General features: G+C 37.3%; 2 protein-coding genes and 1 long non-coding RNA gene across 4 annotated transcripts; all 3 read left to right on the top strand.

The window, feature by feature from the left end:
• The first annotated feature begins 25,821 nt into the window (after window positions 1-25,821).
• LOC120780949 (E3 ubiquitin-protein transferase MAEA) lies at window positions 25,822-212,121 on the top strand. Of its 2 annotated transcripts, XM_040113179.1 has the most exons (7): window positions 25,824-26,254; window positions 77,979-78,084; window positions 127,916-128,191; window positions 171,259-171,383; window positions 171,446-171,588; window positions 211,796-211,868; window positions 211,930-212,121. In XM_040113179.1, exons 1-7 carry the CDS (start codon window positions 25,886-25,888, stop codon window positions 212,026-212,028), a joined length of 1,191 nt encoding a protein of 396 aa, XP_039969113.1. In that variant the 5' UTR covers window positions 25,824-25,885; the 3' UTR covers window positions 212,029-212,121. The 2 variants fall into 2 exon arrangements, with proteins under 2 accessions (XP_039969114.1, XP_039969113.1); XM_040113180.1 differs by lacking the exons at window positions 211,796-211,868; window positions 211,930-212,121 and adding an exon at window positions 171,754-171,946 and having other exon boundaries at window positions 25,822-26,254.
• On the top strand, window positions 67,513-68,270 carry LOC120780951. Its single transcript, XR_005705980.1, has 3 exons — window positions 67,513-67,708; window positions 67,766-67,948; window positions 68,018-68,270. It is a non-coding gene; the product is annotated as an uncharacterized LOC120780951 (long non-coding RNA).
• On the top strand, window positions 187,108-187,747 carry LOC120780950 (inactive protein tyrosine kinase pTKL-like). The gene is made up of 3 exons (XM_040113181.1): window positions 187,108-187,133; window positions 187,195-187,325; window positions 187,399-187,747. Exons 1-3 carry the CDS (start codon window positions 187,108-187,110, stop codon window positions 187,731-187,733), a joined length of 492 nt encoding a protein of 163 aa, XP_039969115.1. The 3' UTR covers window positions 187,734-187,747.
• Window positions 212,122-288,358: the final 76,237 nt, after the last annotated feature.

A 288,358-nucleotide genomic window follows, 5' to 3' on the forward strand; every position in this document is an offset into this window, starting at 1 on the left:
GATTGGACCTTATCAGTGTGGCTTTAGACCTGGCAAATCAACAACCGACCAGATATTCATCATGCGCCAAATCTTGGAAAAGACCCGTGAAAGGAGAATCGACACACACCACCTCTTCGTCGATTTCAAAGCTGCTTTCGACAGCACGAAAAGGAGCTGCCTCTATGCCCCGATGTCTGAATTTGGTATCCCCGCAAAACTAATACGGCTGTGTAAACTGACGTTGAGTAACACCAAAAGCTCCGTCAGGATCGGGAAGGACCTCTCCGAGCCGTTCGATACCAAACGAGGTTTCAGACAAGGCGATTCCCTATCGTGCGACTTTTTCAACCTGCATTTGGAGAAAATAGTTCGAGCCGCAGAACTAAATAGAGAAGGTACCATCTTCTATAAGAGTGTACAGCTGTTGGCGTATGCCGATGATATTGATATCATCGGCCTCAACACCCGCGCCGTTAGTTCTGCTTTCTCCAGGTTGGACAAGGAAGCACAGAAAATGGGTCTGGCAGTGAACGAGGGCAAGACGAAATATCTCCTGTCATCAAACAAACAGTCGTCGCATTCGCGACTTGGCTCTCACGTCACTGTTGACAGTCATAACTTTGAAGTCGTAGATAATTTCGTCTATCTTGGAACCAGCGTAAACACCACCAACAATGTCAGCCTTGAAATCCAACGCAGGATTGCTCTTGCCAACAGGTGCTACTTCGGACTGAGTAGGCAATTGAGAAGCAAAGTCCTCTCTCGACAAACAAAAACCAAACTCTATAAGTCACTCATAATTCCCGTCCTGCTGTATGGTGCAGAGTCTTGAGTCGACGCTGCGAGTTTTCGAGAGAAAAGTTCTGCGAAAGATTTATGGTCCTTTGCGTGTTAGCCACGGCGAATACCGCATTCGATGGAACGATGAGCTGTACGAGATATACGACGACATCGACATAGTTCAGCGAATTAAAAGACAGCGGCTACGCTGGCTAGGTCATGTTGTCCGGATGGACGAAAACACTCCAGCTCTGAAAATATTCGACGCAGTACCCGCCGGGGGAAGCAGAGGAAGAGGAAGACCTCCACTCCGTTGGAAGGACCAAGTGGAGAAGGACCTGGCTTCGCTTGGAATATCCAATTGGCGCCACGTATCGAAAAGAAGAAACGACTGGCGCGCTGTTGTTAACTCGGCTACAATCGCTTAAGCGGTTTCTACGCCAATTAAGAAGAAGAAGAAGACTCACCTGGATATTTCTCCTTCCGATAGGAAGGGATAAAGCGGCAACCCCAAACTGCAACCAGCAACACATTTGCGAAATGGTATCCTGTTATATGATAAAACAATTACTAACACATTTTATACAAATCTCAACTTTGAAACTTTTTTCTACTTAAAAATATGTCCGTTTATATCACACAGTTGCACGAAACACATTGTTTTTTTAAGTAGTTACAAAAATATTCTTTAAATATTTTTAATAAAATAGGAAAGATTTACCAATATTTCGATACAATAAATAAAATTTTAATCAAAACTATGTACTATACTTTAGTCTTTATGAATTTTTATAATCGAAATATATTTGAAAATTTAAGAAAAACGTACTTAAAGCTGCATATCATAACACGGCAACACACTTTAGCGTTTTTAAGGCTTTTGGTCATTTTAGTAGTAGAATATTTAGGAGAACCTATAGTCTAAGAGCCCGTCACATCCAGATCTTCGTCATTTTATAAAAGCTGAAAGTTTGTTGAAGTATGCTTTGAACATAGGCAAGAACGAAGGCAAAATGTGAAATTCGAGTCATCGTGGCTTTGGGAGGTAGCGGGTGGGGCAGGTGCATAAAATAACAGCCAACTTTCGTTATTTTATAAAGCGTAATTTTTTAATATGCTATCCGGAATAACATTACAAACCAGACCAGACAGTTTCGACAGTTCGACGCTTTTAAAATATAAAGTTTTATTAAAGCATAATAATCATGTAAAGTGCATAAAATTTTTTTGTGTGTAAAAAAGTGATGGAAAAACAACATTTTTTTGGAAGAGACTTTAAAAAAGTTACATAATTTAAAATATAAGGACATTATTTTGCCTAGTGAATCTACGGATGGCTTTTATCACAGGGGTGCTACAAAACATTTACAGAATTAATGAAAAAATATTTTATCTCTGAATCGAACCGTTTAAAAAAATCCGTTGAAGCAGTGACACCACATCAAACAGAGACAGCATACCAAACAGAAAATGAAGTAAGTATATATCATACTCTCACCTATCGTTTTTACCTGAGTTAACCGTACAACCATTTTATTTACAGCCTTCACTAAGGGACATAGAATCTACAGGAGCATCAGTAGCTATAGAACCTCAACCTTCAACCTCGCAGGAAAATGTGACCGTGACCGAAGTAGAAGAAGCGGGTGTCAATATTTATAGCGATGGAAATGCTTGTTTTTTTGCAATAGAAAAAAGAAATTGCGATCAAAAATGTTGCTGACAAAATAATTTTAAATCACAAATAATATCGAAGGTTCGAGTTGAAGAAGAGTACAACGAACTGTTGAATCGTCTGGAAAATTTTTTAAGCCAAAAAGTATATTATCACACTGATTGCCGGATTAATTTTAATAATAAATTAAATAAAAAAAATCTGTGAAAAGTGATTGGCATCATCATCTGGAATTCCACCAGAAGGCTTTTACAGAAATTAGTAACATCATTGAAGAAGACGTCATCAAGCGAGGACTTTGCTATTTACTGATAAACCTGCACGAAATATATATTGATTATCTGGAAAAAGAATTAGCGGAAAATTCAATAGAAATGAATGTCACTTTTACAGCACACCATCTAGAAGAGAAATTAATGAAAATGTTCAGCAAGGACATTAAATTTTTTATGGTCCGGAACAAAAAAGTATTAGCACATAATTATCTCCAAGAAATAGATGAGAAAATTTTTGAAAATTTAGAAACAGATAATTTCTTACAAAAAGCAGCATTAATATTACGCAAGACAATATTAAAAATGAATAAGAAAAAATTGCCATCAAAAAAATATTTCAGCACACCATTTAAAGGCAGGTGAAGTTGAGATACCACAACAATTATTATACTTTTATACTATACTTTTTGATGGAACAAATCAACGACGGAAAAATAATAGAAAATATGTTCGCCACGTTCGCTCATACTCGTATTGTCAAGACGTTATTTACGGAGTGCATAATGGTCGAGTAAAGATGTCCAAACATATTATGCTGGGTATGACATTGAAGAGTTTAACTAGTAGTAGAAAGATTGTTGACATTGTTAATAGATATGGTCACTGCATTAGTTACAATGGTGTGAAAGAGCTGAAAAAATAAAAAAGCACAAAGACTTTTTTCTGGAGTGGCTTTTGACAATTTCGACCGTTTTGTTGAAACTACATGTGGTAAAGATGACTACAAATTGAAAATGAGAATCTGAAGGAACTGTTGAATAAAAACTTGATTTACAAACAGCAAAGTTTTAATGGCGAGTTTGGAAAAACTCAACAATTTTATTTGATTTATATAAATCTTATTCACCACTACTTACATTTATCACGAAGTATTCGAACAGGAGATTTCGAGCTTTTCAAGACAATACTGCCAAAAATTACAAACTTATTCTTCATTTGTAACCAGCAAAATTGTGGCCGATGGACTGTAAAATATGTTGACAATTTAATAAAAGTATCAGAAACCCATCCAGAATTATACGAAGGTTTTAAACAAGGCTTCTTCGGTATCAAAAGATCTCATCTGGTAAAGCAGCAACAGAACTTGTGGAAATATATCTTCTTAATATTGCAAAGAATGGGGATTATCTGAGGAAAACATTTATTTCTGAATGTGTCGTAGATATTAATCAATTTGAAAAATCTATTAAAAGACTACCTATGAATAATTTTTCAAAAGATTATGAGAAAAAAAGAAAATTCGTGTTGATGGTACAATACCAGAAGTTAAAATTCAGAGAGATCTGCTTGGACGTATGCTGGGAATATCCATGGATCATAATATAGATATTTTGAAAATAGGTTTTTGTCATTTTTTGTGTGTCGTTTTCTAGTGTGGGTCAATAGCAGGTCCCATTATCTCTTTTACGTTCTAGCGTTTCTGTTTTTTTTTTTTTTGCAATATCTTTTTATTTATTGAATCTGCTTTTTTTTTTAAAGCCTAAGAATCTATATATATATAAAAATCAATGCCACTTTCTTTGTAATTTCATCACTCATAAACGGCTGAACCGATTTTGCTGATTTATTTTTTTTGTTGTATTTGTTATTATTAGGAGAAGGTTCTTATGTCAGAAAAAATTACGAAAGTTGCCGGAAAATACCAAAAAACAGCCCTTTTCTTTTTCCCATACAAACGTTTTATTTTGTACATACATATGTATGTATGTAAGTAAAAATTATTGTTTGTTTGTTAGATTAGAACGGCAGGAACCAGTCCTCATGAAATCAGAAGTTGTTCGCTGTGGATCTGGAAAGGGTTAGATATAAAAAAAACCATATACTTTTCTTAAGGAAAAGTCGAAAAATTGGATATTTCCAAAAAATGACTTTTCATACAATTATTTTTTGTTTTGTTTTTCAATATTTTGATTTGTAAATTATTTGAATCGTTCAATTTCGGTCGCTTGCTTTTTTATTCCGGCTATTTAAAAGAATAATTATTGAAAATTGTTCAGTGAAAACTTTATGTGTGTTTCAAACGAAGTGATGATATAAGAAATTATTTTAAAAAAAATGCCGCCACGTCCAAAATCAAACATAGGTCGATGTACTCGAAATGCTCGGGGCGTGTTGTCACAAAGAGTATCACAAAGTGCAGTGCGACGTCCACGAAATAGATTTTCAGAAGCTCATCATGCAAGAAATCCAGCAAGACCTACGCGAATACGACGTCGTGTTTTGGAAGATATGTTCCGTGCTGCATTTGATTACGACCCTTCAATCGACTATAATGTACATGGATATATTGGAATGATGGATGTTATATGCCCACATTGTGAAGCGGCTAAATTCTCGGGTGAAACGGCTGGAATGTGTTGCGCTAACGGGAAAGTAAAATTGCTGGAATTTAAACCGCCTCCTGAACCATTACAATCATTAATTTTTGAGACATCACCAGAATCGAAACATTTTTTAAATCATATACAAAAATACAATTCGTCTTTTCAAATGACTTCTTTCGACGCTACAAAAATTATAAGAGATCAATTTATGCCAACATTTAAGGTGATTGCATGGAATATTTGATGGTTTTTTCAATGAACAGGGAAAAATTTATTTCTATAACATTGTATACATATTACAGATCCAAGGTAAAATTTATCACCTAGCGGGTTCATTGTTACCGCTCCCCGACGCTAACCATCAATTTTTACAAATATACATATTTCATCTTATATATAAAAATGAATCGCAAAATGTGTTGGTAAGCGCATAACTCAAAAACGCCTGGACCAATTTTGCCAATTCTTTTTTTAAAATGTTCGTTGAGGCTCAAGGATGGTTTTTACGGAAATTTCGAATAATTGGCGGGAAATTCCTAAAAAGAACCCTTTTATTTTTCCCATACAAGAATGCTGTTAGTAACGCCAATGCTCGAGAAGGGCTGAACCAATCTTGATGAAATTTTCAGAGGTTGTTCGCTGTGGATTGAGGAAAGTTTAGAAATAAAAAACCGTATGCCTTTCGTGAGGAAAAATCGGAAAATTGGACAATTCAAAAAAAAAGAACTTTTTTTCTAACAATTTTTTTTTTCAACTTTTTTCCTTTTGTTTTTCTATTATTTTAATTGTTCAAATTTGTCATTTGCTTTCTTTATTTCGGCTATTCAAAAAAAAATTTTGGAAATTATTCAGTGAAAGCATTATGTGTGTTTCACACAAAGTGACCAATTACAGATTGAACTTTGTTACGATGCCACGAAGAAGTCGCGCTAATAGTGGTCGGCGTTCTTTTTGGCATCAACATCCATTGGCAGCCAAAGGCACATTACCGAGTACTCCCATGATGCGATGACATACGTGCGGTCACTCAGCAAGCAATCGTCACGATCGTCTTGCTGTGACGACTTTTCAAACAACAGCTGTGATGTCTGATGGACTTTATCTTAAAGCAACGTATGGTATAAATGATGTACTTTGTGGAGGTGCAAAAAAAAAGGTTTGTCGCACGCACATATTCTGTTTTGGATGGTGGATTGGTGGCGGTGGTTACACCAGATAAAATTGATGAAATCATTTCTGCGGAAATTCCTGATCCAGAGGAAGACACAGACCTTGCGGACACTAGAATCCTTTTTCGGTTTGTATGTCAGCATTCAATTTAGAAGAGTGAATATCGAAGTTGACGACACATGGATCTTACTATATTCCCCACTATTTTTTAATTCACATTCAAAACTCATATCAATGTTGAGTATTGTAGTTTGGTGAAGCAACATGGCGGTTATTGGTCTTGAACGATACGGTCGATACGTGAACTGCACTAAAGCGCTTTGTAGGATATTTACTACTGAAATTAATGAACGTTTTCAACCCAGAGAATACGGTACAGCCAGGGGAAACACCGCCAGCAACAAAATTAACATTGACGAGTTTTTTTTCAACTTGCGTCAGTGATCCATTTGCGAGAACATTGCTCTATTCGGAAATATCTTGATATTTTACATGGAATGCATCGTCGAGGAAATAGCAGAAAGCAAGCCTAACCAGTAGTTGGAAATCCAGGTGTTTTCTCAACTAATGCATTAGGACGAATTTACACAATCCACCTGAAAAACGACGATTGCTTCTTTCTTCGGTTGATATTGATTACTGTACGCTGTTCAACTTCATTTGAGTCATTACGTAGTGTGAATGGTACGGTGTGTGCAACTTTTTGAGAATGTTTGCAATTACAATTGCTTGAACGTATTAATCACTGGAATCAAACGATGGACGATGCGATAGCTACTTCGAATACAAATGAAGATCGCACACTTTTCGCGATAATCATTTCGACATATCAGCCTTCACAGCCGCGTCAATTATGGGATACGTGCAATAATGATATAGCCGAAGACATTTTATAGTATATCGCTTTCGCTAAGAATTGGAAATGGGTCAATTCCGGTTAATACTTCCGATGGTTTGATATAAATTCCATCTGCCGTTTATCAGTTCACGAAAGATGAACTCAGCGCGAATGTTCGGACATTGGACAAATTATCGTAACTATGATTCCTTAAGTGCACGCACAATGTTAACTGACAAAAATACTGTTGTTGTTGACTTAAACTAAAAGATTCAAAGTCAAATTCTGAGAGACTTCCGCTCATACAAATCGATCGATCGTCTTGACAATGAAGAATTATCCAGTGGAGTTTCTAAATTCTCACTTCAAATTCGTCTCAAAGTAGGATCTGTCGTTATTATATTTCGCAAATTCGTGGCGAAAATGTGTAATAGAACCCGACTGATTGTGGTGCAGCTATCGAATACAAGGAGGAAGAATGTTTGATTCTGTTTCCAGTGAAAATTGAATTTAAGATGACAATCAACAGGACACAAGGATAGTCGCATAGTGTGTGGCATAAATTTGCAAACGCTATGTTTTACACACGGCCAGGTATACGAGGCGCGCTCACGAGTTGGAAAACCATCTTTCATACACAGGAACCGAAACCAAAAAATGTTTTATCAAGCTGCGTTACAATGAAAAAAAAAATAAAATTAAATGATAAATTCAAAATATATAATTTCACGCAGAACAACGGCTGCGGGGCCAGCTAGTAAGTTATAAAATCTGAAATATATTTAAAAACTAAACAAGCTCAAGCAAGTGTTTGAGCTGTTTTGGTGATACGTTGCTCCTTAGAACGCAGGCATATCTCTTCTTTTAAGGCGTGTTTGATTGCAGCAATGTACCAAAGCATTAGCCAAAGGGTTTGGGTGATCTCGGAGCTTAGATATATATTTAATTCCAATGTCTTCTACTTCTTTCTTTACCATAGAAATACCAAGGTCTTTATGGATATTTTCATTACGCATGTACCATGGTGAAGACGTGATTGTTCTAAGCATTTTTGATTGGAACCTTTGTATTATATCAATATTAGTTGCACAGGTCGTACCCCACAGTTGAATGCCATACATCCAAATCGGCTTTATGACCGCATTATATAAAAGCAGTTTGTTGTCTAGGCTAAATTTGGAGTTCTTATTTAAAAGCCAATTTAAATTTGCAGCTCTAATCTTTATACATGTTATTTTACTAGAGATGTGTTTTCTCCACGTGAGCCTTCTATCTAGGTGAATATGTAACTATAGCTATGTTGTCCGCAAAAGTTGAAGTTAATACATTATTAGCTGTTGGAAGATCTGCTGTATATATGATGTATAAAACACTGCCCTGGGATACACCAGCCCTTATCTGTCGTTCATCAGATATGAAATCCCCCTCTTTTACCATAAATTTTCTATTTTTTAAGTAAGACTCCAATGTTTTATACTATTCTAAAGGTATAATTTTTTTAATACAACTTATACAAAAGGCCTTCATGCCACACCTTATCAAACGCCTGAGCCACGTCTAGAAATAAAGCTTAACAGTACTCTCTGTGCTCAAATGCTTTTTTTATTTCGTTAGTAATTCTATTTATTTGCTCTATCGTGCTATGTTTTTCACGAAACCCGAATTGGTGCGTTGGTATTATATTATTTTCGTGGAGGAAAGGAGACATCTTTGATAGTAACACTTTTTCAAATATTTTAGAAATACAGGGTAGAAGACTGATTGGTCTGTATGAAGACGGCTGTATTAAGTCTTTCTCAGGCTTAAATATCAAGATAATCTGCGACTTTTTCTATGGAATTGGATAGTATCCGAGACTCAGCATAGCATTGAAGAGCAAAGAGAGCACCTCTGCAGTAATATTTGGTAACTCAATTAGCATTTTTGGGGTAATATTATCATATCCTGGTGACTTTTTTGGATTAAGTTCTTTTATGACTCTACTAATTTCAGAAGGTGAAGTGTTAAAAGACTCGAGTGACTCGTTAGCTGTGTTGGGTAAGCTGGACAGCTTAAAGTTGTTCTTTAGCAATTAGGTTGAAATACCTTTTCTAGGTGATTTGCATAACAATTAGCCTTTTCCTCATCGCTTCGAGCCCAATTTCCACACATGCCTAGTAAAGGCATGTTGGAGTCAGTTGGTGGCTTCATGGACTTTACGGCTTTCCAAAGAGAATTTTGCTTACTTGAATTTGGACACAGGTTCTTTATATACTTTTCAGTGGTGAATTCTTCCTCACGTTAAGTATTTTTTTTAATTTACGTACAGCTGATTTTAATTGAAGCTGAGTGGAAGGGGAGCGCTTTATCTGTCATTCTCGTCTTGCACGCCTTTTCTCATTTACAAGTTTTTCTATTTCTCTATTAGAGATTTTCCTGAAACGAAGCGGCTTAGAGCTTTCGCTTGCAGTTGCTAAGACAGCTGCGTTAGTTATTGTATCATTGAGTTCTCTTATGCTTTCGTCAATATCTTGTCCTGTATTTATTTTGTGCTCAATATTAATGCGTCTACTCACGTATTTTTTATATTTTAGCCGATTCGTTTTATAAGAAGTTAGAGACACTTTTGGATCAACGAATATAGGTTGTTCAGATATATTTATTAATACAGCAAAATCAATTAAATATGGTATTTTGTTACGATCACTAGGCAAATATGTCGGCTTACCAGGAGATATTATGTCAAGGTTATTGTGCCTATTTATAATAGTGTGATACAGCTGTCGTCCTTTCGGATTAATTAGTCGAGAGCCCCAGTACGTGTGCTTTGCATTGTAATCTCCACCTTCTAGAAATTTATGACCTAGTGTTCCAAAAAAGTCTTTGAATTGGATGTCTGTAACTTTAAGCCGAGGTGGGGAGTATATGGTCGTCAGATTTAAGTCCCCGCAGCGATTTTTTATAGTTATTGTTGTAGCTTGTAATTGCGCTTTGGCATAATATTCTAATGCGTGGTGATTTAACCGTTTTCTAACCAACACTACTGTTCCTCCATGTGTCTTTCCATCTGGGTGGTAGTGATGGGCGATGTTGTGACTTTTAAACAACACTGCTACATGTGACTGTGGCTTTGTAGTAGCTGTGATTTTAAACTGTGACTGTGACTGTAATAAAAGTTGTAACAGACAAAGGCCAATAAAGTTGAACAAAATTGTTTCCTTTTTTCATTTACGTACAATGTACATATTTATTAGAATGAACAGATATTAAAATAGTAAATTCATTTTTAGAAAATGAGCTAATATAAAATATGTATATACATAAGAGATAAAATTGAATATTGTTAAAAACAATTACATTAAATGGAAAAGAAGGCCAAAATATTATTTTTATAAATATTTTCCATTTGTATTCAAAACAACAATATTTCAGTATTCTTTTCGCTTAATCTTGACCGACGATCACTTACAATTTGCCCCGCTTTAGAAAAAATTCTTTCGCAAAGAACGGAGGAGGCTAAAACACAAATGCTTTTTTGCTAATTCTGCCATTTTGGGGTATCTGTATTTATTTTCAAGCCACCAATAAAATGGGTCGCAACTAGGGGAACCAGCCCATCATCCAAATAGCGCTGAATTTCCATAATGGCTTTGCTACTACGCTACTATGTGGTTTATGTTCATTAGCGTATTTTTCGAAAGACTCCATATTGAAACTGATTTTTCTACATTTTCTTCTGTTCATTCAGTCTGAAATGCATTTCTATTAGATAACGTTTCATAATTTTTTTTTTGTGTTATGTGCTGACGATTCATCAGTCAACGCCACTAATTTGAATCTGGGGTCGAGAAAAGTAGCTACCGTAAGTGTATCTAATAGACATCTAATAGACCATTTGCGATTGGTATTACCAGCGAACCTGTGCAATATATTTCACCACTAATGCTTACTGGAGCATCTCTATATGGTTTGCAAATTTTGCACAAGGCAGCAACAGTCGCTCACTCGTCGCTGGTTAAAATAGGTAAGTTTTTGTTTATAATTACCAAAGTACATTTCACCGCTTCCTCCAACTCCGAAATACGCTCCAACATTGCCAGTGTGGAGTTCCACCTCGCATCAACTTGTTGAATTAATTTTAGAGGTTCTTTACCGCTGTTGCGCTGGTAATTTTCAAACGCTTCATTCGCTAAAGTACTTTTCTTGAAGTGAGCAACTATTATTTTAACTTTATCAGTTATTTGTTCTAAAGTATGTGCACGAAAAAAACTGGTCACATAGAAACCCGCACAGCTTAGAAATTTCTAACGGTAAAATCAAAATTGAAATTTACACGCAAAGCTTACTATATTATCTTCATAATTGCATTATATTTTTTTTACAAAATATGGTTAGTGTAAAATTTGTCAGCAATGAATATACACGTTCGCGAATCGGTTTTGCGCTAAAAGCTGGAAAATCTAGGCATGTCTCACAGCGACATCGCTTAAGGGTTGTTCTTAAGGGGTACAGTGACTCCTTATCATTGAATAGAAAAGCCGGTATTGGTAGAAAACAAGGATTTGAATCTCCACTTATAGCAAAAAATGTGTTGACTTATTTGAAACGAAATCCTGGACTTTCAGTACGGGATGTCGCCAAAAAAGTGTAAATGTCCCCTTCATATGTTTAGAAAGTACGCAAACGAAATGGATTAGGTTGTTTCAAAGTGAATGCAGCACCAAACCGCAATGATAACCAACATGTTTTGGCAAAACGACGTGTTCGACAATTATATGAAAAGTTCATGCCTAATTTTAACCGCGTTGTAATGGACGATGGATCCTATGTAAACGCGGACTTTAAACAAATTCGAGGCCGACGATTTTACACAGCAAACAAAAGGGGAAATGTTTCTGATAAATTTAAAAATAAAATGCTTGACAAATTCCCAAAAAAATTTCTAGTATGGCAGCAGGTTTGCCAGTGTGGCTTTAAACGTGAACCTTTTATAGGCTATGGAACAATAAATCAAGAAATTTATGTTAATGAGTGCTTACAGAAACGCCTTTTGCCTTTAATTAAGCTTCATAAGGATCCTGTACTCTTTTGGTTTGATCTTGCGATATGTCATTACGGAAAAACGGCTTTAAAGTGGTACTAAGACAATAGAGTGGTCGTTGTTCCTAAAGAGGTGAACCCTCCGAATTGCCCAGAGCTCAGGCCGATTGAGACTTATTGGGCCATTATTAAAGCGAAACTGTTAAAGACGCAACATACGGTTAAAAATGAGAGGCAATTTAGAAATAAGTGGCGAAACGTCACTAAAGACTTCAATAAGAATTCTGTGCAAGCGCTTATGAAGGACATTAAGTCTAAATTACGATTATTCGCTTATAAAAAATATCCTGAATATTATATCTTGAATTCGTATAAATCTACATATAAACTATAACTTGTATAAATATTTTTGAAATTAAATAATAAACATAAGTTTTATAACGTTATACGTTCGACCAATTTTTTTCGTGCACATACTTTACTTAAAGAATGCGCAATCCTTCTTCTGCAATTAAATTGATTATGTTAGCCATACATCCAACCTAACTTATTAATTATGGCACTTTTTATGTTACTAGCATTATCCGAAACAGCTAGCAAGATTTTGTCGTTAATTTTCCAATCACTTACGATTTGTTGTATCGCCTCACCTAAGTTTTCAGCTGTATGATTCTGCTTTAGTTGGGATGACGATAAAAGTACTGATGTTAGTTCAAAATTTTCGGAGACATAATGTGTCGTTACAGCAAAGAAACTAAACGTGTTGTGGATGTCCAACAATCAGTGGTGACGCAAAACTTTTCCCCGGTCCTAATCATTTCTCGCACCTTATGTTTACATACCTCATACAATGATTTTGATTTAGGGCTGTTACAAATTTCCGAAAACCTTTGTCCTCAACTATGGAGAAAGGTTGCAAATCCACCGTAAAGAGCTGCAATAATTTGCTTGTAATTTCACTTTTTGATTTTAGCCGCGCGACATTTAAAAGCTTAGTTAGTGTTAAAGGCTTTGGAATTGCAGTCGAAGTTGATAGAATATCCTCTTTAAAAGTAACAGGCGCATTTTGCGGCGCTGGCGTAATTTCCGACTGCAAAAACATTTCCACAATACCAATTTGATATAACTTCAAAATTATGTTACCATTTCGAATTGAACAGCAGGATTCCTCTGTTCCATATGTTTTTTTTAAATTTGATGTTGACGTTTTATATGATATTTTGGATTTACATTTTTATTAATATATATTTATATATTATTATATTTTGGAACACATTTTGCGAAAACAGCATCCACCTCTTTAAAAAATTGCCACACATAACTCGTTTTGGTTCTTTTTGATACAGACATCTTTAAATTTTATTAAGTATTAGCAAAATCATTTGTAACCGTTTCGTACAAAAATTATTGTAAATAATCCGTTATTATTTAAGAAGCACATTTTTTAAGTCACAATAAATGTAATCTCTGAAGGTTTTTTTCAATATAAGGATACTCAATATAAACTATTTAAAGTAAACGAAAACATAAATCTAAAAATATTTCGTAACTTATATTTACAGTACTAATATATGTATATGTATATAGAATTGATGCAATTTTAAGATTAGAAATTTTATAATTGGCTTTACTACCGCATTGAGGTTTCTGTAATCAATTTAGTTTGTACATAAGTATTGCGCGTTTAAAGCTAAATTAAGTTATTTTTTATGTCTACCAATTTTTACTTATCTAAAATTGAAGAGAATTCATAGCTTTAATGAATATGAATTCATCACAGCCGCAATTTTTTATGTTACACTGTGAATGCTGTTTTGTCACAGTCGCAATTTCTCATGTTTCACTGTGAATGCTATTTTGTCACAGTCGCAATTTTTTATGTTTCACTGTGACTGCTACTTTGTTACAGTCGCAATTTTTCATGTGATACTGTGACTGTTACTTTGTTGAAGTTTCCCATGTGTTCGTTAATTCCAGTCACTGTTACTTTAGAAAACTTGTCACAGCTGTGACCAGTGATTTTTAAGTAGTAGTGACAAAATCACAGCTACTGAAATATTTTCCATCTCTACTGGGTGGTTTGTAACATAAAGTCTAAATCCCGGTATAAAGAAATTGTTTTTGTTCGTAAGATAAGTTTCTGACAATAGCATTACATCAATAGTAGTTTCATCCAGAAATCTAATAAGTTCCAATTTATGCTGGTTAACATCGTTAGCATTCCATAAACAATACACTCATTTTTTGCTTAAAAAAGCTTGCAACATTTGGTTTTCTGATTTAATTATCTCTTGAATCATATTTTGCATTGAAGCCATAAATTTTGTCAGACATTGGGTAAGGTTGAAAATCATAGTTTCAACGCTTACATTCGGTTGGTTTTGGGGCAATTGCATCTGTGCAGTATTGCCTTTCACCACGTTTGCATAACTCCCTTGTGTAGCATTGTCTTTAAGATTTACTGGTTTTGAAACATGGACGGGGATTTCAATATTTTCATTAGAAGGAATATTCAACATTTGGTTACGTCGTACTTGGATGCCCTGACCCAACTTCAATTTCAAATTTTTATATACGGGGCAACCCTTGTAGTTAGGAGTGTTCTTTATATACTTTTCAGTGTACATTTTGTAGTAGGATGTAAATCTTCACACACCACACAGACACTGTGTACCAGAGATAAAGAGATCCCCAACTCTCCTGTCACTGGAAATGTGAGAACCGCTCACCTACCGAACTTTGACAGTTGACTGGATTGGGTAGGTTTTGACGTTTTGTAATTGGAATGACTGGAACGGCCAGATTGAAGTTATACCAAAAATATATATATAGTTTCGTCATATATTAAAAGTCCAATATATAATAATTTGCAATCGTAATAAATGTTGGTTGTTTTAATTTAAAATGCCCAAAAACTCTTATTTTGTTCGATCTGGCCATAATGGAAAATGCTATAAAAAACGCTTATTTAGAGGCGCTCTCACACTGGAATAAGTTGGGCATTCCATTATCCCTGCTGTGTACAGTGCAATATGCTTTCGTGTGTCCATACTCTTGGCAGTTTGTACATTGTACTGGACTATTTCCTCAACGGTGATTCTGCGATGGAGATGATGCTTTAAATTGTAAATCGGGTGTATTTCATTTTTCTTTAGTTGGTTAGAATTTGGCATCAATTCTATTTTGAACATTGGTTGTGGGACTTTGTTCCTGTTAAAAATATTTACTACTGATTTAATGTTAAAGCCACCTTCTTCTAGTGCTTCTTTAACGTCGTTAGAGTCTACCGAAGACTCTATACCTTTTATGACAACAAAAAGGCCTTTTGAGCTCTGCAGTTGGTATGAGTAGTAATTATTGTTATTATTTGACAAGTATTTTACAACATCCATGAAACTTTATTCAGTGTATGTTTGAATTTTTGTTTCATCTACGTTACCTTTTTTAAAGGGTACTATGTGAAAATTCTTTGTGCCTGTTATTGCTTAGTTTTCGATTAGCTATCACAATTTAATAAAATTAACTTATAACTATAAATGGCACTGATCGGTATAAGTGTCTTTATAGCAATAAAACAACGTTTTCGGAGCATTTCACTTACTCCCTACAATAGTAAGAAAAGTACCTTAAAAAAAATTGTTTTTTTAGAATTTTTATAATTACCATAGAGATTTCAAATAACATCATTGATATTGTCTTTATAGCAATGAAATAAATGCTACATATTACTCATGGGATGTACCTCAAATGAAATTGCTAAAGTATGTTTTATTTCTCTAATTGTAAACTGATGCATAGAGAGAAATGGATTCATTGTTCGATGTCCTAAATCTATAACAGGTGGATTATATTCTTGAATAATGTTACAATGGTCTATTTGGTTCTGGAGGATAGATATTGGAAAATTATCCTTTAGGTTTTCTTCACATATGCATTTGCTTAGATTATTTTTACAATTTTTTATGTTAACATATATTTCTTGACATTTACTAATCATGGAGTTTGGCTAAATGAGTTAAGCTTCCCGCCTTCACGCGCCACTACACCACACAACACACCACTCACAAGCAACACTGGCACATACACCACACCTGAAGACAGCAGTTTCCCCACACACCACACATCCATTGGAAGCAGCAGAAAACACAACACACACACCAACTCACGCAGCTGCTAAACCACCACCGCCCAACGAGCAAAAAGCTTCGTCCTGGAAGTGAACACCCACTCCGATCAGGGAGTACATCCAGTTCATTTTTTTTTTACAAACATACATACACTGCCAAGCCTCCACTGGTATCCGACCAGGGAAAGTTTTATTATAACCTCTATCAGCCACCAATAAAATTGTAATCTCCTTTTAAGTGAAACATTGTGTTCTGAAACCTTCTTTCCGGAGTAAGGGAAAAAGTAAGTAAGTAAGTGGTAAATTATATAGAGTTCAATTCCAAACGTCCAGGTTTGTATGATAGTGCTATCTTACACGCTTTACATTGTTTATTGACTATTGTATATTTGTATACTAGTACAAATGTATCCTGTATTTTTAGGATGTGAGTTGTTGAGTGTTTTAACATATTAATCACTTTAACAGTAGCGTTTCAATAGAAGTGAGCATTGAATAAAAATTATGCTCAGAAAAAGAGTGGGATCCATTTCAAGGTCCCCTAATTTTGTAAAGCAAAAAATTCAACGGGAAGTATTTTATATCATTTCAAAGCACAGTATTTGGCATTTATTTTTTGAAGATTATCTCTTTCAACTGTTGGCCGCGGCTACATCTCAGATGGTTCATTCTTTGAGCCCAATTTTCGATGAGTCGTTCGAGCTTTTCGACTGGTAACTGGTAAATGACACGGGAAATATTTTTCTCCAAGGCCTTCATCAAAGTGGGATTAGCTCCATAGACTTTAGGCTCAATATATCCCCCCAGGAAAAAGTCGGACGGTGTTATATTACATGATCTTTATGGTCAATCGGCCGTCCCAAAACGTAAAATTATGTGTTCTTCGCAGTGTTCTCCCAAAAAATCCATTGATTGATGCGATGTGTAGAAAGTGGCGCCGTTATGTTGAAACCAAATGTTGCCGAGATCACGAGCTTTAATTTCAGGCATGAAATAGTCAGTTATCATGACACGATAACGGTCGCCATTGGCGTTTACGGTCTCACGGTCATCGTCTTTGAATCGATGATTCCACCGGCTAACAAACCGTACCAAACCGTTGTTTTTTCTAGATAAAATGCTAGCTCTTTCATCTCTACAAGTTACTCTTTGTCCAGAACGTACATACCCATTGAGCCAGAAATGGGCCTCATCGCTGAACAAAATTTGGCTCGAAAACGCCAGATCTTCTTAGAACTTATCAAGAGCCCATAAAGCGGAGCGATGTCAAAAAAGAGCCATTGAAAAAGTACCCCAACTTGGATCACCCGTTAATAGAAGGAGCATTTAAAGCAGTCAACTTAATTTCAGGCATAAAATAGTCGGTTATCATTGCATGATAACGGTAGCCATTGACGGTTACGTTGCTTACCGTTATAATTTTTGAAGAAATATGGACCGATGATTCCAACGGTCTACAAACAACACCAAACCATTGTTTTTTCTAGATCAAATGGCAGTGGGAGAGTGGGAAGTTCGAGCAGCTTCAGTTTCTGCACAAGCTTCATTTTGTGCGCATTAAATTTAAGAAATAGACGCGCCAAGTCGTTCCATACGTCAATCCGAGTTGTTGCGAACGGGGCCGAATCGACTTTCCACGGGCTTCGTGCACACTCTCAGCTACGACTGGTTTATTTTTTTCACTGCGTGGTCTATTTGGTCGAATATTTTCCAATAATGAATGCTAGGCCTCAAGAAGGGTGATGGGGTTGCAAATGGTTCGCTCAGTAGGCCGATTATGTTGATCATAAGTTTAGCGACAGTTTGGTTTACAGAGCGAAAATTTTGTAAAAAAAAGTTGAACAATTTGAAAACGTTATTCAATTTTACACGATGAAAAATCAAGAAATACTGAACTAGAACAGTATGACAGTTTCACCCATGATCTGTCAAAAAAAGGCTATTGAAAAAAGTATATCTACTTTGATCATTCATTAGAAACCTCACAAACCATACCATACCAGTCAAAATCACCATATTTATATTTAAAAAAAAAAGGCAGAAATAGCAGCAGGTGTGTAGAATTAGAGATAAAAAAGACTCCTTACTTACACAGAGTAGAATATTTGAGTAGAGTGCCTATTTGATATAAAAAATAAATTAACATTTTTTCACATCAAAATTATTGTATCAAATAATTTGAAAATGTATTGCGATGTCGGTTCACTGACGCAACAATTCGTCCAATGCTTATGTGGGCGTCGTGCATTCCAATTATCGTACCCCGCTCTTCATCCAATAATTCTGTGCCACGTGGCATTTTGACTAAATAACTATTCCAAAATGATAAATTATGTATCTACGCACTAGATTTAATACGTATAGCTTACATATTTTCCATTTTTTCCCCTTTAGTTAAAACACGAATTTATTATGCTGGCTGTTCAGCTGCCAGAGCACAAATAGATGAATTTGCACTTGTAATTATTTTCTATAGACAATACAAATCGCAATGCCATTTTCAATTAACGGTAATACAAATTAGTGCATACTGAAAAAAAATTCATCGTTATTAATTCACGAGATACACTAAAAAAATATTTGCACATATATGTAGGATTGATTCACAAATTGCCGTTTCTTTAGTTATGGTAATGTTTATTTAAAACATAAATTGCGAGTTTTATTATTTTATGTAACCTTATATGCACACATGCATGTGGAGTGGTCCGTGGTCGCCGGTGGTCTTGCGTGGTCTGTCCAATTGTCTGTCTTTAATTCGTCTTCGTACCTACTGTTTTGTTGTCATTCCGGTCCGTTCGCTGCTGTCACATCTGTTCTCTACACAGTGTTGCATTTCTGTTTCAGTCTTTCTGTTCGTTTACACAATCCTACATTCGGCTATCCTGACTGTTCATTCGGCCCCGAATGATGGGTTCCACTTCTCCATAAATTCAGCAATTGTCATCGTGCGTTTCGGTCCTTCATGATCACCGATCTTCTCGACTTCATGTCTTCCGTGTGCCATCTTCTTAACAATTCTATATGGCCCGATGAATTTTGCTTTAAGTCTCAATCCTGCTCCATACTGCGTTCGCTTGATGGCTACTAGCTCGTTTTTATTATAGTCGACCTCTGCTCTTCGCCTTTCGTTGAATGTTCTCCTACTTTCTTGCTGAATCCTAGCAATATTGTGTCGTGTCTCTTGACGAATTACCTCGCGTTCTCCATCAAGCTCTTCGATGGCTGATTCCTCCAGCAGTTCGAGTAAATGTGGTATTCCTTTCAATCGCATCTCAAGTCCAGTCATAATTCTAAAAGGTGATTGCCTGGTGCTTCTTGGCGGCGTTCTGTTGATTATTTGCTGCACACGATCCACGTGCTTGTACCAGTATCCCGAACTCTCGTTTCCCAACTTAGCTATCATCCGGATAATAATCTGATGCACGCGCTCTACTTGACCGTTTGCTCGTGGTACTACCGTAGCTATTAATAAATGCTGGATTTCCTCATCCTCGCAGTACTGTTTAAACAAATTCGACGTAAAGGCCGCGCCTCTGTCTGTTTCGACCCGCCTTGCATTTCTGAAAACGGCTGCTCTTTTCTTTAAGCATTCGACGACTGTATCAGCTCCTGTGTTTTTAGCTGGATATAGATAAACGAACTTTGAGAATGCGTCCACCATCACAAGGATGTAGTTATATGCCTTCCTTGTCGACTCCAGCGGCGCAACGTGATCGAGATGTAGTGTTCCCAAAGGCTTGTCCTCTTTACTAATGGGATTTAGGAAACCTTCTTTCTTTCCTAACTTCGTATCGTTGACGATACACTCTACGCAACTTCTTACAACCTTTGTCGCCTTCCTATTTAAATTTGGTACATAAAATGTTTTCTCTACTGCTTCTTCCGTTTTCTTGATGGAAAAGTGTCCTTGCCTATGTGCCATGTTGATGATTTCGTTTTCCATAACTGAGGGAACTACCAGGAGTTCTCTTGTTGAATCCTTATACAGTACTCCATGTCTGATATAAACGCCTTCGTAGTCGCTCTTTTCCAGAACCTTTAACACAGCTCGTACTTGCTTCAGCCGGTGGATTAGGGAATCTTCTATAATGAGACAAGAAACCCTACTCAACGCATCTACATGTCGCATTTTTGAACCGTTTCTAAGTTCTATCTCGTAGCAAAAGTCTTGTAGAAACATTGCCCAACGAGATACTCTTAATGGCACATCTCGTTTCCGCATCGTCATCGCGAATGCATTACAATCTGTTACTATCTTAAAACTTATCCCCAACAAATATACTCTCCACTTCTTAGTACTTCTATAATCGCTAGTACCTCGAGTCCGTACGAATGGTACTTTTCCTCTGCTGGTTTTGTCTTCCGACTCATGTATTGAACTGGATGGAACGCTTGATCGTCGAAATCCTTCTGAAGTAGCACTGCTCCGTACCCGGACATACAAGCGTCTGTATGTACCTCAGTCACTGCTTTCGGATTGTATAACATTACAATGCTGACTTCAACTTCTCTAATGCCTCCAACTGCTTGTCGCGCAACTCGAACTTGGCCTCTTTCCTGAGAAGATCCGACAGCGGTTTGGCTATTACAGCATATCCATCGACAAATCTTCTAAAGTATGATGTCAATCCCAGAAATCTCTGCAAAGCCTTCTGGTCATGTGACAATGGGAAATTCCTAATCGCTTTCGTTTTTACATCGGATGGTTTAATCGAACCGTCTTCTATAACATAGCCTAGAAAGTCTATTTTACTTATAAGGAACTGACATTTGTCCCATTTCATCCGCAAACCATATTCTTCAGCTCTTCATAGAACTCGTTCTAAACTGTGTACACCTTCAGTGTAATCCTTGGAGGGAATAACTAAATCGTGCATGTAAGCCACCACAGTATCGTTTTGTATAAGATCTCTAAATACTGCTGAAATAAATCTTGAAAAAACTGCCGGCGAATTCGATATACCAAAAGGCACGTATTGGAATTCGTATTGCCAGTTGTATGTAACGAATGCGGTGTACTTCCTTGAGGAAGGCTCCACTGGGACATGGAAAAATCCATTCCTAAGATCCAGTGTTGTAAAAACATTAGCACCCTGTAACTTTCCATAAAATCGTCGATATTTGGCATGGGGAAGTTATCGCGAACTATTTTTGTGTTTAATCGCCGATAATCGCAACACAAACGTTTCTTTCAATCTTTCTTCGAAACTAACACCACTGGTGACGCATAATTTGAATTACTGGGTTTAATGATCCCATCCTTCAACCACTTCTTAACTTATTCATCCATTTCTTGTCTGTCGGTGTATGACATCCATCTGGGATTTTCATATACTGGGGTATCATCTGAAAGTAAGATCTTTATTTCCACTGGGGAATTCGAATTGCTTGTAAGCTTATAATTCGCTACCATTCTTCTTACTATAGTTGCTTGCTCTTTGTTGAGGTGTGAACGATCGACTTCGTCCACAGGTACCTTCTCCATTCCAACGACCGTACACAGGGTTCCAAAGTCTTCGCACAGTTCAGCAATCCTGTTATCACCTTCATCAATTGGGTTGTTCCTAGCATCGGTGCCCATCTCCGCAGTCTCATGAACCAACTTCGAACTCGCTTCTGAAATCCTCTCTATCGGCTCCTTAGCCACAACAGCGCCCTCGCTCTCATTGTTTGCTACCTCCAAAGCCCTTCTATCACGGATTTTCTTACGACACTTCCTAACGGCTTCCATATACTGCTCCTCATCTTCATGCACAATTGTGCCCATGTTTACTTTCACATCAAACTTCTTAGGCTTTGCTGACCCAACACTGCGATCTTTCCTTACTGCTCCAGTATTCAATTCCTCCTTGCTCTGTGGCTTTTCCTCCACCTTCTTATGCCTGAACTCGGCGCCATCTTCAGTAACGAATAAATCGACTTGCCTCAGAACGTCGTTACCAATCACGAGCGCATATTTGATGTCTCGCTCTCTCACTACGTGAAATTTTACTTCCAACTTTGTGTTGTCTACCTCGATGGATGTGGTAAAGCTACCTATTGTTGTAAGTTTGCTGGTACCGATACTCATCAACTGTCGCTGTTCACTACTTAAGTCAACATCCAGACTTAGTATGTTTAACGTATTGTAACGTATAATACATAAGTCGCTACCTGTGTCGATTAATGCCGACGCAGATTTTCCGTTGAAACCTACGTCCTTAAAAATCAATCCACTCCGCTTCTCCGATTTTACGATTTCTCCTTCATCCGTCATATTATTGACGCTGCTTTGTTCCGGTTTAGGAGTTTTCCTTCCTGCCTTACAGTTAGCTGCACGATGACCCTCTTTACCGCAATTGTAACACGATGTCTTATTGCGTGGACAATTTCTCGCGAGATGTGATGAATCCCCGCAGACAAAACATTTCCTGCTAAATGGAACTGCTTTCTTGAAATCCTTGTTTGACGACGATGCTCTCTCCTGGTTCCCATTCACGGGTTGTGACTGACTGTAACGAATCTTCTCGTATACCTTGATCTGCTCCTTCAAATCCTGTATAGTTTTCGCCTGGTATAGGTTACTTTTGTTCGACCTTGAGTCCGGTATGCCTTCGATGAAATAATCTATTAGGCTTGAGTCATCTAGCTCTATTGGTTTCCCCAACTCCATTAAAACGTGTAAATATTCTCGAAGATCTTCCCCATGTCGCTTCCGACGACTACGTAAAGTACGGTGTACTTCAATCGATGATAATGCTACACCCAATTCCTGCCGCAGCGCTAGTTTTAGTGAACTCCAACTGCTTATTCCTTTCTGGCTTCTTATAAAAATCTTTGTCGCACCCTTCAACAGTTGTTTTGCGTAGATGAGTTTCTGCAGCTCGTTCCAATGCACTGCTGATACGTTTGCCTCAAAATCCTCAAGCCATTGTTCGAAACTTGGACGACCAGTTCCTTTAAACGAAGTCATTGAGTCCTCAACATATCGGGGAGTAAAGTTGTGGTATTCGACTCTAACCTCACGCACACTTCGTTGGCTTGCTACCTCTTCCACATCAGTTTCGGAACCGTCACTCACAGTCAGGCCGAAATGCTCCACCAGTCTGTCTTGTAGTGTCGCTTTCCGTCCAATAGTCGATAGCCCTAAATCGCCTAACCTTTCCTTCAGACCGTCAACAGTCAGCTCAAAAATTTCGTTGCGGTTCATAATTTACACTGTTGTACAAAAAATCTATAGCATTCTAAAAATCTTATTTTCAATAATAATATTTCCTTTTAGCTTGCGTTACAATATTCGCTTTTTCCGCATACAATTCTGATAACTTTTATGTTATTCAATTCGATCGCAACATCCGCGTTTACAATTTCCGTGTACAATTTTAATAACTTGTTTGTTAAACGAATTTTATTACAATATTTGTTTTAATCCTTCGCATACAGTTTTGAAATAAAATATTTTCTATAACTCGGATTTTATTACAATATCCGCATATCCGCATTTAACTTTCTTATATTCTTATATATCTCACGTAAGATTTTTTTTTTTTTTAATCGTATTTTAATTAATAAAAGTTTGTTGCGATATTCGCCATAAAGTTTCAGAAAATTTATACAAAAATATTCAATAACTTATTTTACGTTATTCAAAAACTGTACAATTATATATCAAAAGACTTAGCTGTTTCTCCATTGAAATGTAACGCCACCTCCAACGATGAACTGTACTTTACCGTACGCACTGTATATACCCACCGTTACTGCTGCTGTTACTGACGCTGATGCTGCTGCTACTGCTGGTGCTACTGCTCCTACTGCTGGTGCTGTTACTGCTACTGCTACTGCTGCTACAATTACGACTGCTGGTGCTGTTACTGCTACTGCTAAGGCTGCGTCTTCGCCGACGCTGCGCCTTGTTGCTAGCGCTCCTTTCGCCAGCTAGGCTTTGCCACTCGTCCGTTATGCGGTTTGGATACCGCAATTTTCGCGCACCACGGACCACTTGTATGAACGCGTTTAGAATATTACAAATTTTCACTTTAAATCGCACTTAAATCCCTTTTCTGACACCACTTGTAGGATTGATTCACAAATTGCCGTTTCTTTAGTTATTGTAATATTTATTTAAAATATAAATTGCGAGTTTTATTATTTTATGTAACCTTATATGCACACATGCATTTGGAGTGGTCTGTGGTCCTTAATTCGTCTTCGTACCTACTGTTTCGTTGTAATTCCGGTCCGTTCGCTGCTGTCACATCTGTTCTCTACACAGTGTTGCATTTCTGTTTCAGTCTTATTGTCCGTTTACGCAGCCTTCATATATGTAATTCTTTTACGAAGGTACGGTGCTTTATGCAAGAACTCTTGGAAAGAAGTCTTATTATTCCATAACGTTATAATCTTATGAGTAAAAGTATCAAACGACTATCAATAAAATCAGACAAATTAAAACCAGGTGATCCGACTCGGGTCTAACATTTAAAATGTCATTCAGAGAGTCTGAAATTAATGCGCTAATCAGGTTTGTAGTTAACACTGCCCTTACAAATCAAGCTCAAAATTTTGAACAAGAGTTAAAAGATGTAGAAAACGAATTTGCTAAAGCATTACTGACTGCACGCGAAGTAGAGGTATTTAAAGATGCTGAAATAATACCAGGCATACATTGCGATGAATCCCGTACACACGGTGTCACTAACAAGCAAAAACGAAGAGCTTAAAACGAGCACTTACGATGAGACAAACCGTCAGTGAAAATCAAGTGCTGAATACATAGAGGGCGACACGATATGACTGCACAACAGTGGACTGTAAAATTGCGTCGTGCTGCTACACGAACATTTGTAAGAACAACATTTTGTATGTACACAATTTCGTTGTTGCCATACTAATACCTTTCACTTCAATGAAATTTTAATATTTTGTTCAAAATGAAATTTTTTATGCAAAAAATAAGTAAATAGGTAAATTTATTTCTTTTAATTTATCAATTGTTATTACCAATGATATAGAAGAGCTATTTTATGCTTCTTTTTGTAAAATAACGTCACGTTTGTTAGAGCTTTGACTAATTTTATATTTAACATATTAGTGGCATCACTCCTCTCTACTGTCAACTCTATTGTCGTCTCTACTGTCGTTGGCAAATATAAAAATATTTTCACGTTAGCGAGATCGACAACTGACGGAATGCAGGCGTGTAGGTGTGCAGCTATCTAAATAATTGTGTCTTGAAGAACGTGTGTATTTAAATATTTGACAGATGTTGCTTGCAGTCTGTCGCGCTCATGTGTTCAGCACTTTAAAAATGAAATATTTCAAACACCAGAAGTCATAGGCCACAATATAAATTTTTATGTACCTCTCAAAGGAAAATCTCTTCTATCCGTATCGCACAAATATTTTAGATTCTATCTGGGAAACACTATAAATAAACACAGTTGTTTAAGACTAGTATTCATAACGCTGTTAGTTATGTTCTGGTTAAAAGAAAGTTCTTTACCATAAAGTTTTTTTATATTAACCTAAATTGCATTAAAAAATTAAATGGTAGTAGATACGCTTCTGTTTCGCAATATTTATTGCATGTAGAATTACAAAGCCAAGTTACTGTCGATATATCTAGTAGTAATAATTATTGTCAGCAGAGACAGGACGTTATTAGTTAAGAAGAAATGAAAAAATTTGGTGTTTATAGATTGTACGAACATAATGGCTGAGATTAAATCTATGGAGCATTCAACGCTCAAAGTTCCTTATGAAGTTTTAAACAAAAAATTTCGAGTCGCGCAGAAAAATCTTGATCGTGAATTGGACCAAATACAGCATTCTTCGAGGGATGTTGAAAACCTTATAACAAGAACTAAAATCTTACCAACAGTGGATGAAGTCGGTGCATTGGTAGGAAATGTGGTCGAGCGCATGCAGATATTAAAAAGGAAAGCCGGGGAAAGTTTACTGGACGAATTAAATGCGGGATTAGTATGCAAACGTAAAATACAACATTTGAGGGTGCTAGTTCCGCCCGATTCTAATGTGTGTTACGACGCTTGGCAAGCCTCAATAGACCAGTGGAAAAGGGTATGTTCTTTAATAGTAAGTTTTGAGGCTGGTATTTAGAATAGCATCCCCTATTTCGGGGTTCAAATGAGTATGTACGAATAGAGGATGTGCTCCAGATTAGGAATATATAGTATATATATACATATCTCGTTGCCGCTGTCTTAAATTAAAAAAAAATTCAACTATTTAAAATGCGTGTTTCTACGGTTTATAATGAATTTTAATTTTTATGTCGGCACAATTCCGATTTCTTTGGCGCCGCGAGTTGAAAGTACCATTGTAAAGAGGAAGTCCTCCTGATTAAAAAATATATGGGGTTATGGGTAACGCAAACGCTTAGTTTACGAGATATTCGACCTTTAAAAATTCCCAAAATTCGAACATTTCAACAAGCTATTTTACCACATTAAACACACTTTACTCACATTTTTCATTTCAAATTAATTAAATTAAACTATAAACTTTTAAGTAAATCCACATTTTACACTTTTAACAGTCTTTTTACCGAAGAAATCTTTATTTTAAAAATTATATTTTACACTCGTTATGAACATCATGTGTGTGCTAAAAATTACGACGAAATGGACCGCTGCCATGTGATAATAAGTAAATTCGCTGAAATGCCTTTTTTCCCAAAAATTCCTCTATCCATTCATGTGGGTATGTTCTTTATTTAATTTAATAAACAAATAAGTAATATTATATAGTAATATTATATAATAATAGGGTAAAATTTAGAATAGCATCCCAGGATTTCGGGAATAAAATGGGTATCAGTGGAAAGGTGACGCTCTCCAGATCACGAAAATATATATATATAGTTGCCGCTGACTTATAGTTTTAAAGATATTTGCATTTAAAGTTGAAAAATTGATAACTTTTACATTGGTAATTTGTATATTGTAGTTACTTTTCACTTATATTAATTAATTAAAATAAAGCTTTATTTACAACAAATATTAAAAAAAATTATTAATATTCAGAAACGTTATAGTGAAGTGTTAGTAAGTGAAAAGTGCATAATATAAGTGAAAAAGTAACTCACAATATACATACAAATTACCAATGTAAAAGTTATCTATTTTTCAACTTTAAATGCAAATATCTTTAAAACTATAAGTCAGCGACAACTATATATATATATATTTTCGTGATCTGGAGAACGTCACCTTTCCAGTGATACCCACTTTATTCCCGAAATCCGGGGATGCTATTCTAGATAGATAGATAGATAAATATTATGAGGTAATGCACCGCGACCTAGGGTCTATTGTGCCCTTTACGATATCACATGTCTTCCCAGAGTCCCAGCAGCCTGAATAGCTCTAGGAGTTTGCCGGGCGCTACTGAGGTGATGTGATCCCTGCTGATATAGATGGAATCCAGGGCCTTAAGCCTTTTTCCACAGATTGCTGTGCAATCCAGGATTAGGTGTGCTGGTGTTTCCTGTTCCAGGTCGCAGAACCGGCAATTAGCACAGGAGACTATGCCCATGTTGGACAAGTGCTTCCTGAGCCTGCAGTGCCCTGTGTAAATTGCGACGAAGAGACGGAATTTGTCACGGGGGAGGTGAATGAGTTCCTTGAACCTGGAGAGACTGTAACCCCCTAGTAGCAGTTTGGCGTGGCGCATGCCTGATGACTGTTGCCAATGCCACTCTCTCTCCGTTCTTTCCTCCGTGCGGAGCAGCTCCTTAAAAGTGTGGGATCCTACCGCTATGTATGGTTCTGGTCCCATCACCTTGGACGCTGCCGCAGCGTGGGCCAGTTCGTCGGCCTTCTCGTTTCCTTCTATTCCTTTGTGCCCTGGCACCCAAATTAGGTGCACCCGGTTGCACAAGGACAGGCGGTTTAGCCTTTCTATGCATTCCTCAACTAAAAGCGATTTGATCTCATACGATGAAATCGCTTTTAATGCCGCCTGGCTATCACTGAGAATAGCTATACGCTGGTTGCGATAGTTGCGGCTGAGGTTGACTTCAGCGCACTGACCTATGGCAAAAACTTCAGCCTGGAAGATACTTGGGAAGCAGCCCATTGGTATGGACAGCTTCGTACGCGGTCCCGCAATGCCTGCCCCAATACCCTCCGGTGTTTTTGAGCCATCAGTGTACCACTGAATGGTACTGTCTTCCAGCAGTCTTTCCAGTGTGGAATCGCTCCACTCCGTTTTGCTGCCGAGAGTAACTTTGAAATTTCTTTTGAAGTTTATTTTCTTCGTTGTGCCGTCCTTTGGGAGGAGGACTAGCGGTGTGCTTTCCGCCAGTGGGTCCATCTGTCTGGAGGACATTAACTTTCCTCTACCGCAGCCTCCTGCTGACATTAGCAGCATGGTGTGGTTTGCTGCTTGTTTTATCACCTGATGCAGCGGTGTGAAGCACAGACACAGGCGAGTCTTTGTAGCTTTGATAGTCTCCGGATCACCGAAGGCTGAGCTGCTTTGGTGGCCCAAGCCACCGCCCCATAGGTGACAATAGGTCTTACTATCATGGTATACAGCCATCTAATGATTCCTGGCTTACAGCCCCATGATCTGCCGGCCAGGCGTCTGCATACCATAAGTGCTCTGGTTGCTTTGGACAGCGTTAAGTCCAAATGCCTACTCCACCGTAGTGATGAGTCTAAAGTGAGGCCAAGGAATTTGACCTCTTTTGACATTTCCACCTCTGTGCCTCCTAATGTTAGGGACCTCAGGCCCGGAAGAGATCTCCGCCTAGTGAATGGGACTACGGTAGTTTTTGCTGGGTTGATGTTTAGCCCTACCGTGTTACACCATCCTTTCGCCAGGTTTAAGCCCCTTTGGACAATGTCACAGAGAGTGTTTTCAAATCTGCCTCTCGCCATTATGACGATTTCATCCGCGTACCCTTGACAGCGGATTCCATTGCTGGCGAGCAACTCGAGGAGTTCGTCTACTACCAAGCTCCATAGCAGAGGGATTAGTACTCCCCCCTGTGGGCAGCCCCTTGTGGTGCCAAGACGAATCTTGCTTTCCCCCACCGTTGTTTCCGCTACCCTAGTACGCAGAAGGGCTTCTATCCATCTGCATATTGGAGTGGTAACGTTCCTTCTCTCAAGTGCCTTGATCACGCTAGCGTGAGACGCATTGTCAAAGGCACCCTCAATGTCTAGGAAGGCGCAGATCGCAACCTCGCTGTTATCCAGCGAGTCCTGCAGCTCAGACATGAGTTGGTACAGAGCAGTGTTTGTGGATCTGCCCGCTCTGTACGCATGTTGCCCGGCATGTAGGGGTGCGTTCTTTAGCGCTTCCGCTCGAATGGGGTTATCTATTACTTTCTCCATCCCCTTTAGCAAGAAGGATGTGAGACTTATAGGCCGGAATGATTTGGCTTGCGAATAGTCTCTCCTCCCTACTTTGGGGATGAAGATTACTTTTGCAATTCTCCATGGTTCAGGGATATAAGACATAGCCAGGCTGTCTCTCATCAGCCCCAGCAGGTGCGGCAGGAGAGTATCCATACCTTGCTGCAGGAGGGCCGAGAAGACGCCGTCCACTCCCGGTGACTTATAGATTGAGAAGGAGGCCAGTGCCCATCTGACTGAGTCCGCAGTGAACAAATTCTTTGCAGTCAGCCAGTCTGAGCGGTTCGGCCTGCGTATGTCCGATGCTGGAGTTAGGTCGGCTTGAACCGTCTCCGGGAAGTGCGCCTGTAAGAGTGTTTCTGCCCTCTGCTCCGCGCTAGTCGTATAGGTCCCGTCCTGTCTCTTTAGGGATAATACTGTGTCCGTCTTACCTCTCGACAACGCCTTATGCAGTCGAGCTGCCTCCGGGGTCGAGGAGACGCTGTCACAGAATTTCCTGAAACTGTTTGTCTTGGCAAGCCTGATCTCCTTATTGTAAATTGTTAGGTGCCGTTTGTATTCTTCCCAGCTGCCTGTGCGCTTGGCTTTATTAAACAGCCTTCGCACCTTTTGTCTGAGAGCTGAGAGTTTACTAGACCACCAGGGGCACGTTTGTTTACTGGTGGTCGCTTTCAGTGGACAAGCATAATGATAGGCGTCCATAATGGACTTGTTTATTGCACTTAGTCTGCTCTCCAGTCCAATTGCGGAGGATCTACCATCTGCCTGCCTCACTCTGCTTATGCTTGAATATAGGGTTTCTTTGTAGACCCCCCAATTCGTGTTTCTAGGGTTTCGTGTCAAAAGTTTGTCTTCGACTTCTACCCTCAGAGCAAACCGAATGATCCTGTGATCTGACAATGAGGGCTCTTTTGACACCCGCCACTGTGAGATCAAGCCGTTCATGCCATCGTTGCTCAGGGTAATGTCCAGTACCTCCTTGCGAACCCTAGTTACAAAAGTGGGCTCGCAGCCTACATTCTCTATGTTTATATTATGACTAATTATAAATTCTAGAAGTGACTCACCCCTCACGTTGCAGTCCGTACTACCCCATTCCGTGTGATGCGCATTGGCATCGCAACCCAGGGTCAGGGGAAGTTTGTTGATCCTGCAGTACTCCACGAGATTAAGTATCGATGGGGACGAAGTCCAAGCCTTCCTTGTCCTTCACCTGTACCGCCACCAGATCTTGCGTTAGAAATTCTGAAATACAGAAAAAGTCTATATCGGCTCTAACGACTACACAAGAGCGGTGTCTCTCGCTAGAGAGATCCCAGATTACCTTGCTTCCTTTCGTGTTGAGGCCTCTTACCTCTCCTTTGACCACCCAAGGCTCTTGAATCAAGAGGATGCCCAGGTTATCCGAAATGAACCTATTCAAGATGACAGCCGAGGCTGCCGATGCGTGATGTAGGTTCACCTGAGCAACTTCTATGCCGTCGCTGGGGCTTATAATATGGGTTCGATGAGAGACAGGTCCTCGTCCCCGATCTCCTCATCAACCTGCATATCCAGCCCCTCCAGGAGCTCTTGGGTGGACGGCAGCTTGCCTTCTTGCTCCTTAGGGAGCTCATTGGTCATGTTTATATCCACGGCGGTGGTCACATCCATCTCGGCCGGGATGAGGTCGTTGGGGGACTCGTGCCGCTCCCCCGCAACCACCGCGGCAGTCGCCTCCTGCCCTGCTGAGCTGGCTGCGGATGAAGTCGGAGCTTTGGTCATCCCCGTCGCTGGTTCTTTCTCCGTCGTCGGCGTTGCTTTGGGCCTCCATGGCCTCATTATCACCCTGCCGAAGCGGAAGTTTAGCTTGAATCCCTTCTGCCTAATATATTTATAGGATTCGTCATCTACCGTTATGTTGAGGTTCCACCCTGAACCCACAACACTGCTTGATACGACCTTCCACGCCGTGGTTCTCAAGCCCACGTTTTGGTTTTTGACTAAACCAAGCGCGAAGTCGTAATTTTCGTCCGCACTTCTAGGGAAGAATACCGCCATACTGTGCAGTTGTGGTATATCCTCGCCTCTCTTAACACACAGGGCCGGGCCGTTCCAACCCACTAGCCTTGGCGTGGTCTCCGTGAGCCAGGTGGCAGACTTCTCATCCTGGCAGTCTACCAGCAGCATACCGCTCTTGAAAAAGATGCCATTAAAGGCGCCGGTGTACTCGTCACCCACGGACAATGCTTTCACCAAGCAGTTCTGGAGGGACGTCTGTTGTTCCGATCCTAGGGCCTCCGCCGGGTAGTTACGGGGCAACACTGCCATCCGGATGCTCTTCACGGCTTCTGAATACTTCCGGCTTACTACTCTCGTCGGCTGCTGGTTGGGGTTGGAGCCTTTTGCCCTGGCCTCCTGCGGTTTGTCCTCTCTAATTTTCTTGGACCTAGGTGGCTCCTGAGGAGTTATTTGGCCGCTTTTTCTTTTCTCCGTACGGTTAGGTGCCTCTTGGGGTGCCGGCCTAATTTCGCTTCGTCCCTCTGACAAAGCTGCTTTGGCTCGGCGCCGCCTTTGATTCCTACGTCTTGTTGCAGACGAACCGCTGCATTTTTAGGAGAGGGGTTGCTCCCCCTGCTCCTACTCAGAGCCCGCTTTTCAGCTGACTCCGGTGTCATGCCGTCCTGAAGGAATCTGAGGTACCACTTGAGAGTGGCCCCACTCATTCCCGCTTTTCGTGGGTCATCGTGACCTCCTGTGCGTCCTGGCTCCGGGGTACATGGGATGTTCCCTCGTTGCCGTCTTCTTTTGCGCTCGCTCCTTGATTCCACTTTCGTGAAACCACCCTCCTCTCCGCAGTCGATCCTGCTCGAGGGGGTTGTGGGGGCAGCGTTCGCGCGGTTCGCAGTGGTCACGATGGACGCACTACGTTGGGTGCCGCTGCAAGAGGGCATGTCGTCGTCGTCACGCGCGTGCTCCTCGAAGAGTGCTCGCTCTTCCGGCGACAGAGCATCCAGGAAGCTAAACTTCCGTTTAGCCCCCGGGCCACTCTTGCTTGCAGCGCTTGAGCAGCCGTGCGTTGTTGTTGTTGATGCTGCTGTTTCAGTTGTTGTCTTTGTTGCTGTTGTTAAGTTCTGTTTGTTTTTGTTGTTGTTTTCCATCTTTTTCGTACGACCGTTTGGCCCGTGGTGTGGGCCTCCCGGTCTATTCCTTTTGAAGGGGAAACTGAAAGGTCCGCCGCGCCAGAGCCCCTTGACGCGGTAAGGTCACCGTTACTTCCCAAGGCGGCCCGGTGTTGGGAAGGCTCCGTTAGAATACAGCCGAATTTACCTCCTGGCTGTAAATCATCCAATGGGCACGGGAGTCGCATAACACCCTGGATTAGGAGGTGGTAGCTCTTGGTCGCTGCACACATGCAGCCTCTGCCAGCCGCCAGGAGAGATGCTGTGTAGCATCGCCCCTGATGGCTGGGAGAAGCCGTACTGTGTTGCAGTTTAAGCCCCTGCACCGCGACAAGGTGCCTACCATTCGCAGAGGCAAAAAATAATATTATATCGGGTGATTTTTTAAGAGCTTGATAACTTTTTTTTTTAAAAAAAACGCATAAAATTTGCAAAATCTCATCGGTTCTTTATTTGAAACGTTAGATTGGTTCATGACATTTACTTTTTGAAGATAATTTAATTTAAATGTTGACCGCGGCTGCGTCTTAGGTGGTCCATTCGGAAAGTCAATTTTGGGCAACTTTTTCGAGCATTTCGGCCGGAATAGGCGAATTTCTTCGGAAATGTTGTCTTCCAAAGCTGGAATAGTTGCTGGCTTATTTCTGTAGACTTTAGACTTGACGTAGCCCCACAAAAAAATAGTCTAAAGGCGTTAAATCGCATGATCTTGGTGGCCAACTTACGGGTCCATTTCTTGAGATGAATTGTTCTCCGAAGTTTTCCCTCAAAATGGCCATAGAATCGCGAGCTGTGTGGCATGTAGCGCCATCTTGTTGAAACCACATGTCAACCAAGTTCAGTTCTTCCATTTTTGTCAACAAAAAGTTTGTTAGCATCGAACGATAGCGATCGCCATTCACCGTAACGTTGCGTCCAACAGCATCTTTGAAAAAATACGGTCCAATGATTCCACCAGCGTACAAACCACACCAAACAGTGCATTTTTCGGGATGCATGGGCAGTTGGCCACCAAGATCATGCGATTTAACGCCTTTAGACTATTTTTTGTTGGGCTACGTCAAGTCTAAAGTCTACAGAAATAAGCCAAGAACTATTCCAGCTTTGGAAGACAACATTTCCGAAGAAATTCGGGCTATTCCGGCCGAAATGCTCGAAAAAGTTGCCCAAAATTGGACTTTCCGAATGGACCACCTAAGACGCAGCCGCGGGCAACATTTAAATGAAATTATCTTCAAAAAGTAAATGTCATGAACCAATCTAACGTTTCAAATAAAGAACCGATGAGATTTTGCAAATTTTATGCGTTTTTTTTTTAAAAAAAGTTATCAAGCTCTTAAAAAATCACCCGATATAATAGTATTATATATATTGTCACCTAATATACAAATTAACGCAAAAATAAATTGAAAGCGCTGACAGATATAATAACCAAAATTTAACCATTTTATAACGAAAACTCAAATTTTGTTTCAATATCAGTGCAAGATAAAATTAAAAAAATATAACCACTTTATAACGAAACTCAATATATTTTTTTTATTTTAACGGGGAAAGGAGTACTATGCGAAAGTACTTCAGTCACCCCGGGTATTCGCTCGACCAGGGTTATTTTTTTAAAGCGCGGCCGAAGGCCGCCAACGCAGAAAGGAGTACTACGCGAAAGTACTTAAGTGACATAAATCACATATTACACATATACATACATACATATGTAGACAGAATTTATTTTTAGTTAATATAGAAAAAAGAATCACGCGAAAAAGCAAACAAAGAAAAATTGTTAAAAATCCTACATATTTGCTGTTTAAGATGTGACAAGGCTTGTTTTCCTCATAATTGTAAACTAACCTTTTCAACGATGAGTGTGCTAAGTGATCTTTAAATTAATAAATTTAGGTAAAATATAGCAAAATAAAAGAGAAATGTGAACTTATTTTAATGTTTAGAGTCTATATTTAAATATACGGAGTGAAAAACGTGAAAAAATTTAGTGAAACATATAGAAATACCATGTGTTATTAGTGCAAATTTTTGAACTTTTAATAGTGAATATTTTAAAAAATAAAAGTTATTTTTATATTATTTTTGGATATATCTTCCCTGGAGAAGCTCCCCTATCCGCACATATCTCATTTATACGGAAATTCGATTTTTTTACTCCTCCGCCAAAGTAATTGGAATCGTGCCCGATCATGAATTAAGTGTGTGAAGTTGTGAAATATTTGTTTTGTAAAATTGGTAGAGACATGAAAGAAAAATGTGCACCAATTCTTTAAATTTAATTTGGAGGAGAGCAAGTAAATTTGTAATGTTTGCGGTATTAAATTGTCCGGCAATCATTCAACTAAAGACGGCATTAAACAACGAAACATATCGACATTTTCAATGAGTGGAACAATTCTGGATATTCAAAATTGACTCAATGTGAAGAAAACCGAAGAATATCGTATCAAACGAGCGGAAAAGCAATTGTTTCTTCTTTGATTAAAATGGTAACCACGGACGGAAAACCATTTATATTTATAGACAGTGAAGGGTTAAAAGAAATAATGGATCCAATATATAATGCACTTGGAATGAACCCTGTATCGTCTCGAAATATTATTAATTCTGTGTCAGTCGAAGAGCAGTTTGTCAAAGAAAACATAAGGACACTTGCGAAGGGAAAGCTGGTGTCGCTGAAAATCGATGTTGCCACCAGAATGGATAAAGCCATTCTAGGAATAAATTTGCAAATGATCCACGCAAGCCTGGCCAAAACCGAAATTATTGTAAAGACTTTGGGAATGATTGAGCTCGGGGAATCTCACACTGGAATATATATGAAGAAAAAAAGGGTCGGCTTTAGTATACCATCCCACGATTTCAGGGTTAAAAGTGGTATGGTTGGATAGTGCTGATGCTCCAGATTAAGAATATATATAATTATTGCCGCCGCAAACTTATAGTTTTCGAGATATTTGCATTTAAAGTTGAAAATTTTGCAAATTTAATTTTGCAATTTCTCGACTTTTGGCAATACTTATTATTTGACAACACGGAACACTTATTGTTATTGTGCGTGTAGTAATATTTATGTAAAATATAAAATGCTTATTTTAAGCAAATATCTAAAATATTAATAAAAAATAAATATGTAGAAATATTGTAGTGAATTGTAAGTGTATAAAAAGTACATAATACGGAAGAAAAACTAACCATAAGTCGAGAAATTGCAAAATTAAATTTGCAAAATTTTCAACTTTAAATGCAAATATCTCGAAAACTATAAGTTTGCGGCGGCAATAATTATATATATTCTTAATCTGGAGCATCAGCACTATCCAACCATACCACTTTTAACACTGAAATCGTGGGATGGTATTCTAAAGTTTCCCCCGAAAAAAATTCTAGAAATCTGAGATGATTATGGAATATCACTATGTAAATCAAATCTAAAGGTAAAAATTGAACTGCATACAATTTTTAAAATATGTGTTTTTTCATATTCATGCACACAGCGTTACGTCTGATAATGGGCGAAACATGATAAAAGCCGTCCAAGTGTTAAATGATGCGGCAGAGGAATTCCTTTTTGAAGAAGACATAGAAAGTGAGAATCTGAATGAATTTGATTCTATTGAACTTGCTAATACGAGTATACACCTTGTGAGATGTGCAGCACACACTCTGCAACTGTGCGTATTCGATGTGAACAAAACAAAGGAGATCGCCGATAAAATATGTGCCTGTCGCATATTATGCAAATCGCTGCGCACAGAAACATATAGGTAAGTAATGATAAGTTATATACATATATATGTATATATTATATACATATATATATATACATAAATATATATTTATATTTATATATATATTATATACATATATATATACATAAATATATATTTATATATATATACAGTCTTCCACAAAACTGAAGGTACAGTGAATTTGGATTTGCGAATTGTATTGCTTTGCAGGTGTTTTTCATTCAAACGCCAAATAACGAAAATGTTATTATGACTAGTAGTAGTACTTTTTAATTTTTATGAAATTAACCATTTCGGCAACCTTGATCAGCGGGGAGATTACGTTTTTGTTGGCAACTCTTTACTGACGTTCCACAAAAGTCTTGGTACACCTGATGCAAACGCGCTTTTATTAGTAAAAAGGGGAATCCCACAATTCAATATTATTGCTGTGAATTAAAAGCTGCAGTCTGGTACTTTTAATATTGTATTCGTGTTCTTTGAGTGTTATTTGTTATAAAAATCAAATAAAAATAAAAGAAGTTATGGGCCGAAAAGAATTAACAATTAGAGAACGGGAAATCATAATTGATCTACATGTTAGGCAAGGTAAATCTTATTCACAAATATCTGAGCTTGTATCGCGTAGTCGGTCATCAGCCCAAAAAGTGGTTAACCGATATAATAAGGAAAAAAGAGTTGAAAATGCACCCAGGACTGGCCGCCCGCCCAAACTGAATGATACTGACAAGAGGAAAATTTTGCGTATAGTAAAAGAAAACCCATTTGTAAGCTGCAGAAAAATTAGTGATGACCTTGCTGTTTACGACAACAAACAGGTTAGTGCAGAAACTGTGCGAAGAGCTGTCGTAGAGAATGGATTTTCATCTAGAACGCCCAGGAAGAAGCCGCTTGTGAGTGCCACAAACAAAGAAAAGCGTATAACATTCGCAAAGACATATTGTGACAAGCCTGTGGAGTTTTGGGACAAAATTTTATTCTCAGATGAGTCTAGGTTTTGCATATGTGACGTAAATGGGCATAAAAGGGTCTGGCGCAGAGTAGGAGAAGCGCTCAATCCAAAGAATACGGTTAAAACCATTAAACATGGAGGCGGTGGCGTTATGGTGTGGGAGTGCATGGCAGCTGCGAGGGTAGGAAACCTGGTTTTTGTCGAAAATAATATGGACCAGAATACATATTTGGATATTCTACGAAATAATATGAAGCAGAGTGCTCTTACCCCGCGTTCTTACCCCACCTCAAAGCCCTGATTTAAACCCCATTGAGCATCTTTGGTATGAACTTGAGACTAGAATTAGAAAAAGAAATATTTCAAGCAAGGCGCAGCTTAAGGAGGTTATGTTAGAGGAGTAGAACAACATTAGCAGCGAGCTCACCAAAAAATTGGTGCATTCAATGCCTAAAAGGTTGAAATCAGAAATAAAAACTAAAGGATATCCTACAAAATACTGAAATAGGTGAGGTTTGAATAGAAAGCAATGCCATAACTACAATTTATATATATTTTCTTTAGGTGTACCTTGACTTTTGTGGACTCAATATAATGGCTTATCACCATATTGGCAACATTTTCTTTTCTTATATACTGAATTTTGGTTTTGTTTTTACATGGATTCAAAGTTTATTTGTTATTGTAGAAAATACGTTAAGAAAATTTTTCTTTTATTTGATTAATAAAAGCAGATCACACTGTTTTCAAAAATTTACTTGCTGTACCTTCACTTTTGTGGAAGACTGTATATATACATACTATTTCTAAAATCTATGCAGACATGTCTTAATTGAGAATGAAAAAAACATACCATCGCTCGACGTTGCTACAAGGTGGAATTCAACATATTTAATGCTAAAAAAAATTATTTGACTTAAAGGATATCCTAGCAACGCAGTCTTATATTTGTGTAGATGCCGATTGGGATTAGGTCGAGATGTACATTGACGCTTTCAGTGATACATACTAGGCAACCTTAAAGCTACAAGACAAAGATTTAGTTTATAGTGAATTCTTCGTGGTGTTGGTTTTTCATTGGGGTGAGCTTTTTACGTGGCGGGTCCCAAACCCAGCGCACAACCCTATGCAGGGGTGTTTCGCCTTCTCACTTTAGCTCACCTTTGAACGGATGTTCTTAGGCTACCCAGAGGATACTTGGTCAAAAACCGGAAGTCGTGAGCTGCTTGAGTCATATGTAAAAGAATCGTTTCTGGCCACTCCCAAGTGAATGGCGATCAGAGAACTTTCCTCACTTGCGTGAACTTCTACACATGACCCCATCCTCTGGCTCGACGAACAAAAGCCAAACTCTATAAGTCGCTCATAATTCCCGTCCTGCTATATGGTGCAGAGGCTTGGACGTTGTCAACAACTGATGAGTCGATGTTGCGAGTTTTCGAGAGAAAAGTTCTGCGAAAGATTTATGGTACTTTGCGCGTTGGCCACGGCGAATATCGCATTCGATGGAACGATGAGCTGTACGAGATATACGACGACATTGACATAGTTCAGCGAATTAAAAGACAGCGGCTACGCTGGCTAGGTCATGTTGTCCGAATGGACGAAAACACTCCAGCTCTGAAAGTATTCGACGCTGTAACCGCCGGGGGAAGCAGAGGAAGAGGAAGACCTCCACTCCGTTGGAAGGACCAAGTGGAGAAGGACCTGGCTACCCTTGGAATATCCAATTGGCGCCACGTAGCGAAAAGGAGAAACGACTGGCGCGCTGTTGTTAACTCGGCTATAATCGCGTAAGCGGTGTCTACGCCAATTAAGAAGAAGAAGAAGAATTCTTCGTGGAACTAAAATTGAAATGCGAGAATAACCACAATTTATTAAAAAAAAAAAACTATCGGCACAGATAAAAATAAGAGAAAAAAATTGTTAGAAAATGATGCATTGTTGGCAGCGATTTACATGAATCCTCGGGTAAATTGTATGTTGTCGAACTATCAGAAATCGTTAGCAAAGGCTAATTTAAAAAAAAATAGCTTTTCGTTTATTTGAGTTGAAAGAAGTAAGCTGTATGTCGGAGAATGTTTGAAATTTGGGTCCTGTTTTGTTTATGTTTTAGTTTTGAAAAACTATGATAATAATTAAAATTGTCTTCGTCAAAAACTAATACTTGTACTAAACTAAAATCCAAGAAACATTTCATACTTATTATCGCTTTATTATTTAAGGCACAAACACGAAATGTTTCAGCGCTCGAAACTCCTGTGCGTGAAGAGATGTTTGCTTCCCCTGTCTCGTCAATTCTTTCAACCCCATCCTCATCTGAAGAGAAGTCGCTGTTCTCGGCATTTTTGGACGATTTGCAGACAGTGTTAGAAAGCAAAAAAGGATCTGTTTCTGCAAAACTTGTCAAAATTTATGCTGACATCGAAAACTTCGACGTAACATTTGGTCGCTTGCCATTAAATTCAAATATATTGGAATTTTTTAATGATTTGCAGCTTAAGATTCCGCATATACATAAGTGCACTAGCGCAGGTTGTGCTGGCTACACCTGCAACGCAAGTGTATTTTATAATAAGTGAACGAAGAAGTTCGATTAGTGCAGAAAATCTAAACGCCTTACTAGTTATAAAGCTTAACACATAATATCTAAAAAATATTACAAAAAAAATATATATAATATATACATATAAAAATGCAAAAAAAATTTAAAAACATCATTGTCTGAAACTTTTTTTTTCTGTTTGATAGCATTTTATTATATGGAATATGGAATCTAAATGAAACTTGTTAACAAAAATATTTGACATTAAAATTAAATTGTTCTATTAAACAAATTATATTATTTCTTTTTTACAACAACAAAAGTAAATGTGACGACCGTTTGCGTTGAGTTTTTCGGTCAATCGGGCTTTTTTGCTGATTCTCTTTGTGCGAGCGTTTCTCGTTTCACTCTTTACGCACTGCTCATTGAAAGAGCGAAATACAAGAGCTCAACGAAAAGCGCTCAACAGAAAATATAAATGAAGACAGGAAGAGTCTCATGCTCAGAGCAAGAGAGTATGAACTTTTTCGGTTGTGCTCGCAACGAGAGCACAAGGAGAAAAACGGTCGACAGTTATTTCCCAGCTATGTTAAAATTAATTATAAATCGGAGAAACACACGTTTTAAATAGTTGAATTTTTGAACTTTAAATGCAAATATTTCAGAAACCATAAGTCAGCGGCAACTATATAGTATATATATTTATTATTATTATTATTATTATTTATCCTCTATCCGTACATACCCATTTTAACCCCGAAATAGAGCATGCTATTCTAAATCCCAGCCAATTTAACAACTAAGTAATATTAAACAATATTATTACGTAATAAAATACTTAGATTTCGACCAGGGCGGCTGAAGGCGGAAGTTATTCAATCACTCTGGGATTGTTTTGCCCAGGATTGAATAAAATTAGTTTTGCCCAATTTAATACCAAACAAATGTGTTGAACCGAATTGGTGAAGTGTCGCGAATTTTTAGAACTTTAAATGCAAATATCTCAAGAACTATAAGTCAGTGGAAACTATATACATATGTAGATATGTATGTATGTATATATGCATATATATTTTCTTGATCTGGAGGACTTCCTCTATTGTACATACCCAGTTTACCAAAAAAAATTTATTTACAGCTAATCTCGCAAAAAAATCACAACCTTAAACGCAAACGCTTTACTCAATACTTTTCTGATGTCAGGGTGTGCTATATAGAATGCCAGCTGTAATTAAAAACTTTTATGAACAAGTAAGGAAGGGCTAAGTTCGGGTGTCACCGAACATTTTATATTCTCGCATGATAAAGAGATAATCGAGATTTCATTATACGTAATTTACATATTTTTCAAATACCGTATTTTTGTAAAGTTTTATTCTGCTATCATCATTGGTTCCTAATGTATATACTTGTACTATACAGATAAGGCATCAGATGGAATTCAAAATAGCGTTATATTGGAAGAAGACGTGGTTGTGAACCGATTTCACCCATATTTCGTACATGTCATCAGGGTGTTAAGAAAATATTATATACCGAATTTCATTGAAATCGGTCTAGTAGTTCCTGAGATATGGTTTTTGGTCCATAAGTGGGCGACGCCACCCCCATTTTCAATTTTAAAAAAAAGCCTGGGTGCAGCTTCTTTATGCAATTTCTTCCGTAAAATTTAGTGTTTCTGACGTTTTTTGTTAGTCGGTTAACGCACTTTTAGTGATTTTCAACATAACCTTTGTATGGGAGGTGGGCGTGGTTATTATCCGATTTCTTCCATTTTTGAACTGTATATAGAAATGCCTGAAGGAAACGACTCTATAGAATTTGGTTAACATAGCTATAGTAGTGTCCGAGATACATGTACAAAAAACTTAGTAGGGGGCGGGGCCACGCCCACTTTTCCAAAAAAATTACTTCCAACTATGCCCCTCCCTAATGCGATCCTTTGTGCCAAATTTCACTTTAATATCTTTATTTATGGCTTAGTTATGACGCTTTATAGGTTTTCGGTTTCCGCCATTTTGTGGGCGTGGCAGTGTGCCGATTTTGCCCATCTTCGAACTTAACCTTCTTATGGAGCCAAGGAAGGCGTGTACCAAGTTTCATCATGATATCTCAATTTTTACTCAAGTTACAGCTTGCACGGACGGACGGACGGACAGACAGACATCCGGATTTCGACTCTACTCGTCACCCTGATCACTTTGGTATATAACCCTATATCTGACTCTTTTAGTTTTAGGACTTACAAACAACCGTTATGTGAACAAAACTATAATACTCTCCTTAGCAACATTGTTGCGAGAGTATAAAAAGGGCATAGTTCTTTGAAACCCACCAGTGCCACCAGTGTATATGGTATGACACAAAGTGATTGGTAGCACTGAGTAGAGTTTATTAGAGTTTAAAACTCTGGAAATTTATTCCAATCTTGGAAATATTTATGATTCAGTTCCATGCAGCAATTGAAACTCAAATGGTTCGATTGCACACAAATGATTGCATTGCTACGGGAATCGTGGCAGAGATAAAGAGATGTCCAACTCCTCTCTCACTGGAAGTGAGATAGTAATTGCTAAACGTCGAAACCTACTGAACTTTGACAGCTAATCGAGTTCAGTAGGTTTTGACGTTTAGCAATTGAAAACGAGCGATGGCCAGATTGAAATCTTAGCAAAAAAAATGTAAACGGAGGGATTTGTTGCTGCCGGTCAAGATCGCTAATAAAAAATGTAAAACAATGAAAATCAAAGAAACTGCGAAATTTAAATATATTTCATGAAACGTTTGCAAATTTGATGCATAGTATAATAAAATTTCAATTACAAATGATTAAAAACATTTATTTATTGAGAACTAAGAGGCTCACTTTATTAAGTATTGAAAGATAAAAAGTCAGTTGTTTTAATATACCATAAAATCATATAAAAGAATTTAAGTCGTTTCGTCATGTATTAAAAGTCCAATATATAATAATTTGTAATCGTAATAAATGTTGGGTATTTTAATTTAAATACCCAAAAGCTCTTATTTTGTTCGATCTGGCCATAATGGAAAATGTTATAAAAACGCTAATTTTGAAGCGCTCTCACACTGGAATAAGTTGGACATCCCTTTATTCCTGATATCGGTTTTTTTCGTCAACAAATAGAGAGCCGAAGATATTTCATTGCATCCTCGCTTACTGAGAGTAAAAACGTTCATATTTTTCCCGAAAGGAGGATTTTTCATAAAAAAAAATCAAACGGACCTACATATGTTAAAAATCTCAACAGAGAAATTTTAATATGTTTATTCTTTTTCATATTATACAATAAATATTTGGTTTTGTTAATAATATTTGATCACAGTAAGTGTAACAATTTTTCGAAATAGAGTACACCATACAATTCACTACAAAGACTTTACATACAAAATACAAAAAAAGAGTGGTGTATTGGTGGTCAAGTTGAACGTTCACAAGTACTATGCTATCGAAATTTCGACTAGCTTAGCAAGTGAAAACAAAACCGCTTCTGGCGAAGAATTATTTAATGCGGTACGACAGTATAATAAAGTATACGTTCAACTACAGATTACAAACCAGAAAACACATTCTTCAATTGAGAAAAGTATCCGGAAAAAGAAGATATTTTACTAACAAATCAAGAAAAAGTATTGCATTACCACAATAATGATAGAAATAAGAAATATAAGTTTGGTAATATAATTTATTCCTGAACAGAAAGACGGAACCCCAGACTGACCTGTGTAGTGTATTTATCGGAAGACATACACTTTTTGTACCATGTAGCCAATTTAACGACTACACTTACACCGTTCGAAAATATTATAAGGAATTACTATAATGCAAATCCGAATGAAGAAGAAGCTATTTTTGTCAGTAAAACAGATTAAAATCATTAAATCCTACAAACTACAGGGCACGACCTTCACTAAACTTTTTAGGCTCTATTATAAAATTCGTCACAAGGGTATCAAACAATGACGATTTAATAGAAATAAAAACAGACTTAAATTATTTAATACAAAACAATAACAAAAACAAAAATATTAATTCTTCGTTTGATAAACTATCCGGAATAAGATCAGGAACCGCTCAGAGTCGTGCCCAAAAATGGTAAAGGTTTTTAATTTTGATTTCTAGTTCCCATTCAGAATAGTCTTGAATCGGTGAAAATGAAAATCGAGAGCAGTATCATATCACTGTCACTCTCCAAAATATACTTGGTATATAAAATATCCCAGCGGGATATGGTAGACATTGGTAAGCGAGCAGGTAAACGATGCAGCATGATTGTATCGCTTACTCCGACCGATGAAAATTAACACGGCGATGTCCTACGAAAAGTAACCGATCACCTATTTCGCTTACCGTAGGGACGAAGAATTCTTCGATGCCAAAGTAAACGAAGAATTCTTTGATGCCGAAGTAAACGAAGAATTCTTCGATGCCACAGTTAACGATGAATTCTTCAATGCCAAAGTTAACAAATAATTCTTCTTTGCCAAGGTCAATAGTAGAATAGAAAAATTTGCTTTATTTGTGAAAGTGCATGTATATATTTCGTTATGAAAATAAGTATTTATGTATAAAAAGGAATGGGTGTCTTTTAAGCTACGATATTCAGAGAAACGGCCTTTGGCGAGTCTGAAGCTTTTTTGAATTTTGTGATCATACGGTGAAACCTTCTACTTTTCCACATTTTACAAAAAAATTTTAAACTGTATGTAATTATAAATTTTCATCAATGGTAAAAACACGAAAAACTCATCAAATAGTATTGATTGATTCAATACGAGGAATGCACTGCGACCTTTGGTCTATTGTGCCCTCTCCTAACTTACATAGACTCACCTAGCCCCAGCGCATTGATGAAGTTCAATAGACTTCCGGGCGCTAGTGAGGCTATGCGATCCCTATCTGCAAACATTGATCCAAGGGCCTTAGTCCTGCGTCTACAGACTGCTGTGTAGTCAATCAGCAGCTGCTCCGGGGTTTCAGGCTCCAAGTCTCAGAACCGGCAGTTAACGCAAGACGATAGGCCCATGTTGTACAGGTGCCTATTCAATTTGCAGTGACCGGTATTCCACGCGACCAGTAGCCTGAGTTTGTTCCTGGGGAGGTTTATTATAACCTTGAACCTCCTCAAATTGTATCCTCCCATTAGCAGCTTGGCATGTCTCATACCGCGCGTTTGCCGCCAATGCTCCTTCCTGCCCACTCCTTCTTCCTTGCGAAGTAGCTCCTTTATGGTGTGTGGACCTACCCCAATAAAGGGTTCTGGTCCCACCATCTTGGTGGAGGCTGCGGAGCGGGCTAGCTCATCCGCCAGTTCAATACCGGCTATACCTCTGTGACCAGGCACCCAGATTAGGTGTACCTGGTTACGTTCTGCAAGGCTGTTTAGCCTTTCCCTGCACTCCTGCACTAATAGCGATTTGATTTCGTAGGAAGAGATCGCTTTTAGCGCCGCTTGACTATCGCTGAGAATGGCTATTCTCTCATTGCGATAGTTGCGATGGAGGTTCATTTCTATACACCGACTTATGGCAAAAACTTCTGCCTGGAAAATGCTTGGGAACTCTCCCATGGGTATGGAGAGCTTAGTGCGTGGGCCCGCGATCTCTGCACCGATTCCCTCCGACATTTTCGAGCCATCGGTTGTAACGAAGCTTTTTCTGCCCCTGCTTCTTACAAGTATAAATTGCTGAGGAATCGCCGTGTCCAGGGTTCGTTACAATAAATTTGTAAATATTGGGGCTCTTCTGCGAATCGTACTTTATTTCATTCAACTTATATTAATTGTCTCCTGCGTTGTACTGTCGTCGCCCGAGGACGACGCTGTCAGGGCAACGGTTCTGTGTGGCCCGTTAGGGCAATACCGTTTCCCGCTCTGTTGCGCTCCTGGGTGCTAGACGACTTGCTGCTCTGTACCACGACGATCACACTCGGCTACTTCTGCCGGCGCTCGCGTTGGCTTCGCTGTCACTATTCTTTGGCGTACGTTCACGCTCCCGTTCTACGACGACTACGCTCGACTATTTCTGCCGGCGCTCGTGTAGCCTTCAATAAGGGTGTCCAGGCGTACACGTTGACACTCCTCTGTTATGACGACAGCGCCCGGCTATTTCTGCCAGCGCTCTTGTAAACTTCGATGACGATGTCCGGGCATATACGTTGACGCTCGCGTGCTACGACGACTACGCTCGGCTACTTCTGCCGGCGCTTGTGTATGCTTCAATGACGCTGTCCTGATGTACACGTTGACACTCGCGTGCTACGACGACTACGTTCGGCTACTTCTGCCGACGCTCGTGTAGGCTTCAATAACGGTGTACTGGTATACACGTTTAGGCTCCTCTGCTACGCTGGAGAGGTCCTTTTAACCACTTTTGCCGCGTAGAGATTCCGGATCACGGAAGACTGCGTTAGCGACCGCGATGTTAAAGGTTGAGTTGGTCAGAGGATAAACTCACTACCAAGCTCACCCTTAACAGACGGCGTTCACAAGTCAAGGTACTAAGACTAACCAGAGGATAAACTCACTGCGTAGTCTGATGCAAACGTGCGTACGCTGTCACAGTCCCCTGCTGACTCTCTGATCATCGGTCACCTAACTCCCCAGCAAGCCTGTGCTGCGTGCTAAAACATTCGCAACATGTTGCGTTGGGATGACTTGTGTTGCTGGGACGGCGTATGTTGCTGGCAGTGGCGTGGTTTTACCGCTGCGTATGCATGCTTGTTGTTGTTTTATCTGCTTGTCTGATTTCTCCGTCTTCGTGGTATCCCGCTGTATTGCTTGCGTGGCGTGGTTTTACAGCTGCGTATGCATTGTTGTTGTCATTGTCTACTTCGGAGAGTTTAGCATTCTGTACAAAATTCAATTCATTCCATTGTTAATTTACAATGGTTATTTAAATTAGAAAAAAAAATTGTTAACTTACAATGGTTATTTGATATAGAAAAAAAAATTCTAAGACTTACGCCTATAAGTATATATACATTTGTATTTACAATGGTCATTTGGCTTAAAAAAGAAAAATTCTAAGACTTAAGTATATGTATACTTTGTATCTTTTTTTTTTTGCTGGTTTCAAGTTTTTTTTCCCAATAAATTTCACTTCAATTTTTTTTTAACTAACTGCAGTTGAAATTTTTTTTCTCTCTGTTTTTTCATATAAATTCAGTTTTTTTTTGTTTTTTTTTTTTACGCTGCTACGGAAGTGTTGTACAACTTCAATTCGCTGATGTTCACTGTTTTCTCCTTGTCGCTGTCGATCTTTCGAACATGTACGATAACTGGTGAAATGTATCTAATGATTTTATAAGGACCGTCGTACTTCGGGGCTAACTTTGCGGCGAAACCGTCCGCGGCTTTAGAAAGGTGATGTTCCTTCGCGAGAACTAGCTCTCCGATCGCGGGGGTCCATTTTCTACGCCTCAGATTATAATGGCGGGCTTGGTCCGTAGACGCTCTCTCCATGTTTTGTCGAACGATTCTGAAGTCTTCCTGCATCCTGTTGTATTTTTCTTCAGCGGTCGTGGGCATCATACCTGTGCCGATATTAACTGCGTCGAAGAGGGCCTTTGGCAGTCGCGGTTCTCGTCCTTGTACGAGAAGGCCGAGATGCTGGAATTTACTGCAAGCTCGATCTCTGGGAGAAAATCGTCCCATTGCTGGTGTCGAGTTTTGCTGAGTTGTGCGATAATGCGTTTGATCGTACGGTTTACCCTTTCCGTGGGATTCTCTTGAGGGGTATAAGGTGCGGTGAATTGCTGGCGCACCCCTAATTCCTTTAGATAACGTTGCCATAGTGTACTAGTATATTGAACTCCATTGTCCGAAATAAGGATCTTCGGAACACCAAATCTTGCGAGGATTCTTTCTCTAAATGCGCGACGAAGTCCTTCAGTTGTAGCGCGCCTCATGGGGACAACCCACTTGCTGAAGCGGTCGAAAAACACCAGTAGCATTGTTTTGCCATGGGTTGATCGCGGTAAGGGTCCGATAAAGTCGGTGCAAACTGTGGCAAACGGTTCTTGTGCCACCTGTGAAAGCATCTTCCCTGCTGGTCTCTGCTGTCCTTCGTTGTATTTCTGGCAGGACTCACACTGGCGTACGTACTGGCTAATGTCGCGGTACATTCCTGGCTAGTAATATCGATTGGCGACACGGGCTACTGTCCGACGTATGCCCATTAGGCATATAACTTTTTACAATTTTTGCAAATATGAAAAACGGCATACCATAGTCGAATAGAGAATAAAAAAGTATGAACTCCATTATTTTTTTTTTTTTGCGAAATTGCAAAAAAGTTTCCGCGCAAAACGAAATTACTTCTTTATCAGAACTGCTGAAAAAAAAAAAGTTTTGTACACTGTGCACGTTTTTCTTCATAATAATAGATATTTATTTAACTTATAATCTTCCTATTATTCCAAACGCCTTTTAATGGACCTAAGGGAAGTGTCACACCCACCCCAAACTAATTTTTCTTCAGAAAATTCTGATTCAATATAATAATAACACAGCTGTGCGTGTGTGTGTGTGGTGTTGTCACTCGCCTACAAAATTTTTTCAAATCCTTTTCATTGCCCGCTCCACAGTATATTGGTTGTCAACATCATGTGCTAGATTTGTTGTTAAAACGTCATGGATGAGCTTTTAGAGGGAAAAACATCAGCGCCCAATATTTCATACAATTTTATTCCAAATTTATTAGAAAATTACGATGATCTAAAAAAAGAGTATGAACAAAATAAAGAGTGTATTAAGGTTAAAAGCATTAAATGGCAAAATGACATGCAATACTTATATGAATTGGTCGAATCTTTTAAATACTTCGAGAAAAATGAACGTTTTCCCTACATACAATTTAAAGCAATACCAGCACTCAGTAATGCTCGTTGGAATTCTAAAGCTATTTTGGCACTTTAGCCTTTATACTTATTCCTGAATATCGTTTGCAATTATATCCTATTTGTATGTTTGTGTGCGGTGCTTGTAGCGAAATCTGGTTTTCCGATCATACTTTCAACAAAAATAATTTCGCCACACTACAGAAATCATTGGCCGGCTTCACAAAAGCAAATGAATGTTTTCTCAGACATTGGGTAAATAAACCATCAGCTATTAAGGAAGTTCAGCGAAGTAACATCTGCGCAGAGCGTGCAATTAAAATTGTGCAAGACATTTTACCATTCTGTAAATCATCACATACTTTAAACTTAAAACTTATTTCATGTAACAATTGACCAATATGTAAAAATAAAGATATTAAAATAAGTTTTTAAAAAATTTGGATTTTTTTTAGAAATCCATTTTTGCGCGGAACGTTTTTGAACCGAAATCACCTAAAAAAGTGATATTCATTACTTGTACAATATTTGCCACCACGTGGTGGTATGCCAAATTTTTCGTCAAAATTTGTTATATGCCTAATGCCCATGTGTCCGGCACTAGGTATATCGTGGTTCTCTTGTAACACCCTTACGCGGAGGAGTTTAGGCACACATAACTTCCAGGCTACCGCCTCCTTTCCATGTAATCCGCGTACTTCTCTGGATTTGCGCGAACTTCCTCTACTCGCTTTCGCCACCATTTACATTGTGGAGCCATCGTCGTCGCTTGCCTTATGGTCTCTAGCGGCTGTCGGGACAGTGCGTCTGCTACTTGGTTGAGTTTCCCTTTACGATACTCGATGTCGAAGGTATGCTGCTGTAATTCTAAAGCCCATCGTGCTATACGACCGGAAGGGCAAAGCGGCGATACCAGGAGGCTATCCCAAGATATTGACGAACTTCCTTCACGTTAGTTTGGGGGGCTTCAGTTCCTGGATTGCTGCAACTTTCTCGGGATCGGTGTGGATGCCTTTGTCACTGATCACATGACCTAAATATCGGAGTTCCTTCTTGAAAATTTCGCACTTTTCAGGGTTAATTCGAAGGTTGTTCTGCTGTAGTCTCTGCAGTACCTTTCGTAAATTTTTTATGTGTTCCTCGAATGTAGAGCCTATGACGATTATATCGTCAAGGTAGGCGAAGGCGTGTGGTTCCATCTCAGGGCCTATGACCTGGTCGAGTACTCTCTGGAACGTCGCTGGTGCCGAATGTAAGCCGAATGGCATGACGCGCCATTTAAATAGGCCACGCCCAGGTATGGTAAAGGCCGTATATGGGCGGCTGCCTTGCTCCAAAGGTATCTGCCAGTAGCCGTTCTTGAGGTCCAGACTACTAATGTACCTTGCTCTTCGTAACTTGTTAAGTATATGTTGTATCCTAGGTAAGGGGTATGCGTCGGGTACAGATCGTGCGTTGAGTTGCCGATAATCCAGGCATAACCGCCACTTACCGTTCTTCTTCCTGGCCAATACAATCGGCGCGCTGTGTGGGCTGTGAGACGGCTCGATACATCCCTTCGACAACAGCTTGTCGATCTCGGCGTTTATAATGGCCTGCATCGCTGGGTTCCTTGGAAAATATCGTTGCTTGATAGTGATCTTATGCTCCGCCACGGTCGTTACTCCACTTATGCTTTCGAATTTTCGAAGTTCCTCGTCTAGGAAGTCACGAATGCGGGCCGCTTCGTTTCTTTGGTTGGCGGTCGACGAAGTCTCGAGTCGATTCACCTTCCTGCACTTAAGCTTGCGTCTTCTTTTTCTCTTCATCCTGCGCTTTAGCAGGCGTGTGTCTGGCGTATTCAGGGTCACGTTGCTTACGGCTTCTGATGACATGGTGCGGGAGGCCGTTGATTGCTGACCATCTGACGCTTTTAGCACTACCTGATGACCTCCGCAGGATACTATAGCTCTCATGTCCCCAGTGTATCCAATCCGAGTAGGACGTCATCAATCGCTCCGGGCATCACGTGTAACACTGCCTTTAGCGATGTCTGCCCGAGTTGAATATTGAACTCCACGGCGTCGAAAATCTTGCTGGTGGTGCCATCGGCCATTTGTATTTCGATAGCCACGGTCACCTTCTTACCATTCCCGGTTGCATCCACATGTTCCGCAACTCGTGGTGATACGAAACTTTTCGAAGCGCCAGTGTCAATGACGGCTTCTGCCGGTTCTCCGCCAAGCGTGATTAAGGCGTATAATCGCCCTCGTTCCTGATGCATAATTACTGGTGGTTCGGCGCTGAGTTCCGTGGGTCCGCCGGGCCTTGTCTTTGGCGAAACCCTTGGTCGTTTCCCTGTTGATGACAACATTCTTTGGTTAGCACATCTGCTCGGCCACACTCCCTGCAAAATAACTTCTTGGGATTACGGCATCTGCTAGCATAGTGCCCTTCCTGGCCACATCTCAAGCATATATTTCCCGGCCTAAAGGCTCTGCTCGTAGATGGTTGCTGGCGATGCGCATCTACCGTAGTGTTATGTTGTGGAGGACGTGATAACGGCCTACTTGCATTCCTTACCTCGTGGTCACCTATGATGTGTCTCGTCATCTCGCGTCGTGGTGGTTCCATTCCTCGTCGTTGCCCTTCGTACTCTTCTGCCAGTGTGATGAGTTCGGCTAGCGTCTCGAAATCTCGCCGCCGAATGTAAAGCAGATAATCGGTGTGACTATTCCGAAAAATCCTTTCCAGTCGCTCCTCCGGATTATACCCAGCGTGTCGCATTAAGTTCTGCATAGCCAGAAGGTAGTCTTTATATTTTTCTCGCACGTGTTGTCTTCGTTGCCGTATGTTATCTTCGAGGCGTTCGAAGTAACGTGCTGGTAAGAAGAAGCGCAGAAAGTCCTTTTTGAAGGTTGTCCAACTCTCCCAATGTTCGTTATTGTTGCGATACCATTGGAGAGCGGACCGCACAGTAATTCGGGCATGGTTCTCGGAAGGATGTCCAAATTTATCATGTACACTTCGGAGAGCTCTTCTAATCTCTCAACGAACGCTAGTGGATCTCGCCCACCGTCATATTTCACGGACCACTTCCTCACCTGGTCGATTATGGGTGCGAATGTGACAATATGGTTCTGTTGAAGTAACCTGTTTATTGGTGGTGGTTGCAACCGTGATGATTATGCGAAAGTGCTCCCGGTCCCTCTGTCTCGATCGGGTGGTAATGTTGTCTTCTGATCGCCTTCGTCTCGTGAAGCGATCTCAATTGTTTTGTATGCAGCTTCCATCTTTAAAAATTTTTCCTCTATTTCGGGGTCTTCGTGCGCCTTGGCTGCCAGTATAGTTATGCGCTTACGAATCTCCCGCGTGGTGCCTATGTGGTTAACTCCCAGACTCTGCGCGAAGGAGATTAGTTGCTCCTTGGACACGTTGTCTAACCACATAAGATCTGCCATTTCCGTGTTAAATATCTTCCTGATATTATAGCTGGGGGGCTCCTACGGCGTGATTTGGCCGCTCTTACGCTTTGCCGCTTGAGCGTACGTGTCCGAGGGAGCTGCCCTACCACCGCCACGCTTTGCTGACAATGTAGCACTGAGCGGGCCACGGTTGCTGGCTCTACCATCTTGCGCACGAGCTGTCGCGGTCTTGCCACGCACCTTATCTGGGGGTGCGTTGCTCCCTTTGCTCCTGCGTTTTGCCATAGCCTCCGCTGCCTCAGGGGTCTTTCCTTCTCGGAGGTAGCGCAGGTACCATTTCCATACTGGCACCACTCATACCTTTCCTGTGCGGGTCGTCACATCCGCCGGGTTTGCCAGCTTTTGGGAGAGGGCGTTGCTCACCTCTTCTGCGCCTCCTCCTCCGTCCACTAAGAGCGCCGTCGGGCTCTGCCCGATGTGACTCAGCCGAGTCCGACCCGCTACGTCTACTGGCGGTGGTCTTGGCGGCGCTCGTTGCTGCTTCCGCGGAGCCAGATCCTTTCACCAGGCGAGCACCGCTGCATTAGGGCATGTCGTCGTCATCCTCCCTGGCATGCTCCTCAAACAGCGCCCGCTCCTCTGGCGAGAGAGCGTCAAGGAAGCTAAACTTCCGCCTAGACCCTTGACCTTTGCTCGCTGCTGCACCGGTTTCCTTATCGTTGTCCGAGTCCGTTTTCCGTGTTTGTTGCCTTGTTTCCGGGTTAGTATTTTTTGGATTGTTTGTATTCATCATTTCCTTACGACCCTTGGCTCAACAGGGTGAGCTGTCGGGTCTATTCTTTTAATGGGGAACTAGGAGGTCCGCCACGCCAGAGCCCCTTGACGCAGTAAGGTCACAGTTACTCCCCAATTCGGCCCGGTGTTGGGGAGGCTCCGTCATACTACAGCCGAAATAACCTCCTGGCTGCAAATCATCCAATTGGCACGGGAGTCGCATAACACCCTGAATTATGAGGTGGTAGCTCTTGGTTGGCGCACGCATGCGGCACCCGACATCCTGCCTGGGCAGTGCCTGACGGCACCACCCACACCGGTTGGGGGATGCCGAGTATGCCTTGCGCCTAAGCCCCTGCACCGCGGCAAGGTGCCTACCATTCGCAGAGGTAACGTAACGCATTAAAGTACTTCACTTTCTTCATTTTTAATTAGTCTTCTCATATGCCTTTTCGAGTACATACTTTTATTTCTTTATTCAAAGTTTAAACACAAAATTAAACAAAATTTTTAATTAATATAGCAGCTCACTTAAACACAACCAACTTTCTGCAAATTTTCTTCAAATGCTTGACGATTTGACGAAATAATGGAAGTATTTACTTATAAATTTTATTTCATCAACTTGTATTTGTTGTTTACATATTGTATTGTAACGTTTTTCATGTACTTACTTGATTGTAAATATGAACACTGTCGAATTTAACTACATAGCTTACTTTTATGCATTACCAAGTATCGAAGATTCTATATAGAATTTTCTTCGAAGCGGTAAAAATGTAAGCGGTGAACCATTATCCCGCTGGGATATTTCTCCCTATTTTTGTACTACACCTTGTAGCTTCTGCAGGTGTACATGGACTCTTATACAGAAATAATTTTTTGTACTTTTAGATACTGTGTTGACTTATATAGAATCTGCGTTCACTAAGATACTATGAAAATAGTGAAAATAATTTTTTTCGTACTGTACACCAGAGAACTGCAAGGAGTATGATTAAATCAGAACAAACACTCGTGCCAAAAACGCAATCAATTCGAGTACCCGGTATCGCTGGCTTCGGTTCAAATCGTATCATGTCAGTTCATAGCGTTGCGACGATTGTTTGAATCGATGTGAAACTGCGGGTAAATCTACGAGTACAGCTAATTGTCTGCTGGATTGATTTGAATTATGTATAGAAAGAAATGTATCAGGCTTGAACATATGCGCATGTTACAAATTTTCAATGCGTAAATAATGGAATTTCCATTATGTACATATATACATACATAGAACAGAAGTGCACGAGTAAATCATTGCTTAGGGGATTATATACAAACCGAACGCTGTTGATCATTTCAATCATTGAAAAAAGAGAATGCATCATATCAGGGTATTTTCTGCTAATGATAACGCTCATAAGCAAATCATGTATAAGCTGATAGCTACTGATTCAAAGTTGTTCTCTATCGCTGATTTGAAGACAAACGGTTCGATTCGTGTACATAAATCGAGTGATTGAAGAGTGGATATATACAGTAATTTTTGAGTTTTCTAATGTGAAGTAAATAATTAAATTTTGCGTTGCAAATGCAGGCTGAACCCTAGGAAATTTATGTACATATATAATGTACTAAGTATTGTACACATTGAAAAGGTCCACAGAAAACTTCCCGATGGTATATGTCTATCTTTTATGGATATCCCACAATAACATTTTTTTTTCATTTACTTTTTACGATAAATAATGACTCAGCGTCTTTAAGCAATACAATATGAATATTTTCGAAGATATTACAGATTTATAAATAGCACGCTGTTGTTGTTGTTTTAACGGAAATTCAATCCCCGTTGGTAAATGTCATTTGTGTTGTCGTCGATGTCATCTAACGGTAGGCCCAGGAAACGTGTTGTTTCGACTGGGTTGGACCAAAGGGAGGAGGGTGTTAGATGAGTAGGGTTCGTAGGGCATGCAAAGAAGTGGTAAGTGTCATGCGGAGACTCGTTGCATGCAAGACATACATTCGGTATGTCAGGGTCTATTCTGGATAAGTAGGAGTTTAACTTGCTACAGTATCCAGAACGAAGTTGCGCAAGGGTCACTCGCGTTTCTCGCGGCAGCTGGAGCTCTTCGTCCGCTATGGGTATTGGTTTGACTCCAAGAACGCCATTCACGGGAAGGGAGTCGGTGAAGGTGTTGATGGCTCCGCTGTGAATGGTGGTCAGTACCTGTTGAAAGTTAGTTGCGTCCGAAGTCCGGTCGGCGTACTGTACGACGTCGTCGACGTAGTCCAGGAATGACCTTTTGATGCTCCTCGGAGGCGGTTTCGCTCCAAGCAGATGGCTGCAGGGATGATTTCTGCGAAGCATCCCAGCAGGAACTGCCTGGAGAGAAGTTCATTATGTTCCTTAACTGGGAGTGTCTCACTGTGTAGGTGCTCAATGGGAGACATCAAAAGACATCCCGTATTGGTCCGAAGTGCAGTGTTTTGACAGGTCTGAAGTTTCCTCATCTGCGTGTCACTGCATCCAGGCGACCATATGGGTGCTGCGTAATTGAGGACCGGCCAGCCGATTACCTTGTATGTTGCCAACAACGTTTCTTTGTCTTTTCCCCATGTGCTGCCGGCTAGCGACTTGAGGATTTTGTTGTGGCTCTATACCTTGGCGATAATCGCGGTCGTATGAGGAGAGAAGGAGCATAGACTGTCGAATGTTACACCTAAAATCTTAGGATTTTGACGCCGTCGACTGCAATATTAAGCTCAAGTCTACACTCCTTCGTCCAATTTGTGAATATGGTCGCTGTGGATTTGGTGGGGGAAAATGTGAGATTTCGTGCAGTGAGGAAACGAGAAAGGTCGGAGAGGTAGCTATTTACCTTCGAACACATGCAATCGATTCCATTGCCCGACGCCAATATCGTGCAGTCATCAGCGTACGAGGTTATGGAAAGTCCCTCTGGTGGTTGTGGGAGTTTCGAGATGTAGAAATTAAACAGTAGCGGGGAGAGGACACCACCCTGCGGAACCCCCTGTTTAATTCTTCTCAGTTTAGATGTTTCACCTCGAAATAGGACGGATGACTGGCGACCGCTCAGATAGTTCATGGTTCACCTCTTTAACCCTGGAGGGAGCATAGTTGTTTCAATGTCCTGCAGTAGCGTTGTGTGATTGACCGTGTCAAAAGCTTTTGACAGGTCCAACGCTACGAGGATCGTTCTTTCGCAGGGCGGTTTCTGGTTGAGGCCACGAACTATCTGAGCGTTTATGACGCTGTGGTGGTGCTGTGCACTTTTCGGAATTCGTGCTGGTGGCTGGCTAGGCTCAGGTGGTGAGTGAAGGTCGGGAGTAGCAAGGCCTCAAGTGTCTTCACTACTGGGGAGAGGAGAGTTATCGGACGATAAGATTCCCCTTTGTTGGCGGGTTTCCCAGGTTTCAGTAGTGGGACAAGTCAGAGTGGGAACTATGTTGCCTGTTTGAGCTCCTTGGGACCGTGGAGGTCCTCTGTTGGCCACTCGGGGTGAGTGGTGGCGCAGCGCGCGAACTATGTGCAGATTGCACAGCCGTGGAGGCTTGTGTCGCAGTATTGCGCAGGCAACATGGGGCCACGTAACGCGTGGTCCACACTCTATGAGTCTTAAGGCCTGAGGAGGTCTTAAGATGGCTCCATCCATTGCATGTATTACACCTGACCGAGGTGGAGTTTGGATGGAGCCGTTTGCGCATACGCAGCAGAAAAATTCCTCCGAGCCCGGGTTGGACTCAATACCAGCACGAGTCAGGAGGATAAGGAGCAACCCTACTGCAAGGCATTGCTCCAGTGACGACAAACACTAATTAACACTCACCGATCCAAAAGGGGTTAGATCGCTGAAAAAACAGCCCTTGGTCGGATGAAATCCGAGACAATTCCGGTGCGTAGAACCGGCTGTCGTGGAAATAGCACGTCAGAGGCCGCGGTTCTCCCTATAGCACTTTGCATTTAGCAGCGAACGGACGCGTTTAATATCGCTGCATTTTAGAGAGGAATATTTAAACGGAAACGATGAAGTATATGCGCACTATTTCAAACTAACCCTTCGTCAAAAATAATACAATTGCTAAATATTTGGAATAGTAGATAGTAATAGAACTGCAACCAAATGCACAGTGCAACCTTATAACCATAACCTACCCTTAGCCAACTTTTCGTCTTTCCACGGTTCATCATGTGCAGTCCACTAAATGTCAGTCGATTGGACTCCAGTATGAAATGATGGAGCCGTATATCTATTGTCACACATCGACGCAAAAATTTGGTTTTATTAGGATTAAAGAGCACACAAACGTTCCTCAGAATGACTAATTCTTTGTTTTTTGTTAGAATATGAACTTGCGAGACACAGAGCTTTCGTCTCTTTAGGGCGTCAACTGCCTTCATTATCATCGGTGGTCATTTCGCCTCTTTCCAATTTAATAAATCTGTTTTTAACGGTTGATTTCCCTGGTGCAGAGCCCAAATTCAACAGTGTTTTCCCCAAAAAACAATGCTTTATTAGCATACGAAATGCTTGTATGATCCATTTTTTTTGTAGACTGACGTAAGTTGCTTCACAAAAATGCTATATCTCATTTACTAATAGTTATTATCTAACTAATAAAAATCATATAGATGGTAGAAGTAGTATTACCTATGGGTCACCCACAGTAAAGCGTTGACGGGTCGTCTAGTAATTGATAAGTTTAAAATCCTTTAAGGGGATGCATGGGTTTCATTGAGTAAAAATATATATATTTTTTTTCAAATAAAAAATATCTTATTCAAACTTTCTATTATTCTAAAGACTCATATTTTAGGAAGCTTTTGTAAAATTTTTAAAGACAAATATTCAAAAAAAACAGAACAAAAAGAAAAGTGAAAATTGTATTTTTGACAGACGTTTTTAGAAAAAAATGCGAAGACTTGTGTAAAATTTTATTAAGAACGGTTGAATAGTTTGCGAAAAATCTTTTAAAACACAGGTTCCAGAAAATCCTTTTAAAGATTTAAGTGAAAGATTGTAATTGTGATTGAAGCGTTCTTTTTTTTTGCAGATGAGGTCGGTTTTCAAAACACGCCATTTTTGACACCCGACACGGTTAATGGCTAAAATGTGATTTTTGGTCAAATAATCGTCCTTCGAATGTTGGATTCTGAGCAATTTTTAGCCGTCAGTCAATTTCGTAAGCCCAAATGTTCGGTCAAAATGCGATAAATCGATGTTTTGAAGATGTTCAATTCCACTTCCATGAATTTCAATGATGATTTCAGCTGATTTTTGATGAATTCACGCACAGTTTCGATGGAACTTTCGGTGATCATGAACACTTTAAAAACGTTAAAACCACTCGTGCAATCTGCTAAGGGATAGGCAATCATCGCCATAAACTTTTTTCATGAATTGAAATGTTTCGGTAAAAGTTCTACCAATTTTAAAACAAAATTTAATGTTGGCTCTCTGTTCGAAGCCCGATGGCACAACCAGAGGGCACTAGATTCAAGAAGTCCTGTTTACTTTGGAACCCACCTTGTACTGAGCTTGGGTTTCCGTTTATAACAACGGTTATGAATTTTAATCGGATAGGCTGTTTTTCAAATGAAAGAAATATTTATTTAAATTATAAAAAAAATATAAACTTATAAGCATGTTCTCTCTGTAGGAATTCTTAAATTTCTATTTTTTCAAATCCTTTAGCAAGTATGGCATCTTTAATTATTTACCATTCCTGTTATCAATTGTTATGTAAGTTACCGTTTATATTTCGAGATTTAAGAACAAAAACAAATTTAATACTCGAAAATCGCTTTATTGTTTTTCAAAATATTCTCCACTAGCTGACCCCGCAGGCGTTGTCCTGCGTGAAATTTTGTGTTTTGAAATGAAAAGAAAGTTAAATTTATCATTTAATTTTTGTTTGTTTTTTTTTTTCATTGTAACGCAGCTTGATAAACAACATTTTTTGGTTTCTGTTCCGGTGTACAGAAAAGATGGTTTTCCAACTGCTGAGCACGCCACGGCCGTGTGAAAAACATAACATTTCCAAATTTATGCCTCACACTATGCGGCTATCTTTAGATGATTGTCATCTCACATGCAATTTTCACTGGAAACGAAATACGTTTGAACTGAAATGGGAAATCGTTAGAACTCAAAGGAATTCGTAGAATCAAGCATTTTGCCCCTTGTATTCGATAGGTGCGTCACAATCAGTCGAGTTCCATTACACAGTTTCGTGGCATGATGATTGCGAAACATAATAACGACCGATCCAACTTTGAGACGCAAATGATGCGGTGGCATACCAAGCCTGTTCAAAGAATTTAGAAATACCACTGGATAATTCACGGCGCCGTCTTCATTGTCAAGACGATCGATCGATTTGTATGAGCGCAAGTCTCCCGGAATTTGACTTTGAATCTTCCAGTTTAAGTCAACAACGTCGGTATTTTTGGCAGCTAACATTGCGCGTACGATAATTTGGCCAATGTCCGAACATTTGTGATGAGTTCATCTTTCGTGAATTGATAGAGGGAAGATGGAATTGATATCGAACCACCGGAAGTATCAACCGAAGTTCTACCATTTCCAATTTTTAGCGAAGGCCATGTAAAATGTCTTCGGCAATGCCTTTTTTGTTTGTATCCCATAATTGACGCGGATTTGAAGGCTGATATGTCGAAATGATTATCGCAAAAAGTGTGCGAACTTCATTTTCATTCCAGTGATTAACGTGTTCCAGCAATTGTAATTGCTGGCTTACTTCTCCAAAACTTGCACACACCGTACCATTCACAGTAAGCAATGACTCAAATAAAGTTGAACCGCGTACATTAATCAATAGCAACCAAAGGTAGAAGCAGTCGTCGTTTTTCAGGTGGATTATGTAAATTCGTCCTAATGCATTAGTTGAGAACACATCTGGATTTCAATCTACTGGTTGGTCTTGCTTTCTGCGCAACTATTTCTTCGACGATGCATTCCATGTATAATATCAGGGTATTTCCGAATAGAACAACATTCTCGTAAACGGATCACTGACGAAAGTTGAGAAAAAACTCGTCAATGTTAATTTTGTTGCTGGCTGGAAACACCGCCACTGGCTGTACTGTATTCTTTGAGTTGAAATACACATTAATATAAACACATAAATAGCATGGTTTGAATTTGGTTAGCATTTTCATTAATGTTTAAAATGAAAAAAGTTGTGGTAGTGACATAACAACAATAGTTGGACATATGCTACCGCGGAGTTTTTTTGTAGACATTATGATGTTCTTCAATATTGTTGTACATTATTTTGTTCTATCGCTAATAGTTTCGGCAGCGCATTCGACGAAAGACATTTTAAGACTCATTTTTCTACACCTTCGGTTACATTGTGGATGTTTTAATAATTCGACAGGTGTGATGCCTATACTGCGACAACCAGCTGAGTTTTGAGAAAAACGAATGTGATGCCATCGTGTTTTAGTGTTGCTGGATCTTTCCTCAGACAACACAATACTATTGCTGAGTCCGACAATAGTCCGGGCCCGGAGGAATTTTTCTGCTGCGTTTGCGCAAAAAGGTTCCATCCAAACTCCACTTCGGTCAGGTCTAATACATGCAATGGATGGAGCCATCTTAAGACCTGCTCAGGCCTTAAGACGCACAGGGAGTAGACCACGAGTTACGTGGCCCCATGTTGCCTACGCAATACTGCGACACAAGCCTCCACGGCTGTGCAATCTGCACATAGTTCGCGCGCTGCGCCACCACTCACCCCGAGTGGCCAACAGAGGACCTCCACGGTCCCAAGGAGCTCAAACAGGCAACATAGTTCCCACTCTGACTTGTCCCACTACTGAAACCTGGGAAACCCGCCAACAAAAGGGAATCTTATCGTCCGATAACTCTCCTCTCCCCAGTAGTGAAGACATTTGAGACCTTGCTACTCCCGACCTTCACTCACCACCAGAGCATAGCCAGCCACCAGCATGGGTTCCGAAAAGTTCACAGCATCACCACAGCAATTAGCGTCATAAACGCTCAGATAGTTCGTGGCCTCAACCAGAAACTACCCTGTGAGAGAACGATTCTCGTAGCATTGGACTTGTCAAAAGCTTTTAACACAGTCTTTAGGTGTAACCTTTGATAGTCTATGCTCCTTCACTCCCCATACGACCGCGATTATCGCCAAGGTACAGAGCCGCAACAAAATCCTCAAGTCACTAGCCGGCAGCACATGAGGAAAAGACAAAGAAACGTTGTTGGCCACATACGAGGCAATCGGCCGGCCGCTCCTTACCTACGCATCACCAATATGGTCGCCTGTATGCCGTGGTACGCAGATGATGACACTCCAGACCTGCCAAAATACTGCACTCCAGTCCACGACAGGATCCTAGGAGCATCCAGAGGTCTTTCCTTGACGTCGTACAGTACGCCGACCGGACTTCGGACGCAACTGACTTTCGACAGGCCCTGAGCGCCATTCACAGTGGAGCCATCAACACCTTCAGCGACTCTCTTTCCGTGAATGGCGTTCTTGGAGTCAAACACCACCCATCGCAGACAAAGAGCTCGAGTTTCCGCGAGAAACGCGAGTGACCCTAGCGCAACTTCCTTATGGATATTTTAGCAGGTTAAACTACTACTTATCCAGAATAGACCCTGACATACCCAATGTATGTCCTGCATGCAACGAGTCTCCGCATGTATTTGCATGCCCTACCAATCCCACCCATCTAGCACCCTTTTTCCATTGGTCCGACCCCGTCGAAACACCACGTTTCCTGGGCCTCCCGTTAGATGACGTCGACGACAATACAGATAACCCTTACCATCCTAATGGGGATTGAAAACCGTTATAACAACAACAACAACAGTTCTGCACATTCTGAAATATCTCGTCAAGAAGTAGCGCTATCGCAGGTTCCAGACGTGGTATGGTAGTAGCCTGTGTGGTGCCACCGTGGTACGTGCATTCAGAAAATTTAAACACATAGAACCATTTGTGTTCGGCTTCTTCGTGTAAGTAACTGCTACATACGCATTTGAGCCAGCGCCATAAAGCCCGTGATACGATGTTTCAACGCGTGGAATCATTCCCATCCACGTTCAATACAAATTAGATTAAGCTCTGGGAGCTGTGATCGATAGTTCAGCCATTCGCGGCAAACCTTATCAGTTAATGGTGAGTCCCAAGATAGACCGGCAGACAAAAGTCCGATAAACGCATCATCACCTGACTATAGTTCGAGTTACAATTTCTTAGGATCATTTTTCCTGTCTACAATATGGCGACCACGTTTTTAGCCAGCTTCACTGCATCGACAACGCCTTCACAACTTGGTAAGGAAACGTCAACATAAAACGAAATTAATATCGCAGTTCGAGCGCGAGTCGATTGGTGTATGTCAGAAACCATAGCGGAATTGTCATAAGCATATTGGCGGCAAATTTATGCCTCTCAAATATGGCCTGTAATCCGGGATCACAGAGAACTCGTGCCACTCGCTCTTCTCCAAAGGCGTAGTTTGGATTGGTATCGAGTGGCCTAGTAACCGCACCAGTTATGCTATTGTGGTTGTCGACACCTCCGAAGGTACCTCACTGGATGCGGCGTAGTTGCAGAAGCAAACGTTGATGTGTATTGTACAATTACTATTCAAACATTGTCGAAAAGAATGACTCGTAAAAAACAGTAGTAAGAAAAAATTTCAATCCCTTAAGGAGATTAAATCGTTGCTCAATACTAAGAGCCAATATTGTTAGACACCTGGCAAATCGATGCGTTAACCCGCAAAAAGAGTACAGAGCTGCATCCATAGTAGCCACATGGGCCCCCGGTGGTCTTTGAGGCAGGCAACCCATTAATAATACCGATGGTTCAGAAGGCAGGCTATGAGCACATCTTCCCAGAAATTTCAATAGGTCTTCTAACTATGGCAGTGGAACACATCGTGCAACAGTCGCGCTAAGTCGCACCCCACTGATTTATGCAATGCAACTCATGAACCATGTGCACAATAGTCAATACCGACTGCGATGACTCATGGGTAGCTCTTTAAGATTAAGAAAACGGGATACGTGTATTTCCGCTAGCCACTTAAATATATTCCACCAATTAAACGAACAGTATCCTGCCGAAGTTTTTCCAACTTAAACGTTTCTGGGTGTACCGAATTATGTACCAATGTTTCAAAGACATCTTTGAATGCTTAGCATTTGCGCATATTTCCATCAAATAACGGGATAGCGAACGGGTCTAATTGGAGATCAACCAAATGGTCAATACCGCACGCTCCTCTACTGATTCTAAAAGTGCATCATGTGGCCCCATCTCGGTGGACGTCGCTCCTTCAACCAGCGATTATGGTTCTTCATGAAGCGTTTAAAATGCGACTTAAGTTCTTGTTAGAGGTGAAAAACAACGACTTTCAGATACGTCCGAGATACGTCCATGTCTGCACTTTGTTGCTTTCACGGCCGATGATCGCCAATTAAGTTCCACCATCACACAACCACAATTACAAAAAAAAATTTAAAAATATTTGTCCTCACAAAGGTACCAAAATTAATTTATCAGAGGGTAGAGTTTTCAATATTTTACTGCGTCTGTACGGTTGTGAACGGTTTGCTTGATATCAAATTAGAGATAAGTACATAAAATCAGCACAGAGTTATAATCAGAGAAGAGGCTCGTACACACATGTCCTCCAATATTTATAGGAGTACAACGGAATTTAAAAACCCGTAACTTTAAAATATAAATAAACACATGTAATTACAAACAGAAAAGAATGATACAGTACAGATAACGGATGGAAAGCTTAAATAAAACAGTATTGCCAGATCCGACTTAACATTATTAAAAACTAAATTTAAAACTAACATAAATAATTGTAAAGAATTTTTGCTTCTGTTGTGTTTTCCTTATCGGTATCTACCGCTCCTGCGATTTCTAGAATTGTTGAGTGCTCTTGTTTTATTTGCGCGTTGGGCGATAAATGGTTGTTTGTTCGTGTATGCTTTATTTGGAGCTTGTTCAGTACAGTAGTCGTGCCACTACCGACGAATACACTTCCGTTATCTGTCATTAATTCGTTGCAGAAAAGAAATATTTAAGCCATGACTTCATCAAGTATTTCCGGTCAAAGACCATCAACTCAAATAGTACTCCTAGTTGACGATTTTTCTGATCCGAAGGAATTTGCAGAACATCATACCTCGATAAGTGTCGTCATAACCTTGATTTTTGACCTGCTTTGAAGTGACGATTGATCGTCTGTTTCCGGGTCGTAAGCAAAGATCTAAGACTCATCGCCAGTAATAATACGTTTCATAAATCAATTAATATAACGGGATAAAAACTGTTCAAACCCCTGGGTACCGAATATGTGGACCACAGATAATAATATGTATGTGCGCTATAAATGGGTTGAATCGGGTTAATGCTTTCCTTAACCCACATATATCAGCCAATAACTCACATCTTAATAAAATTGAGAGAGCGTGTTTTACTAATAGCGGTGCATTTTTGTGCAAGAGCAACTGGGAGTGTACCACATCTCGATAATAGAAGAGATTTTTCAACATAATTTTGATTTTGACCTGCTTTCACGTGGTTTTTCGGCTTTGATATTGATAACTTACATGCGGTACGTAGCTTAGTTATCGAGTCTATAAGACAGCTGTTCTTGAGGTCGGCTAAGATGCCGAAACTGCCAAAAAGTCTGCGCCAATAATAGGTTTTATGTTTTAAGCGCTCGTAAGCGTTTCCAGCCACGTACACGGTTCTGCATAAAAACCACTAGCCAAAATTTTTTTCCCAAAGTATTTGCGAAAAATTAAAGTTGTATTAATAAAACGCAAAAAAAATATTAGATCACGTCGGGGTCACAAGTTGTGGTGGTTATTGTGCGATAATGAAATATTATTTTATAACGATGCGCAAGTTAAAAAAACTTGTTTGTCGCGAGTAAAAGAAATTATATTTATTTGGGCAGTACACTTATTTTCGTGTTGCCCTTTTTATTCATAATTTCTTACTGACTACATTTTATAATCTTAGTGCTATTTATACTTATGGAATGGGTCTGTTGTTATCTACTTGCAACTTCTTTGTTGTAATTCGATATCTGTTATCTTGCTAGTTCTATCGGTTTACATAGTTCGTCTTTGTTTAGGATGTATATTAACAGATAAGATGTATGTGAGTGTGTGTGTGTGACCCGGAGCGAGGCTATGTCGTTAACTCCCCTCCTTCTTAAAAACGAAGCGTCCTCGCTATGCTGCTACAAATTGTCGTTGTTGATGATTGTAATATGTCATATTATCGATGTTCGTGGATTCATTAAAGTGTATCAATTTAGGGCCTGATATATGCATGTTGTTCCAAGAATGCTGGTAATCTGTCAAAATGTATCCATTCTCTAGGATTTGGAGTGGAGCGTTATTTTCGTGAATTGTTTCACATTGTGCTGAATTATCATTAAGTATTTTGATAGTGCAATTATCAGAGGATTCAGATTTACAAATAAAATTGCTGAACAAATTCTTGCATTTTGAAACTCTTTGATAATTATTACATTTTGCTATCTTAGATCTAGAATAATTTTACCATGCTTATGAGCTAAAGGCTATACATTAAATAATCTACATTTAGTTTCGAGGATTGGGTATTTGTAAATTGTAATTATAGCCTGTTCTAAATAACAAATACGGGTATCAGAATATTCCAATATATTGATTAGTGGAAGATCCAACTCCTCATGGTTTATTAATTCATTCATATAATTCAAATTAAGTGTGCCAGAGTAATTTTTTTTATTTTTCGCGAAATTAATAGTATTAGTTATTGTTTGTAATTCGTTATAAATTTCTCCTATTATTACATAAATTCTCATTTATTGCTTTCTTTCAAACTGTGAATAAATGCTCTTTTGTTTGTTATTATTTTTTATTAGCATATTAATTGAAGTTTTTATTTCGATAAGGTCGTCATGATCTGGTGTACCAGTTATAAATTAAAGTACAGAACCAAGAAAGTTAAGAGATCTTTTGGGCCTATAGATATTTGGCATAAGTTGATTTTTTAATGTTTCCATTTTATTAATTAATATTTTTGTTTCGGGCTGTTTTTCTAAATTATAAGAAGATCTCATTATGTCTTCATAGGGCGCAAGTATTTTTGATAAATTTTAAATCTGATATAGAAAGGAACTATTTTTATATATGTATACGGGGTCAGTTTCTACGAGAATATATTTTTTGTTACTTAAATCTATTATATTGTCGCATGATGCGATAGGGAAAAGTAAAAAGAAAATTATTCCGTACAGGCCTTTACTCTTATGTTATCCTTATGGATAATCCGTCCTTTATTAGTCGTTGCAGTCTTTCCGTTATCATTTTTTACAAAGTGCTTCGCGTATTTTCTTACGTTCTTATTACGCCTGTGCGTCTTGGAAAATATTACGTCACCTGGATTATAGTTCAGCTGCTTTCGATTGCGATTATGATGACGCAAGACTCTTTCCAGGTTTTGTTGTATTCGTTCTTGGATGTCGGGATACCCCCTTTGATTATAAAACACGTCCTCGGGTTTCTCGTTAGTAACGGGATGTATGGTTTTGTTGTACTGCCGAACAGCTTCAAAAATTTGGTCTTCCGGTGCTGAATTATTCTGCTCTGCTAAAACTTTCGCGATTTCAATAATTGTACTGTGCGTACGCTCAACTTGTCCGTTTGTAGTAGAATGGAACGCTGGCGTTTTTGTGTGCGTTATTTGTAATTGTATTTTTTTGTGCACATACATATGCTTGTAAATCATAGATCGTTATCAGTCATTAAAAATTTTGCGTTTGGGTAAATTTGTGAAAGAATCTCGTCGACGTATTTGTATGTATCTTTCCTTGAAGATATTTGTCTAAAATAGCAAAATTTTGAGTATCTGTCCGTTGAGCTAATGTATATGTTATCGCTCATGTAGAATAAGTCTAATGCCGGTATTCTGCTTGTCACGATTGTCTCATGTCTCTAATTGAGACAATCGTAATTTAGTGACTCTGTTGGTCCGGATGTCTCATTTTGGTATTCTGGCAGATACAGTCTCAAAAATATTCACCAAATAGTATGGTGAAAAGAAGGGCAGCAATCAGCTGTTTAGTTTAGCTGACTAGAGATGAGTGCAAGTGCACAATCGTAATGTATGAAACGATTGCATGCAATTAGTTTTTTTCATAAAATTTCAGCAGTAAAACTTCTTCTTAATAATTGCACAGTACAATTATTGCAAACTAATACTAAAATAGTTTATAATAAATGCTTAACATATGCATTTTATCTGTATCAATTGTTAAGTAAATATGAAAAAATTTAACAACACAGTTATCGATTAACACATGTGTTCATCCTTATATTTGATAATAATGGAAAAGGAAGGTAAGTAATTGTAAACAATAAAAATTTCATTATTTTAAGATTGTTATAGTATATGTATAATTTATCTTTTTTAGAGATCATAATAAAGTGCACCTCGAAGGAGCAAATAGAGTGCTATCTCAACTTTGTGCGGGTTCACCCGGATAAAGTTGCATAAAAACGACCCATCGCGGTCGAAAAGAATGGAGGAGCTTTGGGCTGAACTCTCCGTGCAATTAAATGCCCTAAAAGGGCCCACCCGGAACCCCATACAATGGAGAGAGGTAATATTTAACCATAGATATTGGCATATGTATGTATTTATGTCCTTTGTTTTACAGAATCTGAGCCACTGGAAAAACCAAATAAGGTCACGTGCAAGGAAAGTCAAGGCGCACAAGCTGGTGACGGGTGGCGGACCCAGCTAAACAAGTGAGCTCTCTGAAACGGAGCAGAGAGCGTTAGAAACGTTAGGGTCAATTGCGGTTAATGGGTTGACTGATGTACCAGCCATTGGCACAGAGGTAAGGATAGCAAGAAAGACCAATACGAGTGTGCAGAATTTATAATTGTTTTTTCTTTTTCTAATTTAGGAAGAAGTAGTTTTCACAGCTGCACCATCACCCCTAAATACGACTTCGTATGCGTCCAATGATTGCACTCCGTCATCGTCCCGTAGTAAAAAAATTACGACGGACGAAATGTTCCGAAATTATATGGATTTAATGAAAGGAAAAGCCGAGGAGGAGAGAGCTTTCCGGATTCAAACTTTAGATTCCATTAATAAACATACGGAATCCATTAATAACTTAGCGGCAGCGATGGTATCGCTTGCTCAGACCATCGTAAAAAATACAGAAGATTGTACAAAAAAGTAAAAAATGTGCTTTTTTATGTACATATGAATTATTTTATTGTGATGTTTTTTGTACAAAAAAGTGAAAGTGAAAAATTTTCCTTTTTATGTATATCAATTATTTATTGTTGTTTATTTATTTTATAAATGAAATAAATGAAGTTTGAATTGAATTATATATTGGTAGAATTTTAATTATCTAATGTATTAATGCACCTTTGACGTGCTGCTCTGCCTCGAGTGTAATACTCCCCCGAATGGATTTCAGAGATTGCTCCCACATTTTCAGGAGGTGATCGATCTGGCAATATTTCGGTTTCATTTAAAAAAATACCATGTTTTTGTAAAATATTGTGAAATATTGTTCAAGTATAAACAAATAATTCAGCTTTGGAATGCTTATACCGCAATGTACGTTCTCTTGAAATGCAACGAAAGCGTTATTTTAAAACTCCACATGCTCTTTCAATCGTGTTTCTTGCTCTTATGTACCTAGTCTTGAAATTTTGTTCATTTGGTGTTTCAGGGTTTGCCACCGGTGTAAGAAGCCATGGCTCCAATGGATATCCCGAATCACCCAAAAGCCATTTAAAAGCTCCATCAGAGTGTTCTCTTATTAGCTTTATCCTTGCTGGCGAAGTAGTCCATATACCGGAGTCATGACATGAGCCGGGAAATTTTGCATTCACGTGCCGGAAAATTAGTTCATCGTCACAAACCTATAGGGAAAATTAGTTAATAATTAGTTATTGAATATAATACTTACCGCTTCAACATTAATGCTATAATAACCTTTTCTGTTCATATAATCATGCGGTACAAGGCAGGTGCAATTATGCCAACATGAGTGCATTCAATTGCTCCAATTACACCCTTTATTCCAAATTTTGAATAAAATCTGGAATATAATTGTTGTATAGCGATTTATTTTCTTTTAAATTGGAATACAACTTACCCAGTCTTAATTCTATTGTATTCTTCAACAGAATTAGGAAAACGCACTTCGCCGTGTTTACGCTCCACCACCAATTTACAAATATATTCATCACCGCGAAATATGCATTTCCCACGCAACACTAATATGAGCCATTGCATAAAAAATATAAAACTGAAATAAACTAGAGAAATTTGATTGCATGAAAACATACTTGTTTCTTTAAAGTTAAAATGTAACTCACCCGAAGTTCAAATGGAATCGATGTTTGTTGTTGGTCATACGGCTTGAGTTGATTAATGAGATCCCAGAACAAAGATTTGGGAAATCGGAAGAACATTCAGGAAGTTCTCTTCGTATAAAAACGGATCTTTTTTGTTTCGCAAAACAGTCAGATTGCACCTGCGAATGTAGCTAGAAGATATGCACCTTATTATCCATTATTTCAAAATTATAAATATTAATGCATTACCTCTCTTCCTTCTCTCGTTTTTTCATCATGAGGTAAAATAGTCCAACTTCATCAGCCATTGTTTTGCTCTTGTTTTTCTATGACTTGGTGCAAAGCATATAACAAGTTAGAGACTGATATTGCACAATTAGAGATGAGACAAACTCGCCAGAATACCAAACAGTCACTAAATAGATTTCACCACAGATTCGTCTCTATTAGAGACTTGAGATTGCTCGCAGAATACCGACATAAGTGTATGTATTCGCCTACTTTGTTTGGCGTTGGTGCGGAACCAATTGGTTGTTTGTTTGGTCGACGTTTGTATTTGTTTGTGAGACAGATTTCACAGTCTTGTACTTCTTTTTTACAAGCGTTACATATGTTTGGCCAGTAATATTTTAAGAAAATTTCTTGTGCATCATTTTTGTAGTTTCTGTGTGCACGTCTATGTGTGTCATTTATGATTTGTTTTTGTTGTTCGATGTCGGTTATGTCGTCAACCATGTTATGAGTTAGAACGAGAGCGGCATTGAGAAATGTATTGATAATGTCATTTTCGACCTAAAATACATTAATAATTGTTCGTCTATTTTTATAGCGTTTACTACTTTTGGTTTCATTACATTTTTTAATATCGCTCATTTACTTCAACAGTGTCATAACTCAAAAAACTCATTTTTGAGTTAAATACAAAAAAATGTGCTCAATATCATGGTTAATATTGTATAAACAATTCTCTGTGATTAGTAGAAAATTAAGCGCGTGAGATGAAAAAGTGCCGTTTTTCCACTTGTTGTGACGCGTCAAATTTTTGCTACAGCATCGACACATTTCAGTTGAACATGAGTCGTCGTCGTGTAAAGATTATTAGTTTTTACGAAATACGATATATTTTGTGTTACAGCGATTTATGTGAAAAGGTAGTTATATTTTTCATGTTGCTAATTTTCATGTAAATAGTATTATTTTGCGTTGTGACTATACTGTTGAAAAATTTTAGTTCCTCATAATTTGCGCAACACAATATGTGACGTTGTTGCTGAAAATAAATTAATTGCGTAACTAGGTATTTTGTTTTGTGACGTTTTTTTCGTGAAAAAATGGGCTGTGTAGAAATGGCGATTTTGTGTTAATATAAAATATGTCATTATTTACGAAAATAGTATCGGCTATAACATGAAACACGTTCTCATAACGTAAAATGATACGCTATTGCTGATAATAAAATTACGAATTTCGACTTTTTCTAGCTTACTTGGAAATGTCGTTATCCAAAAATAATTGCGGATCTTCTTCATCATTGTTCTCAGAAGATAGTGACAATTCCATAGTTGATGTGACATACTTCCCAGTTTCTGCTAATGATTCCAGTGATAGTGTCTACGGCAATGATGAAGATAACCCACCACATCCGACCGCGGTAAACAGCCTAATTTATGATAATTGCTTCGAGGAAGATTCTCCAGATCTAGAATTATGTACGCCAGTACATGAACAAAACTCCTTTGATCTACAACCAAGCACATCAACTTCAAACATAAACAATTCTTCCACCATTCTGGTTAGTCCGGCGATGAAAGGAAAAAAAAGAGGAAGCAACCAGAAAATTGGAAGAAAAATATTGTAAAAAAAAGAGAAATAGTGGTGAACACTATGAAAGCTTAAAAAAAATTATTCGAAACAAAAGAGAAATTAAACCTCCGTGCGGTGAAAACTGTCGGTATAAATGTTCAAATATATTTAGCGAAGAGCAGAGAAAAGAGATATTTTCCTCATATTGGGCTCTTGGCGACATTGAGAAGCAGAGGCAATTTATTTCCAATTGTATGAAACTCGTTGAGCCCAAATACCGCTATGTGCGCTTGGGTGGAAAGAGAGCTCCTTGACAATACAATAATGACTTTTTTTAAAGAAATTTGATAATTCTTTTCGCGTCTGCAAATTATTTTTTAAAAACACTCTTGATATCAACGATCGACCAATACGAACGATCGACTCGCGAACGAAGTATTGGAGCCGGATCAAAGAGGCAAACACGGAAAGCACAAAAAACTTGACAAGAATGTGGCAGATGGAATAAGGGCGTTTATTGAAACAATACCGAAAATCGAAAGCCATTATACGAGAGCAAGTACATCTAAAACGTTTACTGAAGGAAGCAAAACAATATCAAGCCTTTATCGCGACTATGTACATAGATATATGCAAAGAAAAAAAACAGCCATTTTGCACATATATTTCGTTTTATAGATCATTTACGGAAAACTTTAATTTTCCTTTTTTTCCCCCAAAAAAGACCTATGTGAGCAATGCGAAGCCTATACTAATATGACGGTCGAAGAAAAATCTAACAACAAAGCCGTATATGAAAATCACTTGCGTGAAAAAAGTTTGTCGCGACAAGAGAAAAGTAAGGATAAGAAAAGTCAAAAATGCAGTTGAGGCAGTGTATGATTTGCAAGCAGTCATGCAATTACCAAAGGGCGAAGTGTCTGCCTTCTATTATAAATCTAAAGTAAATGTGTTCAATTTCACCATATTTGATATAAAACAAACAAATGTCAATGTTTTGTTTGGGACGAAGCCAATGCAAAGCGTGGGGTTAATGAATTAGGAACATGCGTTTTTGAGTATATTAAAAGTTTGGTAAAGACTAATGAAGATGAAATAATATTTTATTCTGATAATTGTGCTGGACAACAGAAAAACAAGTTCATGGTTGCCTTGTATCTATACGCCGTTCGCTACTTGGATATAAAGTCTATCACCCACAAGTACCTCTTCAAAGGCCATACCCAAAATGAAGGTGACTCAGCACATTTCCTTATTGAGAGAGCAACTAAACGAATGCTTAAAAGTGGGCCAGTATACACCACTGACTCATTCATTACTACAATTCGATCAGCAAAGAAAACAGGCCAGCCATTCTTAGTGCAAGAAATGTCTTATGGAGATTTCTTTGACCTCAAATTACTCTCTAATGACATGGGTCTATTGAATATGGGAGAAATTAAACTCTCTCAAGTGAAAATCCAGAAGCTTCAACGAGAGTCACCCAACTTTGTGCTTTTCAAAACATCATACGCTGAGGACAAGTTCAGGGAAGACCCTTTAATCAAATCCAAGAAGAAACATAGCACACCGATTGATTTACAAAGTCCTACCACTCCAAAATCGGAATTCCTAATAATAAAAGTCAAGATATCAACGAATTAATTAAAAAGAACTTGATTCCACGCTTTTATCAAGAATTTTATAACAATTTGTGATTCAATCATCTATGTATTTCCACTATTTACTAATTATTTCTACTATTTTTAAAAACTGAAAATGAACTTCATAAAAAAATATGTTTTGATGCTATGAATTTTTGTATTTTATTTTTTTTTACGTTAAAAACCCCCGAAAATAAAATGTTTAAATGTATAAATTTCCCCCATTATTCATCAAAAATAAATATAAAGCTCTTATAAATGGAAATTCGGCTGGAAATGTCATTTTAAAAAACTTTATAAACCATTTTTATTTATTATGAATATGGGGGTTTGTATTTTATTTCTCAACAATAATGACACATTTAGTTTATAACCGAGAAATTTCTATGTTTTTTCAGAAACAATGACATAATTCAAAGCAGAAAAGTTTTTGTTCAAGAAAAAATTGGGAAATCATTAATATCGGTCGAATTTCTTCTATATTGTATACTACACATGACATATCACTAGTTTGCATAGAAAATCTGCGATCTTAGCTTTTATTTAACCCACAAAAGAAAGCTGAAAACTTAAAATTGCTCTCCTGAAAAAATGCGTTTTTTGAGTTATTTGAGTTATTGGACATATCGCTATTGAAGTAAATGAGCGATATGTCCAATAGCTCAGTCTGAGTGTTAAAGAAAAGTGTATGTCTACTGTATGTCAATTGCGAGAACTCTTTCTCTTTTGTAGAGTAATTCTGTTCGGTTTGACTAAGTGTTCGTGAAATAACACGTGTCTGCTCTGAGAAACGTGGTAAGTGGTTTAACAATGGCTGCAAAATGTTTTATGAATTTTCGATAATAGTTTGCGAGACCTAGAAAAGATCTAAGCTTCTTGAGTGAAGTAGGAGTGGGAAAATCTTTTATAGCTTGTATTTTTACGGGATCGACGGTGATTTTATTGTATTTAATTATGTGCCCCAAATATTCTACTGAGTCTTTAAAGAAGTGTGACTTTTCATTGGAAATCTTCATGTTAGCTTGGTGAAGTGCATTTATAATAATGCGTAAGTGCTCGACATGCTCTTCTGGAGAAGAAGAGTAAATGAGAACATCGTGTATATAAACATACGCAAATTTGCCAATATATGGTCTCAGGATATCATCGATACACCTTTGAAAAATTGACGGAGCATTTTTCAGTCCAAAAGGCATGCGAAAAAATTCATATGTGGCTCTATTTACACTAAAAGCTGTTTTCTCTCTGTCAGATTCTTTAATAAGAATCTGTTGAAATCCAGATTCCAAATCTAAAGTTGTAAATATTTTTGCATTACCAAGATTTTGTATTGTCATAGCTACATCAGGTATGGGGTATCTATCTGTATTAGTTTGAGCGTTTAGCTTTTGAAAGTCTACAACCATTCTGCGTTTCGGTTTCCCTTGTTCGTCGGTACCTTTTTTATCAACTGTCCAAATGGGTGAATTGTACGGACTTTTACTAGGTTGGATTATTTCACTTTCTAAAAGTTTAATTATTTCTTTGTTAATAAAATCATCAGATATAGGGTACGGATATTGTTTTGTCCAGATAGGATCTTCGGATCTCGTCCTAATTGTGGCTTGTACAGTGGTAGTAAGTGGTAATATTGAGTTAGTACCTTCATTTTGTTGCATTATTTTTTCAATTTCAGATCTATTTTTTTCATTGCTTACTTTATAATTAATTTTTTGCAAAATTTCTCTTTCTTTCTTGGCCCTACATTTATACCTGAGCTTATACTCGAAAAGGTTAATCTCTGCTTTAACTGTATACGCATACGTGTAGTCGAGGCGATTTATGATTGAGTAGAAGTTGAACTTCGTGTTGTGGTTGATTAAAATATCGGCTGCTTCTCCTTAAATTTTCGAATGCAATATCGAAAGTGCGGTATAATATGTCGGGGTTGTGGCATATTCTTTTATGTTTTCCATGTGCGTCCACGCACGTTTTCTCCAGGATCTGTATTGATTTATATTGCCCGTGAAGTCAGGCAATGCTTTAAAAATATCCAGGTTAATCTGCATTTCGTTGATTATATTTGGTTTGCAGTCCTCGTGATCCGTAATTGTCACATTTGATGGCAGACTGTTCTCCAGGGTAGCCACTCTTTGTTGGTTCTCAGTTAGAGATGTAGTTAAAGCAGCAATTTGAGCCCTGAGATTTGCAATCTTCTGTGCAGACATATCGAAGTTGGTGTTCAATAACGGACGACGCAAATTGAACAGTTTTTGTCTCTTTTTATGAGATTCCAGCGTGATTCCGATGTTTATTGCTGCTGCTTCCAAGTTTTCAGGAACTTATTTTTTCCTTCTTCAGGAACGTGGATTTTAGTTTTATCCCTTTATGTCAGGATATGGCAGGTTCAGTTCAAACGGAAAGAACGGTTGAGCCCACAGTTAACAAACTGTTGTTTGTCGCGAGTAAAATAAATTATGTTTATTTGGGCAGTACACTTATTTTCGTGTTGCCTTTTTTATTCATAATTTCTTACTGACTACATTTTCTAATCTTAGTGCTATTTATGTATACTTATGGAATGCGGCTGCTGTTATCTGCTTCCAATTTCTTTGTTGTAATTCGATATTTGTTATCTTGCTATCACTTGTTTGTTATTGCTGAGATGCGGAGGTGGTTATCGCAGTATATTATTCTCTTGCCAGATGTTTGTTTTTTATATGTCGAGAATGCATTTCTATTGTTCGGCTGATAGTGCATGTCAAAACAAGTTCTATCAGTTTACATAGTTCGTCTTTGTTTAGGATGTATATTAACAGATAAGATGTATGTGAGTGTGTGTGTGTGACCCGGAGCGAGGCTATGTCGTTAACTCGCACACGGTGGCTGCCAACAGGAGAAGAGTTGAATATATGATGTCCTATATAGCAGCAGCATTCATCCTCGAGCTTTATTTTTGACTATGTATTCACTGTATGTAGTAGTGTACCGAACTACTTTCTGTCGGTTTCCCGGAAATTAACCAAAAGTTAAAAAAGTTTGGCAGGAACCGTTTCATTAAAATATGCAAATAAATACAAGTTATGAAATAATATGTAGAATCGATACAACTAACTTTAAAAACTTTGTCTGCATACATATTTAAGTGGGAGGTACTTTAATATGTGTAATTCCTTTCCTCCAGGTGTAGGTTGCTTACTCTTGTTGTATTTGTTCCATACTCATGTGATTTCCCCAATTTGTCATTTTTATATTTTCTATTTAGTAGCGTCAGTTTGTTTTTGTTTAAGGTGTTTAGTATATACATTTGTTTCGCGCACGGTTTTCACAATGTTCTGTAATTTTGTTACTTTTTTTTTAAATATTTTTTTTGTATTACATATAATTTGATGTAGGTCTTTTCAACGTTTGCATTAGCTTCGTCTGTGTGTATGTATGTATGTATGTATATAACCTTTTCCAGTTCGTCGGTAATTTCAGTAAAAAATTTAGATATCTTGATGAAACTCACCACATATTTCTTAGCACCTAATGGAGGTCGGTGTTGCAGTTGTGCGTAATCGGTGCATTTAAGATGCCGAACTGTAATTTCATACAGGGGATTGCGGTAATAAAGGACATCCGATGTCTGATTTTTTCCGCGTAGTTCCGCTATCAAAATGGTTTAATGTACATATCTTCCCCATAGGTAATGCTGACTCAACCCAACCTGCTCGGAAGAAGTATCTTTAGCATCTCTACAAACTCTAAGAAAATGGGTGGAATCAGATAATAATCACTCCCACTCCCCATATAACGTTACATTGAAAACTACTGAGAGGACAATACATGCCGCAAGCAATGAACTTTTCAAAAAAGATGGTTGGGAAGAGCTTTACAAGAGAACAATGGACGTGGCCTTTAGCTGAAATCCTATATCAGGAACTACCCGACTAATTTTGGTATGTGAGGTTACCCAGCCAGCCGCTGCAAGAATGGTGAAATCGGACAACAACAAAATTTGTGTATGTTTGTAACTTTTTTCAGTGGTACTGAAACTGTTTGAGAGGCATTGCTAAAAATAAAGATTATAAAAAAATGTCCCTAAAACTATGTAGCTGAAAGCATCAACTTTCCATGCTATAATTTTGATAACAAATTTAGTCATACACATCCTTAAAGAAAGTGAAAACACCACGTGTGGTCAAATAATAAAAATGGTTAAAAAAGCTAAAAACATGGTTTTACGAAGCACTCTTTTTTTCACTGTATATTTTTTTTCATTTCAGTTGTACACATGTATGTGTATATACATACATATGCTTCGAGAATATAGGTTTTATCTTCATTTAATTATTTATTTTTAATTCTTTTTTTCAATGTGATCATCGCACTGTTACTTTTTGTAGTTTACCTATGTTTGTTTTTACCTTTTATCGACAGTGCCTTTCTTTAGAGCTCGAAGGACCAATGATTACTTCTTTACCCATTTTGCTCCTTTGTCGCTCACCACTTAAATAATTCCGACTAGACCTTTGGGTTTCTAAGTAAAAAACCAAGTTTTCGATTGTATTTATATTTTCTTTCAATTCATTAAAATGTTAGTTAATCACAATCACACAATAATGTTTTGGTTCCGAATCCAGACGAAAAAAAGAGCTGGTTAGACATGACGATCCTTTTTTGCTCATGTTACTGTTAGGTGGTGTCCATGGCGTCATCGAGTGTGGTGTTTTTTTTGCAGATATGAATGTGTTGTGCTCTCGTGTGGGTTCCTTTGTGTGGTGTGTGCTTGCATGTATTGATGTGTGGTGTTCTCTTATAAGTTCTATTGGTGTGGTGTTTTGGAGTGTGACTGTGTTATGCATTAAGTCAAAAGGTGCATTGATGTGGTGGTTTTAGGGAAGACTAATCTCATTTAGCCACCGTTATTCTGGCAATGATACATCGCAATACCAAAACTGAATAATATAGAGTATTATACCTAATATGAAGATGTCAGCCATTCTTGCTTATTACTTATTTACTTATTAATAATGTTCATTTTTTCCGTAGTTTCAAGAACAGGAAATTTACATTAGTTAATAATTAATTATACCATTGTTCTAAATAATTTCATTTTGACATTTTATTTAAGATTCGAATGGACCGCATTGTAATCGAATATCTACTCAGAAGAGGATATTATGAAACGGCGGAGTGCCTTGCAAGGAAGTCTGATATTCGAAGTTTAACTAATCTTGGTGAGTAAACAACGTCCGATCGTCATTTAATCGTTTATTTAATAATTTATTAATCTATAATCTATACCATCTGACCTAATTTGACTTGGGCTGGTGCATTTGAACTGCGCCAGAGTTAATTTTTACTTATGTAAAAATGAGCAAAATAATGTTTTTTGCACTGTATCAAAATGGCGCTCTTAAGAATATTACTTAAGATTCATAAACGGCGTATATAAATAATCTTAAGGTTGTTACAAATAGAACAGAGTAGCTTTGTTCACGAATAAGTCTATTCATTATGAAATGACAAAACAGAATTAGTAAGAATGAAATAACAGCTGTCAAATAGACAAACTCCAAGAACCACTATTGTACAAACACGGTGTTCAGGAATTTTCCAAAAGAACTATATCGTCTGCGTAGGCAACCACTCGGTAGCCTCGTTCCTCAAGTTCTTTCTAAAGGTCGTTCACCAAAAGGCTCGAGAGCAAAAGGCTAAAAGACGTCACCTTACGGGGTTCACATTTTCACTTACCGATGTGCCCGTAAATTTTCCCATTCCGCAGAACCGTTTTGTTGCAAAGGAAACCATAGATGATAAGCTTGAGATCCAACAATCCCTTCCTTATGTTGTTGAAAGTCCCTTTGATATCGAAAACGGTACAATAGTGTCGGCTAACCTGCCAATAGGTATCCCGTTCCTCCGAAATGGAACAAACGAAACGAATAGAGACTAACCCTATAGGCCTTAGCAGTAACATGAGAGCTTCGCATAGATGAGGACCACCCATTTTTTCACGTTGTGCAGGTATAATGCTATCGGGTCCCGGAGATTTAAAAGAGTTAATAATACATGTAAGACGACGCTTATCCTAACGGTTAAAAACAAAGGCTATATAGCCTTGAAACTCTCTAAGGGTTACCTCTTCCGTAGATGCGTTTAAAGGAAAGTGAGCGTCCTGGTGTAGTCGTAGCGACTTCTCACATCAGCCTAGTTTCCAGGTCCATGTCTCAGATACCCCAATGGGTTATGTTTCTTTACGAGAATACGGCAAATAGGATTAGCTCATGACAACCCTCTGTAGTTTCGCAGAAGACCTTTTGGCCTTCCTAATACCGGTCTTATATTAGGTTGTCAAATATCTCCTTTCCGTCTGTTTGCTCTTTAAATTGATCATTAATTGAACGCAATATCCAAACTAATTATGCATAGCGTCGTTTTGTAGGTTATGTCAAGACCTTTCAAAGATGTATAGTATTGCCAGATACGAGCTCTGTAGACTTTATACATAGCCGCAAAATTCTGAAGACAAAAAGTCGGAAGGGAGATATTTGCAACCTAATATATGGCATGACCTGCTTTACAAAATGCCCAATCTGCACTAAGTCCGCTTTTATGAGCCTTATTAAACAGTCTCCTTGGTGTGCCAAAAGACAGGAGCTTTTAAGGACACACCTATATACAGAACTGGAGACCTCAACACACTCATCGTTCCTGCTGGCAGATAGGCTTGAGCTTCGACCTGGCGCAACAATTTCTAAGTTTCTATATGTTTCTCTGGCCTGACCTGATCTGTCCAGGTTAAAACTAGTATATATATGATCAGAGAAGGAATGGTTCTTATGAACCCTCCATTCGGAGATTAAGGGAGCTATTTCTCCTTGATGTCAAAGTGAGGTCAATGACTTCTTCCCTGCCTGCAGGTACGAAAGTGGGACAGTTTCTTTTGTTCTTTATGCAGAGATCTTTACTACAAATTGAACCAAAAAGTGACTCATCTCTAGCGTTTACTCCCGAGATTCCCCAGACCGTGAGCTTTTAGTTCGCGCCCGAACCAATAATAACGCTAGATTTTTTTCGTCGGGCCCCTCATCCCGTCTTCCTCAGCATCTCTGGAGGTGGCTTCACCCCCGCCATCGTACGGCATATGGACCGAAGCGATCCAGAGTTCTCCGGCTTAGTCACAACGTCCTATTTGCTGAATCTATATAAGAGAAAAGCATTTAGTTCATTTCGGAAAAGCAAACAACCTCAGAGTCTACCAGTACTATTGTCAATAGTTTATGACTCCCTGCTCCTCCTAATGCTAAGCCACGGCTCTTGAAGGTTTTCTCCATCCTACAGTCTTTTCCAGAAGTGCGGGTTCCGAACATGCAAGACTCTCGACTCGGAACTCCTCGAACGAATAACCACTCAAGATTAAAGGCAGCATCGGCGATCAAAGATATGCCCCCAACGCTTTCTGTGTCCAAAAGGGACGAGGCCACATCCACGCCTGTCTGCGCATGTGTTTCCTTTTCTATATCGCTCCTGAAGGCTGTGAGACAACCGCCTTGTCTGTTGACACCCTTTGCGTTGGTAAAAGGACCGATGGACACCTTGTTCCGGAGAATCAGCATAGTGGAAGATGGCTCCATATATCCAACTACGATCGCACACCCCCAGTTTGTTTTAACGACCTCTGCCGCCTAAGAGTAAGCTGAAACTTACTCGAGCTCAGGTTCCTGAGCAATCTTCCTGCCACCGTAGAGAGCTATTATATTTTCTGCCACGCGGCGGACCGTCTTCAGCATACTAGCTGATTTCACCAGCTTATTGACGGGGATTTTAGCATTGCCTGCGATCTCTCAGCCCACCATGAACCTAGCAGAGGTTCCTATGCCTGTGCTGGCGGTTTCACCTGACTGACTTTCTGCGCTATTAAAAGGGCGGTTTTCCCGCTACCTTTTGTGGACGACGATTCCGTCACTCCGGCCAGTGACCCACCCGGGACTGGCTTTTAATGGTTCCAAAGTTAGCTCTATTAAGGAGCCAAAAGGAGAGTTGACGCACGCCCTTATGGGGCAAAGCATTCAGAGCCAGCAAGGAGTTTTCTTAACCTACCACATCAACTTAATGATAACGGGAGAGGAGGCCTGACAGGGTTTTAACGGTACAGAGGCAGTCCCGGTATTAACTCGCTAGCCACTTCGGCAAGATATCACTTACACTTATCCAGGTGAGAGAATACTTTCATCATTTCAGTGAAATCATAGCTCAAGTTGATCCAAGCACAAGTTTGTTATGAGTTTTCACAGGCCGCAAGTCATTTAGCGTTCCTAGGATGCACCGCATAGAAGAGATCTACGTTACATCCCAATATTGCTTCTACCTCTCTTTAAAGGTAACTTTTCAAGGACATATTTTCAAAACTATAATTCCGAGCAGCTTGAGAATTTAGGACAATATTCTAGAAATTTCATAGAATTAAATAAGACAATGAAAAACAGATTATTTAAAGCAGTAAAACCCATCTATCCCTTTAGTGCCAGTGAATGCCATCGATTTCGATATACATAGGTCCAGTCTGCTCGTTCGCACAGTTGGTGAATATTGTCACCCTGGATTTAGTGGGGGAGAGTGTCAGGCTCCTTGCAGAGTATATGGATTTCGACGATTTCAACTCACTGATGATACCCTCAACCTCTGCATCGGTGGAAATAATTGACATTCAGACTTTTTACATATTGCGCAGCATTTTTAAAAATTTTGAGAACAACCGGTATTCGTATAGATATATTTGTGCTATGATTTTTGTACTCATGCAACTTGCTCCTAGAGAGTATAATAGTTTTGTTCACCTAACGGTTATACGTATCACCTAAAACTGAGCGAGATAGATACAAGGACATATACTATATATATATATATATATATATATATATATAAATGACAAGGATGACGAGCAATGTGAAATTCGGGTGACTGTCTATCTGTTCGTCCGTCCGTGCAAGCTGTAACTTGAGTAAAAATTTAGATATATTGATGAATTACGAGTTCGTAGATGGGCGTAATCGGACCACTGCCACACATACAAATCGCCATTAACCGAAGTGGATCGCAGTAGCAAAGGGCACCTGTGGGCAAAAATTAAAAAAAAAAAATGTAAATATCTCCTAAACTACTAAATCTACTATAACCAAATTTGGCCGGCACAAAAATGATAAGAACTTCTGCCGACAGTGTGAAAATAGTTGAAATCGGAAGATAACCCCGCTCTTTTCACGTATGACGGTACTGTTCAAAACTACTAAAAGCGCATTAATTCAATAACTAAATACGGCATATTAAGTTATCCAAATCCAAACTAAACTGTTCAAGCCCACAGATATTGAATATGTGGACCCTAGTACCCTTAGTTGACTTTGTACCGAAAATATCGGTCAATGTGTGAGATATACAGTTGAAATTCAATTATAATCCTTCCCTAATAACAGTATTTCTGTCTAATATGGGTTGATTTCGGGTCAATACTTCCATGAGCTCCCATATACCTAATACAAATATTTTCGAACTTCAAGGTGACTTTATGCTGGATATATCGGCCAATATTTGTGTTATCTCAAAGTAAATTACAGAATGTGTTTTTCTCGTAACGGTGTATCTTTGTGCCTAAAATAAATACATTTGGGCGAAAACTTGACTTACTCCCCGTATAACGAATATAACGATTTTTGAACATTCGCCTTACTTTACTCAATGTGATTGGTGATTGTATGTGAGGTACTTTAATGGCACAATTTTTCAATATGTGGCATGATAATAAATAATCGAGTCGATACTACCTACCCCAACTCCTATATATTACATAAAATGATTTTCGTTTTTCTGACAAACCTTATGTATCTGTCAGTTATATATAGTATATGTATATATAAAATTGATGGGATTACGATCCTCTGGTTGACGTTTGTCTGGCTTTGATTCTTGCAAGTTACAAAAGTATAAAATGTTAGGTTGCACCCCTTTTTCTTATCAGTGGTTAAGGGTTTAACCCTCAACGGGTCTGGCCAGGCATATTTTGTTTTTAAATGTTATTTAAATATATTTAGAGTGTAGCAAACGACTTGCGCTTCATGGTAGCTTCCTAAAATTTTATTGTCTATAGAATAAAAACAAAAAATTTCAAGGATATCGTATCGAAAAGGACGAAAAAATGATATTATAATATTACACCTTAGTGCACCAATGGTGCTTGGCTAGACTGGATTTTGTATGAAATTATATGAACTTTGGTATGTTTCTATCACTTCGCACGGTTGATTTATCTGTTTTCCTGTTCGTTACATGTCCAAATTGGTTTGTATGTTTATCTAGGTCAAATACTTTAGCCGCTAGAGCGTTTTAAAGGTTAAGAAAAATGTAATTTTTCTCAAAATGTTACATTTTTTTTTGAACGCTATTGCCACGCCCCTGGTAGGGATAGAGGGGAGGTTGAGGGCTTTCCTGAAAGCCCCAGGGGTGAACTAACTCACAAAATGGTTTTGATCCCCCGGCCCCATACTCCCCAACTGTAGTGACACAAATGGTGAAAACCCATTTTCGCCTATTGCCACGCCCCCGGTGGGGCCTTGGGGCGAATTATACATTTCCTGAAAGCTCTTTAAATTACCTAACGAGGGCAATTTATTTGACCCACCTAGGCCAAATACTTTAGCCGCTACAGCTAGAGGTTAAGAAAAAATGTAATTTTTCTCAAAATGTTACATTTTTTGTGAACGCTATTGCCAAGCCAAGCGTGAACAAGGCAGTCAATTTCATTTCAACCAAATCGAGAGGTAAGAAATTTCAAAAATGTATCTATATTGTACATATATGAGCGTAAATACAACACGTATTTCCATACAAATGTATGTAAACACCACTTGGTCTAGCCAAGCACCATTGGTCTCGACTTAGTGTATCAGACCGTTGGTCTCGACCAGGGATAAATATGTTTATTCGGATCTATAGGGATCTCTTTGCGCTCGACTTGTCAAACAGTCAAAAGAAGAGTGTGTTTACAAACAAAACCAGGATTGTGTGTGTTTATTTTTGCTACGGTATTCTTTTGTATTATGCAAGTCAGTTGATGACAGATAGTTGAACGCACAACATGTTACTGTGAAAATACGCATATTTCACGCCAGTTCTCATCTTGTTTTTTTTTTATTTATTTATTATTCTGTTCGCTTTGGTTATAATAATGAGTGATGAAGTGGAATATGTGTATAATACACGATTACGTTCTAGAAATATCAGTGCAGATTTTTATGATCACTTAACATCAGCATTGGTAAGTCACATTCAAAATGAAAATAATGATGTTGTGCGTGAAGAAGTGGATCCATTCGAAAGCGATGCCGATGATAGAGATGTCGATTATGTGCCGTTTGAAGATGCGTCGGATATTGAAAATGAAATCGAAATCGAGCCGAATGAAATATTAGATAGCGACGAAGAGGAAGTAATCCATGGTGTAGAAGAAGAAGAGCGTGAAACTCCAGCTACTATTGAAACTTCTTACTACGGTTAAGATGGGACAGAATGGAAAAAAGAGCCTAATGAAGCAATTCGTACTCGTGCACACAATATTGTGCGCTTTAGGCCTGGACCGGAGCAACAAAACTCTGTTCCCATTGAGGTATTCAAACAGTTTTTTACTACCAATATTTCATTCATTATCATCAGTCAAACAAATCGTTATGGAAGAGACCAATTTGCAAAATGGAATGCAGAAAATCTAACCTCAAAACCTAAAGTTTGGGTGGATTTCACTAGCACCGAACTTGATGCATTTATTGGTATTCTTATTGCTTCTGGCGTAACGCACAATAATATGCAGTTTACACCACTTTTGTGGCAAACAGATGCTCTTCCCATCTTTCCAGCGGCGATGCCACTCAAACGATTCCGACTACAATCTGATAAGGCTGCCGCAATTCGCGATATATGGAATTTTTTAAATGAAAACCTCGCCAGAAACTATGAGCCGCATGAAAATGTAACGATTGATGAGCAATTGTTTCCGTATCGTGGCAAGACAAAGTTTACGCAATTCATACCATCAAAACCAGCCAAATACGGTGTGAAAATCTGGTGGGCATGTGACTCACAAACAAAATTCCCAATGCAAGGTATATTGTACACGGGAAAAAAGGATGGCGAAGAACGTGAAGTGAACCAAGGAGAAAATGTATTGCTCGAACTTGTGAAACGGTACGAACGCACCGGCAGAACAATAGTAGCTGACAACTTTTTCACAACACTGACAGGAGCCAAACGATTGGCTACCATTGGACTTGTTTTCGTCGGTACTATTCGCGCCAATAAGAAGTGTTTACCCGAAGAATTGAAAAAAAATCCGTCTGGTCCGTTGCTTTCTACTCTTTTCGGGTTTCACGATAATCTCGTTTCGATTTGTAGCTATGTTCCGAAAAAGAACAAGGCAGTCAATTTGATTTCAATCCTACACTACACAAAGGATTGCGAAGGTGAAGCCAAAAAACCGGAAGCAATTTTATTTTATAATTCAACAAAGGCCGGCGTTGACTGCATGGATCAGATGGTTACCCATTACACTACAAAACGGCCGACGAAACGATGGACATTTGCCTTTTTTTGCAACTTGTGGGATGTGATGGAATTGGCTGCTTTCGTAGTTTGCAAAGAAATCGACCATCTACATAAAAAGGATGCACGACGCACTTTTCTTTACAATTTATCGAGAACATTGGCAACGCCCAATATCGAAAATCGTATGAACAATCCCAATGTCATTAAACATCTATCTTGTCGTTTGGCTTTTGAATCCTTTTTCGGTCGTTTACTCAACATTCCATCACGATTAGTAGCTTCAACATCAAAAGGTGCTGACACACTCAAAGGAAGTAGAGATTGCAGACTTCGTTTGCAAGAAAGCGATAAATTGCGTCTTAAAACTCAATTTTTCTGTTCTAAATGTTCAAATCCAGTTTGTCAACAGCATTCGAAAATTGATTACATATGTTTATTTTGTATTCCTCAGGACCCATCATCATAAAATCAATTGAAAAATCGCTCAAAAATGATTCATATGCTCCTAAATAAATCAAAAAATTAACGAAAAGGAATGTATGTAAACACATAAGGACCTAGCCAAGCCATTGGTCTCGACTAAGTGTATCAGACCGTTGGTCTCGACCAGGGTTAAGGAGATTTGTTTTAGTGTTTCAATATTTTTTGAATCCATTGTAATTCTGAACTCTTGCAAACATGCTGCTACAGCGTATAATAGTTTTGTTCATATAACGGTAATGAGACGAGTTTAAATTCGAGTGACTGTCTGTCTGTCCATTCGTATGTATAAATGATAACTTGAGTCAAAATTAAAATATCTTGACGAAACTTGATACAGGTCTTTCTTGGTAAAACATGGAGGAAAAACAAAAACCGATAAAGTGTCATAACTTAACACTAAATCAAGATGTAGAACTAACTGTTTGGCACAGGGCATGAGGCTCTTCTGAGCTAAAATTGTTGAGAAAGTGTTCGTGACCCAGCCCTTTAATAAGTTTAATGTACATATCTCCTAAACCACTAAATCTATAACAACCAAATTTTCCCACTCCCCATATAACGGAACTGTTAAAAACTACTAAAAGCGCGATAAATCAATAACACTGGTCAACAAATTTGAACATTTTTTTTGTCACATGAAAATTGAATATACTAGGGCCACCAAATAATAACATATCAATGAAAAAAAATTTACACATCGTGTTTTCTTGCGACATCAAAACATATATTTTCGTAAAAAGTACAAAATTCATCCACACTTACAGAATTATTTCCTAATATCTAATAGATACTTATGATTTTCTTGAATATTTGGCCGGACCGGTAGGTCCCTTTTAAGTCTCCAACAATAGTCTGCTAGCATTCCTGGACTTCATTTCCCTTGGTCTCGCTTCCCTTTTCAACTCTCGGTATCTATCCCATCCCGCACGAGTTGTGGTCGATCGTAACGTTGCGAGGTAGGCAGCCTGTTTTCTCTCCGCTGCGTCACGGCACTCCTCGTCGTACCAGCTGTTCTTTTGCACTTTCCGAAAACCAATGGTTTCGGTTGCAGCTGTACGTAGGGAGTTTGAAATGCCGTCCCACAGTTCCCTTATACCGAGTTGTTGACGAGTGCTCTCAGAGAGCAGGAGTGTAAGCCGAGTAGAAAATCGTTCGGCTGTCCGTTGTGATTGCAGCTTCTTGACGTCGAACCTTCCTTGTGTTTGTTGGCGTGCGTTTTTTGCTGCACAGAGGCGGGTGCGAATCTTAGCTGCAACAATATAGTGGTCCGAGTCGATGTTAGGTCCTCGGAGCGCACGCACATCTAAAACACTGGAGACGTGTCTTCCGTCTATCACAACATGATCGCTCTGGTTGGTGGTTTTTCGATCCGGAGACAGCCAGGTGGCTTGATGAATCTTTTTATGCTGGAATCTAGTACTGCAGATAACCATATTTCGGGCCCCGGCGAAGTCAATCAGCCTCAACGCATTTGGGAATGTTTCGTCGTGGAGGCTGAATTTACCGACCGTAGTGCCAAAGATACCTTCTTTGCCCACCCTGGCGTTAAAGTCGCCAAGCACGATTTTGACATCGTGGCGGGGGCAGCTCTCGTAAGTGCGCTCCAAGCGCTCATAGAAGGCATCTTTGGTCACATCGTCCTTCTCTTCCGTCGGGGCGTGGGCGCAAATCAGCGATATGTTGAAGAACCTGGCTTTGATGCGGATTGTGGCTAGACGCTCATTCACCGGAGTGAATGATAGTACTCGGCGACGGAGTCTCTCTTCCACCACGAATCCAACACCAAACTTGCGCTCCTTTATATGGCCACTGTAGTAAATGTCACAAGAACCTACTCGTGTCTCTCCTTGTCCCGTCCATCGCATTTCTTGGACGGCGGTGATGTCAGCCTTTATTTTTGCGAGGACATCAACCAGCTGGGCAGAGGCACCTTCCCAATTAAGGGTCCGGACATTCCTGGTGCATGCCCTCAAATCGTAGTCCTTATTTCGTTTGCCATGGTCGTCATCAAAAGAGGGGTCTCTCATCCGAGGCTGATTGTTGATTTTCATTAGTAAGATTGTTTACGTGGCGGGTCCCAAACCCAGCGCACAACCCTGCGGAGGGGATGTTTCGCCTTCGAACGGATGTTCTTAAGCTACCCAGAGGATACTTGGTCAAAGACCGGAAGTAGTGAGCTGCTTGAGCCATATGTAAAAGAATCGTTTCTGGCCACTCCTAAGTGAATGGCGATCAGAGAACTTTCCTCACTTGCGTGAATTTCTACACATGACTCCATCCTCCCCCACAAACCACCAATGAAATTTGTAAAGTTTACGGAAATGATGCTGCTGATGTTCGTATAGCGCAACAATAGTTCGCTCGTTTCCATTCTGGAAATTTCGAAATTTCGGGTTACATTGATGAAATAATATGTCTAGCGAAAAAATGGCAAAAAGTGGTCGACCAAAATGGTACATATTTGTTTATTTATTTATTATTATAAATATAAAAAAATAAGTTGAAGTTTGATTAGAAATTCGAAAGGACTTTTTCGACTACTCAATATAATAAGAGATAATTAAGAGAGTATCCTTTCCTGATAGTGGTATGTTGTCTGTGTGTTACAACTGGTTGGGATCGGGGTAATACTTTCTTAGCCCTTAAATACTTAATATAAAGTTAATATAAAAATTTTCGAACGTCCAAGTCACTTTATATAAAATTGAGAGTGTGTTTCTATAATAACGGTGAATTTTTGTGCTTAGAGTGAAGAAAATCGCTCCACCCATAAACTAACAAACCATATGTACCTGGAGGTATAACCCCTTCATTAATCCTAGTGAGTTAAAGGCTCTTCGTTACTTGTTGTGTTTAATTTTGTGCCAAAGATATTTGACTGAGTCTTGGAACGAATTACACTTTTCGATGAAATTTTCGAATTGACTCTAATGCATTTATTATAGTTGAAACTTTACAATATTTTCCTTGGGTGAAAAAAATGTTAGTACAAGTACATCGTCTATATACACATAATATCCTTTAGAAGTCATCTGCGCATCGTTGAAATATTGAGGATGTGTTTTTCAATCTAAAAGGCATCTTTACAAGCTCTTACTGTCCGTGATCGCCTGAGCAGTAATTTTTAAAATTCAACCATCAGTCTTCATCTGCGCTTTTTTGGAACAGTCCATGTAGTTGAATTATATGGGCGTTTACTTGGCTTGATAACACTGGTAGACACATAATTTGCGACATGAAAATTCTTAGGTGTTTCTAATGCAGTTTGATACCCTGATCTACCTGCGCTTTTTTTTGAAACAGTCCATGTAGATGAATTATATGGGCATTTACTTGATTTGATAACACTGGTAGACACATAATTTGTGACATAAAAATTCGTAGGTGTTTCTAATGCAGTTTGATACTCTGAAGTCAAATCTGAAAACAGAATTTTTCTATCACCCACAGATATTCTGTAACCTGCGGCTTTAGATTTTAGAATACTACTGTGATCAAATTGAAAAGTGAATTAATTTCAGTTAACTTATACTTCCCGTGTTTTTCGAATCGGTAAATTTTTTTTCTGTAATTTTTCTGAATTTCACGTCAAAATATTCATTAATATTTGAGATACGCGTCGTTTTGTGAGGCTCTAAAAGTGAATTCTTCGATGTTTACCATGTCTGAACTTGTTGAACAAAGAAGTTGGTTATTCGTGATCATTTACGTTACCTTCGTGTAACTTTTGGCTATTCAGCAAATTCACATGACCACTCCGAGCAGTGGCCAGTGCGTCAGTCACACACCAAGGCAACTGGAGGGCCAGTTTTCTTGTCGATTACTGCTGGACATAGTTAAGGGATACTCCAAAAATAAAATATCGCCGAAAAACATCGACAGTAACATTTTGAAGCACATACTCTTTGGTTAATATAATAATATTACAATAATATATATAAATTTGTTTTTTTTTTAACAAAAATGGTTATTGTGCGGAGGTTATTATATGTGCACGCGATGGCTGCCAGTAGGGATGGTAAACTCGATTCCGATTCTACTCGAAAATCGAGTTTTCTCGTTTATTTTTAATCGATTTTTCGGAATCGATCTTCAGTAGTCGAAGTCGATTAAGAATCGATTCTTGTTACCCCCGATGGTAACAAATTTTAATTAATAATAAATTAAAAAAGTTGATAAACGAAAAAGGAACTTTTTGAATATTATTCAAATAAATCAAAAACTGATTTTAATAAAATTGATTTATTTTTGCATTATAGTTTCTTTGACTGGTGATGAAAGGATCTAATCTCAAAAGCATTCGGTTTAGCAAGTCGTGATTTGTAACGATCCGTTAGTTCTTTCGTATATGATGAAGTCGATACATCTTAACGTCCTTATTGCTTGACTCAGCTCTCAGCTCTTATGAGAGCTCTTCAATTGAAACTGGTGCATATTGAATAACATCGGGAGCGTGAATTAAAATTTTACGGAACAACGAGGGAAGATAATGCCAGGAATATTTTGAAGTTAATTCTTTGCAGGATCTAGCGCAAATCTAGTGCTTTTAGGGTTTAATAAACTGATTCCTTCTGAAATTGAATTCGAACAGGACGGCAATAGCGGGTGGACGTGACGGCAATAGCGGGGGTATGTCGTGACAAATAAATTATTGTCTTATAAATTATTATTTTGAAATTTCTGCTTATATTCGCTCTGAGAATTGCCAACAAAGCTACACATTCCTATTGATAATAGGTAATTAGAGGACTCATTTCGTTCATTAATTACATTTGTGACGCAATGTGGTCCAATAATTTTTTTATCTCAACTTCAACATCAGATTCTGAGGCCTTTATTTGCTCATTTTCCATTAAAATGTCATCACAGCAGGGTAAAAAGTTAGTATCAAGTTTTTTGTTAACGAAGCTTTTAATAAGTAGATACTGAAGCTTTATTAAATTTGCTTCGGTGATAAGTGATATTACTTCACAAATTTTCTAAACACCAAAATTCAAAAATAAAAAATTATATATAGGCGTGAAAGTTATGATGTGCCTAAATAAAAGTACGTATGTATAAAACAAACATTTGATAAAAGAGAGAAAATAATAAAATGAAAACCAAAGCTCAAATATGTAGTTATATGTATGATGAAAAAAAACATAAAGAACAATAAAACATCTACGCAAATACATGCAAATAAATACAAAAAATTATATTGCATGCCTGGTAGAAAAACATGAATAACAAGGAAAGTTGCAAAAAGTTGCAGCTGAAATCAAAAGCATAGACTTAGAAAACATTAACTGATATAAACAAACTTGATTCATTTGAGGGCGAGACAGGGATCACAACTTTTTGTATACCTTAAATCGATGTTTAAAGAAAAACATACCACTCAAAAGGGCACTTTTTTATTTAACATATACCTTTGTTATCAATACTCATTTCGATTTATGGGGATTACGGACGATTTTATATTGCAATTTAATTTATTATAAGAGATAATTTTTAAGCTATTTTCACTGCACATTCCGCGTGTTTCTATTGTCTCACTTCTCTCGCTTTTCGTAGCCCCTACGAATGGTATAGAGCAAAAATGTGTTTACCGTTAGTTTTATTGGTGTTTTAAGAAATAGCTTTGATACAAACAGTGGTAAATTTCATACTTTTATTTTTTTATTTTTGGCCTATGAAATCGACCAGTATGCACTGGTGGGGGGAAATGAAAGGTCTTATATCGAGGGAGAATATACTCATTGTAATTTTATTTTGATATTTTCATTGATACTGCTGACTTGTAGCTTGAGTAGCTCTTAGTGCCTTTATCTGTATCGTATAGTAGTCGCCTGTTTGTAAAATAACTCATGACAACTTCCATAATATATTGAGAGGCACGTATTTCATATAGAGCTTTGATTATGTTTGCCCACTTTGCTGAGTTAAAGGCATTCTTGACATCCAGGGTGACCAGCGCACAATATTTTTTTGTTCCGCCTTTCCATCGCTTGCCACTTACTGCGCATTTCGCGGTGTCAACGACATCGTATAGTGCGTCAATGGTGGACCTCTTTTTCATAAAGCCGTATTGTCTTTCTGATAATCCGCCGGCTTTCTGGATTGCTATCTCCAAGCGGTTTCTAACTATGCTTTCGTATACTTTGCCAATAGTGTCAAGCATACATCGAGGTCGATATGAAGATAGTTCCTCCGGAGGCTTTTTTGGTTTAGGAAGTAGAACCAATCGCTGGACTTTCCATGGGTCGGGAAATATTCCTTCTTTTAAGCATGCATTGTACATTTTTACGAATAATTTTGGTTTCAGTATCATGGCTTCCTTTAGGGCTCTGTTTGGAATGCCATCTAATCCAGGCGCTTTGCTGCTTTTAATTTTTCCGGCTATGGCCAATATTTCTTCTTCACTAACTAGCAGTGGTGGCTCTATGACTTCGGATCGAGGCTTAGCATAAGAAATACTGTCGTGTTTTGGAAACAAAGTTTCGACGACATTTCTCATGAATAATGCACTTTTGGGTTGTTGTGCCTTGTTTTTGAATTTTGACATACATATTTTATTGCTGTTCCCCATGGGTTTTCGTTTGCTTCCTCACAGAGTTTTTCAAAACACTTTTTTTACTGCGACCAATGGCTGACTTCAGAAGCTTCTTTTGACTTTTAAATATATTCCTAAGACTGCTTTCATTTCCTTCACTCTGATTACGTTGTAGGCGGCGTCTAGCTGAGTTGCGAAGTTTTCTGAGCCCAGCTATTTCTTCATTCCACCAATACACTGGCCTTCGGTGGTTGTGGTTTGCTGTCCTACGCATGGTTGCGTCGCAAGCTGTGGACAATTTTTTTCGCACTGTGGATACCAAGTGCATGGCGTCTTCGCCTTGTATATTTTCTGAACTCCAGACCATCTCAAAAAGTTCGGCATCAAAGTCTTTTTGTTTCCAAGTTCGTTTTTGGCATGTGTTCCTGCTGCGGCGTTCCTCCGGCATATGAGACTTCGGCAATAATAGCCATGTGGTCACTATTTGTAAATATGTCCGACACCGCCCACTTAATGTGCCTACTAAGGTCGTCGTTGGCGAACATGAGGTCGATTATGGAGCCTTTGTTTCCTTTTTGAAATGTATTTCTCGTTCCGCTATTCAGGATCGTAAGATTCGTTTGGCCGAGTAATTCAAATAGTAGACGCCCACGGTGGTCGCCCAGGCATTGAAGTCGCCTGCGATTATAATTGGTGCTTTGCCTCTGGTTTCTAGAGCAAGTTCCAGGAGGAATTCTTCAAAATCTTTAATAGAGGCGCTGGGAAGAGCATAGCAGCTAACGAAGTATATGCCACGTATATTTGCCCATGTGAAAAAGTTGTGATATCTGGAGCGAGATATAAATGGTTGCCCTTTACATGACCATATTGCAGCTTTTCCTGATTTGTCTGTGGTCAAAGTGCTTTCCGAACGCTGTGCGTATTGTTCGCTTAATAAAGCGACATCAATATTTTCTTCAAATGCTGTCTGTTCAAGCAGGTCTTGTGCTGCAGCATAGTGATTTAGATTTAATTGCAAAATCCTCATTTCCCTAAAGATTTCGCCATCTCCAAGTACTTGGGGCAAGTAGTACTCAAGGCTGAGTGTGCTCCTTTACAAAGCATGCAGCTAGGATCGTTAGTGCATGACTTCGCTACATGTCCACCGGCTCCACAACGTGTACACAGGGACGACCTGTCCACAGGGTTGCAGCATTTGTGCGCCATGTGCCCCAGATGGAAACACCTGAAGCAACGGGGAATAGGGGAGTATTCCCGGAGGCGACAGATGGACCACCCGATCTTTATCTTGCCTACCTTAAGCGCAGTCTTGGAATCCTGGGCGCGCAGGCATATAATAGCTATTTGGGTACCGCTTCGGGTTTTCGCATGCTCTTAATATTAATTTTCCCTAGGTTTTCTATACCGCACTCTTTTTTCAATGCCTCGCAAATCTCTTCCGAAGTAGTTATTTCATCTAAATCCTTACATATGATCGTGACATTGTGGGTTTTGGGTTGTATCACAGCCATTTCACCGACCACTTCCTCTAAGGCACTTTGGAACGCTTCGGCTCTCTTATCCGCTTGGTTTTCAGCTCTAATAGCAGGTCTCCTTTCAACGTTTTCCTTATATACGTGACACCAATTCTTCTAAACCGGTATCACCTTTTATTTTCCGGAGAATATCCGCGTATGATGCACCATCCTTTTTCGTGAGTATGATGGCGTCTGGCCTCGCTCTAATTTTCTTTTCGACTGGTTTTCGCTTCTTGACAACGTCTACCCATGTTTCGGATGTAGTGGGTATAACCGTTGCATTGGTCTGGATCAACTTCAATGTCTCGCTGTAGGTGGGCTGCTCTGTTTTATTTACATTTTTCGGCTTTTTAGTGGGAGGTAAAAAGCCTGTTGTCTCCCGTAGCCTCTTCGGGGTAATTACATCCTTACCCTTTGGGGAAACCTGAGACGCTTTCCCTACCATAATCCTTTTGGGTAGGTTTCCGTCTTTATCTGCCTTGGCATGTAGCGCTACTATGCTGCTAACTACGTCGCACATTGCCTGGTTTATATGCCTTTGGCCAGCCATCATATTCTCCAGTTCTTTTATTTTACTACCCAACTGGTTAAAATTTTGGGTAGTTTTGTTAGTCGGCGTTTCCTCGGAGAGTTTGCCACCTCTAATTATATTGTTGGCATCTTCGCATTTTTTGGTTGATCCAGCAGCAGTGGATAACTCACTTTTTCCATTAGGAGGAGTTCTCATGATTTTAGAGTTTCTTCTAAATGGATTCTCTGGAGTGCCTCCACTACTGTTCTCAGAGGCCATACCTCAATGAGAAAATAGTTGGGAGCTCCTAACGAAAGGTGTGTTCAGTCACTGTGTGTGTGTGTGTGTGTGTGTTTTTTTTTTTTTTTTTTTGTTTTCGGAGGGGGAATCTTCGAAAGAAACTGCCAGGGTGAGACTGGTAGCATGCACGATTCATATTGTTCGCTAGAGTACACCTCTTTCGGGACCACGCCCAGACGGTGTTAAATCACTATGTTGGACTTGCGAAACAGTATGCCTACGTACTAAACCCTTAACTCCGACTGCTGTAGCTTGTATTCGGACCTGCGGGACCGCCGTTAAGCACTACTTCGCAGGACCAAGCTGGGCGATAACTGCCTCTTCACTACCTACCTCCAGGGTTATTCATGTGATCTTATGCTTCTGCGCTGCCTTTCTTTTATTCTAAGTTCTTGGAGCGCTATTGCAGTCCACTCTTTCATTTTAACCCACACCAGTTGTGATCGCAGCATGTGACTAACTATGTTGTCGGGCGTCATCCTTTCATTTGTTAAGTTTTCTATGGTCTCTCTCCCCACTGCATACCTCGTGCAGAAGAAAAAGATGTGCTCTGCGTTTTCTGCGGCATTTCCACAGAACGAACCGTGTGTTTCGTCATCATGGCCAAATTTGTGCAGGTATTCCCTGAAGCAGCCATGGCCCGATAAGAACTGCGTTAAGTAGAAATCTGTCTCCCCGTGTTGTCTGCCAATCCAGGCCAGCACATTCTTAATAAGCCTGTATGTCCATCTTCCTTTGTCTGCCGCGTCCCATTGCTTTTGCCACTCCTCGAGACTTGTCTTTCTCTCCTTTTTGTGCTCGTCAGCCGTTAGGCACCTATTCATGGCTTTTGTTTTACAGTAGACTCTACTTAACTCAGAGGCCATTATATCCGGTGGCATAAGACCAGATATGATAGCGCTCGCCTCGTGCGACACCGTTCTAAACGCACAGGCAACTCTAAGGGCGCATAGCCTGGACACAGATTTGGCCATATTGACACAGGTTTTTCGACGAAGGGCTGTCCCCCATATCGGAGCTGCGTACATAAGCATTGATTGGCTAACTTTAGCCAGCAAAGCTCTCCTCCTTTGACTTGGGCCACCAATGTTTGCCATGATTCTCCAAAGGACCGCAGTCACTTTAGCCGCCTTTCCACAGGCCTTTTCAATGTGCGTCTTGAAATTGAGCCTCGTATCGTTCATAACGCCAAGGTACCTCAGTGAATTTTGCGTTACAACGTTAAATTCATCAATGTTCAGAGTGACTGTTTCTAGCCTTTTTCTGCTCGTGATGAGCACTGCCTCTGTTTTTTCTCCTGCCAGCTGAAGCTTAGTACTCGTAAGCCAGTCTTTAATTTTCGACACGGTCTCATTGCAAATGTTTTGTTCTGGAAGAGCTCCTTAGCAACGAAATGTTACGGCAATGTCGTCCGCATAGCCAATTATCTGTGCTTTTTTTGGCAGCGGTAATCGTATCACCCCGTCTTACAGCACATTCCATAATAGTGGGCCTAGTACGGAGCCTTGTGGTACTCCACCTGTCACCATGTAGGTTTTTGGACATGTATCGGTATCATACAGCAGTAGTCTGCCAGACAAATAGCTGCTAATTGTCCTCAGAAGATACCCCGGGGTGTTTCTTGCCTCTAATGCCCTCAGTATATGTGGCCAGGATGCAGAGTTAAAAGCGTTCTTCACGTCAAGCGTGGCCACAGCGCAGTATGTTTTATCTCCATGCATCCATCTGGTGCCCTCGATGGCCTTGGCAGCAATGCCCGTCACTTTTCCAACTGCGTCGAGAGTGGACCGATGTCTTCTGAATCCAAATTGGTTTTCAGATAAACCTGGAGACTCTTCTTCTAGGTGACGTTCTAGACGTGTGCAAATCAGTCTTTCCAGTATTTTGGCCATCGTGTCGATCATGCAGAGTGGGCGATACGCACTTGGCTCTCCCGCTGGTTTGTTTGGCTTCTGAAGAAGAACCAGCCTCTGTTTTTTCCAAATTTTTGGGAAAACTCCTTCTTTTAGGCATCGTGAATAGAGTTCGGCGAAGGCCCTCCTGCCTGGTTGATTGCAATTTTCAGTACCTTGTTCGGGATGCCATCAAGTCCTGGTGCCTTTGAGTTGCCAAATCTCTCCACCACATCCATTACCTCCTTCTCGTCGACAATTGGAGATTCCATCACGGTTGGTATTGCTCTACTAGATTGGGGTTCTTGCGTTGGGAAAAGCGTTTTCACCACCTTTTCTAGGAGGGTCGGACATGTTGGTGCTTGACTTTTACCCCCCTCTGATTTTCTCCATCACTATTTTATACGCGTCACCCCACGGATTCTGGTCCACCTTTTCACATAGTTCTTTAAAACTTGAGGACTTACTTCTTTTGATAGCTTTCTTGAGTTCCTTGCGTTTTTTTTTTGAAAGTTTCTCGCAGTCTTGCATGGTGTGGCGTACTTTGGCTTCTTTGGCATAGGCGTCTCGCTTTATGGCATTCGCTTCTTAGTGTGCTGATTTCCTCGTTCCACCAGTATGCGGGCCTTCGCGTTATGTTGTGCTTTTTTCTACCCATAGCAGCATCATAGGCTTTACTTATGTGTTTCACTAGTTTTTCAGCTTGTCGGTCTATACTGATCGCATCATCTAAGCTCCCATCCAACATTAGTTTGAAAATTTCTTCATCTAGCGTTCAACCTTCCATCCTTTTTTCTGCAATTTTTTAACGCTGGATCGGGTTTGTGATTGCTTGGGGATTTCCAGCATGATGGCCAGGTGGTCGCTATGTGTGTAAAAGTCGCACACTTTCCAATTTGCTGATCGAACTAGCGTGCTGCTGGCGAAAGTAATATCTATTACCGATCCGCGTCCATTCTTTTCAAAAGTATTTCTACCGCCGGTATTGAGTAGCACTGCGTCTAACATAGAAAACGCTTTGAGTAGAGCATTACCCCGCCTGTTTGTGTAGCTACTACCCCATTCAATTGCCCATGCGTTAAAATCGCCTGCTATCACGTTTGGCGTTGTAGTGAGGGCGTCTCGGAAAAGTTCATTTAGAATTCTTTCGTAATCTCCCAGCAGCACACTCGGAGGGATATAGCAGCTGTAAAAATAAATGCCACCTATTTTCGCTCGCGTATAGTAAGATCTGCCCAAGAGCGGCTTATCTTGGAAGGCGTTGCCCCCACATGCCCATATGGCAGCTTTGTTTTCCATGTCGGAGATCCATGTGGCAGCGTTTATGATTTTGTACTGCTCACACACTATCGCCACCTCTACCTTTTCCTCGAAGATTGTTTGCTTCAGTAGATCTTGAGCAGCTTCAAAATGATTTAGATTAATTTGGACATCTTTCATTTTATCTTTTTGCACGCCGCTTGATATAGAGGACACTTCCAACTTCCTATCCGGTGACCTGTCTCCTTTTTCCCACTGCTTTTGCATGCTGCACACGACGGGCTTTTATCACATTCCTTTGCGAAATGCCCCTTTTCACCACACTTAGCACAACATTTGCTTCGATCATCCTCGCTCGTGCATGCCCTCGCCAGATGGCCATATTCCAGACACCTAAAACACTTTATGAGATTCGGCCTTTCCCTTATTCTGCATACCGTCCATCCAATCTTGATCTTATGGGCGTCGAGCAGCCGTTTTTAGTCCGCTGCGGAAAGGCTGATGACTGCCGTTTGCATGCCGGCGTACGCCTGTCTCATGGTTTTGATCGCTTTTTCGTCAAAGGAGTTTAGCTCTTTGATTTGTGATCGTATTGCCACTGCTATGTCTTCTTTAGTGGTTATTTCGTCCAGGTCTCGGATCTCCACTGATACTTCGAGGGTTAGAGTTCTTATTTGCGCCTGGTCGCCCAGAACCTTGCATATCTCCTTTTCATATGCCCCTGTGTTCATCTGGGCCTTCTTCACTTCTAGAAGTATTTCGCCTTTTCCCGTCTTCTGGATCCTCGAGACGTTTTCTCCAAGCTCTTTCAGAGCATCTTCTTTTTTCACGGCTCTAAGCATATCGCTGTACGACATGTTACCAGTGCGCGCAATGACAATTGCATCGGGCCTCGGACGTGGAGCAGAAACCGTCTTCTTATTCTTGTTTTGTGTTTTTTTGGTTTCACCTGTGTCCATTCATTTCCCTGTTCCTCTGCATTCCGTTCTTTTGTAGGAATCTTTCCTTCGTTCCTCTTCCACGCAGTGGTCCTCTTTTGGACTTCCTCTTGACTGGCTTTCTTTTTTGGCAGGGTCTTTCGCGTCTGCTGCTCGTCCTCACGGGGCCTTTTTGGAGTTGAATCCACTCCTGTGTGCCTCAAAGGAACATTTCGCCTGGTTGCTTTAATTTTGTTATACTCGCTTTGGGCGCGTTCATGGAGCTTTGTGTCAGAAGTTAGCAGATCCCGGATCTGATTGTTGATCGATCGCTGAGGCAGTTTCATTGCTTCCGTTAGCCTCTTGATCGTATCTCCCAATTCAGCCATAATGTCCCCTTATGGTTGCGTTAGTTCCGCTCGAAGCGTGCTGTCTTGCAGCGCTGGTGGCGACGATCTCGCTCTTTCAGGCCTTTCGACGGTGAGCCCCTGTTTCGGTGATCGCATCAATCTTGGTGCGCGTCTAAAGGGATCAGCTCCGACGCAAAAACTACTCGGCGATCTCCTGGATTGTTCCGCTTCTGGTGTGTTACTGACAGGGCTTTGAGTGCCGCAGCTCATCAAGTAGTCTTGTACACTGCTGCTTTTGTTTTTGTTTTCTTTATTTAAAAAATTCTCCATTCGTTTGTTTTTTTTGTTACAGCGCATCGTGTGTAGGGGGGCGGGCCGAAATAGACAGGAACGGGTGTACCCTCGAAAAACCATGCTCCTACCCCAGTTCCCTGAGGCCTGTCCTTCGCTTTACCAGTCCCGGAAAACACGGACGGACCGGCGCTCGCCCGGGGCAACACAGGCTACTACCCCTGCGCCCAATGCACACTCCCTGACCAGGGACCGAAGTGGCTGTTTACTGATACACCACGCAGCTGACACCTCAGCAGAGCAGGCTCACATCACCTTTTTCATCCTACCAGCGGAAGACATCGCTGTCAGGATAACCAAGGACTCCCAGTGCGCCGCGCTGTGTACCGGTCAAGTTGTAATATCAGCCGCACCTAACATGGTGAACAGACGCTGACCAGGAAGCCGCCCATTATGGGTCCGTCGATTTGATTTCTGTCATCATGTCCAAACATGATGAGGGGACACATATTTTTGTGTCCTGCGAGAGAGCTGCGAGAGGCCGTGAGTTGGGAACGGCTTCGATTCTAGTTAACAAGGCCGTGAATTCTTCATAATTGAATTTATAGTTGCCAGCTAGCTTCTTGAAATGAGTTTTGAAGCTTTTTACAGCTGATTCCCATAAACCGCCCATATTATGGGCGCTTGGGGGATGAACTGCCAATTGATACCTTGCAGAGCGTATTTTTGGACAATGTCAGGTGAGACTTGTTTCATGAAATCTACAAACTGTTTTTCTGTAGCTCGTTGTGCTCCCATAAATGTTTTGCCGTTATCGCTCATTATTTTTGATGGAAAGCCACGTCGTCCGACGATGCGAGCAAATGTCGCGAGAAAAGCCTCCGTCGTCAAATTAGTACACAGCTCAGGGTGTACTGCTTTTTTCGTGAAACAGACAAAGACAGCCACGTAGCCCTTCATTAGGGTGGGAGATCTTATCATGGGCGCCTTTATTAATACTACGAGTGAGCTCTTTTTATCAATCGGCTTCAGTTCTCTTAATAATGATATGTCGCGGCTGAAGTATCGCGTTTGGGTTGATGCGATAAGAGCGATTTTTGCCTTTTGCAAGTCTTGGTGCGTCAAAGAATCGCTTTGGGGATAGGTTGCCCCTTTAACTTTATGCTTGAGTCGCTCTATGAATCTGAGCATATACTAGGCGACTACTCTGAGCGCTCGTGTATGATAAGTGTCGATTTTTCGACTTTCTGGGGCAAGTATGTTGCGCATGGGGTGGCGAGATGCAGAGGTTTGCATCCTCTTGTACCTAGATCAGCAGGATTGTCAGCACTGGCTACGTGTCGCCAAGTGGCTGATCCTACTAGGTCAAGTATTTGAGATGTTCTGTTGGAAATATATGTTTTCCACGCATGTAGTGGTTTTTCCAACCAGGCTAGAACTATTTCGGGATCGGACCATAGATATAACTTATATTTTGCCATGTTCCAGGGGGTCTGCACCATGGAGACAAGCTTGGCTAATAGCAGAGCGCCACAGAGTTCAAGTCGTGGTAGACTTATCGTTTTTAGAGATGCGACTTTTGCTTTTGCCGCCAGTAGGTGGCTTGTGGTTGCAATATCGCTTTGTGTGCGCACAATATGCCTATTCAAAGGCGCCGCAGAAACCGTGTAGTTCCACTTTGTATTCGGGGGAATAGTTAACCCACCGTGGAATTTGTATCTGCGTTATGTCGTTCAAATTATTAGCGAACTGGGACCATTTTTCTAAGCGAAGAGGTTTCACTTGTTCGTCCCAGTCGGTTCCGTCTAGCCATAATTCTTGGATCAGGATTTTCGCTTGTATCATAATTGGCGAAAGCCATCCTGCGGGGTCGAAAAGTTTCGCCACAGAGGATATAATCTGTCTTTTTGTTATGGCGGATATGGACTCTGTCGTGTACGAGAACTGGTCCGATATAGCATTCCATTGGATGCCTAGTGTTTTTGTTGTACTTTCTTTTTCAAATATAAGGAAATTAGTATCCAACAAATGGTTTTCAGGAATATTTTTTAAAATATTTGGGTGATTGGCTGTAAACTTTTTTAAAGGAAACCCTGCGGCATTGAGGGCATTTATTACCTGTGATAAGGTGTCATATGCTAGTGGAAGACTGTGGCTTCCAGACAGGATATCGTCTACATACGTGTGTGTTTTCAACACTTGTGTTGACAGAGAAAATTCTGACTTTGTGTCTTCTGCCAGTTCGTGGCGTGTACGAAATGCTAAGTACGGAGCACAGTTTACGCCAAAAGTTACTGTTTTTAATTTAAAGTCGCGTAATGGACTATTGGCAGATTTTCGGAAAGTAATTCGGTGAAAATCTTGATCGTCCTTATGTAAGACTATTTTTCGATACATTCTTTCGACATCCCCATTGAATACGTATTTGTATATACGCCAATTTAATATGACGAGCATTAAATCTGGTTGGAGTGTGGGTCTCGTAAATAGAATATCATTTAGGGAATTCCCTAAGCTAGTGGTTTTTGAGGCATTGAAGACAACTCTGACCTTTGTTATTTTTTGTCAGGCTGTACTACTGCATGATGTGGCAAGTAGAATGAGTAATATTTGCCTTTTATGATTTTTTCACATGGGCTTACTTCCTCCATGTGCTCTAAATGAAGGTATTCTTCTAAGACACCATCATAATCTTGTTTCAGCCCTTCACCTTTTCTAAGTACGTTTTTTTCCATACTTAGAAACTGCTGTGTGAGTTGTCTGGAAATTGTTGTTTCAGTGGTAGTCGTACGACATACCGACCATTAGCTGATCTAGTAGTTGTGGCTTTATAAAATTCTTCACAATACTGATCTTCTGGTGTTGCGATCGAAATGGCGGAGAGCTCTTCTAACTCCCAAAATTTCCTTAATTGTGAATTGAGGTATTCGTTGGATATTTCTTCAACTTCAGTTGTCATGGTAGAAACTGTTTCAATAACTAGTCCACTTAGTATCCAACCGAAGATAGTGTTTTGAGCTTGAAGCGTGTTTGAGATTTTTTCAACACCTTCTAGTATAATTTGCGGTATAATGTCGCTGCCTATTAGGATGTCTGTTTGAGCTGGCTTGTTGCAGTTGGGATCTGCTAGAGTCAGGTGTGAAATCTTATCTCAATGCTTGCTATTTATTTGATAGCTTGGAAGCATGTTTGTTAGTTGCGGTAAGACTATAGCTTCTGCTCGTATTCTTATATCCGCTTGGGGGGAAAAATAGGGTAATGGGGCAAATTTTATTAGAGTTTTGTACTACTCTTCCGCCCATTCCCGTAATGTCAAATTTTGCTTGCCTTGTTGGCAATTTTAATTTATTTTGTGCCTTAGACGCTATAAAGGATCGTTGTGATCCTTGGTCTATTAAAGCTTTAAGTTTAAACATTTCTCCTCTGTGTTCGATGGAGACAACTGCTGTTGGTAGTAATACCTTACTTTGAATCTCGCTGTGTAGCGTTTGAATTTTTAATGCCTTTGAGCAGTACGGTGTCTCTTGGCAAATTTTGAGATTTTGTGTGTCGGGAGTTGCTGTTGCAACTAAACCCGTAGCTTTTCTTGAGAATGCGTTACTTTGAGGTGCATTGGGTGACATGTTGTAATGTAACATGGAATGATGTCTTTTCTGACAATATACGCAGTTGAATTTGCTTTCGCAATTAGTAAGATTGTGCGCGTGGGGCAAGCAGTTTGTACAGAGTCTTTTTGACCTGACAAAGTTGTTCCTTTCGTTTATATTTAATTTTTTAAACTTCTCGCAAGTTTTGAGTTTATGCCCTTCTGTACATAGTTCGCATGACGTATATTTGTTCTGTTCAGATGTGAACGATTGGGCTTTGATTTAATTTAAATTGTTGTTGTTATTGACTTGGGGTCTATTGAAGCTTCTGTTTAGGTCGTGTTGAACGTTTTTAGTTCTGACTGTCTTTTTATCTACCCTTTCCGCAATTTCATATTGGGTAGTTAAGAAATCTTTCATTTGCTGCCACGTTGGGCAGTCTCTTCTTAATGAGAGCGATTGCTCCCATAAAAGTAATGATTTTTCTGGTAATGCTGCGGTGCATATGTTTCCCAGAATAGGGTCCCCGTTGTCTGTGGGAACATTTGGAGTCGATAGAACCGACAAACAATTTGAAACAGTGGATTCTAATTTTATGAAGTCTTCACTTGTTTCTTTTTGAATTTTAGGCAAGTTCATGAGTATCGTTACTTGCTTGTCGACCGATATTCTTTTGTTTTTATATCTTGCTTTCAGAGTTTCCCAGGCCAAATTGAAATTGTCATCACTTAATGCGAACTGTTTTACTATTACGCTTGCTTGACCTTTTCTTTTGTATCGGAGATGATAAAATTGTAAATGTGCGCTTGCGATAATTTTGGATGGTTTATGTACACGGCAGTAAACATGTCCCGGAAGGACGGCCATTCTTCATAACCTCCATGAAATATTTCTGTATCGCATGCTGGCACTTTGAGGTGAATGCCAGAACTTGCTTTTTGGGCTTGTATTTGTGGCAGCTCTACTCTCGAATGGGGGGTAGGTGCGATTGATTTAACACTTTCGCGGACACACGAAATTTAGTAAATGTTATCAGAATGACACATGCATTTATTTGGCTTATAAAGCCGATAATTGAATTCCGATTTCAGTTTTGGGTTTGTGGTTTATTGAATATTTAATTTTTACTCAAAACAAAAAAATTATAGTATGCCGACATACACCGACGTGTCCTAGTTAGGGACTTTGATTTGTTATAGGGACACGTCGGATATGCTCGACGTCGGACAGAGCCGAAATGTCCTATTTCATGCAATATGATGTTACTGTGGGACACGTCGTCATTATCTGACAATAAAAGTGTATTTTTCTTTTTGTGTAATTAGGCTAAAATACAACAAATAATATGAAAGAATATTCAATTTCATGGAATAAATGTTCATTTATTTAAAAAAAATAAAAATTTTCGATTCACTGTCCATTCATTTGGTTTTTGTGTACATGACTAAAATTAATGTTTTTAAAAAAAGAAAAAAATATAAATTAAAAAAAAAATCGATTTCACAGTCAATTCATTTGGTTCTTGTGTACTTATATAAAATTTATGTTTATAAAATAAGCAGGTTATATATCTCCAAATACTTTTAAACTAAAAACTAATATATAAGAATAAAAAAAAGGAACCTAAAAAAATTATTCTAGATTTGACAATTGTTGTTGGTGCCAATCAGTAAAACACTTGCCAATACATAGTCCAGGGTTAACTTCACAGCCAGCACATCGAACAATGGTTTCCTAACGAACGCCATTCTTAGAACATTGACGACATCGAATATATTGTTTTTTTGTACCTTTGCGGGGTATGTTTTCCAAAAATTCAATTTGAATTGGAACTGTCAATCTACGTTTGCGACTAGGTTTTTCTGGATGAAATTTTGATTTCGGCAAATCTATCATAGCATATATCAATTCTTCTCTAAAAGTTAAAAATTCCATTTTTGATTTTGCCGGAAATCTTTTTTTGTACAACAAAAATGAATTGTGTACTGCCAAATCTAGCATTCGGAATATAACCATTTTATACCACCGAATCGTCTTACCAGGACTTGAATGATAAGAATTAATTTGATCAGTGCGATCAACGCCACCCATAAATTCATTATATCTTACAATTTCAAGTGGTTTTGACTTTTCTACCCCAAATCGGTTCTTTGTTATAACCATCTGTGGACTGTAGCCGGTGGTGATACATAGGACATCTCTTTTGTCGTACCATTTTGATACATATACCTTTCCTTGTCTTTTCCAAATATACTGACCTGTTTTTAATTTCTTTTTTGTCACTTCAATTGGATTACCTTTTCGATTACTTCTTAACGTTCCAGTAGTGTGAGTTTTGAGCAGCAATAAATCATGAGATAAATTTATATTGTTGCAATAGTTGTCCAAAAATAGGTGATGACCCTTCCCAAAGTATGGAGTAACAAGTCGATTAACAATTGCGTCGATTTTTGAACTTACGTTGGATCTGGTTGTTTACCTTTATAAGTTTCAATATTTAAAACATAGCTGGATGAGTCGCATAGTTGAAAGAATTTTATTCCAAATCGTGCTCTTTTCGATTTAATGTATTGACAAAAACGAGTCTACCTTTATGGAGTAACAACGATTCATCTAGCACAATTTGCTCAAACGGCCAGAAAGCAGCTTGAAAACTCTGATATATCAATTTTACGAAATTAAATATTTTGCCATATGTGACTCGCCTGGCAGATGATTAGCAGTAAGACATCTCAAGATTTGTTCGAACCTTCTGCCGGACATTGACGCAGAGAATGCCGGGTGATAGTATAGTGCAGATTTCGAAAATAACTGACGAATCTTTGGTACTTTAATTTGCTCTTGAAGTAGACACAAACCTAAAAATTTTAACATTTCAGGACGATCAACGGGTGAAAATTTCATCATCCTTTTCAATCTGTTACCTCTCTGCTGGTTACTTAATTTAAGTCCGTATTCATTTGTACAGCTAATAAGTAGCTCCATGGTGTTGTTATTAAATACTTTATTGAAGACATCAATTGGAGACGATGTGTCACTTATTTCGATTTTTATACCAGACGAAGTAGAATCGAATCTAAAATTTGGTATATCGCTAACCGTGTCATGCCAATCCTTGTCATTTTCATCCTCTTCTACATCGTCCGTTTCGGAATCAATATTTTCATCTGCTTCTACAACGTCCGTTTCGGAATCAATATTTTCATCTGCTTCTACATCGTCCGTTTCGGAATCAATATTTTCATCCGCTTCTACATCGTCCGATCCGGAGTCATTGGCTTCACCATCGCTGCCAATGCATGCACTTTCCTCATCACTATCAACGTCGTCGTCACTTGATGATGAATTGTCCATGACGCAGTCCGAATCGCCATCGCCGTCAGTTTGATACGGGTCCTCTTCTGACGAATCGTCGGTACAGCACTCATCAAACATTTTTTGTAAATGTTTTTGTTGTTTTTCGTGATCCATTTCTATAAGTTAATTTTTTCAGCGTCAAAGCAAAAATAACACAGGGAAAAAGAAAGTAAAAAAATAAAACTTGCCAAAAATATTACGTCCTCACGCAATGACACTTTTTTTGCAACTGTGCAAAAATACAAATAAGTACGTCGGCTATAACCGACGTGATGTTTTTGTCCACTCACGAAAATTTCCGTTATAGTTAACAAAAAAAAAAAAAAAAAAAAAAAAACAATCGAATTGGGACACTAACTTAAATCTGATTGCTTCTGCAGTGGCACACATTAAGCTACTACATATAAAACCAATGCAGTAGACGTCCCCTATGTCCGACGTGTTTATATACGATTTTTTTTTTCTATGTCGGCATATACCGACGTGTCCAATTTAAGCCATTCGTTATGTCTGATTATGCCGACGTGTCCGCGAAAGGGTTAATAAGTTTTAGCTGATCTGCGATCATAATTTTTGTATCTTCATACTGGTCTAAGCAGTTTTCAAATTTGACGTAAGCAGAAGATTTAAAGTTTTCTGGTAGATCTGAATCGTCAGTATCTACAATTGCGTCATATGCAGCTTGGAGACGTGTCCAAAAATTTTCAATCGTTTGGCTTTTTATTTCTAGCGCCGATTCAGAGCTGTCTTGAATCTGCGAAGAAGCAAATCGAGTGCAGTATTTTATTAGATAGTCACTCTCAGAAATGAATTTAGAGTATGATATGTCTTTCCCCCTCTTTTGTTTTGTAGCATCTTGCTTAGAGCGTGTAGCTTCTGCAAGTGTACATGGACTCTTATCGTCAGAAATCATTTTTAAGAATTGAGATGTTTTAGATTCTTTTGAATCTATATTCATTTAGAAAATGTAAATTTTTAAAATATTTGCATATTTTCTTTCAGTGTATACTGAGGACTTTATCAACCGAAAACTCTTTTAGGTAAATAAGAGTTTTTTTATTTCCGATAAAATTAATAAAATCCGCGTTTATAGCTTTTATTACTCGCCGTTGTATTTACTTGCGTTTATGTTTATTTTATTATAAATTATATAATATAATTTATTACAATACTATATAATAATAATACCTATTATAATAATACATAGTTTTTTCTTTTAATATATTGCGTTTTTTTTTTTGGGATTTACTGGTATGCCCTCGTACGTATGAGACGGGATGGGTCAATACCTTTTGTATACATATATGTATGTATGTATGTATGTGCTTGTACTTATGTTTCCGTGTTATTTGCACTTCTCTTGTTCTTTTTCACCAAGAGAGAGGTATTTTATTAAATTTGTTTGCCTATTAGGACTGTGAATATGTGTTGTATGTTTCATATACTTGTAATATACATAATAGGTTGTCAAAAAAGTAATTTTGCGCTAACACGTGTTTGATTGATTGTCGTTTCTTTTAAGTCGTTCGTGAGTTATAGCGTCGCAAACATGGAGCAAAATAAAGAGAAAATACGGCATATTTTACAGTACTACTACGATAAAGGCAAAAATGCATCTCAAGCCGCCAATAAAATTTGTGCAGTTTATGGAGCAGTTTCCATTTCCACCGCACAACGATGGTTTCAACGTTTTCGTTCTGGTGTAGAGGTGGTCGAAGATGCGCCGCGCTCCGGAAGGCCTGTCGTCGAAAATTGCGATAAAATCGCTGAATTGGTCGAAAAAGACCGGCATAGTAGCAGCCGTAGCATCGGTCAAGAGCTGGGCATGAGTCATCAAAAATTCATTTCAATTTCAATAAAAAAAAATTAGAAGAAAAATTGTTATAATGAAATTTGTTTTAAATTGCCGCACAGTTTATTTTGGTGAAATTAATAAAAAAATAATAATTTAAATTTAAAGTTTTTATTATAACTTTTTAATGTACTAATTATATCCTATGTGTGGGATGTATGTATGTTTGTATAACTATGACCGCATGTATGCCATATGTATGTACAAGTATGTCTAGAAATTTAATTTTGGCGGTACGAATAAACCGAAGAAATAGAAATTGTAATATGCAGGTATTTAACCTCTGTATTCAAATGTAAGTATATACTTGTATGTATGTATATAAATAATTTATCGTATGTGTGTTAATGTATATTAACAGTGATATTTATATAAATGTATGTATGTATATACAGTCACTCACAGCTTATTTGATGCAGATAGAACTTTTTTGTAAAATGTTTTATATTTCTTAAAATTTTGCTAAGATGAAAAAACTGAGTATGCAGACATCTAATTTATTTTATTTCATTTAATTTTTCAACAAACCATTCCACAAAAATTTCCATTTATTTAGTTTTAATTCAAAAAATAAAAATAGTATTTGAAAATTCACGTCACAGCTTAAATAATGCAACTCAAAAAAGAACAAGTATTTATTCGTAATTTAAAAAAGTTTTTAGTATTTAGTACTTAGTAGGGTATCCTTTATTATCAATTACAACTTGAAGTCTATTTGCCATGGAGTCTACCAATTTTTTGGTGTATTCCGGTCTAATTTGGTTCCACTCCTCCATTATAGCTTTTTTAAGATCGGATTTGTTCTGGATAACATGTTTTTTAATATTTGTCTTCAAAAATAGAACCAAAAATAGACCACAAATTTTCGATGACGTTCAAGTCCGGTGATTGTGCAAGAGTTTCAACAATGTGTGGACAATTATATATTAACCATGTTTGCACTATTTGTGACTTGTGCTTAGGGTCGTTATCTTGGTAAAAGCAAAAGTCATCTTCAATTCCCAATTTTCTAGCGCTTTGAAGCAAATTTTCTTGCAGAAATTTTAAATACACATTTTTGTTCATAGTTTCTTCAATAAAAGTTAAATTTCCGACCCCATTGGATGACATACATACCCACACCATAACGTTGCCGCCACCGTGTTTTATATCGGGTGATTTTTTAAGAGCTTGATAACTTTTTTTTAAAAAAAAACGCATAAAATTTGCAAAATCTCATCGGTTCTTTATTTGAAACGTTAGATTGGTTCATGACATTTACTTTTGAAGATAATTTCATTTAAATGTTGACCGTGGCGGCTGCGTCTTAGGTGGTCCATTCGGAAAGTCCAATTTTGGGCAACTTTTTTCGAGCATTTCGGCCGGAATAGCCCGAATTTCTTCGGAAATGTTGTCTTCCAAAGCTGGAATAGTTGCTGGCTTATTTCTGTAGACTTTAGACTTGACGTAGCCCCACAAAAAAATAGTCTAAAGGCGTTAAATCGCATGATCTTGGTGGCCAACTTACGGGTCCATTTCTTGAGATGAATTGTTCTCCGAAGTTTTCCCTCAAAATGGCCATAGAATCGCGAGCTGTGTGGCATGTAGCGCCATCTTGTTGAAACCACATGTCAACCAAGTTCAGTTCTTCCATTTTTGGCAACAAAAGTTTGTTAGCATCGAACGATAGCGATCGCCATTCACCGTAACGTTGCGTCCAACAGCATCTTTGAAAAATACGGTCCAATGATTCCACCAGCGTACAAACCACACCAAACAGTGCATTTTTCGGGATGCATGGGCAGTTCTTGAACGGCTTCTGGTTGCTCTTCACCCCAAATGCGGCAATTTTGCTTATTTACGTAGCCATTCAACCAGAAATGAGCCTCATCGCTGAACAAAATTTGTCGATAAAAAAGCGGATTTTCTGCCAACTTTTCTAGGGCCCATTCACTGAAAATTCGACGTTGTGGCAGATCGTTCGGCTTCAGTTCTTGCACGAGCTGTATTTTATACGGTTTTACACCAAGATCTTTGCGTAAAATCTTCCATGTGGTCGAACAACACAAACCCAATTGCTGCGAACGGCGACGAATCGACATTTCACGGTCTTCAGCCACACTCTCAGAAACAGACGCAATATTCTCTTCTGTACGCACTGTACGCATTCGTGTGGTTGGTTTAATGTCCAATAAAGTAAACTGAGTGCGAAACTTGGTCACAATCGCATTAATTGTTTGCTCGCTTGGTCGATTATGTAGACCATAAATCGGACGTAAAGCGCGAAACACATTTCGAACCGAACACTGATTTTGGTAATAAAAATTCAATGATTTGCAAGCGTTGCTCGTTAGTAAGTCTATTCATGATGAAATGTCAAAGCATACTGAGCATCTTTCTCTTTGACACCATGTCTGAAATCCCACGTGATCTGTCAAATACTAATGCATGAAAATCCTAACCTCAAAAAAATCACCCGATAGTAGCTCGCAAATGTTGAGGTCTAAGCTCCGTATTAGGTTCGCGCCATATAAAAGGTCTGCCATCTGGTCCAAATAAGTTAATCTTAACCTCATCTGCAAAAAGTACAGTCCTCGAAAATGCTGGTGTCTTATTTATATGGTCACACGCAAACTGCAATCTCTTCGTTATTTTTTTTGCACTTACAAACGGCTTATTACGGGCTATTCTGCCATTTAAATTTGCTTCCCTTAGTACTCTTCGGACTGTTTCGGGATGGCAATTCTTGCCTAAATCGTTTTTGGCCATTTCTGTCAACTTTGGAGCACTTGTTGTTGGATTTGTCTTCACTTGACGCACTAACCACTTACCATCTTTCTCCGTGAAAATTTTATTTGGAGCCTGTCGTCCTTTATTTACCACACGAATTTCATGTACAAAGCGTTCAATAATGTGTTGAACTGTGGACGAACTCAAATTTACTAGTTCAGCTATTTTACGTTGCGACATTCCCTTTTTAAACTGATCCAACACCAACTCCCGTTTTTCTAGTGATGTGCGCGGTCCCATGGTTAACAATTCAAGTTTACGTTAATTTAAATATCACTTTACATCCAATTCTTTCTACAATTATCTGTAAACTAATAAAAAAAATTCCACTTGTTGCAAATCACGACGAAAAATAGCGGTACTTTTAACTGCATAATTTAAACTGTGGCGTCCTATTGTCCGTATCTTATTGTTTTTTTGTATTACAATGAAACGACTGGACAGTTCTTGTATTTTTTTTTTTTGAAGAACTAAATAGAACAAAACAAATAAGATGTATGCATATTCAGTTTTTTCGTTTTTGCAAAATTTGAAGAAATATAGAACTTCTTCTTCTTCTTAATTGGCGTAGACACCGCTTACGCGATTATAGCCGAGTTAACAACAGCGCGCCAGTCGTTTCTACTTTTCGCTACGTGGCGCCAATTGGATATTCCAAGCGTAGCCAGGTCCTTCTCCACTTGGTCCTTCCAACGGAGTGGAGGTCTTCCTCTTCCTCTGCTTCCCCGGCGGGTATTGCGTCGAATACTTTCAGAGCTGGAGTGTTTTCGTCCATTCGGACAACATGACCTAGCCAGCGTAGCCGCTGTCTTTTAATTCGCTGAACTATGTCAATGTCGTCGTATATCTCGTACAGCTCATCGTTCCATCGAATGCGATATTCGCCGTGGCCAACGCGCAAAGGACCATAAATCTTTCGCAGAACTTTTCTCTCGCAACGTCGACTCATCAGTTGTTGACATCGTCCAAGCCTCTGCACCATATAGCAGGACGGGAATTATGAGCGACTTATAGAGTTTGGCTTTTGTTCGTCGAGAGAGGACTTTACTTTTCAATTGCCTACTCAGTCCGAAGTAGCACCTGTTGGCAAGAGCAATCCTGCGTTGGATTTCCAGGCTGACATTGTTGGTGGTGTTATTACTGGTTCCTAAATAGACGAAATTATCTACAACTTCAAAGGTATGACTGTCAACAGTGACGTGAGTGCCAAGTCGCGAGTGCGACGACTGTTTGTTTGATGACAGGAGATATTTCGTCTTGCCCTCGTTCACTGCCAGACCCATTTGTTTTGCTTCCTTGTCTAGTCTGGAGAAAGCAGAACTAACGGCGCGGGTGTTAAGGCCGATGATATCAATATCATCAGCATACGCCAGCAGCTGTACACTCTTATAAAAGATGGTACCTTTTCTACTAAGTTCTGCAGCTCGAACTATTTTCTCCAGAAGCAGGTTGAATAAGTCACACGATAGGGAATCGCCTTGTCTGAAACCTCGAACGGCTCGGAGAGGTCCTTCCCGATTCTGACGGAGCTCTTCGTGTTGCTCAACGTCAGTTTACACAGCCGTATTAGTTTTGCGGGGATACCAAATTCAGACTTCGCGGCATAGAGGCAGTTCCTTTTCGTGCTGTCGAAAGCAGCTTTGAAATCGACGAAGAGGTGGTGTGTGTCGATTCTCCTTTCACGGGTCTTTTCCAAGATTTGGCGCATGGTGAATATCTGGTCGGTTGTTGATTTTCCAGGTCTAAAGCCACAATTGATAAAGGTCCAATCAGTTTGTTGACGGTGGGCTTTAATCTTTCACACAATACGCTCGATAGAACCTTATATGCGATGTTGAGGAGGCTAATCCCACGGTAGTTGGCGCAGATTGTGGGTCTCCTTTTTTATGGATTGGGCATAGCACACTTAAATTCCAATCGTTGGGCATGCTTTCGTCCGACCATATTTTACAAAGAAGCTGATGCATGCTCCTTATCAGTTCTTCGCCGCCGTGTTTGAATAGCTCGGCCGGCAATCCATCGGCCCCCGCCGCTTTGTTGTTCTTCAGGCGGGTAATTGCTATTCGAACTTCTTCATGGTCGGGAAATGAAACGTCTGCTCCATCGTCATCGATTGGGGAATCGGGTTCTCCTTCTCCTGGCGTTGTGCATTCTCTGCCATTCAGCAGGCTGGAGAAGTGTTCCCTCCATAATTTAAGTATGCTCTGGGCATCGGTCACTAGATCACCTTTGGGCGTTCTACAAGAGTATGCTCCGGTCTTGAAACCTTCTGTAAGCCGCCGCATTTTTTCGTAGAATTTTCGAGCATTACCCCTGTCGGCCAGCTTATCAAGCTCTTCATACTCACGCATTTCGGCCTCTTCGTTTTTCTGTCTGCAGATGCGTCTCGCTTCCCTTTTCAATTCTCGGTATCTATCCCATCCCGCAAGTGTTGTGGTCGATCGTAACGTTGCGAGGTAGGCAGCCTCTTTTCTCTCTGCTGCGGCGCGGCACTCCTCGTCGTACCAGTTGTTCTTTTGCACTTTCCGAAAACCAAGGGTTTCGGTTGCAGCTGTACGTAGGGAGTTTGAAATGCCGTCCCACAGTTCCCTTATACCGAGTTGTTGATGAGTGCTCTCAGAGAGCAGGAGTGCAAGCCGAGTAGAAAATCGTTCGGCAGTCTGTTGTGATTGCAGCTTCTCGACGTCGAACCTTCCTTGTGTTTGTTGGCGTGCGTTTTTTGCTGCACAGAGGCGGGTGCGAATCTTAGCTGCAACAAGATAGTGGTCCGAGTCGATATTACGACCTCGGAGTGCACGCACATCTAAAACACTGGAGGCGTGTCTTCCGTCTATCACAACATGATCGATCTGGTTGGTGGTTTTTCGATCCGGAGACAGCCAGGTAGCTTGATGAATTTTTTTGTGCTGGAATCTAGTACTACAGATAACCATATTTCGGGCCCCGGCGAAGTCGATCAGCCTCAACCCATTTGGGGATGTTTCCTCGTGGAGGCTGAATTTACCGACCGTAGTGCCAAAGATACCTTCTTTGCCCACCCTGGCGTTAAAGTCGCCAAGCACGATTTTGACATCGTGGCGCGGGCATCTCTCATAAGTGCGTTCCAAACACTCATAAAAGGCATCTTTGGTCACATCGTCCTTCTCATCCGTCGGAACGTGGGCGCAGATCAGCGATCAGAACACTTTACAAAAAAATACGATCTGCATCAAATAAGCTGTGAGTGACTGTATGTATGTTTATACTCTCTCTCTTTGATGTTTGCTTTATAATTTTTATTGCGCCTATTACATCCTTTGAGCACTCCAGCTTACTGACTTAAGAAGCAGAAGAAGTATTGCCGGAAAATTTACAAATAAATACTTGAATACTGCGATAATATTATCTTTTCAGTGAGTGGTTGCATAAACGAAGGTAAGTATACTACCAAATTTTGCTCACTTTGAAATCCGTTTAAATAAAATGTTGCTTAAACGGTTTTGTATGCAACCGTAGTTACTAGCAAACATACATAAAAAATAAAACCAAAAAATGGAAACGATACAACTCACTTTGATTTCCCTTAGGGGTTTTTGGGTTGTACAAACAGAAGTGAGTGTGAGTGTGAGTGTTGTCCAGTTCCCCCTCTTGGTTGGATGCCAGCTGTTTATCCCGCCTTTCTCTTATCTGCTTTTTTCTCCTTTTTTTAATTCTTGTTAGAACTCGCGCCCGTATAAATTATTGTAAATGTGTTTGTTTTTTAGTTAGTTTTAGTTATTTCAATTTAGTTCGCGCCCGTTTGTTTTTTTTTTTGGTTATTTTTGTTTTCCTTTTATGATGTGAGATATTTTCTCTGTTTTGTTCTTTTATGTACTAAGCACTTTATATTGCTGTCCCTGACACTTTCTTTGTTTTTGTATTATGTATACGTATGCATATTAATTTTCTTTCACTTGCTTTTATGTTCTCAGATTACTTTTTTTTGTTTAAGTTTTCGATCACTTTATATTTCCACCACTGTTTGAATTATAAAATCAAACTGTTTGATTTGTAAGATCAAACTTTTGAACTCAAAAAAGATTATTTATTCCTTACCTCTGGTGGGGGGAAATAAAATGACCTTCATTGAGTGAGAAATCTTTCATTCTGATTTTATTTAGAATTTTCACTTATTTATATACAATTTTAAGAACTATCTTAACTATCTTAATATATGTGTATGTGTGTATGTTCATATGTACTATATGTAGCATATTGTTTATGCTACATGGTATGGTATTGTTTTTAAGTGCACGTGTTGTGTGACCTTGGATTTGTTTTAATGTGAGTACATTTACATACAGTTGCTACAATGTATTCTAAGAACCCATGGGTTATCATATGTAAACATCTTATCCTTTGTAATGTTTGTGTTATTGTCTGTTGAATGCTATTGTTTTGCATGACAATGCATTTTTAGTATGTGTTTATCTTTATGTGCATGTATGTTCAATATATTTGAACATAGATATCTAATAATAGTGGACTGTATCAATAGTAAGATTTAATAATATATAAACGTTTTTAAATATAATGTTGTTGTCCGTCCTTTGGCAGCAACGAACATGTTCAATTTTGAACAACCACACTTTATTTTAAGTTTTGAGATTTAATTATTATTATTTTATTTAAGTTTTCGGTCACTTTCCCATATATATAATATATATATTTTTATTCACTTAGTTTCCGTAGTGCCTTTCTTTTAGGCTCGAAGGACCATGTATTGCTGTATGTATCACCTTTTCCACACTCACCGTATGTTATCTTTTTTCCAAAATTGCGATTAAAAAATTCGTTTGCACTTCACTTCAAGTTGTTATCAACTTTTGAATTTATTTTCTTATAAAAGTATAAAACACGAGTGTATTTGAAATTAAACCAAGAGGTTCGCAAACTTGTAATGTAACTGTACTTTCGGACAACTTATGTAGGTATACAGTGTATAAACGGCTTCAATTTTTAAACGAGATGCTCGCAATAAAAAATTTAAAAATAAAATTAAAATTTTCGCTTCAAAAAGGTTACAAAATATTTCAAATTAAAAAATGATGTTCGCAGAAAAAATGGTAGACGTTCGCCAAAAAAGAATCGTGTCGATTGGGTCGATGTCGTAGCGCCAGAGAGGTTTTTTTTTTCAAGTTGTCTGTCCTTTTGTACTTTGGTTCGGCGAAAGTAGATGATGGTGTGTGGTGTCATTGTGTGTGTGAGAGCGTGGTGTGTAATGCGAGGAAAATGATGATGAGTGTGGGGAATGTGGCGTACCAATGTTGCATATATAGATGTGGTGACGGGCAGAAGGGGGAAGGCTGATACCCATTTAGCCAGTCGACAATTAAGTGACGTTCACGATGACTCTGCGCCTTCATGTGTTGTATCAGTGATAGTTTGCACGTAACTATTTGTTGATATTCGAGTCCTGTCGACTTTTCCTCTTTGACGTCCGACGACGGTGTACTTTTGATTTTACGTTTCTTTTTTTGTATCTTTGTATACTCTTCTGCACTGATTCCGTCCTTCGGTGTTTGTTGAACTTGTATTGTCGACGGACATCCCAAACTTTTCCTTATTTTGGCTTTTGGGTTCAGTTATGCACCTTCTGCTGTCATGCCTACATCGTCAGCGGCTTTGATTTTCATGTCTTCATTTGGCTCTTCGTCAGGTAGATTAGAGTCCAATGTTGAATTAGCAATCGATATAAAATCCTTTCGAATATATTTTACCAATTTGTGTATTGATAACTTTGGAAGAGTGAATTACATCTTCCTTGCTTGTATAGACGCGATATAGTTTTTCCTTAATTTGGTCCTGCATTTTATAAGCTTCGCGAGCTATACTTTTGGACTGTTTTTCATAGTTTGCAAACTTCTTTCGATTTTCTTTCTTCTTTTCCTATGTCTAATGTTTGAAGTAACTCAATTGGTTTTTTTAAATTTGCATAAGATAGAGGGAGTAATCGAACCGTCATTAGTTTTTCTTCAGTTTTTGAAGGTGGTTCTTCTTCAACTTCATTTTTCTTTCTATCTTCCTCTATTACTTTTGTTGTTTTTTCCTCAACAGAAGATAGAGAGAGTAATCGAACCGTTATAAGTGTTTCTTCCTTTATTTTTTGGACCACATTAGTTAGTTTTGGTTTGTATGTGTGGTTTGGCGTTGTGAATAGAATCCGCTGATTGTCATACTTTTGCTTAAGGTGTCAGTAGGGTAATCTGGGCTGTTTTTTTTGACATTTTTTTTTCCATAGAAATTTTTATTCTACAATAGAACTTTTTTCACATATCATAAGGTATATCATGGAGTGTATAACCAATTTTTTTCGGAATATTTTGATGACATCTGTCGGAGAAATGGCTGGGGGAATGAGATACGTTTTTTCACTGGCGGACACGATTTCTCATGTTTGGATCTCTGAATCACAAAATCCCAATTTATTCTTAAAATATACGTGAATGGTTATCGTCCCTACTAGAATCATGAAAAATTGTTGATAAATAAATATTAATTCACGTTTTTTTTTTTTAATTTTTGTCCATGTTTTTTTTTACATAAATTTTGTCATAAAATTGTCAATAAATTATAAAAAATTATGAATCTAGTAGGGACGATAGCTAGGCGTTTTGTGAACATTAAAAAAAAAAAGTTGAGTAGTTCGACCGGAATCATGTCCGCCAGTTTAAAAAAGTGTGTTTTGATAAAAACGCGTTTAAAGTTGGGGTGTGCACTCCGAGCGCTCCGAACGTCGTGAGGTATAATTCTTTTTGGGCCTTTTTCGAAACCTTCCAATGGTAAAGTGAGTTTCTACATTAATTCTAAGGATATAAGGGAGCAGAAAATGCAAAAACAAAAAAAAGTTTTAAAAGATTACCCTACTAATCCCTTAAGTAGACTCCAGCTTCATAATTTTTTGTTGAAATTTGTGGATGCTGCATTACTCGTGCAGCTTCACATTTTAAGCATTGACGAAGCGCAGCATTTTTTCTGTGTTTGGCATCTGCTCGTTGTCATGTACCATAACTTTTTAACAAACTTATAATGAGAGCTACGTAAGAGTGGGTGTCAAGTTGAGACAATGAACGTGACAGCGCCCACCTCTAAAGGACATCTTAAATTGTGACAGAAAAGTACCCGAAAATTGTAAACAAATTATATTATACATCAATATCTATTTTGCCGCCTTCAAAGAAGTCCTCACCAACTTTTCATAAGCACTTATTTAAATTCAATGAATTTTGTTTTATCTCTTCGATCGATTGAAAACAGCTTCCACGGAGCCAAATCTGGTGAATAAGTTGGTTGATGGATGGTGCGTTTGGCTTTAAATTCAGTCACAATCATATTATTTAAAAAAAATCAGTCTTATCGGGACGAGTCGAGCAAGAATGAAGACTCGCGTGAGATGCCACCATATCCTTAATTTTTTTAATATTTTCATCAGTTGAAGAGGTTCAGAACGAGGCATATCTTCAACGATCTCTCGACCGTCCTTGAAGTTTTGTACCACTCGTAGGCTTGTGTTTTTGATAAAACTGAATCACCGTATGCCTTTTCCAACAATTTGCCAACTTGGTTATAAATACAAATTTTGAGAAAAGTTTTTTGTTCGATATTTCGAAAATTTTAACGCAGTACTGTGATGTTAACAACAGCGCCCCAGTCGTCTCTTCTATTCGACAGGTGGCTCCAATTGGAGCTCCTCCTCCTCTCCACCTAGTCTTTCACAGATCGTGCTCATATTTGGCATAGTAAGTAAGGACAGTTGTACCAACTTAGCAAAATATATTTTTTTGAAATATCATTTACCTGGAGAATTTGATTACAATTTCTGCGGGCTTATTTGTCTCAATGTAAACCCTAGGAACTAGACGAGCAATTTCACCAAAATTTGTTCCATAACATTATTCTGACCTTTTTATATTACACAATAAAAATTCACGAATCTCGACCACATCCACAGCTTGTTCTTCTTTACTGACGTAGACAAAAGCGCGCCAGTCGTTTCTTCTTTTCGCAACGTGGCGCCAATTGGAAATGCCAAGCGAAGCCAGGTCCTTCTCCACATGGCCTTTCCAACGAAATGAAAGTCATCGTCTTCCTCTGCAACCCTCGGCGAGTATTGCGTCGAATACTTTCAGAGTTGGAGTGTTTTCGTCCATACGTACAACATGACCTAGCCGACGCAGCCGCTGTCTCCCGACTCGCTGAATGTCAATGTCGTCTTATATCTCAGCGTTTAATCGAATGCGACATTCGCCGTGGCCAACGCGACCATAAATCTTTCGCAGAAACTTTCTATCGAAAACTCCTAAGGCCGACTCATAATATGTTGTCTTCGTTCATGCCTCTACACCATATAGCAGGACGGGAATAAATAGTGACTTATAGAGTTTGGTTTTTGTTTGTCGAGAGAGGACTTTAATTCTCAATTGCCTACTCAGTCAGAAGTAGCAACTGTTGGCACGAGTTATTCTGCGTTGGATTTCGAGGCAGAGATTGTTGGTGGTTTTGATACTGGTTCCAAAATAGACGAAATTATCCACAACTTCAAAGTTATAACTGTCAACCGGAGACTTAATTTTGGTACCACGGGGAGCAGGAGCCCTTGGAGGTAACTCCAACCTGATCATGCGGACTGGCCCCTCGGGAGTATCGTGGTGGTTGTGGTTTGTACCCAAATGCGGGTAGAATTGACTTTTTGCCGGTGCCGTAGTACGGCAGAGGTTTTAGATGGGCCTCGAACCCTACCAAGGTGGTTAGTGTGTCCATTCCAAACTGCCAAATGGTACTGGCATTTTCAGGGCGCTAATCAACGCATTGATTTGATCCGTTGTACTTTTGAGTACCGTGGAGTAAGGCTGACGTCAGCAGGTACCTACGTTAAACATTCCGGTTGTTGTCAACAGTGACGTCGGTGTCTAGTCGTGAGTGCGACGACTGTTTGTTTGATGACAGGAGATATTTCGTCTTGCCCTTGTTCACCACCATTTGCTTCGCTGCCTTAGCCATTCTGGAGAAGGCAGTGGTGAGTGTCGATTGTCTTTTCCAAGACTTGGCGCATGGTGAACATCTAGTCAGTTATTGATTTGCCAGGTCCAAAGCCACACTGATAAAGTTCAATCAGTGTGTTGACGGTGGACTTTAAGTTTTTACACCATACGCTCGATAGAACCTTATGTGCGATGTTGAGAAGGCTTATCCCATAGTAACACGGTCCACGGACCATATTTTACAAAGAACCTGATGCATGCTCACTATCAGTTCTTCGCCGCCGTGTTTGCGTAGCTCGGCCGGCAATCCATTGGCCCCCACCGCTTTGTTGTTTGACCACAGCTACTTTCCATGTTTCATTGCAGGTGATCCTCTTTTTACGCGGGTTGTCTGAACCAAATATTATATACCGTGTAAGAAAAACCCAATTTCCTTCTGAACAAAAGCGGACAAAAGAAAATATCCTGCAAAACAGAGACAGTTTTGTATGTAAATGCTCTGACACTTTCTACAAAATATTTTTTAATATTTTTGTATGTATATATGTATTCATTCAATTGAAGTAAAAAATAACGACTAAACAAAAAAATAGCGAGATCAATTCACAAAAAATCGTATTATTATGGCATATTTTCTTTAGCTTCCTTAAATTGCCATAGCATTCAATTGCTTCATAATATTTCGCTGAAACTTTGGTGAGTGTTCTTCATTTGGATCATGAATTATAGATAATTATTTTCTAAATCAGTTCTTTCAACCTTAATCAATTAGACTCGCGGTAAGAGAACCAGTTCCGCTGCATGCAACCACTACGGCTTCGTCATCACCTAAAACGGAATCTTTAAAGAATTCGTTGACATTTTGAGTGGTGAAATCTTCAAAATTTTTTCCAATGGAGTTTACCCACCGAAAAATGTCCGCGCATGTAGACAAGTTATCTTAACTTGAATTCTTGATTTCTTATTTTTTCATAGAACGCTTTGTGAAACTAGTATCTACCGGTATGTCAGTCCCCCAAGGACCAATGGCTTATTAATAATTTTACTACTATGAAAGAATGTAAAGTAACGTTATAAAATCCAGAAATTTTCCATTTTCTTACAAAAACTAGTAACTGGAAAAATAAGGAAACAACGGAAAAAGCAAAGATGCCCATCGCAGCCGTGTACAAATTTCAATTTATAATTAAGGTTTTTTCCCATGTTCCTATGTTATGTATTCTATCTATAACTCATTCACTCAGCGTGATTCCTCAGAAACAATCGATCGATCTGCAAAGGCATCAAATATGATAGAGCAGCGTGTTTTCCAAAATTGAAGACAAAAAGCTGAGGAACATTATCGATCCATTTATTCAAACACAAAAAAAAAATGGCGGAACTGAAAGTTGACGAAGAAAAATTTTTTGAAGAATACTACAGGGTCTCAGTGTGCATTCCCCTGTTAGATACAATCGGCGATGGCGAAGTATTGGATGGATTTCAACTGAGTTTGTTGCTTCCAGAAAAAGTATGTGCTTTAAAAATCAAAGAAATGGAAAATCTTATTGACTGCTTAATAGATAGATTGAACTTGATCATTGGGAGTGCCATTGGGGACAGAAGCAAAAGTCAAAACCTAACAAGTTAGCATCTACTACATTAGAAACGTTGAAGAACTGCGACGTAAACCATACCCCACAATTCATAGTCATAGTTCATAGTTGCAGTCTCTCAAAATTTAGCCCACATCATTTTGTTCTGTGAAATTTTTCTATTCAATAAACGAACTGACTACAGTATTAAACATTGCAATAAAGTCAGTCACCCGCAGGATTTTTTTTGCTACGATTTACATATAATGTGTTTTTTTTCAATTTAGTAGGATTTTATATTAGAAGGTATAAATACTACTATATTTAATTCACCAAAAACGCAACGCATTCACCCAACCATTTCTCCGACAGTTGTCATCAAAAAATTCCGAAAAAATTTGTTTATACACTCCACGAAATACCTCATGATATGTGAAAAAAATCTATTGTAGAATAAAAATTTCTATGAAAAAAATGTCAAAAAACGCGCCAGATTACCTTCTTCTTTTTATTTACTGGCGTAGACACCGCTTACGCGATTATAGCCGAGTTAACAACAGCGCTCCTGTCGTTTCTTCTTTTCGCAAGGTGGCGCCAATTGGATATTTCAAGCGAAGCAATGCCCTTCTCCACTTGGTCCTTCCAACGGAGTGGAGGTCTTCCTCTGTTTCCGTCGGCGGGTATTACGTCGAATACTTTCAGAGCTGGAACGTCGACACATCAGTTGTTGTCGTCGTCCAAGCCTCTGCACCATATAGCAGGACGGGAATAATGAGTGACGTATAGAGTTTGGTTTTTGTTCGTCGAAAGAGGACTTTTCTTCTTAATTGCCTATTTAGTCCGAAGTAGCACCTGTTGGCAAGAGATATCTTGCGTTGGATTTCGAGGCTGACGTTGTTGTTGGTGTTTATGCTGGTTCCAAGATAGACAAAATTATCTACAACTTCGAAGTGACGTGAGTGCCTAGTCGCGAGTGTGACGGCTGTTTGTTTGAAGACAGGAGATATTTCGTCTTGCCCTCGTTCACTGCCAGACTCATTTGCTTTGCTTCCTTGTTCAGTCTGGAGAAAGCAGAACTAATGGCGCGGGTGTTGAGGACCAGGCTGCTGTACACTCTTATAAAAGATTGCACCTGCTCGATGAAGTTCTCCATCTCGAATTATTTTCTTCAGAAGTAGGTTGAAGAAGTCGCACGTCTCTATCGTCGCATTGTTAGAAACTTCTTTTGGTATCGACCGGCTCGGAAAGGTCCTTCCCTATCCTGACGGAGCTTTTGATGTTGCTCAACGAAATCGACGAAGAGGTGATGCGTGTGGATTCTCTTTTACCGGTCTTTCGCCAGGCCTAAAGCCACACTGATAAGGTCCAATCAGTTTGTTGACGGTGGAATTTAATCATTCACACAATACGCTCGATAGAACCTTATAAGCGATGTTGAGAAGGCGTATTCTACGGTAGTTGGCGTAGATTGTGGGGTCTCGCTTTTTGTGGATTGGGCAGAGCACACTTAAATTCCAATCGTTTGGGCATGCTTTCGTCCGATCATATTTTACAAAGAAGCTAATGCATTCTCCTTATCAGTTCTTCGCCGCCGTGTTTAGCTCGGTGGACAATCCATCGGCCCCTGCCCTTTTCTTGTTTTTCTGACGGGTAATTGCTATTCGAACTTCTTCATGGTCGGACAATGGAACGTCTGCTCCATTGTCATCGATTGGGGAATCGGAATCGCTTTCTCCTCATGTTTTCTTTCTCCGCAATTTAGCAGGGTGGAGAAGTGTTTCCTCCATAATTTTAGTATGCCCTGGGCATCAGTCATTAGATCACCTATAGGGGTTCTACAAGAGTATGCTACGGTCTTATTCGCCGCTTGTCTTGCTTTCTCCGCTGCGCTCCTTCAACTCTCGGTATCTATTACATTCAGCACGTGATGTGGTCGATTGTAACGTTGCAAAGTAGGCAGTCTGCTTTCTCTCCGTTTCGATACGGCACTCCTCATCGTGTCAGCTATTCTTTTGCATTTTCCGAAAACCAATTGTTTCGGTTACAGCTGTACGTAAGGAGTTTGAAATGCTGTTCTACAGTTCGCTTATACCGAGTTGTTGACGAGTGTTCACACAGAGCAGGAGTGCAAGTCGAATAGAAAATTCGTTGGGTTGTTTGTTATGATTGCAGCTTTTCGACTTCCAATCTTCTTTGTGTGACGTGCGTTTCTTGCACAGAGGCGGGTGCATATCTTTGCTCTAAAAAAATAGTGATCCGAGTCAATGTGAGGACCTCTGAGCGTACGCACTTCTAAAACATTGGATACGTATTTTTTATTTATGACAACATGCTAACCAGTTAGCAATGATGCTGGAATTTAGTACTACCGATAGCCCTGGCGAAGTAGATCAGCCGTAACCCATTTACGTTTCATCATGGAAACTGAATTTACCGACAGTTGTGTCAAAGATACCTTATTTGCCTACCATGGCACGCCCAGCACGATTTCGATGTTGAAGAACTTTGATGCGGATTGTAGCTAGATGTTCATCCACCGGGGTGAAAAAAAAAAAAAATTAAACGTAAATGGGTTACGGCTGGCAGGACCCGGCGACAGAGTGTCTCTCCTACCAGTAATCCCACACCCAATTTTCACTCCTTTAAATGACAACTGTAGTAAATGCTACAAAGATCTTCTCGCCTCAGTCCTTGTCGGGTCCATCACATTTCTTGGCCGGCGGTGATGTTAGCCTTTACTCTAACGAGGACATCAAACATATGGGCAGCGGCATTTCCCAATTAAGGAACCGGTCATTCGAGATACATGCCCTTAAATTATAGGTCTTATTACGGTTGCTGTGGTTATCATCAAAAAGGGGGTTTCTCTTCCGAGGCTGCTGTGTATTTTTGAATGGGCGCATAACACTAAGGAGGGAAGGTTCGCCTTCTCTATTTAGCTCGCCTTCAAGCGTTCTTTGGCTACCCAGCGGATACTTGATCTAAGACCGGAAGTCGTGAGCTGCTTGAGCCATATGTAAAACAATCGTTTCTGGACACCCCCGAGTGAATGGCTCACTTGTGCCAACGTCATTCATGCATGACGGTGGCGGAACCTGATTGCTTAGTAACACACCCAGTTCCACATTTGTCAGTACAGCTTGCACCCACTTCTATTGGGTTCATAGAGTTTTTCATTCGGGATCTCCCTTACACAGAACGGCTATGATAATGCTGGGCCACATCAGCAAATTATTTGCGGGTGTCATACCCTGCTCTTCGATCTTTTGTGTGGCGACTTAGCCTCTTAAGCTGGCTTTTTTTCTTGCCACTGCTGGCTGTTCAAGCCTAAAGTTTGGTAGAATTTTCGCGCAATAAATTCGACACGTGTAAACGCGTTACGAACGTTGCTCTCGTCTAGGAACAACTAGTTCCCTATGTTTTTTTTTCAGGAGATTCGAACCCTGTTTTTATTACACTGGTTCACGTTTTGGTGAACCCACGAGTGTTGTCACCTCGATCTAGACTTTTTTTGTAGGCCTTATTATTTGAATGCTGTGCTATTGAGGAGCAACGAACAACTCAGACCTTAGCTGGATATCTTTCAATTCCAACAGTGGCGATCGGTCCACAGTTCGTACCCGCTATCGTCGTAATACTGCGGAATCTATTACCAGTCGGCCTCCGGGATGGTTCAGCGAAGATTATTGCCAAGCAAGAAGCTGGGATAGTAAGTTAAACAGTTTTGACTCAAATTGTCATCCTTCATCAAATATAATTGATTTTGGTACTCCATTCCGAATATTTCTTCGTTCTTTGACTTCAGCCTTTATTTCTTGCAGTAACAGTAATGTTGGCGGATTGCTGAGCGAAGGCTGGAATTTTGTGTAGTTTTGCCGTGCAAGTTTTGTATGGTGACTAATTTAATCTTCTGATGATGTAATGACATTACGTCCAAAAATACGTTACGTGTCGAAAATACTTTAGTTTCTCAATATTGCATGTAGCTCACAATTTTTCTGTAAAATTTTATTGTTCCAAAATAATTACAAAATTTGATGACTACCAGCACGGGAAAATTTATTATACTTATGTAGTTGTCCTGATTCGCGAAGCGTTACTATTCAGTGATTCGAGCAAACTAAGTACATATGTATGTATATCAGACGTTCAAACAAACGGACAGCACTTGTGGTACTGTGCGCTAACATGTCTTCTTATGCATGTATTTTGATTCTTTCTTAATGGATAATTTTTTTTTTCAACCTAAAAACGTTCCTGTAATATATCCTAATGCTTTCTATATTCTTTTTAAGTCTTTACTTTTAAAAACACCGGAGAAAAAAAGAAGTTTTTATTTTCATACGTCACTTAGCAGAGTTGAAGATAGCGTCTATACTATTTTAATGAGATCGTACGAATTCAACTAAATAACTTTATTGTTGCTTTTACATGTAATTTTTTTTAGGTCAAGCAACACGTCTGAGGAGTGTCCTAAGGGATCACTCACACCGGTTGAGAGAGGCGGAATTACGTTGAGACCTAACTCATCTTGCGGAAAGCAAGCCTTTCTAGTTTTTCCATATACACTGTGAAAATGGGCGAAATCAGATGATTACGCCCACGTTCCATATATCAGTTTTGTTGAAACTACTCATAACGCGTCAATTAATTAAATAAATATGTCAAAACCACATAATTTCAAAGCTAAGATGGTGCTTAAAGACATAATATGAATCAATGTAAAAATTAGACAATCCGAGTGGAACCGATAATTTTTAAATATTAAGGGATATTGGTCAATGTATGAGTTACCATTTATTGCATGGAGCTATGCTCTCGAATACACTAGAGTGATCAAAAGTAAAGGCAATCAGTCTCGATTTTCTCTAGTCCCAGTATACTCGACTATTTCCTTCATACTAGCTGCATTTAGAACCTTAATGTTGATTAATATTTGCATGAGCACCATTTTAATAAAAATATAGTGAACATGATTTCATGCTATAATGTGATTTTGTGCTGAAATTTGTCTGGCCTTAAGAGGTCATCTTAGGGTAATCTTTTTTTTTTTGCATTTCTGTTCCTGTATACCCTTAGAATTAATGTAGAAACCTACCTTACCATTGGAAGGTTTCGAAAAAGGCCCAAAAATAATAAACGACGTTCGGAGCGCTCGGAGTGCACACCTCAAACTTTAAACGCGTTTTTCTCAAACACACACTTTTTTAAACTGGCGGACATGATTCCGGTCGAACTACTCAACCGATTTGCTTAATTTTTTTTTAATGGTTACAAAACGACTGGCCTATAATTTTTTTTAAGACAATGTTATGACAAAATTTATGTAAAAAAACATAGGGAAAAAATTAAAAAAAAAAAGTTAATTACTTTTTTATTTATCAACATTTTTTCATGATTCTAGTAGAGACGATAACCATTCACATACTTTTTAAGAATAAATTAAGTTTTTGTGTGAAATCTTGTCTGCCAGTGAAAAAACGTATCTCATTCACCCAGCCAGTTCTCCGACAGATATCATCAAAAATTTCCGAAAATTTGATGATTGAATTGATTTTTTCCTTATACGCAATATATTAAATTAACCTTTGGCTAAGTTTATGTCATTTATATCTCATTTGAGTTAGTTATACCGATTTTAATATAAAAATCTATGACCTATAATACAATGTAATAAGATCTCAAATACGAGTATGATTGTAATTCAATCTCGTTTTCGTCAAATAGTGTAAATGGGGATACAATTTATTGTAGAGCACACACCACTAGAGTTCCACGATTTGTACGGCATCGCGCGAGTTTTTAAAATAAAATTGCTCGAGTTCTTAAGGAGTACAATAATTTAATTTAACTTTTAATATCCATTTCAGATAGTATAGTTTCGAATAGTCAACTTAAATACATTTTCCGAGGCCGTTGCAGGGGTCGCTCAGGATCGTTGAGCAACCGAATAAGTAAGTAGTGTTCCCAGGTGTGATGGTAGGACGGCTTTGCTCATTTAACTAATGACTGTTGAGTTCTTACGCAACATTCATAAAGTTCTTTCAACCGGTGAAAGTATTTCCCCGTCTTTGAGGTTACATGTTGCCAGATTAAAAAATCTTAGCCCTTCCATACTAGATTTTAATACTAAGTGTCTTTAATGTGTTTTGTGTTATTAAATATACAAACAATAACTTTTTAATAAGGAATTAACTTTATTAAAACAATTAAATAATTATTATTCATTGAAATTTTCTAAATTTATATTTAAATTAATAAATAATTTTTTACTTTCTAGAAATTTTCCACACATCCAGAGAAGTAGAGGAGGATCTCTTTAAACATAAAACTTTAAAATGTGTTTTGTGGTGCAATGACAATAAATCTAAACTTCGGAAAATAAATTCTAATATGGAGTTCAGTTTACGCGTTCAAGAATTTATTGAACTTGTTCGGAGTGATAACCGAGTTGAAGCAGTTAAATATGCAAGGAAATATTTTCAAAGTTTTGAAAAAACACAACTAAGGGAAATATGCAAGTGCATGGCTTTATTGGCGTATCAACCAAATACAGGTATGGTATTGAATTCCTAAATGTCTAGTCACAGATAGGAAACTTCAATATGAAATCGGTCCTAGATGCTAATGATCTCAAATAATTTTCATTATTCGAGAGCTTTAAATGGACAGTCATTCGCAATTCAGAATTTTTAAAAGAAAGTAGAAATGACAGAATTTGATCTAGTTTGCCCGCCAACCCATTAGAAACATGGTAAATAAATATAAAAATTTACGAATAACGTACTGGGAAAGCTGCTAGGCGAATAATTTGAATTTTTTCCACTGCCTAAGTATTAAGTAGGCTGTGCACTACATATTACTCGGTGTCAAATATAAAATAAATATACCGTTACAATTAGCGGAAATTAAATACGAAATCATATTGAAATGTTTACTTCACTTGGAATTAGTATTTGTGATTTCTGGCTCATCAGAGGAAAATTTTATGGCGTAATGGAAGAAATCGAATTTTTCATAAGTGTTTATCTATTATTTCATAGATTCCACAGTTTTATTTGTTAGGTTAGTATTTTATGAAGTTTTCTGAAGCTTTATAATACAAAGAATGAAAAATATACTTTTTGTCCGTGAGAAAATATCGCAAAGAACAGTTGAATGCATATTTTCAGAAAAAAACCGCCGTACAGCAAGAAAATCAAAATTGACCAAGGGAATGAAAAATCAACGAGTAGTAAGGGTCAAACTCCATCAGAACTATACAAAGATGGATTGAAACAAGTTAAACATAAAAAGTTATGAATGTTCCCCGAAAGTCGCCCATTCAAAGTTATTCTGCTATCTTACATGATTTTCTCCGTAACAAAGATAAACTTTAGCGACGGATGCCGGCTAGAAGCGATGACAGAAACCATTCAATTTGTGCGACGTAGACCGTGTGAATGTCATATGGAGAACTGCATTCAAAAAACGGTAAAATATCCCCCCAATGTAATGATTTAGAGCTGCATATCGGGGGAAAGTCCTGGACCAATATATTTTGTTGAGGGAACGATGAATAGTGAGCAGTGCACCAATGTACCTCAAGATGGTTTTGTACCATATTTGGCAACACTGAACTCTCCAGCAGCCCAATTCACTTATACGCACGCTGAGGTGCCTTGCCACACCACCCGACGAACGACTGATGTCCTTCACAACTTGGATATCAATATATTACCTTAGGCGGGCAATTCACCCTGCCTAAACCCCACCGAAAACTGTTGGACGTTCCTTAAATCGAAGATACATTCCCGAAGAAATCCTACAAGAGCCCCACCCAAAGATAAAGGATGTGTGCCTAAATGATCCAGATTTAAAAATAATGATAATTTGTTTGAACAGTATGCCTCAAAGAGTTAAGGCTGTTAATGAAAATAAAGGTTTGTCAACCAAATACCAAAAAAAATTTAAGTTTTTCTCAATTTTATGAAAAGATGATATTTCAAATAAATATTATACAAAAAATTGCATTCACATATCGTAATAATTTTTGGTTTATTTGACTTTGAACCCAAAGCTATATGAATAATTGTTGGCGGAGTACTGTACAAGTACTATTAACATATCACATACTGAAAAAATGTTCCCTGGGCTTGATTAAGGCACTTCACATATGTACAATCACCAATCATATATAATAAAGTCAGCCAGGTGTTCAAAAATTCTCATGTTAGTTATATAGGGGCCAGTTTCCACACAATTTTATCTATTTTAGGCACAAAGATACACTGTTGTGATACACAAACTTTGACAGTTGTCTGGATCGAGTAGGTTTTGACGTTCCGCAATTGAAATGACTGGAACGGCCAGATTGAAATTATACCAAAAATATATGCGAAGAAAAGGATTTGTACCGTTCAAGATCGGTAATAAAAATTTAAAAACAATGAAAATTAAAGAAAATGTGAAATTTAAATGAATTTAATAAATCGGTTTTTAAGGTGATGCATAGTATTATTAATGTTAAATATACATATCTTGAAATGAATAGAAAAAAACCACAAATTTTATTCATTTTAAAACAAATAAACGTGTCGTAATTTAATAGAACTAGGTGTATGTAAACTTTATTGGTCCACTGTATAACTTACACATTAACTGATCTGTTCGGCTTTTGGTTTGTTAGAATAACGAAAATCATTGAATGTATCATTTGGGATACGATATAATTGGTAGATAAATTTCACTTTCATTTTCGTCATTGGACAATACCATGTCCAATATGATACGATCAGTTTATTAAACTACGAAATCTCAGATGTTTACTGACACATACTTTGAAAAGGCTATGAAAAATTTGAAAATTTTTTTGTAGATATAAGGGATATAAGGGTAGTATTGACCTGATTTTATATAATTTTAGCAAAATAGTATAATATTTACATAAGAAAATGCTTTCGACGTTTCATTAACGTGTCTCACATAATATCACATATACATGGAGTAGTCAGCCGGTCATTTTTACCGTGAAAACCCATACAACCTCTTAAATAATAATTTGATTTCCAAAGTTTTGTAAAGATTGACTGGCCCTGGATTCCGAGGTATAAACCTTACGGCGCTCCACTAATATGCGTTTAAAAAATACCGTAAAACAGACCCAGAGAGAAAAAAATTCATCCAGTCACAATACAAGTAGATACAGCAATGGAGCAGAAAGTGAATGGCGATCAGAGAACTTTCCTCACTTGCGTGAACTTCTACACATGACCTCATCCTCCAAATTTTAAAAGTTCATACTGCCCCAAACCTATATAGTACTACTCGTAATGATATTTTCTAACCAGCTTTATGCCGAATATGTCGGTCTATGAGTATAACATGAAATTTAAATTGATAAATATAAATTAAATATAAATTGAATTTAAGTTGATACAGTTTTATTCTAATATTCTTTATAATCACTATAAACTCAAAAGAAAATCATTGTTTAAAATAAATCATAAAAAGGTATGGACGAAAAATTCAAATTTCGCGTTGGCAAAAGACTACAAGGTGAGTTCCAAAGTAAATAGGACTTAAAAAAAAACACAGAACAAATGGTTTTTCGGTAAAATCAATTTATTTTATCAAAATGGTCTCCTTCCGCTGCAGTACAGCTTTTTGCACGGTCCAAAAGCATGCCGAACGAGTGTTATAGCTCGTTGGTCGGTATGGCCGCCAGCCTTTTGAGCGGCCTCTACGTCTACATAACGCTTTCCTTTCATGGGCAAATGCATTTTTCCCAAAAGGAAGAAGTCGCACGGTACCATATCAGATGAATACGGTGGGTGGTAAATGGTTAAAATGTGATTTTTGGTCAAATAATCGGTCACAAGCGTCGATCGATGAGAGTAATTTTTGGTCGTCAGTCAATTTGTGCGGAACAAACCGTGCACACACCTTTCGTAAGCCCAAATGTTCGGTCAAAATGCGATAAATCGATTTTTGGAGATGTTCAATTTCAATGATGATTTCGGCTGATTTTTGATGAATTCACGCACAGTTTCGATGGACTTTCCGGTGAACACGGATTTTGATTGGCCCACATGTTGATCGTTATTTATGTCCTTACGACCACTTTGAAAACGTTGAAACCCCTCGGGCACTCTGCTACGGGACAGGCAATCATTGCCATAAACATGTTTCATCGATTGAAACGTTTCGATATAAGTTTTACCAATTTTAAAACAAAATTTAATGTTGGCTCTTTGTTCGAAGCTCATTTTCGCACCGATAACACAAACATACTGACACTTAAAACAATAACTTCACTTCCAATCCATGAAATGTCATGAAATTCTTACTGGACAATCGATAAAGATAGCAGATTCTAACACACCAGTCGACATATAGATGGCGCCACCAGGGGACCTGTTTCCTTTGGAACGCTTCTTGTATATAACATATTTCAGTACAAACACTTCACTCCATTCCAGGTATTAATGCATTTTAAGATTTAGTTAGGCCTCCGTTTACAGCTACTATAACTGTTTGAAGTCGCTTTGGCATCGATTCTACTAAATTTGGTAACTCAGCAGATGTTCTCCACATAAAAAAGAAAGTCTTTGTTAATATAAAGGAAATATAGAAAAATTAAATTAGTGTCGACATTACTTACTTTCAATCAATTATTTACAATACAACTGACAAAGCACTAAGCATAAAACAGCTGATTACTGTTTTTACCAAGTAACGAGCAATTTGTCAGGATCCTGGCACGGTAAAGTGTTATTCTTTATGCTGGCGTTTTGTTAAATTTACAAAATACATGTAAAAGTTTATCGAATAACAGATAACAACGCTGTGTGAAAATCCCTAATGTTTGAGTTTTTCGTCCATAACTTTGTTGTTTTATGTAATTTTTTTTAGTTTAATACGATTAGAATGTATAATATAATAATACTGTATGAACACATTTTTTTTTTTTTTAAGTTTTAATACTTTCAGAACCACGAAAATAGGGGTTGTATGTACATATGTAGATTTTTATACGCCACTGTGCATACCATGCATATATTTATATCCGTTTTTAATTAAAACAATAACAAAACACACCTCAAAAACGTTGATTAATGGAAGACGGTCAAAACGTTAATAATATCAATTGTTAATTCTATCTCCGTTCAGAACTTTGATTGAATATTCTATCCCAGTTATTACGGTATATAACGCGTGCATATTTGTGCAGTGCTGCAAAACTGTCAAAATGACTTGTAATTAGAATTTGTCATATATTTTCATCCAGAAATAAAATGAAGCTATTCGGTTTTATATCTTAAAAAAATAGAAGTGTTATTTTTATTTTGATGACAAAATGTTTTTCGATAATGGCAACTGTAAACTTGTTGACAGTTTTGTTCCCCACTGTACATTACAAAATTGTCTAGATCCAGGGACTCATATAAGTTTTTATAGTAATCAAGATGTTGAATTAAAAAAAATCCATAAATATCGACAATTTAGTATACTGCTGCGATATTGAAGAACTAATAAATGAATATGACATATGAAGCTAATTATTATTTATTGATTATTCAACACGACGTTTAAAAGCCTTGCTACACAATGGCAATCAATATGCTTCGTTATAAGGTGTATCCATAGTAGCGGAATAAGACGTCAATAAAGAGAGTCTATTACGAGAAAGTAAAGTAATTCTTTCAACACTACTTGTACAACTTGGTATCGTAAATCAATTGATTATAGTAATGAGTAAAACAGAAAGCAAAACTTTTAAGTACGTCTTCCAAAAATATCCCAAATTGTCAAAAGCGAAAATAAAAGAAAGCGTTTTTAATGCGCCGCAGATAAGAGAACTTTTGAAAGGCACAGAATTTAAAGAAATAGTGTCTATGGTGAAAAAAAACTGCCGGCAAAGTTTTAGAGATGTTACAACAGAATTTCTAGGATATGCTAGTTACGCAAGTAGTGTTGATAAAATGGTATATAGTTTTCAAAAAGTTCGACGCTTTATGATTTTAAAATTACACTTTCTTCATTGAATATTGATTGAAGAGATTGAAAAGAGGTATCAGGGTATGTGTAAGCAAGCACCCCAAAGGTAACTGAAGCCTGTTTTGTCCTGTATGGCTGAATGTAGGTACTTGCAAAATAAAGGACCGAATATAGGGTTGTATATATATATAATATATATCTTATTTGCGTAGAGAAGCGACTTTACATAACCATAAAAAAACTAGTTCTGGGTTTTAAATCGCACTATCTTGTAGGCCACATCACAGAACCACGACGCGAGATAATGCGCTCACCAAATATAGGTTGTCAAAAAAGCCTTGCGGTATTTTCGCTACTTGGCGCTGAAAGCGCGTAGTTCTAGTTTTATTCGTCGCATCGGGTCATGCTATACCTTTTTGGAAAGCTCATTTCACGCGCTAACACGTGTGTGATTGATTGTCGGTTCTTTTGAGTCGTTTGTGAGTTATAGCGTCGCAAACAGGGAGCAAAATAAAGAGAAAGTACGGCATATTTTACAGTACTATTACGATAAAGGCAAAAATGCATCTCAAGCCGACAATAAAATTTGTGCAGTTTATGGACCCGATACAGTTTCCATTTCCAGCGCACAACGATGGTTTCAACGTTTTCGTTCTGGTGTAGAGGTGGTCGAAGATGCGCCACGCTCCGGAAGGCCTGTCGTCGAAAATTGCGATAAAATCGCTGAATATGTCGAAAAAGACCGGCATAGTAGCAGCCGTAGCATCGGTCAAGAGCTGGGCATGAGTCATCAAAAATTCATTTCAATTTCAATAAAAAAAAATTCAATAAAAATACCGCAAGACTGTGTTGACAACCCATTATTATTTCCCTCAATTAATCTTTAATCATGACTGTATAGCATTCCTCATTCACTATAACATTATGGCCGGTTTGATTTTTCAAAAAATATGTATCTGTGATTGATGAAAAAGTTTTCCATGCAAGAACTTGATTCCGATTAATCAGTTTATATAGCAAATATATGCTGTAGTGATTCTAGCTAATAATATCATGATCAATTGCGCCCGCGCCAAATTTCGTGTAGATATCTGGTCAAATGAAAAGTACTTGATTTTGATTTTAATGTTTGTATGACAACTATATCCTATAGTGGAATCGGATCGATATCGGGAGTTACAACAAATGAGCAAAGGACGTGTGCAAAACTTTAGGTCGATATCTCAAAAACTGAGGCATTAGCTCTCGTGTATGCAGACAGTGGACGTAGCTTAATCGACTCAGGTAGTCATGTTGATCATTACCACATATAGTACATATGTATATGGTTTATAGGACGTTTCTTTATGGGTGTTATAAACTTGTTTATTCTGGCTACACAGTATGCTCGAAGTCGATTATTTGAAAAATTTGCATTGAAGGTGTACGGATATTGTCTTTTTAGTTATTCACAGTAATATTTTGAAGCTTTCAAAGTTTTCAGCATTAGAATGTTGCAAAATGAGGCAAAAAACTCTTGAAGAACGTGAATTTGTAATAAACCATCATAAAATAAGAAAAAGTTATGCAGAAATCGTAAAAAAAATGAATAGACCTTGGCACCATTCATCATGTCATACAAAGGTATAATGAAAATAATAGAATATTTACTAAAAGCAAAACCCGATCAAAAAAGAAGCTGACCCTTAATGACGAGAAATGGATAAAACGTAAAGTGAAGGAAATCCCTAGAAAGTCAACTCCAAAAATTAACAACGAGCTTAAAATGTATTTGAAAAAAAGACGTCAGTGATTCAACAGTAAGGAGAGTGCTTCGTAAAATGATTTTCATGGAAAAACTGCTCGCAACGAGCCATTTATCAGTAAACGCAAACGATTACAATTTACCCTTGAGTACCAATCGAAGCAGATGGAGTTCTGGAATGTTATTATTTTTACAGAAGAATCACATAGCTAATTTGCTTGCTCGTGTGGGGTTGTATGTGAGGATGTTTTTATCGACAATATTATGAACCAATATGGCTAAATAGATGCTATCAAAAGAAATTTAATACCAAGTGCTTAAAAAAAGTGAATCCGACACACTTTTAAGCTACATATACGCAACTCATTTAATGCATGGTTGCACTCTATAACTATAAAAAGTTAGTCAACTCGATGTCAAAAAAGATTAATACTTACATTACAATAATACATTGAAAATTTTTTCTTCAAAAGTTGTACAATAATATGTCATTAAATTTAATAAAATTATATTACTCATGTCGCCGCAAAAAAAAAACACAAATATATAATTTTTTTGCCTTTAAAACTTCACCAACCAATGAAATTACAGTGGATCAATAAAGTTTACATACACCTATGTAGTTCTATTAAATTACGGCACGTTTATTTGTTATAAAATGAATAAATTTTGAGGTTTTTTTTCTATCCAATTCAAAAGATGTATGTATATTTAACATTAAATTTACCATATCAAAATATTTTTTTACACAAATTAAAAAAAACTAATGCTAAAGTTGAAAATGGGCATAATTTATATCAAAAAAGTTTACGTACACTAATGATTATTTATATAAATCAAAAGTAATTACAATAGTTTTAGCGGTTTTTGGCCTACATTTTGTTGCTATTATTGTCCATAGACATCGATGTATGCTCCCCACTCAATTTCTAGTATTATTTCCGGATATTTTGAACCACTAAGTCCATGATCCAGCTTTTTGGTCTTATTTTGATGAAATTCGATGTTTTCTTTTCGCCAATCACGATCAAGTAAACGGTATGGCTGACTTCGGTTCAAATCGTAACATGTCAGTTCATAGCGTTGCGACGATTGTTTGAATCGATGTGAAACTGCGGGTAAATCTACGAGTACAGAAAATTTTCTGCTGGATTGATTGGAATCATGTATGGAAAAAAATATATCACCTTTGAAAATGTGCGCATGTTACAAATTTTCAATGCGTAAAGAATGGAAATTCCATCGAGTACATTTGTTGTATGTATGTACTCGATGTAATTTCCATTATGTATATAAATAGAACAGAAGTGCACAAGCAAATCAGTGTTTAGGGAATGATATAGAAACGTTGCAAACGCTGGCTGAACCCTACGAGATTTATCAAATTAATGTACTAAGTACTGTACACATTGAAAAGGTCCACAGAAAACTTCCCGATGGTATATGTCTATCTCTTATGGATAAGAGAAATTCCACAGTAGCTGCACTCAAAGAACCAAATACTAAAAAAATTGAAGTTTTTCTAAATATTATGAAAAAATTATATTTCAAATAAATATTATAGAAAAAGTTGCATTCACATATCGGAATATTTTTATACCCTGAACAGGGTATATTAAGTTTGTCACGAAGTTTGTAACACCCAGAAGGAATCGTCGGAGACCCAATAAAGTATATATATAAATGATCAGTATGTCGAGCTGTGTCGATTTAGCCATGTCCGTCTGTCCGTCTGTCTGTATATATACGAACTAGTCTCTCAGTTTTTAAGATATCTTTTTGAAATTTTGCAAACGTCATTTTCTCTTCAAGAAGCTGCTCATTTGTCGGAACGGCCGATATCGGGCCACTATAACATATAGCTGCCATACAAACTGAATGATCGGAATCAAATGCTTGTATGGAAAACTTTCACATTTGACAAGATGTATTCACGAAATTTGGTGTATGTTATTTTCTAAGGCAACAATATAATCTCCGAAGAAATTTTCAGATCGGTTAACTATAGCATATAGCTGCCATACAAACTGAACGATCGGAAACAAGTTCTTGTATGTAAAACTTTCACATTTGACAAGATATATTCACGAAATTTGGTATATGTTATTTTCTAAGACAAAAATGTAATCTCCGAAGAAATTGTTCAGATCGGTTGACTATAGCGTATAGCTGCCATACAAACTGAACGATCGGAATCAAGTTCTTGTATGGACAACTTTCACATTTGACAAGATATATTCACGAAACTTTATATATATTATTTTCTAAGGCAACAATGTAATCTCCGAAGAAATTGTTCAGATCGGTTAACTATAGCATATAGCTGCCATACAAACTGAACGATCGAAATCAAGTTCTTGTATGGACAACTTTCACATTTGACAAGATATATTCACGAAAGTTGGTATATGTTATTTTCTAAGGCAACAATGTAATCTCCTAAGAAATTGTTCAGATCGGTTGACTATAGCATATAGCTGCCATACAAACTGAACGATCGGAATCAAGTTCTTGTATAAACATCTGTCACATTTTACAAGATATATTCACGAAATTTGGTATATGTTATTTTATAAGGCAACAATGTAATCTCCGAAGAAATTGTTCAGATCCGTTAACTATAGCATATAGCTGCCATACAAACTGAACGATCGGAATCAAGTTCTTGTATGGACAATTTTCACATTTGACAAGATATATTCACGAAATTTGGTATATGTTATTTTCTAAGGCAACAATGTAATCTCCGAAGAAATTGTTCAGATCGGTTAACTATAGCATATAGCTGCCATACAAACTGAACGATCGGAATCAAGTTCTTGTATGGACAACTTTCACATTTGACAAGATATATTCACGAAACTTGATATATGTTATTTTCTAAGGCAGCAATGTAATCTCCGAAGAAATTGTTCAGATCGGTTAACTATAGCATATAGCTGCCATACAAACAGAACGATCGGAATCAAGTTCTTGTATGGACAACTTTCACATTTGACAAGATATATTCACGAGATTTGGTATATGTTATTTTTTAAGGCAACAATGTAATCTCTAAAAAACTTGTTTAGAACGGATTACTATAGCATATAGCTTCCATACAAACTGAACACATAGTTACTAACAGAAATGCACCTGTGAAGGGTATTTAGCTTCGTTGCAACCGAAGTTAACGTTTTTTCTTGTTTTTTGTTTTATTTGACTCTGAACGCGAAACTATATGAATAATTTCCTTTTTTTCTAATGAGTTGGCTGGGTACTTAGGAGCAAATGCAGAAACAATGAATGCCTTAAGAGGGCCAACATGAACAGCAATCAAATGTAAAGTGGTAAATTTGAAAGTCTTTATGTGTGTTACTATTAATTATGTATCTATATATGTAAATAAAAATGAATCGTCAAAATGTATGTATGCTCGTAACTCAATAACGCCTGTACCAATTTGGCCAATTCTTTTTCTTAAATGTTCGTTGAAGTTCAAAGATGGGTTTCACGGCGAGAAAAATTCGAATAATTTCCGGAAAACCCCTAAAAACAGCCCTTTTCTTTTCCCCATACAAACGTTACAATAAAAATGAATGTTTGTTTGTTAGTAACACTAAGAGAACGGTTGAACCAATCTTGAAATTGAAAGGTTGTTTGTTGTGGATCGGGAAAGGTTTAGAAACAGAATACCTTATACTGTTAATGAGGAGAAGTCGGATAATTGGACAATTCCAAAAAGTAACATTTTCCATACACATTTTCTTCAATTTTTGTTTGCTTTGTTTTTCAATATTTTTATTGGTAAATTATTTGAATTGTTCAATTTTGATCGCTTGCTTTTTTATTCCGGCTATCCAAAGGAAAAATTATTTAAAATTATTCAGTGAAAACTTTATGAGTGTTTCACACAATGTGATCAATTGCATATTGAAATTTGTTACGAAGCCACGAAGAGCTCGCCGTAATATCGGTCGGCGTTCTTTTTGCCATCAACGTATGGCAGCCCAAGAAAAGGCAAGAAGTACTCCCAAAATGCAATGACATACGTGCGGAATTATGGATCGAGGTCAACCAACTAGCGATCGTAACGATACCAGTGAAAACTTTATGAGTGTTTCACACAATGTGATCAATTGCATATTGAAATTTGTTACGAAGCCACGAAGAGCTCGCCGTAATATCGGTCGGCGTTCTTTTTGCCATCAACGTATGGCAGCCCAAGAAAAGGCAAGAAGTACTCCCAAAATGCAATGACATACGTGCGGAATTATGGATCGAGGTCAACCAGCTAGCGATCGTAACGATATCACAGCACGACTTATTAAACAATAGCTGCGATGTTTGATCTTATCTTTATCTTGAAGCAACCTATGGTATATATGGTGCTGTTAGATGCTGAATGTATTCTGTTGAGTAGCAAAAAAGATGTTTGCCGCACGCACACATTCTTCTTCGAATGCGGATGGTGATTACACCAGATCAAATTGATGAAATCATTTCAATTTCATTTCCTGATTCAGAGATAGATCCAGAATTATACGAAGTGGGGAAAACCAATATGGTTCATGGACATTGCGAACCTTACAATCCCACTTTGGTTTGTATGTTTGACAATAAATGCACGAAACACTACTCATGTGCTTTTCTTTCGGAAAAGAAAATGTGAAATGATGGATATTCACTGTATCGGCGTCGCTCACCAGACGACAATGGCAGAAAATTTAGCATTTAGAGGCGTGAATATCGACGTTAACAACACATCGAAGTTGACAACACATGGATCGTACCATATTCGCCACTTTTGTCTAATTCACATTCAAAACTCATGTCAATGTTGAATATTGCAGATTGGTCAAATCGATGAAATACGTTTACAAGTACGTCACCAAAGAAAGCAACATAGCGGTTATTGGCCTTGAACGATATGAGATCAGCAATATCGAATGGGTGTGATCTGCAATAAAGCGCTTTGTAGGATATTTACTTTTGCAATTCATGAAAGTTTTCCGACTGTTGTGCGTCTCGCGGTTCAACTTCATTTAAGTCATTGCGTATTGTGAATGGTACAGTGTGTGCAACTTTTTGAGAAGCATGTCAGCCGTTGCATTTGCTGGAATATGATAATCACTGGAAACAGACGAAGGACAATGCGATAGTTACTTCGCATGCCACTGAAGTTCGCATACTTTTCGCGAAGATCATTTCGACATATCAGCCTTCAAATTCGCGTTAATTATGGGATACAAAAAAATGACATTGCCGACGACATTTTACATTGTATTCGCTTAGAATTGGAAATGGGCAAATTTCGGTTGATACTTCCAGTGGTTTGATATCAATTTCACCTCCCTTTTGTCAATTCACTTCAACGGAAGATGAATTCATCACGAATGTTTATCCGAACATTGGTCAAATTATCGTAACTGCAATTGCTTGAGTGCACGCGCAATTTTAGCTGCCAAACGCGGGTCAAATTTCTTTACAAAAATCGGCTGAAATGTGTGAGAAAATAAAAAATGGACAACTAAGGCAAACAATTTTTAAAAAATTTATTGACAATTAAATATAAATGAAAATACAAGTAAATCTACTTAAATTTATTTAAATTTTGAAATTTCGTTTCGCATTTTTCGGCACTTTCAAATTAATTAATACATATAAGTAAAATTCACAACTTAACCCGCACACGTCTTATTCGCGCAAAATTTCCAACTTTATGAAAATTGGCGCAATTATTGACACTACAATTTTATGTAAAGTTTAAAACATGTTTACATATGAATATATAATATATTTGATTTTGGCGCAATTATTGACACTTGAATGAAATACATAATTACTTTTGCATGTCAATATGGAAATGCCGACGGCAAAACGCAAAGGCATATATTGGACATATGTACATACATACATACAAGCGATTTCTTGGTTGAAAGCAAAAATTGAAGCACGAGAAATTGTAATGCCGGCGGCAAAACGAAATTGCTTACATTCGTACATTGCGTATGAATCACGAAAATATCAACATAATGTTTAGGTAAATCTTTTATATATTTAAAATGAGTTATTATAAAATAAGATCACATATTCAATTAAAAATAAATTCTGTTGGGATTCGAACCTACGTACCTCCTACGTGCTCGTCGTAACTTTTGAAGCGCTTACCTCCTAGACTACCATTGACACTTGTATTGCGTTGTCCTAATTATGGTTTGGTTATGCACGAAAGAAATATACAATGGATCGCCGATTGTCACCCCTTGCCGCTGTAGCAGCTTCGCCTACAAACATGTGTAAATATGTATGTATGTATACGTATGATCGTGAATACATATCGACGCAGATTTTTACGAGAAGCACCAGAAAGTTGTGCAATTTATGATTTTTAGCTTTTGCCATCGTCGCGAAAAGACGACTTGTTGGCAAAGGCATGCTCGGGGAGATAATAAATTATAATAAATTTATAAAATGTGAATTTAAGTTTTCTAGTTTTCTTTCATACAAAATGATATGCATTTCTTGGAATATCACTAAGAAGTATAACTTCATCCGCGCGTAGGGACTCCACGCACCTTTTTTTTTTTAACGTCGCGAAAAATTAAACAATCTACTTTGGATGAGCGCAATTTTGTCATACATATATCACAATTTACAAGGAAAAAAGGAGTGTGAAATAGTAAATTTTGTGAAGAAAAGCAAATCCACAGGATATTATTACCTAAGAAACTATCAAACAGAGATGACCACTTTATTTTAAGAGAAATAAAGCAAAGGCCATTTACTTTGCACCCAAACTAGTGGCAAAGGTCGAAGAATCTTCTGGTACTGAGGTAAAGTAAAAAAGCCCATAATTAGCAAAAAAAAAACAACATGATCGACTTGAATTCGGACGGTTAATATTGACAATGAGAACGTTTCTATGATTCTAAGGTCCATTTTTTAGGCATTATTTATAGATGGTAGAGGTAAAGGGTGGCGTAAGCCAAATCAAGAACTTGACGCCAAAAATTTAAGGAAAACAGTGAACCATAGTGGTGATGTTGTAATGGTCTGAGGGTGTATGGCAACTTCAGGAGTTGGAAATTTGCATTTTATAGATGACATAATGAACAAATATGTATATTTGGGGATTTTGAAAAACAAGTGGAAAGTCTGCAAAAACTTGGTATTGAAAACAACTTTCAGTTTTATCAGGACAACGACCCAAAACATTCGGCGCTTGATGTAAGAAATTAGTTGTTGATTAACTGCCCAAAAGTAATCAAACCTCCTGTATAAAGCCCGGACCTTAATTTAATTGAGCATTTGTGGGACGAATTAGGACGCAGAATGCAGAACGGGATGTGCAGATGGAAGGACCAGTAGAAAAATGCTTTACAAGAGGAGTGGAACAATATTAGTCTGAATGTGTGCAAACGAATGAATGTTGAATCAATGCCATTGCAAGCAGTAGAAAATCAAAAGGGTGGTGCAACAAAATATTAAAAATAGTCTTTTTATAAGTAAACTTTTACATATTCATATCTTTTACGTCTTGCCCGACTTTCAATGCGAGTCGAAAATGTGACCTTTGCACAGTTTTTGTTACATGCGTTATGTTTTATGTTACCTTGAACATATATTATTGTTGTTTTTTAACAGTAAGACTTATTGTAATAAAATAAAAAAGATCAAGTTGAATATCTGTTTTCATTACAATTTTATTATAGGTAGAAATTTTGCGTTTTGCGTTTGCCCGACTTTCAATGTGAGTGACTCTACATACAGTGGCTCATTTACATTATTTCATGCATATGAATATACAAAATGAAATGTTATATCCTGGCAACAAAAACATATATCGAAATTATTCAAGTTCCTAGTTGTTAATATGAATGTGTAGTTTATAACAGATACTCCATTTATTATTTTTATTTATTATTTAATAACTTATAAGCAAAAAACTAGAAACGTAAATAAATGTCATATCAAAGGCTTATTTCATGCAGTGTACTTTTAATTAAAAACAAGATAAATGTTTTGTTTAAAACTTGTTTAATACTTATTATGATATTCGTTAGCTTTTAATACAGCTTTTAGACTAGCTGGCATGGACTCAACTAGTTTTTTTGTACTTTCTGTTCCACTCTTCCAAAATAGCACTTTTTAGCTGTTCCTGATTACTGATGCGTTGTTTACGAATGATATTTTCTAACAAAGACCATAAATTCGATCGGGTTCATGACAGGCGACTGGGCCGGTGGATTCAGTAGATGTGGACAATTCCATATTAGCCTGTATCTGTACTATTGACGCTTTGTGTTTAGGATTGTTATCCTGATAATACCGGATCCCAAGTTTCTCGAGACTTTGGATTAAATTTTGTTTCAATATATTAAGGTAAAATGTTTTGTCCATAATACTCCCAACAAATACCAAATTTCCAACGTCGGCTGCATACATACATGCCCACACCCCCTGCCCCCACCATGTTTAACAGTTGTCCTAGCAGCAAGGAAAGAGGTAACAATCGGCGATCCATTGTATATTTCTTTCATGCATAACCAAACCATAATTAGGACAACGCAATACACGTGTCAATGGTGTTCTTGGTGGTAAGCGCTTGAAAAGTTACGACGAGCACGAAGGTACGTAGGTTCGAATCCCAACAGAATTGATTTTTTAATTGAATATGTCACCAACCAAAAATTTAAACATTGTTCTACAAAAACAACAACAGCATAAGCATGGCAACATTGTGTTGTTGGTAGAAAAGCCGAGCTGTGCCGAAAGAAACGAACAAACGATCGCCGATTGTCGTCACCGCTTCGCTTGCTGCTCGAACATCTTCGCAGACAAGGTTGCGTAGATTCATATTGAGCTGCGCAACCTGAATCTATCGCAACCTTTTCCGAACTCGTATAAGAAGTATAACTTCAAAAAAGCTGTTCTTTGTGAGAAAGTGCTATTTTGGGGTGTATTGGGTCAAATAATCAAAGTTCAACATTGAATGATGCCTCTTGTGGCAATAGACGCAATTGAATTTAATTTTGCAATCACTCCAATTATTGGCATGGGACAAACAGTTTGTGCAGAGTCTTTCGATTCCTTTCGTTAATATGTAATTATTTAAACTTCTCGCAAGTTTTAAGTTATTGACCTCCTGTACAAAGTTCGTATGTAACGTATGTTTGTTTTGTGCAGATGTGAACGATTGAGTTTTGACAAAGCTATTTAAATTGTTGTTAAACTTGGGTTCTAATGAAACTTCGCTTTAGGTCATGTTGAATGTATTTAGTTCTGACCATTTTTTTAAACTACTCTTTCCGCAATTTCATATTGGGTAGTTAGGCATTATCTTCGTGATGAAAGCTTTTGCTCCCATAAAAGCAACGATTTTACTGGTAATGCCGCGGAGCATATGTTAAGGAGTATAAGAATTAAAACATTATTTAAAATATTTCTCTCAAGAACATGTAGTTCTTGCTTTATTGAATCAAAGAATATGACTAACTTAGTTTACAAAAATTCTTAATCTTAAATACGAAATCACTAGTAAAGACAGAAAGCAAAATACGATTAAAATTCTAAAGAATTCTTATCAGCAAAATCAATAAGTGCAACGCCTCTTAAGAATGTCGATCGTAAAAACATACTTGCAGCAAAGCGGAAATGCACTTAAAATTCTTTAGAATTTGGTTACAAATAGTGCCAATGCAATTTCGACTATTTTATAAACAAATGATAAAATTAAAGAGTTTGATGCCTCTTATGAAAAATACGTTACCCACAATTAAGTGGAAAACAACAAAAGAACTTAGTTTATTTTAACGACGTAAGTATGTTTAAGTGTACATGTATGTATGTATGTAAATATATATATGTGTGTTTATATTAATATTTTATGTGATGGTGAAGTGGATATCATAACTCCCCCACCGTTAGCCTGAGGCTCCGACGAAGAGATTACATAAGTTCTGTTATTGTTTTTTATACAGATTATAATAATAGTACAGATAAAGATCATTAGAATTCCTATATTACTCCCAGTGTTTATTATAGCATTTCTAGAAAGGTTATGTTTTACAGCCTTTATTGTTTCATTAAAATGTATTTCGTTAAGATTTAAATTCGGGAGTGATATATTATTTTCTTTAACTCTTAATGCTAGTTTGTTTAGGATAAACATTTCTTTTACATTTATTTTATAATTTTCATAGATTTTTAAATTAGTTTTTACAAAGCAATTTTCATATTTTATCAAAAATGTTTTTAAATTTTCAAATATTCGTGGTTTTTCACAATTGGTAATAATTTTATCATGGTAATTCTTAAATATAAGTAAGCCTGGATAAATTTCTTTTTCTTCTTGGTTTTTCATTGTAGTCATATTACAATTAGGTTCTAAATTTTTTACAATGTTTGTTAAGCAGTTATTATTTATTTTTGTTAATTTCTTATATTCTAAAGTGTTTGGTTCATATATTTCATTTTAACATATTAAGACAGTATTTTCGTTTAAAACTACAGTTTTATTTTGGGTGTTTGGTAGTGGTTCAAATAGAACTTCAGCAAATGTTTCATTTAAAAATTTTGGGATGCTCAATGTCAAAATTACTAACTTTTCTTTATATGTAACGGATACCTTTGTGTGTAGGTAAGATTCTGTTTGGTTAATAAAATTGAATTCTTCAGTTGTCAATATGTCTGATGGAATTATTCCTAGTTTTGAATTAAAAATGACATGTCCCATTTCATTTACGTGGTCTATTAACAAGTTGATGTCGTTATTAATCTGAAAAATATTTTCGAGGAAATTTGTTTCGTCTTCTAAATTGAGAATTTTGTTTTGGATTTCGGTTTTAAACTTATTTATATATTTTTGAATAGTTTTCTGTTGTTTGTTAATATGGTTTGTGATATTCAATATTTTGTTTTCTATGGAACTCCCTAGATAATTCATTTCGTTTAGGGCGGTCATTGTTTCAGTCTTACTTTTTTCTAGAGTTTGAATTTTGTCCATAATTTCTTTTTCGTCATCACTATCCATTGTCCCTACTACAAATTTAAGTCCTTTCCCTATTGCGTTTATTAGTCCTCGTTTCTGTCTAAAAATAGGAATTAAGTTTTTAATTTTTGTCCTACATATGTCCATGCTTTTGTTAACGCTTCCTAATAGAGGAGTAACATTTGTATATGTGTCCGAAAGTTTATGTATATTGTCTTGTAAAATATTTACTGTTTCAAAGTATTGAGTAGTGTTAATAATATGTATTACTCTTAAGTAGTTTTCGATAATTTCCGTGTCTTTCAGTTTAATTGGTATATAACCGTGGTTGTCTGTCAAGTCTTCAACTTCTAGGTATTGTGCTCCTGTGTCGAGTAGCACTGATGCGTAAAGTAATATAAGAAAAATCATCTGAAAAGGTGGTATGTTAGGAGTTTTGAGGTATTACGTTATTTAAATTTTGAAATTTTTTATTTCTTTTAATGTGTGATTTGTAATATTTATGTCCTCGGTCTGTTATAATGTGTTCATTATCTAATCCGGTGACGGTTATTTTTCGAAATTTAGAGTGGTTTTTACCTCCTCCTTCATTCTTTAAATAAACAGGGCCTGTCTGAATTTCTACATTTTCGCGTGTTTTGTTGAGGTTGATTAATAGCTTTTTCTTTATTCTTTATTATTAATTCTCTAATTATTTGATATTCGCTTGGGTCTATATTTCCATTTCTAAAACTAATTGGTTTCTTTCCTGCACTTGAATGGATTGTATTGTTGTAAAACATAATTATTTTATATATTTTTTCTTCTGTCAGTTCTCGCAGTTATTTATATAATGGGTTATTCGTATTCTTAGTTGGGGGTGATAGATAATTGTTTTCAATTCCGCAAAGTTTTCGTTTATTCCTCTGTGATTATTTTGTTTGTGTTCTTTTTCAATTTTTTCTGTTAACTGATTTTCATCTGTAATATCTTCTAATAACTTTTTACATCTAATGATTTTGAATTGCTTATTTTCGTTAAAATATTTCTTGACTGTTTCATTGAAACTATTAAATAAAGATTCTTCTGTAATTAATATGGCATTGGTCTTATTAGGATTAAAATGGTTTTTTATTATGGTGATAAGTGTTTGTTCGTCGAATATTTTTGCAGTTATTGTTTTTCTTTTATTTTTAAAAATATTTTCGTTTTTTATTTTTAGTGATCCCGATACAGTTTTATTAAAAATTATTTGCCGTCGATAGAAATTTATTGGGAAATTAGTTTCTAAAATGATATTTTCATTCTGAGTCATCTCGGCAGTTTCATCCATTTCAATATTTTGGGTTTCTTCATTAATATTTATTTCAACTCTTGATAAGGCATCTGCATTACCATTTAAAACTCCTTTTTTATATTTTATTTCATAATCATATTCTTGTAAACGAAGTCTCCATCGGACCAATTTAGAATTCGGCTCTTTAATAGAAAATAGCCACGTTAAGGGTCTATGATCCGTTTCTATCAGAAACCGTCTGCCGAACAAATATGGTCTCAATTGTTGAGTAGCCCATACGATTGCTAATAATTCTTTTTCTATAGTACTATAGTTTTGCTCATGATCATTAAGTGTTCTACTAACAAAACAAATAGGGTGTCCATCTTGGGACAGCACTGCTCCTACTGCAAAGTTGCTTGCATCCGTTTGCAAAACAAACTTTTTATTGAAGTCTGGATATGCCAAGACAAGGGAATTCGTTAATAATTTTTTTAGAGTATCAAAACTTTCTTTATAATCAGGATCCTTAACGTCGATTTTAGCGTCTTTCTTTAAATATTTTGGGATTGGTCGTGCAATTTTAGAGTAGTCTTTAATAAATTTGCGGTAATATCCTGCGAGACCTAAGAATTGCTTAATTTGTTTTTGGGTTGTTGGTAATGGAAATTTTTGTACGCATAAAATTTTATCTGGATTTGGTTTTATTCCTGATTCAGTTACTATATGCCCTAAAAAACTAGTTTCTCTTTTCAAAAATTCGCTTTTATCTAACTGGATCTTTAAATTTACTTCTTTCAAACGATTATGTTCCTGAAGTGAGGTTGAATATTATTATGTCATCGAGGTATACGAGACAAATTTAGCAAGATCAAGGGTCGTAAAATATTGACACCTTCCCAATTTCTCCAAAATTTCATCGATGTTAGGAATATGATACTTATCATCAATGGTGACTTCGTTTAGCTTACGATAGTCAACCACCAATCTCCATTTTTTCTTTTTGCTTGCATCCAGTTTTTTCGGTACAATCCATACTGGAGCTGAATATGGTGAATGGCTGGGTCTAATTATCCCGGCATTCAACATTTCTTTAATTTGTCTACCCACTTCTTCCTTATGAATGTATGAGTATCGATAAGTTTTTGTATTAATTGGAATGTTATTCACAGTCCTTATTTCATGCTTTATTGCATTGGTGAAAGTTAAATCGCTATTTTCTGAATAAAATATATTTTTAAATTTGTTTATTAATTGTAATATTTTTTTCTTTTTCTTCGTTATTGAGGTGTTCAACTCTTATTTGTTCCGAAATTGGAAGTTTTTGGGTTTTCTCTCCTATATTATATATGCAAAAATTTTTTGTATTAGCGTTTTCAATTTTAAAAGGTGAAAATTTTATTATTTTTGGGGTGTCTCCACTAAAATTTATTGTAGCGTTAATTTTAAAGTTATCTGCTTCATATATGCCTTCTAATATTTCTAGACTTTTATCGTTTGAAAATTCTTGATTTTTGTACACTAATCCTTCTTTGCACTCTACTGGTAATTCAACTTGATATATTCCTGGTTTTTCAAAATGATGTTCCACTTGTTGATTTCCATATATTAAAGGTATTTTATTTTCACCTATAATGATTACGTCGTCATTTAAATTTATTATTGCTCCTAATGGTTTTAAAATATTATTTCCTATCAATCCATCGTAAAAATCATGGAAGTTACAAATCAAAAATTCAGTTGATACTTCCTTACTACCTAGTTCTTCAAAAAGAGGAATACGAACCATTTTATTTATTTTTATTATATGTTGTAGAGTTTTAATAGTTATTTCATTCGTTGGTATATTCCATTTCGGGTGGCATATGCCTGGGTTAATAATTGAATGTGAAGCTCCTGTATCAATTAAAAATTTTAAGTAGCCTAATTTAGATTTTATTGTTATATGTGGTAATTTTCCCGTGAGGCTGGTTGTTTTTTGACGTTTTGGAACATATTTACGTCCATAGGTTCTGGTTGATTATTTTGCTGGTGACTTACTATATTGGGTGTATTATAAGAACTATAAGGATTTCTTTGTTGGTTTGAGTTATTGTTAGGCCTATATTGAAAATTTTGTCTAGGATAATTTTCTTGCGAATTATAATTAGGTTTATATTGGATATTTTGTCTATTATGATTATTAGAATTAAAATTATGTCTGTATTGAAAATTTGAATTTGGTCTTTGTGAATAAGAATTATTTCTGTTATCATTTTTGTAGTTTTGTTTATTAAAATTTTTATTTCGTGGCTCATCTTCAATTTGTTTGGTCTTGTTGCCATTATATGCGTAGCCTGCTTGGAAAAGAATTTCCATTGCTTCCTCCAGCGTGTTTGGATTTCTACAAGTCAATATAGTCTTCATTGGCTCGGGAATTTTTCCTTTAAAAATGTTAAGCGCTGATTTCATGTTATTTCTGGCTATTTCGGATGTGCCAGTATCTTCTCCCATTATTAAATTGGTTTTATTATTTAATCTCCGTAGCTTATCTTTTATTTCATTGTAGAATTCTGTCGTGTTTGTTCTGAATACTACTGCTCTCATATTATCATAAAGTTCTTCTACGCTCAATTTTTCTCCAAAATTATTTATAAGGACATTCTTAATGTCCGCCCACGACTGTACATGAAAATTTATTTCTATTATTTCCCTAGCTCTACCTTGTAACCTACTTTTTATTATTTCAGAGAAGAGAAGTTGGGACATTTGGTCATATTGCGTTAGTAAGGGGTGTATTCTATCTATAAGAGTAGTAAAGTTGTAAAGGTCATGTCGTTGTCCATTAAATTCAGGTAATGTTTCGAGGTATTTGATAGGGTCAAGGGTAACAGAAGGTACTTGAGTCATGATTAAAAATAAAATGAATATATATATGTAACACTTGCAATTTCACTTAATAATCTTAATATATATATATATATATATATATATATATATATATATATATATATTTTATTTTTAAATATTACTTTGTAAATATATAATACATATATGCAAATAACTCACTTTATGCCGGATTTTTGTAAATGTTGTTGTCTTCTCCTTGTAGGAATTTCGTCCAAATAACTCACTTTATGCCGGATTTTTCGTAAATGTTGTCTTCTTGTAGGAATTTCTTCCAAATAACTCACTTTATGCCGGATTTTTTCGTAAATGTTGTCTTCTTGTAGGAATTTCGTCCAAATAACTCACTTTATGCAGGATTTTTTTTTGTAAATGTTGTCTTCTTGTAGGAGTTTCGTCCAAATAACTCACTTTATGCCGGATTTTTTCGTAAATGTTGTCTTCTTGTAGGAATTTCGTCCAAATAACTCACTTTATACAGGATTTTTTTTTTTTTTTTTTAATGTTGGTTTGTAAGATTTTTGTTTTTCACTACCTTAATTCTTTAAGGATAGTATGCTTCACTGCCTTAATTCTTTAAGGAGTTTTAAATTTTATTTGGTACGCGTTAATTTATTGAAATAAAAAAAAGTCCTTGATTCTTCAAAGATACTTTTCCGCGTATCCCATCCTCGTCGCCAATTAAAACATTATTTAAAATATTTCTCTCAAGAACATGTAGTTCTTGCTTTATTGAATCAAAGAATATGACTAACTTAGTTTACAAAAATTCTTAATCTTAAATACGAAATCACTAGTAAAGACAGAAAGCAAAATACGATTAAAATTCTAAAGAATTCTTATCAGCAAAATCAATAAGTGCAACGCCTCTTAAGAATGTCGATCGTAAAAACATACTTGCAGCAAAGCTGAAATGCACTTAAAATTCTTTAGAATTTGGTTACAAATAGTGTCAATGCAATTTCGACTATTTTATAAACAAATGATAAAATTAAAGAGTTCGATGCCTCTTATGAAAAATACGTTACCCACAATTAAGTGGAAAACAACAAAAGAACTTAGTTTATTTTAACGACGTAAGTATGTTTAAGTGTACATGTATGTATGTATGTAAATATATATATGTGTGTTTATATTAATATTTTATGTGATGGTGAAGTGGATATCATAACTTATAAGGTCCCTATTGTGTGTGGGAATATTTTGTTTCGATGACCGTCAAACAATTTGAAACAGTGGATTGAAGTTTCGTAAATTCCTCATTTGTTTCTTTCTGAATTTTTGGCAAGTTAAGTTATATCGTCACTTGTTTATCGACCAATATTCTTTCGTGCTTTTAGAGCTTCCCAAGCAAATTTGAAATTTTCAATTTTTGTGCTTGTGATAATTTAGGATGGTTTATGTACACGACAGGAAACATTCTACTCTCGGTCGTGGAATAGGTGCAATTGATTTTATTAGTTTTAATTGATCAGAGACCATGGCTTTTGTTCATACTAGTCTAAGGTATTGCAAATCAGCACTTTAAATAGAGGTGTATATCTTTGAAAAAGTATTTATATGTGATGTTCACGTATATTTGTTATTAATGTTTCTTTTGTGAAATCGCAAGGTTTGTTTTTTATTAATATATTGTACATATTACTTTTGATATGTTTTATATAACACTGAGTAATTTCAGTGTACCGTATTAATTCTTGAAGTAATATAAATTATTCAATAAATATGTTTAATATTAATAAGTATCCAACCACTATATATATACCAAACTATTTATAAATCGGTTTAACAGATTAATCAAGGTCAACAGTTTTATAAATTTTTGCAGTGTTAGAGTGTGCCTGTTATACAATATACGCGTGTTCCACTTGCAGATTTGATTTCTTGCTATTATTGTAATAATTTTTTTATGTATTTATATATGTATATAAATGTATATGTATATGTATATGTATATATATATGTATATGTATATGTACGTCCACGGCACTGAACTTGCGTGTATATATTTTTCTCGTTACTTCACTTTATTTCAGCGTTGTCCACGGCCTATGCGCACAATAGCGAACGGACAGTTGTACAGCAAGCCAGACACCTCACACCAACATGTCGCGACAAGTGTCTATGAAAACACGATTGTGCTACTGTATTCAACTTCGTAGGCAAGCAAAGCAGAATTTTGCGATCAGTTGACGCTAGAATTTCAAGCAAGCAACACTATTCACGTTTTACGCTTTAAAAACAGAAGGCACTAAAAATGTTCCAACAAATTTGGGAAATATGTTATTTCTTTATTGAGAACAATGAAAAGCATGGCGAATGGTTAATTTGTTATAAAAAAATAAAGCGTTGTAGCAAACATGATATAAAAAGACATTATGAACGTTGTCAAAAAAATCTTGTAAATATCGAGGGAGACGCCCGAAAAAGTCTTCTTGATAATTACAAAAGAAAATTTTATTTACAATTAAATTCTCAGCTTATGGCAAACAAAAAAGTGTGCCCACGTGAAAAGGAATCTTTTGTAGTTGCACTTGCATTAGCAAAGCAAGGCAGCCTTTCACCGATGGCGAGTTTTTCAGAAACTTATGCGACAATGTTTTGCAATGCTTTGATGAAGCTAAAGAAATGCAGGAAATTTTAAAAACCATTCCATTATCCCACCAAACTATAGCACGTAGAACTGAGGTTCTCAGTGCATATATACAGTCCTGTACCAAACAAAGATTGCTAAACTGTAGATATTATTCAATATGCTTAGATGAAAGCACAGATAGTAACAACATATGCCAATTAGTTATTTGTGCAAAAACTGTCAATGATAGATTTGAGACTTTTGAAGAAATTGTTACTACTGTTGCTTTCTTTGGTAACGTCACCGGGAAAACTCTATTTGATACTTTACAAGAGCATGTTTTCTCTATAGCGAACACCAATAAATTGAGCGCAATATGTACAGATGGTGCGAAGGTCATGGTGGGCAAAAAAATTGGTTTGGTTGGGCAGTTATCTATGTATGTATGAATAACATTAAGGTTCCCACATTTCATTGTTGCATTCACCAACAAGTGCTTTTTTCAAAAGAACTGGGTTGTGTACAAGCAATGGAAACAGCAATTAAAATCATAAATAAAATCAAGGGGGGTCATAATGCGCTTAGCCATCGAAAATTTAAAACTTTCTTAGAAGAAATCGACGCTGAACATAACGATTTACTTTTACACACCGAAGTTCGTTGGCTAAGCAGAGGCAAATGTTTGCAAAGGCTTTTCGAACTATGAACAGAGGTGAAAATATTTCTAGAAGATGATAATTCAGAGTTAGGAAAATCGTTGGTTTCATCATTGAATAATGAAGAATTTATAACGGATCTAGGTTTTCTGCGCGACATCACAAAAATACTTAATCAATTAAATCTGACATTGCAGGGCAACAATAAACTAATTTTCAATTTACATAAAACAATAACAACATTTCAAGAAATATTAAAGAATTTAACCCATCAAATCAACAGTAACAATTTAATAAGTATGCCAAACCTATCATCACTTGCAGAGTATAGTAATCACAAATAAATTAGAATACTATAGCCAAATTATATCCCGCATTGATAATCCATTGACATGTGATGTTGCTACCTTTGATCCGTTACTTCAAAAAGAAATCGGAGAAATGCGATTAGATTTTTCGTTACTTATTGACTCCGGTATTGATTTATGGAAAATGATTGATGAAAAAAAGTATCCACTAGCGAAAGATGAAATTTTAAAAATATTTTCAATGTTCGGATCAACATATATGTACTTAGTTGCGAAGTGGCATTTTTTTTTAAAGCATATTCAAAGCAAATATAGAAATCTACTATCAAACAATCACATTTCTGATCTCATTAGAATTAAGCAATATAATAAAGAAATACATAAATATAGATAATTTAGTCGACCGTAATTTTTAAAAAGTACGTTTACTTATTTGTACGCACTGTTCCGTATTCGTGTTGTCTGCTTGTAGCTTTCCGAACGTACGCTAATAACCAACACAAGCATAATGTGCACACAGTCACGTTGGACAACACTGCTTTATTTGTATACATATGTATGTATTTTCTTTTCCTTTAAAACTTATTTCGTCACAAAATATACAGTTACGGACAATAAAATAGAAACAAAGGTGTTGCTTTGAAACAATGGCCTGATTTTTTTGAGATTTTTCATTTATGTAGTAACTTTTTTGCATAATAACAAAGACAATAATATGTACTTTTAAAAAAGAGGAAAAGATAGCATTGTCGAGTTTTACAGTTAACTGTAATTTAAAAAGGGTAAGTAGCGTGCCCCGCGCTTGGTGACAAAATAATAGAATCAAAAACGAAATGGTTTCATAAATGAAAAATATAGCATTTAAAAAGCGTAACAAGTAGTTCTTCTTATTCCTCTTAATTGGCGTAGACACCGCTTACGCGATTATAGCCGAGTTAACAACCGCGCGCCAGTCGTTTCTTCTTTTCGCTACGTGGCGCCAATTGGATATTCCAAGCGAAGCCAGGTCCTTCTCCACTTGGTCCTTCCAACGGAGTGGAGGTCTTCCCCTTCCTCTGCTTCCCCCGGCGGGTATTGCGTCGAATACTTTCAGAGCTGGAGTGTTTTCGTCCATCCGGACAACATGAACTAGGCAGCGTAGCCGCTGTCTTTTAATTCGCTGAACTATGTCAATGTCGTCATATATCTCATACAGCTCATCGTTCCATCGAATGCGATATTCGCCATGGCCAATGCGCAAAGGACCATAAAATCTTTCGCAGAACCTTTCTCTCGAAAACTCGCAACGTCGACTCATCGCTTGCTGTCATCGTCCAAGCCTCGGCTCCATGTAACAGGACGGGAATTATGAGCGACTTGAGAGTTTGGCCTGTTGGCAAGAGCAATCCTGCGTTAGATTTCCATGCTGACATTGTTGGTGGTGGTAATACTGGTTCCTAAATAGACCAAATTATCTACAACTTCAAAGTTATGACTGTCAACAGTGACGTGAGAGCCAAGTTGCGAGTGCGACGACTGTTTGTTTGATACAGGAGATATTTCGTCTTGCCCTCATTCACTGCCGGACCCATTTTCTGTGTCCAGCCTGGAGAAAGCAGAACTTCTCCATGGTCGGGCAATGGAACGTCTGTGCGTTCACTGCCATTCAGCAGGCTGGAGAAGTGTTCCCTCCATAATTTAAGTATGCTCTGGGTATCGGTGACTAGATCACCTTTAGGGGTTCTACAAGAGTATGCTCCGGTCTTGAAACCTTATGTAAGCCGCCGCATTTTTTCGACAATTACCCCTGTCGGCCAGCTTATCAAGCTCTTCATACTTTTGCATTTCGGCCTCTCTCTTTTTCTGTCTGCAAATGCGTCTCGTTTCCCTCTTCAACACACTCTCGGTATCTATCCCATTCCGCACGGGTTGTGGTCGATCGTAATGCTGCGAGGTAGGCAGTGTGTTTTCTTCCCGCTTTGACAAGTTACTCCTCGTCATACTAGCTGTTCTTTTGCATTTTCCGAAAACCAATGGGTTCGGTAGCAGCTGTACGTAAGGAGCTTGAAATGACGTCCCACAGTTCCCTTATACCGAGTTGTTGACGAGTGCTCTCAGAGAGCAGGAGTGCAAGCCAAGTAGAAAATCGTTCGGCTGTCTGTTGTGATTGCAGCTTCTCGACGTCGAACCTTCCTTGTGTTTGTTGGCGTGCGTTTTTTGCTACACAGAGGCGGGTGCGAATCTTGGCTGCAAAAGATAGTGGTTCGAGTCGATGTTAGGACCTCGGAGCGCACGCACATCTAAAACACTGGAGACGTGTCTTCCGTCTATCACAACATGGTCGATCTGGTTGGTAGTTTTTCGATCCGGAGACATTCAGGTAGCTTGCTGAATCTTCTTATGCTGGAATCTAGTACTACATATAACCATATTTCGGGCCCCGCCGAAGTCGATCAGCCTGAACCCATTTGGGGATGTTTCCTCGTGGAGGCTGAATTTACCGACCGTAGTGCCAAAGGTACCTTCTTTGCCCACCCTGGCGTTAAAGTCGCCAAACGCGGTTTTTGACGTCGTGGTGGGGGCAGCTCTCATAAGTGCGCTCCAAGCACTCATAAAAGGCATCTTTGGCCACATCGTCCTTCTCTTCCGTCGGGGCGTGGGCGCAAATCAGCGATATGTTGTAGAACCTCGCCTTGATGCGGATTGGGGCTAGACGTTCATTCACCGGAGTGAATGATAGTGCTCGGCGACGGAGTCTCTCTCCCACCACGAATGCCACACCAAACTTGCGCTCCTTTATATGGCCGCTGTAGTAAATGCCACAAGGACCTACTGGTCTCTGTCCTTGTCCCGTCCATCGCATTTCTTGGACGGCGGTGATGTCAGCCTTTATTTTCACGAGGACATCAATCAGCTGGGCAGCGGCACCTTCCCAATTAATCCCAACAGAATTTATTTTAAATTGAATATGTCACCAACCAAAAATATAAACATTGTTCTACAAAAACAACAACAGCATAAGCATGGCAACATTGTGTCGTTGGTAGAAAAGCCGAGCTGTGCCGAAAGAAACGAACAAGCGATCGCCGATTGTCGTCGCTTCGCTTGCTGCTCGAACATCTTCGCAGACAAGGTTGCGTAGATTCATATTGAGCAAGGTTGCGCAACCTGAATCTATCGCAACCTTTTCCGAACTCGTATAAGAAGTATAACTTCAAAAAATAGACAATTGAAGCATGTTCGCGAATAACGTTGTAAGCGACAGATTTAGAAATGTTCAGGAAATGAAATAAACGTTTAAAGCTTAAAGTTTTATCTATTTTGAATTTTTTTTTTATTTTTTCAATAGTAATCTGTCTATTTAGAATGAAGAAATTGAAATAAAAAATTAATAAAATAGTTAAACTAATAAAAAAAACGAAATTAAACTCTTTAAATGGAAAAACGTTTTATATCCAAAATCAAATGGATGTTAACACGTTATTCCACTATGCATAACATATAGTAGGATGGCGTTTGAAACGTTTTTCCGTCAACGTATTTGGAAAGTAAAGGTTTCAAAACCAAAAAAATTGTATTTCAGTAATACAAACAGACAAAGAAGGTTATAAACAAAACGAAAAATCTTTTATTTCAAATAAATTTAAACGATATTTCCGCAAAATGTAATTCACAACGGATATGTAGTAAATAGTATAGAGTATCAATATATGTATTGGTTTATCTTTCATGGCAACTGTTTATAAAACTGTGCATAGTTTTCTGGTAAATACGACGCCATTGCCAGAAGGTCCTTCTTCTTTTCATCACTTACTTTTATTGGATCATTCCTGAGCATTGGCAAAGTATAATTCGCATAATTTCTGGTTTTTTTGAGCGCAAATTATAAGAAGTCCATGTTTCTGCTATATTATGCTGCTTACGTATTCTAAGTGTGTTTGGATCGTCTCTAGAAATTTGTATCCACTTTGCAGTAGTTACTTTGCACAAAGGATTTCTATATAAATTTTTGACTAGCATCTTGAAGTTTTTAAATTCATATAGAGCCATGGATTCGAAGGCCTTGCAAAATGAATCATATGACACACATCTGGTGTATAAAGTTGAGCTGTTTTTTTTCTTTTTTTCGATAAGTGCAAAATCCCGGTCGCATGGCAGAAAGCTGTGCCCTGAAGTAAGAAATTTTTGATTCACTACAGAAAAGTATTTGGTCAGAAGGCTGTGGCACAAAGCAATCATAGTCCAGTTGTTATTTTGTCCCACGCATCTATCGGACCATATAATCAATTTTCTAATTTGATCAGTTTCCAGAATACTGAATTTTGATGTAATGTGTTTCCAAATACATGAAGCTATTTCAGCAGCTCCTCTTTTAGCAATCGTTTCGTGCCATGTGTACATATCGACCGTATTTTCTGACATATTATGGACAGCAAAATTATAATTGGAATACTGTCGCTGATAAAATACATCAGAATGTGTGAGATTCGGTGTGAAAATCACTTGCTGCATATCGACACATATGACTACGGTATTTTGTGAATTTTTGCCAGCGTTGGAATTATCTCGAAGTTGAGCATATGCTTTATCTGCTTGCTCGTGATGAGCTGTCGCCAATTTTTGAATATTTTCAAATCGTTCCGTATTTTCAGCGGCAATCATATCAATAAAATACTTGTCACAAACCTTGCAAGTATCACTTCTTGGGAAACCAAATCGTAGTTTGTGTTCTGTATGAAAAATGTGCTTATATGTGTTGTACGAAATTTGGGTATCCGGATATTTAACTTTGTATAACTCGTACATTGTTTTAATATTTAAATTGGGGTTAAGACAATTTTTTCGAGATGTTGAACGACCATAGTGACTTTCTTGGCTGGGAAAGCTTACTATGTGTTCACCAACGCTCAGTTTTTCCTGTTCTATGATTTTGTGGGGACGATTTTCATGTTTTCCTCGCTGATCATCAATGTTTTTCCCATAGTTTACTTTTTCAACCAAAATTTGAAGTCTGCGCTGCGTTATCTTCATATTTTAAAATAAAAAGTAAAGTAAAAATCAACGAAAAACAACAACAAGAAAATATTTACCTGAAATGTGTGACAAAACACTTTTTTGCACACTCTCTCTCTTTTTCCGTTTAAAAGCACCAAAAAATAAAATACAGTTGTATTTCGTATAGAACTCCCCTATTCAACTCTTCTTCTTTTAGGCTCGCTCTCTTCATTCTTCATTTGTTCATTATCAAGTTTTGCACAATGGAAATTACAATGGCAATCAAAAACCTATTACAAAATAGTTCAAAATGTATATGAAATAAAAATTATGTACTTAAAACGTTTTTCCACTATACCTGCTTTGGGACATTTTTTGCTGGTATAACTTGTTTTTTTCTATTAATATAAGATTGTCCACTATTTCTTATCTTTTTATTATTGAAATCTTTCCAATTTTCTAAATTTATTTTCCTTTTTGAGCCTCTAACACACTTATCAAGCACACGAGAACACTCATTTTTTGCCATTGTACACACAATAAATAAGTCACTTGAAACGTTATTCCACTGCGTGTTTGTATTAAAATGCAATTTGAATACGAAGAAGTGCAATAATATGCCTAATTTTGATTTGGATTGATAAAAGAGAGCCATTATAACAGTAATCTGCAAAAAAACCGGTTTTGAAAAAATTGTCGCTTACAACGTTATTCGCGAACATGCTTCAATTTATGGTAAAAGTGGGAGATTTCATATCTGATGAACGACAAATAAGGGCTGGTGTACCCCAGGGCAGTGTTTTAGGCCCAACACTATACATCATATATACAGCAGATCTTTCAACAGCGGTACCTTCAGACTTTTGCGGATGACACAGCTATAGTGAGCCGTAACAAACGCCACATAATAGCATCACGAATATTAGCGAAGCATCTAAGTTCTGTCGAAGAGTGGTTAGCGAACTGGCGTATAAATGTGAATGAACAGAAGTGCAAGCATATTACATTTTCACTAAGACCAAAGATGTGCCCGGCAGTAAAAATAAACAATATTCTAGTACCCCAAGCGAACGAAGTAACATATCTTGTTATTCACCTAGATAGAAGGCTCACGTGGAGAAAACACATCTCTAGTAAAATAACATGTATGAAGATTAGAACTGCAAATTTAAATTGGCTTTTAAATAAAAACTCCAAACTTAGCCTAGACAACAAAGTGCTTTTATATAATGCGGTCATAAAGTCGATTTGGATGTATGGCATTCACGTGTTCACCATGATACATCCGTAACGAAAATATCCATAAAGACCTTGGTATTCCTATGGTAAAGAAAGAAGTAGAAGATAGCAAAATTAAATATACATATGTATATCTAAACTCCGAGATCACCCAAACCCTATGGCTAATGCTTTGGTACATTTCTGCAATCAAACACGAAGAAGAGATATGCCTGCGTATTAAAGAGCGACGTATCACCAAAACAGCTCAAACACTTGCTTGAGTCTGTCTAGTTTTTAAATAGATTATTACTTATTGTTAGGCTTTAAGAAAAAGCAAATACAATAAATAAAATAATTTTGAAAAAAAAAAAATAATAAACCACCCGATCACTAGATTGTTTTCATTTTAAGTTCCGTTGGTGCTTTTCTGGACAAAATTTCGATTTCTATGGCACCGCGATCTGAAGGTACCGTGGTAAAGAAAAAGTCCTTCTGATTAAAAAATATGTAGTGTTACTAGCTGTTACCCTGTGTTTTTCGCTACACCTAAATCGATTAAAACTTTTAAGGGTTTTTACTTTATATTTTATTTATTGTTGTAACACTGTTACTTATTTATAAAACATATTGGTATACAACATTTTTGGTTTTTCCACCTGGCGCGTAAATGAATAAGCACCTTGGTGTTCCCACTCTCGAGCATGCGACGAACAATTGGCCGTGGGAGAAGCACGGTTCTTCCAAATTGACGCCGCACACTTGAAACGCTTGCCCTTGCGATTTGTTGATGGTCATCGCAAAGCCAAGACGTACTGGGAACTGCAAGCGCTTAAATTCAAACGGCATGTCCGTTGGAATCATAGGAATGCTAGGTAAGAGTATAACTTCACCTGCTGCCTTGCCATTTAGTATTGTTGCTTCAATCAAATTTGGCCACAATTTTTTGACTGAAAGTCTTGTGCCATTACACAAAGTCGGTGGCTTCAGATTTCGTAGAAGTATAATGGGTAAACCGACTTTCAGGACCAAACGATGCGGTGGCAGACCGGGGGATCCAAAGAATTCAAGAATTCAGTTGGATAATTCACAACTTCATTTTGATTCAAAACGATATCAATCGATGTATATGTTGTAGCTTCTCCTGTCAGTTTTTCTTGAATGGCAAAATTGATTTCGTTGACGTGTACAGTTTTCGGATCCAATATTGCGCGTTCACTTAAATAATCGTGGCGTTGATAGTGTTGAACAATATTCGGAAATACACTTTCAATCAATTCTTCTTTCGATTGTAAAAGTGTACAAAAGTTGTTCGGCAATGTGATCAAGCCGGTATCATCGATTGGTATTTTGCCTTCGCCAATGTCCAACAACTGCTTCGAAAACGCCGCTGCGGATTGATCATTTGCAATTGGACTCGCATGCTGATGGTAAGAGTCAGCCTTTGAACATGTCTGCACAAAACTGACGATTTTAAACATGCGTTTATTTCGTCGGCAGGAGTTGATCAAGGAATGACTGACAGAGTTTGCCGAAAATCGCCGGATAATAAGACTAATGCTCCGCCAAAAAGTTGTTGCTTTTTTCGTAAATCTTGCATTGTTCTATTGAATGCTTCTAATGAATTTTTGTTAGCCATTGGGCACTCATCCCATAGAACTATTCCAGCTCCTCGCAAAACTTTTGCCATTGTTGAATTCCTCGATATGTTGCCGTTGGTGTTTCAACGACTTGGATGTTCAACGGTAATTTCAACGCAGAATGTGCTGTTCGGCCGCCATCAAGTAGAGTAGCAGCGATGCCTGACGAAGCAATTGCCAGCGCAATTTTCACTGTGACCGTATAGTAGCAAGAATCAAAGAGAGATCAGAAACATTTCCTGTACCACCGGGCGCATCCAGAAAGTAGAATCCACCGGCGTTATTGTCAACCGCTCATGCATAATCTTATCATAAGCATTTTTCAAGCTGAATATTCAATTTGGTAATGTTAGCTTGTATGAAAGCACGCAATTCATTGCAATCGTATTGTTGTTCACGTTGAAGCTCATGGTCAAGCATATCAATCGCTAAACGATTGGGCGCAGTTATGCCAAGTTGCGCTAATGCCTTATTCGCAATTGTAAGGCACAGATCTTCAACCAATATCAAAGCATTATTATGCATTTGTAATGTATATAGCAAGTCTGCGTCCGATGCTCGATTACGCGCCAAAATTAATAAGTCCTCGGTCATGCAGTCCTTGTACTTATTCCACAGTTCTTGCGGATTTCACGGAAGGCATGTAGATATTATTATGGCAAATAGTACGCGTATTTGTTTTGGATGAGATGTGAGTGATGCGTCATGAAGTGCGGTGTCGCAATGCATATCATCTTCTAACAAATGCAATCGCTGACATGCTTCACGATACGTCGCACACAACTGACCGTCAACAGTTTTCAAATCATCAAATGATCTCCGCGCACGTTGACTAATAGCAGACGCAAATAGAAACATTCGGCGTTGTTCGGATGGATGGTGTAAATTCGTCTTATGGCATCGGTTTTACGCACATTTGGATAACCGTCAACACGGTCCCCTTGCTTTCGTCGTTGAAATGTTTTCGATGATGGATTCCAAGTGAAATATTGTGGTATTTCGGAATATAGCAATATTCTTGCAAATTCATCGTTTTCACACAACTCGAAAAAGGTAGTTAGTGTTTTCCCCTGTAGTCGTGCTAGAGTATGCATATTTGAAGTACATAAATGAGAATTGAAAAATTAACCTAAAACTACATCTTAAACTATGTATTTTACCCACACATGCATATGCAATAAGACCCACCAACAGTGTATTTGTAAACCGCATGGAAGCACTTACGAATCAATAACAATTTCATGAGAATTTGTATAGGCGGGATGTATCGTTTTTTTTGGTTTTTGCAAAACGTGCAATGATACACACATTAAATTTCTTATGTGCACCCTCCAAACAGACCCCAATCACCCCTGAAAATTTCATTGAAATCGGGCAAGCCGTCTAGGAGGAGTATGCGAACAGGAAGTTTTGCCACTTAATTTTATATACATATATACATAGATAGGTACCGCAAACGCGAGCTTACGAGATATTGGACTTTAAAACTAAAAAAATCAAAAAAAAAACCAACATCAAAACCAATCTTTTCCACTACATTTAACATATTTTATTAACATTTTTCACTTCAAATTCATTAAACTAAACTGTAAAAGTTTACACAAATTCACATTTTACACTACTCGCTGGTTTTATAAGTAAGAAATCTATATTTTAAAAAATACTTTTTAAGCTTTGTATCCAGCTCTCAAGAAATGTAAAAACGTCATATAAAAAACTCGTAGGAAATGGTCAAGAATATTTCGTGCGGTAAATTTTCTTGTGCTAGTATGCAGCTCTAAAGAAATCTAGTACTAATTTTTTATAAATTTTTAAACATTTTAATTAACCAACAATTGTTTCTTGAAGGAAATTCAAAGTAATCGTTAAATTCATCCTAAATTAGTTAAAATCATTATTATGAAGTATAGTTCATTTTGTTAAAAATTACTACACACAAAGTTTATTTTCTTTGTTTATTCTCTCTAGTTCTTCTAATGTGGATCATTCACAATGCGTAACCAGCTGTCAAAATTACTTAAAAAAATAATGTATTTTTTTTCTTGAGCAATTACTTAAGAACTGGATACTTATCTTTACACTTGACATCAGGTATAGGGTGCCGCCATATGATAATAAGCCAATTCGCTGAAAATTAAAAACAAGATTATAAACATATAGATTATATTTCAACTTAAAATGAGTATAAACACTTTCTATGTATAAACTCGTCTTTCATGCATATAGATTTTTTCTTATTTAAGTTTAATAAACAACTAAGTACGTAATAAAATAATAAAATACTTAGGCCCGGGTATTGGCTCGACCATTGTTATGTTTTTAGAACGTAGCCGAAGGCCATCAACGCGGAAAGGAGTATTACCCGAAAGTACTTCAGTCACCCCAGGTGTTAGCTCGACCAGGGTTATTTTTTTTTCTTATTTTTTTACAGCGCGCCCGAAGGCCTTCAACGCAAAAAAGTGTAAGCGAAAGTACTTCAGTCACTACGGGCTTGACCAGAGATATTTTTTTTTAGTGCGACATGATTTTATTATAATATAAATTTTGTTTTTGTTTTTTTTTTTATTATTTTGTTTTCATTCATTGAAATTGAAATTGCAACTAGTGACAAATGAAAAACCAACAAGCAATATTTTTCACAATATGTAAAGTAAAACAATATAATCTGTAATGAGAAGCTTTTTTTTTACTTAACTTAGATTCTTAATAGATCATGAAACGTTGTTCTTTTCAGTCTGCGGCTGTTATTTCTAGTCTCTCCTATTTGTCTGGCTTCAGTGTTTATATGACTTTGTAATCTCTTTTGCTGAATTCCGTATGTCCAAATAGGTTTGGGTTGTAGACTAGGATTTTATTTGATGTTGTGTGATGGTGATTTCTTGCCGATTAACCAGTTTATTTTGATGTATTTTAGTTTTAGTTCTGTACCTTATTTTTGTATATGTATGCCCCTTCCATTTCACTATTGCATCCAGAGTCATACCAAGATATTTCGCCGAAGTGGAGTACGGGATTACTTCGCTCCCAATATGTAAGGGGAGATACGTTGCACTTTTGTTAGTGACGTTTATATGAATAGATTATCATTTCTGTGTCCATTCTAAAATTTGATTTAGTGAAGATTGCATTCTGTGCGACGACGCAACTTCGTTTTTACCGGTTGTAATGATGCAGGTATCATCTGCAAATGTTCCGATTGCGCAGTTTGGCGGCGTAGGCATATCGCTAGTAAACAAAATGTATAAAAGTGGTCCCAGGGCACTTCCTTGGGGTACACCTGTTTTTATCGCCTGTAACGTAGTATATGATTGTCCCTGCTTGATTCTGAAGTAGCGGTTGCTCAGGTAAGAGTCAACTAGATCGGTTAGATACTGTGGAAAGTGAAGTCTTATTTTGTGAAATAAGTCATAGTGCTATAGTCTATCGAACGCCTGGGATGCGCCAAGAAAAACAGCTTTGCAATTGTGTTTTTTTCTTTCATTGCATCCTCGATTATGCTCGTTATTCGATGAACGTGATCGATTGTGGAATGTTGAGATCTAAACCCAAATTCATTCAATTATATTCTGGAGTCTTCTTATGGTTACAGCTTCAAGTAGTTTGGACAAAATAGGCAACAGTGAGATTGGATGATATGACGAGGCCTCATGTGCGCTTTTGGCAGGTTTTTGTACCATAATGATTTCAGATACCTTCCATGACAATGGGACGTATCTGAGATTTAAGCAAGCGTTTATTGTAGTCGTAAGTTTTGCTATTGCTTTCCGCGTTAGATTTTTTATTACATCAGCAGACACCAAGTCGAAGCCGAAAAGCCTTTTTTATTTTAAATCTAGTTTTAATGATATTTTCCACTTCTTTATTTGTTGCTGGTTGGATTTCCCCTAAGTATTTCGATTCCTCCAGCTACGGTAAAGTACCCAGTACCATAAAATTGTTATATATAAAAATGTTAAATTACAAAAATGATGGAAATAATTTTTTTATAGTTAATAAAGATAAAAAATCACCCGAAAGTACAAACAAGGAAAACACTGTCGCTGAAAAATCCTTCATGTTTGGTTTTTAAGATGTGGCAATGCTGGTTTTCCTCATAATTTTAAACACACTAACCTTATAGTTTTAATAAAAAAAGTAAAGATTTGTAATTGAAATAAATAGACCGGGTGACTTGCGTTTCGAACGAACTACCGTACGTGTTAATCCGCTTACAATGAGAGAGCTGTGATCACTTCATCATTTCCTTTTTTTTTTTTGTTTTTTCAATTTTCCAAGAATCCTGTGGGGTGAGTTATGTGGTGTCATCATTGCGGTTGTTTATGTACGGCGCTCTCGTCAGTATGTTCGATGTGGATGCTAAGTGATGATATGGTTAAGTGGCTTATCCACATACAAACGAACATATGTATTTAATAAATAAAAAATAAAATCTTAGCAGAATTATGTAAACATACATATGTACATATGTATGTATTTTTATTCATACTTAGAAGGAAATATACCGTAAGTTAAGTATTTATTGTAAATACCTATATTTATAATAGATAACGCCTTTGGAAAAATTGTTCCTGCATTCAATTTCAATGAAAGAGTTCGAATCGAGTATAAAATCGTTCGGCTGTCTGTTGTGATTGCAGTTTCTCGACGTCCAACCTTCCTTGTGTTTCTTGGCGTGCGTGTTCGGCTGCACAGAGGCGGGTGAGAATCTTGGCTGCAACAAGATAGTGGTCCGAGTCGATGCTAGGACCTCGGAGCGTACGCACATCTAAACCACTGGAGACGTGCCTTCCGTCTATCGCAACATAATCGATCTGGTTGGTGGTTTCTCGATCCGGAGACAGCCAGGTGGCTTGATGAATCTTTTTATGCTGGAATCTAGTACTACAGATAACCATATTTCGGGCCCCGGCGAAGTCAATCAGCCTCACCCCAATTGGGGATGTTTTCTCGTGGAGGCTGAATTTACCGTCTGTTGTGTGCTTCTTTGCCCACCCTGGCGTTAAAGTCGGCCAGCACGATTTCGTTATTAAGGCGGGGCACCTTTAACAGGTGCGCTCCAAGCGCTCATAGAAGACATCTTTGGTCCTTCTCTTCCGTCGGGGCGTGGGCTCAAATCAGCGATATGTTGAAGAACTTCGCTTTGATGCGGATTGTGGCTAGACGGGGTGAATAAACAGTACTCGGTGACGGAGTTTGACTCCCACTACGAATCCCACACCAAATTTGCGCTGTAGCAAATGCTACAAGGACCTACTCGCCTCAGTCCTTGTCCCGTCCATCGCAATTCTTGGACGGCGTTGATGTTAGCCTTCACTCTATTAATCTCAATATCTCAATTAAAAGACCGGACATTCCAGGTGCATGCCCTCAAATCATAGTCCTTAATTCATTTGCCATGGTCGTCATCAAAAGGGGGGTCACGCATCCGAGGATTGTTGTTTCCAAACCCAGCGCACAACCCTATGTAGGGAATGTTTCGCCTTCTCACTTTAGCTCGCCTTCAAACGGCTGTTCTTAGGCTACCCAGAGGATACTTGGTCAAAGACCGGAAGTCGTGAGCTGCTTGAGTCATATGTAAAAGAATCGTTTCTGGCCACTCCCAAGTGAATGGCGTTCAGAGAACTTTCCTCACTTGCGTGAACTTCTACACATGACACCATCTCCAGCCTGCTGAATGGCAGTGAAAGCACAACGCCAGGAGAAGGCGATTCCTCAATCAATGACGATGGAGCCGACGTTCCATTGCCCGACCATGAAGAAGTTCGAATAGCAAAAACCCGTCTGAAGAACAACAAAGCGGCGGGGGCCGATGGATTACCGGCCGAGCTATTCAAACACGGCCGCGAAGAACTGATAAGGAGCATGCATCAGCTTCTTTGTAAAATATGGTCGGACGAAAGCATGCCCAACGATTGGAATTTAAGGGTGCTATGCCCAATCCATAAGAAAGGTGACCCCACAATCTGAGCCAACTACCGGTTCTATCGAGCGTATTGTGTGAAAGATTAAAGCCCACCGTCAACAAACTGATTGGACCTTATCAGTGTGGCTTTAGACCTGGAAAATCAACAATCGACCAGATATTCAGCATGCATGCGCCAAATCTTGGGAAAGACCCATGAAAGAAGAATCGACACACACCACCCCTTCGTCTATTTCAAAGCTGCTTTCGACAGCACGAAAAGGAGCTGCCTTTATGCTGCGATGTCTGAATTTGGTATCCCCGCAAAACTAATACGGCTGGGTAAGCTGACGTTGAGCAACACCAAAAGCTCCGTCAGAATCGGGAAGACCTCAATGAGCCGTTCCATACCAAACGAGGTTTCAGACAAGGCGATTCCCTATCGTGCGACTTTTTCAACCTGCTTCTGGAGAAAGGTGCTACTTCGGACTAAGTAGGCAATTGAGAAGCAAAGTCCTCTCTCGACGAACAAAAACCAAACTCTATAAGTCACTCATAATTCCCGTCCTGCTATATGGTGCAGAGGCTTAGACGATGTCAACAATTAATGAGTCGACGTTGAGAGTTTTCAAGAGAAAAGTCCTGCGAAAGATTGGCCACGGCGAATATCGCATTCGATGGAAGGATGAGCTGTATGAGATATATGACGACATTGACATAGTTCAGCGAATTAAAAGACAGCGGCTACGCTGGCTAGGTCATGTTGTCCGAATGGACGAAAACACTCCAGCTCTGAAAATATTCGACGCTGTACCCGCCGGGGGAAGCAGAGGAAGAGGAAGACTTCCACTTTGTTGGAAGGACCAAGTGGAGAAGGACCTGGCTACGCTTGGAATATCCAATTGGCGCGAAGTAGCGAAAAGAAGAAACGACTGGCGCGCTGTTGTTAACTCGGCTATAATCGCGTAAGCGGTGTCTACACCAATTAAGAAGAAGAAGAAGCAACGTTAATGCGCATTGAAATTTTATGGTGACATACGGTAGATTTGTGTATTTAGACAGCTGATTGTGAAATTTGTTTATTAAAATAATAAAAGTGAAATAAAAATGAATAAGATAAATTATTTATACAAATTTTGGTATTTTTGGAAAATCATTATTAATTTAACGAAAAGATTCGTTTATTATTAACTACGTTCAAAGATAATAGAGTGAAATTAAAAGCAATAATTGATTGTAATGCGAAAAAAGTGTGCGAAAAAGTTAAGAATATTGAAATAATGGATAGTAAACTGTGCATTGTTTATTTTCTGCCTTCTAAAAATATTAAAATTTGTTTTTGTTAATATACTTACACATAATTTAAATAGCAATATAAAACTGCTTACCTCTGATGTTGTAAACGCAAAGAAGGCGGCAGACTTTAAGCGACGTCTGTCAAAATATAGCAACAATCTGCCATTTTGGCTACTAAAATTTGGTAAATTCAGCTAAATGCACGAAATTCTTGTGCATTACAAATTTGCATTAATATGGGTCAAATTCGCAAGTTAATGTAAATTAAGCCCGCTAATGCAAATTAGCGCTGTCGCCTGTCAGGGCTATAAATTGGCAAAAATGGAGTATTTATGTAAAAAAATACCTGAGAACGCATTCAAATGTTTTAAATGTGTAATTTAGAGAGAAGAAACCAAAACACACCAACAAAAATCAGCCAGCAAATTCAAATCACTCATATCCCATATGTGAAAATCATGACTACTGCCGGGATACTTAGCACAAACGTATCGTATTTGCATCTTGTAGTCGCTCACCTACATACATACGAAAAACATATATGTATATATAGAATACTGAGTGGAAAGCTAATTTTGCAAAAGCCTCACCACCATAACATTCATACTTGAGAATCCTCTGTGGTTAAAATACAGATGTTTATCTCTTGACGGTGCCATAATCTTTACGTGAGTTCCATCAACTGGCATTGCCTCACCAGGAAATATGTTTTTGCTTCTAACTTCTCGCTGGCGGCCATGTCAATGGAAATCCATCATGAACAGAGCCTGTACTCAAGAATGTTGAGTACTTCATCTAATACTACAAAAAATGTCGATTGGGTCATATTTATATTGAAGTCCTTTTCAATGCAATGTTGATAACTGCCTGTGGCGAAGAAACGTAGACATGCAGCAAGTTTTATTTTTGGAGAAGGAGAACCTTGTCTTTTGTCATTTCCAAATTCGCATTCCCCCATAATGTATATAAATGCCCTTTTGTTGATCCGATGATGAAACTTCTTATATACATACATATGTACATATGTGAATTTTTTTTTTTTTAGCTTAAATAGTTCAACTCCCTTATAGTCATTCATTTCCAACACGTCTATTGAAATATTCCTCAAATTTCTGCGCTCACAACGAATGCTTACACAATTTTCATCATCACTATCATTTAAATATAATGCAATTGTATGAATTTTAAATATTTGTGAAAACGAACCAAAAAGCTAATACAATTTATTTCATTTTTAAAACTTGTCAAATTTGTTGGTAACACAGTTTACTTATAGTATGGTAAAGCAGATTATCGACGGTATCAATGATCGCATGAACATTTTCGTACGAAAATTCTTTTCGCAACGAATTCGATTTCGATGCGGATTCAATAATTAGACCCAATAATTTATACCAATCAAACAACACTTGGTCGCGACAATCACCGAAAGCCTTTTCCGACATTCTGAATATTTTGGCACCAAAAATTTGATTGAGCACACAAAATTTAATGAAAATTCTTTGTTGAATAATTTCACTCATCGTAAAAATCGCCAAATGCACTTTATGAACTTCATATAGACAAACGTATAGTAATCACTAATGATTATGTTGATGTCACTGACAGTCATAGCAACATAGAAAAAAAAATTTTCAAAGACTGGGTTTTCGCGCGAAATTTAAATTAAAAAGGCAACAGTAGTATATCATATTCAATATAAATATCTCTAACATGAAGTAAAATATTCAAATAAAACTAATTGCAGCGTATTATTATGAAGAAACAAAAGTTGAGAGCCGAACACTGAATTTTCACTCTATAGGTGATATAAGCAATTATTTAATATTGAGTATAGTATTTAATATAAACTCTCCTTTTGTATCATAATTTGGTCAGCGATTTTTTTATATGTAGGTACATTGTTTAATTTTGATACGTTTTACGTCTGATTGCAAGATTTCTTTGACCAATATATCTTTATTGTTGAAGAGTGCTGGTTTTCACGGCGACATTAGCCATGGCAAAAAAAAAATCAGTTCGTTTTGTGAGATACCGGCCCTAATTTAATGCAACATTGATTTAATACTGCTACATATACCCGTTCTTTTAGTAACGTTGTATTTTTCAATCGTTTGATAGCTTATAAATTTATAAGCTTCTAAGGAGAAAAATAATATGATAGGAAAATAAAATATTTTGCACATATTTTAATTCACATCTTCTCTTATAATTACAGATACCGAGCCATACAAAACCTTATTTAGTGAAGCACGTTGGAACGATCTGGTTTTAAGTTTTCGAAATGAAAACTATCGTTTATTTCAACTATCAACTCAGTCTTTACTCAGTGTTGCAATACAAGTGAGGCTGAAGAATAAAATTTAAAAATATATACATTTTTTTGATTTTAATGTTTCTTATAGGCTGGATTATCATCATTAAAAACACCACAATGTTATTCTCCAAACTGCAAAAATCCTCATTGCCCTGTTTGTCAAGAAGATTTCAATAAAATCGCTAGGAATTTGCCATATTCACATTGTGTTCAGAGTCGCCTAATTTGCAGGTAAGACACCTAAAGCCGGGACAGTATAACGAACATACACACGTACATATGTATGTACATGTATTAAGTTGTATATTTAAAAACAACCCTATGTCGTGTGACAATACACAATATACAATGACAATATTCTCAGCTCAACGAACGTCTTAATTTTTCTCTCACTAGCGGTAAGAGCTTAAAGACTCTTCATTGAGTTTAAACAATTGGTTCTTCGGGGCTGTCAAAGAGCTGAGCCAAAAATTAAAGTCCTGTTTTATCAAACAGGCAAGAATAAAAATTCCAGTTAAGAAAAAAGGCAATTTACAACATTGGTCCATGAAGTCAAAAAAGAAGTTGACCCAAATAAATATTTATGTAAGCCGGAATAGCAAAGACTATCTATCTATATACAGTATACCGTGAAACCTCCAACAACCGGACACTGACAGTTCCACAATTTTTTGTCCGCTTAGGTGTGTTATTAAAATATGTACATACATTCCTTTAGAATGCTTGGTAATTTAGTTCTTATATTTAATTTATATTGTGAGATGGATCGTATTTATGTATAATAAATTCGTTTGTCTAAATACATACCTATTTATCTGTGCTTGAGTTTTCGGAACTTCTTTGACCATAGTTTGTCGCAACTTTTCTTGATTCTGTTATATAAAACAGTTTTCAAGATGACGGTAAAGTTGTTATAGTATTTCAGAATATGACAATTCCACAATTTTTTGTGCTTGAGTTTTCGAAACTTCTTTGACCATAGTTTGTCGCAACTTTTTTTGATTCTTTTATATAAAACAGTTTGTTCTAGTATTTCAGAATATGATTCAATTTGATCCGCAGTTACACACTATATGTATGTACTTTAGAGTGATTCAAAAAAAAAAAATTTTTTTTTCGTTTGGTACTCGGAAAAGTAGGTTCCTAGACACCTCTAAGAAAGCCTCTCCAAACATGAGTTTTTTATTGTAATGGGAAGGTCCTCCTACATACAGTTTTCTATTTTTTCTTATTATCAGATAGAAAAATTTATATCTCGCTTCCAACTACTTGAAAAAATATCTCGTTTCTTAGATTTTGTAGGAAATTGAATGCTCTACAAAAAAGGGCAAACTGATTTTTTTCGCAAACCCAACCGTTCAAAAGATATTAACAGTTAAAGTATTATTATTTTTGGAAAATTTTTTCATTTATTTTGAATTTTATAACTCAATGAAAAAAAATTATTATGAATGATGAAACTCATAGTTTTGTAGGAAATTTACTGCTCTTTAAAATGGTCTCATATGATTTTTCGATTAAGTTAAGCGTTTATTCATCGTCAAACATCAATAAATATTAAGGTGGATCAAAAAAAAAATTTTTTTTTTCTTTTGGTACTCTGAAAAATAGGTTCTTAGACACCCCTTAAGAAAGCCTATAAGTTTCATCATTCATAACATTTTTTTTTTCATTGAGTTATAAAATTCATAAGAAATAAAAAATTTTCCCAAAAATAATCAAACTTTAACTGTTAGTATCTTTTAAGCGGTTGGGTTTACGAAAAAAATCATTCAGACCTTTTTTGTAGAGCATTCAATTTCCTACAAAATCTAAGAAACGAGATATTTTTTCAAGTAGTTGGAAGCGAGATGTAAATTTTTCTATCTGATAATAAGAAAAAATAGAAAACTGTATGTAGGAGGACCTTCCCGTTACAATAAAAAACTCATGTTTGGAGAGGCTTTCTTAGTGGTGTTTAGGAACCTACTTTTCCGAGTACCAAACGAAAAAAATATTTTTTTTTTGAATCACTCTAATGTACTTATTTAGGGCACGATTCCGATTACTTTGGCGGTCGGGTATAAAACGCGAATTTCGGTATAAATGGGGCATTAGGGTGGCTCTTATATAGCACTTTTTACAATTTTTAATAATTTTTCGTGGGCTACCCTTCAGTTTGGTTCCATTCTATGAAAAAAAGAGCTCTATGGAATTTGGTGTCAATCGGATAAGGGTAAGGTGTGCCCCTAGGCCCTTAAAAATCCAAAATGAACCGAAAATCACATGAAAATCAAATTATTTGTTTTTTTGTTCCAAAAAATGTTTATTGAGTAAGTAGCTAGCAAGAATTCTTACTGTTGAATTATATTAAATCATATATAGTTTGTATTCATAAAGATTATTAAGTAATAAATATTAAATAATTAATTATTTTTTATAATTTATTAATTATTATCCATATTATATTTAGCTTATACATATAATTCTATAAAACTTTTTCTTCAATTCATTTCAGTTTTATAGAAAAAATAATGGTAAAAAAATATTTACAAAATAATAACATACAAATTTGAAATAAAGAAAGGTTAATAATTTACAAAAGGAAATGTCATGATGAATTAAAAATCCTTATTCATCGATAAAGTTTGTTTTCTGCTATCTGGAAACTTTTGACGGTACTCATTTACAACCTGAAGCACATACTGCTTCTGTTCCTCGTTTTTGGTAAATAAATTATTGTAATCCTCCATTAGTTTCACGCCTCTTTCCGCCGGATCGTTTACAACTTTCAGTTTCTTAACTAGATTTAGAGCATTAATGAAATCTTCATTATTGTGCCACTGCGAAGGATCTATGTTAAGGAACTCGTCACTTAAATCGAATCTAGTGAAAAATTTCCTTGTTTTATTAGAAACAAATTGTTCGATTCCATTGTTCATTATTTCTAGGATTTGATTTATTTGCACATTAATCTTTTTGGTATTTTCTTCTGATATATCTGCTTCACGATATAGTGCACTGACCATTTTTCTTTTTGATTCAGAAGACAAATTAGAGTCAAAAAACGCGAAGGCGATGGGTTCAGGAGATAGATACCACAAATGACTTTTAATTTTTTGTAAAGCCACACGGGAGATGTCACTATCAATATTCTGATATTTATAAAGTGTTGAAAGAACACTGAAATCTAAATATGGGGCTTTGGCTGCAGAAGGAGCACAAAACCACGCTTCGACATATACTCGGATTAGGAAAATGCAAATATCATAAATAGCATTTTCTTCAAGCGGTGATAACTTAAATTCATCGCGAAACATGAATATTTTCAAGCAATAAATAGCCTTTGCCATCCACCTTGCATGATGGATAGCCCCTGGTACTCGGAAGATCACTCCACGAGGCGGTGTTGTGCCAAGAAAAATAGCAGTCAATTCTAAAAATTCTCTATAATCCTCTCTGGGATGTTGTTCTTGCAAAGCGTCTTGTACAAAATCAAGAATTCGAGATACATCGACCGAATCAGAATTTTCCTTGACCTTTTCATGCTCGATTCCGGTTTTAAAATTATTAACGTTAATTCCAGACCAAGCAGTTTGGAACTTTTTTTTAATATTGGTACAGTTGGGCCTGTAGTTTTCCCCATCTTTTCCTCATAAATTGCTTTTAAAATTATCTCGTACCTGTGATGCCGACAGGGTAAATACAAGAGATCTTTTTCCAGAAAGTTTTCAATCAAAACACATGCACCTTTAAAAGCGCCTGTATTTGATGCTGTTGTGTCAAAAACTAATGCTTTTACGTAATCCTGAAGGCCCCATTCCGCAAGAGTTTCACAAACAGCTGTTGCTTGTTCTTTTCCATTCCCCGATTGCAATGCAGGTACACCAAAGAAGTTGATCAGTACCACAATTTGAAAGAATTACAGAAAGTCGGTCTACTGTCTCTTTACCCGTTAATGCTGGAAGTAGTTTACCATCCCAATGCAAGGTAGCAGCGTGCAATTTCCTATCCTTGAAAATATTTTTGATTTCAGCAGCTTTTTGTTCGCGAAGATTCTCTCGAAAATTGTGAATAGAGTACCTGTTGATAGCGAAATTTTCAACATTATAACCAAGCGCTTCGATGGCAGCTACCAGAATATGAACAGCATTCCTGTCACTGATCTTGCACTTATCCAAGGCAGCAGCAAGCTTAGGAGTGATTATTGTTTGACGCCCCCTTTTCCTTTTTGCTTGTGGTGATAAATCTTTTGAGACTCGCGGAACTTCCTCCAAATCACAGAAATCTAAATCTTCACTACTGCTTGAACTAGACGTCATGAGCATAGCAGGTTGAGCTGAAAAAATTAAAAAATTTAATCAAATGAAAACATATGTATAAATCCATAAATATTTATATACACAATCGATACTTACTCAGTTGTTGCATTTCATGATCGCTTCGCTTTTTCCTCTTCATCTCTTGTATTTTTCATTCAGAAACTCGTGCATCTTTCGCAATTAGCTGGTAATCAATTCCATACATAAACCCTGGCCGTCCTCTCAACCGCTGATTGATTAAGAACTGTTTATCTTCTTCAATGGTAATGATACTCAAAGCATTGGCGTGTGCTATATCAAAAAGGTCCTCAAGTTTTTCAAGGAAATCTGTTTCTTTTTTCTTATGAACCTCCGACAATCTTTCAGCATGTTTTTGAAGTTGCCTCCATTGTTGATACAGACCTTCCAACTTTGGTATACAATTCCTTAACTCTTGCGTCGGAATTCGTGCTTTTTCCCAATATATCATCGCTTCCCACACAGCTAGTGAGGCACTTCTCCGTATGGTTAACTTACACACACAAATTGAAAAATAAAACATTTAACACTTGTTTCACCGATGGCAGTTTACTTCCAACAATTTCATTCGAGTAATGCCCAAGAAGATAAATTTTCTCTCGTAATCTAGGAGTTGAGATTGTGCTACCGTATGTGTTCACTTCGAATGTTATAGGAGACTGATATTTTCATCCACTCAATTCACAATACACGAAGCACACCCAAAATTTAAAAAAACGCACAATAATCGTCAATATTTACTGTAAATAGTTATTTTCATCCACTCAATTCACAATACTCCGTAGTAATTAACAATAAACTGCGTTTTCGTTCTGATTTTGGTGAAAACATCCTGAAAATACGCTATGCATTTGACAGTTAACACATGACGAAAACCATTTTTGAGGGCCAAGGGGCACACTTTAAACTTATCGGATTAACTTCAAACTTCGCTCATCTGATTTTTTTATAAAAAAGGAACTAAATTGAGGGGTAGCCCAAGAAAAAAATTGTACTTGAAAAATAAGAGCCGCCCTAATGGGGCATGTACGAATACGTGAGAAGAAATAGGCAAAAATAATGTTGCTAACACTTAGTATTTCACAATGTTTCACTAAATTTCACATTTTTCACTTGGTATATTTAAATTAAATTCCGATTTCTTTGGCGCCTCGATTTGAAGGTACCGTTGGAAAGAGGAAGTCCTCCTGATTAAAAAATAGGGCTATAGGTACCGCAAACGCTTAGTTTACAAGATATTCGACCTTAAAGTTCAACAATTCCCAAAATTCGAACATTTCAACAAGCTATTTTACCGTATTAAACACACTTTACTCACATTTTTCACTTCAAATTAATTAAATTAAACTATAAACTTTTAAATAAATCCACATTTTACACTTTTAACAGTTTTTTACCGAAGAAATCTTTATTTTAAAAATTACATTTTAGACTCGTAGTGAACATCATGTGTGTGCTAAAAATTACGACGAAATGGAGCGTTGCCATGTGATAATAAGAAAATTCGCTGAAATTTCTTTTTTCCCAAAAACTCCTCTATCCATTCATATGGATATGTTCTTTATTTAATTTAATAAACAAATTAGTAATTGTTGCGTCATGCGACTTTATAAATCAAAAAATATATTTTAAGAACTTAATTTGTTAAAATAATTGTATGCATTATAAAATTTTTTACATTATGTAAAATACTTACGAATTTTGTAATATACAAGTATAACCATAATCTACTACTTATGTACTAGAATAATCTATTACAATGAATTTAAGATGCTGAATTGAATTAGAACTATATACTTGCCCCTTTTTTTGTATACATACTTACCTCTAGTCTAAGCCGTTAGGTTAAGATTTAGGCTAACTAATGAACTGTTGGAATAAAGATTATCATTGTATAAAAGACTATAATCGCGAACGGACGTTCTTTTTTAACCGGGATTTTTTAAACCGAAATAGCACAGGCAATTAGCTTTTAGTTGCGCATACTAGTGAGTCCAACGTGTAGCACTTCAACCTTAAAAAAGCTTAAGGTTTTTTCATGGCGCCCGAGCAGGGACTCAGTGCGTGGCTGTAAATAATTTTCGAAAAATGTAATACGTATTAATTTAATTTCTAACGCGTGAGCAATTGCCTGTGAATTTTTAATTTCTTTCGGTTTCGGTCGAGTGCAAGTGACTAAAGTGACAAATACTAAAAATAAATGTCTGGACAAAGACATTAAAAATAAAAATAAAATATATCTACATAGATATACATACATATATGTATATATAAAAAATTCAAAAACAGTTTTACATTAAAAAATATACATATCGCTCATTTGCTGCAAGACCGGCATAAATCAAAAAAAAAACAAAAAACGTGATTTTCGAGTTAATACTGCAGAATTGTTCGTTATATCATACTTCATGTTGAGTGAAAAATTCATATGAATACCTCTTATATGCTCCGCTTGAGAAGAGAATATGTTTCCTATTTTCCGTCAGTGGCTTGTAAAAAATAGATAATAGTATAACACTTGGTGGATACATACATATATGTAAAATAATTGCGAAGTGCACACATATGGACACACACTGAAGTGAATAAAAACGAAGTGGTAAATCTAAACATAAAGAAAATAAAATACAAATTAACCAAATTAAAAGTTAAAAAAAAAAAAAAAAAACAAAAAAGCAACTGAGAGAAACGTTTTGTGAAGTGGGTGGTGAAAACACAATATAATACATACATACTATATGACATACGTGCGGTAAAATTCACCAGCCCAATAGTGCGCAAACACAAGGAAGAAAAGGAGAGAAACCAAAGGAGGATAAATCGGTTAAACGGCATACAGTGGAGTGTGAAAATAAAAGCAGTATTGAAATAAGCGTTTACTTTTTTTCTGCTAAAGGTGGTTACACAGTTAGTGCATAATATTAAAAACTACCGCCAAAAACATAAAGTGCCGTTGCTAAACATAAGCAAAATAAAAAGAGTGTCGCGAGTGCCGCTAAAAAGTGCCGGAAAAGAGGTACAACCCGTTAAAAGAAAAGTGCCGTAAAACTAAAAACCGATAACTTTGGCCGTTAAAACGTTAGACTATTTGTGGTAACATCACGTCGGTACCGAACGGGCTTGCGTCAACACCATCGTCCCACTGCTGCTGCGTCAACGGATTCTCGCCGCTGCTGCGTCAACGTCAACACCATCGTCCCACCGCTGCTGCGTCAACGCGGATTCTCGCCGCTGCCAAGTCAACGTCAACAACACCGTCGCTGCTAACGTCGACGCCAGATCCGTCTCTTCGTGGGAATGAGCTGCAATTGCATTCTCTGCAAAAGGGAAGTGAACGCAGGCAAACCGCCTAGGCATTCACAACAGGTAACGAGTGCGAATCACTGAAAGTGGTGCGAAAAAAAAAAACGAAAATAAAAAAAAAAGAGCAAGTGCACACTTTCAGTTTTTGGCTCTCCCTCTTTTCACATTTTTTCACATACGTATATTTTCTTATTGCATAGATTTATATTTTAATATTCGCATACGTATATATACATACACATGTACATAAGCATTTATGCATCTATGCATCTATGCATCTACATAAGTGAAAGAGGGATCGTGGGATTTGCGGTAGCGTTCTTAATTGAACATTAAGGTGCGACATTTTATATCTTGCAGACAAAAAAAAAAATTTTAAAATTTTAAACGAAATAAAGTTTTACGGTTCTTTGGAAAATTTTCTCGCTTAAAAAAAAAAAAACATTTTCAAGAACGTTCAATTGTGCTATTGCTTATTTTGCATACTTCATAGGTTCGGCTTTCGTATACTTGGGAATCGATATAATTTTTTTTTTCTCGTTCTCGTAACCGATTCCAAATATATTTGTTGCCAACCTTTATTGCTATTGGTCTGGCTTTCGTATATTTCGGAATCGCTATACATATATTTTTCGTTTTCGTTATCGATCCCTAATATATCTGTTGCCAACCTGTATAGTTTTTTTTTTTTTTTTTTTTTTTCGGAAATTTAATTTAACAAGCAAAAATGAGCAAGCCAAAGCCAACTATCGCCAACCTCTCTCCGAGTAAGGAGTTGATCGACTTAATCATTAAAGCGTCAAAGGACTGTGGCGAAAAGTAGCATTTTGCGAATAAAAACGGGTCTTCTAGAAAAAACGATGTCATTAGATCCAATCGAATTGGAATGTCGTCTTGACATACTAAACTCACATAGTGAGAAATTGATGAAATGCCAATCTAAAATTGAAGAGATTGATGAAGACGACATGGCCCGAGGGGAGTTAGAGGACATAATTGTAGAAACAAAATTTATAATTAAAACAATTTTGGCCAAAAATAGAACATCTATTGCTGAAACATCGTTCGTAACGTCTCACAGCTCAAGGCTCCCAAAAATGAATTTGCCGAAATTCAAGGGAGAATATTCGGAATTTAAAAATTTCATGAGTTTGTTTGAGAGTTTGGTTCACAATGATCCAAACATCCCAGATATTGAAAAATTTAACCATCCGGTTAATTGTCTATCTGGGGAGACTCTAGGCACGGTAAAAGCGTTTCAAATGTCGGATGAAAACTATCCGAAGGCGTTGGCAAGTCTCAAAAAGGTTTATGACAATAAATGTTTGATTTTTTTTAATACGATTTCAAAACTTTTTGAGCTGCCAACTATCCCTAAGCCATCAGCCCCTTCATTGCGCGCGATGATTGATGAAGTGTCGGCTGTATATGACTCATTGCTATCGCTGGGCGATGAGAAACAAATCACAAATGCGATAATTATTCACATAGTCATGACAAAAGTTGACTCTGCCACCCGATCAAAGTGGGAAGAACAGCTGGATTACGACAAGTTACCGTTGTGGAAGGATTGTGAAGCTATCTTAAATAGACGGTACCAGCACCTATCAGCTGAAGGCGCATCATCTTCGAGGACGAGACCCATAGCAGCAGCCAGCGCGAACCACGTGAAGCAGCCTCACATGAATGGAACTAAATCCGCTTTAGTTGCAGCGAATGCAAAGCAGCCAACATGCCAGCAGTGTAAATCGAAGGACCACTACTTAACAGCTTACCCCACTTTTAAAACTCTCTCTGATCAACAGAGATTTGAGTTTGTCAAATCAGTGCCCTTATGCACAAATTGTTTGCGTAAGGGACATACGGTATCCAAATGCAGAGCGGATCGATGTCGCGTGTGTAATCGGTCCCACCACACCTTACTGCACCAGTATCCTGTATCCTTCGCTGCTGAGCCTCATCCGCAACCAACAACAACTACACACGCAATGCATACAATAAGTGTGCCTGATCGGGTAATGTTGGCAACAGCAGTTATTCTGGTGAGATCAAGCTGTGGAGAGTACCTGCCCGCAAGAGCCTTGCTGGACTCGGGAAGTCAAGTCAACTTTATAACGGAGGATTTGGCCCAAAAACTGCGGATTCGACGCTAAAACAGGACTTTAAATATTATCGGGATTGGTAATTCAAGTACAAAAGTTGGGGCCAAATTAAGCGCATTTGTGAAATCGCGCGTAAAGAATTATGAATTTTCGGCGGAATTCTGGATTATGCGATGTATTTCGGCTAATCATCCAGACCATACCATTAATATTAATGGTTGGAAAATTCCGCACAATATTAAATTGGCGGATCCAGAATTCCAAAAATCTCAAAAGATCGATATGTTATTAGGGGCGGAAACCTTTTTCGATTTATTAGCGGTTGGTCAAATTAAAAGTGGCCCTAATCAACCAACGCTACAGAAAACTCTTTTGGGATGGATTGTTTCTGGTAAATATGTCAGCAGTCTTAGTCCTCCTCCCGAAGTAAATAGCACATTATGCCAAACTGAAGAAGACTTAACGTCAATAGATTCAGTAGTCAAAAAATTCTGGGCTCTGGAGGAACTTCCTTCAGAAACAATTGGCAACAAATTCACACCTGAACAAAATGAATGTGAACAATTTTTCGTCAAAACAACTGAAGTATTACCTTCAGGAAGGCTTCAAGTCAGAATGCCCTTTAAAGCTGACCGTAAGTTACTCGGTCACTCCCATGAAATCGCAGTTCGGCGGTTTCAGGCCCTGGAGAGGAAAACATTGAAAGATCCAGAACTTCGTAAAATGTATCTGGACTTCATGAATGAGTATAAAGCGCTGGGTCACATGAGCCCAACAAATAATAAGATCCCGAGTGAACCACACTATTTCATTCCGCATCAGTGTGTTTTGAGGCCTGAAAGCACAACAACAAAATTACGAGTTGTCTTTGATGCGTCGAGTCGTACTTCTTCTCAAATTTCATTAAATGAACTTTTGATGGTAGGTCCAACCATCCAAGAAGAATTATATTCAACTCTTCTTCGTTTTCGCTTACATAAGTATGCACTAACAGCGGACATTACTAAAATGTACCGTCAAATAATTATGCATGAAGAAGACAGAAATTGTCAGCTTATTGTGTGGAGAGGGCATCCTTCTGAGCAAATTCAAATTTTTCGTCTTAACACCGTAACATACGGCACTGCGCCTGCTCCATTTCTCGCAACACGGTGTTTACAAATGCTCAGTGATGCTAATACAACTAAATACCCACTCGGTTCATTGGTCATTAAAAGAGACTTTTATGTTGATGACTTATTAACAGGATCTGAAAATTTTGAGTCTCTAGATCTTATAAGAAGTGAAGTAATTAAAATATTAAACTCGGCCGGATTCACCTTAACAAAGTGGTTTTCGAACCACTCTAAATTTTTCGGCAGTAATTATACTGAAAAGTCATTAAGCTTCAATGACAAAAACTCAACTAAAACACTAGGAATCCATTGGTTGCCGAAAGAGGATTTGTTTCGGTTTGTTTTGGATGCCAATTTTCATGATCAGCGAGCTACTAAACGAAACATACTATCAGTCTCTGCTCGCCTTTTCGATCCTCTTGGATTATTAGCCCCACTAGTTACCAAAGCAAAAATCTTATTGCAAGAGCTTTGGATCCAAAAACTAGATTGGGATGAGTCGATTCCATTGCGTCTTGATACTAGCTGGCAGAATTTTAAAGCCAACCTACTGCAGCTGTCATCAATTAGCATTCCTCGATACGTAAATCTAGAGTCGAGTGCTATCTGCCAAATACATGGCTTCTCCGACGCTTCAATAAGAGCGTACGGATGCTGCATATATATACGAAGCCAATCTGCTAGTGGTGTCAAATGTATGCTGCTTACTGCAAAATCTAGAGTGGCTCCGCTGAAGACCAAGTCTCTTCCGCGTCTCGAGCTCTCGGCAGCACATCTTCTTGCGCCAATGTTGAATCGACAATTTGAAAAAATTATATTTTGGACAGACTCTGAAATCGTATTGCATTGGGTAAAAACGCATCCATTGTCATTACAAACCTTTGTTGCAAATAGAGTGTCTGAAATCCAAGAATGGACTGACAATATAAATTGGCGACATGTGCCAACAAAACAAAATCCTGCGGATCAAGTGTATCCGGGTTGCAATGTGGATGAATTGAATAATTCAATATGGTTTGGCGGTCCACAGTTCCTCCTAGAAGACCCCGCTTTATGGCCAATTGACACTCACTTCCAGCTCTCCCCAGACGATGAAGCATTAGAGAAGAACAAAAATACTTTCACACTACCCATAAATGTGAAAGAGAATACACTATTGAACCTTATCGAAAAATTCTCTTCTCATCAAAAATTGCTTCGTGTGATTGCCTATCTATTACGGTGGATTAGACGACCATAAATGCTTACGGAGGGAAGGGCGACGAATTACACTTGAGTTTTTTGAAAATTGTTTAGGTGATTCAACATTCGGATTCGGAATTCGCGAATGAAATCCAAAAACTGACGAAAGGCACCACGCTACCCGCAAACTTGCAAAAACTCAATTCGTTTTTGCATGAGTACTCGGATATGTCGCTTTCATTCAAATTAATCCGAGTAGGAGGTCGCCTTTTAAATGCAGCTCTCCCATACGATTCCAAATTTCCATTATTACTAAATAAGAATTCGCACTTCGTTATCAATTAATTACGGTTCCTGCACTTTCGAAATCACCACGTAGGGGCAAAAGCGTTGGTTGCGCTTCTTCGAGAACGCATATGGCTGATTAATGCAAGAGAAGCATGCACTAGAACCGTAAGAAACTGTACACACTGCTTTCATTATAAGCCGAATCTGCAAACCCAAATAATGGGAAACTTTTCAGTTTAAAGACTTCGAGCGCTACGACCCTTCCTCATATGTGGCGTAGACTTTTGTGGTCCAATTTATACCACATTAAAAATACGCGGTCGACCACCCGTAAAAACCTATATCGCAGTTTTCGTTTGTTTCACGTCTAAAGCAGTACACTTAGAATTAGTCTCTGACTTATCAACTAATTCCTTTATTCTCGCCCTAAAAAGGTTCATTGGTCGCCGAGGGATGCCACAGACGATATACAGCGACAACGCAACGAACTTCGTCGGCGCCGATCGCAAGTTACGCGAACTCAAAGAGGCGTTTCTGTCCCAGTCTCCAGAAGTACTGGAATTCGCCGCCGTAGAAGGGTTCAAATTCGCCTTTATACCACCGAGGGCGCCGCAATTCGGCGGGTTATGGGAGGCGGCAGTGAAGTCCGCCAAACATCTCGCCGTGCGCGCAATGGGCAACGTGCTGCTCACCGCCGAAGAGCTAGGAACACTGATAGCCGAAGTGGAGGCCATCCTCAACTCGCGGCCCCTCGCACCGTTGAGCCAGGATCCCAACGATGGCGAAGCATTGACTCCAGCACCCCTATTAATAGGGTGCTCCCTCCGAGCCTTACCACCGGCAGAAGTGTCAACGGACCGAGTTCGCTATTGCGAGAGATGGCAACTTGTTTGCTGTCTCAAGCAACAGTTTTGGCGACAGTGGTCCAAAACCTACATTACCAGTCTTCAGCAGCGCAACAAATGGCTGCACCCGAAACGCAACCTGCAGCCCGGCGATCTCGTCCTCGTCCACGAAGACAACACGCCACCGCAGCAGTGGGCACTAGGACGAATCGCCGCAACCGTAGAAGGACGAGACGGAAAGGTGCGAGTGGCAGACGTGGCAACCAAGGCAGGCACTATTAAGCGCCCTATTCACAAGCTCGCCCTGCTGCCTGTCGAAGTTGAAGGATCATGATCCTGTCAAGGTGGTCGATGTTGCGTTATGCGACTTTATAAATCAAAAAATATATTTTAAGAACTTAATTTGTTAAAATAATTGTATGCATTATAAAATTTTTTACATTATGTAAAATACTTACGAATTTTGTAATATACAAGTATAACCATAATCTACTACTTATGTACTAGAATAATCTATTACAATGAATTTAAGATGCTGAATTGAATTAGAACTATATACTTACCCCTTTTTTTGTATACATACTTACCTCTAGTCTAAGCCGTTACGTTAAGATTTAGGCTAACTAATGAACTGTTGGAATAAAGATTATCATTGTATAAAAGACTATAATCGCGAACTGACGTTCTTTTTTAACCGGAATTTTTTAAACCGAAATAGCACAGGCAATTAGCTTTTAGTTGCGCATACTAGTGAGTCCAACGTGTAGCACTTCAACCTTAAAAAAGCTTAAGGTTTTTTCAGTAATATTATATAGTAATATTATATAATAATATTATATATGTATATTGTCACCTAATATACAAAACAACGTATTATCAAAAATAATTGGAAAGCGCTGACAGATATAATAACCAAAATTTAACCATTTTATAACGAAACTCAATATATTTTTTTATTTTAACGCAGAAAGGAGTACTATGCGAAAGTACTTCAGTCACCCCGGGTATTCGCTCGACCAGGGTTATTTTTTTAAAGCGCGGCCGAAGGCCGCCAACGCTGAAAGGTGTACTACGCGAAAGTACTTCAGTTACATAAATCACATATTACACATATACATATGTAGAAAGTATTATTATAGTTAATACAGAAAAAAGAATCACGCGAAAAAACAAACAGTCGACATATAGGCGGCGCCACCAGAGACTAGATTCTAAAAGTCATATTTACTTTGGAACGCACCTTGTATACATATGTATAAGGAATAAGTGTTCACAACTCAATTATGCCTTGAAAAATGTTGGAAAGTATTTTTTATTATAGTTAATATAAAAAAAGGAATCACGCGAAATTACAAACAAAGAAAAATCGTTAATAATCCTATATATTTGCTGTTTAAAATGTGGCAAGGCTTGTTTTCCTCATAATTTTAAACAATCTAACCTTTTCAATTTATTTATTTCTTTTAGTTAATTTACAAATGATGTCGATAAGGTAACACTGATTATTTGACAGTTTGTAGCTCTTTCGTTATTGTTAAGTAAATAAATTTAAAAAATAAGTTAAATATTGAAGTAAAACTGTTTTTGTTCTATATAATATAAAATAAATGTGTATAAACGAATTAGTGAAGTGCTAGTGGATATAAAACTGAAAAATATAAGTGCAAAATTAATTTTATATCGAGAAAAACCGTAATCAATATAGTGGTAATTTTCAACTTTAAACGCGAATATCTCGAAAACTATAAGCTTCCTGCAGCTATAACTATATATATTCTTGATCTGGAGAATATTCTCTATCTGACCATACCGTCCTGGGACGGTATACTAAAGCCGACCCTATCCATCCTATATTTGGATACGTGCTTAATAAAAATCCTTCAAAAGGAAAATTCAATTCGCGCGAGTTAATACCAGTATCAACGACACTTATACACAAGTATATGAGAAACGCTGATAAAGCCAGTTCTGCCCTAATCAAATAAACAATTGATACTCTTGACTTTGAACTCATACCACACCATACCCGAATGCGAGACATGCATAGGCCGCATGATAAGCACTTGTTTACAACAAATAATAATATTAGACTTTAGATCTAAGCCACAAAACATGAATATGTTATCAGCTTACACTATGTTCGGACCGACAATGAAAACATGTTTTCGTAGGAAAAACTGGTTTTCGCACGAAAACTTGTGTTTCCGTCCATGTAAAATCTGTCAAACGAAAACACAGTTTTCGCTGAAAACTTCTTGAAAACTTACATTCCACTCATTATAATCGGTGCCTGCTCTAGTTTAATCGATTTTTTTGGAAGACATATTTTGCCGGCCCTAAATTGTCACTTGATATTTGTTTACATTCCATATAAAAATACAGCTGTCAATTGATATTAATTTCAAAAATGGAAAAACAAAAATATAAGAAAAGAAGTTGTTGGAGTGATAGGGCAGAAACCCTACTAATTGGATTGTGGCAGAGCAAAATAAGTGCTTTTCGCGGTCTTAGGAAAAACAACCACATAGTGGAGGAAATGACAATGGAGTTGCAGTAACAAGGTGTGCATTTCACGGCGAGTGAAATAAAATCAAAAATGCACAATCTTTCACAGATATATAGGTATGTAATTAAATAAAATTAAGAAAAAATAAAGTTTTTACATATATATCATGTTTTACAGGAAAGAGAAGACAGCAGTCGGGTCAACTGGCGGTTCTCCCTCGGAGTGGCCACTTTATGATAAAATGAGAGCCGTACTGTTGCCGTACGTCAGCTACAACGCCGAGAGCTTTGTGGAGGAAAGTTTTCAAAGTAAGAAACATTTGTTTTGTAATGCAATATATTATTTATATTTACATACATATACATATACATTTTTAAAAAGGTTCTACTAACTCCGAACCACTCGAAATTTCGGTGGAAACGGCTGCGTCTTCTACATTCGTTGCTGCATCTCCATTATCATCACCGGTTTGCCTACCATCGCCCTCAGCTATGCCGATGTCGCCAAGCGATACTTCTTCGCTACCAGTACCGTCTCCCGAGCCGAGTGATGCTATTAATAAAAGAAGGAATCATTTTCAGAGCATAATATTAAAAAAATTTGAACAAATTGAAAAACAGCTCGAGAGAGCAAGTCAGCAATCCATTGAAACCAGCAAAGAAATTAAGGACTTGACAAAAAAAATGGTTGAAAATGATAATAAAAAACCGAAATGATGGAACAATATATAAAAGATTCTAAAGAAACAAATGAACGATTACTTCAATTTCTAAATAAATAAAAAAATTAATGAATATAAGTATTTTCTGTTTAATAATATATGTTTATCGTTGATATGTATTAGTTTTTATATGGAAAATAAAATTGAATTTTCTTTGGTGTGTACAACTTTATCTTTGATTTAATGTACATATATGTAATTGTGTAAAATGTAGATATTGTGATACAATATGCACATGTACTTACCAAAATATGTACAAAGTGCTGTCCGAATCATTTCTCCATTAATTGGGTCGTCGGATGCATATGAAATATCACACGGATTCTGGTGTCTAGTCTCCAACTCTTCCAAAGCGCGTAACCATTTAGCGTTTAGCGTGTCGTTGTTATCATTTAAAAAATTGTGAAGGACGCAAAAATTGTGATACGCTAAATATTATACGGTTTCATTGGTTGTTTGCTAAATCGAAAAGCCGAATCCCCAATAATGAATACTGGCACTTTTACGCCTGAAATTTCTCTAGACATTTCGCTTAGTAAAGGACAACTATCCATTTCTTTTTTAAGTGATGACGTCTCATAAATTTGAGAGTCATTACATCGCCCGGAATTTCCTACGTTTATGTAAGTAAAACGGTATCTGAAAATACATTGTAAACATTACTGATGTACTTATACATATGTACATATATTGAGTTTTTAGACTTTACTTAGCATCAACTAATGCCATTAAAACGGTGGAATACCATCCTTTATAATTATAATAATCAACAGCTTCGTCAGATGATGGATGAATCTCAATGTGGCATCCGTCTGTAAACAATTATTAGAACATTAGCGCAAATTTAAGATTTTATAACCAATATTTACCAATTGCTCCTAAGCATTGTGGGAATCCAATTACCTCGAAACCAGTCACCAATTCGGTTATATTTTCTCTATTTAGAGGCAACATTTTAAAACAGGATGGCTGCAGTAATCTCCAGATTTCGGTGTAAAATTCCAGTAAAATTTTAAATAGCTTTTCGGTAATTTGTATCCATTTTTTGTAAGGGGCGGAGGATGTCATATAATTTATCAAAGGAACTTCGGTTCATGTGAAAGTTCTGTTTGAAAAAAGCAGATCCGTTTCGTTGGCAATCGTGTTCCCAAAACTGATTCTTACGTTGCTGGAATTAATAATATATAATTGAAAACTTTTGGATCAATAGGAACATATACACACTTTTGTCCAACATGAATTAATCGGCATCCCAAGGTCCTTTATTAAATCTAATACGAATAGATTAGATGTTGTTTCTTTAACTCGGCTGTCTTTTTTGTCAAGGCACGGTCTACTCAGCACCGTCATTCCAATAGTTCTCTTGAAGAATTGTCGATGAGCAGGATATTTATTTGGCTTTTCAAAGCCAATGCTTTCGCATTTAACATCTTTTTCCCAGAATTCTAAAAAACACGATCTTTAGTAATAATTATAAGCAAATATTAAGGATTTCAAAACTTACCATTCTACTTGCTCAAATGTAAACAAACAAATAAAGTTGTGAGCTGTCAGTGAAAACTCAGCGAAAACACAAATTGTCGGCCCGAACGACTTACGTTCCACAACACACAAATGTGTTTTCAAAATGTTTTCAATGTCGGTCCGAACATAGTACTATTAGAGATAAATATATGTATAACCCGTAGCATAAAACGAAAACATGTTCATTAAGTATGCGAATTTCTAAGGATAAAGATCATATTCTGCAAAAGAAAATATACATTTTTTAACCATTCATAAGTATATGAATTAACTGGGGGCTCAACCGCTCTTTGCTGTGGAAGGAGGAGATCGCACAACAGGACATCGGCATCCTTAAGAATCTTCGAAGCGCATAAAGAAGGACATCTAAATCCTTAAGCTGAAATCTTTAGTAAAGAAAGCCAAAATCTTTAAATCTTCCTTAACGAAGACAGACACTCAGAAAATGAGTCAAGGAGCAACACGGACAATGCCAAACGAGGACATAAATAATCCAGCTACAGTCCATACCAGTCCTGAAAGCTACATAATGTTCTACATTCAGACTCAGTTCTGGAAATTGGACGAAGAAAGGAGAAAGGACAAGGAATTAATATTACGGATGTTCCAAACTACAAATCCTAATACTAGCGAAACTCCCACCCCAACAATATACGAAGAAGCCACAATGCAATTCCAGAATGTAACATATGTACAAACCGAAGTCATAAAGGAATTACCTATTTTCCAAGGAAACAAAGAAGGATATACGTTATGGAAGTCACATGTAATGAAAGTCATGGAACCACTCCGAGTATTCCAGAACACACCTCAATTCTACATATCCTTACAACCTTCAGAAGGAGAATCACCGGGCATGCAGATATGTTACTTGAATGCAACAACACACCTCTCAACTTCTACAGTATCATGAAAGCTTTGGAAGCTTCCCGACCGAAACGCACTGTATGAAATACAAGAACACATGAAGAACTTGGCACAACAACCAACAGAAGACTTGGACACTTATTTCCAATACACAATGACACTGCACAGGAAGCTGATTAAAAATACAGTGGACCTTCTAAAATCAGAAATAAATAACAAATATATTGAACGCGAATCTATAACACAATTTATTAAAGGATTAAAAAATAAAAATTTGGCAACAGCCTTAGCATCTAATCAATATCAATGCTTAATGCAAACTTATACAAGTGCTAAACAAATCGAAATACGATTAAAACAAACTAGTGAAAATAAAAATCTAAGGCGACCTATCGAAATCCAAAACCAAAATTTAAATAACTTTTGACAAAGATTGACCAGATAAGACAAACCCGTTTAATTTTAATCCACCACAATGGCAAAATAATAATTTAAACCATTGGTCAAGATATATTGGTTTCTTGACCAATGGTTTAAATTAACCTAATCATCATAATTGCCTGAAACCAATTTCAACCAAGGCAACAAACGAGGAACAATTACAATTATGCACAACCTCAAAGAGTATTTAATACATACCAACCTCCACAAGAACGCATGGATGTTGACGAACCTCAAAGAAACAGTGGGTACAAACGAAATCACTTTAACAGAAACATCCTTCCGCAAAAGATACAAAGGCTCAACACACACCAACAACCTGAACCTCAGCCAGAACAAACCTTCAGACACATGGAAGAAGCTGGCTAAAGGATGGACTACCTTGCCTTACACTCAAGGATGGTCCAACACAACAAGAAGTGAATATCATGATCGACTCAGGCGCTACAAACAACTGCATATCAAAAAAATGCAGAATAGTAAGAGTATATCAATAGATCCTGTATGGACAAAATCAATGCATGGATGATAGTAAAAAAAAAATACTACTGTTAAGCCATGATTTACCATTTTTTGAACTAGAAGATATCAAAGATTTTGATATGATAATAGGATTTTGTCGATTGAAAAAATTAATTGCAGAAATGGATTTCACGTCACTACAATTAAAATATACAAATGAAAACAAAAATCAAAAAATAAATTACACAAATGATTATAAAGATTATGAAGAGGAGATTATAATAAACAGAAAAGTTACCATTTACACAACGATAGAAGCAACCATTAGGACAAAAACTAATGAACCTGTTCGGACGAAACAATACCAATATCTGTATGCAGATAACGATTTCGTCAATTCAGAAATAAAAAAATTATTAAAGAATAATATAATACAACCTAGTAGAAGTCCTTATAACTCACCAGTTTGGACAGTACCAAAAAAGGGTATAGATGAAAATGGAAAACCCAAGAAAATATTAGTGATAGATTTTTAAAAATTAAATTCAAAAACTATAACAGATAGATATCCTATTCCGGATATAAATATGACGCTTGTATTGTCAGGTAAAGCTATTAATATTTTTAAATTATGATAAAAAAAGAAGGTAGGGAAAAAACAGCATTTTCCATAAATGCACCAAAATATGAAATCATACGAATGCCCTTCGGATTAAGAAATGCACCCTCAATATTTCAAAAATGTGTTGATGATATTCTACGAGAATATACAAATAAATTTGCGTTTGTATATATCGACGACGTGTTAATATATTCCTCGACACCTGAAGAACATATTAAACACATTACATAAAGCAAATATGAAAATCTAATGAAAAATCACACTTCTTTAAAAATCAAGTCGAATATTTTTGACATATAATAACAAATAATAGGATAACGGTAGATTCAAAGAAAGTAGAAACGTTAAACAAGTATCCGATACCTCAAACCCTGAAAGAATTAAGGTAATTTTTAGGTATGGCGGGATATTATAGGAAATTTATACAAGGATATAGCAAAATAACAAAACCACTAACCATACATCTACAAGGAGAAAATTGTATAACAAATAAAAACATGTCAACTAAGAAAGAAATTAAATTAGATAAAGAAGCTATAAAAGCTATACAAATAATTAGAACAAAATTAAAAGAACAAGTTGAACTATTTCAACCAGATTTGTCAAAACTTTTTGATTTAACTAGAGATGCGAGTAACTTCGCCATAGGAAGAGTTTTATCACAAGAAAAGAAACCTATATTTTTTATATCAAGAACATTAACAAAAACAAGAAAATTATTGTACAACGGAAAAAGAATTATTAGCAGTAGTATGGGCTATAGGAAAACTTAGGATTTATATTTACGGTATAGCAGATTTAACTATACACACTAATCACCAAGCATTAATATTTTCTATTTCGGACAAAAATCCAAATATAAAACTAAAAAGATGGAAAAATTTTACACAAGAATCTGGAGCAAAAATAGTATACAAATCAGGAAATCAAAACATAGTAGCAGATGCACTATCAAGACAAATAATTAACACTTCAACAATAGAATCGATGCACTCGACACGTAGTTCACCAAACGAAAACTATACTATAAGAATCAAATCATATTAAAGAAAACTAAACATAATAAAAAAAGAACACAAACAGTTTATGAACCAAAACAAATAATTTCTTCTTCTTCTTAATTGGCGTAGACACCGTTTACGCGAATATAGCCGAGTTAACAACAGCGCGCCAGTCGTTTCTTCTTTTCGCTATACGTGGCGCCAATTGGATATTCCAAGCGAAGCCAGGTCCTTCTCCACTTGGTCCTGCCAACGGAGTGGAGGTCTTCCTCTTCCTCTGCTTCCCCCGGCGGGTACTGCGTCGAATACTTTCAGAGCTGGAGTGTTTTCGTCCATCCGGACAACATGACCTACTTCCGCTGTCTTTTAATTCGCTGGACTATGTCAATGTCGTCATATATCTCATACAGCTCATCGTTCCATCGAATGCGATATTCGCCGTGGCCAATCTTTCGCAGGACTTTTCTCTTGAAAACTCTCAACGTCGACTCATTAATTGTTGACATCGTCTAAGCCTCTGCACCATATAGCAGCACGGGAATTATGAGTGACTTATAGAGTTTGGTTTTTGTTCGTCGAGAGAGGACTTTGCTTCTCAATTGCCTACTTAGTCCGAAGTAGCACCTTTCTCCAGAAGCAGGTTGAAAAAGTCGCACGATAGGGAATCGCCTTGTCTGAAACCTCGTTTGGTATGGAACGGCTCATTGAGGTCTTCCCGATTCTGACGGAGCTTTTGGTGTTGCTCAACGTCAGCTTACCCAGCCGTATTAGTTTTGCGGGGATACCAAAATCAGACATCGCAGCATAAAGGCAGCTCCTTTTCGTGCTGTCGAAAGCAGCTTTGAAATAGACGAAGGGGTGGTGTGTGTCGATTCTTCTTTCATGGGTCTTTCCCAAGATTTGGCGCATGCTGAATATCTGGTCGATTGTTGATTTTCCAGGTCTAAAGCCACACTGATAAGGTCCAATCAGTTTGTTGACGGTGGGCTTTAATCTTTCACACAATACGCTCGATAGAACCGGTAGTTGGCTCAGATTGTGGGGTCACCTTTCTTATGGATTGGGCATAGCACCCTTAAATTCCAATCGTTGGGCATGCTTTCGTCCGACCATATTTTACAAAGAAGCTGATGCATGCTCCTTATCAGTTCTTCGCGGCCGTGTTTGAATAGCTCGGCCGGTAATCCATCGGCCCCCGCCGCTTTGTTGTTCTTCAGGCGGGTAATTGCTATTCGAACCATGGTCGGGTAATGGAACGTCTGCTCCATCGTCATCGATTGGGGAATCGGGTTCGCCTTCTCCTGACGTTGTGTGTTCACTACCATTCAGCAGGCTGGAGAAGTGTTCCCTCCATAATTTAAGTATGCTCTGGGCATCGGTGACTGCATCACCTTTAGGGGTTCTACAAGAGTATGCTCCACTTTTAAAACCTTCTGTAAGCCGCCGCATTTTTTCGTAGAATTGTCGAGCATTACCCCTGTCGGCCAGCTTATCAAGCTCTTCGTACTCACGCATTTCGGTATCTTTCTTTTTCTGTCTGTTAATGCGTCTCGCTTCCCTCTTCAACTCTCGGTATCTCCGCGGCGACACGGCACTCCTCGTCATACCAGCTGTTCTTTTGCACTTTCCGAAAACCAATGGTTTCGGTTGCAGCTGTATGTAAGGCGTTTGAAATGCCGTCCCACAGTGGAGGATGAAGTCATGTGTAGAAGTTTACGCAAGTGAGGAAAGTGCTCTGAGCGCCATTCACTTGAGAGTGACCAGAAACGATTATTTTCCACATGGTTCAAGCAGCTCACAACTTCCGGTCTTTGACCAAGTATCCTCTGGGTAGCCTAAGAACATCCGTTCGAAGGCGAGCTAAAGTGAGAAGGCGAAACATCCCCTACATAGGATTGTGCGCTGGGTTTGGAACCCGCCACGTAAAAAGGCCCCCCAATGAAAGAAACAAATAATTTACACTCTGTCAAAACGACGTACAAAACCTGAACAAAATTATTTAAATACATAGTTATAGAAAACCGTGAGGACACAGTTTTAGTAGAGAGAGGAGGAAGACAACATGTCTTACATAAAGATAACATTCGTAACACTCCTATTTAATTTAATAATAAACATAAAAGCATACACAGTGAGCAATCTAAAAAATAAAAAATTTATATTCACCGAAACTGACGACGCATAACTATATGAAGATACCGAATATTTATACCATTTATTTAATTTAAGGACAATATTGGGACAAATATTGGGAATATAGATCATTTGGCAGGACACAACAAGATATCATAAACGAGAATAGAATCTCAAATTTAATTGGACAAACTATTTCACACTCAATACAAAAGAGATCGATAAACATTTTAGGGACTATAACAAAATTTATAACTGGGACTCCAGACATATTGAAATAAAAACACATTTAAATGAAATAATAGAAAATAATAAACAACAAAGAGTCATTAACTCACACTTTGAACAATTAATATCAAAGGCTGATCCTCCATCAATCTAAACAAACCTGGTCATATCAGAACTTTAAAGGAATTAGAAACTCTATTTGAAACTATAAATTCTGTAAAGACAGGAAATTACTTGTTTAAATCTTTAAATTTAAATGATATAAAACAAATAATAAAAAACGAAAAGTTACATATTCCAGTTTTAAATGTAATGGAATACTCCACAATAAATGTAATTAGAGTTAAGGATACATATGTAATCATTTATAAATACCCTTTAATAACGCAAAAATGTAAATTATTTAAAATAACATCGTTAAGTTATCTACATGGCAAATATATATTAGACAAACATACAGCTCAATGTAATATAAATAATTATTCAAGAGTAAAAGAATGTAAACAATCACTAAATAATTTTATATGTAAAACCAACAAGGATAATGAATGTATTTCGAAATTAGTGCTAAAAGAAAATGCAAATTGTGAAACTATTGAAGAAACAAATGCAATAATTACAATATTAGATTAGGGTAATATAATATTAGATGGCAAATATGAAATTAATAACGAAACTATCTCAGGAGTAAACTTGATCCAGTTCAATGACACCATTAAAATAAATGGACGAAAGTATACAAACATACAGGATACAATAAAGCAGATAATCCAACATGAAGGCACCATACAATTGATGAAGTAATCAACTCCCATGAAGAAACTAAATATACGAATATCCGGAAGTTACATAAACTACTAATTCCAATTGAAGATCACCCGATCCGCACTTTATGCTACACAATCACAACATTTGGAATTATAGTCATGATAATTTGGACACTACTCAAATTAATCAAACTACGACAAGTTACTCAAGAAAGAAAGAAACCACACGAACTTCAACAACTCACAGCCAACTTTACATTATAAAAATTAGAACATTTTTTATAAGAGAGAGGAGAGTTAATACCAGTATCAACGACACTTATACACAAGTATATGAGAAACGCTGATAAAGCCAGTTCTGCCCTAATCAAATAAACAAGAGTATCAAACACTAGACTTTAAACTCATACGACACCATACCCGAAAGCGAGACATGCGTAGGCCGCATGATAAGCACTTGTTTACAACAAATAATACAATTAGACTTTAGACCTAAGCCACAAGACATGAACATGTTATCAGCTTAACGAATGATATATAACCCATAGCATAATACGAAAACATGTTCATTAAGTATGTGAATTTATTCTGCAAAAGAAAAAATATATTTTTTAACCATTCATAAGTATATGAATTAACTCGCTCTGAGCCATGTACATATATTTGTTGGCTACTCATGCGAATCAAAGGCGTACCCGTTGTATTCAAAGACTAAAAAGTGTATTATAAAAAGTCGTGATGTACAGTTCATCGATAAACCTGCTTTTAATGGAACTTTTGAAGAATTTGAGTACGAAAATGAAAAAGACGTTGAATATGAAAATAAAATGGACGTGATATTCGAAAATTATCATACTGATAGCGAGGTCGGTTGTGGGAATGAAGAGTCGGTAGCCACGCCTAATAGTGAGGTAGGTGCAGGTAATAAATTACGTGGTAGACCAACATATGTACGCACGGGGCAAAGAGGGCGTCCACGAAAAGTGTATCGCCAGTTAATCGCTTAATAACGATTCAGAGGAGGAGGTTACTGATCCAGATGATTTCTACAAGTGCAACGAACCACGTTTTATAATTAATGATCATAATTTTGGCGCATATGAGAAACAGAACTTGGCAAATAGTTGAAAAGCCTTTGAATCGTAAAGTAATTGGTAACAAGTTTTTTTACTAAAGATGAACATTTAAAAAAAGTTCGTCTGGTTGCAAAGGGTTATGTTCAACGACCGGAGAAAGATTTTCACGAAGTTTCCTCTCCGGTTGCAGGGTCAACTTCAGTACGGCTCTTCACAGTACTGAGTACAGAGCTGGATCTCCAGATACATCAGATGGATGTGGTCACTGCGTATTTGAATGGAAATCGAGACGAAAATTCAACGAGGTCAACCTGTGGGCTTAAAAGGTTTGACAAAGTATAGTAGTGAAATATAACAAACAACAAAAGAGTGGCAAGCAGCTCTAGAACGAGAAAACCCCGTATGCCTAGTAAAGAAAGCATTGTATGGTTTGCGACAGTCAGGGTTAATGTGGTATCACAAGTTATCAGCAACTCTAAACAAGATTGGATTAAAATCAACGAAATTTGACCCATGTTTCTACGTACGTCGAGAAGGTGGTAACATTATGTTGGCCATTATGGATGTTGGTTAAAAACAACGAAGAAAACGCTCGCAACATTTCGATATGAAGGTTACTTTAATCGTTGTTTGGGTACAGTTTTCATAAGAATCAACGAAAATATTTATATCGCAGAAGACATCACAGAATCAATAGTGAAGCCATTCCGAAATGTTAAAGAACAATCCTTATAGAATAGAAGTGAATTGCATACTTACCATTCCTCCGACAAAAATTTGGCGATTATGGGGAAATATCCATACCAAAGCTTAATCGGCGCTTTGATCTATTTAGCGGTATCTACAAGACCACATATAGCGCATGCAGTAATTTTTATGAGTCAATTTAACAGCAACTACACTGAAGAACATTGGAAGTCAGCAAAAAGAATTTTACGTTACGTCAAGGGCAAAGTACAACAGGGTTTACTGTATAAGAAGACAGGTGCGCTTGGCATTGGCACACAAATAATGCATACACAAACTTACATACTTACATTGTTCTACAATCGTCTCAAACATCATTATACATACTTATATGCGTACACATGTAGTAAATATGTGCATATGACATTGCCACACAAATAATACATACACAACATACATACTTATATGCGTTCACATGTAGATATGTCACGCGCAAAAATTACAAAAATTGTTCCATAAAAACAACAATTGTCTCAAATGGTATTAGCGGCGTCACAAGTAAATATGGCAGCCAAATAGTCGATGCCCAAATTTGTAGAAAAACACACAACAAGAACATTTTCATTCATGAACGCAAGCGCACTTTCAATAGGCAAGCACGCTTCATTCATAAAAGCAAACACCATTACATCTCCCTGAGCATGCCTTTGCCTACAAGCGCCTTTTCGCGACGATGGCAAAAGCTAAAAATTCTAAATTGAATAATTTTTGATATTTTTCTAGAAGGGAAAAGTGTCAAGCCCGCAAACTCGCAAACCACAGAAAAGAGTGACAAAAGGGGCAACATAGTTCTTGTTGGCTTAAAATATTTGTCCTTTCTAAAATATTTTTCCGTGGCTCGCAAAAATCAGCGTCGATATGTATGCGGAAAGGGAAGCGGTGATAATCGCCAATCGTTCGCTTATGCTTTTCGCACACCTCGGTTTTCTACTAACAAGACAATGTTGTGACGCTTTGTCGTCGCGTCGGTCCGTCGACACATTGTCTCTTTGACAAAACATGAGCTTCGCCATTGGTTGACCTTGTCAACGGAAATTTCGCATGAAGCATTGAGTGTACTGTTTACATACATACCTATATTGCCTGTAGACAAATTTATAAACATTATGCACATGGTCTGTAATATTTGTACAAGTTAACACAACAAATATTTATTTCAACATAACATTCATTGCAACAATGTCGTTGTTAAAGTTCAACAGAATCGATCGACATTATTGCTGATCAATAAATAATAATGAAAATAAACAATCATCCACTTCAATATATTGTAAATTCTGCTGACCATTCAACATCCGCTAAACTCTGCCAGTTGCATTTCTTAACTCAATAAAGCAAAACTTAACTGGCGCCCGAGCAGGGACCAACGAGGCTACAAAAACTTAAAAGTTGAACTTCGTTGGACATCGGTGGATTTGCAAGTCTTGTAAGGCAAGCCCGCCGGACACCTTCTACTCCAGAGTAAGTTGCAGGATCCCTAGTAGGGACAAGCCGAACCGAACGGGAGAGATCCGGACTACCAAGAAGGGCAGCCATACCAATGTAGCAATGTACGTTAGATTTAAGTGAAAATTAAGTGTGACAATTTAAAATTCATAAAATCTTCGTACTATATTAAATCACAAATTAAAATTATAAATTAAATATTATAAGGAAATTTTTAAATTCTATATAAAAAAATTAAATTATATAACTAAGTGAAGTGGAAATTATTGAAAGAGATCGAATTGCATTTTGAAGCAATTAAAATCATAAATAATATATTTCTAAAAAAGGCGTGTTTAAATGAGTTAAGCCTCCCCCCTCAATCAACCTGGGAAAAAAACTGGCGCACCCTAATACGCCAGCGCAATTCACCATAGTTGTTGACACTTCAGCGCAACTCCCCACACCTGTGCTCCTACCCACTAAACAAAAAGGATAGACAACAGGAGAGGAGATTCGATTCGTTGACACTGCGCAAAATAATAAACAATAGTTCTTTTATATATATGTATACACAAGTGACATTGCTACACTCACTCAAACAATAAATTAATCTCAATACGCTCTTATATATCTTATACGTTAGAAGTGAAATAATCGAGATGACCTTCTGTAGCAGTTATTTAGCAAGGATGAGTTAGTCATTAAGCAAACATTGAAATGTGACGTATTAATTTAATATTGTAATACTTAAATTTGTTAATAAGTTAAAATAAAATCCAATAAACTGATATTAAAATTTCACTCACATATGTACATACATATGTACATCAAAACATATTAAAAAGTAAAGAAAATATGGACAAAATTCCTAATTAAACTAAAAACATTAATACATATCATAAATGTGTGCCAACCATAGCTCGCAAATAACTGTCGACCGTTTTTCTTCTTAAGCTCTCGTTGCGAGCACAACCGAAAAAGTTCATACTCTCTCGCTCTCGCTCTGAGCAAGAGACTCTTGCTGTCTTCATTTATGTTTTCTGTTAAGCGCTTTTCGTTAAGCTCTTTGTATTTCGGTCTTTCAATGAGCAGTGCGTAAAGAGCGGAACGAGAAACGCTCGCACAAAGAGAGTCAGCAAAAGACCGATTGACCGAAAAACTCAACGCAAACGGTCTTCACATTTACTTTTGTTGTAAGACATTTAGATTTTCTGCACTAATCGAACTTCTTCGTTCACTTAATATAAAGTGTAGGGCTGAGAATGCCCGTTCGACGGACACTTGCGTTGCAGGTGTAGCCAGCACAACCTGCGCTAGTGCACTTACATATATGTATGCGGAATCTTAAGCTGCAAATCATTAAAAAATTCCAATATACTATTTGAATTTAATGGCAAGCGACCAAATGTTACGTCGAAGTTTTCGATGTCAGCATAAATTTTGATAAGTTTTGCAGAAACAGGATCTTTTTTGCTTTCTGACACTGTCTGCAACAAATATTTCACAACTTAACACACTCAATTCACGATCGCAATTAATATATTTCGTCTGCAAAACAGACGTTTAACGATTTGCTTGCCTATGCATGTGAATGTATACCAATACATACGCAAAAGACTTTTTGCTCCACTGAACACGACAAAACGGTCTTGGAACAACCAGAACAAAGCAGAATAGAAAAAAACGGTTTCGCTCTGAGCGCAAGCAAGCTCATTCAAGAACCCATAAAACGGTTGCTCTCTGAGTCTTTTCGTAAAGAGTCAGGGAGAGACACTTATTTGCAGACAACGAGAAACGGTCGACAGTTATTTGCGAGCTCTGGTGCCAACAAAACTAAAATTATATAAAAAACAGACGAAATAAACTAAAAACAACACATAAACGGGCGTGAAATCGCGAAACTAAAAATACATACATACAAAAAAAACACTGGGCGCGAAACCCAGCAGTAAAACATACATACATACATACGAACAAACTAAACGCGCGCGAAACCTAAATATAAAATATAAACTAACAAATTAATAGGGCGCGAATCTAAAACAACATAAAATAAACAAAAACAAAATAAAACGCTAAACCAAAGACAATCAACTGGAAGCGAAGGAGAAGGAGTTGACATCAGAGGCCCGAATAAACGCAGACAAATATACGCACAAACAACATTACGAGGCATACCAACTGGAAACAGTTTGGAGTTTTGCTACATACAGCCACATTATCCCCTCAAAGGACACCACAATGAGCGTATTATGTCCTTTATTAATTTAATATATACACATATGTATGCCCAAAATTGCAGTGTTATTTGATATAATACCTGTAATTAAAATCCGCACTAACGGCAAAAAAAAAAAATTACCTACCTATTTAGCGCGTAAGGTAATGTATGTTAAATATATAAAAAGCATAAGAGCTTATCTTTGTATTTTCAAAACACTAAAAGCAACTAATATCCGAGCAATTACTTGCGAAAAATTTCCGGCAAACCCTTTCTGTTTAATAAAGCAGTAAGCGGGATTGTATATAATAAGTAAGCAAAGGAAAAATCGCAAGTCCTACATAAAGTAAAAGACAAAAACACAAACAAAATAAATATAACTACACTTATATACATACATATATGCATATATGTATATTTAGTGGAAACATTCATTATATATTGCATTATACCTACAATATACTTATGTACATATGCGTAATTGCCAAGCGCAAAATATACATATGTATATGCATACATACATTTACATACTTACATATATCTTTAGTACATATTAGACGAGGATTCTAATTGTAAAAGTGTATATTTATTTACATATGAACATATATGTACATAAAAGAAAATAACTTTTTCAAATACCTCTCTCTCTCAAAAGAACAAAAAAGGTTCAACAAAACATACACAACTTGTAAGAACTATGTAAAATATAAGTATATTAGCACATAAACATTAGTACATATTCAAAGTCCACATTGGCAATTATCCGGCAATACCTCTTGTTCTTTGGCAAACAAAAACAAGCAGGATTGTATACAAAAAGCGAATTGATCTCTCCACCGAGGTCTCAATTGCTTACGAACAAAGCATATTCATAAAAACACAAACAATTCGTGCATTCTTATATAAATAGCACATTGATCTCTTCAACGAGCTCTCAATCGCACAAAACATACGCACATACAAGTCCAAGTATTAGGGTGTACCTAAATTCGGACATCAAAAATTTTAATTAATAAAAAGCGCGGTTTTTAATACCAATAAACAATTCAAATATATTTTCGAACTAAAATATAAATAAATAATATTATTTAGCAAAAATGGTTAACAACAACAATAATATAAACACACCTGCAGGAGCTACAGGCCCAAAACAGGTTGCTAAATTTATTTCAGAATGTGACAGTTTAAGAAGTTACTACACTAGATTTGCCTCCTCACCGATTCACGAAAACTCTGAATCGTTATTAGAAGTAAAAGGTCAAAATCGTAAAAATTTTTGGACTCGCCTCAAAACGGCTCATGACGTCATTGTAGATTCTGACGACTCAGATCTGCCACAAAATTTTAAATTATCTACTTACACCATATACGGGAACTGCTTAGACCAGTTTGAAGAAACAACAGCTATGATCTCCGATCAACTAAAGCTCATTAAAGCAATTGCACCTACTCCCCACAGTAGAGTAGAGCTGCCACAAATAGACAGTCAAAAGGCAAGTTCAGGCATCAAACTCGAGGTGCCCGCATGTGACATAAAATATTTTATGGAGGTTATGAAGAATGGCCGTCCTTCCGCGACATGTTTACAGCCGTTTACATCAACCATCCACAACTATCAAAAGTACAAAAATTGTATCACCTCCGATACAAGACAAAAGGTCAAGCAGGCATAATAGTAAAACAGTTCGCTCTTAATGACGATAATTTCAATTTGGCTTGAGAAGCTCTAAAAGCAAGATATGAAAACGAAAGTATACTAGTCGATAAAGAAGTAACGACACTAATGAACTTGCCAAAAGTTAAGAAAGGAACAAGTGTAGAATTCATCAAACTAGAATCCACTGTTACAAATTGCTGGTCGATTCTATCGACATAAAATATTCCCACAGATAGCTGGGACCCTATTCTGGTAAATATATGTATGTACCGCCGCATTACCAGAAAAGTCGTTACTTCTATGGGAGCAATCGCTCTCATCACGAAAAAAGTGCCCAACGTGGCAACAAATGAAAAACTTTCTCACCACCCATTATGAAATTGCGGAAAGGTTAGAAGAAAAAAGAACATTAAACACGACCAAAATGGAAGCTTAAATAGAGCCCAAGTTAGTAACAAAAACATTTTACTTGTGAACAAAAACTTTCACAAAAACGCAATCGTTCACATCTGAACAACGCAAACCTACGTCATGCGAACTATGTAAAAGAGGGCATAAGCAAATTTAATTGCTTCCATTGTCACAAAAGACACCATTCAATGCTTCATTACAACAGATATCCTAACTTACTCCAAAGAAACGCTTACACAAAAGGAACCACGGGTTTAGCAAAAGCGAATCCCGAAATCCACAATTTTAAAAATTGCCAAGAGACACCATGTTGCTCAAAGGTACAAAAAGCTCAAACGCTGCACAGCGAAACACAAAGTGGACTAATTACAGAACCAATTATCACTATGACAACTCAAGTTGAGAAAAAACAAAATCAATACCTTAATTCACAATTAAGGAAATTTCGAGATATAGGGAAACTTCCAATAATGAAAAAAAATCTGAACAGATCCTAGAGCGGTGGCGAGCTACTAAACGCCAAATTAGTGCATGCATAAAAACATAAAATATAACACAGTTGCATCAAAAAGTCGAAAAATCGACATTTTTTTGTAAATTTTCAAAATAAATAAAATCTTATACAAAATTAAGGTTCAACGAGCACCATATGCCCAATGCGATAGTGTGACGCACCTAGATTTACAAAAAGCAAAGGTCGTTCTTATCGTTCTTATATAAGCGCTCCTCATAAGGGTAGTGGATGGGAATCTGTTGTCAAATTTTAACATTCCACTTCAAAATAAGTAGCTAGAAATTACCACGATACAATTCAAAATGAAGGCGTTCGCAATTCACGGCCATTCTCTTGCAAGATCCCTCTATTGTCACAGTCCTAACTCCAGAGCTAAGGAGTACCCATTCTGGCCATATCTGAGCCAGGCGAGGCGTTACTATCCTTCTTAAGCCGATCGTAAATTAAATATCATAAAAAAATTGCAACAATTGCTAATAACACAGAAAAGCCAAAAAATAAATAACCTGCAAAATAAAGTTGCTTCTCTTAAGCATCTATTTGCATTTTAAAATTCATATTCAAATATTTACATGTGACATATTTTAAACCAAAAGCTGTTTTCCACATACACGAATAAATATGACAATATTACACCGCCATTATTAAATACTTTTGCTGTCAAATCCATGCTACTCCAACAGCAGTACGGCGAAATACGTGCAACAACATATGTTTGGAATACTAGGATGCCCAGGATGTTTAAATGAGTTAAGCCTCCCCCCTCACTCAACATGGGAAAAACTGGCGCACCCTTATACGCCAGCGCAATTCACCATAGTTGTTGACACTTCAACGCAACTCCCCACACCTGTGCTCCTACCCACTAAACAAAAAGGATAGACAACAGGAGAGGAGATTCGATTCGTTGACACTGCGCCGCGTCGACACCTTTCGCCAGCACCTATAATCAACAATTCGTCCGAACAATTCAACATTAAATTCGTCTACGCAATTGGTTTCTCAACTTTCGCTTCTACACTGCGCCGCGAGTTTCCTTCTTTTTGCTTCGATCATCATCGTTCCGCCTGCGCCGACTTACAGCGATACAACGCATTCTACCTCGAATGGACGCGATATATTTTCAAAAAAATCATTGTATTGTAAATTAAAGATAACTTTAAATAAATTGTACCCTTTAAATAAATAACCTTTTTTTCTTTTTAAATACTCTCGCGAATGTTAGTGCAAGTGGAATCATTTATATTGAGTGGTTGGTACTCATCGATAAACTAATTTATTACTTATTTAAACAAGGTGTAAAGCGATAATAACTCCTACTTTTGCAAAAATTTAACTTAACGAAGTTTTGTACGCAAACGTAGTATAACTTAACCCTATTCTGTGATTCCTACCCAAAGGGTAAAACCAGATACTGGTTTTCAAAAAAAAAAAACAGTAATAATAATTAAAAATAATGATCGAAATGATTGATTGATTAAGGCGAATCAGAAATAAAATTGAGGTAGTAAGAATACTCCAACTAATTTAATAATATAAAATTAAATTTTGAAAAAACGGATGGCTAATCCAAACAATTTGATTAGACATCCAATAAATAATTAATATTGAAGAAAATCCCCACCAACGATAAAGACAGATACAAAGACAAGTGACATTTCAAAACAATAAAAATATGACCCAACCTGGCGAATTTATCATGAAGGTAGAAGACATAACAAAAGAAACAGACCAGGATGAGATAATTTTACAGATTCACAACAGAGCTCCTAGAAACGCTCAGGAAAACAAACTGCAACTCTCAGAGAAATATTATTTTTCGAAAATGAGACAAAGAATAGCTACACTGTTAAAACAATGCCAGATATGCAAGGAAGAAAAATATGATCCTCCAAATCCCGCAATTACAGAAACCCCAATACCTGAGTTTCCTGGACATACACTTCACATAGACATATTCTCAACTGAAAAAAATTAATCTTAACAGCAATAGATACATTTTCAAAACTTGCGCAAGCAAAAATAATCCAGTCAAAATCAATAGAAGATATAAAAAACCTTTGCACGACATTTTATTTTATTATGGAGTACCCAAGTGCGTTATAGTAGATAACGAAAAGTCTCTTAATTTGGCAACAATCATGATGAAAGATAAGCTACGTATAAAAGTTTTTAAAGCTCCGCCCTACAAGAGCTCTGTAAACGGACAAGTTGAAAGATTCCATTCCACCCTTTCAGAAATTATGAGATGCTTAAAAATAAAACAGGTACATCGGACATTTGACGAATTACAAAAAGCGCCCCCTAGAACTATTTTTCGGCAGAAACGTAGCCACGGACCCTGAGGAATGCGATAGAAGCAGACAGAATAACATAGAAAAACTAAAACAAAAACAGGCAACTGACGTAGAAAACCATAACAAGGACCGCAAAGAAATTAAAACTTCCACAGCAGACAATATTCGTTAAGCAAAATATTAGGTGTCAAATATGCAACTCAATGGGCAAAACAAAATATAATAAATACTTTACTTTTAAACGAAATAGAATTACAAGATGTCCACAAAATATTTCAAAAAAATAATATAACAACTCTATCAGTCGAAGAAATGTTAGAGTTCGCTGAAGTATCAGTCTTACATAATGAAACGGCTATAGTTATATTGTAAAAATTCCAGAATAAGACGCAATCAATTATCAAAATCTACTAATAAAACCAGTTGTAAAAAAATAAACTAATAGTTCACTTAGAAACAGATGACTGTAAAATATCCAACAATATAAAAATTTGTAAAAAAAAAGATACAGCCATTAATTTAATAGAATCGAAATGTATTTCTAAATTAGTTGAGTGCAAATAATCGCTGTGTGATTTCAGTAATGCAGACCATATCCCGGAAGTCGAAGAGATTGACAACAGCTTAATCCTACTTAACAACTTTAACGGCAGTCTAATACAAAATAATATAACCCGTCATCTGAAAGGAACATATCTCGTACACTATTGGAATGAGAGCATAACCATAAATAATAAAGAATTCAGCAACAAGGAGAAAACTATATTGAAACCCGGAGCACTACTCATCCAATCATATGACCCCATTAGAATTGGATCGTCTTCAAATACTATCAATGGAATCCCTACACGCACTCAACATAAAAAATATGAAACAATTAGACCAAATAAATACAGATTCCTCCTCGAACCGTATAGATATAATTTTTCTATCGGCCTTTATTATACCAATAGTTGTAATACAAAAATTCTGTATAAAACCAAAGGAAAACCTAACCCTACAAATTGGAAAAATTCCGACACAAATCATGAATGAAACAAACAATTTTCCTAGATCTGTACAACTACAATTTAATAACATACCATACTTTTAAAGCTACTTGAGGACAAGTAGAAATTTGAGGAGGGAGAGTTAACACAACAAATATTTATTTCAACATAACAACATTCATTGCAACAATGTCGTTGTTAAAGTTCAACAACATACAGAAATTTGTTAAAACAAACATCCGCTGCAACTCCCAGAATCGATCGACATTATTGCTGATCAATAAATAATAATGAAAATAAACAATCATCCACTTCAATATATTGAAAATTCTGCTGACCATCCAACATCCGCTAAACTCTGCCGTTAAAAACGCCGACGCCGCTGCTGTTGAACCACAGACACCGCTGCCGTTGAACCACAGCTAGTTTAGGGTATTTTTAAGATACTATGTTCAGTTACATTTCTTAATAGCCTTGACAGACGGCAGCGTTAATCCGGATTAACTGCGCACTTAATCAGATCCAAATTTGTAGGTGACAGATGGCAGCTATGCGAGTTTGAAACTCTCATAAACAGCTCATTGTCCTTTTTATAATATTTTCAATGAAAATTGATAGAAGATAAACATTACGGTTGTTAGCCGACCAATTTTTACCAAACCATTTTTTATTACAAAAACATATCAACACATTATTTTTAAAACTGCATCATAACATAGAAGTTTTATTGATATTATATTGAGAATTTGATAAACAGCTGTCAGGGGTGTTTGTATTTCATTCACAATAGATGAAAATTGGCCCTTTTTTAACAATGTTGCCAACGAAAATCTCACAAACTCCCTAAAATTTTGAGAGTTATTTTTGGATTCAGCAACGGAGTTAGCTGTGGTAACTCCTGAATTAATCCCGAAAAATGCAATTAATCTGGTTTAACGCTGCCGTCTGTCAATGATAAACTGCTAAACAAAGCAAAACTTAACTTACATGTATACATATTTATGTAATTATATATGAGCACATGTGCGACCGCTTGATCTTTTAATATGATATTAAAACATTTAATGTAAATTTATAAATTTAACACTAATTTCCATAAAACTAAATTAAATGCACATTTGGGTAATGATACAAACCTTACTCTATTATATATTTTTAATGATTTTATGGAATCATAATGAAATACATACAGTAAATTTTAATATATGTACATACATAAGTACATTTTCAAAATAATTTACATTTTTCCAAAAAATTTATATTTAGTTTAATATTGTTAATTTCCGGAAAAAAGTTAAATTTGGAATTAAAGTTACTTTTGCATTTTTGAATACAAAAAAAATGTGTAGAACCGAATTACTGAAGTGCTAGTGGATAGATAAGAATTAAAAATATAAGTGTAAAATTAATTATAAGTCAGAGAAACTCGCATTTTAAACAGTTCAATTTTTGAATTTTAATTGCAAATATCTCAAAAACCATAAGCCAGTGGTATCTATATATATATATATTTGTTCTGGAGGACATCCTTTATACCCATTTTAACCCGAAATCGGCGGATGCTATTCTAAATCCTTGACATTTACTTATATATAGTTGGCGCTGTAGAAACGAATTACTCAAGTGTTATTGGATACAAAAATTAAATTTATAAGTGTAAAATGAGTTGGCTCTAGAAGTTTTCGAGAGAAAGGTGTTGCGAAAGACTTATGGTCCTATGCTCATTGGCAACGACGAATAATGCAGTCTATGGAAATAGGAGCTGTACAAGACATACGGCGATATTGACATAGTTCAATGAATCAAAAGAAAGCAGCTTCGCTGGTTGATCATGTTGCTCGGATAGAAGGGAACACTCCAGCTTTGAAGGTTTTCGTTTCAATATCCGCCGGTGCAAGCATAAAGAAAGAAATCCATTGCGTTGAAGAAATCAGGTGGAATAGGACTTGTTCCAATCCTCGTGAGAGAACCACTCAGCAACTTTTCAACGTTTTACGTAAAGATCGTGAGCGAGCCCCTTCTCTACCTTCATATTGCACAACACCGTGCAATATCGCTTATTCGATTAAAACATCGACCGCAGGGATACTACCCTTCAATGTCAGGGAATAGCTATCCGGTCAGGCGATGTCGAGCTCGAAGTATTTAATAAATAATTACCCCTAGTAACATGTTGCCCTACAGGATATCACCCGAATAGAGGAGCGCTACTTCGTGGTGAAAACCGTTTGGTACTAGGCGACTTTAACACGCACCATGACCTTTAGCATTCCTGCCTGTCAAACGATCGTAGGGGGATGGAGCTGGTGAAATTGTGGAACCCCGCCAAATTTCCCAGCCGTTTTAGCTAATGAGCGCTACACCTTACGCCATGTCGATTGCGGAAATCCCCGAATAAGGAATCTCAATTTGGAGATTCAGCGATTAGTAAACCAACATAAGAGGTCGAAAAGGATAGATCAGCTGCAGTCCTGCAACTTCTCCACCGGTGTGAGTAAGCTTTGGTCTACTGTCAAGGCTTTGGCTCACCCGAAGAGACATGATGACTGAGTTAAAGTTCAATTCAATGGTCATGACCCGAAGAAAAAACGAGAGTATTTTTAGTTTTAGCGAATTATTTTTGGCTGTGTTTAGTTTTTGTTTATTATTAATACTAAGTTACACTCTTATAATATATATGTATCTTGAATTCTACAATAAAACTTTTTATTATTTTATTAACGACTGCGTTATGATAAACTCTTTAATATTGATAGAATTGCTGTTTACTTATTTTTGGCGCTCACAGTATATATAAAGTAATGCCGCTTTTCGTTATAATTTTATAACTTAAGAACGGGCTCACCTATCCAAACCAAATCTTTAGGCTTTATTCTGACTATGTATTTAGCAGATGGAGATTGGTCGAACGTCATTTATAACATTTTTTGTAACTAATAAATTCAATAACTGTTAATGGAAAGTTTTGTTCATGCGGTCATTTTATTTCGGACGTACTTAGATTAAAGCAAATTGCTTTAATCGACTGCGATAATTATTGCTTTGCGTTTATATTTTTAAATATATTGTTGAATGCATTCATACTAACGGTGAGTCTTATATTGTGTACATATGTATATCGTGTATATGTGTGCGTGTACTTTTTCGCTGTCGGCGAGTCGTCAGTTTTTAATTTTTTATTTCACAGGCTTTATTTCAATTAAATGATCAAACAACGGTAAGTCTTGAACAGTTGAACTGAAATATATGTATGTATGCCCGTGTGTTTTTTATTTGAAAAAAACATATTGTGTGCATTCCGATGCTTTACTTTTTTGTTATAGATGAAATTGTTTTATAATTTGATTTATTCTTTTCTATATGAAGAAAAAATGCCACCAGCCAGACGAGCAAATATAGGTCGGCGAACGCGTAATGCAAATGATGAGCCATTACTAAGCCGACGGTTCTATATTCAGATGAACGCGCACAAGCTAATGCATCGCAGCGTGAAAGTAATGCGGAATACGTCGTACTATTTTGGATGACATGCTGCATGCTGCTTTAATTACAACAGTCAGATTGATTATAGTATGAACGGAAATATTGGAATGATGGACGCAATTTGACCACATTGTGATCCGGCTAACTTTCAAGGTGAAATGCCCGGGATGTGTGGTGCTAATAGCAAAGTGAGATTTCCAGCATTAAAAAATTCCACCCGAACCATTTTATTGATTAAGTTTTGGGACATCTCAAACGTCGAAGCTTTTGTTTGAGTAATATTCAACAATAAAATTCGACATTTCAATCTTTCGAGGCTACAAAAATTATTATACTCTTGCAACCTGTTGCTGTTGGCAGTGAAAAAGTTGTTGCAAATTTGATTGAAGCTATGATCTTAAGTGCAAAATCAAAAAGAGAAGTTATTTGATGCCGCGTATCCCTACGATACCAACTGATGTATCATTTCAATTCAAACGATTACAAATAAGTTTTAAAATTTCAAGCAACCAATTAATATATGCTTTTGTTTTTTGAATAAATGAATTTGATGTTAAAATAATTTTTTTTTTATTATTTCACTTTGTACGTAGCGAAGCACGTACCGGGCCGCTATCATAAATGTATATACAAGTTTGAAAAGTGAACCTTATGAATATGTGATGGTTATTTTTGAGAAACGAAAATTAGTTGGTGAAATTTTTAGTTTGAATGAAAAAACGAAAATTCCTATGTTCAATGTATAGGAACCTAAAAAAAAATAGCGACCCCTGAGAGTTAAGCTACAGCGCCTGGCTTGAGGGAGGATTTTTTGTTTGTCAATCACTAACATTTGAAGGGGTAAGAGTTGAAAAACAAATTCAAAAATTTGTTTTGAAGCACCCTAATATATATATATTTATAAGTGAAGCTAATCTGCGATGAACTTTTCAGAGATAGGATAGTTGTATCTCGGAATTTAGTCGCAATATTTTTAAACTCTCGCAGCGTATTGCAAAAAGTAAATAGTTTTTAGTAAAACTTGTTTGTAACCCCTTAACTAAATTTTTGCTTAATATTACCTGTACGAAATTTTTTTTATTACTTTTTTCAAATATTTAGCTCAAGTTCCAATCTCATTTCCGCAGATTTTTACTTAGAGTATAAAGTTTTCTTCCTAATATATATTATATTTTTCTCGATTTTTTAGAGTCACTGGACTACCTTTGAATGAACATAACTTACCAATGATGCTGCCGAACGGCCAAATATTTGGGCAGTTGGTAAATACAGTGTAAAATAAAGCTAAATTTTGGTTATAAATGATTTTTTTTTTTACTCTAGGCTTTACCCGAAATAACTAGAGAGGACGGTGCTGTGGTTTGTCCTATTACAAATACAAAATTCTCAAGCCCAAAAGTTGAAAAGGTTTTTGTAATGTAAAAAATTAAAATCTTGATATATATATAGCATATAATGTAATTAATAATAAAAGTATATTCTGCGTAAAAATATGCCGCGTAAGGGAAGCATTCATTTAAGTTAACTTTTATTATTAGGTCTATGTAAGTAAAAGTAATTACTATTAAATATAGAACCGTCGATTTTGATACTCGAATTGAGTATCACGCAGGATTGTAATGTATCGAATGTAGAATCGAATGAAGTCCGGATGGGGTGGTCTATCCTCTTTTGTTATGTGAGGTGGTGTACAGACGTGTTGTTGGAATGCAAAAATAGTTTCACAATTCTCATTAAGTAGATCGAAAGAAGTTGTTGTGCTCTTCGACTCCGCTCCGCTGGCAAAGGACAAATGAGAAAATAAATGGCCATCGTTGGTATTCATGATTTACATCTCATATATTGCTATCAATACCTTCAATACATGTTATGTATAATATATACATATGTTCAATTCATAATAGCATACAATATGTATATATATATATATATATATATATGTATATGTATACATATATGCTATATATAATAAACATACATATATCAAATCATGAAACAAAGAAGTGATATTTAAAAGTTAGGAAATTTAGTGTTTAAGTAGCTAACTTCATATCTAATGAACAACCAATAATGGCTGTTGTATCTACGATCAGTGTGCTAGGCCCATGTCTATTATATTATATGCAGTGATATACCTGATGGAATTCGCCGCACAGGTGCCCCACTATTGCGATCCCCTTTGCCAAATAACATTTGTATATCTTAATTTGGTACTCAGTTATGGTACTATAAGTTTTCGTTTAATATTGTTTTGAGGGCGTATCAGTGGCCCCTTACGCTCATTTACATCTCGTCCTCCACTTTTTGCCAAGGAATACGTACGTCAAGTTTCATGAAGATATCTCCATTTTTACTAAAATTATAGCTTGCATGCACGGACACACATGATTAGTTTTATGTTATAAAAGCAACCGATAGGTGACCAAAACTATTATACTCTGTACAAAATGTTGCAAAAGAATTCAACATGTTGACATATAGTATATTGAAGGCCATAACCTTGGACTTAGTTTTATTGCTATATTTTAGTTCTCGTCAGATAAATTATATTAAAAACATCTTCAATTGAGATAAAGGTTATATTTAATACATTCAGTTGATTAGATTAGATAAATAAATGAAAATTGCACCGCGACCTAAGGGCTATTGTGCCTTCAGCTCTCTCTTTTTACTGCAAGCTTCTGCAGCAAATTATAGGTTTATACCTTAATTTAGTGCTACCATGAAACACCTATATCAGGTTTCATTAAGATATTTCTCTTTTTACTTAAGTTATCGTTTGCACGGAACGACGCACATGGGAGTATTTGGTCTCAAAAACCGGCCAAAAGTACATATTTAAAGTGATTTTATAAGTGAAAATTAATAAAAATGCTTGATTGCACATAATAATGCAATATGTTAAAATAAAACAAGTAAGGAAGGGCTAAGTTCGGGTGCAACCGATCATTCTATATTGAATATGTTTCAGCAGGGGTTAGTATCGACCAGATTTTATCTATTTTTGCTCATCCCACATACTACTAAAATGCCACATACTCAAAAAAATTTTCCTTCGGTTTCATCAAGGTACCTTACATACGATCACAAATCATATGGAGCAATCATATACATACGTATCCAGCATAAAATGAGCTAGAATTTCGAAAATCTTAGGTATATGGGGGCTCAGGGAAGTATTGACAACCCATTTTTTATACAAAGAAATACTATTGTCAGTAAAGGATTCTGTGTGAATTTCAATTCAATATATACATTGAACGATATTTTCGGTCAAGAGTCAACTATTGGTATCGGGTCCACATATTCGGTATCTAGGGGCTTGAACAGTTTTGGTTGAATTTGGACAATTATTAGTCAAAATGTGGCATACTTTAAGGGAATTATTACCGCATTTTATTTTATTCCGTTATATTAATAAATTCTTTATTTGTGTACTGAAAAGTGAAAGAGTCAAATGGAATTTTAAATTGTGTTAATGGGAACTAGGTGTGATTGTCCGATTTCGCTCATTTTCACACTGGGACATAGTATTAAAAATAATATATTTAATAATAATATTAAAAGAATATCACATACTAAATGTAGTTAAATTGGTCTGTCGGGTTCCGAGATATGGGATTTCACCAAAAAGTGGGCGGCGCCACGCCCATTGTCCAATTTTCACACGGCCTTCGATAGAGCCTCCTTATACCTTCTACATACATATATAAAACCCGTCCAGAATAATTTCAGTATTTAATTAAAAAAAAAATAAATAAAGTAGTACTCATTTTATGCAAGTGACCAACCTCATTCAACGTGCTCTTTTTAAAGTGGGAGAAGGATGGGGAAAAAGTTTAAGTTTATATGTTAAGTAGAAACCCTGTAGTTCAGTAAAAAAAACCAGAGATCCAGAATTCAAATCACGCAACACAGAACACCTTTGCAATTTCGAAAATAATGCAGAGTATCGAGAATAAGGACGTGCGCACTGAACGAAGGCTTAGTTCCGAATACTTGTGTGGCAATATAGAGGGCTCAAGGTATGTCAAGAATAAGTGTACACATGGTAAATAAACACACTATTGCAATTTCAGTAACAAAATATATTGATTTTTGACTTCGATTTAACCTTTTTCGTTCAGTCATACTTACTTACAGTATTTAAAAGGAAGTGGTACTAATGAATCGGAGAATTCAATTCAAAAACTAACAAATGCAAATATCAATAAATTTCGTTAACGTCAAGAAACTCTTCACAATTTGTACTTCTTTATTTCATTGCCATTGTAACTAGTTAACATAAAACAAACTAACGAATAGTTTGTTTTGCTGGAATAATGGAATGATTTTTCGAAATCCAAACTGATGCACCGGTATCATCTTCCTCTCTTCAGTTATGTTGTTGTAACGCACATCAAGCAGTTTTCCCATAAGCTTTGATAGTATTGGCTGGAGAGATATGGGCCGATACAAAGTAATGTCATGCGCTGACTTTCCAGGTTTATTGAACATAATCACCCCTGCAGTTTTCCAGCAAATAGATACGTATTGTAAATTAATAGCGTAATCGGCGTTTTTTTGCCACCATTTATTTAATTTCTTTGTTATACTTATGACCTGCTGTGACGTTCCTTTTAATTATAGATAGCATTTATAATTATTGGATAGCATTTACTTAAAGTGTTCCCAGTGTTTTTTTATGTATTAGCGAAAGTGTTCCAGTAGACATAATAGTATAACCAGTCATGTGAAGAGCTTTCAATAATAACTCTCTGACCTTTGTCTTTTTTTCTGTGACACGCAGATGCCGGTGAGTCGTTGCAGCTTCAATAGTTGAAATCCTGCGCTCGTGTGAGTCGTTTACGCATCATCAGCCGAACAAGGTGGAGCAGTAGAACCTGCTCTCTCTGTTCCAAAAGTGCTGGAAAGATGCCGTCCGCCCCCGGAGACTTGAATTTCGCTTGCTATGATAGCGGATGTGGACGCCGCGTGATGCAGGTTCACCTAGGCAGTCAGTGAGGTCGTCATCTGCGCCGTGTTTCGCGTTCCATGCAGGTCCTAAAGCCCTTGTAAAAGCTTTTGCGTAGAGGGTTGCACCCCCTCTTTAACGCTTGGCTTCTCCGTTGGGGCTTCCACTTTAGCCTCAACAGTTGTAAGATGCTTGACCTTACTTCATTAACGCTTTCCTCAGTAGCCTTTGGTCTGTGGGGTCTCATGACTACCTACCTGAACTCGTAGGTCAGGCGGAAGCCCTTCTTTCTGATGAATTTGTAAGACTTGTCGTCCAAACATAAATTCAGCTTCCATTCGGAATCCTCCACCTGCTCTCTACCTTTCGCCAGGCCGAGGTATTAATTTCACCGTTTTGGTTCTTGAAGAGCCCCAGAGCAAACTCGAAATGTTTGCATGCACATTTGGTGTGGAACACCACCATGCTGTGCATGTGCGAAATGTCCTCCTCCCTCTTTGCACATAGGGGCTTTTCCAGCCCACTAGCATGAGAGAGATATCCTTGAGCCAGTTAACACTCTACTCAGCCTTGCAATCGACTCGCAGCATACCGTCCATGAAGTGAACCCCTTGAAATGATACCGGGTACCCACATCCTCTGTATACCTCTGCCATCATGTACATATATCTCTCCTCTGCTTCCAGAGTCTCCACGGGGTAGTTCAGAGGTAGCATAGCCATCAATATGCCTTTTAAAGCATCCACGTATCTGCGCTGTCTCTCAGCCACCCGAGGAGGATTAGGTGTGGTGCGTTGTCACCCAGCTACCTCGGCATAATTAATCCTTTGTCTTTTGAAGTTTGGTGGCTCCTCTGAGGTAATTTGTGGACCCTTGCGTTTGGCAGTCTGTATCTTTGGAGGCGCCGTCTTCACGCTACCGGTCGGTTTGTCGCTGACTGGTTCGCGGCTCTGAGTCCCGTTACTCCGTTTTCTAGCGGATGCAGTATTTCCGTCCTTACGCTCCTGTTCTGCGCCATCTTCTCGGCCTCCTTAGGAGTTCTTCGCTTCTGAAGGTGCCTTAGGTACCACTTAAGGCTAGCACCACTGATTACTTTTTAACAAAGATCTTCCTGACAGCCTGTTGGAGATAAAGAGGAGTAATCTTCCTCTGTGTCTTCTTTTCGTTTTACGAGCACTTCCTACAACCTTTGGCGATTCCTCCGAATCCGAACAGCTGGGCCTGCTTTGGGGAGTTGCGGAGATGCTTGTTGCATTACTAGCGGCTGCAGTAGCTGTCGACTGCTCAGCGCAGCTTTAAGGGAGCGTGTAGTCATCATCCTCCCTGGTATGCTCTTCAAACAGCGCCCACTCCTCAGGCGATAATGAATCCAGGAATCTGAACCTACGTTCAGCAGCTGAACAGCCCTTGCCTGCACCGGTGTCGTTGTTGTTGTTGTCGTGGCCATTGCCTTGTCGTAGTTTTTATTTGTTTTGAATTTGGTTTTGTTTATTTATTGCAAAGCAGCACAGCTTACACCGTTTAGGGGGTGCCAAGTATGTCTTGCGACTAAAGCTCCTGCACCACGACTATGTAGTGTGGAAAACGTCAACCAAAGGATTCGACTTCTTCACATTGGAGAGATCAGGTTAAAACTAACGTATAGACCAATTCCATTCTAATTCAGCGCCAAACTTCATAATTTTAAGATAACTTGTCCATTTAGTTTCATTAAATATAACATACTATATGTATTTTGACCAATTTGAACGGTTTAAATACAAGTGCAAAAATTGAAATGTTTTTATGGGGTACAGGTAAAGTCGGATAACATATTTTGAAACCATTTCGCATAAACAGAATTCTCACGGACCGACATATTCAGGATAAAACTTGTTAGAATAACGAAAATTATTATAAGTGATACGTTGGCGTTACATACAATCATCAATATATAGCGTTGCAAACAAGAATTGCGTTGTGAAGGGCAATCGATACTCTGCAACACATTCGCATTGTAAACAGTGTTGCACAGTTCCTGCGCTAACATATTTCCAATATACTCGGCATTACTCCCCAAAACTAAGGAAAACTAAAACAAAATCAACAACAGAGAAGTGCAAACAATGAAGCGACCGCCATTATTCCTTTTAAATTAGTTGTGAAATTTTTAATATAAAATGTGTAAATATGGATTCTGTTGCGTTGTGGGAGACATACAAGGGGCTTTCCAAAGTATACAGGACTTAAAAAAAAAAAAAAACAGAACAAACGGTTTTCGCCAAAATCCATTTATTTTATTCAAAATAGTCTCCTTCTGCTTCAAAACAGTTTTTTGCCCGGGCCCAAAGCATGTCGAACGAGCTCGTATGGCCGCCAGATTCCTGTGTAAGCCTTTTGAATGGCTTCTACGCATAACGCTTTCCTTTCATGGGCAAACGAATTTTTCGGAAAAGGAAAAAGTCACACGGTGCCATGTCAGGTGAATGCGGTGAGTGATTAATGGTTAAAATGTAATTTTTGGTCAAATAATCGGTCACAAATGTCGATCGATGAGACGGGGTGTTATCGTGCAACATACGCCAAATTTCATGTTCGCGATATTCGGGCTGAACACCTTGAATAAGGCACACCAAACGCTCCACAACTCCAAGGTAGAAATGTTCAATTCCATTTCCATGAAATTCAATGAAGATTTCGGCTGATTTTTGATGAATTCACGCTCAGTTTCGATGGAATTTCCGATGATCACGGATTTTGATTGGCCCACATGTTGATCGTCATTTATGTCCTCACGACCACTTTGAAAACGTTGAAAAACATTCGGTAAAAGTTTTACCAATTTTAAAACAAAATTTAATGTTGGCTCTTTGTTCGAAGCTCATTTTCGCACCGATAACACAAACATATTGGTACTTAAAATGTAAAGACTTCACTTCCAATCGATGAAATGTCGTGTCACTGGTCAATTGATAAAGATAGCAGTTTCTGACGCACTAGTCGACATATAGATGGCGCCATCAGGGGGGGCCAAAAGTGAACTAGTTGAGCGATGAAAAATGAACTAGTCCAACAAACAGTTTCGCTTTGTGTGGTTGAAGTTTGCAAAATAATTGAAAAACTCCTGTGACCCAAATATACATATTTGCAATGTCATTGGAGAAAAAAAATGAAATGGTACGACCGGCAATTAATGAGCATTTATATTTCAATAGGAAATTAAGAAAATATTTTTTTTAATTTAACTTTGCTTTTTATTGATATTGAATTAACTGCAAACGTAGATATGTGATCATAAGATGATTAGAAGAGCAGTTAGCTGTCGATTTGCAGGAGTGTGCCAAGATCAAATGTGTGGAATTTGTCAAGCGAGAATGGGGGAAATATGATTTCGCATTCTTGGTGACGCTGTAAATGCATTCGTTAATTTAATTTCACACGCTAGCTATGATATGTACCTATTCATTATTCTGCTTACTAATTTTTTTCTTATAGGCAACTTTTTATAGCCGTTTAAACCTTGGCTTTTAACTTCATATAAACTGCTCTTGAAAACTCTGTTGAAAGTTATTGCAACTCAAAGTTTTTAAACCCCCGATCCATTAGCGAACGTGTATTTGGATTGGCAACGACACCTTCTTAATTAAGAACTCGACATTCGAGGTGCATGCCCTCAAATCATAGTCCTTAATTAATTTGCCATGGTCGTCATCAAAAGGGCGGTCACTCATCCGAGGCTTGTTGTTTCCTTTCATTGGGGGTGTTTTTTTTTTGTGGCGGGTCCCAAACCCAACGCACAACCCTATGTAGGAGATGTTTCGCCTTTTCACTTTAGCTCGCCTTCAAACGGATGTTCTTAGGCTACCAGAGGATACTTGATCAAACACCGGAAGTCGTGAGCTGCTTGAGCCATATGTAAAAGAATCGTTTCTGGCCACTCCTAAAGGAATGGTTATCAGAGAACTTTCCTCACTTGCGTGAGCTTCTACACATGACTCCATCCTCTAAACACTGATACTTATTTTATCTGCCATTTAGCACAGATTGCACTGACAATTATACCAATATAAAAAACAAAAACATTCGACGAATGGGTTTTCACGGGAAATTTAAATTAAAAGTTCTTACTTTTTTTCTACAGTATATATATGTATGTACATACATATATACATAAAACTCAAAATATTAAATTATTCATCAATAATTGTTTTGTCGCTTTCAACGTAATCGGCACCAGATGAATACGCTTATGCTAATGATTTTTCCAGTTCTCAAAACAGTTTTTATAAGCACTTTTTGGAATTTCCCTCAGCTACTTCAGCGAATTTGGTTTTATCTTTGCGATCGGCTGAAAACTGGTCCCATAAGGCGACAATTTCAGTTTGTGGAACAAGAAAAAATCATACGGAGCCAAATCTGGAGAATATGGTGGTTAATCAATGGTATTGGTATTCATTGCGTTTTTGACTTTCAATTCTGTCACAATCGATGCGTTGGTAAATTATCGACCAAACGAAAAATAACTCTTTATCCCCCCGCAACAAATTCATAATGCTCCAAACCACGCAAATCGAAAAAAATGAGCATCACCTTTATTTTTGGTTTCATGTTTGGTTTCAGTTGAAGATATCGAAGGTGATATTTTTATACTCTCGCAACAAAGTTGCTAAGGAGAGTATAATAGTTTTGTTCACATAACGGTTGTTTGTAAGTGCTAAAACTAAAAGAGTCAGATATAGGGTTATATATACCAAAGTGATCAGGGTGACGAGTAGAGTTGAAATCCGGATGTCTGTCTGTCCGTCCGTCCGTCCGTGCAAGCTGTAACTTGAGTAAAAATTGAGATATCATGATGAAACTTGGTACACGTATTCCTTGGTTCAATAAGAAGGTTAAGTTCGAAGATGGGCAAAATCGGCCCACTGCCACGCCCACAAAATGGCGGAAACTGAAAACCTATAAAGTGTCATAACTAAGCCATAAATAAAGATATTAAAGTGAAATTTGGCACAAAGGATCGCATTAGGGAGGGGCATATTTGGACATAATGTTTATGGAAAAGTGGGCATGGCCCCGCCCCCTACTAAGTTTTTTGTACATATCTCGGAAACTACTATAGCTATGTCAACCAAACTCTATGGAGTTGTTTCCTTCAGGCATTTCCATATACAGTTCAAAAATGGAAGAAATCGGATAATAACCACGCCTACCTTCCATACAAAGGTTATGTTGAAAATCACTAAAAGTGCGTTAACCGACAAACAGAAACACTAAATTTTACGGAAGAAATGGCAGAAGGAAGCTGCATCCAAACTTTTTTTAAAAATTGAAAATGGGCTTGGCGTCGCCCATTTATGGGCCAAAAACCATATCTCGGGAACTACTCTACCGATTTCAATGAAATTCGGCATATAATATTTTCTTAACACCCTGATGACATGTACGAAATATGGGTGAAATCGGTTAATAACCACGCCTTTTTCCAATATAACGCTATTTTGAATTCCATCTGATGCCTTCTCTGTATAATATACACATTAGGAACCAATGATGATAGCGGAATAAAACTTTACACAAATACGGTTTTTGAAAAATATGTAAATGACTGATAATGAAATCTCGATTATCACTTTATCATGCGAGAGTATAAAATGTTCGGTGACACCCGAACTTAGCCCTTCCTTACTTGTTTGAAATAACATTTTTCCGGAGAACTTAAATTACATGTTCCGGGTACTCTTTTGCCACAATCTTTTGCATTTCTTCTTCATTTGTCATCGTCCATGCCTCTGCATCTTATAGCAGGTTTGGTTGGTTTTGTCCGCAGTAGCACCAGTTGGCAAGAGTTATTCTGAGTTGGATTTCAAGGCTGACATTGTTTTTATTAACACCAAAAGGTTCCAAGGTAGACGAAATTAAAAAAGAACACCCTAATTGTTAAGCAAATTCAAATGTTTTTTTTATTTAATGTGAACTGCAATCGATACAATTAAGTTCTGAATATAACATCATGAGAGAGAGCCTCATCTGTGAAAATGATTTTCTTAAAAAATCATGATAGTTTGTAAGTTGTTTCAATGAAAAATCTGCAAATTCACGAGGTTTACGATGGTCCAATGGCTTCAGTTCTGGAGTGAGTACAACTTTATACGCATTCAAGCACAAATCCTTTCAACAAATCCGCCAGCTTGTAGTTTGAGAAAGTCCCAATCATTGGGACCGTCTTGTAATCGACAAACAGCAATACTTGCCTGAACGGCAGCAATATTTTCATTACGTCGAGCGGTCCTTTGTCTTATTGGCACTTCAACATTATGTATACCATGTATGTAAGCTCGAAATTTTCAACAATGCGTCGAATATCTAGCTCATTATTTCGACCAGAAAATGTCACAAGCGCACGAAAAGTTCCAATTGGATCTTGATAAAAAAATTGATTTGAATTAAAACGGTAGTGTTAAATAATACTTAAAGCGCGTTAAATCAATAACTACCTACGCTAAAGACATTAAATTTTACCACTGAGATGTTATGAGAGAGCCTTATAGGAGCTAGTGTGAAAATTGGACGATGGGCGTGGAACCACCCACTTTTTGGTGAAATCCTTTATCTCGGGCGCAGACCAACCGATTTCGACAAAATTTAGTACGTTGGATTCCTCTTGCATTTTTGTGCTACATTGTGGAAATGAACGAAATCGAACAACAACCACGCCTACTTCCCATATAACACAATTTTAAATTTCACTTCTAGTTCCCAGTACACAAATCAAGAAGCAATTAATATAACAAAATAAAACTTTGCACTAATAATGTCTTTAGTGCTTGCCACCCTATGAATAAAAAAAGTTGTTTAAATTCAACAAGCCCTGTTCAAGCCCCTAGGAACCCAATATTTGGACGCCGGTTGGTTGGTTGACGTTTTACACCTTAAAGTATTTCCCTGGCTTTGATTCGAACTTAGCCCTGCTTTACTTGTTTTTGTTTTGTTATTGAACCCTTGTTTGGCTCCGCACTTTTTCACTTGACATTTGTGTTCGTAAGTGTATATACATATATATATTCGAAAATGTATATATTGTTTTGTTTTACTGCATTTTATTTATATAAATTTATGTTTTGGTTTTAAATCTATGTTATATATATATTTTTTTTTATTATCACACTTAAGGGTAGTTTCAGCGTTCACTTTTTAGCAGAGGCAAAAACCAAATTTTTTTTATAATTTTTGACTAAAACAATCATTATGAAGGAAGAATCGGATATCTGTGATGTAGTAATAGAAATGTTGTGTTTTTTGAGGACAACACAAATATGTCAAAATGTTTTAAAATTCATTATTCATAACTCAATTTACTCACAAAATAATTGTTATACCATATAAGGATTTTTTCCCTTACAAAATAAGAGTTATTTCATAACTTTTCATAGTTATGCGGTGAGTTTTAACACTAGAAAAACGGGAGCCTAGTATATACCTCTATTGCCTGAGAGCAGTCAAAATGACTTGCTTAGGCAATCTAGTTTTAATAACTCTTACTCAATAAGAGTTGATGAGTAAGCTTAAAATTAATTATTTTAAGGTACATAATTTTACATGTAGACATTTAAATAAATAAAAGACACATTTGCTTAACAGTCATTGTTCGATTTTCAAAACATACTTTTATAGCTTTCATTCTTGAAGACGGAAATAGTATAACTGTTATAGCAAAATAAGACGGCATATATCTATGTAAGGGACGACCAAAACTAAAGACTTTAGTTAATGCAATTCCATTCTAATAACCTTTAAGAATTATCTAAACGAAATGGAAGTAGTTAGTGAAAAAGTGAGAGTATTGGAAAATGAAAAATCATGTTTGACAATCCAGGAAAAAGTTTTCCAAAGTATTGAATTGTATCAATGTTCATAGAAAACAAAGATAAGACAACTTTGAAATCATATGTTTGATGACGAAGTTGGTTAAAATTTGTTGGTTGTCATAGTCTCTTAAATATCTTGGTGTTATTCCGCTTTTGAGATAGCTTAATATATTAATTATAAAAGCTATTAAATGGTCGTTTTCTTATAAGCAATTGTATAATAGATGTTACGAAATAGTTTTGCACTTGAAAAACTTTGTTTAAACTTCAAAAATATTTTAATTTTAAATAAAATTTTTATTTCAAAAAAATTATATACTAAATATGCCATTACCATTTATATGCATATACCATTTTTAATTTTTATATAGGTCAAATAGGTAAAAGCGGGCACGCATTATTTATAAAAAAAATGTATATCAAAATGATTTCTACACATTTTTTTTGATATATCCAAGTGCCTTTCAGAAGTGGTAAGAGCTTAAATGCTTGTAAAATAAAAGTCGAAATAAGCTAATATGAACAAGAGATATTTATAGTATTGTTCTTGTATTAGTATATCTCAGATATACTTATATACATATGTATATGTTTCCCTTCTTCTTATTTTGCGAATTAGCGCTATTCGGCCTGAAAGATTAATTTTTTAATTTGCTGCACATTTCGGCCAGCTCTCTCAAAAATTGGTGAAGTTCACATGCAAACCTAAACTTAAGACTCATTTATGCGCAATAAAGGGTAAAATTTATTTTTCAAGACTTTGATGGTGTGGAACATTTGGAGGAATATATAATTAAAAAATTAAAAGCTCTGTTGGGAAAACCTGGTTTAAATACGTAACGATGACGGGATGGTGAAATCAACTGGGAAAATAAAAAAAGATATACATTGGAAAACCATTCAATACCAAAAAATTATGTTTAAAAATATTTTTTGTTAGAACTAATTATCTTAATACAGTGACAAAATAAACGTTTTTTTGGATATGGAATGTATTTTAAAACTTTCTCTGAATAGATATAAACGTAAAAAAGTAGCAACGTATGTACATAAATAATAATTTCTGTTTTTCACATTCGCTCCAATGTAAGTATGGCGATGTTGGTTCATTGCGTCAAGGTTGGCGCAAACTTATATTCTTTGAACATTGGAATTGTATAATAATTATTTTCACTCAACAACAGGAGCAAAACCAATAGGCAGGAAGAAAAAGAGGATGGAAATATAATACGTGAAAAAATTTTGAATAAAAAAATGCACATAATACAAAAAGTAAACGAAAATAAAGAAATTTTCAGAAGTACTGGATAAGATGTACTCCCAACAAATATTAAAAGACCAACAAAGCAATTGTATAATAGATGCTCAATCCTAATGATATTAGTAATATAACTAGAGATACCAACATTTGACGGACGTATTGAGATTGAGACACTAGATGATATTACGTTAGGAAACGTGAATTTTGTGGACACATACGACACCTTACTGCATTGATCCGAAGGAGATACTTAGAATAATCTAAAATCTACATAACCTTATAAAACAATCAGGAAAATCCCAATCACTAGAAATGCAATTGGAAATTTTAAAGGAGAAAGCTAAAACACTAATACCTCATCGCCAGAAAAAAGTATGATGAACGTAGTAGGATAGACAAAAAAGTGGTTATTTGAAACGATAGATGTTGAAGACAGACAGGAAGTGGAAGCACATTTGCAAATAATTAAAATTAACAAAAACTAGTGAGACAATGAAACAATTTTTCAAAACTACATAAAATCATTAATGGAACATGATAGAAATTTTATAAGAAAAAGCAACATTTTACTGAGAGATTTCCTGGTAAGAATGAAGATTCTGCAATGCAATATATTTTACAGCAAAATACTAGCAATAACGAAATTTACTGCTTCATTGTAGGCTTAAATAAACTACAAAACATAAAACTGTGCACTTTGGATGATTCGTAATAAGAATCCCAAGAGATATAATTAATTCCTATATTACATTTATACAGAATAACAACCTTTAGGTGATAAAGTGCCAAGAAAAATAATGTTCGAAAAATTGTTAGATTTGAGAATATTTCATTAGTATATAAATAAAACTGTTTAGAAATAGATACATAGTTCATAAGCGAATTTAGTAGTAGAAATCATCCCTGCAATTTTTATACATATTTTGTTAAGTACCAACATTCTTAGCACTTAATTGTGTACAACAACACTACAACATTGTTTAAAACTAGATGTATGCTTGCTTTAAGTCTGAGCGCCGGCAATCGCCAAACCGGTTTTGTCTATTTGAGTGACTTTGATAACGCAATCTAATCATCCTACTCAACAACACGTTGACTTTCGATGTCTTGCGTGAGTTCGACGAAGCTGCAGTGGAGGTACGTATCGAGTAAGTGGATAGGCAGGAAAAAAGGTTCGATGCTCTCTACACGCAACTAGCGGAATTTACCAACCACTATATCGAGGTAAAAATCAAGCTGATAAATATTCGGATTGGCCAGATTTTTTCTCAATGTTCAACACAGTTGTACATCAGGACGTAGATCTAACAAGAATTGAGAAATTCCAGCACCTTCGGTCAAGTCTACGTGATGCAGCGTTGGACACCATTCGTTCATTAGAGATAAGTGAACAAAATTATGAAAAGGCTATTGATTTGCTAAGAGAATGATTTGATAATAAACGCTTGAATTTCCAGGCTCATATCAGAGATATTTTTCAGCTCAAGAGGGTAGAGGGTGATAGGGTTGCCAAACTTCGAGAACTCAGCGATACCGTAAATGCTCACTTGCGAGCGTTGCAAACTATGGGATCCAAGGAACAGATTGCTGATTGCTTACTCATTCAACTAGTGTCTCAAAATTTGGACGTCAAATCTCGCGGGAAATGGGAGGAACAAACATCTGTAAGCGAAATACCTACATGGAATTCAATGGCCAGATTTTTTTAGCAACGCTGCCAGCAACTGGAAAATGTAGAGAATGTTCTTGGACTTCCGGAAAAACAGGTAGGCAAGAAATTGCCAAATCCCATCAGTCGTAAGGTGCTTTTAACGGCAGCTGTAGCTGGATGCATATTGTGCAGTTCTAATGAACACAAAATCGCAAGGTGCAAGCAGTTTCTGGGCCTTTCTTCCACAATGCGCTATAAAGAAGCAAAACGGTTAAACCTATGCTTGAATTGCCTTCGAGTTGGGCATTCACTTAAAGACTGCAAGTCCGGACACTGTAGACATCGCACGTCGAAGCATCACAGTCTGCTTCATCAAGACACAAATTCCTTTCCGACAGCTTCACAACCAGTGGCTTCTGATAAGCCGCCGCAGCTATCACAACCAACCACGTCTAATTCGTTCAACCCGTACTCGTTTTCTTCTTCATCTTTCGGTCCTTCAGCTTCTGCACTCGTCGCATCTGAAGTTCAGGCTAGCATTGCTGAAAAAGATTTCGTTCTCTTAGCAACCGCCATAATTTATGTAAAAAATCGATCTGGCTCCCTCATTCCTTGCAGGGCTCTGCTAGATTCTGCGTCACAATTACACTATATAACCAATCGACTCGCTAATCAACTACAATTAAAGAAGGTCAAATCTTCACAGTTCATTTCTGGTATTGGCCAAAATGATTTCGTTGCCAATCATATCGTTAATTTCGATCTGCATTCGCGTATTAACGATTACATTGCCAAATTGTCTGCGGTCATCACCCCCACCATCACCGATGTTCAACCATCTCGTTCTTTAAAGGGTATTAATTGGAATATACCACAAAACATACGCTTAGCAGACCCACACTTTTTCGAACCGCAGCGCGTTGATATGCTCATTGGAGCTAGTTTATTCTTTGACCTGCTGTGACCTCATGTTTATCCCGTTGGAGCCGAAACGATACACCATGGATTTTATGTGGATGACATGATTACCGGTGCAGGCTCATTGGGCGAAGCAAAGGTGATATTAAATGAGACTAAAAAGTGTTTATCTCTCGGAAACTTTCACTTGAGGAAATGGTGTTCGAATGATGATCGAGTCTTGATGGATATTGAGGATAATGACAAACAGGACTTCTTAACCTTCGACGACGGTACAAGCATAACAAAGACACTTGGATTGGTTTGGGACCCAAAGTTGGACGTATTCATATTTTCCTTTTCACCCTTCGGAAAACCGGCTAAGGTAACTAAACGCACAATCCTTTCGGCTATAGCCAGGCTTTACGACCCCCTTGGTTTGATCGGACCTGTGGTGGCCAAAGCCAAAATATTCTTGCAGCATTTGTGGAAAGAGAAGCTACATTGGGACGAAAGCCCACCTCAAGCAATTCATACAGAATGGCTAGAAATATGCAATCAATACAAACTAATTACTCGTTTTAGTTTTGACCGATACTTGCTGATGCCACAAGCTGAAGTAAAACTACATGGATTTTGTGATGCAAGTTAGGCTGCTTATGGGGCCTGCATATACATACGTGCTGAAAGAGGCGAACACATCCGAACCAATCTTCTCTGCTCCAAATCTCGCGTAGCTCCACTAAAACCTCTAACGATACCGAGGCTTGAGCTATGTGGTGCATTACTGTTAGCTGAATTAATCGCAAAGGTAATCAATTAACGCATTTCAAAGCAAAGGAAGTATATTGCTGGTATGATTCCACAACAGTGCTATCGTGGAATCGTAATTTCAACGTGTTTGTCGCAAATCGCATTAACAACATTCAAACTCTCACAGCAGGTATGGTTTGGAGCCGTGTTCCAACAGATTCCAACTCAGCGGACGTTCTTTCGAGGAGCTAGCCCCAAGGAACTATTAACCATGGATTTATGGAAATACGGTCCCCCTTATCTGGGTGTCGATAAATCTAACTGGCCTAAATCTCCTCTCCTACCAACAAAGGACTTGCCCGAGGGTCGAAAGCGTGCATTTGTGTTTATTTCTACTATAGACATGTCTTTAAGTTACAAATTTGTTAACTCATTTGAACAATTACAGAGAGTATATGCATATATTTATCGGTTTTCCAGAAGAGCTGGAATGAGATTTTCTGGACCACTCAAAGTAAGGGAATTACAGGAAGGAACCTTTATACTTATACGAATGATTCAAAAGGCGCATCTTCGAGATGAATACATAGCACTCGAATCCAAAGAGGCGATAAAGTCTTCATCTGAAATTCGTTCGCTCGTTCCCTTTCTCGACGAGTGCGGTTTACTTCGAGTTGGTGGAAGACTTCAGTATTCAAATTTGGATTTTCCATCGAAACACCCAATTATTTGGCCAAAACGTCACCCGGTGACTGACGCAATCAACAGCAGTTTTCATTCGAAACTTTTACACGCTGGACCTCAATCGCTATTAGCATCTATTCGTCTACAGTATTGGCCTATTGGCGAGCGTAAAACCGTAAGTCGAATTATTAACAAATGCGTTCATTGTTTTCATGTTAAGCCTAAGCTTATGGAACATTTAATGGGAAATTTACCATTGGAAAGGGTTAAATGCAATCGAGCATTCCTAACTACCGGAGTGGACTTTTATGGGCCATTTTTCTACAAATAGGACGTACGCAATAGAGCTCCAATTAAATGCTACATTTGCATCTTTATTTGCTTCGCCAACAAGGCCGTTCATTTGCAGCTGGTAAAGGATTTGGCAACGCCTTCATTCCTCGCAGCCCTTAAAAGATTTATTTGTACGCGTGGCAGACCGCAAACTATATGGTCGGACAATGCCACCAATTTTGTTTGAGCCAAAAATGAGCTATCGGAACTGAAAAAACTATTTTTGAGCCAAGAGTATTTGAAAATGATTCAAGAGCTGTGTGCGAGCGATCAAATTGAATGGAAGTTGATACCCCCTCGTTCTCCCCACTTTGGCGGTTTATGGGAGGCTGCAGTCAAAATGGCCAAATATCATTTTTATAGAGTTGTGGGTCTTTCTAAATTAAGCTTAGATGAGCTTCGCACACTTGTGTGCCAAATATCCGCGATTATATGTAAATTCACGACCTTTATGTCCCATTACAGAGAGTCCTGACGATCTCGAAGTGCTTACCCCAGCGCACTTTCTCATTGGCGCACCCTTCACATCCGTGGTTGAACCTGACATCACTCCTATCAATATTAATCATCTTAGCAGATGGCAGCGAGTGTGCTACCTGCAACAACAATTCTGGAATAAATGGCAAGCAGAATATCTAACTCTTCTGCAACAACGCCATAAATGGCACTCATCTTCGTCGAATCTCAAGCTCGGGGACGTGGTTTTGATAAGGGACGAGAACAATCCCCCGCTAAAGTGGCCTTTAGCTAGAGTCATAGAAACCATTTCCGGAAAGGACCAGGTGGTGCGAGTCGCTGTTCTAAAAACACCAAATGGCGTATACAAGCGAGCTGTTTCAAAGCTGTGTCTCCTACCAATTTTTTATTTTTTTTTTTTCAAAATTATTTTATTTATTGGATCTGCTTTTTCTTAAAGCCTAACAATAAGTTATAAAATCTTAAATCTAATTAAAAACTAGACAGGCTCGAGCAAGTGATTGAGCTGTTTTGGTGATACGTTGCTCCTTAGTACGCTGGCATATCTCTTCTTTTAAGTCGTGTTTGATCGCAGGAATGTACCAAAGCATTAGCCAGAGGGTTTGGGTGATCTCGGAGTTTAGATATATATATATATATTTAATTCTGCTGTCTTCTACTTCTTTCTTTACCATAGGGATACCAAGGTCTTTATGGATATTTTCGTTACGCATGTACCATGGTGAACACGTGATTGTTCTAAGCATTTTTGATTGAAACCTTTGTAATATATCAATATTGGTTGCACAGGTCGTACCCCACAGTTGAATGCCATACATCCAAATCGGCTTTATGACCGCATTATACAAAAGCACTTTGTTGTCTAGGCTAAGTTTTGAGTTTGTATTTAAAAGCCAATTTAAATTTGGAGCTCTAATCTTCATACATGCTATTTTACTAGAGATATGTTTTCTCCACGTGAGCCTTCTATCTAGGTGAATACCAAGATATGTTACTTCGTTCGCTTGGGGTACTACTATATTGTTTATTTTTACTGCCGGCCACATCTTTGGTCTTAGCGAAAATGTAATATGCTTACACTTCTGTTCATTCACGTTTATACGCCAGTTCGCTAGCCACTCTTCGACAGAACTTAAATGCTTCGCTAATATTCGTGATGCTAAAATGTGGCATTTGTTACGGCTCACTATAGCTGTGTCATCCGCAAAAGTCTGAAGGTACCGCTGTTGAAAGATCTGCTGTATATATGATGTATAGTGTTGGGCCTAAAACACTGCCCTGGGGTACACCAGCCCTTATTTGTCGTTCATCAGATATGAAATCTCCCACTTTTACCATAAATCGTCTATTTTTTAAATAAGACTCCAATGTTTTATACAGTTCTAAAGGTAGAATTTTTTTAATCTTATATAAAAGACCTTCGTGCCACACCTTATCAAACGCCTGAACTACATCTAAAAATATTGCTGAACAGTACTCCCTGTGCTCAAATGCTTTCCTTATCTCGTTAGTAATTCTATTTACTTGCTCTATTGTGCCATGTTTCGCACGAAAACCGAATTGATGCATGGGTATTGTATTATTTTCATGGAGGAAAGGAGTTATCTTTGATAGTAATACTTTTTCAAATACTTTTGAAAGACAGGGTAGAAGACTGATTGGTCTGTATGAAGACGGCTGTGTTAGGTCTTTCCCAAGTTTATCTATCAAGATAATCTGCGACTTTTTCCATGAAATTGGATAGTATCCGAAACTAAGAATTGCATTGAAGAGCAAAGAGAGCACCTCTACAGCAATAATTGGTAACTCAATTAGCATTTTTGGGGAAATATTATCATATCCCGGCGCCTTTTTTGGATTAAGTTCTTTGATGATACCAATAATTTCAGAAGGTGAGGTCTTAAGAGACTCGAGCGACTCTTTAGCTGTGTTGGGTAAGATTGACAGCTTAAAGTTATTCTTTGGCAAATTGGGTTGAAATACCTTTTCTAGGTGATTTGCAAAACAATTAGCCTTTTCCTCGTCACTTCGAGCTCAATTTCCACCCAAGTCTCGTATTGGCATGTTGGAGTCAGTTAGAGGCTTCATGGACTTTTGGGCTTTCCAAAGGGAATTTTGCTTGTTTGAATTTGGACACAGCTTCTTTATATACATTTCGGTGTTCAATTCTTCCTCACGTTTGAGCGCTTTTTTTAATTTACGTACCGCAGCTTTCAATTGAAGCTGAGTGGAAGGGGAGCGATTTATCTGCCATTCACGTCTTGCACGCGTTTTTTCATTTACAAGCATTTCTATTTCTCTATTAGAGATTTTTCTGAAGCCAATCGGATTACGAGTATATCTTTTGTTTGGTGTTGCTAAGACAGCTGCGCTGGTTATTATATCATTAACTTCTCTTATATTTTCGTCAATATCACTTTCTGTATTTATTTTGTACTCAATATTAATGTGGCTACTAACGTATTTTTTATATTTTAGCCAATTCGTTTTATAAGAAGTTAGACCCACTTTTGGATTAACGAATATGGGTTGTTCAAATAACTTTATTAGTACAGGAGAATGATCAGAAGATAGATCAGTACATGTATCAGCTGTTATGTGCGATTTATCTATATTTTTGATTACAGCAAAATCAATTAAATCTGGTATTTTCTTACGATCACTAGGCCAATATGTCGGCTTACCAGGAGATATTATTTCAAGGTTATTGTGCCTATTTATAACAGTTTGATACAGCTGTCGTCCTTTCGGATTAATAAGACGTGAGCCCCAGTACGTGTGTTTTGCGTTGTAATCTCCACCTGCTAGAAATCTTTGACCTAGTGTTCCAAAAAAGTCTTTAAATTCGATTTCTGTAATTTTAAAACGAGGTGGACAGTATATAGCCGTAAGGTTTAGGTCACGACCCCAATTTTTTAGTGATATTGTTGTAGCTTGTAATTGTGGTGTAGCATGAGATTCTAGAGCATACTGGTTTAAACGATTTCTAATCAACACTGCCGTACCACCATGTGCTTTTCCATCCGGATGATTTGTAACATATAGTCTAAATCCCGGTATATTGAAATTATTTTTATTTGTTAAATGAGTTTCTGATATAAGCATTACATCTATGTTTTTTTCAGACAGAAATCTAATAACCTCTAATTTATGTTGGTTAACACCGTTAGCATTCCATATACATATATTTAGTAAGCTCATTTTTTACTTAATAAATTTTGCAGCATTTGATTTTGTGATTTTATTAAATCTTGGATCATGTTTTGCATAGTAGACATAAATTGTGTCATACACTGTGTAAGATTTATAATCATAGTTTCAATACCTCCATTTGGAGGATTTTGCGGCAGTTGCATTTGCACAGTGTTGCCTTTCACCACATTAGCATAGCTTAATTTCATATTATTATTGATAGAAGTAATAGGATTTGAACTTTTCTCTGAGGTTATTATAATATCATTACTGGGTGTTTGTAACATTTGGTTACGACGTGCTTGAATGCCCTGTGACAACTTCGATTTCATATCTTTATATACAGGGCAACCCCTGTAGTTAGCAGTGTGATTTCCTCCACAATTGCTGCATTTTTTATTTAATTCTTCTTTCTTAAGGGTGCATTTAGAAGTGGGATGTAAATCACCACATACCACACAAACACTGCGTAGAGTGCAGTATGATTTAGTATGCCCATATTCTTGGCAGTTAGTACATTGTACCGGACCGTTTTTTTATGTGGCACAGTTACTCTACGATGCAGCAAATATTTCAAATTATATATTGGATGTGTTTCATTTTTTTTAAGTTGTTTTGAGTTCGGCAACAACTCAATTTTAAACATTGGTTGAGGTACTTTGTTTCTATTAAATATATTTACAACTGTTTTAATTCCAAAACCGCATTCTTCCAATGCTTCTTTGACTTCACTAGAGTCTACGGCGGACTCTATACCCTTGATTACAACAACTAGGCCCTTAGAGTTCTTCAGTTGATACGAATAATTATTTTTGTTTTTATTTGACAAAAATTTAACTATTTCCATAAAACTTTTTTCAGTGTACGACTGAATTTTTGTTTCGTCTATATTGCCTTTTTTCAAAGGCACTATATGAAAATTGTTAGTGCCAACAATTTCACTTAATTTCGCAACAAGAGTATTACTGCTACGTTCGCGCAAATATATTGGAGGTGGTTTGGCATTAACGACTGTGGTGGTACCCTTCGCATCGTCGTCTGAACCATTGCTTAGTATGGCAAATCTGTTGCCATTTAAAACTTCCGTTTTAGTTTTATTTGGTGTGCCGCTTTGAATTTTTTTTGGATTGACCGCTGCCTTTGAAGGACATAATTTCCTTTTTATATTGACGTAGCGGTCAATGCCTGTTTGTACAGACGGGCCTTTTTTTATTACGTTCTCACCTTGCTTTGTAATTTTCTTCGCTGCCTGTGCGCTTGCTGGTAGACTGGTTGCTGTCAGTGCATTTTTTGTTGCCCCATTGTTGTTTTCTGCTGCTTCTGCTGACTGCGTTCTTTGCTGCGTTCCCTTTTCTGCTGATCGTCGCGATGACTATCATCGCCGTTACCCTTTTTATTGCCAGTAGTTGTTATTGTTGTTGGGTCGACAAAGCTGAAGTAGGCATTTAGGGAATGCCAACGGCCTTGCTGGTGAGGCTGCGAAGCACTCATTTTTGTTTTTATTATTATTTCTTTTGTTTTGTTTTTATCTATTTATTTCGTGCACTATTTGCTTATGTTTATAAATAATAATTTGTGAGCACTTATTTTTTGTTGATTGTTTGTTTTTATTTTATTATTATTAATTGGTTACTTTTTTCACAATTTGAATACACGGAGCGAGTTAGAAAACACGTCCGTACAATATTTAATTTAAGCGCAATCCACCAATTGATGATAATATCTTGAAAGCCTAAACCTTTCAACGGGCGGCGTATGTTTAGAAATGGATACATAGTTCATAAGCGAATTTAGTAGTAGAAATCATCCCTGCAATTTTTATACATATTTTGTTAAGTACCAACATTCTTAGCACTTAATTGTGTACAACAACACTACAACATTGTTTAAAACTAGATGTATGCTTGCTTTAAGTCTGAGCGCCGGCAATCGCCAAACCGGTTTTGTCTATTTGAGTGACTTTGATAACGCACTCTTATCATGCTTGCATAGGCAAGCATACATACGTACACTAATGTAAATGCAGAGAATTAGAACAAGTACCACTATCTCAGCTGATCTTTAATACCGTACTTGAGGTAAAAGAAAGGCTGTAGGTTAATCAACTTGTTAAGCTGTTAATTTCGGTTATTCGTATAAGGAAAGTCGCAATTGAATGTCACGGTAACCGCAAGCGCAAGAAATCAAACAATATTAAATAATATATAAAATAATTAAATTCATGGTTTTTCTTTCAAAACATTTAAACGGTCAATAAAAAAGCTTATTGTCCTCCAAACAAAAACGTTGACCTGAAAGCATTACATCCAATTAATAATTATTTAACTAGAAAATTGTTTTAAAACATTTTTTATAACAATAAAAAAGTTATTGAAATAAGAGACGGAGATTTATTACTTTTTTTAATATCATACTAAATACTATATGTAAAGAAATCATTTATTAACTTTTAACAGTTGCTTAATTAATATAAAAAAAATATTTAAACAAAGTATGTCAGACAATAGACAAATTAATAATATTTCTAATATAATTATTGAATAAAAGTTATTTTTGCACTATAATATAAAATAAATGATTAGAAACGAATTAGTTAAGTGTTAGTGCATATAAAAGTTAAAAATATAAGTGTAAAATTCATAATAAACCGGAGAAACACGCATTTTAAATAGTTGATTTTTGAACTTTAAATGCAAATATCGCAAAAACCATGAGTCAGCGGCAAGTATATATGTATATATATATATATATTCTTGATCTGAAGGAACTCATCTATCCGTACATACCCATTTTAACCCCGAAAACGAGGGATGCTATTCTAAGTCGCATACTATATTTTTATTTTATGTTTTGTTTTAATATTCTTTATTTTAAAAATATAATATTTACATTTTTTAGAACCATGTTCAATCGTCATTTTTTTTACTAGCCTCAGTTTGTACAATAGTTTCGAATAATTTCTGTTGAAGGACAGTGGTTAAAAAAATCATGCACTTAAACAAAGAGTTTAAAACGTACTGGTTATTCTGAGTACAAATCTCAAGTTAAAAAACAAAAATGATCCAAAATATTTTATTTTGCCTTTAGGAATAAATAGCCAATAAAAGGGAAGACAGATTTCTGTTTGACAATTTCATTCGAATTTTCGCACGGTTAAGAGGCTAAAAGAGATTGAAAAGATATTTTGTGACTATTGTAAATTAAAAAAAAAAAAGTTTTTAAGAGGCACCACACAGTTACCTGATTCACTTCATGCTGCACGCACTAAAGAACAATCAGCTTAGTAGAAAAATTGGAAGCGATACGTAGTCAAACGCCTTCCACTTGGCATAAATACTTCCTTCATGGACCGCAAATTATTGACAACGCTCTTTTAACTATTGGCCAACTATTAGAGAAAGCGCGAAAAGCTTGACTTACAGATTTTAAAAAATATCGGGGATATCATTTTTTGAAATGCGCCACCGACAAATCAAATCATGATATTCTGTATTCTCTTTTATTAACTTCAGATCTAATTATCTGAAGCATGGTTATCATAGAAGAGCTTTCCACATTTATTGGGACAGGCGGTTGATTTAACGGTTGTGATGGTGATGAGGTTGGTGAAAGCTAGACAGTTTGAATAAAGATGGCAGCAATATTGCTGAATATTAAGTCTTTTTTATTTTATATTTATAATTAGTAAATCATTATTTTTTATTGCAAGTGTATCCAAATTTTCTTAAAAACATATTGTTTTAATTAATTGTAATTATATTAAGAATAAAAAAATGAAAATCATTTAAATAAAGCTTATGTGAATTGATCCGTAAAAATAGACACCTGGCCCCACAGAGGTGTACAGGCAGCGAAGAAAATTACAACGCAAGGTGAGAACGTAATAAAAAAAGGCCCGTCTGTACAAACAGGCATTGACCGCTACGTCAATATAAAAAGGAAATTAAGTCCTTCAAAGGCAGCGGTCAATCCAAAAAAAATTCAAAGCGGCACACCAAATAAAACTAAAACGGAAGTTTTAAATGGCAACAGATTTGCCATACTAAGCAATGGTTCAGACGACGATGTGAAGGGTACCACCACAGTCGTTAATGCCAAACCACCTCCAATATATTTGGCGAACGTAGCAGTAATACTCTTGTTGCGAAATTAAGTGAAATTGTTGGCACTAACAATTTTCATATAGTGCCTTTGAAAAAAGGCAATATAGACGAAACAAAAATTCAGTCGTACACTGAAAAAAGTTTTATGGAAATAGTTAAATTTTTGTCAAATAAAAACAAAAATTATTATTCGTATCAACTGAAGAACTCTAAGGGCCTAGTTGTTGTAATCAAGGGTATAGAGTCCGCTGTAGACTCTAGTGAAGTCAAAGAAGCATTGGAAGAATGCGGTTTTGGAATTAAAACAGTTGTAAATATATTTAATAGAAACAAAGTACCTCAACCAATGTTTAAAATTGAGTTGTTGCCGAACTCAAAACAACTTAAAAAAATGAAACACATCCAATATATAATTTGAAATATTTGCTGCATCGTAGAGTAACTGTGCCACATAAAAAAACGGTCCGGTACAATGTACTAACTGCCAAGAATATGGGCATACTAAATCATACTGCACTCTACGCAGTGTTTGTGTGGTATGTGGTGATTTATATCCCACTTCTAAATGCACCCTTAAGAAAGAAGAATTAAATAAAAAATGCAGCAATTGTGGAGGAAATCACACTGCTAACTACAGGGGTTGTCCTGTATATAAAGATTTGAAATCGAAGTTGTCACAGGGCATTCAAGCACGTCGTAACCAAATGTTACAAACACCCCGTAATGATATTATAATAACCTCAGAGAAAAGTTCAAAACCTATTACTTCTATCAATAATAATATGCAAGGAAGCTATGCTAATGTGGTGAAAGGCAACACTGTGCAAATGCAACTGCCGCAAAATCCTCCAAATGGAGGTATTGAAACTATGATTATAAATCTTACACAGTGTATGACACAATTTATGTCTAGCATGCAAAACATGATCCAGGATTTAATAAAATCACAAAATCAAATGCTGCAAAACTTATTAATTAAAAAATGAGCTTACTAAATATATGTATATGGAATGCTAACGGTGTTAACCAACATAAATTAGAGATTATTAGATTTCTGTCTGAAAAAAACATAGATGTAATGCTTATATCAGAAACTCATTTAACAAATAAAAATAATTTCAATATACCGGGATTTAGACTATATGTTACAAATCATCCGGATGGAAAAGCACATGGTGGTACGGCAGTGTTGATTAGAAATCATTTAAGCCATTATGCTCTAGAATCTCATGCTACACCGCAGTTACAAGCTACAACAATATCACTAAAAAATTGGGGTTGTGACCTAAACCTTACGGCAATATACTGTCCACCTCGTTTTAAAATTACAGAAATCGAATTTAAAGACTTTTTTGGAACACTAGGTCAAAGATTTCTAGCAGGTGGAGATTACAACGCAAAACACACGTACTGGGGCTCACGTCTTATTAATCCGAAAGGACGACAGTTGTATCAAACTGTTATAAATAGGCACAATAACCTTGAAATAATATCTCCTGGTAAGCCGACATATTGGCCTAGTGATCGTAAGAAAATACCAGATTTAATTGATTTTGCTGTAATCAAAAATATAGATAAATCGCACATAACAGCTGATACATGTACTGATCTATCTTCTGATCATTCTCCTGTACTAATAAAGTTATTTGAACAACCCATATTCGTTAATCCAAAAGTGGGTCTAACTTCTTATAAAACGAATTGGCTAAAATATAACAAATACGTCAGTAGCCACATTAATATTGAGTACAAAATAAATACAGAAAGTGATATTGACGAAAGTATAAGAGAAGTTAATGATATAATAACCAGCGCAGCTGTCTTAGCAACACCAAACAAAAGATATACTCGTAATCCGCTTGGCTTCAGAAAAATCTCTAATAGAGAAATAGAAATGCTTGTAAATGAAAAAAGGCGTGCAAGACGTTAATGGCAGATAAATCGCTCCCCCTCCACTCAGCTTCAATTGAAAGCTGCGGTACGTAAATTAAAAAAAGCGCTCAAACGTGAGGAAGAATTGAACACCGAAATGTAAGTATATAAAGAAGCTGTGTCCAAATTCAAACAAGCAAAATTCCCTTTGGAAAGCCCAAAAGTCCATGAAGCCACCAACTGACTCCAACATGCCAATACGAGACTTGGGTGGAAATTGGGCTCGAAGTGACGAGGAAAAGGCTAATTGTTTTGCAAATCACCTAGAAAAGGTATTTCAACCCAATTTGCCAAAGAATAATTTTAAGCTGTCAATCTTACCCAACACAGCTAAAGAGTCGATCGAGTCTCTTAAGACCTCACCTTCTGAAATTATTTGTATCATCAAAGAACTTAATCCAAAAAAGGCGCCGGGATATGATAATATTTCCCCAAAAATGCTAATTGAGTTACCAATTATTGCTGTAGAGGTGCTCTTTTTGCTCTTCAATGCAATTCTTAGTTTCGGATACTATCCAATTTCATGGAAAAAGTCGCAGATTATCTTGATAGATAAACCTGGGAAAGACTTAACACAGCCGTCTTCATACAGACCAATCAGTCTTCTACCCTGTCTTTCAAAAGTATTTGAAAAAGTATTGGCTAAATGAGTAGCGACGTCGCATCACATCTGCATCAATTTATCACACCGAATCGACTATTCACCTCATCATGCGAGAGAACACCACCCATTAACACACATACACGCACATGCACCCAAACGCGATGACTTACTGCAATCTAATTAGAACAAAAGGAATTGAGAAAGCAGCTCGCGCACTTTTCGTTGATACGACGTCGACCAAGCAGCATCGCTTTTCGCAGCCTCGCAGTATCCCGGTTCCCTTCCGTTACCCGCTCTTATATATGTAAAGTTTTAATTTCTTATTAAAGTGATATTGTTAAACATTTTCATCATTATATACATATGTTATATATATATGTATATAAGATATATACATATATTTAAACATTTAAACCACTGTTTAAAACTAATTTTATAACAACTCTAAAGTGAGTTTTCAAATAAAAGGTTTATAACGATTTACGGAATTTGTGCATTTTGGGTTTTCTTTAAAGGAAAGTGTGAGTGGCCTAGAAGGTGAGTTTTTTATACATGGTCCTTCGAGCCATAAAGAAAGGCACTGTGGCTAAATAAAGTAAAAAAAAAAAAAAAAATTAAGGTTTCGAAAAAAAAAAATTGCAAAAAATCTTAACGTGTGTGAAAGTGCGGTAATAAAAACCGAAAAGGTAACAATAAGTGACAAAACTAAATAAAAAAAGCAAACAACAAAGCAAACATATGTGCCAAAAACCACTTTTGGATACAGCAAGACAGTGAAAATAAAATATAGTTCATACATATACACATGTACAAGTACTGTGGTACAAAAAGTGCATATATATGAAAAAACAAAAAAAAAAGATAAATATATAAATAAAGTGCTGTGCAAAAAACATACGTATACATATATAATTACAAAATAATTAAACAATAAAATATATATATAAAATATATAAATTTACAAACATAAATTGCTGCGTCTAGGCCACCACAAAATAAATATAATAAAAATTGAATATTAATAAGTTTTTGAAAAACCATAAATAAATAAAATTATATTATATATAAATTAATTATAAATAAACTAACATTTTAAGAATACGGTGCGAAAAAAAAAAAATAATAATAATAATAATAAATATAAATATTAAAAATTCATAAAAACCATAAATCGGGCGCGCTCTAACTATAAAAATACTAATAATTATAAAACAAATCGGGCGCGGTCTAAAAAAAAAAACAAAAAAAAAGCAAAATTATAACTTAAATCGGGCGCGATATAATAAAAAAAAAAAACAACATAACAACGAACGCATACCTACATGCATACATACTCTACAAAGGAGGAAACAGGAGCAAGAGGACACTAAACAAAGGAGGAAATTAGGAAAGGAACATTAAACACAGGAGGAAATAGGAGAACACTAAACGCAGGCGGAAACCGAAAGCGGATAATATTCCCAAAATTATATAAATACATACATATATGTACTATATTCTCCCCAAAACTCCCTTGAGGCGAGACAAAGTAAGTCGTTTCCATTTTTTATGCACATATGTAAATATGTATGATATCATACGGTTTTATCAAATATAAAACCTATGTATATAATCCGTTTGATCAATTTCTAAACGGAAACAAAATACAGTTGAGAAAATATATCATCCATATATTTTTATAAATACCAAAGGAAATCATATACTGCCTTCTAAGCATACCCTTGTGTATACAAACACACCCACTACAACAGAAAACAAACATATTATATTCAAGCATTTACTTGCAAATCTTCCCAGCAGTACCCCTTCTGTTTCTTCAAACAGTAAGCAGGATTGCATAAAATAGGTAAGCGAAAGGCATAAAAAGCAAAATTTCCAATGCGAGAATAAATACAAACATACATATTTACATATGCACTTACCCAAAGCATACTTAAAATACATAAATGCAACAAACATAAATTTGTACTTACAAACACATACAAACAAATTAATATTAATATTAATATATATTAACATTAATATATTGAAGCACATACTTGCTAATCCGCAAGTGCAGAGGCTAATGACCTGCACTTTGTTCATTTTCTTTTCTCGCTATATTATAATCGCGCAAACATAAGTACATATACATATACATATATGATATACATACTGTATACATACTGTATACATATATGTATTCGTTATTCTTTTAGCATACGCTACATACCCTGATTTAGGGGGTATATCCGAAACATAAAGTTGTAACAAAACTTAAATTAAAAAAAAAAAAAAAAAAATTAATAATAAAATCTTATTAACGACAAATATATTAGTACATACTTATATAGTACGTACTCTAAGCCCGTATAGGCAAATATTATTTAACAATATCTCCTTGTTCTTTGTATTACAAAAACAAGCGGGATTAAATACCAACCAATTTAGCACATCATATTCACGTCAATACGCACATAGCGGGCACATATATGTACAAAGGTTATTGACCTCGTATACCGTCTGTACGAGTACTTATATACAAGGACACACGGATAAATCCATAATATAAAATATATAAAAATAAATATAAAATCGCAACTATTTAAATACAATAGTGCGGTTAACAAAAACGATTAACGCGTATTTGAGTAAATTTACGGGAATAACAACTCTTAATTACTTAAAAGAGTTTTCGGTTTTCGGTATTTATCAGAAATATCTCATCAAATTTTAATTTTAAATTCTTATTTATTCTAAATGAACACAGATTCAAAAGAATCTAAATCAGGTCAGTTTCTTACCATTCCAAAAATGGCTGACGACGATAAACAAAGCACACCTGCAGAAGCTACACGCTCTAAGCACGGTACAAAGCAAAAGAGATCAAAAGATCATATAATATCGAAATTTATCACTGAAAGTGATAGCTTTATAAGATATTGCACACGTTTTCAGTCTTCCCCTATTACTGACATCACGGAATCAGTTTTAAATATAAAGTTAGAAAGTGTCTATCTATGGGCACGACTCCTGGCAGCGTACGATGCAGCTTGTGATACTGAAGTTTTCAATGGATGTTGTGACCAGTGGCCGTCCTTCCGGGACATGTTCACTGCTGTTTATATAAACCATCCTAAACTTTCACAAGCACAAAAGCTATACCATCTCAGGTATAAAACAAAAGAGGAAACAGGCAGTATCGTCAAGCAATTCGCTTTAAATGACGAAAATTTCAAACTGGCTTGGGAAGCACTTGTTGAAAGGTACGAAAATGAAAGGGTTATGATAGAAAACCCAATAAAAACTTTATTGCATTTGCCAAAAATCCAACAAGAAACTAGCCAGGAATTTCAAAACTTACACTCCACAGTGACTAATTGTCTATCAGTGTTAAAAACACAAAATGTATCCACAGAATCGTGGGACCCTATTATAGTAACCATTTGCGCAGAAACACTGCCTGATGCTGCGTTACTACGATGGGAACAATCACTAGTGGAGAGAAAGATAATGCCCACCTGGCAACAGATGAAAACATTCCTCACTGCTCAATACGAGATAGCTGAGCGAATAGACAAAAAAACTATAAAGCCAAAAAGTCATCACAATGACTCAAGTAAAAACTTGTTCAAACCCCAAGCCAGTAATAACATACAATATAATAGACACGTTAATAAAAGTCACACATTCGTGTCAAATCAAAGTAGTCAATGGCAATCATTGTGTGAACTCTGTAAGGGAGGTCATAAATTAAGATCTTGCGAGAGATTCAAAAAATTATCCGTTTCAGATAAAAACAATCTGGTCCGTCAACACAAACTTTGCATAAACTGTCTGTCGAATTCTCATATGACAAAAGACTGTGAAAGCAAATTCATAAATTAAGATCTTGCGAGAGATTCAAAAAATTATCCGTTTCAGATAAAAACAATCTGGTCCGTTAACACAAACTTTGCATAAACTGTCTGTCGAATTCTCATATGACAAAAGACTGTGAAAGCAAATTCAATTGTGTATACTGTCAACGAAGACATCACTCAATGTTTCATGTTACCAATTTTCAAAATGTGAAGAAAAATCCATTTCAAAAAACCACGAGGTTAGTCGCTACAACTACATCAAGTAATCCCGAAACCTCAAATTCCGAAAAAAGGGAAGAACAACCATGTTGCTCTAAAGCAGCAAAAATTCAAGCGCTTCATTCAGAAAATGAAAGCAAAATTCTTTTACCCACTGCGGTCATCACCGTTGAACATAAAGGTGATTTATTCAAACTAAGAGCGTTAATAGATCAAGGCTCTCAAAGATCCTTTATATCATCGAAGGCTCAAAATCGGCTCAAATTGCCAATAAAACATTCAAATTTCCAAATTTCGGGAATGGGCGGAAGAATTATCCAAAATTCGAACAAAATATGCCCAATTACCATAGTATCTCCAAATACGGATATTAGAATAGATGCACAAGCCATCGTTCTACTGCAACTTACAAATTTGCTTCCAAGCTATGAAGTAAATAAAATACACTGGGAAAAATGCTCACATCTCAAATTAGCAGATCCCAACTGTCATACCCCATCACAAATCGACATATTATTAGGCAGTGACTTAATACCTCAAATAATTCTAGAAGGTATAGAGAAAATCTCCAATAAATTGTTAGCCCAAAATACAATCTTTGGGTGGATTATAAGTGGCCAAGTCACGGAAAAAATAAATTTTTTCACAACACAAGTGGAAGATATCACAAACGAATACTTAAATAATGAACTTAAAAAAATTCTGGGAAGTGGAAGAAGTACCCCAGATTACCAAATTTTCAGAAGAAGACCAGGCATGCGAAGCCTATTACCAGTCCACAACAACAAGAAACGAACATGGTCGTTATGTTGTGCGACTGCCATTCAAATCCACCTTTCTAGAAACTATAGCTCTAGGCCACTCTAGAATCTCAGCAGTCCAGCAATTCCTAAGCATGGAAAAAAGCCTGACAAAAAAAAATGAGCTAAGATCAGCATATGATAATGTGATGGAGGAATATCTTGACCTCAATCATATGGAAGAAACTGTACCATATGAAAAAATATCCAAAGGTAGATATTTATCTTTTTACCTTCCACATCATGGGGTAATGAGACCAGAAAAAATCACAACAAAAGTACGAGTGGTGTTCAATGCCTCAAAGTGTACGAGCTCAGGCAAATCACTCAATGATGTATTATGCACAGGGCCAACATTACAACCCGATCTCATGTTGCTAATACCAAATTGGCGCATGTTTAAATACGTTTTTAACGGGGATGTTGAGAAAATGTATAGGCAAATTCTGGTGCATGAAGATGACCAGGATTTCCAACGCATAGTCTTCCGCAACTCAATTAATAGTCCAATAAGCGACTACAAACTTAAAACAGTTACCTTGGCATCAACTGCGCACCCTATTTAGCCATTAGGACGTTACATGAAGTTGCAAAAACTTGTGAAACAAATTTACCTTTAGCAACTTCTGTGTTGCAAACTCAAACATATGTGGATGACATTTTATCAGGTAGCCACAGTATACCAATAGCGTGCGAATCATTATCTCAAGTGATCAAAGCACTAAATTCAGCAGGGTTTCCCCTAAAGAAAATAACATCAAATCATCCCGAAATAATAAAAAACATAAAAGAGGAAGATTTATTAGATACAAATTTCCTTAAATTTGAAAAAGCTAGAACAACCAAAACTCTAGGTATTCAATGGAATGCGATAACAGATCAATTTCATATACAATTGAGTCAATATCTGCTATGTCCGCCATTACAAAACGACAAATTCTTTCCTCGGTGGCAAAACTTTTCGACCTCGCAGGATGGCTTTCGCCAATAATGATTCAAGCTAAAATCCTCATTCAAGAATTGTGGCAAGATGGCACTGAATGGGATGAACAGGTAAAACCTTTACGTTTGGCGAAATGGGTTCAATTTGCTAACAACTTACATACCATATCTGAAATTCGAATCCCTCGATGGGTAAATTTCACCCCTAACATTAACGCAGAATTACATGGTTTCTGTGATGCCTCTGAAAAGTCTTATTGTGCAACAGTCTACATACGCACTCAGTATGATAGCAAAATAACTTCACATCTTTTGGTAGCCAAAGCCAAAGTTGCACCTTTGAAGACACTAAGCCTGCCACGGCTTGAACTGAATGGTGCTCTTCTGTTAGCAAAATTAATTTCAACAGTTCAAACCCATCTGAAATTAAACGATCACAAAATGTATCTCTGGTCAGACTCAGAAATAGTCCTAGCATGGTTGGAAAAACCACCCTATACTTGGAAGACATATGTATCGAATCGCATATCACAAATCTTAGACTTAGTTGGCTCAGCAAAATGGCAACATGTTGCAAGTGCAGATAACCCAGCGGATCTGAGGACAAGAGGTTGCAAACCTCACCAGTACTACACTCTGGTGGAACGGTCCCACATGGCTAACAGAATCACAAGAATTCTGGCCAAAGCCTCCTGCTCGGAATATCATACCTCCGGAAAGTCGGAAAATAGAAAATTTTCACATCACTCCAGAAGAGGATGATATTCTCCAAAGATTTTCATCATTCCTCGAGCACTAAGGGTAGTCGCTTAAATGCACAAATTCATCCATAAACTTAAACAAAAGGTGAAAAGGATATCAAACGATCCCGGGACATACAACTAACATATTCCGACTTGGCAACATGCCAAGGCTGTCTAATCTTGACTCTGCTATTTCAGCAAAGAGAAATCAGTTGCTTGAAAAGCGACCTCTTGAAAAGGGAAGCTCACTTCAAAAGTTGAACCCATTCCTGGACGCTAAGGGATTACTACGGGCAAATGGAAGACTAGCCAACTCCAGCCTTAGTTACAATGAACGACATCCCATCATTATCCCAGAGAAATCCCGTTTTACCTACTTATTTCTAATATATCTCCACCAGCTTACACTGCATGGTGAGCATCGCTTGATGCAACAAATGGTCCGACAAGAGTTCTATATACCGCGACTAAAGCCACAAATTAAAAGAACCATTTTCATGTGTAAACAGTGTACTCTGTACAAGCACAAAATGCGTACGCAGATCATGGCAGCCCTACCACCTGAACGCTGCAACTATGCTTTACCCTTTACCATCACTGGGGTTGATTTTGCTGGACCTTTCCAGATAAAGGCCTCAATGCTAAGGTCTTCCTCATTTAGGAAAGGGTATGTGGCTGTCTTTGTATGTTTTACAACAAAGGCAGTACACCTCGAGCTATGTTCGGATCTGACTACTGCGGCTTTTCTTGCAGCATTTGCCCGCTTTGTCGGACGGCGCGGATTTCCTTTAAAAATTATGAGCGACAATGGAAAAAACTTTGTCGGAGCTCAAAGAGCCACGGAAAAGGAGTTTTTACAATTCATGAAAGAAGTATCCCCCGAAATTGTCAGAAAATATGCACCCCAAGGGATCGATTGGCAATTCATACCCCCATGTTCTCCACACATGGGCGGACTCTGGGAATCAGCCGTAAAAGAGCTTTAAGTCCCATTTAAAGAAAACGGCTGGTAACCATAAATTCAATTATGAGGAGCTTACTACATTACTCGCTCGTATCGAAGCCGTACTAAACTCCAGACCTATCTCACCACTCTCGCAAGATCCCTCCGACTTCACAGCTTTAACCCCAGGGCATTTTCTAAAAGGAGCACCCATTCTGGCCATACCTGAGCCAGGCGCGGAGTCGCTATCCATATTAAACAGATGGGAGCGAATTAAAATCCTCCATCATGATTTCAGCCGCCGATGGAAGGACCTTCACAAGAGATACCGGTGAAAAACTCAAGAAAAGGCACCAAAGCTTAGAGACTGTGTCCTTATACAAGATGATTGTCTCCCTCCTACGGAATGGCGACTCGGTCGCATAAAACAACTTCATTACGGTTCCGACGGTCATGTTCGAGTAATTGATCTACGCACTCAAACCGGAACGCTAACCAGACCGCTCGTCAAATTATGCTTTCTACCAACCGCCGAAGATAAAGAAACGTAAAACCGAAACCCCAATGTTAATAAATCAATAAATCGATAAAACATATAAACCGCTTACCAAATCGAAACCTCGAATAACATAAAATGACACAAAATTTAACATAAATGTCTGATAACCATAATACATTAATTCCACATATCGTGGCGAAATTTCACCGTTCGCAAATCATCATTTCTCTCATTCGTTGTCCACTATGCCGCCGCCCGCATCGGCTATCGCACTGCGGTACTGCCATTCAAACAGGCTCCACCGGCATGCTCGCCGATGCAACGCCAGCAGGTGGCACAGGCGCACGGGTATTGCCTGAATATTCAGGCATGTCTGGCAACTTCCCACGCAACTCAAACTCAAAGGTGCCCATCACAGAATCGTTGCCAAATCTGTGTGCGGGTTCATCATACGCTGTTGCACCGCGCTACCAGACGCGACTCCGGGCGACCACCGGCTCCTCGCACCAGCGGTAATGTCAGGCGTTCTCAAAGAACTCCTGTGACGGCTTACCGCCGGCGTGGACACGCTCAAGTAGAATCTCGTCCCTGGCGCCAAAACCGGACAACATCAACACGGCGCCATCCGCTTAGGCCGCAGTCCCGGCGGTCAACAGGCCTCAGCAGCGTTGTAGCTACGCTACAGCAGCTACAGCGGCTTCTAGGCTAAATACTCGCCTAGGGGGGCCGGGATGGCTAAATGAGTAGCGACGTCGCATCACATCTGCATCAATTTATCACACCGAATCGACTATTCACCTCATCATGCGAGAGAACACCACCCATTAACACACATACACGCACATGCACCCAAACACGATGACTTACTGCAATCTAATTAGAACAAAAGGAATTGAGAAAGCAGCTCGCGCACTTTTCGTTGATACGACGTCGACCAAGCAGCATCGCTTATCGCAGCCTCGCAGTATCCCGGTTCCCTTCCGTTACCCGCGCTTATATATTTAAAGTTTTAATTTCTTATTAAAGTGATATTGTTAAACATTTTCATCATTATATACATATGTTATATATCGGGTGATTTTAAGAGCTTGATAACTTTTTTAAAAAAAAAAAACGCATAAAATTTGCAAAATCTCATCGGTTCTTTATTTGAAACGTTAGATTGGTTCATGACATTTACTTTTTGAAGATAATTTCATTTAAATGTTGACCGCGGCTGCGTCTTAGGTGGTCCATTCGGAAAGTCCAATTTTGGGCAACTTTTTCGAGCATTTCGGCCGGAATAGCCCGAATTTCTTCAAAAATGTTGTCTTCCAAAGCTGGAATAGTTGCTGGCTTATTTCTGTAGACTTTAGACTTGACGTAGCCCCACAAAAAATAGTCTAAAGGCGTTAAATCGCATGATCTTGGTGGCCAACTTACGGGTCCATTTCTTGAGATGAATTGTTCTCCGAAGTTTTTCCTCAAAATGGCCATAGAATCGCGAGCTGTGTGGCATGTAGCGAGTTGAAACAGTTCTTCCATTTTTGGCAACAAAAAGTTTGTTAGCATCTTGGTTGACATGTGGTTTCAACAAGATGGCGCTACATGCCACACAGCTCGCGATTCTATGGCCATTTTGAGGGAAAACTTCGGAGAACAATTCATCTCAAGAAATGGACCCGTAAGTTGGCCACCAAGATCATGCGATTTAACGCCTTTAGACTATTTTTTGTGGGGCTACGTCAAGTCTAAAGTCTACAGAAATAAGCCAGCAACTATTCCAGCTTTGGAAGACAACATTTCCGAAGAAATTCGGGCTATTCCGCCGAAATGCTCGAAAAAGTTGCCCAAAATTGACTCTTCCGAATGGACCACCTAAGACGCAGCCAAGTGGTCAACATTTAAATGAAATTATCTTCAAAAAGTAAATGTCATGAACCAATCTAACGTTTCAAATAAAGAACCGATGAGATTTTGCAAAATTTTATGCGTTTTTTTTAAAAAGTTATCAAGCTCTTAAAAATATATACATATATTTAAACATTTAAACCACTGTTTAAAACTAATTTTATAACAACTCTAAAGTGAGTTTTCAAATAAAAGGTTTATAACGATTTGCGGAATTTGTGCATTTTGGGTTTTCTTTAAAGGAAAGTGTGAGTGGCCTAGAAGGTGAGTTTTTTATACAAGTATTACTATCAAAGATAACTCCTTTCCTCCATGAAAATAATACAATACCCATGCATCAATTCGGTTTTCGTGCGAAACATGGCACAATAGAGCAAGTAAATAGAATTACTAACGAGATAAGGAAAGCATTTGAGCACAGGAAGTACTGTTCAGCAATATTTTTAGATGTAGCTCAGGCGTTTGATAAGGTGTGGCACGAAGGTCTTTTATACAAGATTAAAAAAATTCTACCTTTAGAACTGTATAAAACATTGGAGTCTTATTTAAAAAATAGACGATTTGTGGTAAAAGTGGGAGATTTCATATCTGATGAACGACAGATAAGAGCTGGTGTACCCCAGGGCAGTGCTTTAGGTCCAACACTATACATCATATATACAGCAGATCTTCCAACAGCTAATAATGTATTAACTTCAACTTTTGCGGATGACACAGCTATAGTGAGCCGTAACAAATGCCACATTTTAGCATCACGAATATTAGCGAAGAATTTAAGTTCTGTCGAAGAGTGAGCGAACTGGCGTATAAACGTGAATGAACAGAAGTGTAAGCATATTACATTTTCGCTAAGACCAAAGATGTGCCCGGCAGGAAAAATAAAAAATATATTAGTACCCCAAGCGAACGAAGTAACATATCTTGGTATTCACCTAGATAGATGGCTCACGTGGAGAAAACATATCTCTAGTAAAATAACATGTATGAAGATTAGAGCTCCAAATTTAAATTGGCTTTTAAATACAAACTCAAAACTTAGCCTAGACTACAAAGTGCTTTTGTATAATGCGGTCATAAAGCCGATTTGGATGTATGGCATTCAACTGTGGGGTACGACCTGTGCAACCAATATTGATATATTACAAAGGTTTCAATCAAAAATGCTTAGAACAATCACGTGTTCACCTTGGTACATGCGTAACGAAAATATCCATAAAGACCTTGGTATCCCTATGGTAAAGAAAGAAGTAGAAGACAGCAGAAATAAATATATATATATATATATCTAAACTCCGAGATCACCCAAACCCTCTGGCTAATGCTTTGGTACATTCCTGCGATCAAACACGACTTAAAAGAAGAGATATGCCAGCGTACTAAGGAGCAACGTATCAACAAAACAGCTCAATCACTTGCTTGAGCCTGTCTAGCTTTTAATTAGATTTAAGGTTTTATAACTTATTGTTAGGCTTTAAGAAAAAGCAGATTCAATAAATAAAATAATTTTGAAAAAAAAAAAAAAAACCTGGCCCCACAGAGGTGTACAGCAAAGCGACATCACCGTGTTGAGCTATGAGCATAGGAAGATCGGCAACCCGTAATGCACGGGACCGTGTAGAAAGTCAGGGACAATTTTCTCTTCTGTGTCGAACTTCTCCAACCTGGAGAGAATTAGACTTTCAACATCATTGCTAAAGGTGCAAAGCAGGCTGATGGGGCGATGACTTCCGGGTCGTTTAGGGCTATACCCTATAGATGATCGTGGCAGCTTCCAGCAACTCTTAGGGTACCGATGGTGAGCGTGGTGGCGTCAAAGAGGGTTGGGATGTCGGGAGAATTTTAATCTGGTGTGATGTAAACCGAGGTGAGGACTACAATCTCAAGAGTTGAGGGGTCAGTGTTGGCAATTAAGTGGCGGATGGAAATCCTCACACAGATGACGACACCGCGCGCGCTTCTGCAGGTTGTGAAGTCGCACTGATGTAAGCGATATCGATCAACTTCTCTTCGAGGAGTTAGATGAGCTCGGTTTTCTTAGGAGTGAAGAGCCCCTTGGCGTTCCAATTCAAAAAGGTGGACAGAATAGATTCCCAAAAAAAAAATCCTGAATCTGTGGAACGAAGCTCGAGTGTATCGAGGTGTTCGACAGTTTTGGATTTCCGGCAACGTCGGCATATGTGAGAGGCGGTCTGGATGATCCTTGGAAATTTTCTTCAATTTTGTTTTTCTCTAGCATTTGTGTTCGCCAACATATTATTGAAATTAAAGGGAATGTTTTCCGCTTACTATTGTGTCCCTTTGTGAAAAATGGTTAATATTGAGTAGTCGAAAAAGTATTTTCGTCACTAGATGTCGTTGCTGTCGTATATATCCATAAAATGATGAAAATGTGAGATTTTAAGCTTAATTTAACCAAAAAAAATCAAATTCGGGGAAGTTGAAAAAAAGTTACAGCTATTCAAAAATTAGTGAAAATAATGAATAAATTCTATATAAAGCAATGGTTCGCTCGCTTCCATTCTGGAAATTTCGTTTTACACTGATGGTCGACTAAATTGATACATATTTGTTTATTTATTTATTATTATAAATATAAATAAAAATAAGTTGAAGTTTGATAAGAAATACGAAAATATTTTTTCGACTACCCAATATTATCAGTTCAGAACTTTCCCAAACAAAAGCAGTAGCAGGAATAACATTTTCCCTTATGGGTTCGTTTTATGGTATACGCTGCACAGTCGATAATTAACCAAGCCTGCAACGTGCGAATTTCCAAATAGTAAAAGAAATATTTTCTTGTTCTGACTGGAAGTATTCCGAGTATATGTATTCAAATAAGAAAACGAGGAGAGTGGTAAGAAATAAAGCAAGATCCTGATTAAACATTAAACTAGTGTTGTTCATAGCAAATGAGCACATATCTGCATTGTTCTCCTAACTCGTCTAAATACGAATTAGAGGACAATGCAAAAAACATACAATAGCGCCAACGTAACGACGGAGAACCCAACAAACAGAAAAACACAAGAAGAGGAATATCAACGTGGACGGACATAAAGGCGGCAATACAGCGGCATCAGCAGCTGTAGCGATAACAACAGCAGCAAAATCAAAGGTGTCAACGCGGGAGTAAAAACTCAGATCAGGTTACATTTAAATATATAATTAAATTTATTATACTTATAATTATGTTCATAAAACAACACACAATTATACACACCACACATATTCACCCAATTGTATCTATTAACACAGGTGCATATATTATATAATATTTACTCAAATACACAAATTTGAATTGTCAACGAAATCTAATAATTTTATTATATTTGGCACACCAGCAAACAGTACCGGTACCGAGTACCCCGACATTTTGGTCCTTCGAGTCGGATCGAGTGCCTGATAAAATAAACCCACCCAATTAATCATCATGCAAATCTAGATATTAATATAAATAGCCAAAATGATGATATTGAAAACTTAATCAAACCCACACAGGAAATAGATAATATTTTTGCAGATTATTCCCAACCTATTCAGAGTACTAACGTTATATCCTATATTCAAGATGAAATTCAAACGTATAAAAATGTTAATAAAGCTTACAGTGAAGATTTTGATGTTCTCCAGTGGTGGTCAATTAACAAAGACCGTTTTCCGATGCTCTAAAAAATTAGCTGCAAGATATTAGCAGCTCCGGCGAGCAGTGCAACATCTGAAAAAAAAATTAATCAGCGAAAAGCGCTCAAAACTTGCCACCACTGAAGACTTGGTAAACAAAATAACGTTTCTCCATTCCAATATTAATGAATTAAATATAGAATCATTTGTAGCATAAAATAATTAATATAATTACTTTGATTTAAAATATTATTTGTTGCTAAGCTCTTTGTTTTATAATAAATACGTTTTCACCGAAAAAATGTCACCAGTTTGACGATTCTCTCGACTGCCACGGTGTGAGAGGGGAATTCACTAAATTTCCATACATCTGCAGTGTCTCCCGACAGCCCTTTTATGAGTTCTTCGTTGGAAACTGAACAAAGAATTGGTGGAACAGTCAAGGTAATAGTGTTCCAGTTAATCATATCGTAATAATTATTAGCTTTGTAATTCAGCTTTGGCACTTTATTACATCTGACCCTTCCATTTACCGTGTCAGACTCTGCTTCTCTGGCTGCCAGAAGACGGTCAAGGGCCAACTTTCTGACTCCTATCCGTTCGTCAGTCATCATACTAAGGAGAATGTTTTCTGGAAGAGCAAAGAAAGCATTCTGTTGAATGGATGAATCGACAACCTTGCGCAGTTTAGCAGGTAAGTTTCTCGACCTTTGAATTGCAGCATAGAGATGGCGCGAGCCATCTTTGATTGAACTGTTGAATCTTATTGAGAACCACAAAGGTGAGTAAACTGTTAGTATCTAATTGACAAAAATCTTTATTTCCTTTGTTGGTTTGTCAGTAGAAATGTATAATCTCAGAATTCTATTTGCACAGGTGAGCCAGCGAGATTTGCACATGTTACCTGGATGCATCGACGCTAAATCTGAGGAACATTGACCGGAAATAACAGTTTCTGATATTTTATAGAGATAAGCTTGGTCTGTGCTAAGTTGGGTCGGATTAATAACCTCAGAAGGTAATTGGCAGGATGGAAAACTTTCAAATTTGACAACAGGCAACTTCTCACAATCAGGGAGCAGTTTACCTATGTCGCCAGAGAATGTATTTGGACTCTTTGAGACACCATCTATGTGTTCGAAAAGAGCACGAAATGGAAGTTCGTTGAAATGTAGAAGACAAACAACCCACTGTAATGGCCTACCTATTCTTTCTTCTAGTTTCCGAATGATTCCACCTTTCCAACCTGTGTTCGTGTTGGTGCCATCAGCACCGACAACTTCTAGATGTTCCACATCAACTGAATTGTCTTGTAAATGTTGCCATATAGCTTGCGTCTCATCCTCAGCTGACCCGGAAGGAGAGGTGACGTGGCCAAGGTAATGACAACCAGGTTTCGCTATAAGAGAAATATGTTCCTCTTTGACAGTGTCGCGGTAGTACTTTTCACCTTCGCTGACTTGTGTAAGTGTATTGTATTTGCGGCCGTCAAAATACAGCCCATATACAGAGTCAATACTTTCGGTGTTTTGGAGCTTAACTCCAACACTTTTTTTGCCCGACTAACCTTGCATTTGTCAGTGACAAAGCTAGCCTGATCCTCTGTTATCAAACGTGCTTTTTTTGGATCCAGAAAAGCAGATGAAACAATCAAGGCCGCTGCTCTATCACTTACTCCAAATCTTTGGGCAGGATGGAAGAGAAAATTCATCATCAGCATTGTTTTTGGAAGAATCCATGTGCGACGCACCTACATTGTTGTCGTCTGTATGAGATTCTGGCTGATCTGAATGGTCACGTGTTCTAGCTGATACTTTATGGTAAGTGTTGATGTTGAATGACGTTTTGAAAGCTTTTCTTTACGTTCATTTTTCTTTGTAATCTTTTTTGTTTCAGGTAGATCAACACTTTCAATGCGACCAATTCTTCTGGTTCTCTGGTCCATGAGAAATGGTTGTTCATTGATAGGAACTTTCCTTTCTTTGGGACAAGTGCAAGAAGAAAAATAAATGCATTTACAAGCAGCGATGTCAAATAATTTTCCGGCAGAAGAGACAAAGTCGTCTCTTTTAGAGCTCAAACCTATTGGGTTCCTTAAAAACATTTGTTTAAGAGTCAGAAATTTCTTATGGTATGTGGTGAGCATTTGTACAACTCTGGTGTGTGAAACTATCGGAATAGATGACTTTTTGAAAGTATTTTCAACCTTTTTTGCAACTATTTTTGTAACCTCTTTACTCCTAGGTTCATAGTTGTCGCCTCGGAGTCGCCCTATACGAAATCTTTCAAACTGATAACACAAAAGAACATCCTGGTAAGTGGTTAACTGGGACTCAGAGGGATTGTACGGATATATGCCAAACACAGGACATTTCTGTCTAAATTTAAATTTAGATACAGACATTTTGAGTTCTGTGTTCTCTTGAGAGAATATAAGTGATAGCACTCGGCGAAATCAACGACAAGAGTGAAGGAACTCGATGAAAAAATATTTGTGTGGAGACCTATCCTTTGGCGTAGGTGAATGAATGTGAGTGATAGCACTCGGCGAAATCAACGTCAAGAAGTGTGGCCGCAAGCCGATTTTCACCTTGTGCTGTGGCGCGCCGCCTTTTCCATTTCGGTAGCAAATGACGTGACAAATAACTTTTGTTTTATACATTTTGCCATGAGATGCGTATTTCAGGCGCTAGGTAGACAATTTCACGATTTTAGGCGAATTTTTGAAATTTCAAGGCCGGAGTTGGGGTTGAAGATGCAATCCGATCTCAAAACAAAAAGTTGCATTGGAATCAGGAAGTACTAAGGCAACTTTTCCGCCCTATTAGAAATCCCGAATCGAAAAAAGTCCAGAATCGACCCACCCTAGTCGAGAATATCAGCTTACGGAGGGAAGGGAAAAGAAGTTGCGAAAAAAATCAATTGCATTCCTCCGTAACTTAATGTACATCGCAGAATGGTTGCGGCAATACTGATATTGACAAATTAAGGAGGGGAAGTTTACTTCATATCGGAATTGTACAGTTGTGTGAACAAAAAGAGGTAAACATAATTTGCAGGTTTTAGAGTTTTGCATTAATATTGGTTTTTATTTACCTTTGCATGGTGTCTAATCACTGTTAGGAAAAAATTATATAAGTTATACCTGTATCTAAAACCAATTTTATTTAATAAGAAAACAGCACATTTTAAAACTTCAGAACACCTTAGGTTTGCTCCTATTTTGTTCACACCACTGTATATGATATAGAACAGTTAATGGTGGTGATGCCAATTGTAAAAATTCATTTTAGCTACAATTGGGAAAACTTTTCTCAAGTTGTGGGCTTTTGTACATACATATGCAAGGCAGTTTTATATATCTGCATATATAAGCAAGAAAAGATACTTGTGACCATAATATACATATATTGATTGAGAGTGGCTAAGCACACAAATAGGATATAAACGCTAATGGCAGAAACATAGAATTCCGCTTCTCCCTTCGCTACGAGCGGCAAGCGTTTTGTTCTCGTTTTCATTTGAACAATGTTGCCATTGCTCAATACGCTTATGTAGTTTTGTATACATCTAACTTTTCAATTATAATTTTTCATAATATAAAATATCAAAACTGAAATCAAACTATTAAAACTAGTTTATATATTTTTAATTAATAGCATTCGACTCTGAATTTGAGTTAGTTTAAGAAAATTTATATTTATATATAAATTTATATTTATATATAGAGATTGGCAACCCTGCATTGCGAGAGAGCAATCTGCTGCCTCGTTTCTACGAGGAAAACCCCAAATCGTTGGAAATTCTATGGTAAGCAGCCGGTAGAAGCGGTGTTGGCTAAACATTTACATTGCGCTCTCATAAGATTTATTTGGGCATATGTGTTTGAAGAAACAGTGGTTCATAACCTGAAATTATTATTGAATTTACTTTTTATAAGAAAGTTTAAAGAAATAACCTGGTTTGAAACGTTTTGCTTCAAAAATTATATCTATGTTTGAAAGCACATACACTTGTGAAGAATTTTTTTCAATAATATAATTAAACAAACATAAAATAAATAGGTTATCTGATTTAAATTTTTGTACAATAATGCGTGTAGCTACAGCTAATGCGGTTAAACCAAACATAGAATTTATTATGTCAAATTAAATCCTGTTATAAAGACATATTAAAAAAATTATTACTAAAATAAAATGTTTATTATACTTTTTGTTATTTGTCTTACATTTTATAAATTTATGGTAGTAACAAAGAAACTTAAAATTGTTAGGCAATTTTACAGTTATTACCCACAGTTCAACTTCCCATATATGCGCGCGCTCTCATTTGTAAACATGGTGTGGTAAAATACGTTGCTCTCATTTGTAAATGAGCTCTTGATTTTGAAAGTGGTATAAGTCAAAAATTTTGAAAATCTATTTTATCAGCTATTACTTATCAAATCTTAATAAAATAACATAATCTGAAGAGATTAGCAGCACGCCATGCAAATTAACTCTTTAAAATCTGTTTATTTTTTTAGTTGTTAACTGAAATACAGATATTGTTCGTTTTGATAGTGGTGTAAGTCAGTGTGTTCACAAGGTAATTTTGTCATGTCTTCAGATAATGGTTCAGGTATGATGAAGTAAAACTTTTAATGTAAAAACCTACTATTTAAAGTTAATTGTAGACATTTCACGGCGAATAAATATAAGTAATGCTCCCAAGAAATGGAAACGAATAAGAATGATATCGTCTTCCGATGAATTAGCTCATAGTTTAAAAGTGAATTCGGAACCCTTACAAATGGAAGAAAGCAAAATGAAATCAAGAAAGAGGACACGCAATCAACAGAATGATGCACAAAATATCGTACAGAGGAATATGAAACAAAAAACTCTAAGCCCGTGAATGCTAAACTTTTCGAAAATATAGATTGTCTTTGTTCCAAAAAGTGCTTAAATGGAATCGGATATGAAGACAGAAAAGCTAATTTTGATTATTTTTGGAATTTAGCAAGTTTCGAAAAACAGAATATGTTTCTGTATGGTTTGATTAGAAAACAATCAATAAAACAAAAACGCCCCAGAAATCACAAAGGATATATGACAAAATGGAGTCTTAAGTTTCATCTATATGTATGTATGAGTTCGGAAGTTTCTGTTTGCAAAACTTTTTTTTGGATACTTTCAAAATATCTAACGGAAGCCGTGCCTTAAATTCTGAAACACCTGGAATGGATGGTAGTGGCAAAATGGCTAGTTTATCTAGAAAAACAGATGAAGAAAAAATTAAAGTAGTACGAGATCATATTCTGAGTTTTCCAGCATGTGAGAGCCATTACACGCGGTCACATCACACTTCAGGTCGAAAGTATCTAAGTGCTGACCTAGATATTCGAAAAATGTATGGGCTATATCTGGAAAAATGTGATGAAAATAATACATCATGTGTAAAGCAGTGGACTTATAGAAAAATATTTGATACTGAGTTCAACCTAAATTTTCATACTCCTCGTAAAGACACGTGCCTGATTCGATAAAACTAAAAATTGAAGCATCCAGTAATGAAGACGAGAAGTTGCATCTTATGGAAATTCATGATTCACATCTTAAAAGTGCCGAACAGGCTAGAAAAAGTCTAACAGATCACATACAAAAAACAAAAGATAACCCGAGTGAAAATTACGGATTCACATTTGAGCTATAGAAAGCGCTTCCTTATCCAAAACTTTCTGTTTCGGTAGCTTACTATAAGCGCAACATGTATGTATACAATTTAGGGTTTCATAATTTCAACAATGGAAATGCTAAAATGTATGCATGGCATGAAACAATCGCCTCAAGAGGATCACAGGAAGTTGCGTTCTGCATCTTAAAGCACATTCGGGACATCACTCAAAAGCATATAATAGCTTACAGTGATGCCTGTTCAGGACAAAATCGAAACATTAACAGAGCTTTAATATGGTTAAAAATTGTTCAGTCATCTGATAATAATGTTGAACCAAATGATCATAAATTTATGGTATCCAGCCATCCTTTTTTGCCAGATGATCGCGATTTTGGTTTGATAGAAACTAAAATTAAAAAGTCGAATTATTTATACTCCTGAGCATTATTATAATTTAATAAAATCATGTAAAATGAGAAACCCATTTTCGGTAGTACAAATGGGTCAAAAAGATTTATTTCTACAAGACAACTAAAGGAATCAACGAATAATAGAAAGAAAAACATCAATGGAGAAGCTGTGCCTTGGTTAAAAATACAATGGATCAGATTTCTAAAAAATGCCCCATATAAGATGTTTTATAAAACTTCCGAATTCAAAGTATTAGACCTCTCACCTAAAAAAGGAAGACCTAGAATATACGGAAATATTGATTTACTTCCAATATACACAAGCATTAGACCAATAACAAAAGAAAAACGTAAAGATATGATGGATCTACTACCCTATATTCCACCAATTTTTCACAAACACTTTATTTCCCTAAATACTAATGAATAATTTACTTAGTCACAATGAAATGAGTTTGAATAAAATGTTAATTACTAATAAAATTGTTTCATTGGTGGTATAAGTCATTTATAAAGTCATGCAGTTAATTTTGAAAGTGGTACAAGTCATTTAAACCTTTCAAAACCACATTTTCTTTTAAAAATGGATATAAATTTCACATTCATAATAAATACTTGTTTGTTGGGACTATTTTACTGTCGAAAAATCATAATTCATAATGCAAGAATATTTTTTAATCCTTTAAAATGCAAAACTCTAAATATCTCGAAACAAAAAAAAAATGACTTATACCACTTTCAAAATCATGGGCACAAATATGGAGTGGTAAAATACGTTGCTCTCACTTCCCTCTTCATGCTTGCCCGCGATGATCCCCTCATCCAGCCCTCAAAATGTGCACTCGTGCCCGAACGGGCAAAATGCCACTAAATGTTAATATGCCCACCCCTGCATTACCCGATCAACTAACACTGTGTGTGTGCAAGCAAATGGCAGACCCTATAGGAAAAAAATTTAATAAACCCATTAGGAAATTTTTCGTTCATCGAAATTTTATCCTTTAAATATTGCGTGTTATAAAACATACAAATAAAACAAAAAATAAGTCGTTTGATAATTAACCCCATATATCCGAAAGGAACTAATTTCAAAAAAATTTTTTTGTAGGAATTCGTAAGAATATTGGAATTTCTGTAGAAATTCGTAAGAATATTGGAACTAGAATCCGCATCGCGGGACATGGGATATATTTTATAAACGCAACCTGGGCCTCATTCAGAGACATGTTTACGGCTTTATATGTAAGCAATCACAAGATCAGCAACGTGGAGAGACTGTTCCATTTAATTCAAAAAACCCGAAGATAAGCAAGAGCAATTGTATGGAGGAGGAGGGACCTGGTATCACAATACGAAAATAAACGAGTTCAGGTGAAGGCGCAATCGAAAATTTTATTCAACCTACCCCAAGTAACCCAAGAAAGTGGAAGCGCGATTAAACACCTTCAGAAGACCGTTAACAATTGCCTCACAAATCTGCACAATGTATACATAGACACAAGTAGCTGGGACCCCATTTTAAACTTCTTATGTGGATTCAAACTACCCAAAACCACAAGACATGGGTCGTTGTAAGTTATGTAGAGCACAACATTCCATTCGAAAATGAGCAAATTTTTACAAATGTATGTTGAGACCCGAATAACCACTATAAAAAATTATGGTTATTGTTTCAATTGCCTTGCATTATCACACAGTTTTAGAGATTGCAAGAGCAAATATTCTTGCAAACCATTCAAAAAGAAACACAACACTTTTCTGCATAGGGATACCTCAACCCATTCCCAATCCCCCCGCAAGGATCAAGAGCCTCAAACACCAGTAGTACCTCCCAAACCCATAATAACAATACAATTTCGGAAACCTACACAGTCCTCTTACAGTCCACTAAAAATAGAACCTAAGACCCACAAAATTTAATTGGGAACCAAATTTTATTAGATATTCATAGCTCGAGCACTAGTAGACTCCGGGTCAGAAGTCACCTTCATTTCAAAAAAACTTCATAAAAAATTGGACATACCCACGTTCGAGAAAAATGCACAAGTAACTGGATTAAACAACACCGTTTCGGCAACACACACAAATTTGTGAACTCACCTTTCGTTCTCCGACAAGAAGGGAGGAAAGGCCAGCAACAAATATTTGGAACTAGGTCATATGACCAAAATAGAATACGACCCTTCGGATAATACGAAAACATATTCCCTGCCACATCACTCAGTCATCAAATCTGATCGCCTCAATGATGTGCTACAAACTGGACCCATTTTTTATGCAGACCTCGTAATCGTTGTAGTAAAATGCCAAATGATTCGAATCGCATTCAACGCAGATATTAAAAAAATGTATCGCCAGATACTTGTTGAAAGCAAACACACTCCGTTTCAAAGAATTTTATTTTAAAAATCCCCTAACGGGCCAATAGAAGATTTCGAGTTACAAACTATTACGGTTGGTATTAACTGTGCCTCATATTTAGCTATCCGTACCCTCCTCAAATTAGCGGATGATGTGAGCCCACTCACTGGCAGCAGAGATATTTCGAAACGGAATGTACGTTGATGTACTTGCAGGAGCACATGACGTACCAAAAGCGATTATGGCACCAAATGAACTCACTTAATCTTTGAAGTCCGCAGGATGTGCTCTACGTAAATGGACCTCAAAGTCTTATCTGGAATCCCACAAGAACACCTATTAAATACCAACTCACACAGTTTACCGAATTCCAATAATACAAAAACACTAGGAATCATCCTAGTGGAATGCAAAAAAAGATGCATTCTTTTCTCTTATCAACCCTATTCAGGATAAACGTCGTTTACTCAAAGAGAAGTATTATCGACTGCAGCAGAATTGTTCTGGTTGGCTCAGCCCCGTTGTAATTACAGCTGAAGTAAAATAATAATGCAACAGATATGGCTGGATAAATCCAACTGAGATGAGTGTTTAAAATCCTTAACTCTCCATCGATGGAAAATCTTCATAAAGGATTACGATGGCCTATATCCTTTTAAAATTCCTCGATAGACCCACATATCGAAATCAGCGATCATCAATTTCAATAGATTCTCTGACGCATCTGAAAGAGTGTACACAAAAGTTTGGACAACTTTTTTGATATCGTGTGGCTCGTGTGGCCCTAATAAAAAGTCTATCGTTCCCAAGGCAAGAACTTTGCGAAGATGTTCTTCTGGCAAATCTAGTGGATGCGACCCTACCCAAACTAAGTATTACCCAATACCGCACTCACCTTTGGACGGATTCCCATGCACATGGAAAACCTTTTCATCCCCTCGATTTGCCACAATCACAAAAAGATTGGAACCGAAATCTGGACTCACGTCGAAAGTCAAGACAATCCGGCTGATCTATCTACTCGCGGAAGCACTCCTCTGGAAATGGTTAATAATGACCTCTGGTGACATGGACCCCAATGGCTAACAATCGGCCAGTTACCAAAAAATCAATCGATACAACACTGGAACTCAGGCCAATCAAGATTTTTGTGAACACAACACAAGAGGACATGCTGAATAGATTCTCATTGTGGCATATTTGTTTAGATTCTGCTCGAATGCGTCATCCATAAATGACATTCATATCCAACGTTAGAAATAACCCCAGAGAGTTCAACGCCACCCACACGAAGCTAATTATTTTATCCCAAAAGAAACATTTCCAGGCAAGAAGCCTTTAACCCAAAAAAGTACAATTTTGACCCTAAACTCTTTAATCGATCCCAAAGGAATAATGCGAGTTAATAATCGGTTGAGCAATTCAGCCGCATTATCATACAACGAGCTTTATCCGATTTTACTACCCTATAGCCGTGGATTAGCCAAACTACTCGCCCAATTTTCCCAATTAATATACCCTTCATGGCGGCAATCAGCTAGTCTTACGACTCATGCGTACGGAATTTTAGATACCGAAGCTTAAAGCCCTCATCAAGTCTACCATTTAGCAGTGCAAAACTTGCGCTTTGCACAAAAAGCTCATCACTACTCATATCATGGCAACACTACTTGCGGCACTTTAATCTTCCAGGAGCTCCACACTTGGGTGGACCTTGGGAAGCAGGAGTGAAAAGCTTAAAAAAGTTGTCTCAGAACCAGAAATTCGCTTTCGAATAATTAGCTACCCTCCTAACCCAAACCGAAAGTTACTTGTATTCTCACCCTTTAAACCCATTAGGTGAAGACCCAACGAATTTAGAACCTAAAACTACAGGCCATTTCTTAATAGGTACCTCTTTACTAACCCCAGTAGAACTTAACTTAGAAGATGCACATCTTAGCATCGTACAAATATGGCATATGGAAATAACTCCACAAAAGATATACGTGGAAATACCATCAACGCAATATAGAGGGTTTTTGTCTTCAATATTTCTTTATTTATTGGATCTGCTTAGTAAAGCCTAACAATAATTATTCAAATCTTAAATCTATTTAACACTAAAGAAGCTCAAGAATGTGGTTAGGCTTTTTTGGTAAAACGTTGCTCTCTAGAAGGCTGGTGGATCACTTCTTTTTAAACATGTTTGATTGCAAGAATTTGCCAAGGCATTAGCCAATGGGTTTGGATGTTCGCGAAGTTTAGAAATATATCTTATTCTGCTGTCCTCTATCTCCTTCTTTACCATAGAAATATGAAGATCTTTATGAATGTTTTCATTACGCATGTACCATGGTACAGCCGTGATTGTTCTAAGCATTTTAGATTGGAACCTTTGTATTATATCAATGTTGGTTGCACAGGTCGTACCCCACAGTTGAATGCCATACATCCTAATCGGTTTTATGATTGCATTGTACAACAGGACTTTGTTGTCTAGGCTAAGTTTGGATTTTTTCTTAAAAAGCCAATTTAAATTTACTGTTCTTAACTTCATGCAAGTTATTTTACTGTCTATAAGTTTTCGCCACGTAAGCCTTCGACCCAGGTGAATCCCAAGATAAGTTACTTCTTGGGGTACTAGAACATTGTTTATTTTAACTGTCCGACACGTTAAATGTCGTAAAGAATGTAACATGTTTGCATTTTTGCTCATTAATATTTATACGACAGTTGGATAGCCATTCTTCGACAAACGTTTAGTGCCGCTCTAATACTCCTGATGGGACATTTGTTACGACTTACTAGAGCTGTGTCATCCGCGAAAATGGATGTCAATACGATAGTAGTTGTTGAAATGTCGGCTGTATATATATTGTACAGAGTTGGGCCAAGTACGCTAGCCTGAGGTACACCAGCTGTTATCACTCGTTCTTCTGATATGAAGTCTGCTACTTTAACTGTAAATTTCCTGTTTCTTAAATATGAATTTATACAATTCGTAAGGTAAAACGTTTTTGATTTTCCATACAAGGCCTTCATGCCAGATCTTACCGAACGCCTGAGCTACATCTAGGAAAATAGCTGAACAGTACTCTCTGTGCTCAAGAGTTTTCCTGATTTCGTTCGTAATTCTATTTACTTGCTCTACAGGGCCACGTTTGGCACGAAAACCGAATTGGTGCGTTGGTATTACATTATTTTCGAGGTGGAAAGGAGTCGTCCTTGATAGTAACACTTTTTCAAATATTTTAGAAATACAGGTTAAAAGATATTTTGGTCTGTAGGAAGATAGCTGTGTTAGGTCTTTACCAGGTTTATCTATCATGAGGATCTGCGCCTTTTTCCACGAAATTGGATAGTATCCGAAACCAAGAATTGCATTAAAAAGGAAAAAGATCAATTCTCTCGAAATATTCATCACCATTTTTGGAGTAATATTATCGTGTCTTGATGCGTTTTTTTCGGATTTAGCTCTTTTATGATTTTAGTAACTTCAGAAGTAGAAGTCCTAAAAGACACAAGCGACTCATTAGCGGTATTGGGCAAGGTTGGCAACTTAAAGTTGTTCTTTTGGCATTTGGTTGGAAATCCCTTTTCTAGGTGAAGCATTTTGCCTTATCCTAATCACAACGTGCCCAATTACCATTCAATCGTCTTAGAGGCATGTTGGAATTTACTGGTGGCTTGAAAGACTTTGGGCTTTCCAAAAAGAATTTTGCTTGCTTGATTTTGGACACAGTTTCTTTATATAATTTTCAGTGCTGTGTTCTTCCTCGCAATTAAGCGCTTTTTTATACTTTCGTACAGCAGATTTCAGTTGAAGCAGAGTTGAAGGGGAGCAATTAATTGCAATTCACGTCTAGCTAGCTTTTCCTCATTTACAAGTTTCTCTATTTCATTATTGGTGATCTTTCTAAAACCAGCTGGTTTATTGTTTCTTTTTGGTGTTGCCAATACAGTTGCATTAGTTATTACCTCATTCAATTCTCTTATACTTTCATAAATGTCCCTTCCTGTATTTATTTTTCAATCAATATTGATGTGGGTGCTGATATACTTTCTATACTTCAACCAGTTAGTTTTATGTGATGTTAGAGAAACTTTTGACTCAAATACCATGGGCTGTTTATGCGACATCTGGTCGTGAGGTATTTTGCTACGCCGCGCATATCATCCTCGCAGCACCAACATACTAAAGGTCACACAACCCAATACAACACAGCATGTCATCCACACAACCACAGCTACACATCATACCAACCACACTACACTTACCACTCACAACCGATACAAAAGGATTGCTCACATCGGAATGAGCGCCTTTTTTCGTTTTTACCCGGGACCGCTCAGGTTTTTCGCCATCGAGACGTTCGTCGACACACGCCCTACAAAGTTTAAAAATTACTAAGTCAAACCAAAGTGCTAGTGAAATTTTGTATAAAGCATTCTTTTGAACATTTGTTGTGAATACCGAATAATCATTAAAAGGAAAAAAAGAGAAAATAATTACAAAAAAATACAAAAACATTCATTTGAAAGTGAAATACTTCCTTTCTTTATTTCAAAGAAAATTTGCTAATTAAAAAATTCCAGGTGCAAGTGCAAGTGCAACAAGTGAGTATATCACCGACATCCGGGTGAACAAAAGGTTTGCAATTAAACATGGGCTGTTCGTATAACTTTATTAGTACGGAAGAATGATCAGATGATAAGTCTGTACATGTATCAGCTGCCATAAGCGATCTATCTATATTTTTGACTACAGCAAAATCTATTAAGTCTGGTAATTTTTTTCTATCACTGGGCCAGTATGTCGGCTTACCAGGAAATATTATATCCAGCTTATTATGCATATTCATAATAACGTAGTACAGCTGTCGCCCATTCGGATTAATAAGACGTGGCCCCAGTACGTATGTTTTGCGTTGTAATCTCCACCTGCTAGAAATCTTTGACCTAGTGTTCCAAAAAAGTCTTTAAATTCGCTATCTGTAATTTTAAAACGAGGAGGATAGTATATAGCCGTGAGGTTTAAGTCACAACCTCGATTTTTGAGTGATATTGTTGTAGCTTGTAACTGTGGTGTACCATGAGATTCTAGAGCATAGTGGTTTAAACGATTTCTAATCAACACTGTATTGCCACCATGCGCTTATCCATCCGGATGATTTGTAACATAGAGTCTAAATCGCTGATATAAGCATTACGTCTATATTTTTTGAGACAGAAATCTAATCATCTCTAATATATGTATGTTGGTCATGTTTTGCATGGTAAATGCATGTGTATGCATGTGATACACTGTGTAAGATTTATAATCAATTAATACCTCCATTTGGAGGATTTTGCGGCAGTTGCATTTGCACAGTGTTGCCTTTCACTACATTTGCATAGCTTCCTTGCATATTATTATTGCTAGAAGTAATAGGAACTTTTATCTGAGGTTGCTATAATTTCATTACGGGGTGTTTGTAGGTTACGACGTGCTTGAATGTCCTGTGACAACTTCGATTTCAAATCTTTATATACAAGACAACCCCTGTCGTTAGCAGTGTGATGGGATGTAAATCACCACATACCACACAAACACTGCGTAGAGTGCAATATGATTTAGTATGCCCACATTCTTGGAAATTAGTACATTGTACCGGACCGTTTCTTTTATGTGGTTCTTCAACAGTTACTCTACGATGCAGTAAATATTTCAGATTACATATGGCAGGGGTGGGCATATCAGCCCTCAGTGGCACTTTGCCCGTTCGGTCACGAGTGCACATTTGAGGGGATCATCGCGGGCAAGCATGAAGAGGGAAGTGAGAGCAACGTAGTTTACCACACCATGTTTACAAATGAGAACGCGCGAATTTATGGGAAGTTTCACTGTGGATAAGAACTATAAAATTGCCTGACAATTTTAAGTTTCTTTGTTACTACCATAAATTTATAAAATGTAAGACAAATAACAAAAAGTATAATAAACATTTTATTTTAGTAATAATTTTTTTTAATATGTCTTTATAACAGGATTTAATTTGACATAATAAATTCTATGTTTGGTTTAACCGCATTAGCTGTAGCTACACGCATTATTGTACAAAAATTTAAATCAGATAACCTATTTATTTTATGTTTGTTTAATTATATGTATTATTGAAAAAAATTCTTCACAAGTGTATGTGCTTTCAAACATAGATATAATTTTTGAAGCAAAACGTTTCAAACCAGGTTATTTCTTTAAACTTTCTTATAAAAAGTAAATTCAATAATAATTTCAGGTTATGAACCACTGTTTCTTCAAACACATTTGCCCAAATAAATCTTATGAGAGCGCAATGTAAATGTTTAGCCAACACCGCTTCTACCGGCTGCTTACCATAGAATTTCCAACGATTTGGGGTTTTCCTCGTAGAAACGAGGCAGCAGATTGCTCTCTCGCAACGCAGGGTTGCCAATCTCTATATATAAATATAAATTTATATATAAATATAAATTTTCTTAAACTAACTCAAATTCAGAGTCGAATGCTATTAATTAAAAATATATAAACTAGTTTTAATAGTTTGATTTCAGTTTTGATATTTTATATTATGAAAAATTATAATTGAAAAGTTAGATGTATACAAAACTACATAAGCGTATTGAGCAATGGCAACATTGTTCAAATGAAAACGAGAACAAAACGCTTGCCGCTCGTAGCGAAGGGAGAAGCGGAATTCGATGTTTCTGTCATTAGCGTTTGTATTCTATTTGTGTGCTTAGCCATTCTCAATCAATAATGCCTTATTTTGCTATAATGCTTTATTTCTATAAAATTTTATTATGATATAGTACGTATATGACAATGTTATGGGCCCAGACTCGAAGCGGCCATTAACGAAGCTGGAGGATTGTCCCCTAGACAATATGGTTTCAGACCCGGTAGATCAACAATAGGAGCCATAAAATGCGTCGTCGAAAGCGTAGAAGCAGCGCAGCGTAGATGGCATAAATATAAAAGAATAGTGTTACTGGCGACTCTAGATGTCCGAAACGCTTTCAACAGTGCTAGATGGGTGGACATGATTGACGCTCTCGAAAAAAGCTTCAAGATACCCGACTACCTCAGGGCTGTGGTGCGGAGCTACCTTAGCAACAGAAAACTGCTGTATGAAACCAAAGAAGGGTCACGACAGATAGCGGTTACGTCAGGAGCAGCGCAAGCGTCTAGGCCCAGACTTATGGAACATCAGCTACGACGCTATATTAAAATTAGAAATGCCAGACGAATCATATTTAATTGGCTACGCGGACGACATTGCGGCAGTAATCACAGCAAGGGACACAGAAGAAGCGCGAAGAAAGCTGAATCAGGTCATGATACGGACGCAAACATGGCTTGACTGACACAACCTCCAGCTCGCTACGGAGAAAACAGAGCTACTGCTGCTAACAAACAAGCACATACCTCTCGAGGTAAGCATGCACACAACTACGGATATTCTTAGGACGCAGAGAGCAGTAAACTACCTAGGCGTAAGACTGGACCCCAGACTAACCTTCTGGGTTCAAATCCAGCACGCCGCAGGAAAGGCAGCGAAGATCACCTCTCAACTGAGTCGATTAATGGCCAAAATTTGGGGTTTTCCTCGTAGAAACGAGGCAGCAGATTGCTCTCTCGCAACGCAGGGTTGCCAATCTCTATATATAAATATAAATTTATATATAAATATAAATTTTCTTAAACTAACTCAAATTCAGAGTCGAATGCTATTAATTAAAAATATATAAACTAGTTTTAATAGTTTGATTTCAGTTTTGATATTTTATATTATGAAAAATTATAATTGAAAAGTTAGATGTATACAAAACTACATAAGCGTATTGAGTAATGGCAACATTGTTCAAATGAAAACGAGAACAAAACGCTTGCCGCTCGTAGCGAAGGGAGAAGCGGAATTCGATGTTTCTGTCATTAGCGTTTGTATTCTATTTGTGTGCTTAGCCATTCTCAATCAATAATGCCTTACCGCGCAAATATATTTTTATTTGATGATTTCCTACATTTTTGAAAATATGTGTTCTCTTTCTATAGCGCATATTATTATTTTAATACAGAGGCAACTTAGATTTTTAAATTTTAACAAAACAATTATGGAAAAAAACTCAATTCTTTGAATATTTTGGTAAAACAAACAAACTGAAAATATCACAAATCATATATTTATATAAGCATTTTCATTAAATGGAACTGCAATATATTAAAACAAAATATATATTATGGTCACAAGTATCTTTTCTTTTTTATATATGCAGATATATAAAACTGCCTTGCATATGTACGTATAAAAGCCCACAACTTGAGAAAAGTTTTCCCAATTGTAGCTAAAATGAATTTTTAAACTGACATCACCACCATTAACTGTTCTATCACATGTACAGTGGTGTGAACCAAATAGGAACAACCCTAAGGTGTTCTGAAATTTTAAAATGTGCTGTTTTCTTATTAAATAAAACTGTTTTTAGATACAGGTATAACTTATATAATTTTTTCCTAACAGTGATTAGAATTTCCCACCATGCAAAGGTAAATAGAAACAAATATTAATGCGAAACTCTAAAACCTGCAAATTATGTTTACCTCTTTTTTTCACACAACTGTACAATTCCGATGTGAAGTAAACTTTCACTATTGAATTTTTAGACAATGTCAGTATTGTTGCGCCCATTTTGCCATGGATAAATTGATCAGAATGTTATATAAAATGCGAGTTTTGACAGCTCTCTCTCGAACCAAAGAGACTCGTATCAAGTTATCTATGATTTTGCGATGAACATTAAGTTACGGAGGAGCGTAATTGATTTTTTTCCCAACTTTTTATGCCCTTCCCTCCGTAAACTGATATTCCCCTCATCAAGCTGTCGGGCGCACTTTGCTAACTTTGCGGGCTAAAAATGTGCCCATGCCTGATATATGGGATGGGTTTAATTTTTTTTAAGTTTATTAGAATTCGGCAACAATTCAATTTTAAACATTGGCTGTGGTACATTGTTTCTGTTAAATACATATATTTGCAACTGTTTTAATACCAAAACCCTATTCTTCCAATGCTTCTTCACTAGATTCTACAGCGGTCTCTATACCCTTAATTTTAACAACTAGGCTCTTAGAGCTCTTCCGTTGATACGAATAATAATTCTTGTTTTTATTTGACAAAAATTTAACGATTTCCATAAAACTTTTTGCAGTGTAGGACTGAATTTTTGTTTCATCTATATTGCCTGTTTTCAAAGACACCATATGAAAATTGTTAGTACCTACAATTTCACTCAATTTCGCAACAAGAATATTACTGCTACGCTCGCGCAAATACATATGTATGTATATTGGCGGTGGTTTGGCATTAACGACTGTGGTGGTACCATTCGCATCGTCGTCTGAACCATTGCTTAGTATGGCAAATCTGTTGGCATTTAAAACTTCCGTTTTATTTTTATTTGGTGTGCCGCCTTGACATTTTTTAGGATTGACCGCTGACTTTGAAATACTTAATTTCTTTTTTATATTAACGTAGCAAAAAGGATCATCGACTGGTGTCATGTTCAAAATTTACAGAAATGACCAATAATGAAAAGTTTGACGCAATAATCAAGTATACGTACTACGTCAACGGCTTGGCCAGACCGCATTCCACCCAAAAGTGCACAAGCACAAAACAATGTGACACGTGTAATGGGCAACACCATTAAACCCTACATGGGCAACCCATGTTGTTCTGCAAAGAGCCAGCGAGAACAACAAAAAGCGAAGAAAAATTGCACAGACACAAAGATCTTCCAACGTTACTGACCAAGCCGAACCTTATACCGACAGTAATGATCTAAATAAAACACTATGGTAAATGGAATACCGCCTTCGGTTGGACTTTAACCGGTGCTTGTGCGACTAATACCCAAAACCCTGCTAGGCGGCCGGGATGTTCATACCAAACTCGTCTAAATACGAATTAGAGGACAATGCAAACACATTCAACAAGGCCGACATAACTTAGACGAACGCAACAAAAAGTGAAAAACACAATAAAAAGAAATATCAGAGCAGACGGACATACGGGCGCAAAAATAATATATAATAATAAGTTACCACATCAGGTTATATTCAAATTTATAATTATATTTATACACCTTGTTATATATTTACAACTATCCTCTATGCCCGGTTTCACAGTCCATACTTAAGTTTTGCCCAAACAAAATCTTAGCTAAGCATTGTTGCAGACTGAGTAATCATTTGTGTTTCACAGCCAATGCTTTATTTCTATAAAATTTTATTATGATATAGTACGTATATGACAATGTTATGGGCCCAGACTCGAAGCGGCCATTAACGAAGCTGGAGGATTGTCCCCTAGACAATATGGTTTCAGACCCGGTAGATCAACAATAGGAGCCATAAAATGCGTCGTCGAAAGCGTAGAAGCAGCGCAGCGTAGATGGCATAAATATAAAAGAGTAGTGTTACTGGCGACTCTAGATGTCCGAAACGCTTTCCAACAGTGCTAGATGGGTGGACATGATTGACGCTCTCGAAAAAAGCTTCAAGATACCCGACTACCTCAGGGCTGTGGTGCGGAGCTACCTTAGCAACAGAAAACTGCTGTATGAAACCAAAGAAGGGTCACGACAGATAGCGGTTACGTCAGGAGCAGCGCAAGCGTCTAGGCCCAGACTTATGGAACATCAGCTACGACGCTATATTAAAACTAGAAATGCCAGACGAACCATATTTAATTGGCTACGCGGACGACATTGCGGTAGTAATCACAGCAAGGGACACAGAAGAAGCGCGAAGAAAGCTGAATCAGGTCATGATACGGACGCAAACATGGCTTGACACACACAACCTCCAGCTCGCTACGGAGAAAACAGAGCTACTGCTGCTAACAAACAAGTACATACCTCTCGAGATAAGGATGCACACAACTATGGATATTCTTAGGACGCAGAGAGCAGTAAACTACCTATGCGTAAGACTCTGGGCTCAAATCCAGCACGCCGCAGGAAAGGCAGCGAAGATCACCTCTCAACTGAGTCGATTAATGGCCAACATAGGGGGCCCCAGCCAAGAAAAGAGAAAGCTCCTAATGTCGACGACAATAAGCGTCTTACTATACGGAGCCGAGATCTGGGCAGACGCCCTTAAAAAGGAAAATCGGCGTAAGGTAATGGCCAGAGTGCACCGCACCGCAGCCCTCAGAGTTGCATCAGCGTACCGGACAGTATCAGGCGATGTAGTATTAGTTATAAGCGGTAATGCCCCAATTGACCTTCTAGCATATGAAAGGAAAAAGCTGTGGGAGCTAAAGAAATCATCCAATAACAACAAGAGCGCAATTCAACAAATAAGGAGAGACACAATAACAACATGGCAACAAAGATGGGAGAATGAAAGTCGCGGCAGATGGACGGCCAGGCTAATAAAAAATCTAGACTTATGGACAAGCCGTAAATTCGGAGAAGTCGATTTTTACACAACTCAGTTACTATCCGGTCACGGATAGTTCAAAAAGTACCTCCACAGAATGGGAAAAGTCGAAGAGCCGTCATGCCTATATAACGACGCGACAGAAGACGACGCTGAACACACATTCTTTGAATGTGTGCGCTGGCAACAAGAACGCACCGCCGGAGAAAACCTGGTTGGCCCAATAAACGCGGACAATTTAGTCAGCGTCATGTTGGAGAGTGAAGCACACTGGGAGATCATCAAGAATTTCGCAGCAAAAAGCGGGACCTGGACGCAGGTGCGCAGATGTAAATCTCTCAATGAGAAAAATGGAACGCCACCCTGAAGTAATGCAAACGCGGTCCCAGGGTGGGCGACGGTTCCTTAAAGGGGGGGTTTTTAGTGACCTGCAAGTGGCACATACCGCTGCTGTGACGATAGCACCGATGATGCGGAAGGCATTTTCCACCCCCTCACCCGCAAAAAAAAAAAAAAAAAAAAAAAAATGGGCAACATATGTTTTACAAATGTCATCCATAAAAATATGATTGAAATATTTAAATTATAACATACAATAGCTATGTATGTACATATGTATATCGAAAATGGATGAAAACAACAAAAGAACCCCAAATTTCACTGCTTGCGAGTCGGAGTACTTATTAGAACTGGTGGAAATCCCAATCTCAATCCCGATAAGATAATTTCTTATTGTTCTTCTCTTGACAAATAACTGAAAATTCAAAACAATTCAAAACAAAAATCAGCTGTTACTTACAGTGACAATATCCTATTTGCAGCACTTAAGCGTAACTTAAGAATGAACTGTAAAACACTACTTTCCTGTTTTATTTTAAGCACAACTTAAGTATGGACTGTGAAACCGGGCATTAATTTTATAAACCCATACAATTGTATAGTATATACTAACCCACCCATACTATACATACATATAAAGCATTGTTCACTTAAAATCTGTACGCAAAAATATTATTATAACTAAAAAGATAAACAACGGAAACTAAAAATGTTAATACGTTAAAGAAGAGAATTTATTAAGCTTTTTAATTTTAATACAAGATATAATTATTTTAATACAAGATATATATATTTTATAAATATCCGATGCCATTGTGGTCGACGTTACGAAAGTACGACTTTTATGGCCGCAGGAGCATATTGCTTGCCAAATCATAACTTTTTGGCCGTATTTATCAATTCTTTTATATTTATATTTTGCTTCTACATTCCCACGCTTGTTTGCAACATAAAACTTTTATCCAGGAATTTGATTGCAATCGAGTTTGACATAAGTTTCGTCATCCATTACAGGAGAGCCTTTGAGCTTCGTCAAAATCTGATTGTACAGAAGTCGTACGCGTCTTTTTGCCAAAATATTCTGTTTGTCAGATCTGCTTGGGTATTAATTGCACGGTATGTATTTAGCCCAGCATTTGAACGTATTCGCCTGGCGGTACTTATACGTGTCCCGAATTTTTTGGCGCGATCACTGTCAGATAGCCCGGGATTTTTTTAAATTGAGGTTAGTGTCTTCCTTACTAATTCTAAATCCCGCGCTCCTCTTTTTACACACACTTGTTTAGCTCTTTCTATGCTCAAAGTATTTTTGTACCGTTTAATTACACTACAAACTGTTGTTTTGGACAATTTTAATTTTTTTCCAATTTTTGAACCTGACCATGTCGGATTTGCTATAAATTCGTTCACTATTAATTTTCGATTAGCGTACTCCATTTCACATTTAAAAGCCAACTGATAAGCAAGGGCATTGAAAAGTCCTATACATAACTGTATTTTAACTATGTACTCAGATCAACTGATTTTACTCAGAGAATTTGTAAAATAACGGAGCAGCTGTCCCTAGAGTGCGTACAGATTTTAAGTGAACAATGCTTTATTGCACCTACTTAAATATAAATTATATTTTCGTGGTTTTACTCGGAATTTATTATTGAATTAATATTTATAATTATATTAATTTTTATAAAAATAATTGATGAGTACAATTTTTAAGTTTACGAGGATTCAACTCCTCTTGCTGATGGCCACTTTTATAATGATCGATCCAGTGATTTTGCATCTGCTCGTTACCTTCTGACTCTGTCATGATCCAGGAATTCCAGGAATGTGAAGGTCATCATCACTATTTACTTTGTGTTTGATGCAAGGTTGCTGCGTTTGACAGCAAAGCATCAAAATTCTTACGTTAGTCCAGGAATAAGAAAATGGAGAACAAAATAGATCAGTCAAACGCGATATCCAACATAACCCAGCATACGAAATCCAAAGATGATACCTTAACTTATACAAATCTGAATTGTTATCAAATCATAGTAATTTTATTTTTTTTTTGGCACACTGCAAACACAACGTTGAGTACCCCGACAAATGTCAAAATGAGAACTACAAAAGCTTTAATTCAGTTTATCAACACGTAATTGAAATTGTTTTTAATCAGCTTTTATTATATTATTATTTTTGCAATTCTATTTCTATTCTTAATGTTGCTATAATTAGAGTTATATCATAATAATAATTGTTTGCAAGAAAAAGAAAATAAACCTGCCATATAAGTATGTAACTTTATAATAAATTAAGTTGATTTTATATATATACGGAGTACAATGTAAAATATTCGTATATATGTCGTGTATTTGTATTACCCACCTATTAATCTTAATTGTTGTGATTATAGTAGATCGATTTAAGAAGCAATAAAAGATTGCATAAAAAATAAATAAAATATCAACTGAATCATTTAATCGTTTTCCTCTAAAATATACATACATATATCGCTCATTTATTCAACAACAAAAAACTCATTTTTTGAGTTAAATACAAAAAAATGTGCTCAATATCATGGTTAATATTGTATAAAAAATTCTCTGTGATTAGTAGAAAATTGAGTGCGTGAGATGAAAAAGTGCCGTTATTCCACTTGTTGTGACGCGTCAAATTTTTGCTACAGCATCGACACATTTCAGTTTAACATGAGTCGTCGTCGTGTAAAGATTATTAGTTTTTCCGAAAAAACGATGTATTTTGTGTTACAGCGATTTATGTGATTTTTCATGTTGCTAATTTTCATGTAAATAGTATTATTGCGTTGTGACTATACTGTTGAAAAATTTTAGTTCCTCATAATTTGCGCAACACAATATGTGACGTTGTTGCTGAAAATAAATTAATTGCGTAACTAGTTTTTTTTGTTTTGTGACGTTTTTTTCGTGAAAAAATGGGCTGTGTAGAAATGGCGATTTTGTGTTAATATAAAATATGTCATTATTTACGAAAATAGTATCGGCTATAACATGAAACACGTTCTCATAACGTAAAATGATACGCTATTACTGATAATAAAATTACGAATTTCGACTTTTTCTAGCTTACTTAGAAATGTCGTTATCCAAAAATAATTGCGGATCTTCTTCATCATTGTTCTCAGAAGATAGTGACAATTCCATAGTTGATGTGACATACTTCCCAGTTTCTGCTAATGATTCCAGTGATAGTGTCTACGGCAATGATGAAGATAACCCACCACATCCGACCGCGGTAAACAGCCTAATTTATGATAATTGCTTCGAGGAAGATTCTCCAGATCTAGAATTATGTACGCCAGTACATGAACAAAACTCCTTTGATCTACAACCAAGCACATCAACTTCAAACATAAACAATTCTTCCACCATTCTGGTTAGTCCGGCGATGAAAGGAAAAAAAAAGAGGAAGCAGTCAGAAAATTGGAAGAAAAATATTGTAAAAAAAAAAGAAATAGTGATGAACACTATGAAAGATTAAAAAAAATTATTGGAAACAAAAAAGAAATTAAACCTCCGTGCGGTGAAAACTGTCGGTATAAATGTTCAAATATATTTAGCGAAGAGCAGAGAAAAGAGATATTTTCCTCATATTGGGCTCTTGGCGACATTGAGAAGCAGAGGCAATTTATTTCCAATTGTATGAAACTCGTTGAGCCCAAATACCGCTATGTGCGCTTGGGTGGAAAGAGAGCTCCTCGACAATACAATAATGGCCTTTTTTTTAAGAAATTTGATAATTCTTTTCGCGTCTGCAAATTATTTTTTAAAAACACTCTTGATATCAACGATCGACCAATACGAACGATCGACTCGCGAACGAAGTATTGGAGCCGGATCAAAGAGGCAAACACGGAAAGCACAAAAAACTTGACAAGAATATGGCAGATGGAATAAGGGCGTTTATTGAAACAATACCGAAAATCGAAAGCCATTATACGAGAGCAAGTACATCTAAAACGTTTATTGAAGGAAGCAAAACAATATCAAGCCTTTATCGCGACTATGTACATAGATATATGCAAAGAAAGAAAACAGCCCTTTTGCACATATATTTCGTTTTATAGATCATTTACGGAAAACTTTAATATTTCCTTTTTTTTCTCCTGGCTTTCACCAAAAATGATACAAAATCCTGATTCAAAAATCTGAAGCTATATGGCGTGCTACTACTTGCCAAATTAATGCATACGCACTTAAAAACAATATATAACAAAATTGTCTCAAAGAGATAGAAAAACGACACTTCTCATAAATATTGCTTAATAAATAGTTTCCTAAATTCTCAAATAGAATAAATAAAATAACTAACATAAGCAGAGGTCACTTAAAAAATTATAATTCTAAATTAAGCCGTTCGCAATTACCGGTCACACTCTCGCAAGATCCCTGTATTGTCACAGTCCTAATACCAGGGCTAAGGAGTACCCATTCTGGCCATATCTGACCAGGCGTGGAGTTACTATCTTTCATAAGCCGAGAATAAATAAAATCCAAAATTTCCGATAATACCGAAAATGCGTATAATAAACCACCGGTATGCCAAACCGATAAATAATAAATTGTAAATAATACCAAAAAAAGTTATTAAAAGCAAACAACTTTTTTGGTATAATACAATACGAGTACGAGTAAGTCGACAAAGCACGCAAAATCAATTAGTACCTCAAGCACCAATATTTACACAAAATGCTATTGGCTATTAAAACCAAAATCGCTTCTTACAGCTAATATTCTGCGGCCTCGGTTACTCCACCAACAGTAAGCCGAATTACATGCATCAGATTATACTCGTATATATAAAACTAGGCAAAATATTCGCCTAGGGGGCCCAGGATGTTTAAATGAGTTAAGCATCCACCCCCTCTACCCGTTAAAATTGGCGCATCCTAATGCTACAGTACAATTCACCACAGCTGAAGACACTATAGCACAACTCAACACATCTATGCGCCAACCCACTCAACAAAAAGGATGGGCAACGGGAAAGCAGACACAATTCGTCGCCGGTAGTTCATCCATCAACACATCAACATTCGCTCATACATTACGCCGCGTGAACAGCATTCGATTGGATATTCGCCACAACAAAGTTCCCACGCGCTAGAAACAATTTCGTGTCAATCCAGTTCCTGCGAGCGTCATCTTGTCTCAACTCAACAATAATTTAATTGAACCCAACACCGTTCTAAATTCATCTATATGTATATATTTAAAATTTGATTGTATTTTAAATATAAAAAAACATTAAAGTACTCGTAATTGTACACCAAATTACCCGCGCATTTTCATTTGCATTTTTAATCGCGGGTGTAAGTGAATTTTGAATACCCTATCATTGAGGGGTTTATCCACCCCAAAAAAGACCTATGTGAGCAATGCGAAGCCTATACTAATATGACGGTCGAAGAAAAATCTAACAACAAAGCCGTATATGAAAATCACTTGCGTGAAAAAAGTTTGTCGCGACAAGAGAAAAGTAAGGACAAGAAAAGTCAAAATGCAGTTGAGGCAGTGTATGATTTGCAAGCAGTCATGCAATTACCAAAGGGCAAAGTGTCTGCCTTCTATTATAAATCTAAAGTAAATGTGTTCAATTTCACCATATTTGATATAAAACAAACAAATGTCAATGTTTTGTTTGGGACGAAGCCAATGCAAAGCGTGGGGTTAATGAATTAGGAACATGCGTTTTTGAGTATATTAAAAGTTTGGCAAAGACTAATGAAGATGAAATAATATTTTATTCTGATAATTGTGCTGGACAACAGAAAAACAAGTTCATGTTTGCCTTGTATCTATACGCCGTTCGCTACTTGGATATAAAGTCTATCACCCACAAGTACCTCTTCAAAGGCCATACCCAAAATGAAGGTGACTCAGCACATTCCCTTATTGAGAGAGCAACTAAACGAATGCTTAAAAGTGGGCCAGTATACACCACTGACTCATTCATTACTACAATTCGATCAGCAAAGAAAACAGGCCAGCCATTCTTAGTGCAAGAAATGTCTTATGGAGATTTCTTTGACCTCAAATTACTCTCTAATTACATGGGTCTATTGAATATGGGAGAAATTAAACTCTCTCAAGTGAAAATCCAGAAGCTTCAACGAGAGTCACCCAACTATGTGCTTTTCAAAACATCATACGCTGAGGAGAAGTTCAGGGAAGACCCTTTAATCAAATCCAAGAAGAAACATAGCACACCGATTGATTTACAAAAAGCCTACCACTCCAAAATCGGAATTCCTAATAATAAAAGTCAAGATATCAACGAATTAATTAAAAAGAACTTGATTCCACGCTTTTATCAAGAATTTTATAACAATTTGTGATTCTGTCATCTATGTATTTCCACTATTTACTAATTATTTCTACTATTTTTAAAAACTGAAAATGAACTTCATATAAAAATATGTTTTGATGCTATGAATTTTTGTATTTTATTTTTTTTACGTTAAAAACCCCCGAAAATAAAATGTCTAAATGTATAAATTTCCCCCATTATTCATCAAAAATAAATATAAAGCTCTTATAAATGGAAATTCGGCTGGAAATGTCATTTTAAAAAACTTTAAAAACCATTTTTATTTATTATGAATATGGGGGTTTGTATTTTATTTCTCAACAATAATGACACATTTAGTTTATAACCGAGAAATTTCTATGTTTTTTCAGAAACAATGACATAATTCAAAGCTGAAAAGTTTTTGTTCAAGAAAAAATTGGGAAATCATTAATTTCGGTAGAATTTCTTCTATAATGTATACTTCACATGACATATCACTAGTTTGCATAGAAAATCTGCGATCATAGCTTTTATTTAACCCACAAAAGAAAGCTGAAAACTAAAAATTGCTCTCCTGAAAAAATGCGTTTTTTGAGTTATGGCACTATTGAAGTAAATGAGCGATATGTATAAGGGTCTGAATTAATAAAATATATTACATAAACAAGTAAGAAAGGGGTAAGTTGTTATAACAGATCATTTGCAAATGGAAAGAATTAAATCCCCAAAAATTAGGTGCTGGCAGATTATATTAGAAAAATGTTGCAAAAAATTCAGCATTCATTATTTGACGAAATCGTCAATAAACTACAATCAAATCTGATATCTTCTTGACTTATATTGATGGCAATAAACTTTAACTTAGTTTTATAGCTATGTTTTAGTTTGCGTCAACTAAATTATATTCAAATGAGATGCATATAGATGTGATATCAACTCGGCCGAAGAGGTTAAATTTAATACTCGTATATATAATATAATAGGGATATTCTCTTGCTCTTGCAAAACCCTTGCACGGTGCAGGAATTGCAGAATTTTCCACTTGGTGCAACGGCACAACAACAAACACACGCAGAAAATCATTCGCAATAGCTGTAAGATATGTCAGACCAAACACCATGTTTCTTTTCGTGCAATGACACGTAAAAAAATAATTGCAACCCTGTGCCATCTGTCATTTTACATAAAGACGTATTTCGCCCTTAAATGATTGAGGAAAGTAAGTGTTAAATAGATTTTATAATTTCTACATAAATTATAAAGATTTGTTAAGAATGAATGCAGAAGATGCTCCAATTCACAATAGTAATGCACAATAATCATTCTCAATAAATTGACCGAATCAGTCGTTCATATATAACTAGATTCTGCAATGGGTGCTCTCTTGTCCTTGCATATTTCGGTATAGGATTTTTGCATCTTGCAAGAGCAAGATAATCGACCTAATATATCATTATAATATATTAGAGCCATGAGGTTTAGCCCAAAGTATGCCACAAACCAATTACATTCAAATTCAGCGCTAGATCATACAACTTTTAAGAAAACTTGTCCAGTTAGTTCCATTAAAATATCTCACATTTTGACCAAGTTGACCGGTTGAGGAAAGACAAAAATAAGTCTACGCTGTATACTGAGGGCAGAGAAAGGGACTTATTAATTTTATATAATTGTATATGTTATAGTCATGGACCGACATATTCGGCATAAAACTTGTTAGAAAAAATCATTATGAGTAGTATGTACCATATAGAAGTTTTGGGGCAATACTGACTATTCTTTTATTACCTATACTACATAAAATAAACATGTGACAGACTAATAATATTCCTCTAGGAGCTTTGTTAACGGTACCCCACATATAATCACCAATCAAATGAAGTGAAATTCGAAAAATGGATTAAATCCGACATTGCCAGGTATACTTGAAAACATATATTCAAGCAATTTTATTAACATAAAACTTTCACACTGACGGTCATATTCGGCATAAATTTGTTAAAATATTAGTTTTTAGTAGTACATATATGGGAGATGAGTGTAACATTGAACAAGTTTTATTTATTTTTGACTATACCACCCACTAATAAAATGCTCCCTGAGTTTTCTAAACTGGGTATTTGAAACTCCTGATATTAGTTGTATGGGGGCAAGGTTAAGTTAGATTATGAAGTCATGTGTAGAAGTTAACGCATGTTCTCAAAGCGCCATTCACTTGGGAGTGGCCAACATGCATGGAATTTTCGGCCACTTAATTGGGAAGGTGCCTCGTAAATGTAAAGGCTAACATCACCACCGTCCAAGAAACGCGATAGACGAGACAAGGACTGAGATAAGTAGGTCCTTGTGGCATTTACTGCAGTGACCACAAAAAGGAGCTAAAATTCGGTGTGGGATTCGTGGTGGAAAAGAGACTACATCGCCGAGTACAGCCCGGTGGTTGAACGTATAGCTAAAATCCATTCTAAGAGAAGGACGATGTGACCAACATTCTATGAGCGCCTGTGGAAGTTGCCCAGCCATGATGTCGAAATTGTGCTTGGCGACTTTAAAGCCATGGTCGGCAAAGAAGGTATCTTTGGCACAATGGTTGGTAAATTCAGCCTCCATGATGAAACATCTTCAAATGGGTAGAGGTTGATCGACTTCGCTGGGGTCCGAAATATGGTTATCTGTAGTACTAGATTTCAGCATAGGGCCGAAAAGTCACAACCAGTTCAATCATGTTTTGATAGACGAAAGACACGTAACCAGTGTTTTGGACGTGCGTACGTTCCGAGGTCTTAACATCGACCCGGACCACTATCTTGCTGTAGCCAAGATTCGCTCCCGCCTATGTGCAGCAAACAAACGCACGTCAACAACAATAAGGAAGCTTCGACGTCGAGAACCTGCAATCACAACAGACAGCCGAACGATTTTCTATTCGACTTGCATTCCTGCTATCTGCATTTCAAGCTCCTTACGTTCAGCTGCAAACGAAACCACTTATTGAAAAAAAACCAGACTGCCTACCTCGCAACGCAGACAAAAAAAAGGAGAAGCCGAAATGCATGAATACGAAGAGCTTGACAAGCTGGTTGATATTAAAATTATGGAGGGAGCACTTCTCCAGCCTTCTGAAAGGCAGTGAATGTATAACTCCAGGAGAAGGCGATCCCCAAACGAGGACGATGTAGCAGACGTTCCACTGCACGACCATGAAGAAGTTCAAAGGGCAAGTAACCGTTTAAAAAAAAACAACAGGGGGGGGGGTGGTCGATGGATTGCCGGCCGAGCTATTCAAACACGGCAACAAAAAATTGTTAGCGAGCATGAAAGCCACACCTTATCAGAATAGCTTTAGGCCTGGAAAGTCAACAACTGACAATAAAAAAGAGTATTGTTGGGTGTTGGTATCAAAGTTTTTGACAGCACGAAAAGGAGCTGCCGTTATGTCAGGATCGAGAAGGACCTCTCCGAGCTGTTCGATACCAATTGAGGTTTCAGATAAGGCGATTGTCCTTCGTGTGACTTCTTCAACCTACTTCTGGAGAAAACAAAGTACCTTCTCGGTTTAGTCCTGCAGCTCTATAAGAAGAGTGTACAGCTGCTGGCGAATGCTAATGATATTGATATAATTGGCCTTAACAACCGCGTCGTTAGTCCTGCTTTCTCCACAATGGATAAGGCAACGAAACAAATGGGTCTGGTGGTGAACGATAGCAAGACGAAATATCTCCTGTCTGTAAACAAACAGTCGTCGCGGTCGCGACTTGGCTCCCACGTCACTGCTGACAGTCATAACTACGAAGTTGTATATAATTTCGTGTATCTTGGAACCAGTATGAACGGCAACAATAATGTCAGCCTCGAAATCTAACGCAGAATAACTCTTGCCAATATCTGCTACATCGTTCTAAGAAAGTAAGATTAAAAATTAGCGGCTACGCTGGCTCGGACATGTTGTCGACACGACAGAAAACATTCCAACTCTGAAAGAGGAAGGCCTCCACTCCGTTGGAGAGATCATGTGGAAAAGGACCTTGCTTCGCTTGCTTTTGCGGCATTGTCTCAATTTGCTTTTGGGCTGGTTGTGTCAGGGCATTACAATCAGGCGTCATCCAGCGATGGCTTGTGTATTTCTCATATTGACCTTAGTTTTCTCACATAAGACTTAATGGCTGTGGCTGAAAAGGGTATCAAGGATGGTCTTATACCCTTTGTATCCTATATGCCATACGGGGTGCGGAACGTGCCTATATAAAACTCCCTTCCAAAAACGTCCAGGACAGAACGCCGTAGCAGAAAGCAAGGATTGTTGAAATCAGTATAATGATTTCCAAAGGCAATACAAAAAGTTGATTCGCAGGACAAGACGATAAAAAACAACAAAAGTTTTGTGCAGTTTTGAAAAGACCAAAAAGGTGACGAGCAAGGAAAACTATTATCCAAAAGTCCCGCCTCGCCAGGTCCAGTTTGGGTTCGGAAGAGCTGTGGAGAGTGAACGAACAACTATAAGGACACTTAAGAAGATCTTGTCGGTGTCCTGGCTGTAAGGACGCGATTAGCCCAAGCTATAAATGGAATAGTTCCGTCAAATTTCCCGAATACATTATTACGGAGAGTTGAAAAGAATGTCCAATCCACTCAATCGATCCTTTCAAACCTCTCGGTACGGATCGAATTATTCCAACTATGTTGCACAATACGCTTTGTCGAATCGCTCCGAGGACAAAGGCGATTTTTAGGGGATCATTGAAGTTAAGATATATGCCAGAAAGCTTGTCCAAAGTTAATACGCATACGCTAAACGCAGATGCGTAGAGAATACATTACGCTAGTATTAAATATCGAAAAGGCTACAGAATACAAGGTTGACCTTGTCCTTGGTATGTTCAAGAACAACCCTGGAGCAGTCAATAATGTTTTTACGAAAAAATAATATCGAGTTAGTAGGGGCATATCCTGCTTTACAAAGTTGGGTCAGAAGCCTCTTGATCTTTATAAGAATAAGAGCAGAATGTAACGACAAAATGACCAAAAAGCCTGGAGAGGCATCCCACAGCTAGGTGTCAGCTAACTGCTGTAAAAGCACAATGCGGAAAATATAGCAATAAAGGACAGCAATGCGTTACATACTTGTAAACATAAGCTCAGCACATCCCGGCCGTTTTCTTCCTCTCTCAAGTGATGGTTCCATACAGCTTTTAAGACCAACTCTGCTTTGCGGAGTAAAATTGCTGGTGGAAAGCTCTACGGAGCTCTAAGAACCACTCCCACGACGACCGTTGATCTAGTGCTAATCTTGACAAAATCGGAAGAGTGACTGATTTCTGCAGGGGAATTTACAAGAAGAACTTTGGGAATAGGTCGACGGGCCATGATGGCTTGGCAAGCACCGACTACATGCCCCGACTTTTCAATTGGGAAAGAAGGTTAAGAGTTAACATTCAAAAAGATGTTCGGCGTAAATGTATTTAAGCTACGCGCAACGTATTAAACATAAGTATATAGACAGGGCTCGAAAATGGAATACGAAGATGGTACGAGGATTTACTGTCCAGAGTTAGGCATTACAGCATTTTAAGCTGACTGACCTTTGCAGTTTTTGGAAGAAGAGGTTTATGCTACTGGGTGCAAGGTGACGTGGCCGACATTGAAAAACCCATGCGTTACTTTTACAATGGCTTGGACAAGAGCATGACAGGGAAGATTCCGTTGATCTTTGCGTTAAAGTCTCCAAGCACGATTTTGACATCGTAGCGGGGGCAGCTCTCATAGGTGCGCTCTAAGCGCTCGTAGAAGTATCTTTGGCCAGATCGCCCTTTTTTCCATCGAAGCGTGGGCGCAAATCAGCGATCTGTTGAAGAACCTCGCTTTGATGCGGATTGTCGCTAGACGTTCATCCACAGGAGTGTCTGATAGTACTCAGCGGCGTAGTCTTTCTCCCACCACGAATCCCACACCAAACTTGCGCTCCTTTATATGGCTACTGTAGTAAATGCCACAAGGTCCTACTCGCCTCATTCCTTGTCCCGTCCAACGCATTTCTTGGACGGCGGTGATGTCAGCCTTTGTTTTCAAAAGGACATCAACTAGTTGGGCATCGGCACCTTCCCAATTAAGGTAGCGGCTATTTCATGTGCATGACCTCAAATCGTAGTCCTTATTTCGTTTGACGCGGTCGTCATTAAAAGGGGGGTCTCTCGTCCGAGGCAGATTTTATATAGAAGAGCACGGTTAAAGAAATAAACTTATTTTTCAATAGTTGCGCTGGCTAAAATCCTCTCTGACAACGTTGGATTTTTTTTAATTGTCAAACTTTTCAAAATAATACAAATTTGTTTTTTGCCTCCGGGTCATACCATCATGCCCCAATCGAACCATTTGGGCCCCAAGTGTATGGCCAATAATTATACGCAATGCCCGCACTAATCCATCCCGATAATGATGTGTGAAAAATACTAATTAAGATTTTCAAAATTTTGAAGAAATTTCCGCATAATCAATACGAAAAAAATTAATTAATTAAGCATAAGCCAGCTTTGACTTGCAGACAAAAGAAGACCGAAATGCGTTAGTACGAAGAACTTAACAAGCTGGCCGATATGCTCGAAAAGATGAGGCGACCTTATGTTAGGTTTCAAGACTGGGGCTTACTCTTGTAGAACCCCCAGAGGTGATCAAGTGACTGATGCTCACAGCATACTAAAATTATGGGAGGAATACCTCTCCAGACTGCTGAAACACAGTGAAAGTTTAACGCCAGGAGAAGGCGAACCCGATACCCTTAATCGATGACAATGGAGCAGACGATCCATTGCCCGACCATGAAGAAGTTCGAATAGCAATTACCCGTCTGAAGAACAACAGCGCGCAGTGGCCGGTGGGTCGTCGGCCGAGCTATTCAAACACGGCGGCGAAGAACTGATAAGGAGCATGCATCACCTTCTTTGTAGAATATGTTCGGACGAAAGCATGCCCAACGATAGGAATTTAAGTGTGCTCTGCCCAATTCACAAAATGGGAGACGCCACAATCTGCACCAACCACGGTGGGATAACCCTCCTAAGGTTCTATCGTGCGTATTGTGTGAACGATTAAAGCACACCATCAAAAAACTGATTGGACCTTATCAGTGTATATTTAGACCTGGCAAATCAAACAGCGACAAGATATTCACCATGCCCCAAATCTTGGAAAAGGTCCGTGAAAAGAGAATTGACTCTCACCACCTCTTTGTCAATTTCAAAGCTGCCTTTGACAGCACGAAAAGAAGCTGTTTTATGCCGTGATGTCTGAATTTGGTATCCCCGCAAAACTAATACGGCTTTGTAAACTGACGTTGAGCAACACCAAAAGCTCCGTCAGGATCGAGAAGGATCTCTCCGGGCCGTTCGATACCAATTAAGGTTTCAGATAAGGCGACTGTTCTTCGTGTGTCTTCTTCAACCTACTTCTGGAAAAACAACCGAGAAGGTACAGGTTTGGTCCTGCAGCTCTTTAAGAAGAGTGTACAGCTGCTGGCGTGGCGTATGCTAATGATATTGATATAATTGGCCTTAACAACCGCGTCGTTAGTCCTGCTTTCTCCAGAATGGATAAGGGAACGAAACAAATGGGTCTGGTGGTGAACGATAGCAAGACGAAATATCTCCTGTCTGCAAACAGACAGTCGTCGCGCTCGCGACTTGGCTCCCACGTCACTGTTGACAACATCCGGTGTGTTTTACGTAGGTACCTGCTGACGACAGTCTTACTCCACGGCGCTCAAAAGCACAACAAAACAATGCGTTGATCAGCGCCCTGAGAATGCTAAGCATTTTCAGTACCAATTGGCAGTGTGGCATGGACACACTAACCACCTTGGTCGGGTTCGAGGCCCATCTAAAACCTCTTCCGTTCTTTGGGTCCTTGGGCACCCGGTTGCAATGCAACTCCACATTCAACTGACAAAGTCAGTTCTTCCCGCAGTTGGGTTTTAACCACAACCACCACGAATCTCCACAAAGGGCCAAACCCTATGAGCAGGTTAGGGTTACCTCCAAGGGCTACTGCTCCCCGTGGTACCAGAATAAAGTCTCCGGTCAGACCTCGTAGCCCAAGCTACTACCAGTTGAGCTTCCATACGGCTCTGGACTGGTGGCCAGGATATTAGTCGCCTCTTACGACAGGCATGCCTTACCACGGGTATATTCGGTTTCCACCCAACCCAAAGGGGGTCCCCCCTACCCGCAGGGGGACGTCACTGTTGACAGTCATAACTACGAAGTCGAAGGTAATTTCGTGTATCTTGGAACCAGTATGAACGGCAACAATAATGTCAGCCTCGAAATCTAACGCAGAATAACTCTTGCCAATATCTGCTACTTCGGACTAAGAAAGTAAGATTCAAAATTAGCTGCTATGCTGGCTCGGACATGTTGTCGGCACGACAGAAAACATTCCAACTCTGGAAGAGGAAGGCCTCCACTCCGTTGGAGAGATCATGTGGAAAAGGACCTTGCTTCGCTTGTAATCCCCAATTGGCGCCACTTTGAAAAAGAAAAAACAACTGGCGCGCTGTTGTTAACTCGGCTACAACCACATAAGAATTAAACATTATTATTATTAAATAAAAGTCCTTTATGCAAAAATGTAATTACCTTAAAAATCTACGCATAAGAAAGTATCTCAAGTAAATATGATGCGCAGTACCTAAATTTAAAACAATTAATATAATATATAAGAGATGTTTGAAATTAATTTAATTAAGAATAATACTTGAACTCAACAATATCCATATTAACTCATTCTATGAAATAATAAAAAAACAATTACTAAATATATATACCCAAATTCGTATAAATATCTTTCTTTTACTGGTTAAGATCAGCCTTTTATTCGCATAAGTGTCAGTTACCACATGCTTAAAACTTTTGCAACATCGAATTTATCGAATGTGTTATTTATTCGCAATATATCTATACAAAAATAGGTAGAATTGGTAATTAAATTTTGGCTGGTACATTCGGTGGTTGAATATTGTTGTACATATGAAATTTAGAATCAATA

Source organism: Bactrocera tryoni, unplaced genomic scaffold (genome assembly GCF_016617805.1).
Source record: "Bactrocera tryoni isolate S06 unplaced genomic scaffold, CSIRO_BtryS06_freeze2 scaffold_25, whole genome shotgun sequence".
Classification (NCBI taxonomy): Eukaryota; Metazoa; Arthropoda; class Insecta; order Diptera; family Tephritidae; genus Bactrocera; species Bactrocera tryoni.

Coding starts and splice junctions, on each gene's coding strand:
- LOC120780949 (XM_040113179.1), top strand. CDS start 25,886: ATGGCTGAGATTAAATCTATGGAGCATTCAACGCTCAAAGTTCCTTAT. Junction 128,192..171,258: donor GGCGTATCAACCAAATACAG/GTATGGTATTGA, acceptor TTATAATTACAG/ATACCGAGCCATACAAAACC. Junction 171,589..211,795: donor CAGAGTCGCCTAATTTGCAG/GTAAGACACCTA, acceptor TCGATTTTTTAG/AGTCACTGGACTACCTTTGA.
- LOC120780950 (XM_040113181.1), top strand. CDS start 187,108: ATGCACAATCTTTCACAGATATATAG. Junction 187,134..187,194: donor AATCTTTCACAGATATATAG/GTATGTAATTAA, acceptor CATGTTTTACAG/GAAAGAGAAGACAGCAGTCG. Junction 187,326..187,398: donor TGTGGAGGAAAGTTTTCAAA/GTAAGAAACATT, acceptor ATTTTTAAAAAG/GTTCTACTAACTCCGAACCA.